The 288,358-nt window shown below is 43.9% G+C and overlaps 5 protein-coding genes and 1 non-coding gene across 14 annotated transcripts; 2 read left to right on the plus strand and 4 right to left on the minus strand.

Annotated features, from left to right (window-relative positions):
• Positions 1-21,076: 21,076 nt before the first annotated feature.
• On the minus strand, positions 21,077-42,131 carry LOC129814229 (carbonic anhydrase-related protein-like). 6 transcript variants are annotated; one of them, XM_055867209.1, is made up of 11 exons: positions 41,628-42,128; positions 41,258-41,278; positions 37,805-37,996; positions 37,378-37,502; positions 35,103-35,198; positions 33,223-33,285; positions 32,695-32,743; positions 32,484-32,596; positions 27,687-27,877; positions 23,697-23,807; positions 21,077-23,608 (listed from the first exon to the last, which is right to left on the minus strand). In XM_055867209.1, exons 1-9 carry the CDS (start codon positions 41,698-41,700, stop codon positions 27,743-27,745), a joined length of 867 nt encoding a protein of 288 aa, XP_055723184.1. In that variant the 5' UTR covers positions 41,701-42,128; the 3' UTR covers positions 21,077-23,608; positions 23,697-23,807; positions 27,687-27,742. The 6 variants fall into 6 exon arrangements, with proteins under 6 accessions (XP_055723184.1, XP_055723183.1, XP_055723182.1 ...); XM_055867208.1 differs by having other exon boundaries at positions 23,697-23,812; XM_055867207.1 differs by lacking the exon at positions 23,697-23,807.
• Positions 42,132-64,981: 22,850 nt separating this feature from the next.
• LOC129814230 (ras-related protein Rab-2A-like) lies at positions 64,982-84,886 on the plus strand. Its single transcript, XM_055867212.1, has 8 exons — positions 64,982-65,219; positions 73,756-73,827; positions 74,370-74,437; positions 78,205-78,287; positions 78,653-78,745; positions 79,201-79,312; positions 81,955-82,023; positions 83,235-84,886. The coding sequence occupies exons 1-8, from the start codon at positions 65,174-65,176 to the stop codon at positions 83,328-83,330; spliced, it is 639 nt and encodes a 212-aa protein (XP_055723187.1). The 5' UTR covers positions 64,982-65,173; the 3' UTR covers positions 83,331-84,886.
• A 1,982-nt stretch (positions 84,887-86,868) lies between these two features.
• chd7 (chromodomain helicase DNA binding protein 7) lies at positions 86,869-175,454 on the plus strand. Of its 2 annotated transcripts, none has more exons than XM_055867213.1 (38): positions 86,869-87,132; positions 108,589-110,589; positions 123,100-123,578; positions 131,427-131,574; positions 132,532-132,660; positions 132,837-132,902; positions 133,923-133,978; positions 134,296-134,410; positions 134,645-134,728; positions 134,945-135,082; positions 135,249-135,370; positions 139,571-139,814; positions 140,636-140,812; positions 141,116-141,358; positions 141,482-141,668; positions 141,863-142,073; positions 142,350-142,545; positions 142,888-143,055; positions 143,283-143,462; positions 143,793-143,903; positions 147,350-147,558; positions 148,978-149,177; positions 149,789-149,951; positions 152,719-152,808; positions 153,479-153,582; positions 155,136-155,265; positions 155,583-155,701; positions 155,967-156,312; positions 156,654-156,862; positions 157,024-157,923; positions 158,314-158,465; positions 164,723-164,956; positions 166,498-166,665; positions 168,201-168,434; positions 171,808-172,023; positions 172,319-172,462; positions 172,615-172,719; positions 172,879-175,454. In XM_055867213.1, exons 2-38 carry the CDS (start codon positions 108,766-108,768, stop codon positions 173,884-173,886), a joined length of 9,609 nt encoding a protein of 3,202 aa, XP_055723188.1. In that variant the 5' UTR covers positions 86,869-87,132; positions 108,589-108,765; the 3' UTR covers positions 173,887-175,454. The 2 variants fall into 2 exon arrangements, with proteins under 2 accessions (XP_055723188.1, XP_055723189.1); XM_055867214.1 differs by having other exon boundaries at positions 131,430-131,574.
• Positions 175,455-242,328: 66,874 nt separating this feature from the next.
• LOC129813509 (probable serine/threonine-protein kinase kinX) lies at positions 242,329-250,148 on the minus strand. The gene is made up of 8 exons (XM_055865803.1): positions 250,106-250,148; positions 247,848-247,925; positions 245,872-245,943; positions 244,659-245,684; positions 243,979-244,092; positions 243,808-243,846; positions 243,601-243,645; positions 242,329-242,693 (listed from the first exon to the last, which is right to left on the minus strand). The coding sequence occupies exons 1-8, from the start codon at positions 250,146-250,148 to the stop codon at positions 242,638-242,640; spliced, it is 1,473 nt and encodes a 490-aa protein (XP_055721778.1). The 3' UTR covers positions 242,329-242,637.
• Positions 250,149-250,260: 112 nt separating this feature from the next.
• asph (aspartate beta-hydroxylase) lies at positions 250,261-274,958 on the minus strand. 3 transcript variants are annotated; one of them, XM_055867216.1, is made up of 8 exons: positions 274,571-274,958; positions 260,100-260,255; positions 259,225-259,269; positions 256,167-256,235; positions 252,338-252,376; positions 252,030-252,098; positions 251,468-251,509; positions 250,261-250,883 (listed from the first exon to the last, which is right to left on the minus strand). In XM_055867216.1, exons 1-8 carry the CDS (start codon positions 274,608-274,610, stop codon positions 250,384-250,386), a joined length of 960 nt encoding a protein of 319 aa, XP_055723191.1. In that variant the 5' UTR covers positions 274,611-274,958; the 3' UTR covers positions 250,261-250,383. The 3 variants fall into 3 exon arrangements, with proteins under 3 accessions (XP_055723191.1, XP_055723190.1, XP_055723192.1); XM_055867215.1 differs by lacking the exon at positions 274,571-274,958 and adding an exon at positions 261,420-261,565; XM_055867217.1 differs by lacking the exons at positions 259,225-259,269; positions 274,571-274,958 and adding an exon at positions 261,420-261,564.
• On the minus strand, positions 268,225-268,327 carry LOC129814636 (U6 spliceosomal RNA). The gene has a single exon (XR_008753346.1). It is a non-coding gene; the product is annotated as a U6 spliceosomal RNA (small nuclear RNA).
• Positions 274,959-288,358: the final 13,400 nt, after the last annotated feature.

Genomic DNA, 288,358 nt, shown 5'->3' on the forward strand with positions numbered 1-288,358 from the left:
TTTGGTTACAAACGTGTTATGTTGATTTGGTTATGAATGTGTTATGTTGATTTGGTTATGAATGTGTTATGTAGCTGTTATGGAGGACCCCAAAGCGTTCCCCATAATTTAAACACTTCGCTCAAATGTGGCTCAGATAATGACAGCCAAGTGGCTTTAAACGGGATTCTCAGGAGGTTCGGCAGTCTCCTTTCATGGGGAAGGAGTTCATCCATACAAGAGCCAAATAGACAATAACAAACAGAGATTCCAACATTCAAATGTACAATAAGTTCAAATCCTGTCTTAAGACATGTGCATGCAGCCCAAACTTTCAAAGAAATGAGGGACTGATGTCAATGGAAGATTTGCATGGTAGAATCGCACGCCTTAAGTTAACGTTAGTCTCTCAAGTTAGCGTTCGTCCATGTATAGGCTACATTGTATAAGCATACCCCATATCATTGCCTATTTCAATAGTTCCAGCTCCAGGACTCTCGATGGTAAAGTGCACTGGCAACACCACAACCCATGGCTCTGCTTCCATCTGTCATAAAGCTCAAAATAAAAGGTCCAAATGTGGCCTGGCTGCATACCTCTGTGAACCTGGCAATTACTGTGGACAACCACATGACCTCACCAGCCTCTTCTCTACCTTTGTGATTCTAGGACCTTTGCCAGAGACAGAGTTCCCGTTCCCCCAATCCTTCAAAGGCAGTATTCAGGCCCCAGCTTACACTAATACTACCCCGGAAAACATTCTCAGCAAAACCCCACCACCATCAGCCGCTATCTTTCTTTTTCAGCTTTCTTTCTTTTCTTTCTTTCTTTTTTTAAATTTCTGTCATTCTCCTTTCCCCTCTACTGTAATTAATTGCTATCCATCATCTCTAATACAAACTTAATTTTGTCCTTTTCGTGAGGGAAATGTTTCAGAGACAAATCAGGGGATGGATTGAGGTTGATGTGGAGGTTGTTGGGTAATGACCCTGAGGAGAGGCTGGCTGTAGGCAGGTCAAATTGGCCCTAATTCACTCTTGATGTTTTCATGCAACACTGTACAGGTTTATCAGGTTTATTTCTCTCACACTGGCTGCTGATACACTCTTAGAACCTAAAATGATTATTTGGCTGTCCTGATAGGAGAACCCTTTGAATAACCATTTTTGGTTCCAGGTAGAACCATTTTGGTTCTACATGGAACCTAAAAGAGTTCTACCTGGAACCAAAAAATTGTTCTACATGGTTATCCTATGGGGACAGCCGAACCACACAGACTTAAAAATATAACCTGTTTTACCCACATAGACTTTAAAATACAACCTGTTTTGGCCACATAGACTTTAAAATACAACCTGTTTTGGCCACATAGACATTGGTTTTTGACACAGACTATGTAGTACACTGAAATGAGTAGGATGCAAGATTAAACACAACCACATTTGATCAGAGAGAATCTCCTGCCTGAATGATAATGGGTGGCAGAGTGACAGTGTTTCACACATTACTGCAATGTGCATTGATATCATAAAACCACTTGACCACAGTAGAACCTCCTATTTCCAGGTACAGACAACCATACGTCTGTGGCCATCACCGCTATTACTTTAATTATTACGTTTCAGGGAAGACCCAGATGCAGACAGTGTTGAAATAACAAAAGTTTATTACTAGAACAGGGGGAAGGCAAAACGACAGGTCAAGGGCAGGCAGAGCTCAGTAATCCAGATCAGAGTCCAAAAGGTACAGAACGGTAGGCAGTCTCAGGGTCAGGGCAGGCAGAATAGTCAAAACCGGGAAAACTAGAAAACAGGAACTAGAAACAGACAGGAGCAAGGGGAAACCGCTGGTAGGCTTGACGAACAAAACGAACTGGCAACAGACAAACAGAGAACACAGGTATAAATACACTGGGGATAATGGGGAAGATGGGCGACACCTGGAGGGGGTGGAGACAAGCACAAAGACAGCTGAAACAGAACAGGGTGTGACATTAATGGAAGTACTTTTACTATCAACTGTGCTTAAATTGTCCACAGATTATCTAAATAAGCAGTAACAAAATTCATACCTCTTTGCATACTGTGTACCAGTGACGTGCATTCAGGGCAGGCAGTGCAGGCAGTGCTTACTCTGTGATAATCTCATTTAAAAGAGCTATTATGAAATGCCAAATAAAAAATTAAATGATATAAAAATAAAAATACATGTTTTGTTATGTAATGTTTTGTCTCAATGATTCTGGTGGTTTTTATACTCCAAATCTCAAAATGTGCTAAAACTGCATCAAAACCTCAGGAAATATGGACAGGGTCATCATAAGCCTTGCTGCTTTGTCTAGCTTAATTTGTTGCATTTAGACAATTTCATATTTTGTGCATGCGTATCGCCTAAGCATGTTGTGTGGGTAAGCCTGGGATAAGCTCTGCACATTTGGGCGTGCCTACATAATTGGCACTTTATGTAGACTATAATTGGCACTAAGTGAATGAAGCTAGCTAGCAAAAACAACCTGACAAAATGGATGCTATACTCAAATCAAATCAAATAGAATTTTACATACACGTGTTTAGCAGATGTTATTGCAGGTGTAGCGAAATGCTTGTGTTTCTAGCTCCAACAGTGCAGTAATATCTAACAAGTAATATCTGACAATTTCACACAATACACACAAATCTAAGTAAAGGAATGGAATAAAGAATATATAAATATATGGACGAGCAATGTCAGAGCGGCTGGTGATGGATATTTAACAGTCTGATGGCCTTGAGATAGAAGCTGTTTTTCAGTCTCTTGGTCCCAGCATTGAGGCACCAGTACTGACCTCATCTTCTGGATGATAGCGGGGTGAACAGGCAGTGGCTCGGCTGGTTGTTGTCCTTGATGATCTTTTTGGCTTTCCTGTGACATCGGGTGCTGTAGGTGTCCTGGAGGGCAAGTAGTTTGCCCCCGGTGATGCGTTGGGCAGACCGCACCACCATCTGGAGAGCCCTGCTGTTGCAGGCATTGCAGTTGCCGTATCAGGCGGTGATACAGCTCGACAGGATGCTTTCAATTGTGCATCTGTAAAAGTTTGTGAGGGTTTTAGCTGCCAAGACAAATTTCTTCAGCCCCCTGAGTTTGAAGAGGCGCTATTGCCTCTTCAAATTGAATATGTCCGTTAACACACCATCCAGCTGGTCTGCGCATGCTCTGAGGAAGCGGCTAGGGATGCCGTCTGCGCCGGCAGCCTTGCGAGGGTTAACAGGCTTAAATGTCTTACTCACGTCAGCCACGGAGAAGGAGAGCCCACAGTCCTTGGTAGCTGGCCGCGTCGGTGGCACTGTGTTATCCTCAAAGCGGGCTAAGAAGGTGTTTTAGCTTGTCCGAGAGCAAGACGTTGATGCCTGCGACGTCGCTGGTTTTCCTTTTGTAGTCCGTGATTGTCTGCAGACCCTGCCGCATACGTCTCGTGTCTGAGCCGTTGAATTGCGACTCCACTTTGTTTCTATGCTGACATTTTGCCTATTTGATTGCCTTACGTAGGGAATAACTACTCTGTTTGTATTCTGCCATATTCCCAGTCACTTTGCCATAGTTAAATGCGTTCACGCTTTCAGTTTTGCACGAATGCTGCCATCTATCCATGGTTTCTTGTTAGGGTAGGTTTTAATAGTCACAGTGGGTACAACAGCTCCTATACACTTCCTGATAAACTCAGTCACCGTATCAGTATATTCATCAATGTTATTCTCGGAGGCTACCCGGAACATGTCCCAGTCCACGTGATCAAAACGTTTTTGAAGCGTGGATTCCGATTGGTCAGTCCAGCGTTGAATAGTCCTTAGTACGGGTACTTCCTGTTTGAGTTTCAGCCTATAGGAAGGGAGGAGCAAAATCGAGTCGTGGTCAGATTTGCCGAAGGGAGGGCAGGCAGGGCCTTGTAGTATCCCGGGAAGTTGAAGTAGCAGTGATCGAGTGTTTAGACAGCGCGAGTACTACAGTCAATGTATTGATAGAATTTCGGTAGTGTTTTCCTCAAATGTGCTTTATTAAAATCCCCAGCTACAGTAAATGCAGCCTCAGCACATGTGGTTTCCAGTTTGCATAAAGTCCAGTGAAGTTCTTTGAGGGCCGTCGTGGTACCGGCTTGAGGGGGAATAAACACGGCTGTGACTATAACCGAAGAGAATTCTCTTGGGAGGTGATATGGTCAGCATTTGATTGTGAGGTATTCTAGGTCGGGTGAAGATAAGGACTTGAGTTCTTGCATGTTATCACAATCACACCATGAGTAATTAATCATGAAACATACACAACAGCCCTTCTTCTTCCCAGAGAGATATTATTCTTGTCTGCGCGATGAACTGAGATCCCAACTGGCTGTACGGACTCATCTAGGAGAGAGCCATGTTTCCGTGAAACAGAGTATATTACAATTCCTGATGTCTCTCTGGAAGGAAATCCTCGCCGTCAGCTCATCAACTTTATTATCCAGAGACTGAACATTTGAGAGTAAAATACTCGGAAGTGGTGGGTAGTGTGCGCGCCTCCTGAGTCGGACTAGAAGTCCACTCCGAGTACCTCTTCTCCGCCGGCGATGTTTTGGGTCAGCCTCTGGAATCAGTTCAATTGCCCTGGCGGGTACGAAAAAAGGATCCGATTCAGGAAAGTCTTATTCCTGGACGTAATGCTGGTAATGCTGGTGAGTTACCACTACTCTGATATCCAAAAGTTCTTCCCGGCTGTATGTAATAACACAAACAAAATTCTGACCTCATAACGTAAGAAATAACACAAAATAAACTAAATACTGCAAAGTTGCCTAGGGGCTAGAAGCACGGCTGCCCTCACTATCGGCGCCATTTTATGGTTCTGCAACTCAAAGAAGGCAACAAGCTCATGTAAACGTGACAACTGAACTATGTGGAGTTGCTGAAAAAGGCGAAAAGTTAGCTAGACACATGGACACTTCAACCTTGTTTCGGTACATCAAACAGAATACAGAATGATTTGATTGAAAATTGAAGAATTGAATTGAAAATTGAAAAAATTAAAAATAAATTGAAGCAGTAAAAAACAGACGAATGCACTTCATTTACAAATAAAGGTAGGCCTAAATCCATTTTCCTTTGCAATTTGCGGGTTTCGTTTTGATGAGACAGTTTTTTTACATTTTGTACTGCATTTTTGAGTAATTTTGATTGTTGATATGGACTTTTCCTTAGAACTGTATTCATTATATATGTGTGTGTGCAATAATATTGTACATATTAATATGTCTGTGTTTGCCCACAATGCTCACAGTGGATTGGAGGAATTGTAAATCCATTGTGAAAAGCTATGGAGTTTGCGTTGCAAATGATTCGGATGAAACGTGTCCATATATTTTAGTGCCACCTATTGGTTGTAACTGTGGCTCTATGGCTGACTGAGTTGAGCAGTGTGTCATTTTGTCGGATGTTATGAAATATGCCACTATCAGAAGCTATCATTTGTGTATCTTGGCTACATTGGTATTTACATTTTAGTGAAAGTTCTTTCTCACGATTAGTTAATAGACAATATCACTCTGGTTGTGAGTAAATCCGGCTTTGATAATTGCCTACCTAGCCACCGACTTCACTGCATGTCACTATGGTGTACCCCACGAGGTGTGTTTTCAGCTGTAATCTTGGTGTTCTGTTGAGAGAACAGTAGTTTGTATGTTCTTTACTGTCGCCTCAGTCCTCCAGTCCTCCAGAGCATATCCCACGCTCCCCTGCATGTGTTTCTGAAGCTGTGCAACAGTCAATAAACCGCGAAATGAATGTGTTGAGATATCAAATCACCTTTCGTTTAAAAGCAGGAAGGAGACAGGGAAAAATGAAAGATTTAATTTAAAAAATGGAAGATTATGACGCAATAAACCTCAGTGAAATAGACTGCCTTGGGTCATCTGATTTCATTTTGTTCATCTGTAATAATATTGTGTTAAGCAGATTTTCTTTGCACTGAGGTGGTGTACTACAGACTTTTTCAGTCAGGAAAGGATATAGCATAGAATAAGATTGGTCCTGCGGGACTTGAACAAAAAGCCCTCTGTATAGGCTAACTGTAGAGCCCAGACTGCAGGGAACCAGGGGAGTAGTGCACAGAACATTGGCTGCTATGAAAAAAAATAAACTGTTACTATCAATGCTTCTGAGAATGCACAAAACACACTACTGTAACTATGAGCTGAGGTTATAGGTTACACTACTACAGTACACTGCTGTTATCAATATGTGGGTTCTGTGTTTAAAGGTCCAATGCAACAGTTTTTATCTCAATATCAAATCATTTCGGAGTAACAATTAAATAGCTAGGTTTCCATCCAATTGGTGACAGATCTTCATGCAAATATTTAAAAATCTGCATAAAGAAAATATGCGCATTTTCATAGCCTCGGGAAGATGTTTTGTGGTGGGGGTGCTGCAATTTTTTTGCCAAAGGAATGTGTGTGTGCATCCTGTTTGGCCAAATCTACGCTGGAGTTGCTTACCAAGAAGACACTGAATGTTCCTGAGTGGCCGAATTACAGTTTTGACCTAAATCTGCTTGAAAATTTATGGCAAGACCTGAAAATGGTCTAGCAATGATCAACGACCAATTTGACAGAGCTTGAAGAATTTTAAAAAGAATAATGGGAAAATGTTGCACAATCCAGGTGTGTAAAGCTCTAAATGTGTAAAAAGTCAAGGGGTGTGAATTCTTTCTGAAGGCACTGTACTCTGGTCTTGGCATGTTATTCTCTAGCCAACAGCTCACAGATACAGTGCGGTAGGCTGTGCGGGTTGTCTAGTCTACATGATGAGATTATTATGGAAAGCTCAAGAATAAATGTATTTGTCACACGGTAGTAGAAGGGCGCCGGAGAGGATGGCTGACGTTTTACGTGCTCCAAACCAAATGTGGTATTTTGTTCATTTTTTTGCATTGTTTGTAACGTATACTTATTTTGTACATAATGTTGCTGCTACCGTCACTTATGACCGAAAAAAACTTCTGGACATCAGAACAGCGATTACTCACCAGGAACTGTTAGAAGCTTTTTCATTTAACGAGTCCAACGAGTCCGACATGAAGGATATACTGTTTTCCCGTGAACAGGCTGAAATCCCTGTCATTTGTGTGAAGAGAAGACGGAGAAAAAGGGGGAGGAGTTCGCGCCACCTTCTGAGAATTCGTAGGCGAGCGTGTAAACCCCCACTGCCATCTGTTCTATTGGCCAATGTGCAATCATTGGAAAATACAATGGATGACCTACGAGCAAGATTAAACTACCAACGGAACATAAAAAACTGTAATATCTTACGTTTCACCGAGTCGTGGCTGAACGACGACATGAATAATGTACAGCTGGCGGGTTTGAACTGTATCAGGATAGATAGAACAGCAGCCTCTGGTAAGACAAGGGGTGGTGGTCTATGTATATTTGCAAACAACAGCTGGTGCATGATATCTAAGGAAGTCTCAAGGTTTTGCTCGCCTGAGGTAGAGTACCTCATGATAAGCTGTAGACCACACTATCTACCTAGAGAGTTTTCATCTGTATTTTTCATAGCTTTCTACATACCACCACAGACTGATGCTGGCACTAAGACCTCACTCAATGAGCTGTATTCCGCCATAAGCAAACAGGAAAACGCTCAACCAGAGGCGGCGCTCCTAGAGGCCGGGGACTTTAATGAAGGGAAACATAAATCTGTTTTACCAAATTTCTACCAGCATGTTAAATGTGCAACCAGAGGTAAAAAAAACTCTAGACCACTTTTACTCCACACACAGAGATGCGTACAAAGCTCTCCCTCGCCCTCCATTTGGCAAATCTGACCATAATTCTATCCTCCTGATTCCTGTTTACAAGCTAAAATTAAAGCAGGAAGCACCAGTAACTCGGTCAATAAAAAAGTGGTCAGACGAAGCAGATGCTAAGCTACAGGACTGTTTTGCTAGCACAGACTGGAATATGTTCCGGGATTCTTCCGATGGCATTGAGGAGTACATCACATCAGTCACTGGCTTCATCAATAAGTGCATCGATGACGTCGCCCCCACAGTGACTGTACATACACACCCCAACCAGAAGCCATGGATTACAGGCAACATCCGCACTGAGCTAAAGGGTAGAGCTGCCGCTTTCAAGAAGCGGGACTCTAACCTGGAAGCTTATAAGAAATCCCGCTATGCCCTCGGACGAACCATCAAACAGGCAAAGCGTCAATACAATACTAAGATTGAATCATACTACACCGGCTCTGACGCTCGTCGGATGTGGCAGGGCAAACTATTACAGACTACAAAGCGAAGCACAGCCGAGAGCTGCCCAGTGATACGAGCCTAGCAGACAAGTTAGATTACTTCTATACTCGCTTCGAGGCAAGTAACACTGCCTGCGAGGCAAATAACACTGTGTGATCACGCTCTCCGCAGCCGATGTGAGTAAGACCTTTAAACAGGTCAACATTCACAAGGCCTCAGGGCCAGACGGATTACCATGACGTGTACTCCGAGCATGCGCTGACCAAATGGCAAGTGTCTTCACTGACATGTTCAACTTCTCCCTGTCTGAGTCTATAATACCAACATGTTTCAAGCAGACCACCATAGTCCCTGTGCCCAAGAACACTAGGTAAGCTGCCTATATTACTACCGACCCGTAGCACTCACGTCTGTAGCCATGACACGCTTTGAAAGGTTGGTCATGGCTCACATCAACACCATTATCCCAGAAAACCTGGACCCACTCCAATTTGCATACCGCCCTAACAGATCCACAGAAGATGCAATCTCTATTGCACTCCACACTGCCCTTTCCCACCTGGACAAAAGGAACACCTATGTGAGAATGCTATTCATTAACTACAGCTCAGCGTTCAACACCATAGTCACCTCAAAGCTAAGCTAAGGAACCTGGGACTAAACACCTCCCTCTGCAACTGGATCCTGGACTTCCTGACGGGCTGACCCCAGGTGGTAAGGGTAGGTAACAACACATCCGCCACGCTGATCCTCAACACGGGGGCCCCTCAGGGGTGCGTGCACAGTCCCCTCCTGTACTCACTGTTCTCTCATGACTGCACGGCCAGGCACGACTCCAACACCATCATTAAGTTTGCCGATGACACAACAGCGGTAGGCCTGATCACCGACAACGATGAGACAGCCTATAGGGAGGAGGTCAGAGACCTGGCCGTGTGGTGCCAGGACAACAACCTCTCCCTCAACGTGATCAAGACAAAGGAGATGATTGTGGACTACAGGAAAAGGAGGACCGAGCATGCCCCCATTCTCATCGACGGGGCTGTAGTGGAGCAGGTTGAGAGCTTCAATTTCCTTGGTGTCCACATCACCAACAAACTAACATGGTCCAAGCACACCAAGACCATCGTGAAGGGGGTACGACAAAACCTATTCTCCCTCAGAAGACTGAAAAGATTTGGCATGGGTCCTGAGATTCTCGAAAGTTTCTACAGCTGCATCATCGAGAGCATCCTGACTGGTTGCATCCCTCCCTGGTATGGCAACTGCTCGGCCACCGACCACAAGGCACTACAGAGGGTAGTGCGTACAGCCCAGTACATCACTGGGAGCAAGCTTCCTGCCATCCAGGACCTCTATACCAGGCAGTGTCAGAGGAAGGCCCGAAAAATTGTCAAAGACTCCAGCCACCCTAGTCATAGACTGTCCTCTCTGCTACTGCATGACAAGCGGTACCGGTGCGCCAAGTCTAAGTCCAAGAGGCTTCTAAACAGCTTCTACCCCCAAACCATAAGACTCCTACACAATTAGTCAAATGGCTACCCAGACTATTTGCATTGACCTCTTTTACGCTGCTGGTGCTCTCTGTCATTATCTATGCATAGTCACTTTAGTAACTCTACCTACATGTACATATTACTTCAATTACCTCTACTAACCGGTTCCCCCCACACATTGACTCTGTATTGGTACTCCATGTATATAGCCTCACTATTGTTATTTTACTGCTGCTCTTTAATTATTTGTTACTTTATTTCTTATTCAGAATATTATTATAATTTTTTAACTCCATTGTTGGTTAAGGGGTTGTAAGGGCTTGTAAGTAAGCATTGTTTTCGGTGCATGTGACAAATAATATTTGATTTGATTTGATCATCATGTCACCAGAAGAAGACCCTCGATATTTATTGGAAAGGAGCATCAAGCTCATCTCTGTGCAGTTTCACCACCCTATGAAGTTCATCATAACTTATTTCATCCGTAGCCTAATACATTTTTTGTACCCTTCCCCAGATCTGTTGGACCTTAAATAGACAGATATGTGCCTTTCCTAATCATGTCCAATTCATTGAATTTGCCACAGGTGGACTCCAATCAAGTTGTAGAAACATCTCAAGGATGATCAATGGAAACAGGATGCACCTGAGCTCAACTCAACTTCCAGTCTCATAGGAAACGGTCTGAATCAAATCTAATTTTATTGGTCACACACGTGTTTAGCAGATGTTATTACAGGTGTAGCGAAATGCTTGTGTTTCTAGCTCCCACAGCGCAGTAATATCTAACAAGTAATATCTAACAATACACACAAATCTAAAGTAAAGGAATGGAATTACGAAAATATAAATATTTGGACGAGCAATGTCAGAGCGGCATAGACTAAGATACAGTAGAATAAGATAGAAAACAGTATATATGAGATGAGTAATGCAAAATATGTAAACATTATTAAAGTGACTAGTGTTCCAATTATTATAGTGGTGAGTGATTTAAAGTCTATGTATATAGGGCAGCAGCCTCTAATATGCTAGTGATGGCTATTTAACAGTCTGATGGCCTTGAGATAGAAGCTGTTTTTCAGTCTCTCGGTCCCAGCTGTGATGCACCTGTACTGACATCACCTTCTGCATGATAGGGCCAGACCATATCCCATATCCCAAGCATAATAGATTAGTAATCAATACATTGATGACAAGCCACCAATGGCTCACAAAGGAGAAGAGAAATAGCAGTTGAGCTTTTTCTTGTTTGGTCCGTCAATCATCTAGTGTATACATGTAATAAATTGTATATAGTGCATGATGTTTGACTTGTGAGTTTGGGAACGACAGGAATGTTTTATAAGGGGCAGCTGTGTTTACCTTTGTTAGGCATGACATAGACAAATGAGTTGGCTTAAGCAGAAACAGACAGCCTCTAGCCTAGCTGCTGTTGCACTGTGAAAATGAAGTGCTTTGTAAAACCAAAACTAGTGGCAACTGAGCTGCCACCAACTTGAAGGAGACAAAACCCTAACCTTTCTGGTATTGAAACACATCATCCTGAGAAGTTTTGAAACATTACATGGTGTGTTGTAACACCACTAAATCAAGTGTTGTGCAACACCTTTCCAGGAACTGGGAGCACGAACAGAAAATATTATCCATACTGTCTTATCATCAATCAATAATTAGTATAAAAAACATTTGCATTTATAAACCATTGATTTTATGCAGTAGCGATTTTAGCATGTAAATCTTGGGGCAAAAAAAAAATGCATGCCAGCAAAGCCACAACACAACACTAAACAATACATTAATTGCACTATAACAGTGACTATAACACAAACTGTTAAGGCCTACATAAAGCTATCCTAACAGCAGAGTCCCAACAGCAGTCCCAACAACTTACCACTTCTACAACTGGCTTTCAGCGGAGCCTTGCCTGGCAGCGGAACATTTAATTTAGCCTCATTTGCTGCCTTTTAAAAAACCATATCTGATATGGCTGATATTGCTTAAACAAATGTGGTTTCTACTGACAATTGAGATGTACAACCAATGGCATAAGAGGACGACAAGAGGATAGGAGGCAATCCGCAATTCGATTAAGACATTAATGAACGAGCGACGACGAACGTAGTCAATATAACAATTTGTTCAGCACTTTTGAAATGTACAGCAGCAGAATTCAGAACATGGGCCATTCTTATAGTGTTCTCCCTGTACACCAAGTCAGAACGGTAGGATAAATAAAGGGGGCATATGAGCAGACAATGAAAGCTCTTACGATATTCAATGATTACATTTCTCTAAAACAGGTTAAAGGCTACATGTGCACCACCAAGTTAGAACCGTAGACAAAATTAAATGTGAAAATAGTCAAAATTATTAGGGTGAGGCACATTGAACGCTGTTTGGGTCTCTGCGTGTCAAAAAAGATACACGTCATATAACACTATTTGACCCGTTAAATAAGCTTTTAATTTGACATGTCAAATAATATTCTATTATAGAATGTTGTGTGTTCTGAATTTGCACGTGCAAGCCAAGCGCCACCACTACTATCAGTAGCACTGTCAAAGCTGTACAAGAAAGTTGGCAAACAAGCACACACCGGGCCACGAACAATGTGTTAACAGTATCGCGTTGGTGAAAATAGACCAAATTATTAGGGTGAGGCACATGGGCTACTAACAGCTTACTACACAACATACACTTAGTATTACTTTCTTAGCTACAGTATACATATCTTCCTTGCATATTGCATAATTTATGCAGCAGCACACAAAACATTTTTGCACTCACCTTGTGAAGGTGGTGCAGCGGTCCGTTGTGGGCAAATTTTGTCATCAAACTTTGTCATCAAAGTTTGGCATTCTGTGGATTTATGTTGGGAACTCTGGAAAAAAAACACACAGCCACTCTATTGAATAGCAGGCTGTCGTTAGTGGTTGCTTTGCAATGCTTGGGCTGAAATATGGGATGTCTACCCTTACTAAGGACATTAACTTGACGATGACGTACTGTTCCTATGAGTGACAGAACACTGAGCCAATCACGGCGCAGTGCTCCTATTTTCTGCTATCTCGCCCCACCACCACAGAAAGCACTGAGCTAAGCTGAAACATCTGCATTTTGGAGCTGCCTTACTCAAGAAAACAAAAAGAGACCATGTGTGTATGCAGCTTTATTAGCTGAATTATATATATTAAAACATTTAATTGTTTGCAAACTGATATGTGACATATATTAATGGCAAAATAACATGCAAAACAGGCAAGCCCCCCCAAAATATGTATAATTATATATATTTATGTATCTTTGTTTTTGCTAAAAATGTGGGGCTCAATACACTGATTGTATGACAGGCCATCAGTGATGGGTCGCTGATTGTATGAAAAACACAGTTTCTGGGGCCTCCCAGGTGGCGCAGTGGTCTAAGGCACTGCATCGCAGTGCTAGCTGTGCCAACAGAGATTTAGTGTTCGAGCCCAGGCTCTGTCGCAGCCGGCTGCGACCGGGAGGCCCATGGGGAGACGCACAATTGGCCCAGCGTCGTTCGGGTTAGGGAGGGTTTGGCCGGCAGGGATACCCTTGTCTCATCGCGCACTCGCGACTCCTGTGGCGGGCCGGGCGCAGTGCACGCTGACCAGGTCGCCAGGTGTACAGTGTTTCCTCCGACACATTGGTGCGGCTGGCTTCCGGGTTGGATGTGCATTTGGTCAAGAAGCAGTGTGGCTAGGTTGGGTTGTGTTTCGGAGGACGCATGGCTCTCGACCTTCGCCTCTCCCGAGTCTGTATGGGAGTTGCAGCGATGAGACAAGACTGTAACTACTACCAAATGGATACCACCAAATTGGGGGGGAATTAAAATAAAGAAAAACACCGTTTTTGTTTTGATGCAACCTTTTTAAACCCCAAAAAGTGATTTCACAACACTCTCTTAAAAACTCAAAAATTCAGGTTGAAGAACCGCTTTGGGTGTTTCAGAGTACTTAATTTCTGTTTTATAACATATTCTGTGTATTAAAACACTTCCACTTAAATTCAAACACCAGATCTCAGTTGAGGTGCGATACTTTTCATGATTTCATTACACAATCATGGTGTTTAGAGACTTTCTATTTTTGAAGTGTGGTCAGAAAAATATTACCGCTCTGCCACAATCCAACCTCTTTTATCAATGATGATTTTACCGTGATCTTACCATTGTTAACTGAGAGCGCCTCATGAATAGACATCATTTCTCACAAGTCTAAGGTCTCTTATGTTACGAAGTCTTTCCATGAGAGATTAGTCTTTATACAAGTGGAAAATGACACTATTAAAGATGAAATGGTCTGTGCCCTCACTCACACCCAAACACTAATTTCAACCATGGGTGGCTTAGTCTCACACCAACCAGGAAGTGAATTTTGTATTTTTATCAAATCTCTTCCCATTTTTGTGTTCCACCATCAGTATCCATCAGTATCCATGGGTATACTTGTGCAACATCCAGGGTTTGAATGGGACATTGTACTGCTGAACCCTCCCCATAGCATGGGCTCAATAACCGTCCATTTTCTGGGTCCCTGCCCTCACACAATCACACATCAGCTCCAATCTGTCCTTACGATGCTCCGCTGCACTCCAGGAATGGCCCACTCCACTCACACCTCAGTGGCTGCAGTAAAACCCTGCTATACAGTATAGTGAAACGCTGCTGTACAGGGGAAGGGTGGGGTCAGTACCCTCCTCACAGATACCTGGGGTACGTGCTCAGGTAAGGCACGCACGCATGTACACAGAGACACACACACTCACACATACACACAAAAGACACACACACACACAACCAGTTCAGTCATAAATAACCACTGAGAGCACAAACACAGAAAAACACACCCACGGTCTAGCAGCTATTACCACTCTCTGAGATACCTATAGATATCTACACTCATTCACCCATTCACAGAGTACCTGTCATTACATTGTCATTACCACCCTTGGTTAAAGGAAAACTCCACCCCAAAACTATATTTTGGTATTTGTTCCATTAGTCCATTGTTGATATACTCCCAACATGTTTTGCATGTCAGCAATCAAATTTTCAAGAATATGACTGTCAAAATACAGAAATACAGCTGGTATTAAGGTTTGCTGTGATGTGAATGACTGGATACAGAATAACGTTAGAGTAACGTTATGGCAGCTATAGCTTACCAAGGTCAGTGTCTCCTCCTCTGTGTGTAGAAACCTGCCCATCTGTTTGGCCTTCTGGCTCTATTGTCCGAACGGCTCGAATCAAAAGGGTCACGTTAGGAGGGACATCAATAAACCTTTGAATGAACGCAGAACAATAGAAGAGCCCATTGCTGGGCTATGGTCAGTACATCTGTGTCAAACATCATCTCCTGCTTTGAGATAAATCTATTAGACGCCGTGAGAGAATGCTGAGGTGGACAACTGGGAGGATATGGAGGATTCTATGGTTCAGCTTTAAGGTTTTAGTTTGTGCCTTTCTCTTTGACTCTGAAAGGGAAGGGAGATATTTATAGAGATTTATAGAGATGTAGGATCTTAATTTGAGCCAGTTTGCTACAGCAGGAAAATAATCCCGCAGCAACAGGAAATGTGAATTATTATGTGGATTATAATTAATTAAATTTTTATTGTAGATGTTGATGCATTTTCGTTAGGGCAAATCAAGTCTGAAATTTCAAAGTGGAAATTACAAACTTTAGAAGCCTTTTAAAAACTAAAACACACTACAAGTTCGCATTTCTTGCCGTGTAGGTAAATTCTCAGCAACAAAAGAGTGATCAAATTGAGATACCACATCTGTAGGTCAAAATACAATGGGCTTCTTCTTTAGAAGAAAAGACGCAAGAAAAGAGGCAGCAGATCGGGCAGCCTTCTGAGAATCCGTAGGCTAGCGAGTAAACTCCAACTGCCATCCGTTCTTCTTGCTAACGCGCAATCATTGGAAAATAAGATTGATGACCTACGATTAAGATTATACTACCAACGGGACATCAAAAACTGTAACATCTTATGTTTCACCAAGACGTGGCTGAATGACGATACCGACAATATAGAGCTGGCGGGATTTTCCATGCACCGGCAGAACAGAAACGCTACCTCTGGTAAGACGAGGGGTGGGGGTATGTGTCTATTTGTCAATAACAGCTTGTGCACAATGTATAATATTTAAAAAGTCTCGAGGTATTGCTCGCCTGAGGTAGAGTACCTTATGATAAACTGTAGACCACACTATCTACCAAGAGAGATCTCATCTATATTTTTCGTAGCCGTCTATTTACCATCACAGACCAATGCTGGCACTAAGACCGCTCTCAACCAACTCTATAAGGCCATAAGCAAAGAAGAAAATGCTCACCCAGAAGCGGCACTCCTAGTGGCTGAAGACTTTAATGCAGGCAAACTTAAATCAGTTTTACCAAAGTTTTGCCAGCATGTCACATATGCAACCAGGGGGAAAAAATCTTAGACCACCTTTACTCCACATGCAGAGATGCATACAAAGCTCTCCTCCGCCCTCCATTTGGCAAATCTGACCACAATTCTATCCTCCTGAGTCCTGCTTTCAAGCAAAAACTAAAGCAGGAAGTACCAGTGACTCGCTCAATACGGAAGTGGTCAGATGACGCGGATGCTACACTACAGGACTGTTTTGCTAGCACAGACTGGAATATGTTCCAGGATTCATCCAGTGGCATTGAGGAGTACACCACCTCAGTCATCGTCTTCATCAATAAGTGCATCGACGACGTCGTCCACACAGTGACTGTACATGCATATCCCAACCAGAAGCCATGGATTACAGGCAACATCCGCATTGAGCTAATGGCTAGAGCTGCCGCTTTCAAGGAGCGGGAGACTAATCCGGACGCTTATAAGAAATCCTGCTATGCCTTCAGACGAAACATCAAAGAAGCAAAGTGTCAATACAAGATTAAGATTGAATCCTACAATATCGGCTCTGACGCTCGTCGGATGTGGCAGGGCTTGAAAACTATTACGTAATACAAAGGGAAACCCAAACGCGAGGTGCCCAGTGACGCGAGCCTACCAGATGAGCTAAATTCCTTTTATGCTCGCTTCGAGGCAAGCAACACTGAAGCATGCATGAGAGCACCAGCTGTTCTGGATGATTGTGTGATAACGCTCTCAGTTTCCGATGTGAACAAAAGCTTTAAACAGGTCAACATTCACAAAGCCGTTGGGCCAGACGGATTACCAGGACGTGTACTCAAAGCATGCGAGGACCAACTGTCAAGTGTCTTCACTGACATTTTCAACCTCTCCCTGACCGAGTCTGTAATACCTACATGTTTCAAGCAGACCACCATAGTCCTTGTGCCAAAGGAAGTGAAGATAACCTGCCTAAATGATTACCACCCCATGGCACTCACATCAGTGGCCATGAAGTGCTTTGAAAGGCTGGTCATGGCTCACATCAACACCATCCTCCCAGACACCCTAGACCCACTCCAATTCGCATACCGTCCTAACAGATCCACAGATGACGCAATCTCAATCACACTCCACACTGCACTTTCTCACCTGGACAAAAGGGACACCTATGTGAGAATGCTGTTCATCGACTACAGCTCAGCGTTCAACACCATGGTTCCCACTAAGCTCATCACTAAGCTAAGGACTCTGGGACTAAACATCTCCCTCTGCAACTGGACTTCCTGATGGACCACCCCTAGGTGGTAAGTGTAGGCAACAACACTGACAACACTGATCCTTAACACTGGGGCCCCTCAGGGGTGTGTACTTAGTCCCCTCCTGTATTCCCTGTTCACCCATGACTGCGTGGCCAAACACAACTCCAACACCATCATTAAGTTTGCTCTCCCTCAATGTGAGCAAGACTAAGGAGTTGATCATGGACTAGAGGAAAGACGGGCCGAACAGGCTCCCATTAACATCGACGGGGCTGTAGTGGAGCGGGTCGAGAGTTTCAAGTTCCTTGGTGTCCACATCACCAATAAACTATCATTGTCCGAACATACCAAGACAGTCGTGAAGAGAGCACGACAAAACCTTTTCCCCCTCAGGAGATTGAAAAGATTTGGCATGGGTCCCCAGATCCTCAAAAGGTTCTACAGCTGCACCATCGAGAGCATCCTGACCGATTGCATCACCGCCTGGTATGGCAACTGCTCGGCATCTGACCGTAAGGCGCTACAGAGGGTAGTGCGAACGGCCCAGTACATCACTGGGGCCAAGCTTCCTGCCATCCAGGACATATTCAATAGGCGGTGTCAGAGGAAAGCCCATAAAGTTGTCAGAGAGTCCAGTCACCGAAGTTATAGACTGTTTTCTCTGCTACCGCACGGCAAGCGGTAGCGGTGCGCCAAATCTAGGCCCAAAAGGCTCCTCAACAGCTTCTACCCCCAAGCCATAAGACTGCTGAACAATTAATAAAATCGCCACCGGACAATTTACATTGACCCCCACATCCTTTTGTATACTGCTGCTCCTAGCTGTTTATTATCTATGCATAGTCACTTCACCCCTACCTACATGTACAAATTACCTCAACTAACCTGTACCCCCGCAGCCTGACTCGGTACCGGTACCCCCTGTATATAGCCTCGTTATTGTTATTAATATTGTGTTACTTTTAATTATTACTTTTTATTTTAGTGTACTTGGTAAATATTTTCTTAACTTTTCTTGAACTGCACTGTCGGTTAAGGGCTTGTAAGTAAGCATTTCACAGTTAAGTCTACACTTGTTGTTTTCGGCGCATGTGACAAATAAAGTTTGATGTGATTTGATTTGATTAATCTCTCATATTGACTATGATGTACTGCATCAGTACATTTCTGTTTCTTTCTACCATGAATCTGGACAGGACTTTGGGAGTAGTTGGAATTTAAATATGGATGCAACTACTGTACGTTTTAGAGCCAGAATACCTTTTTCCCTGCCCGTGAGAGAGCAACTACTGATGGGAAAGTGAAATGTACTATACAATGTTATCTGAAGAGGATCCATTTCACGCTGCTCCACTCCAACTTGGTAAAAATCAAAGGACGAGGACAATAGACATTTGCACTCTCTTGAGGATGCATGAGGCACATTTTACAACAGTAAGGCTCCATTTCTGTTCACTCTCTTTTCCCTCTGTGTCCCTTCTCCTCTCTCACTCTCTTTCGGTGCTCTTGATCATAGAATAATGTAGCTTTTTCTATCCTCCCTCCTCTGCGAGAGTCATAGAAACGAAATAATAGAAATGTCAGACGAGATGTTCCGTCATCGCTGATATTCTCTCTCGGTCCGTGAAAGGCCACGCCTGATCAAACAGTTAGATGCCCTGTGGCCCGGAACATTCCCCCGTTGGAACATTCCCCCGTTACTTCTCTCTCTCTCTCAGTACCAGGTTCTCACAGCATTGGATTAGAGTGCCCCCTGCTGTTTCACTGAATAACCGCAACTCAGATTTATTTATTTTATTTTATTTTACCGTTATTTTACCAGGTAAGTTGACTGAGAACACGTTCTCATTTGCAGCAACGACCTGGGGAATAGTTACAGGGGAGAGGAGGGGGATGAATGAGCCAATTGTAAACTGGGGATTATTTTACATTTGTAAGGAAACTACTAGGGAGGCATTTGCTGTGAATGGTGCATGCACACCACTAACTACACGCTTTCTAAAGAATGAAAGCTTAAATCTTAAGATAGTTGGACCAATAGATAGGAAACATCACAACAACACAGGATTGTGCTAGAGATAAAGTCATGATAGTACATGTGGGTCAATTACATGTCTTTGTACTGCGACTCACCCAACTAGCCTACTGTATGTGACTACAGTGTGTCTAGCTACAGCCATGTGACCCCCTTTGTCAATGACCTTTCAGGTGTTGTGTTTTCTCCAGTGCTATGTTAGTCATTATCAGTGTATGAGACATGGCTAGGTTTCGGTGCTGCCATTAGTCATTCAGACAGAGGAGGGCGCTGTAAGACCTGTTTGGTCTCATTCACATTCCTACCATAGATGCTCCAGCATAGTGCAGCTCTATATGGTTTCCTGCTCAAACCATCAGACTTTATATTAAGTTGCTCTTAAAACTATGTAGTAGTTATGTAATTAATTATAATGCATCTATTTTATGACAGGTGAAACATATATAAATAGCATTATCCTTTTTATGAATAACCCCAATATTTGTATGAATGTTTTGTATTTCTTTACAGTGATTCCAATTTCCTCAAGGCCACAAAACAGTAAAACATGCTGGACATGTTTGTAGTTATTCTTGGCCATGAAAAACTCCTGGCCCAGGTCACATTGTCAGGAAAAACTCCTGGCCCAACTTGCGATACTTTTTAATTAAACAAGACCTTTTGGCATAGGCTTTCTAAGCGCTCTTCTGTATTGTATTCCAGTACGTTTATGGCTTATACTAATAATATGGGTGTGTCTCTGTTGTACTGTTTCCCTGTGAGAAGAGAGCTCCCTATGGGCAGATTAGCTGTGTATTAGATAGGTGGGTGTGGTAGGTTGGATAAGCCTGTTGTTGTTTTAAGTGACTTCATTCATTATGGCCCGTGTAACGAGCACATCCTGCTGTAAACATGGCCTCCAGCTGTAGGTGTGATGTCATTACCTGGCTGTTATGTCACTGATCCAGTTCGGGGTGCGCTCATAAATCCACTCTGGCTATCTGCTCCGATTTCAGAGTGTGCAGAGTGCAGAATAACTGAGGAATTTATGAACACTCAACACCCCTTGAATATGGAAGGTGTCAGTGAACCTCGGTGAAAAAGCGTAATTAAATTGTTGCCAGCAGCACAGTTACAGTCACCAATGCTCTGGATAACATGAAAACAGCCTAACCAGCTCTGCTAGGGCGAGTAAAATGGTCAGAGTGAGGTGTTCTGTCTGGAAGTAGCTAGCAAGTTAGCCAGTTAGCCAGTTAGCTTGGGTGCTTGACTTCTGTTGTGAGATCAGAACGCTCGGATCAACCCACCTCCTCGGCCAGACTGAACATGTGGCAAGCGAAACACAATGCTCTGAATTTAAAAACACACAGAGCGCACTCTGAGCGCACTCTGGCACTCCAGATGGAATTTACGAACACACCCTTGGTTGCTTCGTCAGGGAATGCTGGAGACAGACTCTAGTACAGTAGGGCCTGATGTATACATGGTATAGTGTGGCAGGGACTGGAGAAGTCTGCGAGTTTGGTCCTATGTAATGAAAATTCTATTTAAAATGAAGTTAATCATATACCTACCCATACTAAATGGTAGTGATCTTTTTCAGTGGTGTAATGGTAAATTGAACTGGTTAGATAGTTGAAATAACACCAGTGACAAATGCATTACTACTAACAGTTTGACCTTTATTGTTAAGTTACAGTAAGAGTAATCTTTATCATCATTATCATCATTATCACATTAGTCAGTACAAGAACTACAGAACCTTAAAATGTCTAAAAACATCACAACAAAATTCAAGTCTTCATTGTTTCATTTTCATAGCCTACAACCCTGTGCTGTACTGTGTTGTCTATAGCCCTTAAAAGGTCATTTACCTTTGATGGATGTCTCCTTTGTTTTTACAAGAAAGGGCACACTGTGGTCTAATCGTCTATTGTCATGCTTCCTATTGCTAGATAAGCAGATATCGAAAAACACAAAAACACTGTGTTTAATACTGCGAGGACAGGAGCCAGAAGCTGACGGAAATATCTCAACAAATATCAGCCTGTGAGACATCTGAGATTATACGGCATTAAACCTGACCTGAGGTCATTAAACCTGACCTGCCCATGTATATTATACAGAACTACATATGTTTCTGCTTGTTAGTGTGTTTCCTATTCTGAGAGACAGTGCGGTTTTAACAGCATCTTTCTTTAAAGTAATGTACTGTACATTTATTTTCCATATTTTGAAAATCCCTAGGAACAGGTGTTAGTTGATTAACATTTTTCTACTTATTACACAACCTCCATGACAGTACAGTACAATGACATGCCCCAAGCTAAGTATGCATACCTGTATGAAGCCTGCTATCACACCAGTAAGAATGCATGACCAATCCAGCGCTTCCATCTAGTATACTACTGTTAGTGTGGATATTGGATCAGAGCCAATCATGTCTCTCCTTCCAGAGCATGGAGACATCTTGTACCAGCCAACAGCAAATGGCTATGTTCCAGGTCAAAGGTGAAGCCAGCTGGTTGGTCTGTCAGCGCTGCCTTCATCAACAGAGTAAAATCGTGCCTTTGTGAGCTCCCTCCAAGTCCAGTAGCTATAAATTGTAACACCAGATAATGTGATTTAACCACAGAAATGTGGACCATTATACTGGTAGTTACAGGTGTGGCTCTACAAAACGTTGGCATTTTTGAGCTAACCTGGTATTGGCGACAATGTGTATGCCGTCATCTTCTTTTTACAAATCTTCTCTCATTAATCGAGACAGGCTTCTGTCATCCTGGCATGCAGCCCTTTGGGGTGGACCCCCCTGTCTCAATCAATGAGAGAAGATTTGAAAAAGATGAGATGATGGTGTACACATTGTTGGATTACTTCATGGACCAAACAAACATTTATTTATTTTAACAGAGCATTTTATCGATTCAAATGGACCCCCTGAAACTGGACACAGCCATTTTATGAAATGCCTGTTTCCACGATTCGAGGACGAAGATAGTATCGCAAATACCAGGTTAGTTGAAAAATCTCCAGCAACATTTTGTACAGCCACTTCTGTAACTACCAATATAGTTGTAACAGTTCCAATGGTGGAATGAAAGAGTCAGGTGCAGAGAGCAGGGTAATCTCAATAAAGTGGATATTTATTTCTTCCAGAAATAATCACATAAACGGCGACGCCACACAAACAACGGGCCGTCAAAATACTGTCCGATAAAAATAGGACTGAAATCCACTATAAGAAACACCACCAACACAAACAGAAAAACAAGCCCGCACAAAAGTCGGCGGGCCAACTGGGTTTAAATACCCCCCTACCCTAAACACAAAACAGGTGAAACAAATTAGACCAACTCAAAAGAAAACAGAAAAGGGGATCGGTGGCAGCTAGTAGACCGGAGACGACGACCGCCGAGCGCCGCCCGAACGGGAAGAGGCACCATCCTCGGCGGGATTCGTAACAATAGTGGTCCAAATCTGGTGTTACAATCTGTAGCTACCAGTCCAGGGGATTCAATGTAACATAACTTCCAGCCATCCAGCTGATTCAACAAGGCCATTCTCCCTCTCCCCTCCTTTCTCTCGTTTCACTCTCTTTCTCACTATAAAATAAAAAAAAGGGAATATTTTGCAGATGTTGGAACATTCCAGCAATCATGTCGCCGCTACGACTGGGTTTGGAAACAGAGGTAGCGGGTAGAGGAGCAAAGGGTTATTTTTACAAGTCCTATGTTTTGGGTTAGATTTGCTTGACATTGTGCAATATTAATATTAATATTTTCCACTCTTAAATCCACAAACTATTATCCTGTTTTCTGTATATGCGCTATGATGGTTACAGAGCTAGAAATTACATTTTCAGGCACACTTTATGTCACATAATCCTTATGAATCCTTATACCTGTTACGCGGAGTGGAACCCATTAGCAGACTCAGACGAGGAGACTGGGATGAAATAACCAAGGTATTTATTGAAACACAGGGGGGAGATGGAGTGCAGGTCATGGGAAGCTCAGGCGGGTTGCTGGAAACAAGGTGAGGATGCTGAGGCTGGAGCGAGAGAGGTTGAGACAGGCTAAGCAGGTCCGGAGGGGATTCCAAGGGGATAGTAGAGTGGGGAATCCAGGACAGAGTAGTAGAATGACGAGACGGGAGACTGGAGACAGGGACCAGAGTCACAGCGCGCAGAACTGTAGCGGAGAGGAAAACAGCGTCAGGCAAGGAAAACAGGCACAACAGGATCTGAATAGTAACAAACGGCTAGAAACGTAGACTGACTGAGCAGAGATTACGATCTGGCAGCGTGGAAGTGGCAAGGCTGAGTATTTGTAGAGGTCTTGATTATGGAACAGGTTGCAGCTGGTGGGGATCTGCTCTGACTCCAGCACACTTGTCTCCGCCCACACAATCACACACAGAGAGAGAGAGAAAGAGAGAGAGAGAGAGAGAGAGAGAGAGAGAGAGAGAGAGAGAGAGAGAGAGAGAGAGAGAGAGAGAGAGAGAGAGAGAGAGAGAGAGAGAGAGAGAGAGAGAGAGAGAGAGAGAGAGAGAGAGAGAGAGAGGGAGAGAGTACTGGGGGAGTGGCGGCAGGTCAAGGAGACACAGGATGAGCAGTAGAGGGCATTGCAGGAGCAGATGTGACAATACCAGAGAACCAACTGGGTCAATAACATTTCGAATCTGTTGATAAAAACAACATTGCGGCAGGTAGCCTAGCGGTTAAGAGCGTTGGGCCAGTACCGAGCCGACTAGGTGGGGAAAAAACTGTTGATGTGCCCTTGAGCAAGGCACTTAACCCTAGTCGCTCTGCATAAGAATGCCTGCTAAATGACTCAAATGTAAATGTTAGCAAAGACAAAAATAATACAGACTCCAAAAAGATATGGGAACGGTTCTTGTTTTTTTTTAAAGGCACAAAGGAATATCATGGACATAAAATATCACTTATCAGAAGATATAATCTCTCCTTATGTATTTTGTTAGTGTATTTGTGTTTTTGCTGGATATGCTGGTTTTTCTAGTTGGTTATTGTTTGTTGTATTTTATTTGTTTTGGCACATTGGGCGCGTGTATAGTTTGGTATACTGTGTGGTTGTTTTGAGTTAAATAGGAAAAAATGAAATAAATGGTCTATACAAAAAATATATAAAATCACTTATGCAATTTATTTGATGTATTTGTAACAAGCTAAGTTAGTGCATGCAATTATGCAGTACTGTCAAACTTTTAGTATTTCCATGGTAAACAGTATTGACAATTGGCAGACCCATTTAACTACCTGCATTTACAAATGTGCTACAATGTAATTACATGCATTATTACCTTATGATTAACAAGTAATGGTTTGGTAATCTAGTTTAAGGTATTGCTGAATTGTGCAATTTGAGTCAACAGTCAGGTCCCCATCAGAACCCCCTTTCTCTATCCCTTCAGAACCCCCTTTCTCTATCCCTTAAGAACCCCATTTCTCTATCCCTTCAGAACCCCCTTTCTCTATCCCTTCAGAACCCCCTTTCTCTATCCCTTCAGAACCCCCTTTCTCTATCCCTTCAGAACCCCCTTTCTCTATCCCTTCAGAACCCCCTTTCTCTATCCCTTCAGAACCCCCTTTCTCTATCCCTTCAGAACCCCCTTTCTCTATCCCTTCAGAACCCCCTTTCTCTATCCCTTCAGAACCCCCTTTCTCTATCCCTTAAGAACCCCATTTCTCTATCCCTTCAGAACCCCCTTTCTCTATCCCTTCAGAACCCCCTTTCTCTATCCCTTCAGAACCCCCTTTCTCTATCCCTTCAGAACCCCCTTTCTCTATCCTTCCTTCTTCCTCCTCTATTCCTCCTTTTCCTGGCCCCTCAGGTATGGGCAGGTAATATCCCTTACCAAAGAGACAATACTCCACTATCTCTCCCGCATTTTTCTCTGTAGCTACACTGTTTCACAGTGGTGTAAAGTACTTAAGTATGAATACAATAAAGTACTACTTAAATCGTTTTTTGGAAGTATCTGTACTTCATTATTTATATTTTTTATAACTTTTACTCCAAAACATTCCTAAAGAAAATATATTTTTTACTTTTTACTCCCTTACATTTTCTCTGGCACACAAAAGTTGTTTTCTTTAAATCAGGCAGGACAGCAATATGGTGCAATTCACACACATCAATATAACGTGTTGTCATCCCTACTGCCTCTGATCTGTCGGACTCACTAAACACAAATACTGTGTTTGTCATTTATGTCTGAGTGTTGGAGTGTGCCACGGTCTGTCCGTAAATTAACAAAAACAAGAAAATTGTGCTATCTGGTTTGCTTAATATAAGGAATTTGAGTTTCCATTTACTTTTACTTTTTACTTTTTTCAAGTATGATATGAGTACTTTTTCCACCACTGTATTTAAGTACATTTAAAACCAGATACTTTTAGACTTTTACTCAAGTAGTATTTTACTATGTGACTTTTTTACTTGAGTCATTTTCTATTAACGTATCTTTACTTTTACTCAACTATTATACAACCATTTCCACACAGTTTGTTATACTTAGCCGGTAGCTACTAAAACATCTGTCAAACTACCAAACAAGTGCCCCTTGGCTCTCTGATACAGTCATGTTCTTTCACTCACACTATTTGCGTAATGCAGTAGAGGCCAAGCCACACTTTGTCCCTGTGCCCTCGGTTCAGCACATCCAAATCCATCCACTCAAAATGAGTAATTTTCTAGTTGTTTCCAAGGTGTTCCCAATGCGAGCTCTAAAATAGATATCCCTCCGCTCCACACACAACACCACAGCTAGTCCCAGATTAGTAGAAGAACTGGGTTAGCTCATCATTACTATAGCTCTGACACTGCTCCTGTGTTTAGTGGTGCCATTATTATTTTACCTCTGGGAAATGCCTGGCCTATTTCTATTAAACTATGACTTCCAGGGCATGACAATATAGCCCCGATTTCATTTGAAACATGGTTATTTTTGTTGTTGTGGTATAAATGACTTCCCATCAGGTTTGAACCTGGTTTGTGGTTGTGAAGAGCGCTGGTATCTAGTAGTCACACAGATGTCATAAACACTTTCGAAAATATCTATACATATATAAAGTACACTCTATATACACAAAAGTATGTAGACACCCCTTCAAATTAGTGGATTTGGCTATTTCAGCCACACCTGTTGCTGACAGGTGTATAAAATTGAGCACACAGCCATGCAATCTCCATAGACAAACATTGGCAGTAGAATGGCTTTACTGAAGAGCTTAGTGACATTCAACGTGACACTGTCATAGGATGCCGGCTTTCTAACAAGTAATTTTATCAAATTTCTGCCCTGTTAGAGCTGCCCGGTCACCTGTAAGTGCTGTTATTGTGAAGTGGAAACATCTAGCAGCAACAACGGCTCAGCCACAAAGGGGTAGGCCACAAAAGCTCAGAGAATTGGCCCGGCGAGTTCTGAAGCGCGTAGAGCATAAAAATTATCTGACCTCGGTAGCAACACTCATTACCGAGTTCCAAACTGCATCTGGAAGCAATGTCAGCACAATAACTGTTCATTGGGAGCTTCATAAAATGGGTTTCCATGGCTAAGCAGCCGCACACAAGCCTAAGATCACCATGCGCAATGCCAACCGTCAGCTGGAGTGGAGTAAAGCTCTGGAGCAGTGGAAACGCTGCAACGGACGAATCTAGGTTTGGAGGATGCCAGGAGAACGCTACCTGCCCCAATGCATAGTGCCAACTGTAAAGTTTGGTGGAAGAGGAATAATGGTCTGGGGCTGTTTGTCATGGTTCAGGCTAGGCCCCTTAGTTCCAGTGAAGGGAAATCTTAATGCTACAGCATACAATGACATTCTAGACCATTCTGTGCTTCCAGCTTTGTGGCAACAGTTTGGGGAAGGCCCTTTCCTGTTTCAGCATGACAATGCCCCCGTGCACAAAGCGAGGTCCATACAGAAATAGTTTGTTGTGGAAGAACTTGACTGGTCTGCACAAAACTCTGATCTCAACTCCATCGAATACCTTTGGATAAATTGGAACGCCGACAGTGCCTGACCTCACTAATTCTCTTGTGGCTGAATGGAAGCAAGTCCCCACAGCAATGTTCCAACATCTAGTGGAAAGCCTTCCCAGAAGAGTGGAGGCTGTTATAGCAGTAAAGGGGAGACCAACTCCATGATTTTGGAATGAGATGTTCGACAAGCAGGTGTCCACATACTTTTGGTCATGTAGTGTATTTAAAAACCATGTACTTGGTATTTACATGGTTGACATTTACCTGTTAAACGTGGGGCTAAAGATCCCCCATGGAGGATGGACGGGGGAAGGAGCGTGTCACTGGAAGGCAGCCCGGATGGTCCTGTCGCTGAGGGGCTGAGAGGGGCGGAAGTTGTCTCCCAACATCCCATCGTTCCCCTCAGGTAGATCAGCACCTTTCAGATGGGACCTGAGCCTCCTGAACTCCTCTATCTGGGAGAGATGATGAAAAGAATGGCGAAGGTAAAGAGTGGTGATGGATTAATTAAGATAAGTATTCAGTCTAGTTTTGATCAATGTTCTGTCTAGCTGCACTGCGGCTGCCCTTTGCTCCAGCCTTTACAAACCTAATGTGGATAAAAGCATAAGACATATGTCCATCTTGTGTGGACTAATAAAGTAGAGTGTATTCAGAAAGTATTCAGACTCCTTCACTTTTTCATATTTTGTTACTTTAATTCTATCAATTCTAAAATGGATTAAATTGTTTTTATCCGTCATCAAACTACACACAATACCCATAATGACAAAGCATAAACAGATTAGATTTTTTGTGAATTGATAAAAATGTAATAAAAAGGAAATATGACATTTACATTAGTATTCAGACTCTTTACTCAGTACTTTGTTGAAGAACCTTTGGCAGCGATTACAGCCTCGAGTCTTCTTGGGTATGACGCTACAAGCTTGGCACACCTGTATTTGGGGGGTTTCTCCCATTCTTCTCTGCAGATCCTCTCAAACTCTGTCAGGTTGGATGGGGAGCGTCGCTGCACAGATATTTTGAGGTCTATCCAGAGATGTTCGATCGGTTCAAGTCCAGGCTCTGGCTGGGCCACTCAAGAGACTTGTCCCAAAGCCACTCCTGCGTTGTCTTGGCTGTGTACTTAGGGTCATTGTCCTGTTAGAAGGTGAACCTTGGCCACAGTATGAGGTCCTGAGGACTCTGGAGCAGGTTTTCATCAAGGATCTCTCAGTACTTTGCTCCGTTCATCTTTTCCTCGATCCTGACTGGTCTCCCAGTCCCTGCCGCTGAAAAACATCCCCACAGCATGATGCTGCCACAACCATGCTTCACCGTAGGGATGGTGCCAGGTTTCCTCCAGATGTGACACTTGGCATTCAGGCCAAAGAGTTCAATCTTGGTTTCATCAGACCCGAGAATCTTGTTTCTCATGGTCTGAGTGTCTTTAGGGTGCCTTTTGGCAACTCCAAGTAGGCCTTCATGTGCCTTTTACTGAGGAGTGGCTTCTGTCTGGCCACTCTACCATAAAAGCCTGATTGGTGAATTGCTGCAGAGATAGTTGTCCTTCTGGAAGGTTTGCCCATCTCCACAGATGAACTCTGGAGCTCTGTCAGAGTGAACATCGGGTTCTTGGTCACCTCCCTGACCAAGGCCCTTCTCCCCCGATTGCTCAGTTTGGCCAGGTGGCCAGCTCTAAGAAGCATCTTGGTGGTTCCAAACTTCTTCCATTTAAGAATGTTGGAGGCCACTGTGTTCTTGGTTGCTCCAGAAATGTTTTGGTACTCTTCCCCAGATCTGTGCCTCGACACAATCATGTCTCGGAGATCTATGGATGATTCCTTCAACCTTATGGCTTGGTTTTTGCTCTGACATGCACTGTCAACTGTGGGACCTTATATAGACAGGTGTGTGCCTTTCCAAATCACCACAGGTGGACCCCAATCAAGTTGTAGAAACATCTCAATGATGATCAATGGAAACAGGATGCACCTGAGCTCAATTTCGAGTCTCATAGCAAAGGGTCTGAATACTTATGAAAATAATGTATTTCTGTTTTTGTATAAATTTGCTAACATTTCTATAAACCTGTTTTCACTTTGTCATTATGGGGTATTGTGTGTAGATTGATGAGGGGAAAAAATAATTTAATCGATTTTAGAGTAAGACTGTATCGTAACAAATTGTGGAAAAAGTCAAGGGGTCTGAATGCTTTCCGAATGCACTGTATATCTTATATCTGATCTTATTTAGTGTTTTCAGTGTTCTGTACATGTTGGCATTCTACTGTATGCTTAGGCTAAGAGCTCATTTCTTCCTGTCCTGGTCTATTTTCCAGACCTCTTTCCAGCTGAGTCTGGTCTTGTGTGTGTAGCAGTAAAATGACAGACGTTCTCCGTTAAGATTTTCATTGGGTACTGGACTGGACACCTAGCTCTAAGCTAATAGTTATCTGGTTGGATGGTCAGTCAGACTTTGCCAATGTAGGAGGATAGTGTTTGCCCGAAACAAACAAGACAGATGGATTCAGTAATACAGGATTTTATGAGGCACAGTCAACTAACTACTTGACAACAGTAGAGTTTCATAGAGCTGTCTGCATAAACAGAGCCATTAACAACCATTATCAGATGAATCAATCAATACTGATGACTCATTTACTATCAATAAAATGCACTGAAAGGTGTTTTATTTGTTCTGGCTTCCTTAGATGGTACACATAAGGAACATGTTGTACTTTTCATAGTGCTTTTAGTCAGTAGTCAACAGTTATAAAACAATGCTACAGCTGGGAGATGGGAAAATCTACATAGAATATTCCATTGAACAATGATCTACCATCACAGCACAGGTTTAAAGGTGCTCCTAAACAGGCTGCATATTGGGTAACTGCCCTCCAGAGTTTATATAACACTGAATTATAGGATCTCTATGAGCTGTCCTGTGTTATTTACTGTATGTGAATAATTGGTCGCTCAATACGTATGAACAATTCATTAATCACTCTGTTTTTTAGCTTTATGATATTTCAATTCGTGCCTTTGCTCTCCACCATAACCTTTCCGTCCTCTCAAAGGGAGGTGTCTGGCCTTTACATGAAAGGCTTGCTCAGAATCAAAGCCTCTGTAGAAAGTGTGCTGACTTGGAGAACAAACTGTATTGTGCAATGCTGTTGAATCAGAAGTTGGGACCTTGCTTCATAAATATGGGCTTATAAGTGCCAAATCAATCACAACACTGTATCTTACCTTCTAGCAGAACACACACTTCAATGCAGGTAGCTAGAGCAACCTCAAGATCTATGAGCTGGTTTGAATAACACTCGGTATAAAAGCAATACGGCCACTTGGAGGGCTAGCAGGTGCCATCACCATTGACATGTGAAGGGATAAGACCTAGGGGTAGGACCTGGGGCAAGGGTCTAGAAGCCAACATTAATAAATTCTTTATTATTTGCCCCTGCTGGTCATCTATGAATATTTGAAGGTCTTGAAAAATGATCTGGCCTTAATGGCCACATGTACTCTAAAAGCATCACCCAGTACAGCCAGAAAAGGTCTGGTTTCTCTCTAGGTTTCTTACTAGGTTCCTGCTGAAAATAAAAGCATAGACCAGCATATGCTGGTGACTAGTGCTGGTTTTGCTGGTGACCAGCCTTCATTGTGTTTTGGACACTTTGATGCTGATGACCAGCTTATGCTGGTATGCTGGTGATGCTGTGATGCTGGCAACCAGCATATCATCATAAGTACCAGCATATGCTGGTCACCAACAAAACAAGCATCAAAGTGCTTAAAGATGCACTATGACGAAATTTACTGGTTGCTAAAATTCTAATAGTTTCCCTAATTTCTGTTTATGTGACAAAACTAGTAAGAATCATTGTACCATCTACTGTGAAATATATTTTTCATAACCAAAAATATTGTATTTTCAGCTGTTTGATGCTGGTATACAAAACCGAAGGATGGCAGACATATACATAGCGCCCACAGAACAGATCTACCGCTTCTTACTTAATTTCAATGAGAATGACAGATCTATAACACACATTTCTATGTAAATTTTAGGTTACCCAAAAAGTTACATATTGCAGGTTTAATTACTTAAGACAATACATTACATACATCATAAATGAAGGCCTAGTTTTTCCCTAATACAGTGGCCACATCAGGACTGGAAGTCACATAATGAACTTTAATTCATCCACAATCTGAATTCTGAATGACTACTAATTCCAACTACTAATTCAGATTGGATTAGTTGAAAAAAATTGAATTTATCTTTGTGTCGCATGAGATGAATTAATCAGTCAATGTACATGCAAAAAATAAAATAATAATTAAAAAAAATATCGACCTGCAGGGCCTCCTGAGTGGTGCAGTAGTCTAAGACACTGCATCACAGTGCTAGCTGTGCCACTAGAGATCCTGGTTTGAGTCTAGGCTCTGTCGCAGCTGGCTGCGACCGGGAGACCCATGGGGCGGCCCACAATTGGCCCAGCGTCGTCCGGGTTAGGGGAGGGTTTGGCCGGCTATGATGTCCTAGTCCCATCGCGCTCTAGCGACTCCTGTGGCGGGGCGGGCGCACGCACGCTGACACGGTCACCAGGTGTACGGTGTTTCCTCCAACATATTGGTGCGGCTGGCTTCCAGGTTAAGTGGGCAGTGTGGCTTAGCTGGGTCGTGTTTCGGAGGACGCACAGCTCTCGACCTTCGCCTCTCCTGAGTCCATACGGGAGTTGCAGCAATGGGACAAGACTGTAACTACCAATTGGATACCATGAAAAGGGGGTAAAAAAAACATATGGAACTGCAATAGAGCATGCTGGAAAATATGATCTTTATGGTTGTGGTTTTGCTTGCTAGACCATGCTGGTCAAACCAGTTTGACAGCTAGACCATTCTGTTCGGCCACCTATACCATGCTGGGTAGGGTAGGGAGTTTTCCCTAGCCATTGTGCTTCTGCATATGGGTATCTATAAAGCACTTTGTGGAAACTGCTGATGTAAAATGGGCTGTATAAAATACATTTAATTGATTAATTGAGCCAGACCATTGTGTCAAACGGCCTACCTGTAACTGTGAGATGGTGAGTGGGTAGCGGTACAGGATCCAGGTGACGCTCTCACTACATGGAGGGGTGGTCAGGGAGCCCTCATACACCCAGTAGTCTCTCAGGAGAGGGTCTGGAGGGAGTAACAAACACATGCCCATGTCTTCATCTAATACTGTGTCACACCATACATGCAAGCAGGAATCATACACAATTAGATGAAGGACTCACCAGGAAGTAGTGTGTTGGGATTGAAGCACGGTATGATCTTGGTCTTCCCCTGTACAGATAGGTGAACACACTAAAATATTTGTTGACCTGCTTCGTTTGTAATGTACTGTTCATTTCGCCACCATGTTTGTCATGACTGTATTATTGCAGATCGTCTGTATTACTGGAGCTCCTTCTTCACATTCTGCATCAACATTTCACCTGTCTAATCTGAAATGTTTCAGATGGTTTCAAGTCAATCTGGAGCATTGATTCCATCAGGTTTAATTGGAAAATCAACAAATGGATCAATTGCTGCATGCTCCAATCGTTGCAACTCTACTGATTTTCTGTTAACTGCCTAGTTTGATTGTCTATGTACTGTATGTCTTCCTCTATCTCTCAGTTAAGCATTGGGCATCTACCCCCTTAGGTCATATCAGCAATTTCTCATAACCTCTGTCCTCTCATCACCATGACAACTCCTGACCATAACATCATCACCATAACAATATGACTTGGTCAACAATGTGGATGCCAAGATCTTACCTTGTATTGTAGGTCCTGCAGCACTTCTGTGATGGCCTTCAACCCCAGATGCTCCTTCCCTATCTGAGGGAAACAATGTCAAAAAGAGGTCATGAAAGATGGTCCTAACAGATCAACATAATGTTATGATGTTAACACAATGTTATGATGTTAACACATCTTAACATGGGGCTGTTGACGTGTTTGGAGCATCCTGGAAGGATGTGAAAATGGTGAAAAAATACTAAAATATCATACTTGAGTAAAAGTTAAGATACTTGAATAAAAATGACTCAACTAAAAGTGAAAGTCACCCAGTAAAATACTACTTCAGTAAAAGTCTAAAAGTATCTGGCTTTAAATATACTTATCAAAAGTAAAACTCAATGCTAAAATATACTTAAGTATCAAAAGTAAATGCAATAAATGCTTTCAAATTCCTTATATTATAGGGATACTTTGAGATTTGGGCAATTAGGCCCATTATCTACTTCCCCAGAGTCAGATGAACTTGTGGTTACCATTATTATGTCTCTGGAAGGTAGGTAGAGTTAGTCTCTGGAAGGAAGGAAGAGTTAGTCTCTGGAAGGTAGGTAGAGTTAGTCTCTGGAAGGTAAGTAGAGTTAGTCTCTGGAAGGAAGGTAGAGTTAGTCTCTGGAAGGAAGGTAGAGTTAGTCTCTGGAAGGAAGGTAGAGTTAGTCTATGGAAGGTAGGTAGAGTTAGTCTCTGGAAGGAAGGTAGAGTTAGTCTATGGAAGGTAGGTAGAGTTAGTCTCTGGAAGGAAGGTAGAGTTAGTCTATGGAAGGTAGGTAGAGTTAGTCTCTGGAAGGAAGGTAGAGTTAGTTTCACGAGCCAGTGCTAACTAACATTAGCTGAATGACTGGAAGTCTATGGGTATCTGCTAGCCTCCACTCATTGCGCTAACGCTAGTTAACAATTGTGCTAGCGCTAGTAAGCAACTTCCTTCAAATCGCTCGCAGAGACATACAAATGGTATCCACAAGTGAATCTGACTCTGGGGAAGTAGATAAAGGGCTTCATTGCCAAAATCCCGAAGCATCCCAAACCAGACTGCACAATTGTATTTATTATTGTATTTACGGATACACTTCAACACTCAACATCATTCACAACCCGAAGCATTTGTGTTTTGTAAGTCCGCCTGATCAGAGGCAGTAGGGATGACAACGTGTTCTCTTGATAAGTGTGATAAGTGTGTGAATTAAACAATTTTCCTGTCCTGCTAAGCATTCAAAGTGTAACAAGGACTTTTGGGTGTCAGAGAAAACGTTTGGGAGTAAAAAAGTACATATTATCTTAACCTCTACGGGATCGGTGTATTATCTTTTACCAGATCTAATGTGTTATATTCTCCTACACTAATTTCATATTTCCACAAACGTCAAAGTGTTTCCTTTCAAATGGTATCAATAATATGCATATCCTTGCCTCAGGACCTACAGACAGTTAGATTTGGGTATGTAATTTTAGATGAAAATGGGAAAAAAGGGTCAGATGAAGTGAAGTAAATGTAAAAGTTGTCAAAAATATAAATAGTGAAGTAAAGTACAGATACCCCCCAAAATACTTAAGGAGTACTTCAAAAACATTTCTACTTAGTTACTTTACACCACTAAGTGTTTGTCCATTCATATATTCAGTCATTGCCTCAAGCTAGTTCATATCAGTCAAATGTTATAATGGTTATTTCAATGTGGTGGTTTTTCTCAGTACAATAAAAAATATATATATTTAGTGTCAAAGCTTTAGTGTCAAAGCTGATATGAATGTGATATGATATGAATTACAGTAATAATAAACCAAGTGCCTAACAAAATATACAGAGCATGAGAAGAGGGGATTCTCATATGACTATAGACTGAGACCAAAGCAAACAATACCTGCACAAACAGAGCGATGATGAGAACTCCGTTCTTCTTACCCAGGGCTTCCTCCACACTGTTGAACAGGGTTGTGTTCCAGTGGATCAGATGGAGCTGGGGGGGAAGCGCATGTATTGTTTTGTACAATATTATAGTGAAGCTGATCACAAAAAAGATTAACCACATACAGTATGATATTCAGGTAAAGAAAGAAAGAGAAAGAAAGAAAATGAAAGAATGATGGGCAGAGGGAGGCTGCAGAAGACAGGGCCGAGACAGAGCAGGTGTAAGGGACGTAAGGGCTACAGTTTGAAATAGAGCACATAACACCTTTGATAGAAAAGGAAGCTTATAAAGCCAAACCACCATTGGCATAGCCTCTTCAGGCCCTTTCAAACGTGTCAATGGCCTGAGTGATGTGTAAATATATGAAACAAAGTAATGAGCTTTAAAAGCCCTGACCTGAAGTAACCTGTTTTTATGTGAATATAACAAGTCCCTCTTTCTCAAGGCCATCAGACTGTTAAATAGCCATCACTAGCACAGAGAGGCTGCTGCCTACATACACAGACTGAAATCATTGGCCACTTTAATAAATGGAACACTAGTCACTTTAATAATGCCACTTTAATAATGTTTACATTTCTTGCGTTACTCATCTCATATGTACAGTTGAAGTCGGAAGTTTACACACACCTAAACTCAGTTTTTCACAATTCCTGACATTTAATCCAAAGTAACAATTCCCTGTTTAGGTCAGTTAGGATCACCACTTTATTTTAAGAATGTGAAATGTCAGAATAATAGTAGAGAGAAAGATTTATTTCAGCTTTTATTTCTCACATCACATTCCCAGTGGGTCAGAAGTTAACATACTCAATTAGTATTTGGTAGCATTGCCTTTAAATTGTTTAACTTGGGTCAAACATTTCACGTAGCCTTCCACAAGCTTCCCACAATAAGTTGGGTGAATTTTGGCCCATTCCTCCTGACAGAGGTGGTGTAACTGAGTCAGGTTTTTAGGCCTCCTTGCTCACACATGCTTTTTCAGTTCTGCCCACAAATTTCCTATGGGATTGAGGTCAGTGCTTTGTGATGGCCACTCCAATACCTTGACTTTGTTGTCCTTAAGCCATTTTGCCACAACTTTGGAAGTATGCTTGGGGGTCATTGTCCATTTGGAAGACCCATTTGCAACCAAGCTTTAACTTCCTGACTGATGTCTTGAGATGTTGCTTCAATATATCCACGTCATTTTCCTCCCTCATGATGCCATCTATTTTGTGAAGTGCACCAGTCCCTCCTGCAGCAAAGCACCCCCACAACATGATGCTGCCACCACCGTGCTTCACGGTTGGGATGGTGTTCTTCGGCTTTTAGACTACACAAGCTTACAAACAATTACAATGGCAAAAGTCACAATAATCACAAGAATGGCTTCAGATTAAAGTCTACGTTGAGACCGAAGGCCTTGAAATACATCCACAGGTACATCTCCAAAACTACTCAAATGATGTCAATTAGCCTATCAGACGCTTCTAAAGCCATGACATCATTTTCTGGAATTTTCCAAGCTGTTTAAAGGCACAGTCAACTTAGTGCATGTAAACGTCTGACCGACTGGAATTGTGTTACAGTGAATTATTAGTGAAATAATCTATCTGTAAACAATTGTTGGAAAAATTACTTGTGTCATGCACAAAGTAGATGTCCTAACTAACTTGCCAAAACTATTTGTGGAGTGGTTGAAAAACGAGTTTTAATGACTCCAACCTAAGTGTATGTAAACTTCCGACTTCAACTGCATATACTGCATTCTGTACTTTTCTACTGTATCTTAGTCTATGCCGCTCTGACATTTCTTGTCCAAATATTTATATTTTTTTTATTCCATTCCTTTACTTAGATTTGTGTGTATTGGGTATATGTTGTGAAATTGTTAGATATTACTTGTTAGATATTGCTGCACTGTCAGAACTAGAAGCACAAGCATTTCCCTACACCCGCAACCATATCTGCTAAAAACACGTGTATGTGACAAATAAAATTTGATTTGATTTGTAACAGTGGCCTCCAACTTAAATAAACATGGTCAGGGCCTTGAAGCGGACAGTGTGTGTGTGTGTGTGTGTGTGTGTGTGTGTGTGTGTGTGTGTGTGTGTGTGTGTGTGTGTGTGTGTGTGTGTGTGTGTGCGCGTGCGCGTGTGTGTGCGCGTGCGCGTGCGCGTGCGCGTGCGTGCGTGTGTGTGTGCGCGTGTGTGTGTGTGTGTGTGTGTTTGGCCGAGACCCATACCTCCATGGGGAAGGCCTTAAAGTTGACGGTGTGTTCTGAGCCCCGCTGGTTCTCTTTGCCCCAGTGGAAGCGCACCTCATGCAGCTCGTACTCATGATCAATTTGCAACGGTCCACCAGTTACCACTGCAGACAGGAAACCCAGGGCATCATGGGAGAGCAGACACAGGAAATGCAGACCACATCAGATGATCTTGCGTTTTGAATGTAGGCTTGATTTCTGATTAAACTCTGAAGTGTATGTGCATGTCCCTTGCAGCACACAGTCATTGACTCAACTTTCTGGGGTCACGGCTAATGTAAGATCATTGAAAAAGTGCATTCAAGATCATTACTATAGTGGAGGGTTGACATAAATTCCACCTATGAATTGCTTTTATGTGTACCATGGAAATGTTAAATTAACTTTTTGGATGTGTGTTCTGCACCTGATTTGGACCTCAGCATGATGCGTATGGTGTGTCCATCGTTGATGACCTCACAGTCCCGACACACAACGTAGTTGGGTGTTAGCCCCACGTCCAGGAGCAAGGGGTCATAACGCGCCTCCCGGGAGTTCAGGTTGATGGGTGACTGGTACTCCCCATTGGCATCAGGGAACAGCAAACCCCACTCTACACCTGAAAACACGCACAACTTAGACTTACACTCAACGTCACTGACGCTTGCGTAAAGTTACAACTTCTGGGCTCTGGCATGCAGTGAGATCTCCATGCAGAGGCCTCCATGCACTGAGATCTCCATGCAGAGGCCTCCATGCAGTGCGTGGTGAATTCACAAAGTGGTGACAGAGTATGTCTAGTGTAGTGTAAATCCAGCCTTTGAATACGCAAGCAGCATTAACAAAGTGTATAAGTGAGGACGCACTAATGTGTGCACATGCACACACACACACAGAGACACACGCATACACACGCACACCACACACACTGGAGTTAAAGAGTTCACCAATTCCTCAGTGTCACTGCGCTGAGCAGTTGGGGAGTCGGTACCAAGAATAACTGTCACCAGAGGGACACAAGGACGCTCTAGTTTGTGTTTCTTCCCACCTCTCACACTTTCTTTCTCACTTTTATATCTCCCTTTTTTCCCCTCTATTTCTTACACTGTTAGTCCCACATCTCTCCATTCTGTGTGTAAATGGTTTGTGAAAAAAATCCTCATTATTATATTCTCACATCTTTTCACACTCTGTAAGAGCACTCTGTTAGCTAGCTGTCTTAGGTCTCTGGTCTTTCCATACCATGCCCTGAATTATTTCATAGTTATTTCATATCACTCTGCTGTATGTGCAGAGAGAGTGCAAAACACAATTAATCGAATCAGATTTGAGATCAAATCTGTCAGGGACACACCCTTCTTGCAAACTATTACAGACTACAAAGGGACGCACAGCCGCGAGCTACCCAGTGACACGAGCCTACCAGACGAGCTAAATCACTTCTATGCTCGCTTCTAGGCAAGCAACATTAAGGCATGCATGAGAGCATCAGCTGTTCCGGACGACTGTGTGTTCACGCTCTCCGTAGCCGACATGAGTAAGACCTTAAAACAGGTCAACATACACAAGGCTGCGGGGCCAGACGGATTACCAGGACATGGGCTCCGGGCATGTGCTGACCAACTGGCAGTGTCTTCACTGACATTTTCAACATGTCCCTGATTGAGTCTGTAATACCAACATGTTTCAAGCAGACCACCATAGTCCCTGTGCCCAAGAACACAAGGGCAACCTGCCTAAATGACTACAGACCTGTAGCACTCACATCCGTGGCCATGAAGTGCTTTGAAAGGTTGGTAATGGCTCACATCAACACCATTATCCCAGAAACCCTACACCCAAATTTGCATACCGCCCAAACAGATCCACAGATGATGCAATCTCTATTGCACTCCACACTGCCCTTTCCCACCTGGACAAAAGGAACACTTATGTGAGAATGTTTTTCATTGACTACAGCTCAGCGTTCAACACCATAGCACCCTCAAAGCTCATCACTAAGCTAAGGATCCTGGGACTAAACACCTCCCTCTTCAACTGGATCCTGGACTTCCTGACGGGCCGCCCCCAGGTGGTGAGGGTAGGTAGCAACACATCTGCCACGCTGATCCTCAACACTGGAGCTCCCCAGGGGTGTGTGCTCAGTTCCCTCCTGTACTCCCTGTTCACCCTCGACTGCATGGCCAGGCACGACTCCAACACCATCATTAAGTTTGCAGATGACACAACAGTGGTAGGCCTGATCACCAACAACGACGAGACAGCCTATAGGGAGGAGGTCAGAGACCTGGCCGGGTGGTGCCAGAATGACAACCTGTCCCTCAATGTAACCAAGACTAAGGAGATAATTATGGACTACAGGAAAAGGAGGACTGAGCACGCCCCCATTCTCATCGACGGGGCTGTAGTGGAGCAGGTTGAGAGCTTCAAGTTCCTTGGTGTCCACATCAACAACAAACTAGAATGGTCCAAACACACCAAGACAGTCGTGAAGAGGGCACGACAAAGCCTCAGGAAAGTAAAAAGAGTTGGCATGGGTCCTCAGATCCTCAAAAGGTTCTACAGCTGCAACATCGAGACCATCCTGACTGGTTACATCACTGCCTGGTACGGCAATTGCTCGGCCTCTGACCGCAAGGCACTACAGAGGGTAGTGCGTACGGCCCAGGACATCGCTGGGGCTAAGCTGCCTGCCATCCAGGACCTCTACAGCAGGCAGTGTCAGAGGAAGGCCCTAAAAATTGTCAAAGACCCCAGCCACCCCGTCATAGACTGCTCTCTCTACTACCACATGGCAAGCGGTACCGGAGTGCCAAGTCTAGGACAAAAAGGTTTTTACCCCCAAGCCATAAGACTCCTGAACAGGTAATCAAATGGCTACCCGGACTATTTGCATTGTGAGCCCCCCCACCCCAACCCCTCCTTTTATGCTGCTGCTAGTCTCTGTTTATCATATATGCATAGTCACTATAACTATACACTCATGTACATCCTTCCTCAATTGGGCCGACCAATCACTGCTACTTTTATAGCCTCGCAACTGTATATTGCCTGTCTTTTTTACTGTTGTTTGTATTTCTTTACCTACCTATTGTTCACCTAATACCTTTTTTGCACTATTGGTTAGAGCCTGTAAGTAAGCATTTCACTTTAAGGTCTACAACTGTTGTATTCGGCGCACGTGACAAATAAACTCTGATTTGATTTGATTTGATTCCACAGTGTCTCTCCCTCTAGTCCCATGATGGGGGACATAAACGGGATCAAAGCTCTCCCTTCATACATCACTGACCCAATCTAAATACAGACCCACTCTGAAGTGTCTGACCTCCTACACGCGTACTTAGCCTTGTAATTAAGATGATGAAACCATGGCTTTGAATCGCAGAGGGAGCACATAGCACAAAAACATGCTTTCTGAAGCAAAGCCAGGAGTTAGTAAATGAAGCGGCTAATGTGTTACCACTACAGACAACTCCCCTCTCCTCCTTTAGTGTATGGATGACTTTATCCCCTACCAACAAGATGAACAAATGTTTTCTCAAGTCAACACCAATAACAATATGACTATTAGAGTCACTAAAAGGTCAGCTCTTGACTTAGATGTTACAATCTCTCAGGTTCTTTTCCCAGTCACTGGAAACCTTGACCCTATTACCCTAAGAGCCCAGAGGCAAATTTGAGACACACAAAGCACACAATGGAGCCCTGGACAGGAGCTGGTAAAGCTCAAAACCATGAAAGCATGGTAGCTAGACCACTACTCTCTTAGAATACCAAATCATTGGTGTGACTTCCAGAATCTTAAGTTCAGTTCGAGACAGCTAATTTGCATGATCAAGTTACCCCAATAAGGAGTGCATTGATCAAATGACCCTACCTTCTTTAAGTTCTTTACCTACTGTATGTGTGAGAGAGAGAGAGAGAGACAGAGAGAGAGAGAGAGAGAGAGAAACAGAGAGAGAGAGAGAGAGAGAGAGAGAGAGAGAGACAGAGAGAGAGAGAGAGAGAGAGAGAGAGAGAGAGAGAGAGAGAGAGAGAGAGAGAGAGAGAGAGAGAGAGAGAAGAGAAAAAAGACAGAGAGACATTTCTCTTTCTGTTTATATCTGTGGAGAGTACTGCATTCCCATTTCAATGCATGTGTTTGGTGCCAAAATGGGGAAGAACCTTTTATTTTTCTGAGCTCTGTTTTGTGTGAGAAAAAGAGTGAAGGGAAACAAAGTGTATACTAAAACCTCCAAATCCCCTACCTTCTTGATATCCCCAGTCCAATTCATCCTTCCCAGGGTAGTAGTCTGACTCCTCAATCACACTGTCTGCCATGGCTGTGGCAGTATGGAACAAGTCTTCTCACTTAACACACTTGCTTTGATTTGAAGTCAAAGTCACACTCTGGCTTTTGTTCTTATCGGTCTTCTTTTTTTTTCTTTCTTTTTTTTCTGTCAGATGCCAGTAACTATGAGAGCCTGTCTTCAGTGAGGTGCTGCAGTACGGGCTGGTACAGCGGTTCAGCTCCAAATACTGATGAAGCTGATGAGGCTCAGTCCTTCAAATAGGAGAGAGTGAGTGTCCCAAAAGAACTCTCTCTCTCTCTCTCTCTCTCTCTCTCTCTCTCTCTCTCTCTCTCTCTCTCTCTCTCTCTCTCTCTCTCTCTCTCTCTCTCTCTCTCTCTCTCTCTCTCTCTCTCTGTGTGTGTGTGTGAATCCAGGCTGCAGTGTAGACTCTCCAACTGTAGGTCAGTGTAAGCAGCTAAGAGTTTCACAACTCTCTCTAAGCACCAGCAGCCCACAGGGTCCCCACCCCCACACATACAGAGTAAGCTTGGATTGGATGAGTCAAGTGCCTGTGCAAATCTCATTTAGAGCACCTTTTAAACAGCACAGCATTTCACAATGGTGTAAATGGGGGGGGGGGGGGGGGGGGGGGGGGGGGGGGCAGGGGGCAGGAAGGTCAGAATTATATTTCTGCCTGGGGTGAAGGGTGAAGGAAACGGGGAGTGGTAGTGAAAACACTACTCCCCGTGAGAGGCGGGAGAGGTGGAGAGCTTTGCAGAGGGGTTGCTGTTAGGAACAGATATTATGATCCTGATGTTTTTGAGGTAAAGAAAGTGCCAGTCAGCATTTCATTATTAGACTGTGATCTAGTTTTCCAGATTTGTCTTACCTCTGAGAGATTACAGGTTCATTTTTTGCATTTATTTTTTCAAAGAGAACAGATTAACAATATCATTGGAAATATAAGGTTTATGTAATATTGGTGTCAAATATTTCATGTGAACCTCCCTTTGGAATTTGAAAGTCCTTTACTGGCTAGGTATCAGCAAATAGTAAACCAATAATGTATTTCTCAATAGATATGAAGTATATTGTCATTCTCAATAGAGCTTACAGAGTAGAACTGACCAGTACTGTTCTGGCACGATAATATATATCCCGTGTCTTATTCCTGTTCCAAAGTGTAGAATTTGTCCAAAGGGTTTAAGACTGATTAATTGCTTTATATTCTGTAAAAGGAAACCACCTTGACCCTCATTTCTCATTTCCTAAATTGAATACATTGCATAACCCACTCTGTCAGAATATTCACAATGAGGTCATTTCGATCCCAGAGGACCAGATATGATGCTAAAACAATTGGGTTTTAAATAGCATGACTTTTAGCATAATAACTCTGTTCAGCAGCAAATAAATCATGAACATAGTTGACACTGGTCTTCTTTTCTTTCTTTTCTAATTTTGACTTTTTCATAAAGTTTTATATTATTGCATATTTTTCTCATATTCTTTGTTGATTTATTAGAACCTAATAAATCAGGCCTAATTAGTCTACATTTTCTTTAGTCCTTATTGGTCATTCATATATACTTACTATGTCTATTAGTATTATAGTATAGTATATAGACTCTCAACTCGTCCAAGGCTCCTTTTTCAATTTGGATCGCAAATCAATAACGACACTGCCCTCTAGTGGACACTAAAGAATCTTGCAGAACACTTATCTTGCTGAGTATGATTGACTGTAAATGATGAGTTCCACCAGCGATTGGATGTTTGACATAACACTACACAGCTGATTCAAATTATCAAAGCTTGCTGCTTTGATTCAGCTGTGTCGTGTTAGGGCAAAAACCAAAACGTGCACCCCTTGGGGTCCCCAGGCCCGAGTTTGGGAAAACCTGAGTTAAGTTCTTTAGAAAAAATATTTAACTCTTTTGTATCTCTTTATTTGTAATGTTGTATGAAATTAGTTAGATCATTTTCAATTGGTCATTTTAGTTTGTTACAGTAAATATTATAATATGCACACACTCAGTGTTTCAATAGGCCAATTTCTTTTCTATGTCTCTGTTCACTGATTATAACTTGTGACGCAAAGAGTGGCTAATATATGGTTATGACGTTTCATGGGACAACGCACACTATAAGTACTGTCCTGCTTTGATATCATCAGGGCCAAATGACACACCTGCGGGGTGAGGCCAACTCAAATTCAATTAAAATTCATTATTTGAATTTTTTTAATTCGGAATTGACCCAAAAAATTATTTTGAATTGGCCACACCTCAAAGGAAGCATAATTTGAATTGAATTTGAATGAAAGGAAGTGTAATTTCATTAAAATCATTTCAAATCTTTTCAACTGAGAAGTGAAATATGAAAGTCCATTGATTTCATAAATCTTTTATCAAAAGGATATGCCACTTACTAATGCATAGAATACACAGACCATTTAAAAAATGTGTTTGATTATAACTCAAACATAACTCAAACAGTATTTTTCTTTGTCATGAGATTATTAGATTGTTATATTGTTCTCTTCCATACTGTAGTGTTTGATGCAATGTATTCTGGGAAATCTATTCTTTCAGACAGCCTATGTTTTAGGAGAATGAGTAGAAAATAAAAATAAACCTTTCAACCTTATGCTAAATGGTAGTGGTAACAATACATGATGTCAAAATAAACATTACTATGTTGATAGAATGAGTTGTGATGGCGTGAATGTGAGTGTAAGGCTATTATACCTTTTGGGGCAGTTTGGGTTGTTACAGAGTATCAGAGCGAGATGCTCCTACCATCAGCTAGGGATTGTTCTGTACAGTGACATCAAATCATATCAAATCCAATTTTATTTGTCACATGTTTTGTAGACAACAGGTGTAGAATAAGAGTGAAATATCTGGAGTAGCAGAGGAGGCTGCTGAAGGTACCGCTTGCCGTGCGGTAGCTGAGTGAACAGTCTTTGACTAGGGTGGCTGGAGTCTTAGACAATTTGTAAGGCCTTCCTCTGACACCGCCTTGTATAGAGGTCCTGGATGGCAGGAAGCTTGGCCCCAGTGATGTATAGGGCCGTGCGCAATACCCTCTATAGTGCCTTGTGGTCGGATGCCGAGCAGTTGCCATACAAAGCGGCGATGCAACCAGTAAGGATGCTCTTGATGGTCCAACTGCAGAACCTTTTGAGGATCTGAGGACCCATGCCATATCGTTTCAGTCTCCTGAGGGGGAATAGGCATTGTCATGCCCTCTTCACAACTGTCTTGGTGTGTTTGGACCATGATAGTTTGTTAGTGATGTGAACACCAAGGAACTTGCTCCACTACAGCCCTGTCGATGTGAATTGGGGCGTGCTCAGCCCTCCTTTTCCTGTAGTCCACAATCAGCTGTTTTGTCTTGCTCACATTGAGGGAGAGGTTGTTGTCCTGGCACCACATTGCAAGGTCTCTGACCTCCTCCCTGTAGGCTGTCTCATTGTTGTCGGTGATCAGGCCATTGGCAAACTTGATGGTGTTGGAGTTGTGCGTGGCCACGCTGTCGTGGGTGAACAGTGAGTACAGGAAGGAACTAAACACTTACCCGTGAGGGGCCCCGTGTTGACGATCAGCGTGGTAGATGTGTTGTTGCCAACCTTCACCATCTGGAGGCGGCACATCCAGAAGTCCAGGATCCAGTTCCAGAGGGAGGTGTTTAGTCCCAGGGTCCTTAGCTTAGTGATGAGCTTTGAGGGTGCTATGGTGTTGAACTGTAGTCAACAAACAACATTCTCATGTAGGTGTTCCTTTTGTCCAGGTGGGAAGGGGCAGTGTGGAGTGCAATAGAGATTGTGTCATCTGTGGATCTGTTGGGGCGGTATGTGAATTGTAGTGTGTCTAGGGTTTCTGGGATGATGGTGTTGATGCTTGAAACATGTAGGTATTAGAGACTCCGTCAGGGACAGGTTGAAAATACCAGTGAAGACACTTGCCAGTTGATCAGCGCGTGCTCTGCGCAAGCGCCCTGGTAATCTGTTTGGCCCTGCGGCCTTGTGAATATTGACCTGTTTAAAGGTCTTACCCACATAAACTACGGAGAGCGTGATCACACAGTCGTCCAAAACAGCTGGTGCTCTCATGCATGGTTCAGTGTTATTTGGCTCGAAGCGAGCATAGAAGGCATTTAGCCTTCTTCTGTCTGGTAGGCTTGTGTCACTGGGCAGTTTGCGGCTGGGTTTCCCTTTGTAATCCGTAATAGTTTGAAAGCCCTGCTACATCCGACGAGCAGAGCCGGTGTAGTAGGATTCAATCTTAGTCATGTTTGGACGCTTTGCCTGATGGTTTGTCAGAGGGCATATCGGAATTTCTTATAGAGCGTCTGGATTAGTGTCCCTCTCCTGGAAAGCGGCAGTTCTAGCCTTTAGCTCAGTGCAGATGTTGCCTGGAATCCATGGCTTCTGGTTGGGATGTGTACGTACGTGCGTAGTGTCACTCTGGGGACGATGTCGTCGATGCAATTATTGATTAAGCCGATGACTGATGTCATATTCTCCTCAATGCCATCGGATGAATCCCGGAACTCATTCCCGTCTATGTTAGCAAAACCTTCCTGTAGCTTAGCCTCTGCATCATCTGAACATTTCCGTATTGAGTGACTCACTCACATTTCCTGCTTGAGTTTGTGCTTGTAAGCAGGAATCAGGAGGATAGAATTATGGTCAGATTTGCTGAATGGAAGGCGAAGGAGAGTTTTATAAGCATCTTTGTGTGTGGAGTAAAGGTGGTCAAGAGTTTTTTTACTCTGGTTGCACTTGTTTCATGCTGGTATAAATTAGGTCAAACGGATTTAAGTTTTCCTGCATTAAAGTCCCCGGCCACTAGAAGCGCCGCTTCTGAGTGAGCATTTGCTTGTTTTCTTATGGCCTTATACAGCTCGTTGAGTGCGGTCTTAGTGCCTGCATCGGTTTGTGATGGTAAATAGACAGATACGAAAATATAGATGAAAACTCTCTTGGTAAATAGTGTGGTCTACAGCTTATCATGAGGTACTCTACCTCAGGCGAGCAAAACCTCAAGACTTCCTTAATATTAGAGATTAGCGCACCAGCTGTTATTGACAAATACACACAGAACACCACCCCTCGTCTTACCGGTGGTTGCTGTTCTGTCTTGCTGATGCACGGAAAACTCAGCCAACTGTATATTATCCAAGTCCTTGTTCAGCCACAACTCAGTGAAACATAGAATATTACAGTTTTAATGTCCCATTGGTAGAATAGTCTCGAATGGAGCTCATCCAGTTTATTCTCCAATGATCGCACGTTCACTAGTAGGACGGATGGTAAAGGCGGTTATCCACCTGCCAACGAATTCTCACTAAGCACCCAGATCTGCGGCCTCTGTATCGGCATCTCCTCTTCATGCGAATGATGGGGATTTGGGCCTGGTCCGGGAGGAGGCGTAAATCTTTCACCTCCGATTCATTAAAGAAAAAAAATATTTGTCCGGTCGGAGGTGAGCAATCGCTGTTCGGCTGTCCAAAAGCTCTTTTCGGTCATAAGACATGGTGGCAGAAACAGTATGTACAAAAAAAGTTACAAACAACTGTAAATAGTTGTTTTTGGAAATGGACTGCTTCACTTGGTGCTTCCTCTCATGCTGGTTCCACATGAAGGCCCGTAGGGACTGACCCAGATCAACGATTTCTGGTGGCCTAGGCTCCGTGCCTGGCCCTACCCCGTTCCTGGCGCCACCATCATTCTCCTTTTCTTCCTCTGGATTCCCATACTCTTCTTCATCCTCACGGAACTCCTGTTCCAGCTGTTCTCCTGATTCCGCCGACCCCGTCAGCGTGCTCCTGGTGCGAACCTTCTTCTCATTCTTAGGTGGCCCCCTGCTGGCCTGCGACCACTGCTGCCACCAATTGTAGAAAAGTAGAATGTTGAGGGCCTGGGGAGATGTCAGGGAAGAGCAGGACAACAGAGTTCTTAGTGTCATGGAAATTCCACACATGGGACACTCAAAGTCAATCTGAAATTAATCATAGTTTATTAACAGTAAATTGGAGAGGTTCCAACAAACCTGATGCACCATAGTGAACGTCTGTCATGAGCTCCCCCCGGGCCAGTCCCGTTAGATCCCTTATATACAGACAACTTATATTTGCATGATTTAGCTTATTCATTCATAATTAATTCATCATTAACGTTTGCTTCACCCAATACTGGGTCACGCATGTGACAGACCAACACCTCCCGAGGCGTCTTCTCTCTAAGCTGAGACCTTGGAACTGAGATATCTTTCGTTCTCAAAACAAGGGTCTGGGCGTACTGCAACTTGCAGATACTGATAGGGAGGGTTCGTTCAATCAGTCACTTGCACGAACACAGAAAATGGTTATCAGAAAAGCACAAACATAGAACACAGAAATTGGTAAGAAGAAAAGCTACAATATAACATTTTCCATCACATTAGTTTTATATTTACATTTTTTTGCACCAAGTGAAGGAGTCCATCTCCAATACCAACTATTTACAGTGAAAATGTCCACCAAAAAAAGATAATTATTTCAAAGGTCACTCAGTATGTACAACTCTAGCTCAAAACAGCCATTGTTGGGACAGCCCCTTTCTTCTCAAGGTCTGCAACAGACTTCTTAAATATCAGAGTAAGACTATCTTTCCCTCCTCAGGACTATACCAAGTCTCACACAAATAGGGGTGTCACGTTCCTGACCTGTTTTCCTTTGTTTTGTATTCATTTTAGTTGGTCAGGGCGTGAGTTGGGTGGGTTTGTCTATGTTTGTATTTCTATGTGGGGTTTTGTGTTCGGCCTGGTATGATTCTCAATTAGAGACAGGTGTGTATTGTTTGTCTCTAATTGAGAGTCATACAAAGGCAGCCAGGGTTTCACTGGTGTTTTGTGGGTGTTTGTTCCTGTGTCCTCACAGGACAGTTGAAGGTTAGTCACGTTTGTTGTTTTGTAGTTTGTAGTGTCTTGTTTGCTGTTTTTCATTAAAAGATGGCTTATTTCCCTCAATCCGCATCTTGGTCCTATCCATGCTCCTCCTCGTCTAAGGGGGAGAACAACAATGACTGCCTTTACAAGGGGAGTATTTCACTTTATCTAGAAAACAGGTATACCGCATGACTAACCAACATTCAGGTAAGTATATCCAACATTTCCAGTCTGTAATAATTATGAAAAACCCTTTCGTTGGCATTAATGATGAAAACAGGTAGAGTATCACGTTTACACAGAACGTGCTGACTTCACCTTTCCTATAACCACTGCATTTGACCGGCAGCCGTCTGTTTACTTGCCACGTTCAAAACAACTGAGAACTCTGAAAAATACAAGGTCAAATCATGACGTCAGTGATCTTCAGGTCGGAGCTCAAGAAAGAGGTCAGAGTTCCCGAGTTGGATAACAGTTCAAATCGATTTTCCAAGTCGGAGCTCGTATTTTTCCGAGTTCCCAGTTGTTTTGAGCGCAGAAACTATCCGCAGTGGAGGCTATCCAGAAGTGTAAGCGCAGGTGTTCGTTATACGGAAATACTTTGGCTATAAACTTTACCAAAACAGGGAACTAGTCACAGTGCGATGTTGGCGCAAAGCCGCATCATCACACTCCCATAGTGGGTCTCGAACGTAGGCCACCAGCACCGATTACAAATGCCCTAACCACTATCCCATTAACAGAGGTGGACTGGGACAATAATTCAGCCCTAGCATTTTATCCACACCATCCCACATCACTGCACGCACCACCAACTCACCCCCAGCCATACACACACACACCCCATTCCCAAACACACACCCTGACCCTACACACCCTACTTATACACATGCAATAATGCTGACACATAACATTGTCAGTACAGCGTTTCTCAACCAGTTCTATACTAGTGACTGGCGAAACATGGTCCTCCTTTTAACCAGCTGTTTAAAACAAATACAATACGTTAAAACACCCCTGGAGGTACAACTCACCACTATAATGGTGCTTCTGCTCTAGTCATTTTGTTTGCCGACCTGTTGTGCTGTCTATCTGTCTCAGCATCTTCTCTGCGGTCACTCTGTGCTTCTTGTTCTGTCTGTCTGCGTTATAAACACCAAGATAACTACTTAGGCTATATTGCAAATGAATGCCTGTCATATGTGTTCCCCTGAATCAACACTTACCCTAAGTGTTAATTACTTTTACAAGGCTGCAGGCTAACAGTTTCCCGTGGTGGCAGCAGCCTGTGATTTGGTCAGACCCAAATCATGAGTAATCATCTTGAAAAGTATTTCATAGCGCTTTATTAAAAAGTGTAATAAATAGACTACCGAGGTATTCAATAAATAGGTTGTTTCATCTAACACGTCCAAGCACGTGTTAACGCGCAACCTAATCCAGGGATTGTCTTGAATATTGGGTTGACAATTAGACTACAGTTGCTATATTTTACTGTCAAAATAGGGCTCCAGATTTTTTGGGGAGGGTTCAATAACGATAAATTGCATACATCTTTATGTGCACTAACTAATATCGTAGGCTAATTCATTAGGGGTTCAACACCTGAGGAAGTGGAAACTCAAAAAGCATTATCTAGATCGCTAACTATAAATATAATACCCACTGTATATAATATAATACCCAATATATAACCATGTATTCATCCAACAGTAAATTTAATGTCCTAAAAAAAGTTGCAGTTGTATGCTACTCCCCATGACAACTAATAGGCCTTTGCTCTTTCGCACATTTCGCCTACAGAAAGCTGAGACTCACCTCTCTTGACAAGGACAAGGGGAAGAAGCTTACAAAGCGGTGTTTTTCCCGCAGTTGCATTTTGAAATGTTATATGATCAGAACACATTTTTCTCTTGAACGCATGGGGAGGGGGTGGGGGCTCACTCATCACAGTAACAGGCCTCAGCGAGGGCACATGCACAACGGCAGGGAAGACACTTTAATTACAGGAATTATGAGGATAATGCACTTTACTGTTTGACCAAATCATAGGAAGTTGAGTGAGGTGACAATGTAGAATGTGCTCTTTCTAAGTTTATTGGCATTTTTTTTTTTACAATCCATGATCTTGGCTGTCTAACTGATAGCAGAGGATGAATCTGAGTTTGCATGACCTTAGCTCAGCCAATCAGAAAACCGGGCCACTATATTAACAGGCCCATGGGATGCCGACCATATCATATTTTTCTTTTTTTATGTTTAAAAACAAAAGAAAATTTTAATTTTCGACCACCCCACCCAGCAAATAAAATGGTAGAGCCATTCTGGCATTTGCCTGAATTGCCAGATGGCCAATCCACCCTGCCCATTAAAGCTGTACACATACATAGGTTTGGTTTGCTCCTACCAGAACTCGACTAGGCAAAGTGAACGTCTGTGCTTGCATACTCCCTTAAAATATACAAATACATTTGATTGAAATACAAGAAAGAATTGACAATATTACTGTTTGTCCCTCTTGAGATGCCATAGCCAGTACACTTCCTCAAAATAGTCAAAATTAATCTAAGATAACAGGAGAAATCTGTTATTAATTTGAATGTTTTTGCCGAGGTCTTAGTTGCGCAATTTTGCATCTCGCTAAGATGTTTGGAGCAGTATTTCAGTGAAAATTAGTCGTCTGTCGTTGAATGACAAACTCTTCTCTGTAGAATCCCTACTTTTGACCAATCACCTACAAAGTGACGTGGACTTCGGCTACCGAACTTTGGCTTGCTCCAAGAAATAGGCTGTGTTCCAGAGCATCAAATCCATGATGTATTATGGGTAACTGGGTGACTGATTGACTTATGGGTGACTTATGGGTGATTTATGGGTGACTGACTTACAAATAATCATGAGAAGTTATTTATGATGCAAGGTGTAATGTCGAACAGCTGAACACCAAAACGTCACAAAATGTTATCATACTATATAGGCTCTGTCGAGAAGCAACCCCTTCTCCCTAGGCACTTCTGTAGATTTGAAACAACTGGATAGGTCTAAGTGATAGGGTGAATGCACTTTGAAATAAATCTAAGGTCTGTTCAAAGTACACACGAAAAACGATTTTATTATAAGCTGGCAAGCATAGCTAGCACACAGAAATCGGTAGCCAAAGTGATTTTTTACTGTAATTGAGTTGATTGGTAATGATGACATACAGTGCATTCGGGAAAGTATTCAGACCCCTTGACTTTTCCCACATTTTGTTACATTACAGCCTTATTCTAAAATGTATTATTTTTTTAAATTCTCATCAATCTACACACAATACCACATAATGACAAAGCAAACACCGTTTTTTAAATTATTTTGCAAATGTATTAAAACTAAACTTAAATATCATATTTACATAAGTATTCAGACCCTTTAGTCAGTACTTTGTTGAAGCACCTTTGGCAGCCTCGAGTCTTCTTGGGTATGACACTACAACTTGGCATACCTGTATTTGGGGAGATTCTCCTATTCTTCTCTGCAGATCCTCTCAAGCTCTGTCAAGTTGGATGGAGAGCGGCGCATCAATAGATGTTCGATCGGGTTCAAGTCCGGGCTCTGGCTGGGCCACTTGTCCCAAAGCCAATCCTGCGAAGAATACTCCTGCGTTGTATTGGCTTAGGGTCGTTGTCCTTTTGAAAGCTGAACCTGTCATGTGCCTTTTACTGAGGAGTGGCTTCTGTCTGGCCACTTTACGATAAAGGCCTGATAGGTGAAGTGCTCCAGAGATAGTTGTCCTTCTGGAAGGTTCTCCCATCTCCACAGAGAAACTCTGGAGCTCTGTCAGAGTGACCATCGGGGTCTTGGTCACCTCCCTGACCAAGGCCCTTCTTCTCCTATTGCTCAGTTTGGCCAGGCGGCCAGCTCTAGGAAGCATCTTGGTGGTTCCAAACTTCTTCCATTTAAGAATGTTGGAGGCCACTGTGTTCTTGGGGACCTTCATTACTGCAGAAATGTTTTGGTACCCTTCCCCAGATCTGTGCCTCGACAAAATCCTTGTCTCTGAGCTATTCAGACAATTCCTTCGACCTCATGTCTTGGTTTTTTCTCTGACATGCACTGTCAACTGTGGGACCTTATATAGACAGGTGTGTGCCTTTCCAAATCATGTCCAATCATTTGAATTTACCACCGGTGGACTCTATTCAAGTTGTAGAAACATCTCAAGGATGATCAATGGGAACAGGATGCACCTGAGCTCAATTTCGAGTCTGAAAACAAAGGTTCTGAATACTTTTGTAAATATGGTATTTCTGTTTCAAATATTTTATAAATTTGCCCACATTTCTAAAAAACATTTTTCCCTTTGTCATTATGGGGTATTGTGTGTAGATTGTTGAGGGAAAATTATATTTTAATCCATTGTAGAATAAGGCTGTAAAGTAACAAAATTTGGAAAAAGTCAAAGGGTCTGAATACTTTCCGAATGCACCGTAAACGTATTGGGGTTGACATCCATACAAGCATTATACTATACTATACATTATACTAAATTATATGGATCTTTCCCCCACGGCCCTTTCCCCATGCATTTCCATGGCAAAAAAATGTGTTTTGGTCGAGTTCGATTGACTTCTTTACTGCATCTATGGCAGCGCAAAAAGACACTCTAGCGTGCTCATACAACAAAGACTGTTTATACATACGAGCAAATAACAACTTCTGCATAAGCACTTGTGCAACCAATACAATAATGGCACTTAGTATAGACACGGCAAGTAGGGGTGCTGAGGGTGTTGCAGCACCCCCTGATATATCAGGTCTTTATTATTATTACATTTTTTATTACACAAAATTTGTGCACTGCGCCTTTAATTCTCCTGTATGAGAAAAATTCTCTCAGCAAAGCCAGTTGTACACTACACGATTTTGGCCCCGATTTAGTTGTCCCCGACATGTTTTTGAGATCGGAGACAAAATCACGATGTCGTTGCCTACCCTTCTTTGAGCAGTCCCAGACATCCCGATAATTTCACATTTTTGATTTTATCTGCACAAAATCTGCAATGCTCTTGAGGTGTGAGATGTGCAACGACAAGTTTTGAGAACTGTGATCAGCAATAGCCAATGAGAGCTCACCAGAGCAGAAGCCAGTGAGATGATTAAGTAATTTTGCATCACCCAGAATGTGTAGACTCGAACAGGAGGGATGACAACTACTATTATGTGTTTCTACCTGCCTAAACCAAAGCGTGAAATCATTACAGCTCTGACATTCACAAGCAATGTTATTCAATTAAAAATGTTGGCTAGTTATTTCAACTCTGTATGGCAAATGCGAATGTCTGACTGAAAACGTTTACGAGGCTGCTTTGAGCCACAGCTTGTTCTAGCTACATTAAATGTAATCACATCATCACATCATTTTTTTTGCGAGACAGTGTGGTATTGACAATCCTCACGACCAAGTGAAGAATCTTGCATCTTCCCTGTCTGTGTCACATCGTTCAGTGTGAGCAACACCACGTTTGGCAAGACAAATAAAAACTACAGGAATGATGGTTGTTTAATGTGAAAGGCTCAGCAATTTTAGGATTTTGAAAGTGTAGAGAGCAGGGGAGCAGAAATTGATTTTTACAGTCCCAATGAACTCCAGTTATCAAAGCTAACTCCAGGGAGCGTGTCACTCTCTTTAGGGATAAGACAACTCTCAGTAGAGTCAATTTAGCCCCAAAAATATTTTACACTGTGATTTAAACTGTCCTTGATGTACTATGTGGCATAGCAGGAAGATCGGAATGCCATGAACCAAGAGGTTGTGAGTTAAAATCCCAGAAGAGGACATGTTGAATAATTATTACTGTATAAATGAACATGCACAAGGTAATCATGTGTGTCAAATATGTAAGTTGAAAACATTGTATGTTAAAGCATTGTTTGTGTGAGTAGGGGTGTCCACAACCTTGCCAACAAACAAAGAACTGTGAATGGATCCGTGGTTCACCAATTAGAGCCTTGATTGGCTCGGCCACAGTAACAAGGGGTGATGTGTAATGATGAAACAATAGTTTTTTGGGGAGAACGTTTCTTTGGGACCATCAGGTGACGTTCTGACTATGTCCAGTTTTCTGTGGGTTAGAAGAAGATTCCATCAACATCCACCAAAAATACACAGAACATGGTTGCCATGTTCTCATCACATTAAATGAGAACGTTGCAAGAACATTCATTTGTCCAGTTTTCTGTGGGTTAGGAGAATATTCCATCAACTTCCCATTGTCACGCCTACTCCCGCTCCAGCGCTCAACGCCGCCAGTCAAATAACCACCGGCTCTGGCAATCTTCATTACGCACACCAGCTCCCCATTATTACGCACACCTGCTGCCCATCATTACGCACACCTGGACTTCATCATCACCTTGATTACTGTGAAGGAAAATGTTATGTTTGTGCTTTTCTAATAACTAATTTGACTTGGTTCATGCAAGTGACTGATTGATCGTGCCTGGGAGGAATCCTCACCATCAGTATAAGCAAATTGGCAGTAGGCCCAGAACATTGTTTTGAGAACCGAAAGGAGTGTCTCAGTTTCAAGGATTCAGCTTGGAGAGAGGAACCCTCGTGAGGTATTGCTCGGTCACATGCATTAACCAAACATTAATGATGAATTAATTATGAGTAATGAACAAGCTAAATCATGCAAATATAACTTGTCTGTGCAAGCCATATATACGAGAACTAACGGGATTACCCCAGGAGAGCTCCTGACAGACGTATACTATTTGGTGTATTAAGTTTGTTGAAACCTCTTCAGCTTGCTAATAATAAAGAATGATTAATTTAAGTTTGACTAAGGGTCCCTGGTGGTAATTTCCATGACAATTTGGAGTCACGAACAGGATTATTGATTCTGCCTGCTGAGCATTCCAGTGAGGGCATGAGAGGAAAACCGCTGACACATTTATGGGGTGTGAGGGAAATTCCAGTCTGACCAAAAGACGATGAGGATCTCCCCAGACCAGACCCTTACTGTGAGCTGCCCAGGAGGAGACACATCATCCGTGAACAATTGAGGGACAGAGCGACTGAATTTCAGTAAATCAATTGAAATTAACTAGTATTTAAAAATTTGTACAGTACCAGTCAAAAGTGTGGACACTGGTTTTTCTTTATTTTACTATTTTCTACATTGTAGAATAGGAGTGAAGACATCAAAACTATGAAATAACACATATGGAATCATGTATTAACCAAAAAAAGTGCGAAACAAATCTAAATATATTTTATATTTTAGCTTTGCACACTCTTGGCATTCTCTCAACCAGCTCCATGAGGTAGTTACCTGGAATGCATTTCAATTAACAGGTGTGCCTTTTTAAAGTTAATTTGTGGAACTTCTTTCATTCTTAATGCGTCTGAGCCAATCAGTTGTGTTGTGACAAGGTAGGGGTGGTATACAGAAGATAGCCCTATTTGGTACAAGACCAAGTCCATATTATGGGAAGAACAGCTCAAATAAGCAAAGAGAAACGACAGTCCATCATTACTTTAAGACATGATGGTTAGTCAGTACGGAAAATGTCAAGAACTTTGAAAGCTTCTTCAGGTGCAGCCGCAAAAACCATTAAGCGCTATGATGGAGGAAAGGAAGATCCAGAGTTACCTCTGTTGCAGAGGATAATTTTCATCAGAGTTAACTGCACCTCAGATTGCAGGCCAAATAAATGCTTCGCAGAGTTCAAGTAAAAGACACATCTCAACATCAACTGTTCAGAGGACACTGTGTTAATCAGGCCTTCATGGTAGAATTGCTGCAAAGAAACCACTACTAAAAGACACCAATAAGAAGAAGAGACTTGCTTGGGCCAAGAAACATGAGCATTGGAAAAAAATCTGTCCTTTGGTCTGATGGTCTGATGAGTCCAAATTTGAGATTTTTGGTTCCAACCACCGTGTCTTTGTGAAACGCAGAGTAGGTGAACGGATGATCTCCGAATGTGTGGTTCCCACCATGAAGCATGGAGGAGGAGGTGTGATGGTGTGGGGGTGCTTTGCTGGTGACACTGGCTTTATTTAGAATTCAAGGCACACTTAACCAGCATTGCTACCACAGCATTCTGCATCTATACGCCATTCCATCTGGTTTGAGCTAGGTGGGACTATCATTTGTTTGTCAATAGGACAATGACCCAAAACCCACCTCCAAACTGTATAAGGGCTATTTGACCAAGAAGGAGAGTGATGGAGTGCTGCATCAGATGACCTGGCCTCCACAATCACCTGACCTCAACCCAATTGAGATGGTTAGGGATAAATTGGACCACAGAGTGAAGAAAAAGCAGGCAACAAGTGCTTAGCATATGTGGGAACTCCTTGAACTTTTCACAAGGTACACCTGTTAACTGAAAGGCATTTCAGGTGATTTCCTCATGAAGCTGGTTGGGAGAATGCCAAGAGTGTGCAAAGCTGTTATCAAGGCAAAGGGTGGCTACTTTGAAGAATTGAAATATAAAATATATTTTGATTTGTTTAACATCTTTTTGGTTACTACATGATTCCATATGTGTTATTTCATAGTTTTGATGTCTTCACTATTATTCTACACTGTAGAAAATAGTAAAAAACTGTATGTAAATGTAAATGTAATTATTCCCATTTTGAATTGCATTTACCAGACATTTGTATTGTTAATATTGACATTTCGTTAGAAATCGTTTGGAAATACGCATCGTACACATCTTTGTTTATAATCATGATGTATATAGATTTCTCCTGTTTCACACATTTCTGGAACTTTGGCTACCAGCTTTTTGCCTTTGTGCATGACCTCCAGAGGCCTTTCCAGGTTCTGGATGAAGAGATCAATGGTGCCTTTGCAGAATTTGACCAGGTGAATCCAGATGAAAGCTAGGATCCCTTATTGATATCACTTGTTAAGATTGGTGGGTCCCCTGCGGGATGGTTGAGCTAACGTAAACTAATGCGATTAGCATGAGGTTGTAAGTAACAAGAACATTTCACAGGACATAGAGATATCTGATCTTGGCAGAAATCTTAAATTCTTATTAATCTAACTGCACTGTCCAATTTATAGTAGCTATTACAGTGAAAGAATACCATGCTATTGTTTGAAGAGATTGCACAGTTTTTTACATGAAAAGTTATTAATAAACAAATTAGGCACATTTGGGCAGTCTTGATACAACATTTTTAACAGTTATGCAATGGTTCATTGGATCAGACTAAATCTTTGCACATACACTGCTGCCATCTAGTGGCCAATATCTAAATTGCACCTGGGCTGGAATATCACATTATGGCCTTTCTCTTGCATTTCAAAGATAGTGGAAAAAGAAATACAAAAAAAAGTTTCTTTCTTTTCTTTGTATTATCTTTTACCAGATCTAATGCATTATTTTATCCTACATTCCTTTCACAAGAATGGTCCACCACCCAAAGGACATTCAGCCAACTTGTGGGAAGCATTGGAGTCAACATGGGGCAGCATCTCTGTGGAACGCTTTTGACAACTTGTAGAGTCCATGCCCCAACGAATTCAGGCTGTTCTGAGGGCAGAAGAGGGTGCAACTCAATATTAGGACGGTGTTCCTCATGTTCAGTGTATATATAACACGCTGGTAGAGACATGCTTCTGAAAGTAATATACGGGTTCATTGAAAAAGTAACTAATAATATTACAATATTTGAAGACAGTAACTCGTTATATTACTCTGTTACTGTTACGGCTCTCGTCGAAAGGAGTGGACCAAAGCGCAGCGTGGAAAGTGTTCAGGATTTTTATTATCAAAAAACACTCAAACAAAATAACCAAAGTGAAAACGAAAGCGCACAGTTCTGTCAGGTACAGTACAAAACAGAAAACAAGATCCCACAAAACCCAAAAAGAAAATGACAACTTATATATGATCCCCAATCAGAGACAACGATAGACAGCTGCCTCTGATTGGGAACCATACTCAGCCAAAAACACAAAGAAATAGAACACATAGATTTTCCCACCCGAGTCACACCCAGACCTAACCAAACTTAGGGAATAATAAGGATCTCTAAGGTCAGGGCGTGACAGTACCCCCCCCCCCCCTTCCCCCCAAGGTGCGGACTCCGGCCACAAACCTGAACCTATAGGGGAGGGTCCGGGTGGGCATCAATCAAGTTTATTTTATATAGCCCTTTGTACATCAGCTAATATCTCGAAGTGCTGTACAAATACCCAGCCTAAAACCCCAAACAGCAAGCAATGCAGGTGTAGAAGCACGGTGGCTAGGAAAAACTCCCTAGAAAGGCCAAAACCTAGGAAGAAACCTAGAGAGGAACCAGGCTATGAGGGGTGGCCAGTCCTCTTCTGGCTGTGCCGGGTAGAGATTATAACAGAACTATGCCAAGATGTTCAAAATGTTCATAAGTGACAAGCATGGTCAAATAATAATCATGAATAATTTTCAGTTGGCTTTTCATAGCCAATCATTAAGAGTGGAAAACAGCAGGTCTGGGACAGGTAGGGGTTCCATAACCGCAGGCAGAACAGTTGAAACTGGAATAGCAGCAAGGCCAGGTGGACTGGGGACAGCAAGGAGCCATCATGCCCGGCAGCCCTGACGTATGGTCCTAGGGCTCAGGTCCTCCGAGAGAGAGAAAGAAAGAGAGAAGGAGAAAATTAGAGAGAGCCAAGATTTTCAAAATGTTCATAAATGACAAGCATGGTCAGATAATAATCAGGAATAAATGTCAGTTGGCTTTTCATAGCCGATCATTAAGAGTTGAAAACAGCAGGTCTGGAACAGGTAGGGGTTCCGTAACCGCAGGCAGAACAGTTGAAACTGGAATAGCAGCAAGGCCAGGCGGACTGGGGACAGCAAGGAGTCATCATGCCCGGTAGTCCTGACGTATGGTCCTAGGGCTCAGGTCCTCAGAGAGAAAGAAAGAGAGAAGGAGAAAATTAGAGAGAGCCAAGATGTTCAAAATGTTCATAAATGACAAGCATGGTCAAATAATAATCAGGAATAAAAGTCAGTTGGCTTTTCATAGCCGATCATTAAGAGTTGAATACAGCAGGTCTGGGACAGGTAGGGGTTCCATAACCGCAGGCAGAGCAGTTGAAACTGGAACAGCAGCAAGGCCAGGTGGACTGGGGACAGCAAGGAGTCATCATGCCCGGTTTGCCGTGACGTATGGTCCTAGGGCTCAGGTTCTCAGAGAGAGAGAAAGAAAGAGAGAACGAGAGAATTAGAGAGAGCATACTTAAATTCACACAGGACACTGGATAAGACAGGAGAAGTACTCCAGATATAACCAACTGACCCTAGCCCCCCGACACAAACTACTGCAGCATAAATACTGGCGGCTGAGACAGGAGCGGTCAGGAGACACTGTGGCCCCATCCGAAGATACCCCCGGACAGGGCCAAACAGGAAGGAAAAACCCCACCCACTTTGCCAAAGCACAGCCCCCGCACCACTAGAGGGATATCTTCAACCACCAACTTACAATCCTGAGATAAGGCCGAGTATGGCCCACAAAGATCTCCACCACAGCACAAACCAAGGGGGTTTGGGCATCTACTCTCGATGGAGGCTCCGGTGCGGGACGCCGACCCCGCTTGAGGCTCCCCCCACTTCGGTGACACCTCTGGTGCAGAGATCGTCGCCGGAGGCTCCTTTCCCTGGATCGTCGCTGGAGGCTCCTTTCCCTGGATCGTCACTGCAGGCTCCGGGCCATGGATCATCACTAGAGGCTTCGTGCCATGGATCATCACTGGAGGCTTCTTGCCATGGATCATCACCGGGGGCTTCGTGCCATGGCTCATCACTGCAGGCTCCGGGCCATAGATCATCACTGGAGGCTTCGTGCCATGGATCATCACTGGAGGCTTCGTGCCATGAATCATCACTGGAGGCTTCGGTCCATGGATCATCACTGGATGTTTCGTGCCATGGATCATCAGCCTAGTTAGTGGAGCTGGCACTAGTTAGTGGAGCTGCCACAACACATCCTGGCTGGATACCCACTTTAGCTCGGTGAGTGTGGAGAGCTGGCACAGGACGCACTGGGCTATGAAGGCACACTGGAGGCATAGTTTGTAGAGCCGGCGCAAGACACACTGGACCGTGGAGGTGCACCGGAGGTCTGGAGCGCAGAGCTGGCACAACGCGTCCTGGCTGAATACCCCCGTAGCACGGTAAGTGCGGGGAGTTGGCACAGGCCGCACTGGCGAACTGGGGATACCGTGCGTGGAGCTGGCGTAGGATATCCTGGACCGAGGAGACGCACTGGAGACCAGGACCGCTGAGCCGGCACAATCCGTCCTGGCTGGATGCCCACTCTAGCACGGCAACTGCAAGGAGCTGGCACAGAGCGCACCGGGCTGTGAATGCGCACTGGAGACACGGTGCCTGACCAGTCACACTCTCCCCACGGTAAGCACTGGGAGTTGGCTCAGGTCTAAAACCTGACTCCGCCAATCTCCCCAATTTGTATTTTTTCCGCTTTAAAATTTGGGATGGAACTCTGTTTTGTGTATTGTTTGGTATAACTGGCATCATCATTGCTTAAATGGCAAATGTGAGAAAGTACAGACATGCTACTGTAGATATACATATTTCTGATATTCTGAGAATATGGCAACCATGTTCTGGGTATGGTTCTATCAGAAGCAACACTACCACCTGGGCCATGTTTCATCAACAAATTAGGAATGTTACACATAGAAATGGAATGATGAGAGCTGATGTGTTTCCTTATCAGAGACATGTGTTTGTTCTACATGGTATATGTGGTGTGGATTTCAAACAGACGATTTCTACCGATATATATAATAAATAAACATGAAAGAAGAAAGAAAATAGCTAATAACTAAAGAGCAACTTTATACAGGGGGTATATGTGCGGGGGCACACGTTAATCTAGGTAATTGAGGTAATACAGTGGCTTGCGAAAGTATTCACCCCACTTGGCATTTTTCCTATTTTATTGAATTACAACCTGGAATTAAAATAGATTTTTGGGGGGTTTGTATCATTTGATTTACACAACATGCCTACCACTTTGAAGATGCAAAATATTTTTTCTTGTGAAACAAACAAGAGGACAAGTACATTAGAGTGTCTAGTTTGAGAAACAGACACCTCACAAGTCCTCAACTGGCAGCTTCATTAAATAGTACCCGCAAAACATGTGACCCTAAACTTTTGAACAGTAGTGTACATGTAGGTAGAGGTAAAGTGACTATGCATAGATAATAAACAGAGAGTAGAAGCAGCGTAAAAATGGGGAGGGGTCAATGCAAATAGTTCAGGTGGCCCTTTGGTTAGCTGTTCAGGAGTCTTATGGTTTGGGGGTAGAAGCTGTTAAGAAGCCTTTTGGACGTAGACTTGGCGCTCCGGTACCGCTTGCTGTGCGGTAGCAGAGAGAACAGTTTATGACTAGGGTGGCTGGAGTCTTTGGCAATTTTTAAGGCCTTCCTCTGACACCGCCTGGTATAGAGGTCCTGGATGGCAGGAAGCTTGGCCCCAGTGATGTACTGGGCCGTACGCACTACCCTCTGTAGTGCCTTGCGGACAGAGGTCGAGCAGTTGCCATACCAGGCGGTGATGCAACCAGTCAAGATGCTCTCGATCGTGAAGCTGTAGAACTTTTTGTGGATCTGAGGACCCATGCCAAATCTTTTCAGTCTCCTGAGGGGAAAAAGCCATTGTCATGCTATCTTCACGACTGTCTTGGTGTGTTTGGACCATGACAGTTCGTTGGTGATGTAGACACCAAGAAACTTGAAGCTCTCAACCTGCTCCACTACAGCCCAGTCAATGAGAATGGGGGCGTGCTCGGCCCCAATGGTTGAAAAAGTATCCAATTGTCATACTTGAGTAAAAGTAAAGATACCTTTATAGAAAAAAGTAAAAGTGAAAGTCACCCAGTAAAACACTACTTGAGTAAAAGTCTAAAAGTATTTGGTTTTAAATATACTTAATAAGTATCAAAAGTAAATGTAATTGCTAAAATGTACTTAAGTATCATAAGTAAAAGTATAAATAATTTCAAATTCCTTATATTAAGCAAGCCAGACGGCACCATCTTCTTGTTTTTTTTAAATTTACTGATAGCTAGGGACACGCTCCAACACTTAGACATAATTTACAAACGAAGCATTTGTGTTTAGTGAATCCGTCAGATCAGGTAGTAGGGATGACCAGGGTTGTTCTCTTGTGTGAATTGGACCATTGTCCTGTCCTGCTCAGCATACAGAAATGAGTACTTTTGGGTGTCAAGGAAACTGTATGGAGTAAAAAGTACATTATTTTCTTTAGGAATGTAGTTAAGTTAAAGTAAAAGTTGTCAAAAATATAAATAGTAAAGTACAGACACCCCAAAAAACTACTTAAGTAGTACTTTAAAGTATTATTACTTAAGTACTTTACACCACTGCTTCGCCCTCCTTTTCCTGTAGTCCGCGATCATCTCCTTTGTCTTGATCACATTGAGGGAAAGTTTGTTATCCTGGCACCAACCTGCCAGGTCTTTGACCTCCTCCCTATTAAGCGATAGGGTGAATGTACTTTGAAGTAAATCTCAGCTCTGTTAAAAGTAGACTCAAGAAAATATTTTATTGATCATAGTGATTCAGGGGTATCATTAAAACAGGTTAATATGCCCCACCAACATTATAGAATTATACAGAAAGCCCTTAAATTGTTGAAATAATTAAATCAAATCAATGACGAGAGAAAATTCTAATTAACTGGTAACTGACACAGACATGGTGGTGTAATAGAAAGCTCTGAATGCTGTGAACCTAGAGGTTGTGAGTTCAAATCCCAGGTGAGGACATGTTGAATAATAATTACTGCAGTGGGGGCTGCTGAGGGGAGGATGGCTCATAATAATGTCTGGAATTACCTAAATGGAATGGGATCAAACACAGGGAAACCATGTATTGATGTATTTGATGCCATTCCACTGATTCCACTCCAGCCATTACCACAAGCCCGTCCTCCCCAATTAAGGTGTGAATTACTGTATAAACGAACAAGCACACCATAATAATGTATGACAAAGTGTGTCAAATATGTACGTTGAAAACGCTGTATGTTCAAAGCATTGTGTGTATACCTAACCTTGCCAACAGTCCAAAAGAGCTGTAAATTGATCAGTGCTTCACCAATCAGGGTCTTGATGAGCTTGGCAATAGTAACAAGGCATGATGTGTAATGCATTTTTTTGGGGAGACCGTTACTTTGAGACCATCAGGAGACATCCTGACAACTGATACACAGAAATGTTTTTGGAATGTTCCCACGAAACGTGGCTATGATATTAATATCTTACATTCTGAGATGGCAACCATGTTCTGTGTATGTTTGGTGAGACGTTAATGGAATATTCTCCTAACCCTCAGAAAACTGGACACAGGAATGTTTTTTCAACGTTCTCATGAAATGTGTCTAGAACACTAATATCTTATATTCTGAGAACATGGCAGCCATGTTCTGGCAGGGTATGTATGATGTGACGTTGATGGAATATTCCAAAATATGCTAAAATGGTTCTCAGAAGGATTTTGCTAACATAGATAGAATGTTCCCATAACTAACAGAAAACTGGACCCAAACATTAGGGGGACTTTACAAAAACGTACTCTCTCCCTTTTGATTTCAATTTGATTAGAATTGTTAGCTGGGTAATCTTACATCATTGTGTGTAGGTCTAAATAACTAGCCTATAACGTATGCAAATAATGATATGTCTTACAAATTGTTAAATTCAGTAGATTGAGCATCCTGTCGGGCTGTATCACCGCCTGGTACGGCAACTGCACCGCCCACAACCACAGGGCTCTCCAGAGGGTGGTTTGGTCTGCACAACGCATCACGGGGGGCAAACTACCTGCCCTCCAGGACACGTACAGCACCCGATGTCACAGGAAGGCCAAAAAGATCATCAACAACAACCACCCGAGCCACTGCCTGTTCACCCCGCTACCATCCAGAAGGCGAGGTCAGTACAGGTGCATCAAAGCTGGGACCGAGAGACTGAAAAACAGCTTCTATCTCAAAAGCCATCAGACTGTTAAACAGCCATCATTAACACAGAGAGGCTGCTGCCTACATACAGACTTGAAATCATTGACCACTTTAATAAATGGAACACTAGTTACTTTAATAATTTTGACAAGCATTTCTCTACACTCGCAATAACATCGGCTAACCATGTGTATGTGACCAATAACATTTGATTTGATATTGAGATAAAAAGAGGAGTCTTCTAAGTGACATAATATTTAATAAAAAACGGTTAGTGGCAAATGGTTATGGTAACGCCATTATACCAAAGAAGAAAAAGAATAACTGGGTGGTGAGGGCAAGTTGACGGACTTCCGGGGGCAAAATAATCTTATTTTTTTCTTGCGTGCGTGGCGAGGGCGGAACATATGACGTCGTCAGCAGAAGCTTGGAAATGTTTATTGTTCCTTCCCTTTGAAGAGAGAAAGAAGGCTAGCAAGGCAAAGCAATAACGATTACATAGACCATTTTCATACAGTTTCAAGTAGCGAAGCCACAGTAAACGGCCGAGGCAGGTTGACACAGGACCCAGTGGCCATGGCATATGCGTACCTCTTCAAATACATCATTATCGGAGACACGGGTAAGTATTCACTGGTAGCAAAGATTGCTAACGACAAGCTAACGTTAACCGCTATCTTTTATTTCCGCAGTGGTGGAGAGTACAGTGACGTGGTAAAAGCGAAGACGCAAGGGGTGGGATGACATATCTATTTCTCGCTTGCTAACAGCGTTAATATTATGTCATTAACTTGTCTTTAACGTGAAATAGAAAACATAATTTTTCATCATATCGCACAATTTGTGGTCAGCTAGTGTGCTAATTTAGCAACTGTTGAAAACACCAACAAGCTGACGGCCTATTATCTTTCCGCTGTGTATTGTGAGAGTGGGGTGCTAAGCTAGCAATGCTAACTAGCCTAGGCTAATGTCGTTGGTTAGCTAGCTGTATCTAACGTTAGCTGTTTACAGCAACATCAACAACAACAGTTATCTAATTTGACAGCACTTAAACGACATGGGTGCTTGCACAGACCATGTCAGCCCCTTTGGACTCATCCACATCAATGTTTTGGGCTTTCTGTTTTTTTTTTTTGCGAGCTTGTAACGTATATCTCTGAGCCACAAAACAAGGCCACAAGTCCTCTCTCCCTCGAAATGGCGTTTTACAGAGTTTTGGTACGGTTTCCTACGGCCGCCTCCATGGCTCGGGTTTTACAGTAGCGGTCTAGGCTTTCATGGTCGTGTTTAACTGACATAATGTACTCATACACGGGTATTGTGTCAATAATGCTACGCAGTTTGTTGTCATTTGTTGTTGTTAGACGAGGTCTAGAACGGTAACCGAAGAAATATCGTGGATGCTGCCAAAGCAAGCATATATAATCTTCCCGTAGGTTGACTTAGCAATGCAACGTAGGTACTTGTTTATCAATAACAATGCAACTAACGTTAGCTATGTGCTTCTTAGTCTTATTTGGTTAGATCAGTGTTATTTTGAATATGTTGCTTAACAGCTCAACCCTGATCCTTGTTGAAATAGCCTAATAGCTCAGCATTTTGCCCAGGGCAAAATATATATACTGAGATAGTTAAACGTAACCTGTCTCTGGCTAGAGAGAATGTCAGTCTATGATGATGCTGAGAAATAAACACATGTAGCTGGTCCACCTGACGTTAAGTGTACCTGTAACCATTTTGGTATCAAGTCCACAGGGAGTGATGCTATGACTTTACTGATTGATCACTAAGGCCTGTACATTCAAGGGTGTATGAGGTCTTTAAAAGTAACAACCTACTGTTTTACTCGGTTTAAAAGTATCAGGGAAGGGAAGTGTATCCTGCACACAGGAAAGCCAATAACAGGTTTACCAGCTTGAGCCCCTGCATTTCTCTAAGATGAAAGGGCAGAATTTGACTTGAAGTATTTGCTGACAGCATATCATATGATGCTTGTTTCAAAACATGAGATGTCATTACCAACCCAAAACTCAGCGGTTAGCATTTAGGAGTAGTACAAATCTGTCAGTGCATTATTTGCCGTACTTGCCTACATCCAGGAGAGTTAGGCCTACTCCTTATGTTTTTAGTGTAATTACTCATTACTAGAGTTTCCTGACCAGAAACTAGGGCCATGAGTTTTTAGTTCACAGAAAAAAACTCCAAGCCCTACTTCGAAATACTATTGCTGTCATGGACTAAGAATTCACATACCCCATTTGTGTAATGAAGAAGTTGATCAGTAATGCCTGTCATGTAACGCGAGATTAGTTGGGATGGTATAGTTATAATTTAGGCACGTGTGTTACTATTGGCGAAGACTATATAAGAATGTTCTGTAAGAGCTGGGCGATATGGACAAAAATCCATATTGCGATATGCTATATATACAAAAGTATGTGGACAAACCTTCAAATTCATGAATTCGGCTATTTCAGCCACACCTTATGCTGACAGGTGTATAAAATATAGCACACAGCCATGCAATCTCCGTAGACAAACATTGGCAGTAGAATGTCCTTACTGAAGAGCGCAGTGACTTTCAACGTGGTAATGTCATAGGATGCTACCTTTCCAACAAGTCGCGTTGTCAAATGTCTACCCTGCTAGAGCTGCCCGGTCAATTGTAAGTGTTGTTATTGTGAAGTGGAAATATCTTGGAGCAACAACAGTTCAGTCGCAAAGTGGTAGGCCTCACAAGCTCACAGAATTGGCACGCAGAGTGCTGAAGCACGTAAAAATCGTATGTCCTCTGGAGCAGTGGAAACGTGTTATCTGGATTGATGAATCATGCTTCACCATCTAGCAGTACAACGGATGAATCTGGGCTTGGTGGATGCCAGGAGAACGCTACCTGCCCGACTGCATAGTGTAGCTGTAAAGTTTGGTGGAGGAGGAATAATGGTCTGGGGCTGTTTTTCATGGTACGGGCTAGGCCGCTTAGTTCCAGTAAAGGGAAATCTTAACGCTACAGCCTACAATGACATTCTAGATGATTCTGTGCTTCCAACAATGCTCCTGTGAACAAAGCAAGGGCTTGTTGAGATCGGTGTGGAAGAACTTGCCTGCACTGAGCCCTGACCATAAACCCCATCAAACACCTTTGAGATTAATTGGAACGTCGACTGCAAGCCAGGCCTAATCGCCCAACATCAGTGCCCGACCTCACTAATGCTCTTGTGGCTGAATGGAAGCAAGTCGCGCATAGCAATGTCCCAACATCTAGTGGAAAGCCTTCCCAGAAGAGTGGAGGCTGTTATACCAGCAAAGGGGGGACCAACTCCATATTTATGCCCATGATTTTGGAATGAGATGTTTGACGAGCAGGTCTCCACATACTTTTGGACATGTTGTGTAAATTGCCTGGATTAATACGATAACGATAAATAGAACGATACGTTTATAACAATGTCCACCACATCCTTTAAACTATAACTATTGGTTTGATGGTTGTAGCCGTCAATTGTCCCATTAACAATCACCCATATTAGGGAACTTATTTCATTTCAAACTTCACCTTTCTCTAGTATAGGGTACTTATCGTCATAAACGATAGCAGCAAAATGTCTGCGATAAGTGATGGGTATGGTTGGTGCCAATCATTTTAGGTTTATCATCCCAGCTCTATGTTCTGTCCACTTTTTAAGTAGCCTAGGCCCATGTCCCTTTCTGTGCAAAAATAATTTTACCCCTAGACCTCAGCATCTAGCAAAAGAAAAATCCCAGTCAGAAACTCCAAATTACACCACCATCTATAAATGGGAGTTTTCCCTCTCTGAAAGACAGAGCATGCTGGGAGTAGATATCGCTCCTGCTGTCCTCTCTGCCTCTGATACTAGTCCTAGCAGTAAACAGTCCAGTTGCAACACCACAGACCTGTCATCCCCTAGCTTCACTGTGGGCCATCATGTGAGCACCTGCAACCCAAGCTATCATATTGCTCATTCCCATTCTACATGACTGCAGTTTAGGTATGGCTATCCCAGCTGTTGGAGCTGTTAGATATATCCTGTTGTTTACTAGGCTAGATGAGGTTATGGTGGAGAACCCACTTCTGTCCAAAAAGATGAATGTTTTTCTCAGCCTGCATAACCTATTATTTTCACCTGGATGAAATGGCAACTGTTTATTTTCACATCAGTGCCAAATCAAATGCAGTATTTTAATGAGTGACATTTTATTTGTCATATGCACAGAATACACATGGTACACAGTACAATTAAATGCTTCTTAGCATATAGGGGTCTCCAAAGTGGCGCAGCGGTATAAGGCACTGCATCTCAGTGCTAGAGGTGTCACTACACACCCTGGTTCGATTCCAGGCTGTATCACAACCAGCAGTGATTGGGAGTTCCGTAGGGCGGTGCACAATTGGCCCAGCGTCGTCCGGGTTAGGGTTTGGCCAGGGTAGGCCGTCATTGTAAATAATAATTAGTTTACAATGACTAGTTAAAGGTTAAATAAAATATAGGTCTATCATGAAAAAGCAACAGCTGTTTTCAAAGAACCATATGCACCACAGAAGACTAGATAGAATCACACCTCAAGGTATGATACGCTCATCTCATTATTTTCAACATAGCAATTAGCCTACAGCTTGCACATCTTTGATATGGCAGGACGGTCTAATTGAACTAGCAGTACCACTGTTTGTTTTTAACAATAATGACCTGACCACTAAACCACATGCATAAATCTATTCAGAGCTAGAGGCTGATTGGCTAGCAGGTGCATGGTTATGTTGTGTAATGGTGACTTTGCTTTGTTGTTTCTGTACATCCTTCTCATGGTGTCTTCCATCACCCTGGCTCCCCTGCTTAGCAACGGCAGTGGTAACCCATAGAAACACTAATGAAAGCCTTCTCTGGTGTCCAGAAGGTTTCACCTGTTTTGTAGGGCTTTGACGATACCAGTATCATCGCAATATGTTTTCCATTGCAAAAAAAGAAAATACGTACCAGACAACTCTTTGGTCTCAAAAACCTGCTGTATGTAAAATATTGTATGCTATAGCTTGGAAAATAAATGAATGTGACTCTGGATGACAACATAATGATGTTTGTTTCCAACATTAGGTCTGTTTTCCTAAAGAAGTTAAATCCACAATACTAATGAGTATCACGATACTGGTATCGTCCCGGCCCTACCTGTTTGCGTTGTAACCATGTGGTGCAGCACACAGGTTTTCACAGGTCCCCCTTCCACTGTGTGGCGGTGTGTTTCACGGTGACGTTTGATTATTTTCTCTCACAGAAGCACGTCACACATTATATTTAGGTCTTGAGTATACTTTGTGAGAAGTTGATTTAGCCACATTCTTGCATTCATCAAGGTCAGTGCTACCTATGAATAACTTGGTTTCGTCACACCAAACAACCTCATGAGTCGTGGCATTTGACATTTTGTGGGATGACATTAGGGCCGGCCATTTTATCTATATCAGGAGCGTCCTCATGTTGACATGGCCTCTGATATAGATCCTTCTGAAGAAATAGATCGCTCTTCTTAACCCCAGATCTAGGATCAGATAACACTATCCCACTCCCAACCTGAACAATTGAGGGCATGATATTATTTTTGATCTTGAATCGGTGGTTTATAGCATCCTCTATCAACTCCAGAAACGCATGACAATCAGAACTCTACTTGTTTGAGCAGCCATGTGCCAGAAGCCTCTTGATGTGCTAACTAGAGCGAGCCTCCAGCCGGACTGACTGAGCTTCTCTACCGATGTGTGAATATAGTCACAGGGCTGTAGGGCCCGATACAGTCTGACATTTTCCTCTTTTTCTATTACTCTGTCTAACGTCAAATTAAAGAGATTCAGGGACTTCACAATATGATATTATCACGGTACTTAGGTGCCGATACGATATGTATTGCAATTGATTGGAAAGCGGCCGCGGTCATCCCCCTCTTCAAAGGGGGAGACACTCTAGACCCAAACTGTTAGACCTATATCCATCCTACCATGCCTTTCTAAAGTCTTCGAAAGCCAAGTGAACAAACAGATCACTGACCATGAATCCAACCGTACCTTCTCCGCTATGCAATCTGGTTTCCGAGCTGGTCACGGGTGCACCTCAGCCATGCTCAAGGTTCTAAACGATATCATAACCGCCATCGATAAGAGACGGTACTGTGCAGCTGTCTTCATCGACCTGGCCAAGGCTTTCAACTCTGTCAATCACCGTATCCTTATCGGCAGACTCAACAGCCTTGGTTTTTCTAATGACTGCCTCGCCTGGTTCACTAACTACTGCTCAGACAGAGTTCAATGTGTCAAATCGGAGGGCCTGTAGTCCGGACCTCTGGCAGTCTACATGGGGGTGCCACAGGATTCAATTCTCAGGCCAACTCTTTTCTCTGTATATATCAACGATGTCGCTCTTGCTGCGGGTTATTCTTTGATCCACCTCTACGCAGACAACACCATTCTGTATCTGCCTGTATTCTGCCCTTTGGACACTGCTAACAAACCTCCAAAAGAGCTTAAACACCATACAACACTCCTGTGGCCTCCAACTGCTCTTAAGTGCTAGTAAAAGAAATGCATGCTCTAACCGATCGCTGCCCGCACCCGCCCGCCCGAGTATCACTACTCCGGACGGTTCTGACTTAGAATATGTGGACAACTATAAATACCTAGGTCTCTGGCTAGACTGTAAACTCTCCTTCCAGACTCATATTAAGCATCTCCAATCCAACGTTAAATCTAGAATCGGCTTAATATTTCGCAACAAAGCCTCCTTCACTCATACTGCCACACATACCCTCGTAAAACTGACTATCCTACGGCGACGTCATTTACAAATTAGCCTCCAACACTCTACTCAGCAAATTGGATGCAGTCTATCACAGTGCCATCCGTTTTGTCACCAAAGCCCCATATACTACCTATATGCTCTCATTGGCTGGTCCTCGCTAAATATTTGTCGACAAACCCACTGGCTCCAGGTCATCTTTAAGTCTTTGCTAGGTGACGCTCTGCCTTATTTTTTTATTTTATTTTACCTTAATTTAACTAGGCAAGTCAGTTAAGAACAAATTCTTATTTTCAATGGCGTCCTAGGAACAGTGGGTTAACTGCCTTTTTCAGGGGCAGATGGACAGATTTGTACCTTGTCAGCTCGGGGATTCGAACTTGCAACCTTTTGGTTACTAGCCCAATGCTCTAGGCTACCCTGCCGCGCCAATCTCAGCTCCAATCTCAGCTCTCTGGTCACCATAGCAACACCCACCAGTAGCACGTGCTCCAGCAAGTATATTTCACTGGTCATCCCCAAAGCCAACACCTCTTTCACTGGCCTACCTGGTTAAATAAAGGCAATTTGATGTTCCAAAGATATTGCTCACTGTGTCTGCTGCAGAGGGACGAGAGAGCATGAGAAAATGAGTTTTGATCATTCGTGGAAATAAAAGTGCTGAAAAAATGTTGGTTAACTATTTTAAAAGGATACGCTTTTTTGGCACAGGTACAGCCGACTAGAGTGGTTGGTTTTATGTTTTATAGTGTGTGTGACTAGCTAATGTTAGTCGTGGGCAATTCCACAGTAAAGGAATTACCCTGACACGGAACCCAAACCTGCTGCGCGCGTGCGCGCCATCGTGCATAAATTAATTTTGTCCCCCTACACCAAACGCGATCACGACACGCAGGTTAAAATATCAAAACAAACTCTGAACCAGTGACATTAATTTGGGGACAGGTCGAAAAGCATTAAACATGTATGGCAATTTACCTAGTTAGCTTGCACTTGCTAGCTAATTTGTCCTATTTAGCTAGCTTGCTGTTGCTAGCTAATTTGTCCTGGGGTATAAACATTGAGTTGTTATTTTACCTGAACTGCACAAGGTCCTCTACTACGACAATTAATCCACACATAAAATGGCCAACCGACTCGTTTCTAGTCATCTCTCCTCCTTCCAGGCTTTTTCATCGTTGAACTTATATGGTGATCACATCTAAACTTTCATAGTATTACCACGACAACCGGCAAAACAGTTAGTCTTTCAATCACCCACGTGGGCATAACCAATGAGGAGATGGCACGTGGGTACCTGCTTCTATAAACCAATGAGGAGATGGGAGAGGCAGGACTTTCAGCGCGATCTGCGTCAGAAATAGGAATGACCAATTTTAGCCCTTGGTAACGCAGACGCGAGCAGTGTGGGTGCAATAATTTAATAACATCTATTTCTACATTTATTTTGCGATGCTCGCGCACGCGACGTGTCCGGTCTGGTCTGCATGTGAGACTCAGATTTTTCACTTTAAAATGTATGCCAAACAAAATCCATTGATTTGTTAAAGGTTTGTTAACCTTTTTCAAGGTTAACAAACCATAAAACTTGATGCACAAAGACTACTTTTAACAATTTACACATTTGACAAGGACACATTTACTTGGAAGAACAGTGCCGATACAAAGTTTTGTTAACAGAATAAACTCATTTTGTTACCAAACTTAGCATATTCACTGTTCTTTCAGGGAATGCGTTTTTGTCAAATTTTCTGTCTTAATTGTTAAAAGTCGTCCTTGTGCAGCCTCCCGGGTGGCGCAGCGGTCTAAGGCATTGCATCACTACAGACCCAGGTTAGAGCCTGGGCTGTCGCAGCCGGCCGCAACCGGGAGACCCATAAGACACAATTGGCCAAGCGTCGTTGGGGGTGGGGGGGTTTGGCCGGCCAGGATGTCCTTGTCCCATCGCGCGCTAGCGACTCCTTGTGGCGGGCCGGGAGCATGCATGCTGATTCCGGTCTCCAGTTGTACGGTGTTTCCTCCGACACATTGGTGCGGCTGGCTTCCGGATTGAGCAATCAGTGTGTCAGGAAGCAGTGGGGCATGGCTGGGTCGTGTTTCTGAGGACGCAAGGCTCTCGACCTTCGCCTCTGCCGAGTCGGTAGGGGAGTTGCAGCGATGGGACAAGATTGTAACTACCAGTTGGATATTAAGGAGAAAAAGGGGTTAAGTACAAAAACGAAAAATTGTGCATAGTTGTATGGTTTGTTAAAAATGTCAAAGTTTAAGTGACTGTAGAATTTCCCCTATGCAGACAGAGCCCCTATTTGTTCATGTGTGTGTGCCTCTGTTTAACCGTGCATGTTTGTTTTGCAGGTGTTGGGAAATCATGCCTATTATTACAGTTCACAGACAAGCGGTTTCAGCCGGTGCATGACCTCACTATCGGTAAGACTCCTTTATATCACACATGTCATTATTCATTATAACATTTAATGACCGACTGTGATTTAAAATGTATCCTGCTTCTGCACTGCTTAGATGCACTGGAGGGACCTCAATTAAATCATCTCAGCATTTCGCTCAGATCCCCTCACTGTATTAATTCATTTCTTAAGGATTTTCATCCCTCGCCTCTGGTCTAACCTGTAAAGATGAGGGAGATGTGTTGACATTGGGAGAGAGCTAGATGTATTAGCATTTTAATATGATTTAATGTGTACTGGTTTGGCCAGTGTCTGATAGTGTAGTAGATCAGACAATCTCTGCTGTAACCTCAATACACCATAGGCTTTTAGCCAGGGCGTATTTGTGGTGGAAGCTGGTATCTAGTTTATGGTTAAGACCAGGACTTTTTCCTGACCATGAAATACTAGCCTAGAAATAGGGTCCTGTTCATTTTTTTCTGCTCTGATCACGTGGTCATGGAAAAACTCTTGGACCAACAGAGTTGTAGACTGATTGTGTAACCTGGTGGTTGTCTTTCCCAGGTGTGGAGTTTGGGGCGCGGATGATCACTATAGATGGTAAACAGATCAAGCTGCAGATCTGGGACACGGTAAGATACCTGCCCCGTACCACATTAACAGATGTGATTTTACCTGAATACAGTTGATTCCTTGGTGGTATTCATTAGGGCACAGTGTAGCACAATATTTCAAAACGTTCTGCAACTGAAATTGATCTTATGTAATGCCTTGGGACTGTTTGTGATAGCATCCAGTTGTCAGGAACGATTAAGATAAATGTATTAATGTCCACCCACTCTGCCCAGAGTGGCTTAACAAACGCTTTGGTCATTTCACTTATGTTATAAACACATTTACCAAGACAAATATGATTCATTAACATTATATCCAAAAAGTCGGATTTTGTAACCTAATACGTCCGATAATAAGTACAAGATCTGTTGACAGAGCGGTGCCGCTTTCTCGCAGCAACTTTTGAGGATTTTTACATGTGGTCGTCTGCAAAGTTGTTTCTGCGTGTCGCAAAATAACATGACGTGAGTGGAATTAATTGTAAAAGGCTTTGAAAATAGAAACTTGCGGTACGCTCAGTGTGCTGTTGACATTTCAGACATACGCTTGTTTTTGTGAGACATTTTCGAAAAATAACAGGAATTTCGCATTAATGAAAAGCATATAGGAAAATATGTAATGTCTCAATCGATATCAGTCTTACCTCCCTATTGTTTTATGTCCTCCGTGTTCGAGAAGAACGATGACGAGTTCAACGGTGAGCCTGTCAGTTAGCCTAAATTCTCGCAAAGCGTCCAGCCTAGATGACGCAATGCTATTTTCCTATTTTTTACCACTTTTTTTTTGTTGTCACCCTGATCTTGGTCATCCTACAAGGATAAAAATGTTTAAAGGATTGTTATTATTTTACAATTTGGTCAGTGTTTTTTATATATTTATTGGACACCCTAAATGTAGCTGGTATTATACTGTCCCAATTCAGTTAAATGGAATTTGAACTTATCTGAATTGCACTTATGAGGAGTAAACTGTAATCATTAATGTATGAATACTGTTTTTGTACTAATGTATCTCATCATCAAAGTGATAAAGGTTTTCCACCTAGTGACGATCACATCCATGTCGTATGATGAGTGGCACCCACTCAGTGTGTAATTCACCCAATATAACCCATCAAGTCTAACAAGATAAGTCTAATATGTTGTTTTTTCTCTGAATGGACATGCATGGACATGGACATGTTGCAAAGGAAAGAATGACTGCGCCTACACAACAGCGTTATGTCAGTTGGCTGTTGACACGTTTCACCCTCTTTTCAAATAGTCTCACTCAGCTATGTCCTTGTGACGTTTTCTATTTTGAGTTTTTGAATGGTGTTTTAGCCGTGAAGGTTGATGTGTGACGTGATGATTAAGGTTTCTCATTGTGCCCTTCTGGTGATTCCCTGTGCAGTGCTGAGAAAATATGAACGCTGCAGGAGATGCTCTGGTGTAGTATGTATGTATGGCCTGTAGGGGGAGACACAGCTCTACTATTAAGAATAGAATCCCACAGCAGTAATGCTGATGGATGGTGGTGGTGGTAGAGTCCTAGGCCCTAGAGAGGCCTTCTGTGCCACCGATGTAGTGCCTGCTGCTGCTGTGTACTTTCTAGGCCACATGATAACTTGGGTGCATTTTGGTTGATGAAAAGGGTAAGGCTGTAATTCAGCAGAAATTCAAGAGCGTTGGACCGGTCACTAACCAAAAGGTTGCTGGTTCGAATCCCCAAGCTGACCAGGGGACAAATATGCCGATGTGCCCTTGAGCAAGGCACGTAACCCTAATTGCTCTTGTAAGTCGCACAGGATAAGAGCGTCTGCTAAATGACGTAAATGTAATATCTGGAGACCCGGGTTCGAACTTTGGTTATTAACCTAACAAAAGCTTATGGGTATTTTCAACACACCGCTATGACTATCCCTTCCATTAGAATTCTCTGTGGTTTAGCCTACATCTCAGACCACCACTTGTCCACCCTGCCAAGACAGAGTCACAATCAAACACAGGGTGTGTGTACTGACCGTGTAGCCTTATCAGTGTGTGGGTGTCCCTGTGTGTGTGCGCACAGGAGGAGGAGCCGGGAGGCACTGCCTGCCCTGGGGGTGATGTAATAGACAAAATCTGCATTTCTGGCCTTCCTGTAACCTTTGAGCTCTGGCAGATGGCAGGCATAAAAGTGTCATTCATCATTTATTCACAATGGCCTCCATTAGCTCCAATGTTAGCAGCTGCCTCGGGGGACTGTTGCCACGGACTTACGGAGGGACTGACTGGGCCTTATTGAATTCAAATGTGCTGGTGCATTGGCTGCCTGGCTCGCACTCACCTGCTGCCAGGCCAGAAGAGAACAGAACAGAAGAGGTAGAGAAGATCCAGGCTCAATAGTCTTCAGCAGCTATCCAGGGAAGAGGGAAGCCATCTTATCAAACACTGACAATGGTATCTACAGACAGGTCTTGTCTGCCTGCCTGCCTGCTGTACAAACCAACTACTGACTGGCGAGCGAGAGAACGGGGAGTTGTGATTGGCCAAAGTGGTAGCACGTTATGTTATGGGCTGTGTGGAACACAGTGGGCCCCTTGTTTGTGAGGAGTCAGTCAGTCAGGGATGGGACGTAGAGAAAGACAGGAGCCTTTTGTACACTGTGACAGGGGCTTGCCTGTGCTCTGCCTAGCTGCAGAGGGAAAACCAGGAAGCTTGGTTTTGGAATAATGGCGCTCTAGTTGAGAATGTCTGTTGTGTTAGGAATGTGTATGGATTAGGGAAAGACACTGGGAAGCCTGGACTCGAGGAGTCGGGTAGGGACTAGGAAGCCTGGAGTCGGGTAGGGACTAGGAGGCCTGGAGTCGGGTAGGGACTAGGAGGCCTGGAGTCGGGTAGGGACTAGGAGGCCTGGAGTCGGGGGTAGGGACTAGGAGGCCTGGAGTCGGGGGTAGGGACTAGGAGGCCTGGAGTCGGGGGTAGGGACTAGGAGGCCTGGAGTCGGGGGTTGGGACTAGGAGGCCTGGAGTCGGGGGTCGGGACTAGGAGGCCTGGAGTCGGGGGTCGGGACTAGGAGGCCTGGAGTCGGGGGTCGGGACTAGGAGGCCTGGAGTCGGGGGTCGGGACTAGGAGGCCTGGAGTCGGGGGTCGGGACTAGGAGGCCTGGAGTCGGGGGTCGGGACTAGGAGGCCTGGAGTCGGGGGTCGGGACTAGGAGGCCTGGAGTCGGGGGTCGGGACTAGGAGGCCTGGAGTCGGGGGTCGGGACTAGGAGGCCTGGAGTCGGGGGTCGGGACTAGGAAGCCTGGTCATGAATGAGTAAAACATTACTAGAGCTAGGAGTTTTTCAGAACCTTGGCTCAGAAGAACCCCTGACCCTAGTAATACAGTGTACCAGACACCGTAGCATTTTGTCTGTCCTGACACACCCTTGAGCACTTGGAGTAAGACTCCTTTTAAGAGTTGATACTATATTCATATTGATACTTACTACTGCTGTTTTGCCCTGCTGTGTGTTCGCTGTGCTGTTGTGCGCTGGCGGACTCCGGAGATGCAGTCAAATTCAAATATTCTAAACCATCGTTTGTGACATCACTATGTTATCGACAATGGCTGTCAAACAATCGTCGCTAGACGATGCAAACGTAAAATAGCCTAACCCTGCTACTACTGCTTCTACTGTTTTGTGCTACTGCTGGCTCTTCTTTGTACCCTTTAACTATAGGTTACTATGCTTCAGTGCTGAGCTCTGTCTTTACTTTAACTGAGCGTCTCTGTGTGTGTACTATATCTGTTTGTTTTTTAATTTTTAATTTTTTCTCAGGCTGGCCAAGAATCCTTCCGCTCAATCACCCGGTCCTACTACAGAGGGGCAGCCGGCGCCCTGCTAGTGTACGACATCACAAGGTCAGTCTTGCGGCCATTTTCTCCCCAGGCCTTATTCTAAATAAACACTAGGACCACTGGTTAACTAAGTCAACTTTCCTCACCCAAGGTCCTCCCTTAGGATTCAGGTCATGACTTTTGCTCATGACAGATAAAAATAATAATAAGAATTATGTATTTTTAATGCATTTGTTTAGGAGGAAAGGAAAAGTAATCTCTTATCCAGCTAATTCAGTTTAACCGTAGTTAGAGCGATCCACTTTTGTTGTTCCAAAAGGGACCTACGTTCACCTAATGAATTACATTTGTATGCATTAGTTTACTTGGAAAGGACAGTGTATTGTGTTCTTATGCTCAGTGTTGTTCCAATGTTCATTTTATTACAGAAGGGACACCTTCAACCACTTGACAACCTGGTTAGAGGATGCTCGCCAACATTCCAACTCCAACATGGTCATCATGCTCATTGGGAACAAGAGGTCAGATTCATCTCTCTGTCACTCATGGTTACCGAACAACCCTGTCATGGTTGTCATGGCTAAACTGCGTGCGCCTCAAAAGTCTGAAATGGCACCCTTTCCTAATTTCCTCTTCTTAACCTACACTTTCAGATCTATTGACTATGTCAAATCAAAATGGTGGATGCTTGACTGTGTAATTTGCTTTCACCGGGTCAATGTTATGATACAATTGCTGATAAAGGAAAGGAAAAAGGGAGAAGTAGTCATTTTTGGCAATTGAAATGCGCCCACCCAGTTTCACAGCCCCTGCTCCCTGTGTGTGCTCTTGTCTCCTCTAGTTAGATGACATATCTCCTAACTGGCAAAAGTGACAGAATGAATTAGCAGATCATTTGGTGCAAAACACAAGACCGTACTAGCGTAACGCAGGTCTATGGTACTGTATATATCAAGTGTTTTTTTTGTCCCCATAGTGACCTGGAGTCCAGGAGAGAGGTGAAGAAGGAGGAGGGGGAGGCCTTTGCCAGAGAGCACGGCCTCATCTTCATGGAGACCTCCGCCAAGACTGCATCCAACGTAGAAGAGGTACCTCCTGCTCACACTGTGCTATTTATTGTGTGTGTGTTGTCAACATCATTTTCTCTCACTCACACGTCTGCCCATTAATATACCCCCCCTTTCTTGCTCAGAAAAATACACACACACACCAACGCACACATGCACGTCTGTTCTCCAGTGTGCTGGGTAGCCAGACTCTCTTTCTGAGGATTTAAGGCATAGAGAGACTGGTTTATAGAACCCCCCCCTCTGCCTTTCCCCCTTCCCCGCTGCAGATACCCCTGGTATGATTAATTTGTCTCATTAGTGTCCCCTGAATCCTCCCGGTATCTCTCCTCCTCCATCTCCCTCTCCGCGACGTGACGTGTACATCGCCCACTTATAGCTCATCCATATTCATAACCTCCCCTCCCCCCTCCTCCGCTCCCCTGTCCGCCGCGACAGCTGAAAGCCAATCATGCCTCATCTTTTAGAAGGCATGGTGGGTGGGTGGACGTTCTTTATATTCCATTGACCCTACGATAAGCACTATATGAAGAGAGATGTGCTCTCTGCCTGTGCTGAGGCTAATGCTGGGTCCCTGGGTTATGCCCTGGGTCTCTATGGCCAGGTGGGGGCGCTCTGCCTCAGGCGGAGGGAAACATCTGTTGCTGTTTAATATGTTAATGCATGAAGAGGCAGGGAGGGTAGAGACAGGACCAGGCCGTGCCTCCTGAGCTGAGGTGGACTTTTGTTTTCAGATTCCGCAGCAGACATCACTCACTCCGTGCTAAAAATATGAATTTCAGTCAGTATTTACTGTAGAGGGGGGCCCTGCCCTAGGCTCGTTTTTGAGGTGTACATAAGGTTATGATTATACGGCCTAAACTAGGGTGTAAATTCAGGCTAGAACTCCCAATTCAATGGTCTTTGAATGTTTGTACTGTACAACCGAAAGAAACCGATCGTACAGGCCCAATTCATCATTACAGTTGATGATTTTTCTCTGTTTATACGTCTGCTCGCGTTGTTCTTACAGCGGAGTGCTGTAGATTGATTTTCTGTGGCAACAAGCCAGAGATGCATGTGCTAATGCCTCTCATCCTAAACTCCTGTATATCCCACTCTTTAGAGCTTATTCAGTCAACGAGACATATATATATATCAGCAAAAAAAGAAAGGTCCTCTCACTGTCAACTGCGTTTTATATGAACATAAAATTCAACAACTGAGACATAAATTGAACAAGTTCCATAGATATGTGACCAACAGAAATGGAATAATTTGTCCCTGAACAAAGGGGGGGGGGGTGGTCAAAATCAAAAGTAACAGTCAGAATCTGGTGTGGCCACCAGCTGTATTAAGTACTGCAGTGCATCTCCTCCTCATGGACTGCACCAGATTTGCCAGAGATGTTACCCCACTCTTCCACCAAGGCACTTGCAAGTTTCTGGACATTTCTGTGGAGAATGGCCCTAGCCCTCACCCTCCGATCCAACAGGTCCCAGACGTGCTCAATGGGATTGAGATCCGGGCTCTTCGCTGGCCATGGCAGAACACTGACATTCCTGTCTTGCAGGAAATCACGCACAGAACGAGCAGTATGGCTGTTGGCATTGTCATGCTGGAGGGTCATGTCAGGATGAGCCTGCAGGAAGGGTACCACATGAAGGAGGAGGATGTCGTCCCTGTAATGCACAGCGTTGAGATTGCCTGCAATTACAACAAGCTCAGTCCGATGATGCTGTGACACACCGCCCCAGACCATGATGGACCCTCTATCTACAAATCGATCCCACTCCAGAGTACAGGCCTCGGCGTAACGCTCATTCCTTCGACCATAAACGCGATTTTGACCATCACTCCTGGTGAGACAAAACCGCAACTCGTCAGTGAAGCGCACTTTTTGGCAGTGCTATCTGGTCCAGCAACGGTGGGTTTGTGCCCGTAGGCGACGTTGTTGCCGGTGATGTCTGGTGAGGACCTGCCTTACAACAGGCCTACAAGCCCTCAGTCCAGCCTCTCTCAGCCTATTGCGGACATTCTGAGCACTGATGGAGGGATTGTGCATTCCTGGTGTAACTCGGGCAGTTGTTGTTGCCATCCTGTACCTGTCCCGCAGGTTTGATGTTCGGATGTACTGATCCTGTGCAGGTGTTGTTACACGTGGTCTGCCACTGTGAGGATGCTCAGCTGTCCGTCCTGTTTCCCTGTAGCGCTGTCTTAGGCGTCTCACAGTACGGACATTGCAATTTATTGCCCTGGCCACATATGTAGTCCTCATGCCTCCTTGCAGCATGCCAAAGGCACGTTCACGCAGATGAGCAGGGACCCTGGGCATCTTTTTTTTTTGTGTTTTTCAGAGTCGGTAGAAAGGCCTCTTTTTAGTGTCCTAAGTTTTCATAACTCTGACCTTAATTGCCTACCGTCTGTAAGCTGTTAGTGTCTTAACGACCATTCCAAAGGTGCATGTTCATTAATTGTTTATGGTTCATTGAATAAGCATGGGAAACGGTGTTTAAACTCTTACTAATCTTTCAAAGACGGTGTTCTGAAAAAGGGACGTTTCTTTTTTTGCTTATGGTTTGATTGGTCTGAGGCTTTGTTTCTTTAATCTAAGTGTCACTTCTAGTTTGTTGTGTGGATGTAAGCTCTGGTCCTGTACTAATTTGGCTATGTCTCCTTTTCAGGCATTCATCAACACAGCGAAGGAGATATACGAGAAGATTCAGGAGGGTGTCTTCGACATCAACAATGAGGTAATTTGACATGATAGAGAAAAACGCATTTGGTGTTCATTTTGTACATTGCAACTTTGACAAATACCATCTTCTTGACATAGCTTAACTTTTTCATTATAAGTCATCAACTGAGGTATGGGCAAGTGGTCAAACGCCCTTGCTCATTTTGTAGTGCCCTAAGCCCACGTCATAAACTGAGTGAAGAGGCCGTAAATAAGGATAACACCTTTACAGAACAGCCGTTGGATATAGTCCTATCTAACAAAGGTAATTTTGAAGGCCAGAAAGCCATTGTGTTAGCTAGTTAAACCTATTACGTAGCCATATAGTTCTGCGAGACGATGCGTCCTTCTCTGCACTTCATATTTTCGAGGCAGAGGCTTATTTGCAGCAGCCCACACTCCATCTTTCTCTAAAGGAGGGAGAGAAGAAGCAGAGCAAGTTCCAGTCTGCCAAGCAAAACTTCCACCGTGTGTTCTTCCGTTTCTCCCTTCTCCCCTCCCTCTCCCTCCTTCCCTCACTCCGCTAGCCCTGGCTACTGGCCAGCGCATAAATTCCTCACATCCCACAAGGTTACAGCCAGCCTGAAGGAGGCGAGCCCCTAAGCAGCCATTGGGTATGCTTTTTATTAGAGTAGTAGGAAAGAGTAAAAAAAGAAAGAGGGGGAGAGAGAAAAAACGAGGCCAGGCACACGGTCCAAACCGCATCAGCTGACTGACGAAGGGGGAAGCCCTGGCTAGAATCCCTGACGCTCACTGGCAAACGTAGTGAGAAACCCCCTCCACCTCCTCCTCCCTTAACACTATAAATCTGATTTAGAGCGATGCAGAGTTTCCTTAAGAGCTACTACTACTGCTGAAAACCACAGCAGCCCAGGCTCACAGTGGAGTGCTGCCTTTCCGCCGCTCTGCGCTCTCTTCAGCCACTGAAGGGCTGGGGAGATGAAAGCAGTGCGATGGATGAAAGTGCCGCTGGCTGCTGCTGAGTGTGCGCGCGTGTGTGTGTGTGTGTGCATATCATCTCTCCCACACAAAGGACTGTGACTGTGAGCCAAAGAGAATTTGTCACCATTGATATTGCTTGTTATGATGTCCAATTCATCTACCCCATAAAAACACAAACAACACTCAAACTTGAATCATCAAATCACACCTGACCATCACGATCCATTTTCCTGACTGCCTGAATCCACTAACCGGTTGCATTGTGTTGTGGTTTTGTCTCGGCAGGCTAACGGCATTAAGATCGGGCCCCAGCACGCTACCACCAACTCCACTCTCTCCGGTAGCCAGGGGGGTCAACAGGCCGGAGGGGGATGCTGCTGAACACCCCTCTCCCCTCTGTCCCATACCACCCCACCTTGCCTCGCCCCTTGTGTTTCTACTGGACTGGTCGGGCTCACTAACATTTTCTTAACCCCTCCCCACAGCCTTGCCAACGGAGAGTCTAATCGTGTACTAGGTGTCTGTCAGTCAAAGATACCAAGCAAAACACATTAAAGTACCCTGGTCCTGGTGCAAAACATGCCCCTGTATAAGAGCATTGGAGCCTGTCTTGGTTGTAGATTGATAGGTTGTAACTGTTGTGTTAAAACAGGCAGGGTGCTTTAGGATTGGGACGCATCATATCTATCTGTACATCTATCTGTCAGACAGTTGTGGATCATGTCTCTTTTTTTTCACTCCCAAGTAAGGATTTCGTTTTTTTGTTTTGTGCCCTTTTGACTTAAAAGCTTAATTGTATTTAACACTACAATGTTGGTCATCGATAGTATTTTAATCGGTTTCATGTGGGAGAAAGAAAGCTTTGGGGAAGTGGGGTGAACTCGAAGTTTGAAATAAAAGAAACAGCTGTGTCGGAAGTAGCAGCCATGTCTAAAGTGAAGTTAAAAGAAGAAAAGGAAAAAAAAGCAGGACTCTTTTAAATCTGTATTTATCAGTCACATTCTGTGTATATATAGTTACAGTTATCCTTTCTTGCTTTAGTGTATGTTGACCAAGCTAGAATTCTTTGATGAATTTGCTGGGAACATCTATACTGTACGAATAGAGCTTGAAACTGCAACAGTATTGCAAAAAAAAAAAAAAAAAAACTGCTTTGACACCATTTTAAGATAATATTTTACTTAATTTACTTTTTGTCCTGCCACCTGCCTTCCTTCCCCCTCCCCTCTCTCTCTGTGCCCTAGATCTGCTATGACTGTGTATAGGAACTTTGGCTCAATATTCTGCATCTATTTTAATGCCAACATTTTGTGTTTACCTGTGTTCAATAACCACAAATACCAGAATTTGATCACCTCTGCTCGGATAAGAGATCTCAGCTGTTTGCCTTAACGGAAAGATTGGGAAAGCAGAAGAAAATATGAGAAAAACATAACCAGGTTGCGGCGGAATCATTCCAGTAACTTCATTTTGCGTATTCTTATACATGCTCATAGACACATTCTTACATTAAACACACATTGCATACTCTAAATGTATACATACACAGATTTAAACAGTACATGCATGCTTAAATGCATACATGTGTCCTTACACACAAACAACCTGCGTATGTCTATTTATACATACGAGCCTGCATATATATATTTTTCTCTTCAGGAATTTGTTTTTCATGCAGTCCGCTGTGGAGCGTCGGTGCAGAGCAGCGTTTTCCTGTAGGTGTGTGTGAGTGGCTGTGTACAGCCTTGCTTTCTTTGGCTGTGCATGCTGTTAGTAGATATTATGGTGAACATCTCGTCTGTCGTCAGAGGGGCGCGGGAAAAGCCAAACCTGGAGTATCTATGTGACCCCTTCGACATTTATTTGCTGTGTTGGTTCTTCTTAAAAACGAAAAAATGCTATCACAATAAACTATAATAAAACATTCTAAACTGAAATATCATTTGATTGTCATGTGGGGGAAAAAATTGCTATGTTTAAAATGTACATTTTGTAATTTACTTTATAGAATTGATATTTTGCCTCTGGTCCCCTATAGTTCTTTTCTGAGTGTCTGTGTTGGTATATGAATGAAACAATTTATATATGGATCCATACTGTATTGCAGCTTTGATTTCTCAATATATAAAGTGAAACACAAAGAATGCATGTCCTCAGAGCTGTGTAGTTTTGGAATTGCAGGCTTCGTTCCCAAATGATCACCACACCCTCTCCCTAATATCAACATGAACTAAAGGGGGGCCACATGCAGCCAGTACCAATTCAACTGGTTTTACAACACACTTCTCTGCTCTACATTGCATATTTCTCAGGTATAGGCAATCAATCGGGTACAATTCTAAAATTTTCACATCAAATGTGTGATTTCATTTCTTGGCCTCCTATGTGGTTATTAATGAATATTTAAACATTACTTACTGAAAATACATCTTATTTCACCACCAATCTGAAAGTAACATTGCACCGGGTGTTTCTCAAATAGGCTTACAGTACAGCAAATTCGTTTCAGGTGGGAATGGATTGCAGTCAGCAATAGAGACAGTTCATGAGATATTTGTTTTATTCATCCCCATTATATCGGCCAACATTTGGATGTAATTTGAAATGGGCTTTTGTTGGTGGTCACAGCGACAGTTTGATGTTAAAGGTGAACACGTCTCATGACCTACTTTTCAAAGCAGTAAAGGAACGAAATGTGAAAAGCTTGTGTTGAACAGATTAGTGAACCGTCTGAAAAGGTATGCCTGCATTAATTTTATGAACCATTTCAAAAATGAAAGTTTGATTTTAGTGAATGCAATTAGAGTAGTGACCTTCACAGTAGATGTGAAATCAAGATGGCCTTCTCACAGGCAAATTATACCCACAAGCACAAACTACATGTATTTTTAAAGACAAACTTTATTAAATGCTGTGCAAAAAACTTCGAAATGTATAACTGATCCATTGGAATATTTACAAGCATAAGTCAAATAAACAGTGGATTTGAGAGGACATTGGGCATACAGAAAGGGAGTGCGTGCGCCTTCAAATACACAAGTCTTGTGGGGCAGATTGTTATGATAAGCAAATGAATGGCCGCGCAAGGGACATCCGGGTTACTTGCCTGATGATTCGTATGTAAGGTAGTGTGCAATGCATCAAGGAAGAGACCTTCACAAAAGTGTGATTGTGTGAAAGGCGTATTTCTTAATCTTGATATATTTCTATCGCAATTGGTTGCATATGTTTAGCTTTTTACTGTGGTAAAAAAAGGTCTGAAACTACTCTGAAAACCACAGGGCCTCGGGTTGGCCTTGCACGTGCCCAAGGGACCAAGTAGAATAATATGCTCCCTCCGTAGAAGAGCAAATATGTAAATATGAATCGTAAATGTGTATGGTGTCCATCTCTAATTATCATAATTATTAATCTGTAGTTGACATGGAATTAGGAAACTCAATTCTCGGGGTCGAACTGATGCACCATACACAAATAAAAAAACATCCACTCATTGCAGGTGGTACAGATCCATTTAATTTGAGAACGCTTGTCTTAAACTCGTGTTGAGCTTTTACAGGTCCATCATTTCAGGTTGAAACATATACAAAAATATATATATTTCTCTATATATAGATTTTATTATCCCCTTAAAAGTGATAGGGTTTATCATTTGAGAAGCAACTTGGATCCACGACGCAGGTTGTCTTACTCTGTTACGCAACTCTGCTATGCCACGCTTTTATTAGCATCTGTACACAGGGAAACTGATTTACAAAATTACCACTAAATGTATGAATAACTCCTACAACCATACGCCGAAATAAGAAATGAAAAGATATATATTTAATAGCGTCTACAATAAATGAATAATAAAGCGCACATTCGTCACAGCCCAGTAGGGTCATCACGCGCACGCATGTTTATCCATTGGAGCCATGAACGCGCCCCCTACCCGTAGAAGGTGAGCGAATGTCTGGAGGAGAGGACTCGAGAACGCGACCGCCGGGATCGATCGGATTAAACTCGATTTGAGTGAAATTAACACAAAGGAGAGAGGCAGAGTCGGCGAGGAAGGGATAACGACACGCCGAACATTATACAATAACTTGAATTTATTTATAAACGGACCAGAAAGGAATTTACTGGAGATAGCTACTACGGGAGTTAATTTGCGAAACCCTGAACTGACCAAGCTTGTTGGGTAAGCGAGCAATGCTTTTTTTAAATGGTTGGATTCCGTACTCCCTCAGTTCAGTTCGTTCACATGGTAAATGAGCTAGTTGTGTGTTACTCTTACCTGTAAATAACCAATTTATAGTAATATTTGAAAACTAGATCTCACTTACAATCGACTTTTAATCTACCATGGAAGTTGGTATGGTAGCTGGGACGTCTATTTAGTAAACAACTTCGTGGAAAACTTATTCTGAAAAGGGAATTGTGTTCCCCCTCTCTCATTTACAAGTCATTGAACGTCCGTAAATTACCATGTTAAAATGCTAACTACAGTTAGCAAGTTTAGCTCGTAACCCGCTGCACTGAGCGGAGTGAGTCCTGAGTTTTTTCATCAAGTGAAGAATATTAGCCAACACGGTGAGCTCTCTCAGTAAGCACAGGCAAATGTAAACAACTTGACTTTAGAAATGTTGAATTGTGACTTTTTTCTTTGTAATACAATAGGCAAGAGTGAGTGTTCGTTAGCTTGGGTTAGCTAATTGTGTGTTGAGCTAGCTAGTGAGACACGAGGTGGCTCGAACGTAGAGGTGAGTCAGTGGCCGAGATGAATGAGTGAGTAACCTTAGTATAGATTGCTAGCGCGAGGGATCCCCTGGATGCACTGTGACAAATATGCAATTTCTTATTGCAAACCACACAATCGGATTTTGTGACTAAAGTTCAACTTGTATTTCATAAATTGAGTCTATTCACATGTGATTTAACTTGATAACGACGGGGTGAAAAGTAGCCTGTCCGTAGTGTTTTATAGGACGATGGACAGGGGGTTGCTTGAGGCCAGACGGTCATCCCTGTTTAGTTAGCCTTCTATCTTTTCGCCCTGATATATCCATATAATTGTTAAAGTACATGGGTTTTAATCAAAACACTGAGTTTCAGCTTCGATGGTTCGAGAGAATTTCGTATTTTGAAGGGAATAACCCGAGGTTAGCGTTGCGTTTCCGTCCAAAACGTGCTTAATAATGTAGCCTAATTAGCCTGCTGCTAGCTAGTTGGTGGCCCATTGCTTATAGTGAAGTTGCGCTTGTAGCCGACATTTGACCACTGTATCAAAGCCCTCATTGTCTTGCTGCTAGCCCAAAGGCTAATAATGTGCTAATGGGCTACTTTGATGGCGAATGCCACTTTGTTCAACAGCAAGCAAACCGGTTGCAGTTTGTTGCATGCGTTTCCGCGTTTTAAAGTTTGATAAGAGGGCTTGTTTATCAAGAGATGTGTAGCTACAGTATTATGGGGAACTTTCTTAACTTGTTACCCTCTGTTCATCCAGCGTTTTTCGATTTTAAAACACCTGCTGCTGTATTGTGGGTGGCTGAATTTCTAAATACAAGCTGACATTCTTTTCCAAAAATGTCCAGACCGTGTTGCTCCATTATGTTGTAATCAGTCAACAATAGTTCGTATAATGCGTGTTGCCAGTGACTACTTTCAACCCTTTATAATAGAACAAGGAGGAATAGATATTTAACGAAAACTATTCGCGTAGCAAATAACGTTGTTTTGTTGAACGAACAAGCTACGTTAATTGATAATCGAGAATCCCTTGAAAGATCACCGAAGTACTACCCCCACCTTTTGCGGAGTCTCTAACCTAAGATGGCAGCTTCTAATGTATGTCCGCCAACAGATAAGAGGCCCCGGGTATGGCGGGCGGGACAGATGTTATCCAGTATTGTGGCTTCTACCATAGTCTGCATTTTCTTGTGGTTGTTGAGGTACTGCTTTCCGACTGACTTATATAGCTGCGTTGACTTTATGAAGGGGTGGGGTTCTATATAGTGCGGTGGGGTTCTGTTGAACAAAAGTTTTTGGCTATGGCACCAGTGCTATGGAGTAAAGTTTTCTTTATACCCCACTACTGGTCAACTGTATTTGCAAAAACTTTGTCATAAAGCAGTTTATTAGCTCTAAACATTTATTTTAAATGTATACCGAAAACATTTCACATGAGAACATTTGAGTGATATTATGCAGGTTCATCTCTATCTTTTGTCTGGAACCTGTGGTTTGACAAGAAGTATTCAAGATCAGATTTGAAGCCTAGAAGTGTCATGCATGTGTATAAACAATGCTCTTAAATCTCAATCATGTTTTTGTTATTTTAAGATGCAAAGCCCAGTCACAGATCTTAGCCGCATATGTAACTACAGGACCCTAACCAGCATACACCGTGGATCCCTAAAGGTGTAGTTTCCTAACTAAACTTAAAATGCAAGGTGGGAGATAGTTGAGAGAAAGACAAATTCGATGTAGCCATTTTGACCATTTAAGACAGTTGCCCCATTGACAATGAACACTCCGGGGCCTTGTGTACAGTGACATATTTTTTTCTGCTGTAAAAATTTGCATTGTTTCCATCACCCCAAATTGATGAGTAGAGCAATGCATGCTGGGAAGCTGTGGCCCGTCCAAAGCGTCTTTATGTAACCGGTGTGAAAAGGCTAGCTAATTAGCGGTGCGCACTAGTTGTGTTTTTAATCTAGGGCTGTGGCAATTGTGGAGGGGTGGGTAACAATGCTTAATGGGATGCAGTTGTGTTCAGAAGGTAACTGGTTCGAGCCCAGGTGGGGGCAAGGAGAGGGACGGAAGCAATACTGTTACATTAACTTCTGGTTTCAGTTGCTCAGTTGGTAGAGCATGGTGCTGGTAACGCCAGTTTAGTAGGTTCGATTCCCAGGACCACCATATGTAAAACGTATGCACTGTAATTCAGTTTGTATGAGAGAATGTTAAATGCATATATCGGGGTTCCCCAACTAGTGGCCCGTGGGCCAAAGTTTTCTGAGCCCAAAAAAACACGTTTGTTTTTAAATTTCATTGTTGGACTCTAACAACACCATAACATCAGCTCCAAGTGAATTTAATTTACGAAATCTGTTCCCAAGTTTTCCGGTGCATAATATATTCACATGTGATCTTGCACACGTGAAATTGTTTTCGTCAAATATATCTGTTTGTGCTTCTTGCGGTAAATTTGCTGTCCGCAAATTATTTGTAATTATGTTCCGACCATCCGCTCAAGAAAAAAAGGGCCCACTGCTAAATCTAGTTGATGATCCCTGCCATATGTTATTATATATTATTCAAACTACTACTGGGACTTAATTGGTAAAGTACTGTTATGACAATTTAAGTTGCTCAGAGGCACTGTTTGAAGAGGCAGTTAGCTGGCACGCTATCCTTAGAAAAGTTCTCACTTGAAAGGAGTCAATAACGGTATTTTGGCAGATTTGTGGGGAAATAAATGGTTATCATTTCATATATAAGCCGACGTGTAAAAGGAAAGGTACTTCATTCTCCATATCCACTAAATCAGTCTGATTGTTGCCACAGCAGTTTGAGTGGCACACAAATCTCAAAATGTAGACCTAATGTAGTTTCATTCAGATTCAAACCAAGATTTATTGAGTTTAATGTGTGTCAGAAACACACCTGCTGTGAAGGCCCATCTTTCTTTCCTGCCTTGCTCCTATTGGCTAACACCTTGACCTGGAACTGCAGTCCTAATCCTGTCTCGGCATTCTCATCTGATCCCCGGTGTCAGAGGTACTCTCAATCCCAACTGAGCCCTTGTATGAATACAATGGGCACTGTCTGTGTGGATCTGATCTGACCACTTATTGTTATGGCTGCCATTTTGTTAAGTTATGTGGCAGTTGTTGCTCCTCTCAGTGGAAGAAGTTGAGCATAGTTCTGTCATGTCCCTCGCGCCCCGCCGCTCTGCTCCTCTCTGCCACTCCTCTCCAGGTCCGGGGTTTGCAGAAGTGTTGTGGTGGCCTGTTGTGCCTGTAAAAGCAGCCCCCGCTGTCCCTCCCTCATCCCTCTCTTACACCACCTTTCTACCTCCTGTAGTCCTGGCCTTATGAACCACTCTTCTTGACAGGAATATTTGAGATGCTGCTTCTATCTGAAGTGTAGACTAGCCAGCCCCTAAGCCTTGTTTGTGTGTCACAGTTCCTTTCTTCTAAACAGAACATATTATAGATTGGCCACAGCTGATAAGATGCATTGTTATTCACTCTAATCATCATTGTATGGCTCATGCGAGGAAGCTTTGTCGACTATGTATTTCTAGATGGCTCATTTTCATACAGCAGTCGCTCCAACTAGTTATTATGGCTGAAGAAGAGGCTTTTCCCGCTCTGTCTATCCATTCATTCATTGAATTGCCATTTGCCTGACTAATCAACCGGAATTATTCGGCTGCTCTGTTCACAGCATACTTCAGAGACTGCCATCCTTGTCATCTGTGTGGCGATGTTAAAATTAGGGGTGTTGTACAAAACAAAGTCATAAGTGATTGGATCATCTCTAACCAGAGTATCAAAGCCAATGACCCATTTTCCAAACGCAGCTTTACCCACCTGTGTTCTGGCTCTGGGACCAATCAGAATGGTTAGAATGCGCTTGCGTTCTTGAAATTGTCTGAGGGACTCAGATCCAGACCCATTGTGGAGAAAAAACGAAAGTGCGTGGCGTAGCATAGCGTTTGGCCGGAGCAAGGCGTTTGGGTAGCCAGGCATCAATACTATCCCCTCATTCAAACAACGGCACAGTCACAGCCGAGATTCAGTATAGTGGTTAAGATCTAAGAGATAATGAATCTCAATATAGCCTAGAGGAGATTTACAGACCTTTTATAGACTTAGTCTAAGTAGGTCCTTCCTTCATCAATTTGAAATGATGGGTGAAAGCAATACGGCAGAAGACCAACAAGGGATCGCTTTCACCTGTCCAGTGCTATCAGTGCAGCAGCAGAAAAGGATGCACAGTTCATGACAATTGAGTCCCACCACTGGAGTGGGAAGTGAATGCAGCCTTCTACAGTGTACACAGACTAGCAGTGGAAGAGGAAGTGAGGCACCCCCCCCCCCCCCCCCCCCCCCCCATCCTGGCCCAGGGTAATCCTCTTCCTGTCCCTCACACCCTTAACCACAGATCTGGGGTCAGTTTACCCCGAACCCTGATCCCAACCTTAACCGTTTTACATTATGAAAATACCTGACTGTTGATCAGGGTGTTGGGAACAATGTGTAGGCCTTCATTCTGTCAGAAGTGCATCAGGACAGACACTGACAGAAATCATCTGCCCTGAGGGAGTGTCTTAGAACCAGTAACCCTGGCTGGAGGCTCCGGCCTTCCAGCCTTCTCCTGCGCATGGGTATGTCTAGCCAACCACCTCCCACCCAGCCGCTGACTGTCTGAATACCTTTCAGCATGGTCGGGTCAGTCGTCTCTCTGGGAAATTACTGACAGATTGAAACTGATATCAACCAAACTAACTCTATAACATTAGTTAGTTAATTGATGCCTAGTTAGCAAACACAATTATACAGTTTTTATTAGGAAGATTTAACTTCTTCTGGATGCAAGCCCGAGGCCGGCCACAATATGACAACAGCCACTTCAAGCGCAGGGCGCAAAATTCAAAATATTTTTTAGAAATATTTAGCTTTCACACTAACAAGTCCAATACAGCAAATGAAAGGTACACATCTTGTGAATCCAGCCAACATGTCCGATTTTTAAAATGTTTTACAGCGAAAACAGAACATATATTTATGTTAGCTCACCACCAAATACAAAAAAGGACAGACATTTTTCACATTTTTCATGCATATTTCAGGTATAAATCATAGTTTACATTGCAGCTACAATCAGAAATTGCACCGAAAGCAGCCAGAATAATTAGACACCAACGTCAAATACCTAAATACTCATCATAAAACATTTCTGAAAAATACATAGTGTACAGCAAATGAAAGACAAGCATCTTGTGAATCCAGCCAATATTTCCGATTTATTAAGTGTTTTACAGCAAACACAATATAGCGTTATATTAGCTTACCACAATAGCCAGAAACACAAGCCATTCCCCAGTAGCAAAAGTTAGCAATCGTAACAAACCAGCAAAAGATATATCATTTTTGACTAACCTTGATAAGCGTCATCAGATGACAGTCCTATAACATCAGGTTATACATACATTTGTTTTGTTCGAAAATGTGCATATTTAGAGCTGAAATCAGTGGTTATACATTGTGCTAACTTAGCACCTTTTTCCCACAACGTCCGGATATTTTTCTGACACACATATTCTGACCAAATAACTATTCATAAACACAACAAAAAAATACATGTTGTATGGGAAATGATAGATACACTAGTTCTTAATGCAATCGCCGTGTTAGAATTCTAAAAATAACTTCATTACGATATGCAGTTTACGTTATGTTGAGAGAGTACCCAAAACCTGGCCGCAAACGACTAGTTCACATGTACGACAGATATATGAAATAGCATCATAAAATGGGTTCTACTTTTGATGATCATTCATCAGAATGTTGTACAAGGGGTCCTTTGTTTGGAACAATCGTTGTTTGGATTTAGAACAGCCTTTTCCCTCTCGATTTAGCAAGCACACTTGCCAAGTGGCGCGAATCTCTCCATCGTCAACAAACTCAGGGAACGGAACACGGCACAACCCCCGAAAAATTTTCAATAATCTGATTCAACTATATTGAAAAAACATACTTTACGATGATATTGTCACATGTATCAAATTTAAATCAAAGCCGGAGATATTAGTCGTCTATAACGACAGCTGTACAGAAGGCAAATCCAGGTCCCTTGACGCGCTCTCCAGAAAACAGGAAACTGGTGACACGTCATACAAAGAGCATTTATTCGAGCCCAGATCAAGTTACACACTCAATTTCTTCTCTCACTGCTTGTCGACATCTAGTGGAAGACGTATGAAGTGCATCTAAACGAATAAATATCAAGGACTTTAATAGGCATGCCCTAGAAGAGAGCATCGATTTCAGATTTTCCACTTCCTGTCAGGAAGTTTACTTTAAAAGGAGTTCTGCTTTACTCACAGATATAATTCAAACGGTTTTAGAAACTAGAGTGTTTTCTATCCAATAGTAATAATAATATGCATATTGTACGAGCAAGAATTGAGTACGAGGCCGTATGAAATGTCCACCTTTTATCCGGCTACTCAATACTGCCCCTGCAGCCAAAACAGGTTAATAAGTTAGACACTCACTGGACAACTTTGGTAGGTAGCTAACTAGATGGCTTGGTTTCCATTTCCCAAATTCCCCTGATTGGTCTTGGAAGCCATGTGTTCACCAGAAACGACTTCTGGTAAACGGTTTGCCTCTAGTGGCAATAAATATTGTTGCCACAGATTCACCACTAGTGGCAAACATTTGCAAACTTCTGGCAACTTTTTGTGGCACACTATTTAGTTGGAAGCGGGAGATTGCTGCAACAAATTCATTTTTGTAAGGGACAGAAATGGTATGACTGTATTTGAACCTGCATTCCGCCCAACCCTACTTTTCTCCTTCTTCCCCATCTTTCTATGTTTTTCTTCTCCTGGGCCAGACATCCTTGACAGGAAGTTAAAACTCCTCTTTCTCCCCCTCTTGCCCCAGGCCTGCAACGGGCTGACAAAGGGGCTTTTACCCCGGCTGACCCTGCAGCAGGTACCTCGGCTGTTGGGCAGCCAGTCAGAATAGTGCCACAGAGGAAGGCGTTGTGGTGCTGTTTCCTTGGAGTCAAGGTCAAAGTTCTGCTGAATATATCACTGACAACCTCTTCTATTCCCCATGCGACTGTTTCTACCTTTCACATGTACACACATACAACCGCTCTTACTCCTCCTTTGCCCCACGTTTGACCACAAAAGGCCTCTGATTTGGACAGTGATTTTTTTTTGGGGGGGGATATTAAGCCCACGTGTTTAAAGCAGAGAGCAGATTGCATAAACAAAACTCCTTCCTGTTTTCCCCCTCCCTGCTGTAAAGAAAAAAGTCCATTAACAAGGCAGCCGTGCGTAAAACAACCAGATTCCTATAGCCCCCCCTGCCCCCTCACTCAAATCCCAGCCCAAGCATATTGCTCGCCCCTCAGGCCCCCCCCTGCCTCCCTACTCAATCGCCCCACTGCTCACATCAGTCACATTCAAACACTGTCTTTGTGCAGTTAGCTACTCACAACACACATCCATACCCTCTTCCCCGTCTGCACATGCACATCAGCATGCTCACCCCCCCCCCCCCCAGTGGAGCAGAGGTATAAATTATGCTCAGGCGCATGCCTCTTGTGGGGTAGGTGGAGGGAGGGAGTTTTCAGTGGGTTAGGTATGGAGGGGACCCTGGGAGGGGGTAGGGCAGATAAAAGGAATGCTGGTGGTGTGCCTCTGGAGAGCTAGCCCCTTGCTGGGACCTGATGCACTGCCTGTACTCTGGGGCTAGGGTTCAGGGAGGGAGACACCACAGCTGGTTCTACCATATGATGGCAGTCCACAAGGCTCTTAAGGCCACTGCTGAATCACATAGCCCTGGATTAGTGGGACCCAGAAATTAAGAGCTATGTAGATCCTTTTATTCATATTATGAGTAATTTCATATGTCCAAAATAAGACCTGTGGCCATAACTTTTGGATTTGGAGTAAGTGTTGTTAGCTTTTGGAAGTTAGACTGGCAGTGTTTATTCAATTGAACTTCACTCTGCTTTGAATCTACAAAGAAAAGCGCAGACGGTTGATTACGACAATTCGTCTTGAAATGTATACAGTTTGGTTTGGACACTTCAGAAGTAATTTGTCTTCTAACTGATCCGTGAGGTTACACTTGTCTTCAAATTGTTTTTGCAGGTTATCTTTTCAACGTGTCAAGTGAAAATGACTTAGTGTCATATTTGATAAGCATAAGTCTAGCCAAGCAGAGGTTCAGGCAGTAGCCAACGAACTCGGACCAGGCGTTTTTCTTGTAGCATGATGATTCCTTGAGGACACAGCCCCTCTAACAACTAGTTCAGACACCCTGAAGTGAAACTATTCTCTTAAGCTTGCTTACTACTCTCACATTTGACCTAATTTGTGTTATCATTAAAGATAAAGAACATAAGCCGTTAATAACTTAGGATGTTTGTGATGTAGGCTTGCTGCTTCTGTAGTCTTGTAAAATTAAGTGGCAGAAATTTGCTCCCGGGTCGAAAGAGAATTTCTTGGGAGTGCTCCGATTAGTTTATTTTGGCGTGGTTGAAAGGTGTGGACAAGATCGGTTTGGAAACTTCTGTCTTCACTAATCTGTTCTGACTTGAATTAAACCTTTTGCATATGAAACAAACAATAATTCCAGAAGTTTCCAACCATGATACGGTGCAGATTGATACTTGTGTCTGTTTTTTCTGATTTGAATTTAAGTCCTCCCCCTATAAGCTTGTCTGTGTGTTTCACTCTGGTGCTCTTGTCAATAGCAGCAGAGCAGTTGGGAGAGCCAGCCTTCAAACCAGAACAGCAGAGTACCTCTTATGAAAGACCCATGGTCACGCAATCTGACACAATCAACTTTACAACTTCCCTCCCCCACACGTCTGCCTACCATCCATGTGCCAGGCTATGTTCTGATAGTATTTCTAATGAAAGGCAATTATTATGATCCATTGACTGTTGGTGATAAAGTAAAAATGGTATTGTTGTTGTATGTGACATGGCCTCCCAACCAGGCCTAGTATGTGGCCCACAGGAAATGCCTCCTGTTTACGTTTTGGGGATTTCCTGGAAAAAAGTGTCATTTTCAACCATCAAGAGAGTAGGGGGGAAATAACTAGTCCCTCTATTCTGTTGCTATTCAGCTTGCTACAGTCCATTTTGTAACTCGAGTTTCGCGTGCAATGGTAGTTACTGACACAGAGCTGTCGACTAGCAGTTATGGTTTGGATGTTCTAGTGTAAAAAATAAAATTAGTCCTGAGTATGGGTGTGAGCATTTAAACAAAATTGGGATCTTAACCACAAGGGAAAATCCTTAGTCAAAAATAAATGTTATTATTTTCCCAGAAAATTAATCAATGTGCAGTTATCACAAACCATTTTCTGTTATAGCCTAACTAGACGATAGGATATAAAGGCCTGGGAAAATAGTGTAATTTAAATATTGACTCAGCCATAGGAAGTAGGTGCAAAGTAAGTACAGTAACATTATCAGTGTCCTTATTATATAGGCTACACAGCTATTTAACGTTAGCATGCTAGCTCAACGAAATGTAATTTCTGCATCAAATGTGCTGGCCAAAGCCGAATTCTAATCTTTAGTTGAATCATAGCTAGATAAGCGCTCTAAGGCTTACACTAGCTACCGCATTAGTTACCTTAGATCAAACTAAGCCTGTTTTTTTCTATATCAACGAAGTCATTATGAGGTAAAAGAAAATTGGTGGCTCAGTGCAGTCAAGCAAAAACCTTGACTTGAGATTTAAAAGTATGTAACAGGATGTTACTATTTCAAGGTACTCAATTCTATCTTTTTCATACACTTTTCTGTGTGTGGTTAAACGAGAACATTCTGTTTACACGGCCCTGCTTAGAGGCTAGCAACTGTCGGGCATGTGTGCGTGGTCGAAATGTGACAAGTTTGCATTAACGTATGTGTAGCCGAGGCTATTTTTGCAAAAGGTTTAACTGTAAAGACCCTAAGAGTGAAGCTCGAGGCAAAAATTCTCCACTGTTTTGGTGCCCTGGCTACCACGCTTCTGCACTTGCGCATGTACTTTCAGAGCAAAGTGTTGAATCTTGCTCATCTGTCTTAGCCTATTCATTGATGATTACTGAATTTGCGAGACCTTGCAAGCCCCAAAAATTGCAAGATACATCATTCCTTTGCGAGAGAATGCTTTTGATTGCCAATAGATAAGCCTAGTGCACGGCTCTGTCTTTGGCCAACCGCCTATACTGTGCCCATCCCTTTCGTTCCTCACTAGCTCGCTGTGAAAGATGCAAGTGTTTTGTTGAAGGCTTGGGTAGTATACCGTATACGGGGGTATTTGGAAATAGCCACAGGTTGATTTTTCAATACCGTTAACCTTTCTAGCGCAGGCGTTCCGCTAGCGGAACCCCTCGACAGCATTGCGATGAAACACATTAACAAGTCCAATACAGCAAATGAAAGATAAACATCTTGTTAATCTACCCATGTTCGATTTCAAAAAGGCTTTAAGCGAAAGCACAACATATGATTATGTTAGTTCAGAGCCAAGTCAAAAAAAAACACAGCCATTTTCCCAGACAAAGATAGGAGTCACAAAAAGCAGAAATATAGATAAAATGAATCACTAACCTTTGATCTTCATCAGATGACTCTCATAGGACATCATGTTACACAATACATATATGTTTTGTTCGATAATGTGCATATTTATATCCAAAAATCTCATTTTACATTGGCGCGTTACGTGCAGTAATGTCTTGATTCCAAAACATCCGGTGATTTTGCAGATAGCCCCAGAAATACTCATAATAAACATTGATGAAAGATACAAGTGTTATTCACAGAATTAAAGATGGACTTCTCCTTAATGCAACCGCTGTGTCAGATTTCAAAAAAACTTTACGGAAAAAGCAGAATCTGAGTACGGTGCCCAGAGCCCAATCCAGCCAAAGAAATATCTGCCATGTTGGAGTCAACAGAAGTTAGAAATAACATGATAAATATTCACTTACCTTTGATCTTCATCAGAATGCACTCCCAGGAATCCCAGTTCGACAATAAATGACTGATTTGTGTCATAAAGTCCATTTATGTACAAATAGCCACTAGTTGTTAGCGTATTCAGCCCAGTAATCCATCTTCATGAGCACTACGTCCAAACAAAAACTCAGTTCCGTTACAGGTCGTAGAAACATATCAAACGATGTATGGAATCAATCTTCAGGATGTTTTTAACATAAATCATCAATAATGTTCCAACCGGAGAATTCCATTGTCTGTAGCAAAGCACTGGAACGAGAGCTAACTCTGTCGGGAGCGCGCGTCAGAGCCTGAGAGACTCTGCCAGAACCAGACTCATTTAGCTCCCATTCCCCCCTCCTTTATAGCAGAAGCCTGAAACACGTTTCTAAAGACGGTTTACACCTAGTGGAAGCCTTAGGAAGTGCAACTTAACCCATAGACACTGTATTCGGTAGGCCAAGCTTTGAAAAACTACAAACCTCAGATTTCCCACTTCCTGGTTGGATTTTTCTTGGGTTTTCGCCTGCCATATGAGTTCTGTTATACTCACAGACATCATTAAAACATTTTTAGAAACCTCAGTGTTTTTTTATCCAATACTACTAATAATATGCATATATTAGCATCTGGGACAGAGTAGCAGGCAGTTTACTCTGGGCGCGCATTTCATGCAAAAGTGAAAATGCTGCCCCCTATCCCAAACAGGTTAACTAGTTTAAAAAAAAGTATTTGTAGCTACTTAACCTGTTAGGCTGGCTGGCCCGACACCGGTACACTTATGACAACATCCAGCTCAATTGCAGGGCGCGAAATTCAAAATCTTTTTTTTTTTTTTTAAATATTTAACTTTCACACATTAACAAGTCCAATACAGCATTTGAAAGATACACATCTTGTTAATCCAGCCAACGTGTACGATTTTTTAAATGTTTTACAGCAAAAACACCACGTATATTTATGTTAGTTCACCACCAAATACAAAAGAGGACAGACATTTTTCACAGCACAGGTAGCATGCACAAAGCCAACCTAACTAACCAAGATCCAACCAAACAAACCTAGAAACAACTTCCTCAGATGACAGTCCTATAACATGTTACACAATAAATCTATATTTTGTTCGAAAAATGTGCATATTTGAGCTATAAATCAGTTTTACATTGATGCTACCGTCATAGCTACAGTCAGAAATAGCGCAGGAGTAGCCAGAGTAAATACAGACACCAACGTCAACTACCTAATTACTCATCATAAAACATTTCAGAAAAATATATGGTGTATAGCAAAATGAAAGACAAAGATCTTGTGAATACAGACAATATTTCCGATTTTTTTAAAGTGTTTTACAGCGAAAACACACCATATTGTTATATTAGCTTACTGCAATGGCTAACACACAACAGCATTGATTCCAAGTAATCGGTAGCGATAGCACAGCTCGACAGATATATGAAATAGCATCCCAAATTGGGTCCTTATCTTTGTTGATCTTCCATCAGAATGTTGTAAAGGGGTCCATTGTCCAGAACCGTCTTTGTTTGGATCCAGAACGAACTATTTCCCTCTTGAATTAGCAAGCACACTGGCCGTGCGGCGCTAACCTCTCCTTCTTGAAAAAATTCTTCCAAAGCATCACGTCTAAAGTCCCGAATAAATTTCAATAATATAATTAAACTATATTGAAAAAACATACTTTAGGATGATATTGTGACATGTATCAAGTAAAATCAAAGCCGGAGATCATATTCACCTATAACGACGGTTTTCCAGGAGGCAATTCCAGGTCCAACTTCGCGCCTTCGAGAAAAAATAATAATGGCGGACCTCTCACTCCAAGAGGATGTATTCAATCCCAAAATGAGATAATCAAGTCATTTCTGCTCTCACTTCCGCTTGACACCCAGGGGAAGGCGTATGACGTGTTTCTATAGTCCCAAGTGACATGCCCTTTTATAGACAAGCTCTTGAAAAAAGACCTCGCATTTGGAAATCTCACTTCCGGATAGGAAATGGGCTGCAGAAAGAGTTCTGGTTCACTTAGAGAAATAATTCAAACGGTTTAAGAAACTAGAGTGTTTTCTATCCAATAGTAATGATAATATGCATATTGTACGAGCAAGAATTGAGTAGGAGGCCGTTTGAAATGCCCACCTCTTTCCAGGTTACTCAATGCTGCCACTTGCAGCCATAAGAAGTTAAGTAAAAACCAGCAGTCAACTTGTGAAATACTTTAGAAGATAAAGCAGATTGCATTCATTTCACCGGTCACATTATTTTACATTAGGAAGCTTACTGTAGTTCCCCTGAAAAGTTGAGCCAGTCGTGTTTGTAATTAGAACAATAGGACAAAGCGGGAGCAGGTGATTCCCGGGTGGCGCAGTGGTCTAGGGCACTGCATCGCAGTGCTAGCTGCGCCACCAGAGTCTCTGGGTTCACGCCCAGGCTCTGTCGCAGCCGGCCGCAACCGGGAGGTCCGTGGGGCGACGCACAATTGGCATAGCGTCGTCCGGGTTAGGGAGGGTTTGGCCGGTAGGGATATCCTTGTCTCAGTATGTAAAATGTAATAAAAATGTATGTAATAAAATGTATGCACTCAACTGTAAGTCGCTCTGGATAAGAGCGTCTGCTAAATGACTAAAATGTAAATGTAATTCCAGTTGTGTATTGAGAAGGGGTGTGCCATTTGTATTGAAATTCAAGTGTTTATTTATTTATTTATTTTTAAATTTCAGTAGTGATCAGGGACATGCAACTATAGTTTCCCGTCACAGAAAATACATTAGTGCAGAAAATGGATTCATTTTCATCAGGTGACAACAGAAGTGCAACGCTATTTGTCTGGCAGCCACACAAGTGAAAAAGTAAGGTATTTTTGCAAAACGGTGCATGGATATCATTTGTAATGTTTATCATAGAAAGAATGTAACCAGCTACATTTCCTTATGTTTTGCTTGAAGTTAATCTTGCATTATACTGGAGAAAAGCGGACTGGCTAAAAAAGCGGACTGGCCTTGGTAAATAAAGTTCAGATGAGAACGATAACAACATGCTGTATAAGAAAGTGAAGTTAGTGAAACAAATGCACCATTATGTTAGATTTGTTTGAAAAGTCATAGCCCTTTTGGATGAGTTTTCTGTACAGCTGCCACTGCGATCTTTTGATTTCCTTGCATTTTTTCTCCTCTCAGTTCTTGACCCGTCTGCTCCTTCCCCATCTTCTCTGCGCAGTGCATGCGGACCGTTGCCCTACTGACTCGACTCCACACAGACACAGCATGTACACATGCTGCTCCAAAGCCTGTACTGTTCTGCCTTCAGACAAGCATGCGTCTTAACTTTGTTCATTTGCACAATGTCTCTTTCAGATTTGCTGTAAATGTCCAAACCAAAAATGACAGAGTACCAATCAAAAGTTTGGACGCCTACTCATTCCAGGGCTCTTATTTTTACTATTTTTCTATTGAGGAAAGATTACTAGTAACTAACTAGGTTTCCCCTTCTATCTGTGTATTAATTGTTGGATTAGAGTACACCTGATTTTGACTCAATGGGTAAACATTCTACAAAGATTCAGAAAAACGAACCTTTTGCAGTTCAGGTAAAACAACAAAAAGTTTATATCCCAGGACAAATAAGCTAGCAAAAGTTAGCTAGTTTAATGTCTATGAAAATTGATTTTTTTCTTCTTTACCTATCCCCAAATTTAATAGTTTGTTTTGATATTTCAACCAATGTGTGCTCATCGCGTCTGGTATGGATGGACAAAATCAACATGCAGGCGCGTGCCCGGTCTAGTCTGCATGTTAACCATCTGAAAGGGACACCCTGTGAGGCCCAAACTGTCGCTGGCATTAGTGCAGCTGCATTGTGAATTCACGTGGAATTCTATGCATTTTTCTTATCGTTTTAACAGAACCGCAAAAAAAGGTGTTTAAACGTTAAGATTTTATTTTAAAAAATCACATCTCTAGTGATGAGTCGACAACACGTAGTCTAACCCCAAGAAAGAGCAAGTGGTGGTGGGAATGTGCAGGTCTGATATTGAAGGATGGCTGTGGTGGTCTGGCTCTGTGTTTGTACGGGCAGGTAACTCGTTGTCTCTCCTGCATCAGGGCATGCCTAACCGCACACTCGCACGTCACCAAACACGCATTGGTCGGCACCCAGCCTGCGGATTGAACTCTCTCCCACTCCACCTCTCGCTTGCTCTGTCTTCTACTCTTCCTATAGCTTGTTCTCTCTCCCACTCCACTCCCTCTCACTAACACACCTATGCCCCTCCCTCTCACACACCCACACACACACACACACACCCGGGCGTAGCCCTCCTACCAGAGAGAGCGAGAGGAAGGGAGAGACGTAGAGAAGGCCCTGGCACTGAGCCACATCTGTCACTCTAGAGGGAATTAGGTGAACGGTCAGCCCTCTGGCTTAGACGCCAAATCTGATCACAGGGATTCAAATTTGCAGCCTTTGGCATTGCCCCCCCACACACTATCCTACTTCCCTACACACACACACACACACACACACACACACACACACACACACACACACACACACACACACACACACACACACACACACACACACACCCCTTCTCACCACCCTGCACACACGCACATGGATACACACACTCCTCCCCACGCACATACACCGTCACATCTCCTCCCCCACGGTGCAATGTCATAGGAAGGCTGTGGGAGCTCTCACTGTGCTGGAGGAGCTGAGCTGCTTAATGGGAGGAGAGGTGATTTATGGGCCAGGAAGAGAGGAAGCAGGGCAACTCCTGTTCCTGCTCTTAGCAGTAGCTGTGAGGTGATAAAAGTGGCTAGTGCTGTCACGGCAACACAGGGCCCGGCCCACAGGCCCGCCACACTGGAGCCCTCAGCTCTCATTCTGGCACGTTTAAATTCTAACAAGGCTCAATCTGGTGAAATGTAGGCCAAAGCACGGAATAGTTTCCCAATCATTTTATTTTGAAGAACGTCCTCTTTCTCTCGTTCTTCTTGAGTGTTTCCCTCGCGGGCCCAAGTGACGTTGTGAGTGTAGTTGTTGATTGCTATGGCCATTTACCTACTGCTTCATTTTCGCTGTACTTCTACTGTGTGGCTGAAATAAACAACACAGGGCAAGTTAAAGAGCTTGATGGTGGGTGTATAATTGTGGTTGACTCTGTAGATGAAGAGTAAGTGGTGTAATGGTAGTGTAATATGTCGTAGTCTACTGTAGGCCTATATGACGGTTTAGAAGCAATGTTCAATCACTTGCGTAGATTTAAGAAAAAACTATGGGTAGCCTATAATTCAAATGATGTAAGACTACTAGTCTATGTTGTAGTTTAGCTGATAGAAAAGTACTTTATAACCGACGGTTATGGATGAAGACCGTAAATATATATCAGCTTAGATCACAGGGCAGTTATCACAAAACAGATTATTTTCTGTGTTGTAGCCTAACTAGATACCCTATTCCTCTCTGGTATGATTTACATTTAAAAAATCCTAACTTTAGGCTACTTTGGTGAATCTGCGAGGCGTACAAGACCTTGCGAGACATGGATTACCCAGACCTATGTGCACGTTTCTTCCTGCTTGCCCCCTCCTTTTTGGCTAATGATGCGGGTGTGTGTTCAGTCTGTTGTGTGTAGAATATCGTAGCCAAGTCATTGATGATAGGCCCTGCTTTACTGATGTTGTGAACCATTGCAAGATACAGCATCTCTTGATCGTTGTTAGCCTGTTACGGCTGGGTGTTCCGCTAGCGGAACGTTTTGACAACATCCAGTGAAATTGCAGAGTGCGAAATTCTTTTTTAAATTACAAATATTTAACTTTCATACAATCACAAGTGCAATACACCAAATTAAAGCTTCACTTCTTGTTAATCCAGCCACCGTGTCAGATTTCAAAAAGGCTTTATTCCGCTATTGAAGACGGAATAAACCGTCTTCAATAGCGGATAAAAATGAAAGTGGAGCGAGCGCTAGGTCGCGCGCCTCAAACACAACAGTACACTAGACTCGACCCTCGTTCTGAATAGCCATACTTCTTAATTAGTCAAAAGAAAAACATCAACCAATTTCTAATGACTTGTCATCTAGTGGAAGCCCTAGGAACTGCAACCAGATGCCTCGAATCTAGATTTCCATAGAAACCAATTGAAAACATGGTCACCTCAACAAAAATTCCTGGATGGCTTGTCCTTTTTTTTGTGAGTCGAGTAATCAGTTATTTTGGAGTCGTCTCTCCACCAGTTGGAAAAATGGCAGAGAAAGACAAGCAACAGCAGCGAAGTCCTTTATGGCATTACTATGAGAAGGAAATGCAAACTTTGCGAGGTGGAATTGAGGTACAGCAATGGTAGTACTGGTGCAATGCTTGACCATCTGAAAGGGACGCACTGTGACAACCTAACAGTTGCTGGCAGCTGAATTGTGATTTCACATGTGATTTTGTGCATTTTTATCGTTTAAACAGAGAACCAATAACAAAATGGCGGTTTAAAGAAACTGTTCTTTTGTCACATCCTTAGGACGCTCGCAATGGCTGCCTGGTATTGTGAAGTAATGACTATGGTAATATAGACTTGTCATTCAGGTTATGTTAACTGATATAGCTCATTCACTGTAATGTGTTTTTTGTAACGTCAGTTGAGTTGAATTAGTATATCACAGCACGTTTTAGAAAATGTTACTTCCTGCTTTGCTCCTATGGTATACTCGCAATATGCCATCATTGACTTGAAATGGGACTCCCGTTTGATTCATTCTACTTCTATGGCAGCACTTGCAGTCAGGAGACGAGAAACGATGCATAATAATAATATACATTTGTTTTGCTATTCTGACTGTTATGGTGACCGCTGTAATTTTGTCTGCTCAATTATCGTTATCCAAAATTCCATGACTGTCACAGCCCTAATATCTGTTACTATATCTTTGTTACTGCATAGGCCTACATGGCGGCCGTGGAGTGTGAGTCTATTCACCACAATAAACAGGAAGTCTGACAGCTCCAGGCATGTCACGCCACTCCACTCTCCGCCACATTGGTGGCTAACTACGGATGTGACATTACGCACGCTTCCTACTCAATCATGTTTCGTCACTCTCTCGCTCTTTCTCTCTCTCTCTCTCTGTGTCAACACTCCCCGCTGTGTTGTGGTTTGTCTTTAGAGATCTGTTACATTTTGTTCTTTCTTCATCTCGTGAGTCGCCCAGCAAGTTTTTATTTGAATTCCCTTTGTCTGAGGTTGTTGCTAAAGCAAGTTTGTTGTGTTGCAACTTGCGAGCATCATTCTCTTCCTTTCCTTTGTGATGTCTTTCCTTTTTGAGTTTGTGAAGGTGAAATTCAGTGTCTGAATTGTGTTTTGCGAAGGCTTACCAGTATGCTAATGTAGCCTTTTTGAAGAGTTGCTGTTTAGCAGGAAATTGCTTCCCCTCTGCTCATTGACTAGAAAGGTCAGTGGTAGTAGTGCGTGGGGCTGATGCTAGCAACCATGTGGAGAGGCTTGAAAGAAAGAGGAAAGTTGGGGGTGGGGCAGAGTGAGGGGAATGAAGAGAGGAGGGGATTCTCTAGTGGGGGAAGTGAAGTGTTGAAGTTTCGGGGACACATTCCTCCTCCCCACTCGTGCACCCAAGCTACATAATAAGTACTGTGACACACACACGCCTACACTATCCTCTTCACATACTCAAGCTTACACTAGGACCCAATTTTAGCCTGATATAGTTCTGGTTTATTTTTTTCCAGGTGTCCGTTTTCCACTTTTTTGGAAACCCCCAAACATTTTTTTTATATAAAAAAAATAGAACATTCAAGGTTAATGTTTTTAATTCCACAACAATGTTTAAACCACATCAGGAGACTATTTTAGAGGTCTGGGAAATGTAATGCAAGTGCACACCAGGAAGAGCCATTGTTTGGTTAAGCGGTGTTGCTGTAACGCTCATGTGATTGCAGAGTTTGCAAGACAAATGGCCACTGGATTGACGCAAATAATCATGTTAGCATCCTGCCAGGTAGGCATAGGCTACTTTGGCGTTAACGTTTAAGTGAGGTTTTTGGGAAAGCCTTTTCCATCTCTATCAGAAGGTTATCATTAGCATCATTGCTAACTTTTCAGAAAGTTGCATGAAAATACGAATCACTGACGCATTTTGTCTTGTGATTCACTTGGGTAAATTAATGCTTTCTAATAAGTCCAATAGATTCAGTTTATTTCCTACTGAGAGCAATACATGTAATATTGTTGAATTCCGTTTTAATGTCTGGACTCTGTAACGCTGCTTTCACAGGCTTGAGGCGGAGTAGGGCCCTAACCCGCACATGCCCACACATAAACACGCGTCACGTGTTGAGTTGGACACCCAATCCCTGTGCTAGCTCTCCTTTCAGCCTGGTTTATCTCACACCGCCATAATACCGCCAGCTCATCTGATTACAGAGCTCAGGGGACGTGCAGGTTGAGGACACGCATGATTAGGGGATGCACGATATAGGCGTATAATCTAATAGCGTTTTAGCAATATTTTGTAAAAAAATATTTTATTTTACACTTGGCTAAACTTTGGGAACCATAAAATTAGAATGATCATTCTAGTTTTATGGTTAGAATACAGTGGGAATGCAGTTTTGTTTGGCATGCCAATGGAAGTAAGGGAGATGGTTGTGTTGGAGTAGGAACCAAATTGGTGGTCAGTGTTTCCCAGGGGACCCTAATTGGGTTTAAATAGATGGATACATAGATTTTTTTTAATATTTTTTTTTTTACTTTTCTCCCGCTCATTTATGAACAAGCTGCACAAAGCAGTGCTGATATATTTCACCACTGGTACCAGCCTGTATAAGAGCAAAGGTTTGTCAGCAAGATAAGTGGATTTAGCTAGCCAGCTAGCTAGTGATTAGCGTAAGGGGCCAACACATGTTTTCTAGGCACATTTGCAGCTTGCTAAGACCAACTAACTAGAGTTTTGCAGAGAAAGTTAAACAAACAAATAGTATAAAATAGAAACGTGGATTTCTATAAAGAAGCAATGTGGAAAACTGCGTTATTGTTTCAAAATCAGTTGACTGCTCACTGTTTAGTCAGTGCATGCAGAGTGCAACTCGACCACCAGGAACTGCCTGCTTGAGTGACAGGGGGCGGGTCTTGTGTGTATGGGATTGGGCAGCGCTCAAAAGAGACTGAGCGAGAGCTCTGTCAACTTGAGCAATAAATCTAAAGTTTCAAATAAGGCATTAGACGGCTGTGGCGTTTCAAAATGTCTGGCGGTATGGATGTTGCACATGTCAATATTGCGATTTCTATTAAACATTTTATTTATTTGTGTAGCCTCACTCACTCGTGATGCACCCAGAAACACACACACACACACACACAACATACATGTATGCACTCACTCTTACACACTCACACTTGAGCTCTGCCGCTCTCTCTCCTCTGCCCAACAAAACACACACACGCTTGAGCAGGTGGCTCCCCTCCTTGTATTCTCACATCTGCTGGGCTGATCTGGCAGCTGCTGCTGTTTAAACACCCCTGCTTCTGCCCAGGCCTTTGTTCTTTTCCAACCAACAACCCATTCTAAAGAATGAATGAGTTTAGGCTTGGTGTGTGTGTTGGAAGAAAATCTTTTGTTTGAAAGTAAATGGAAACAGAGGTGGGATGGGGTGGTGGGGGATGGGGATGAAAGGGCTATGGGGGGGGGCGTTTACAACTGATTAAACTGCTAAACATGTGCCACTTTTTAAGAAATCTATTTCAGTTAGGAGGTTAAAGAACAGGAGTAGCGTTGCACAATTGACCTGATATAGCCGATTCTAATGTTCCTATCTCTCTCTTCCCTTTCTCTGTCCTCTTCCTACCGCTCTCCTCTCTCCCTCCCTCCAGGTCCCATAACCTGGCTTTGCCTGACACTGCGTTCTCATTCTCTGAGAGAATTAGGGAAATATGGAGTGACATGCTGCAGATTAGTTAGCGGATTAGTGGCTTTGAGGACATCCACCTCTGTGTGAGCGCAGATTCCCTAGAGCTCCGCTCCCCCCAGCCGCCAGGTCCCCAGCAGCCATGGCCGACCCAGGGATGTTGAGCCTGTTCGGGGACGACGCCAACCTGTTCTCGGACGGGCTGGAGGGCCTGGGGGACTGTGGCTTCCCCCAGGGCCAGCCCAACCCCATGGGGCAGCAGATGCCCCACGAGCACCAGGGCTACGGTTCGCTCTCCTCCAACTCCCTCCACCACCCCTCGCAGGCCGTTCCCGGACAGCCCAAGATGGGCCACCCCTACGACCCCTTCGCGGGCTACGAGCAGCAGCAGGGCCGGATGTTGGGCAACGGGCCCGTCGTCAACGGCATGGCGTCCCCACATTCGCGCTACCACAACAATCCCCAACAACCTGGAGGGGGGCACCACGTCTATTCTGGAGCGCAGGGTGACGGGCGCGGCCAGCCATTCCCTGACGGAGGAGCCGTGTGGGGCCCCCAGGCTGGCCCCGGGCAGGGAAGGCCTCCATTCCAGCAGCAACAGGCTGCAACCCAGGCCCCCTCCCACCAACAACACGGCCCCTCAGGGCCCCAGGGCCACGGCCACCAGATGGGCCCCTACATGGGCCGGGCCGACTATGCGACCATGCAGGGCCACTCTGGCCAGACTCAGACGCCTCCTAGGATCAACCACTTCCCCCAAGGTATGGGCCAGGAGCCCAGCCACTACATGGGCCACGTGGGGCTCCAGCAGAACCCCAGCATGACAGGTCCCCCCATGCGCCACCCAGCCCAGCAACAGCAGCCTCCACAGCAGCAACCGCCTGCCCAGCAGTTCCTCCACCGGCCCAGCCAGGAACCCATGGCCTCCCACACCCCTCGCTTCCCCCACAGCCCCTCTCGCCAGCAGCAGGTCCTGGCCGGGAGGCCCCACCAGAACATGGGGTTCAACATGCACGGCCAGGCAGCCCCCCCTGGTGCTGTAACCAGCTCAGGGCAATACCCCCCCTACCCCCAGTACGGCAACCTTAATCAGGGATTAGCCGGCAGTGCAGGGATGAGTCCCGTCATGAGCCTCAGCAGCACCAGCAACAACAGTAACGCCATGGGGCCAGCCCAGGTCCAGCGCTACCCCAATGTAGGTGGACCCCCACAGCGATACACGGGCCCCCAGGTACACCAGCAGCCTGTCCACCCCAACCAAATCACCGGACAGCCTATGCACCCTTCCCAGCCCATGCACCCCTCCCAGGCACAGGCCACCCCCCAACAGCAACCCCACCTCCCCACACCGCCTCAGGGATCTTACGGTTCTCCCCCCTCCATGTCCCCAATGAGGGGCATGGGAACCCCTGGGGGCACACCTCCGCCTCAACAGGGCCGCCCCCCTAGTGCCGGCCTGGCTCCAGAGGTAGGGGGCTACCCAGGAGTCCCACTCCAGCCCCCTAACCCCATGGCCCCCCCCCAGAGAAACCCCACTCCCATGGGTGCTCAGCAGCCACACCCCCACCTGCAACACCACACTCAGCACCCTTCCCACCCGCAGCAGCACCCCCACATGCCCCCGGGCCAGCAGCTCTACCCCGGCATGCCCCCTAACCAGCGAGTCCCACTCGGGCAGGTGAGACCTCCAGGTCCCATGGCCCACGGTGAGCCTCCAGGACCCCAGGACCAGCGGCTGCTCCCTCTCCAGCAACAGGCTCCCAGACCTGGGCAGCAGCTGCAGCCTCCTCCCATGGCCTTCCAGCAGCTGCAGCAGGTGCACCCCGCCCAGGCTGCTTTGCCCCCGTCGCAGGCCCAGACGCACCTGGCCGGCCCCCACCACCAGAACTCTCCACCCAACCAGCCACCCTGGGCGCCACCGCCACACCAGTCGCCTCCAACCCCCCAGAAAGTGCCTCACATTCAGGTGAGTTTCCTTTGATGTTGAGGTTTGTGTGTGGGGTTTTTTGTGGGTTTGTTTTCATGTGCGTGGGGTATTTGTGTGTGTGTGGGGGGGGGGGGGGGGGGTCTGTGACATTTAAAAACTCAGTGGTGCTCTGGGTGGAGGTTGAATGGGAGTTTTGAGGTGTGTGTGTGTGGGAAATGGATTTTTACAGCGGTTTGTTTCCTCTCCACTGCATATCCTGGCCCTCCCCAAGACCCAGGCGCCACAGTACTAATCTCCTATCCCCCTCCCATCCCCACCCCCTCTCTCTGAGGGGGAATACTCCCTTCCTGCTCTCTAAGCATCTCTCTCCTCCCCCGTCTGCTCTCTTTCCGCCCGCTCTGCTCTCTCTATTCCATCCTCACTTCCCTCTCTTGTTTGTTTAATTCTCTCTCTCTCGTTGTCTGCCCCTCTATCTTTTACTCTTCCCCCCTCTATCCATGCACCCTATCCTGTTGTTTTCCATGTCTCTCTCTTTTCTCTCTCTGCTCTCTCTCTCTCGTTCTGCTCTCTGTGTGTTTGCCTCGTCTGTCTCGAAGGACTCATGCGTGAGTTAATGGTGTACAGCAGGATGTGCCCTGTCGGGAGGGAGAGAGAGGAGGGGAAATGGGGGCAGGGGAGGATAGGGGGGAGCCAGTGGGGAGTGGAGGTTACCAGCTCTCAATAGTTTGCTGTGTGTGTGTCCTGGCTTCCATTAGCTTGTTTTGTGCTCAAAGCCTCTTTCCCTGCAAACCCATTCACATACAATGGCTGCCCTGTGGCAGCACACGCATCCAACACTTAGCATCTCTATTAGTCCTCTTCCTCATTCACACCATCACCACTCTCCACTCCTCCTCTTCCCCTTTACCAGTAGTGGCCCCCTCGCCCCATCCCCCTGGTACCAGGGACTCCTATTAGGGAGTTTTGTGGTTGACATTTAAGATGTCAGAGTTAATTTGCCCAACGCGAATGACCTAGATGTTAGGCACACAGTTAAGCCTCATAGCATCGCTTCGGTGTGCTTCGGTTCCTGGCTACAAGAACGTAACCCCGTTATATGTTAGGCTGGCTGAGGGAAATGCGCCCGAGGACGTCAAGACCATGATGGCGTTATTGTTCCTGTGGTGGATCTGATTTCCCCCCGGTCGCGGTAGCAGTGTCTGGCTCTTCAGCTCTCAACTCTGCATCACTACTCTCTAATATGGTAATAGGGTTCCTGACAGTCAGCAGCTCCTTTAGCTCCCAGCCGTGTCTGCCCTGGCTGCTGTAATATGGTTATGCAGGGTTCGATATCGCGACCAAAACAGTCGCGTTTGCGGACGTTTGACTAAGCAGTGCGACACACATTTTTAATTGGTCATAAAGGTTGTTCTTTCCCCATATGTTTGTACCATGATGTCTTTTTTTTATTATGATTTATTCTAACAGTAATGTGTAATTGACCAAACATAAACCAGCTTTCTGAAGTGCGCATATGGTCCTGTAGGTCTACCACTTTGTGTAGCCGTTAGGCTTTCGTTAGCTTTGCTGACAGTCTTTGTGTAGATGGAAATGCAATTTGAGCTGCAATGCGATTTAAAAAAAAAAACTTTTTTTAAAGAAGCAATCCAGTGACCGTTTTAAACTCAATCACAAGTGCGCTACAGACATAGGTGGCGCGTCATAAGCTACGCTTCCCCTAAAGTAAATGTAATTAAATTGTCAAAATGATATAGCCTGATTAGCCTACTCGTATACAGTTCATTTGGAAAGTATTCAGACCCTTTCCTTACGTTAGTCTTACTATAAAATGGATAAATAAAATTATAAAATCCTCAATCTACACACTACCCCATTATGACAAAACGATAACTGTTTTTTGGTCATTTTGGCTAATTTATTCATATAAACATACTTTAAGTATTCAGACCCTTTGCTGTGAGACTTGAAATTGAGCTCAGGTGCATCCTGTTTCCATTGAATCATCCTTGAGATGTTTCTACAACTTGATTGGAGTCCACCTGTGGTAAATTCAATTGATTGGATGTGATTTGGGAAGGCACACGCCTGTCTAAGGTCCCACAATTGACAGTGCATGTCAGAGCAAAAACCAAGCCATGAGGTCAATGGAATTGTCCGTAGAGCTCCGAGACATGATTGTGTCGAGGCACAGATCTGTGGGAGGGGTACAAAAAATTCTGCGTCATTGAAGGTCCCCAAGAACAGTGGTCTCCATCATTCTTAAATGGGAGAAGTTTGGAACCACCAAGACTCTTCCTAGACCTGGCTGCCTGGCCAAACTGAGCAATCGGGGGAGAAGGGCCTTGGTCGGGAGGTGACCAAGAACCTGATGGGCACTCTGACAGAGCTCCAGCGTTCCTCTGTGGAGATTGTCCTTCTAGAAGGTTCTCCAAACATCTCTGCAGCACTCCACCAATCAGGCCTTTATGGTAGCGGCGATAATCAAGATTCTCTGGTCTGAAACCAAGATTGAACTCTTTGGCCTGAATGCCAAGCATCATGTCTGGAGGGAACCTGGCACCATCCCTACGGCGAAGCGTGGTGGCAGCATAATGCTGTGGGGATGTTTTTCAGCGGCAGGGACTGGGAGACTAGTCAGGATCAAGGGATAGATGACTGGTGCAAAGTACAGAGATCCTTGATTTTAAAAAACCTGCTCCAGAGCGCTCAGGACCTCAGGGTGGGGTGAAGGTTCACCTTCCAGCAGGACAACGACCCTAAGCACAAAGCCAAGACAACGTAGGAGTGGCTTCGGGACAAGTCTCAATGTCCTTGAGTGGCCAAGCCAGAGCCCGGACTTGAACCCGATCGAACATCTCTGGTGAGACCTGAAAATAGCTGTGCAGCGACGCTCCCCATCCAATCTGACAGAGCTTGAGAGGATCTGCAGAGAAGAATGGGAGAAACTCTTCGAATACAGGTATACCAAGCTTGTAGCATCATACCCAAGAAGACTCGAGGATGTTATCGCTGCCAAAGTTGCTTCAAAAAAATATTAAGTAAAGGGTCTGAAATACTTATGTAAATGTAAGATTTCAGTTTTATATTATTAATACATTAGCAAATATTTCTAAACATCTTTTTGCTTTGTCATTATGTGGAGTTGAATGTAGATTGATGTGTGGAAAAGCAATTGAATCAATTTTAGAATGAGGCTGTAACTTTACAAAATATGGAATAAGTCAAGGGTTCTGAATATTTTCTGAATACACTGTCTAAATGTGTATTGCGTTTCTACATTTGAAAACAAGGATGGTCCAACTTGGGCTTCCAAGGAGATAGTCAAGGCTTCCAACTTCTTCTGTCTTGTTGCTGTGCTCCTCACTGCCAATGAACCTCGGGACCCCATGTTTTAAATCCTTTCGTCAAGAACTCCTTTAAAATCTCGTCCCAATTTCCGAAATCACTTTAGCCTAAAACATGCAATCTGCTTCTCCCCATTTTTAATGTTCTAATTGTCTTTTCATCATCCCAGATTGACACAGCATTTCAGTTCTGGCATAGGAACGGTCTGGTGTTTATTAGTGACCTATTTGTTGATAACACATTTGTCTCATTTGATATTCTGAGGGTTGACCATAACGTTCCCACAACTTTTTTTAAAATGTACCTCCAAACTCTGCTTTGCTAAAATGCATTTCCACTCGAGCCCTTGTCCAGTTGAGAGGTGCTCAGATCTTAAAATCTATCTGAAGGGCACAATTTTCAGATTATAGGACATAATACAGAACATTAATCTGCCTTCCTGGGCAAATACAAAATCTCCATGGGAGCAAGACCATGGGTGGCAAGCTACACGATGACACATGGCAACATGGTATGTGGCACATCCACACATCATTTTGCATAAGGCATGTAAGTTCAAGCCTTTGCACTGTCTCCATTACTCAAATGACAGATTGGCAAAAATACATCCAAGTGTTTGAGATGCCACGAGGCGAATAACTGGGACACATTTCAGTCATGCCAATCTTTGATTGGTTTCTGGGACCCCCCTTTTTTTAATGCTTTTTTAAAATCTCACTTACAGTACCAGTCAAAAGTTTGGACACCTACTCATCCAGGGTTTATCTTTATTTTTACTTTTTTCTACATTGTAGAATAGTAGGGAAGACATCAAAACTATGAAATAACACATGGAATCATGTAGTAACCAAAAAAGTGTTAAAGAATTAAAAATATATATTTTATATTAGTCTTCAAATTGTCGCCCTTTGCCATGACAGGTTTGCACACTCTTGGCATTCTCTCAACCAGCTTCATGAGGTAGTCACCTGGAATGCATTTCAATTAACAGGTGTGCCTTGTTCATTTGTGGAATTTCTTTCCTTAAAGTGTTTGAGGCAATCAGTTGTGACACTATAGGGGTGGTATACCGAAGATAGCCCTATTTGGTAAATGACCAAGTCCATATTATGGCAAGAGCAGCTCAAATAAGCAAAGAGAAACGACAGTCCATCATTACTTTAAGACATGAAAGTCAGTCAATACGGAAAATGTCAAGAACTTCAAGTGCAGTCGCAAAAACCATCAATCGCCATGATGAAACTGACTCTCATGAGGACTGCCACAGGAATTGAAGACCCAGAGTTACCTCTGCTGCAGAGGTTAAGTTCATTAGCGTTACCTGCCTCGGAAATTGCAGCCCAAATAAATGCTTCAGAGTTCAAGTAACAGACACATCTCAACATCAACTGTCAGAGGAGATGGCCTGAAACAGGCCTTCATGGGCAAATTGCTGCAAAGAAACCACTACTAAAGGACACCAATAAGAAGAGACATGCTTGGTCCAAGAAACACGAGCAATGGACATTAGACCGTTAGAAATCTGTCCTTTTGGTCTGAGTCCAAATTTGAGATTTTTGGTTGTGTTGGGGTGCTTTGCTGGTGACGCTGTCTGTGATTGATTTAGAATTCAAGCCACACTTAACCAGCATAGCTACCGTAGCATTCTGCAGTGATACGCCATCCCATCTGGTTTGGGCTTAGTGGGACAATAATTTTGTTTTTCAACAGGACAACGTCCCAAAATACACCTTCATGCTGTGTAAGGGCTATTTGACCAAGGAGAGTGAGTGCTGCATCAGATGACCTGGTCTCCACACCAATTTAGATGGTTTGGGATGATTTGGACTGCAGAGTGAAGAAAAAAGCAGCCAACCAGTGCTCAGCATATGTGGGAACTTCTTCAAGACTGTTGGAAAAGTATTCCTCATGAAGCTGGTTGAGAAAATGCCAAGAACGTGCAAAGCTTCCATCAAGGCAACTTCGAATCTCAAAAATAAAACATTTTGATTTAACACTTTTTCGGTTACTACATGATTCCATGGGTTATTAGATGGTTTTGATGTCTTCACTATTCTACAATATAGTAAAAATAAAGAAACCCTTGTGTAGGTGTGTCCAAACATTTGACTGCTACTGTATGTGTAATAACTATTAACCCCAACCTGTTCAGCTAATTTTGGAGTAATTCCCCTAGATCAGAATGTTACCACGCATCAGGTGAATGCAACAGCATTTGCCTCACTGCTAGCTCTCTGCCTTGTCCTATTTTTCTGGAAGTCTGCAAAACCAACTTCCTTTATGCAGTGTGTTAAGGAGGTGATGTCATCTCTGCCTCTAGAAAAGGTTAGGTGCACTGTGCTTGGGTCTCGACAAAAGTAATGTCTGATCTAGTGGCCATATTGTGATACAGATTTTTTTTCTTTCTCCGTTATCAATTTTTTTGTCTTGTCTGTGATATCTTTGTATGATGCCTTGGTGGGTGGAGGAATGAGGGGTTGGGATTGTTGTGCTGTTCTTCCTGTTCTCACATCTGAAAACCTATAAAGTACATGGTGTTAAATATCGGGAATAAATTTATTTTGTCCCCCTACACCAAATGTGATCATGACACGCAGGTTAAAATATCAAAATAAACTCTGAACCAATGACATTAATTTGGGGACAGGTCGAAAGCATTAAACATGTATGGCAATTTAGCTAGTTAGCTTGCACTTGCTAGCTAATTTGTCCTCTTTAGCTAGCTTGCTGTTGCTAGCTAATTTGTCCTGGGATATAAACATTGAGTTGTTATTTTACCTGAAATGCACAAGGTCCTCTACTACGACAATTCATCCACACACAAAACGGTCAACCGTCTCGTTTCTAGTCATCTCTCCTCCTTCCAGGCTTTTTCATCGTTGAACTTATATGGTGATCACATCTAAACTTTCATAGTATTATCACGACAACCGGCAAAACGGTTAGGCTTTCAATCACCCACGTGGGTGGGTGGGTGAGGATGAGGAGATGGCACATGGGTACTTGCTTCTATAACCCAATGCGGAGATGGGAGAGGCAGGACTTTCAGCGAGATCAGCATCAGAAATAGGAACAACTTCTATTTTAGCCCTTGGCGCGAGCGAGCATCAGAAATAGGAAAAACTTCTATTTTAGCCCTTGGCGCGCGCGAGCGAGCAGTGGGTGCAATAATTGAATAACATATATTCCTACATTTATTTTTGAGTGGTGTAGTCAGGGTATTAGTTGATTAATTTAGGAGTCATTTTCAACATATTTGATACAGCCTAACTGCTAAAACTGCAGTTTGGATTTGTAAAGTTCAAATTGATATAGTCATGCACAATATTGTCACTGTCAAATATCACAATATTTGATTTAATCGAATATCGGCACCATCCTTGTCTAGTCCACGCTGCACAGGGTTACCTATTCTTTAAGTCGGCCACGGTTGCTGAGCTGATGGATACTGGCTCCATGAACCTTCTTCTATATAGCAACCAGAACCAACCATACTCTAAAGAAAGAGTATGTCACGCATGTAAATATCACTATAGGCCTGAGCAAAAACTATTGCTGCTTGGCCTGACGATATCGGTGTTCTGTGTCTCGCCGCTCTTAGCGGCATCAACTTTTCCAACCGAACGACACAATGCCCTTTTTTCCCCCCATCAGTCAAAGAGGCAACAGAGTATGTCTGTGGAGACTACTCTGATTCATCATATCCCCATCTGCCAAAGCAATGATGTGGGAAACATTGGATTACCAAGCTACCTGGAATATTATGAATGTATCTGCCTGCCTTATGCCTACAGAGTTCGAAAATATTGCTTTGCATTTTGGCGGTGCCGGATATATTTATTTTGTTATAAAAGAGCTTTAGGAAGGCCATAAACTGCACCTGCACGTGTTGAAGGCTACAAGTATTGATTCCATTCTTCAGTAGCATTTCGTTCATTATGATCCCATTCGGAGAATGGACGAGTTTAAAAAGCCCATAGATTTAATCAGCAGATGCTAGCTAACTGGACCCGTTTGACGGAGTTAATGTTTCCAAATGTGGGCTTCTCCAATGACTGCTCGTGCTGGCACGTTTATCACTTCAGCTCGCTCTAGTCCGTTTTGTTTTCAAGGGGATAGACTGAAAAATGAATTCAAGAGTACTTTTGAATAAGAAAAGGTGTCCTTGGAGTCTTTCTGCCTTTTCAAATTCAGCTGTTGTAGGAATTCTGCACCTGATTACCTCTGGCTAACACAGTGGATGTTGTTATTTTTGGTTGGCATCAACAAACAGTAAAAAAGAAAATGAAGTTAATGTTTGTCAATGGCCTTATTCTTTGGGGCTGTTGGATCACCAACTTATCCTCCAGTGACGGTAAGGCCCATTTTAGGATTTTCAGCCCTGTCCCTCAAGTGCTCGAACTCCAAAAGACTCTCCCACCCTCTCTCAAAACCACAAGACATTGGTTGATTGGCATCTACGGTCTTTTACACCCTTAGGCCACAGGCCTGCCATTTTGTTTTAACAGTGTTGAATTGGCATCAGTTGGGAACAATTTCAATTCATCAAAATGAATTGAACAACCGACATTGTAAAGAAATATTCTGGTTTGAAATGAAACTGACCCTAACCCTGATTTGCACAGGGATGAAAGACAGGTGGTCCCAGGGGTTTCTAACCGTAGCCTGTGAGCAGGGGTCTGCTAGTTGCAAGGATTTGACAAACCCCAGACGGTCAAGCCAATGGTTCTCCATCACCGGAGACTATACAGTTGACTGTTTTTAATGCCATCGTTGTCCATATTTTATGCTTCCTTCAAGGAATACTGAATATGAAAAATGGAGGACCATATTTGTAGCATCGCGATGGCGTTGTTCACCCTGGAGGTGTTGTGGTGAAGGACCACAGCCACTCAGCAGCAGTGGCCGCCCTCTGCTCTGCTCCTTCAGGGAGTATTTAGCTCAGAGAGCGAGCACTTTGGCTGCCAGAATAACCGGCACATCACTCTTCCCCTCCGAGAGATGAAACCCAATACCGTCCGTATCGTATTCTGCACTGCTGCTGTCACATTAGCGATGCAGTGAGTGTGTGCGTGCACCGGGCCCATTGTCATTCATGTGATTGATTATCGGGGAAGCTGGGCAAGAGGAGACGTTTATCCATTAAAGCAGCAGTCCAGGCCCCCTCTCGCCTCTCTCTCTATTTCTATGGCCAGCCTGTCTTCTGCACACCTCTGTTTGGGGATGTGCATAAACACATTCTATGTGACCTTGGTGATGTTTGGCATGCACCATGCACCCAATCTGTCTCTTCGCTTGTTTACAGGAAATTTGCATTTGACTGCAGCAGTTGTGGTTTCTTCAACAACAAAAAAAAAAATTGGTCTCTGAGCGATCTGCAGGCCTCCCAGATAAAACGAGCACGCTACAAACGAGACCTCATCTTTCATTCTTCTGAATTTCCTTCCTTTCTTTCTCTACTCTCTTTAGTGAAAATACTTGCGCACACTCCAACCAGCTCAGACAAGGGGGATGTTTTCGAAGACTCCTTCGGCAAGAGCTGTGGCATATTGCAGTAAATTTGCGTATGTCCATAAATGCACCCCCCCCTTTTCCCATTTTTATTTTCTTCAAGTATGGATATAATTTATTCGTGTCATAATGCCTTCGCCCCATCTGCTACTGGGACTCCGGGCAGCTGGAAGCCCCAAACAGCTGCCAACGTGTTTCCTGTCAGCCCAGCTCTACTGGGGATAGAGAGCAGGGGAGAGGAGAGCTACTTCTGTCTCTACAGGAATAGAGACTAGAATTACCAAGTCCTTCTCTTTAGGAATAGAGGCTAGATTAGACCTAGCCCCAGACTCTTTAGCAATAGAATTCAGATTAGAGCCAACAGTCTGGATAAATTGCATATATTGTCTCTAAGGCTAAATTGGAAATGTGCTCTTTCTCTATAGACCTATAGGTTTAGATTTAGTCATTTATCTCCATGCTGAACTAAAGAAAAAATACAATTGTATTTGTCGCATGGTTCGTAAGCAAAGGGTGTAAACTAAGTGGGACGCTTTATTACGGGCCTTTCCCAAAATGAAGAGGGGTAGAAATTGAAAAATAAGACGAGGAATAATTACACAATGAGTAACGATAACTAGGCTATATACACAGGGTACCAGTACGGAGTCGAAGTGCTGGGGTATGAGGTAATTGAAGTAGACGTGTACATATAGGTAGGGGTTAGTGCTGAGCGATTAAGCTGAAATTAAACTAATTGATCAACGTCGGTTCAATTACACTGAACAAAGGTATAAACGCAACATGTAAAGTGTTGCTGAAATATAAATTAGCAGAAATGTTCTATAAGCACAAATAGCTTGTTTGTTTCAAATGTTCTGGACAAATTTGTTCACATCCCTGTTAATGAGCATTTATCCTTTGCCAAGATAATCCATCCACCTGACAGGTGTCATATCAAGAAGCTGCTTAAACAGCATGATCATCATACACCTTGTGCACCTTGTGCTGTGGACAGTAAAAGGCCACTCTAACGTGCAGTTTTGTCATACAACACAGTCACAGATGTCTCAAGTTGAGGGAGTGTGCAATTGACGTGCTGACTACAGGAATGTCCACCAGAGCTGTTGCCAGAGAATTGAAAGTTCATTTCTCTACCATAAGCCGCCTTCAATGTCATTTTAGAGAATTTGGCCGTGGGCCGGCATAAACTATGGACAACAAACGCAATTGCGTTTTATCAATGGCAATTTGAATGCACAGAGATACCGTGACGAGATCCTGAGGCCCATTGTCGTGCCAATCATCCGTCGCCATCACCTCATGTTGCAGCTTAATGCACAGCCCCATGTCGCATGGATCTGTACAGTTCCAGGAAGCTGAAATTATCCCAATTTTTTTCATAGCCTGCATACTCACCAGAAATGTCACCCATTGTGCATGTTTGGTATGCTCGGGATCAAAATGTACAACAGCGTGTTCCAGTTCTTGCCAATATCCAACAACTTCGCACCGCCATTGAAGAGGAGTGGGACAACATTCAACAGCCTTATCAACTCTATATGGAGATGTCGTGCTACCTTTAAGTATCTATGACCAACAGATGTATATCTGTATACCCAGTCATGAAATCCATCGATTAGGGCCTAATGAATTTATTTCAAATGACTGATTCCTTAAAACCTCATGGAAATAGGGTAGCTGTTTTCACTTTGGGGGAAAAATCGTGCCCAAATTAAATGGCCTCGTACTCTGTTCTAGATCATACAATATGCATATTATCACTATTGGATAGAAAACAATCTGAAGTTTCTAAAACTGTTTGAATTATATCTGAGTAAAACAGAACTCATTTGGCAGCAAACTGCCAAACAGGAAGTGAAAATGGGGCTTCCACTAGATGTCAACAGGCAGTAGAATGTTGAATGGGGTGTCTAGCTTGATGTGAGACCGAATGAGAGCTTTTGGAGCTGCGCACCAGGGAACACGACATTGTCTTCTGAAATGCGTTAGGTATACACGACGAAATGCTCCGTCTCAGACTTTATTGAATACATATGAGAAAAACATAAAGATGGATTTTCAACCGAGTTTGACCAGTTTATTCAACGTTTATTGTGACTTTTGGAATTTTGTTCCATGCGCCAAGAGTTGATGGGCACGTGTGCGCCACAATGCTAGCCAAAGTTGCTAATTTGACAGAAGAAATGGACATTCTAAAACAAAACAACGATTTATTGTGGAAATAGCACTCCTTGCACTACATTCTGATGGAAGATCATCAAAGGTAAGAGAATATTTATGATATTTCGTATTTTTGTGGTATATGTTGGCTCCAAGGTGGAGAATTGCTGGGCGCTATCTCAGAATATTGCATGTTGTACTTTGTACTAAAGTTATTTTATTAAATCTAACACAGCGGTTGCATTAAGAACCAGTGTATCTTTCATTTGCTGTACAACATGTATTTTTTTTGGTTAGTTTACGTAACTGTCAAATTTCTCCGGCAATTTGGTGCATTATGACGCCGTATTCACAATGTAAAACCAGGATTTGTAGCTATACATATGCACATTTTCGAACAAAACATAAATGTATTGTATAACATGATGTTATAAGACTGTCATCTGAAGTTGTTCAAAGGTTAGTGATTAATTTTATCTCTGTGTGGGTTTTGTGAAAGCTACCTTTGCGGTGGAAACATGGGCGTTGTGTGTTTGGCTATTGTGGTGAGGTAACATAAATATATATATTGTGTTTTCGCTGTAAAACATTTTAAAAATTGGAAATGTTGGCTGGATTCACAAGATGTTTATCTTTCATTTGCTGTATTGGACTTGTGATTTCATGAAATTATATTATATGATATCCCTGTGGCGCTAGGCTATGCTCGTCAGCTTTTTTGATGAGGATGATCCCGGAGCCGGGATGGGGGGTCCGTAGAGTTTAAATGAACTAACTCAATCAAATCCTTGAAATTGTTGCATTTATTTTTCTTCAGTGTATTTGTTTTGTTTTCTTCTGTGATCTCAATGTCCACATTGCAGTTTCTTTAGATGCATCACATCCACCCTGAACTGTGCGACGTAGTTTCCAACAAGCCAATATTCTACCTAGTTTAGTGCATTGAATGTGGTAATTAACTACAATAATAATAAATGTAATATACACAACTGGAATATTTTATGAATGTGAATTAATAATTGGTAAACAGTCACTAGCATCATGGGACTTTTATTAATTGTTTAAGTCGCTCTGGATAAGAGCGTCTGCTAAATGACTTAAATGTAAATGTAAATGTTATTCTGTTAATGCATTCAACCCAAATAATCTAACTGAACCAACCTCAAAAAGCTCTAATCGCTCAGCACTAGTGGGGATCAAGTGACTAAACAAGAGGATAGATAATAAATAGTAGCAGCAGCATATGTTTGAGTTAGTATACACAGAGGTAGCTAGCTGTTGGGCTAACTATTTAGCAGTCTTATGGCTTGGGGGTAGAGCTTTGAGAAAAGTATAAAGCTAGCAATAGCAGTACTGGGATAGAGGTAACGACTACGGTGGGGAACAGCAGGTGTGATGTTTGGGGCAACTTGTGGATGACATCTTTTACAAAAACGGTGTAACCCTAAAGAGTCGTTGTGATCAGCATTTTTGTTTCCCCTGCTGCTGAAAGCATTTACTAATATCTTAGTCCTTCTCTTCTCCTGGCAGTATTCCCCTTCAGATCCATCATCCGCGACGACAGCTTCCGACAGGACATCCGCCTCGGGGGCAAACCTCCAGCCAGCCTACCGTGACCAGCAGCCCACGGACACAGAGCAGAAGCCAAAAAAGAAGAAGAAGAAGAAGAAAGCCAACGTGATTGAGGGGGAGAAGGGAGAAGAGGGGGAGAAGGGAGAAGAGGGGAAGAAGCAGAAGAAGAAGAAGAAGAAGAAAGGAGTTATGGAGGAAGGTGACGAGGAGAGGAAGCCGGGTGTCGGGGACAGCTGCGGGGCTGAGGTTGACCCTCTGACAGGCGCCCTGGAGGAATCGCCAGCGGCGGATAAGAAGACCAAGAAGAAACCAAAGGAGAAGGAGCCTAAAGAACCCAAGCCACCCAAGACTCCGAAAATGCCCAAGACCCCCAAAGATCCCAAGGAGAAGAAGGCCAGGAGCACCACCCCTAAGGCCAAGATTCCCAAGAAGCACAGGTAGGTTACATCTGCATTATATAAACTAAATGTAGGTTACATCACTCTAGTAGAGGCTTAACTATTAATAGCAGCACTACATTTAGATGATAGGCTACATCTAGGCAAGGCACATACTTCCACATAAGCTGCTCTCTAACTACTGTTATTGAACGCCTTGTTGATTTCAGTCTGTGTTCAGGTCAGTATTTATGCTTTTAGTACTTAGTTGGATAAACCTTGCTCTTCAATCACGTGACCAGTCGGTGGGAAACACCGGTCACGACCCCGAGTTCATGAACACACAGGTGGACAAGGAGTGACATCCGGGGTCTTGGCACATGTAGGCAGGGACACTGGTTGGTTATGTGATCATTCGACTCGGTGAGCTAGCTATGCCGCTGGTTTGGTGGCGTGTCCATGGGTTTGTGAGTGTACATTGTGAAGCAGCCATCTATTGACGTTAACAACCGCAGTAGTAGCACACCAAGTTGCTGCCAAACCAAGCTGAGAGTTTTGGCGTTGGCTTACACAGCGATGGGAACCTTCCATCCTCATGCTTTAGTGGGAACATGTTGGTTGGCCTTCAGCATTCAGTCATGACCTAATATGAAACCACTGAAAATCGCCAGTCAACTTAACCTGTGAGGTAGAAGTTGCGTGAACCAGAGTGATTCATCTAGGGCTGGAGATGGATGGAGAAGCGCCTTCATGTTACCTGGTCTGTCCATCTCAACACCATGTCGCAGATGTTTGCTTCTATCTCCCGCTCTCTTCTCTGTCTATCACAGGGCTTCAGGAGCCCTTAGCATGCTAAAGACCCTGCGTCTCGGTCTCTCTCTCTCTCTCTCTCTCTCTCTCTCTCTCTCTCTCTCTCTCCCCCCCTCGCTCTCTGCCTCCTTGGGTGGAAATGCAAAGCAGGTGGGCAGAGCCAGTGAGCGATCTGGCCTTTTCATTGTGGAGGTAGTAACATGAGCTGCCTGAGGAATGTGTCAGCAGAGCCCCCCCACCCCCGCCTTTCTCTATCCCGCTGCCCTCATCCCCCTCTCTTCCCCTACTCCGCAGTGCTGTCACTCTTCCTGCCGCTTGGCCCCTTTCATCCAGAGGAAGAGGGAGGGGCCAGAGCCGCCAGTCAGCCCCGCATCTGCGGCCCAGCACCGGAGCAGGGGTCAGCTGAGGGGGAGGTGTGTGTGAGAGGAAGCGAGCGGTGGGGGGGGGAGGAAAAAAAGATTCATGTGTGGCTGTGTGGTAGAGGGAAGTGAGTGTGTTTCTGTGTGTGTGTGCCTAGAGGGGGAGGAGGTAATCTTGTGGCGTAAAATGGCCGCTAATGGTAATCAAGGCCATGCTGCCTCATTTAGCCACCAAGCCTGACTCCAGCACTGGGAGGGAAGCCCTGCAAAAAGGCTCTTGTCTCTGGGCGGTAAATGAGCTCCAATTTAATTGGGGCCAACTCCCTTTCCACTAGTGTTGCACGGTATACCTAAATGTACAGATGTTTTCGATACTAGATCATGAAAAACAGGTTGGTACTAGAATTTGTTACTTTTGGTACTTTCAAATGTCTCACGTCATAGACTCAATCCTGTCAAGCCGTATGTCTAGTCATTTGTCGATCTTCTCACGGGGCTAGTAGCAAGCTAGCCAGGCTACTTGCGCATGCAGCCGACACAGTGCAAGCCACTTTTGAGAAACAAGCGAGAGGAGAGGGCAAATGCTGACAGAATTGGCTTCTTCTAACGAACATAACTCCACACCCGCAGCTTGTTGACAAAACTGGCTCCAAAAGTGAACTATGGGAATACTTTGCTTACACAACCGATGAGGGCAAGCCTACCGAAACAACTGTGAAAGGTGTTAAAAGCAGTTCAGTGCAAGGGAGGTTCAGTTGCAAAACGACAACAAACAAAAAAATATATGATTACATCCCAAAAGTCATGTGAAATGCACTCTTAACTTAACTTCTACTTGCACACAATCCCGGATCCGGGAGCACCCCCATCAGTAAAAAAGCTGACTAACATAGCCTAGCATAGCGTCACAAGTAAATACTAGCATCTAAATATCATTAAATCACAAGTCCAAGACACCAGATGAAAGATGCACATCTTGTGAATCCAGCCATCATTTCTGATTTTTAAAATGTTTTACAGGGAAGACACAATATGTAAATCTATTAGCTAACCACGATAGCAAAAGACAACTTTTTTTCCCCAGAATTTTTTTCCTGCATAGGTAGCTATCACAATTTCGACCAAATAAAGATATAAATAGCCACTAACCAAGAAACAACTTAATCAGATGACAGTCTGATAACATATTTATTGTATAGCATATGTTTTGTTAGAAAAATGTGCATATTTCAGGTATAAATCATAGTTTACCATTGCAGCCACCATCACAACTCTCACCAAAGCAACTAGAATAACTACAGAGACCAACGTGAATTACCTAAATACTCATCATAAAACATTTCTGAAAAATACACAGCGTACAGCAAATGAAAGACAAAGATCTTGTGAATCCAGCCAATATTTCAGATTTTAAGTGTTTTACAGCGAAAACACAATACATTATATTAGCTTACTACAATAGCCAACCACACAACAGCATTGATTCAAGCCAACAATAGCGATAACGAATAAACCAGCAAAAGATATTCATTTTTTCACTAACCTTCTCAAACTTCTTCAGATGACAGTCCTATAACATCATATTACACAATACATATAGAGTTTGTTCGAAAATGTGCATATTTAGCGGCACAAATCGTGGTTATACAATGAGAATAGTAGCCAAGCTGCCAACAAAATGCCGGGAGAAATCTTGGGAGAGGCACCTAATCTAATCAGTAACTAATCCAGAACTTGACAAAAAAATACAGGTTGGACAGCAAATGAAAGATACATTAGTTCTTAATGCAATCGCTGTGTTTGATTTTTTAAATTAACGTTACTACGACATACAGCGTGCGTTAATGCGAGACCGCACCGAAATTAATGGCGGCATATGAGTTTTACATTTTTCAACAGAACGACGAATTAACAACATAAATAGTTATTTTTGATGAGCTCCCATCAGAATCTTGGGCAAGTTGTCCTTTTTCCAAAAGAATCGTTGCTCGGTTGTAGATTGTCGCCTTCAACTTTGGAATTAGCAGTAAACATTAGCCATGTGGGCCAGACGTGCCCAAGTCCCTAGAACGCAGCACAAATAAACACCCGAAAATCGCAATATACTGATATAAACTGATATAACTCTGTTTAAAATAACAACATTATGATGTCTTTAACACCTATATCGAATAAAATCAGAGCCGGATATACACTGCTCAAAAAAATAAAGGGAACACTTAAACAACACAATGTAACTCCAAGTCAATCACACTTCTGTGAAATCAAACTGTCAACTTAGGAAGCAACACTGATTGACAATAAATTTCACATGCTGTGCAAAATATATTGCTGTCTTAGTTAACGTTCGGCCTACTTCCTGTTTGTCTGGGCTTTCTACCATTAGCCAGCCAACTGCACTGGGTGGTCCATTTCACCCTGGGAGTTGAAATGCACTCTGGGAATCGCAGTGTAAAGTCCATTGTATTTGTATGACGTCTAGACTACTGCAATATAGAAGCTTCAGAAATGAACTTAAGTGTGTCGTTTTGGAATTAAACTGTTCATTTAATGCATTAAATGATTCAGTTGTAACGAATAATGTTATCTTAAGTGTAATGAATGTCATTTGACGTGATATTATGGTCATAGATGAGCAAATTAACCCCGAGATGTATCAAATTACATTTTAAAACACTTTAGATGTAATTGTACAATTATTCTCATATGGTATGGTTTTGCATCAGGAAAATGTAAGATTCTTCTTATTTAATATGGTGGTACATTTTTTTTATAAATTTAAAATAGAATAGAAATGTTCTATTTGTTATACTAGTTATCAACATATGTTTAAAAAAATAAAGCTCGGTGGTTATTCAGTGACTTTAGCTAATACTCATTTTTTTTTTTTTGCTGTGGTATGGTTTTGGTGTTGAGTATCATTTTATTGACTTTCTTGATACTAAACCTTGTATCAGTCAGTCTGGTATTGTGAGAGCACCATTCTTCATAACCTTCCTCCATTTTGTGATGGCTAGGCCAATGGGTTAATTTAGCATGATAATGGTGGCAGCTCATTCGCTCAACCTCCACCCTGTAATGGTGGACTAAACATTCTCCCAGTCTTCAGGCAGAAGTTTTCTACTCTGTCCAGATCGGAGGCAGACGTCCTCCACCCCAACCCTGGCCTCAACCATGAGGTGGGAGCAATGGAACTGATCCTAGATCTGCCTGCCCACACCTACCCTGTCTAACTTGGTCTTGGCCAATGGCCATTTCATCTGTCCACAGAGGGTTGCTCCCTGAGCACACAAAGGGAACCTCCGTGTCTGCATTTCTCTGGTCTAAAGTGGCTTTCTCCGCCCGGTCTCCTTTCGTTACACTTTTTGATTTTAGATAAACACCCTAAAAATCCTATGTGTTTTGATATAACTGGTTAGGTAAAAGTACCTTTCATGATAGGATAGGTGAAAGCAAAATGGTGGAAGCCATATCTGAATAAGTCATGAGTACAGCTGAAACGGAGCAGACCTCTCCTTTTGCACTGTGTAGAGAGAAACTCAGTTTGGCTCAAGTCCATGTGCTCATTTTCTGTCCCCTGCTTCCCTAGCCAGCATCACTGACATGGATGGAGTGAGGGGCTTCAGGAGAGAGCGAGCCAGTGGCTGGCAGGCAGAAGGCTGTCTTTTGACCTTGTGTTTCTGTGCTCGGTCATCCTGGGAGAAAGCGGCGCTATTAATAGCTACACCCTCTCCTGCATCGTTGCTCCTCTCGCTGCCACACCCGTGTGTGTGCAACATGGGGTGTGTGTGTCTGCTGGCAGATTTGTTTGCTGTACACACAGCCGTCAGGAAGAGTGCTGCACACATGCAGCACCTCGCATTGAGCGTGTTTGTGGCTCTCCCTTAATACAAACAGACTGTTAACCCTCGAAATGTGTGATACCACAACGTCTCCTTCATACTGAAAGGACAGAAGGGCCTTCCTCACTCTCCACACCGAACCATTTATCTTAATCTGCTACTTACTCGCTCTGCATCGAGGCACCTCCCCTTCCAAGTCAGTCACATGACTGAGAACCTTCCCTTATTAATATCTCCATAGAGTTATTGCTGGCACTCTGCTGAAGCGGTGTGTGTGTGGGTACTCCTGTGTGCATTCATTGGCCTTTGCAAGTATGCTAAAGCTGTGTGTGTGTGTGTGTGTGTGTGTGGGCCCGGGGAGAGAGTGTCAGGGGGTCCAGCTGTGTATGACTCATCTCACCAGCGGACGGCAGGTGTCCTATAACTCTCCCTCCCTCCCTCCCTCCGACCTTCTCCTCACTCTATTCCCTCTCCTCCTCCCGTCTCCTCGCTGTCAGCATGGACCATCACACACACACACTGAGCAAAGTCACACACACACACCACTGCTGGAGGACCACATGCCTAAATGCCATTCAGTACGCCCCAGAGACCAGATTCATTTCAGTGGTGCAGTTGGAACAAATCCTGCTTGTTAATGCAGTTACAACACCATCATGGCCGACTGGTATTTTGGTACTACATACGCCGTCTTATGAAACGTCATGTTTTGTTGCCCTTGTGCTGAATCTATAACAGCGTTGGTTAGCGGTGTTAGTCCTCAGTGTTGCTGCCTCACTACCTACCTCCTCCCCTGGGTGCATACACACACAGCCCCCAGAGTCTTTCCTTGAACCCTGCCCACAATACCTTGTGACTGGAGGATGAGATGGAGTAGGAGACTGATGGGGGGGTGGATGGGAGTGAAGAAGATGGGGAGATGGTAGAGAAAATTGAGTGAAGGAAACGATGAGTGGTGAGGGAAGGAATGGAGACTTGATAGAGGGGTAGAAAGACGGAGGCAGGAGAAGAGATTGAAAGGCCGACCAAAGGGAAGAGAGGGAAGGGGAAAAGAGAGATTAAAAGAAGGGATGATGAAACTGGTCAATAAGATGGCCCGGTAGAATGAGAAAGGAAGATGGCGATGGAGTCTGAGGGTAAATGATGGATCATTGGAGGAGCTGGCCAAGAAGAATGAGTAGAGGAGAATGGACAGAGGAAAAATATAGTAAATCTGTGGTTGATTGGGTTTTGTCCTCCCGGGTGGCGCAGTGGTCTAGGGCACTGCATCGCAGTGCTAGCTGCGCCACCAGAGTCTCTGGGTTCACGCCCAGGCTCTGTCGCAGCCGGCCGCAACCGGGAGGTCCATGGGGCGACGCACAATTGGCATAGCGTCGTCCGGGTTAGGCAGGGTTTGGCCGGTAGGGATATCCTTGTCTCAGTATGTAAAATGTAATAAAATGTAGGCACTCTACTGTAAGTCGCTCTGGATAAGAGCGTCTGCTAAATGACTAAAATGTAATGTAAATGTAAATTGGGTGGGGGAAAGAGATGGGGAAGCTTATGGGCAATTCAACAGTTATGGAAGTATGACACTCAGAATTTTCACTTTTAAAATGTAGTTTAACAAACCATACAACTCTATGCACAAGGACTACTTAAACAATTTACACAGGAACACATTTACTTGAACAGTGCAGATGCAAAATATGGTAACAGAATAAAGTTCGGTGACAGAATGACGGCATTCTGTTAACAAATTTTGCATCTGCGCCGGTCAAGTAAATGTGTTTTTGATGCGTTTTCTGTGTAAATTCTGAAGTTGTCTTTCGGCATAGAGTTGGGTGGTTTGTTCAACTTTGAAATCAAATGGTTTTGTTTGGCAAACATTTTACATAGAAAAATTGGAGTCAGTATAATTACCCTTATCTAACCAAGATGAGAAAGAGGGGGAGAGGCCATGGAGGAGAGGCCGGGGGGGGGGGGGAGAAAGCAAGGAGAAGCTTTAGAGGAGAAAGAGGAGCCATAGAGGAGAGGCGTGATCGAGGGAAAGAAGAAAAGGAGAAGAGAGAGGGAGACTGACTGAGTAGAGCAGATGGCTCCAGCCGGTGGCGTCCAGCCAAAGGAACAGGTGCGGGTCATGTGACCGCCGGTTACCAGGGCGATGTGATTGCTCTTGGCGTGCAAATGAAAGGAGAGGGGGGCCCTAGGAGGGGAGAGAGGGAGGGAGAGAGAGAAAGGCAAGAGGGGGGTTGACTGCCCACCCCCTGGGCTTTGTGTAATCTGTGGCAGCCGTGGAGCTGTGTGTGTGTGTGTGTGTGTGTGTGTAGTACACAGAGAGGAGACAACACCCCTTCTCTCCCCCTCTTCTCTTTCATGTTTTAACCCTCTGTCCTCCAGCCTCAAGGAAAGGACCTCAAACTGTTAATTCAAAACATGGCGCCTCCAAGATGGTTACTTACTAGAAATCCCAGATGACATCCATCTTCTTGCGTATCGAACATCAACTTTGAAACCACAGGTTCATCTGCTGAGTTCTCCTTGTTGTGTACAGGGTGATTTGTTGATTGTTCCAACGGTCATGAAAATGGTCTCCTAAGCTTCTTATGCTGTGGTAAAAGCCTTGATATTGGGAGCAGATTATGATTAGAGATTGTCCCTCATGGTGTGAAGGTAATTATACTTTTGGCATTGTTGACTTTAGACTATCAGAGACACAGACGACCGAAAGCTGACGACAATATATTTTTTTATGTGCAATACAGTGGTGGTGATAGGAGATGGGGTTCAGACACACTCATCCTTCTCTTTATTATCCATCTCCTCTTACACTCATCTCTTCATTATTCTCCTTATCCCTCCTTCCTCTCCTGACGCTCTTTCATTCTTCTCCTCGTCCCTTCGTCCTCGTCCTCCAGCAGCACTAAGAAGGTGGAGGCAGCGGAGGGCGGTGGCAGCAGTGTGAAGGAGACCAAGAGGAAGAGAGAACCGTCAGTGTCGGTCAACTCCGATGTGGAGAAGTCACCCCCACCTCCCTCTGATGAGGAGGATGACGACGGTGTCCAGGTACACACACACACACACAGTAACGTTAGTGGAACACACAGTAACGTCAGTTGTATACACACAGTAACGTCAGTTGTTCATACAGAGTAACATCAGTGGTACAGTACAGACACACACACTTTCCAACAATGTCAATCCTGTTAGAAGCCACCAAATAACCCCCATGCTAATTTATCGACTTCATTCTGGTTTTAATATGGATTTAATAATACAGCTGTATGGATGATGGCTGAACTAAAGGGGCCAGATGAAGTCTAAAGTATGCATCCCAAATGGGACCCTATTTCCTAGATGGGCCCGGGTCTACCGGGCTTTCAGCCACAGGCCCTGGTGTTCAATTATTAACTTCATCTGGTCCCGGTGTTTTTCAGGAGTGAATTCAATAAAAAATATCTTAATGCGAGATGCTCACTCAAACATACAAGCACACTAGCCTGCTCTGAGCCAGGCATATGGGAGCTGTTAGCTGCAAATGACTTCACCAACCCAAACATCCAGGTGACCCAGCCGTCTGACACTGAGGCATTGTCCAATTTCCACCACTCTTAAACAGTACGACCTGACAGATGTAATACCATGATTGCAGCTGGCACTATTTAGCCCGTTAGGAGAGCAGCAGAGAGGGCCTGCCCTGCGCCAGAGCGTGGCTGTGTGGCTGTGGAAGTTAGATATTAAAATAAAAAATATATATATATATTTTTACCTGATTGATCTTACATAGTGTTTTTTAAAACATTTGTATCCTATCATGGAATTCACCTCTGTTTCCACCCTGGTTTTATTTGTCAATCCTGTTTCTAATCTCATTTCTATTCTAAATCCTGCTGGGATTAACGTTTCTGTTATGGTTATTCTGTTTTCGGGATTGTCGGTCTAGCGCGGTACTGTAAAGTACAACTGTTCACTTATCACCTCTCCCTCGTCCTTCTCTCTGTCCTCACCCGTCTCTCTATATAGAAGCGTCGCTCCAGTCGTCAGGTGAAGAGAAAGCGCTACACCGAGGAACTGGAATTCAGGATCTCGGATGAGGACCATGATGGAGACTCCCCGGCTCCCAAGTCCCCCTCCAACAACTCTGAACAGCAGGTCAGCACTAACAGAGAGGCAGAGCGAGGTGCTCTGGCGTGTGCATGTCAGAAAGAGTTTGTCAGACAGAGCCAAAGTGTGTCAGATCATCTTTCTGTATTGTCTGTGGATAAATTTGTGCTCCTTGCCCTCCATTACATAGGCCTGCTAACGTTGTTCCATCTGTGTGACTGTAGGAGGTGTTGGAGACGGAGGGGCCTGTGGTGGAGAAGATCATGGCCATGCGCATGGGGAAGAAAGAGGTGAGGCTCGCGCGCCAGATTATACACACGCTCATCCGCCCTCCTAGAAAGCCGCCAGTCTAGCAGTGGTCTGGAATGAAGCCGGTTAGAGTTGTGTGGACTTGGGTCTCTTGACTTTTGGGTTGGACTAGTAATTTGATTAGGCCAGACATTCGCAGCCGTGGAGTTGACATGAGCCTTGAGTCTCTTTTACATTAAAGTCTAGATACTTCATTGTGACTGTATCCCTTCTTGGCATTGAAGGGGCGCCGCTGTACTCCTCCAGTAGCGGCGGTGTAGGGAGTTGAAGTATAAGGGATGCGAAAACGAGAAGCGCTTTGTGTTCCCCCAAGACCGGCTGGTTTTATATGGTACATTACACTCCAGACAGGGTGTGTGTGTGTGAGGGAGTTGTGTGTGTTCTGTCTGTCTTCAGGGTGTGTGTTTCTTCATTCCATTTCAAAAGCTTCTCCAAAACAAAGCTTAGTTCACCTCTGCCAAAAACAATACGAACACTCGTGCAGGCTGGCTGGCGGCTGGGACTCGAAGTAAGGCAGCTGCGAATGGGTTACCCCCTCCCACCTTGCACGCACACACTCTGCCTGAGGAAATGCTAGTTTGGCGTCTGTCGTAGCGCTGTGGTTTTGGCAGGAAGCCAGGCCTCGGGTCAGCTCTCTGTGAATGGAACCGTGTGCGCGTGTGCGTGTAGTGTGGCTGTGTGTGCATAGAAGTGATTCATGAGTCATCCTCAGCACCGCACAGTAGAGATGGTTGGTCTTTAATGGGGGGGGGGGGGGGGGGGGGGGGGTTGTCAGTTCTCTTCTCCACTACAGTACATCGAGAATTCTGTACCGAGATACAATTGTTAGACTTTACTACTTTGTTAGAGAAAACGGTGGCCTGGATTTAGTTTTCTTTTTAATCAGCGAATCACACTCAAGGACAAACTTTGCATCTTAACCCAAAACTCACACTCCTATCGCCCAACTGTAATCGACAACAGCTGACACAGATATTTACGTCTTGGTGGTTTTTTCACAGATGGAATCGGGAGAGGAAATGGAAGTGGAAGAATTCTATGTGAAGTTCAAGAGTTTGTGAGTGACCAAAGTACCGACACACTACGATACAGGGGCCTTAGTTCACCGTGTCATTTGATTACCTCAAGCGTTTGGGGGGAAATGGTGGATAAATGGCATCGTAATAAAACGTGTAATCTAATACACGCTCTGTAAACCACAGGACTACTGTTTGGATTAAGATTATAATATAATGCTATAATTCTCTAGATTAGTGCATTTTTGGTAGTGTGTTTCTGGTGTGTGGTGTGTATATCATCGCATGTCTGTTATGGTGTTTGTCATGTTTTATGGCGTGTGTGTGTGTGTAACTGTATTTCTCTCTCTCTGTGTAGCTCCTACCTGCACTGTCGCTGGGCAGATCTGGAGGAGCTGGAGAAGGACAAAAGGATCCACCAGAAGGTCAAGCGGTTCAGGGCCAAGCAGGCCCTCGCCACCTTCGTGACAGAGGTCAGTCCCGCACCTTTATCTTCCCCACTGTTTGGCTGCCATTTTGTGTCAGTTTTGACACGTGTGGTACAATCGGTTTCTTTCCTCCCACTTTCATCTTCAGAGGATTCAATAACATAAGGTTATTTGGTTGGGTGAATGTTAGACTTTCTCTGCTCTTCACTTTTCCTGGTATCTTCATCTGCCATTGTAATGGTCAGAAGCTAATCTTCTCTCCTTCCCTCCCTCCTGCAGATGGATGACGAGCCTTTCAACCCGGACTATGTTGAGGTGGACCGGGTCCTGGACGAGTCGGAGAGCACAGATGAGAACGGCGAGGTTTGTTCCTTATCTTTCTTTTCTACCTGTTCTCTATGGCCTTTAAATGGCCTCCAAAGTTGGATAGGTTTGGTTATGTCCTTGACTTATCCTTGTTTTGAAGTTCATTGGCTGAACGCTCCTTTTAAGTTCAGACCAAACGTTGGTTGGCCTTTCCTTTCATGTTGGAGTCACAAAGACACACGAACCCTCTCTCTACCTCCCCTCTTTCCCCAGCCTGTCAACCTGTACCTGGTGAAGTGGTGCTCCCTGCCCTATGAGGACAGCACGTGGGAGCTGAAGGCCGACATCGACCTGGCCAAGATTGAGGAGTACGAGGCCGTGGCGGCCCGCCAGCCCGAGACCAAGCGCGTGGTGAGTATTAAAAACCACTCACACACGCACACTTCCACTCTACAGACTCTCCTGCTACCTTTTTCTTACATGTTTTTATGGCCCCGGCCCTTTAACTTGGAGCCAGCAAGGCCACGCTCCTGCAGTCGCACGGAAACCACTAACGGCAGGCTTTTATTTGAAACAGGAGCGACCTCCCACCGACGGCTGGCAGAAATCCGAGAGTTCCAGGGATTATAAAAACGACAACGCACTCAGGGAATACCAGCTGGAGGGAGTGAACTGGCTGCTCTTCAACTGGTACAATACGTAAGGAGAAGTACTATGACGCTCTCTGTGTGTGCTAAGCTGTATGATGTATCTGTGTGACCCAATATTATACAACGTTTATTATTTAACAGTAGTATAATATGCATGATATCGAGTCTAAAATGTGACAAAAAAACCCACAGGTACTCAATAACAAATACTTTGTATATATAGTGCATGTAATTGAGTATGTGGACATCCCATCAAATTAGTTGAATCTGCTATTTCACCCACACCCGTTGCTCACAGGTGTATAAAATCGAGGACACAGCCATGCAATCTCCATAGACACACATTGGCAAAATAATATCCTTACTGAAGAGCTCAGTGACTTTCAATGTGGCATCGTCATAGGATGCCACTTACAACAAGGCAGTTCGTCAAATTTCTGCCCTGCTAGAACTGCCCCAGTCAACTGTAAGTGCTGTTATTGTGAAGTGGGAACATCTAGGAGCAAGCGCGTAGAACGTAAAAATTGTCTGTCCTTGGTTGCAACACTCGCTACAGAGTTTCCATAGCTGTGCAGCCGCACACAAGCCTAAGATCACCATGTGCAATGCCAAACGTCAGCTGGAGTGGTGTAAAGCTCGCCGCCATTGGATTCTGAAGCACCAGACACGCATTCTCTGGAATGATGAATCACGCTTTCCCATCTGGCAGTCCGACGGATGAATCTGGGTTTGGCGGATGCCAGGTGAACACTACCTGTCGCAATGCATAGTGCCAGCTGTAAAGTTTGGTGGAGGAGGAAAATGGTCTGGGGCTGTTTTTCATGGTTCAGGCTAGGCCCCTTAGTTCCAGTGAAGGGACATTTTTTACACTACAGCATTTAATGACTTTCTACACAATTCTGTGCTTCCAACTTTGTGGCAACAGTTTGGGGAAGGCCCTTTCCTGTTTCAGCATGACAATGCCCCTGTGCACAAAGCATGGTCCAGATAGAAATAGTTTGTCAAGATCGGTGTGGAAGAACTTGACTGGCCTGCACAGACCCCTGACCTCAACCCCATCAAACACCTTTGGGATGAATTAAAATGCTGACTGCGTGCCGGGCCTTATCGCCCAAAATCAGTGCCCGACCTCACTAATGCTCTTGTGGCTGAATGGAAGCAAGTCCCCGCAGCAATGTTCCAACATCTAGTGGAAAGCCTTCCCAGAGGAGTTGAGGCTGTTATAGCAGCAAAGGGGGGGGGACCAACTCCATATTAATGGCAAACGTTTTTGGAATGAGATTTTTGACGAACAGGTGTCCACATACTTTTGGTCATGTAGTGTAGATGCTATGTTTATCCAACACATTCGCATGGATAATACTTAAACATGTCACCGAACATGCGTGGATACAATCAACACATCCATTCCCCATAGGGTGTCCTCCAACCCATGTGTTATAGGGACATGTGTGTACCCAAGCTGTGCTTTTCTCACACTAATCATTAATGTGTGATCTACCGCTGCTGCACACGACACACTACTGCGTGCACACACCGACACCCCTTCACACACACACACACACACACACACACACACACACACACACACACACACACACACACACACACACACACACACACACACACACACACACACACACACACACACACACACACACACACAAACCCGTCACCAGTGTAGCCTGCCTACCCCAATATATCAGTATAACACTCTATAGAAAAGCTTCCACACACACACTTCTTAATTTGAATGTCATTGATCTGCCCTAACCGGGTTAGCTTAACTGTTCATTAGATTACTCACTCACTAATGGAGTGAACAGAGTTAAGGACACACTATTGCCCATATAGTGGACTGCTTGGCCAAAGGTAGGGCACTATATAGTCAATAGCGTGTCATTTGAGACGCTATCCCGGTTATATCTCATTCATTGCATTGTTCTCTCCTTTCTTTCCTCCTAACTGCACATTTAGATAACTCACTACTGCTAATAGTCACCGAGGGCCCCACTACTGCTAATAGTCACCGAGGGCCCCACTACTGCTAATAGTCACCGAGGGCCCCACTACTGCTAATAGTCACCGAGGGCCCCACTACTGCTAATAGTCACCGAGGGCCCCACTACTGCTAATAGTCACCGAGGGCCCCCACTACTGCTAATAGTCACCGAGGGCCCCCACTACTGCTAATAGTCACCGAGGGCCCCCACTACTGCTAATAGTCACCGAGGGCCCCCACTACTGCTAATAGTCACCGAGGGCCCCCACTACTGCTAATAGTCACCGAGGGCCCCCACTACTGCTAATAGTCACCGAGGGCCCCCACTACTGCTAATAGTCACCGAGGGCCCCCACTACTGCTAATAGTCACCGAGGGCCCCCACTACTGCTAATAGTCACCGAGGGCCCCCACTACTGCTAATAGTCACCGAGGGCCCCCACTACTGCTAATAGTCACCGAGGGCCCCCACTACTGCTAATAGTCACCGAGGGCCCCCACTACTGCTAATAGTCACCGAGGGCCCCCACTACTGCTAATAGTCACCGAGGGCCCCCACTACTGCTAATAGTCACCGAGGGCCCCCACTACTGCTAATAGTCACCGAGGGCCCCCACTACTGCTAATAGTCACCGAGGGCCCCCACTACTGCTAATAGTCACCGAGGGCCCCCACTACTGCTAATAGTCACCGAGGGCCCCCACTACTGCTAATAGTCACCGAGGGCCCCCACTACTGCTAATAGTCACCGAGGGCCCCCACTACTGCTAATAGTCACCGAGGGCCCCCACTACTGCTAATAGTCACCGAGGGCCCCCACTACTGCTAATAGTCACCGAGGGCCCCCACTACTGCTAATAGTCACCGAGGGCCCCCACTACTGCTAATAGTCACCGAGGGCCCCCACTACTGCTAATAGTCACCGAGGGCCCCCACTACTGCTAATAGTCACCGAGGGCCCCCACTACTGCTAATAGTCACCGAGGGCCCCCACTACTGCTAATAGTCACCGAGGGCCCCCACTACTGCTAATAGTCACCGAGGGCCCCCACTACTGCTAATAGTCACCGAGGGCCCCCACTACTGCTAATAGTCACCGAGGGCCCCCACTACTGCTAATAGTCACCGAGGGCCCCCACTACTGCTAATAGTCACCGAGGGCCCCCACTACTGCTAATAGTCACCGAGGGCCCCCACTACTGCTAATAGTCACCGAGGGCCCCCACTACTGCTAATAGTCACCGAGGGCCCCCACTACTGCTAATAGTCACCGAGGGCCCCCACTACTGCTAATAGTCACCGAGGGCCCCCACTACTGCTAATAGTCACCGAGGGCCCCCACTACTGCTAATAGTCACCGAGGGCCCCCACTACTGCTAATAGTCACCGAGGGCCCCCACTACTGCTAATAGTCACCGAGGGCCCCCACTACTGCTAATAGTCACCGAGGGCCCCCACTACTGCTAATAGTCACCGAGGGCCCCCACTACTGCTAATAGTCACCGAGGGCCCCCACTACTGCTAATAGTCACCGAGGGCCCCCACTACTGCTAATAGTCACCGAGGGCCCCCACTACTGCTAATAGTCACCGAGGGCCCCCACTACTGCTAATAGTCACCGAGGGCCCCCACTACTGCTAATAGTCACCGAGGGCCCCCACTACTGCTAATAGTCACCGAGGGCCCCCACTACTGCTAATAGTCACGGAGGGCCCCCACTACTGCTAATAGTCACCGAGGGCCCCCACTACTGCTAATAGTCACCGAGGGCCCCCACTACTGCTACTAGTCACCGAGGGCCCCCACTACTGCTACTAGTCACCGAGGGCCCCCACTACTGCTAATAGTCACCGAGGGCCCCCACTACTGCTAATAGTCACCGAGGGCCCCCACTACTGCTAATAGTCACCGAGGGCCCCCACTACTGCTAATAGTCACGGAGGGCCCCCACTACTGCTAATAGTCGCCGAGGGCCCCCACTACTGCTAATAGTCGCCGAGGGCCCCCACTACTGCTAATAGTCGCCGAGGGCCCCCACTACTGCTAATAGTCGCCGAGGGCCCCCACTACTGCTAATAGTCGCCGAGGGCCCCCACTACTGCTAATAGTCGCCGAGGGCCCCCACTACTGCTAATAGTCGCCGAGGGCCCCCACTACTGCTAATAGTCACCGAGGGCCCCCACTACTGCTAATAGTCACCGAGGACTCCCTTTCATCATGTTCATATTATGTCTCTCCCCCTCCCAGACGGAACTGCATCCTAGCAGATGAAATGGGCCTGGGCAAGACCATCCAGTCAATCACATTCCTCTATGAGATCTACCTGAAGGGGATCCACGGGCCCTTCCTGGTCATCGCCCCCCTCTCCACCATTCCAAACTGGGAGAGGGAGTTCCGCACCTGGACCGAACTCAACGTGATCGTCTACCATGGCAGCCAGGCCAGCCGCAAGACCATCCAGGCCTACGAAATGAACTACCGTGACGCGCAGGTACGTCTTGGCCGTACTGTAACCATGACCTAACCACAGCACAACTATAAGACCACCCAGGCCTACGAGATGAACTCCATACCGTAATTTAACCTGACCATCAAGGCCAGACGCACAGGTAACGTGACCTTAATGTAACTATAATCCCAAGCACACCATGACCTTATTCTATCATAACTTTAGCATTGCATAGCAAACATGACCTCACAAGACGCTTAGGCCTAAGTGAGACTATAGTACGGTACAGTAGGTTCTTCACCCTAATCTAAGAATAATCCCACAGTAAGCACTTTTAGATAGACGGTCAGGTACTAAACCTCATTAACCAGAGAGCCACACTGACCTTACCAGACCAAATAAAGACTACAGTGACCGAAATGTGACTGTAACGTACTCCAATCACTATTTTAAATGTGTTAACCCAGCGGTTCCCAATCTTTTCTGATCCGGTGAACACCAAATCACTGTCGATTTGTACCAAAATATCTTGCAGGCCAAATTGAGTCAATTTTATTGGTAAATGTAACAGATTAAAGGCCTATTATTTATTGTTATAAATAGCATTGTGAAAAGTAATGTAAAATTAATTATAATACCATTAATACTCCCAACTGTTATTTATGGCAACAAAAAAGACCAATTCATAATAAAATGTGCGGACCATCTGCAGTACCGCCACAGACCACCAGTACCTCGGCAGACCATGTAATCCTATAACCAGGGTCCTGAGTTTTCCCTGATTGAGTCGTGTGGGCAGGAAAATCGACTGTTCACCATAACACTCCTTTCTTTCCCTCGCTCTCTTCTCCCTCCATCCTCAGAGTCGTGTGATAAAGGGAGCGTACAAATTCCATGCGGTCATCACCACGTTTGAGATGATCCTGACGGACTGCCCGGAGCTGCGCAGCGTCCCGTGGCGCTGTGTGGTCATCGACGAGGCTCACCGCCTCAAAAACAGGAACTGCAAACTGCTCGAGGGACTCAAGATGATGGACATGGTGAGTTGAAACGGAGAGAAATGTCTAGTTGAGATGTATGATTTATTTGACAAAAAAAAGAAAATGCACAATACAACCACATGTGAATACAAAGACTACTTGCCATTGGACCTGTTGGAAAATAAGCAACTTATTGATGAAATGCTTATATTTCATGGAAATTAATGGGACTATGTTTCCGCCTTCCTCCTCTACTATCACAGGAGTAATAAAAAAAACGTACATTTAAAGACCTACTGGAAGGAACTAAGTACACTACTGACTAAATACCCCCCCCCCCCCCCCCCCTCTCCCCCTGGGAAGGAGCACAAGGTGCTGCTGACCGGAACGCCCTTGCAGAACACTGTGGAGGAGCTCTTCAGTCTGCTCAACTTCCTGGAGCCTGAACGCTTCCCCTCAGAGAACACCTTCATGCAGGAGTTTGGCGACCTCAAGACTGAGGAGCAGGTCCAGAAGCTGCAGGCCATCCTGAAGCCCATGATGCTGCGTCGTCTCAAGGAGGATGTGGAGAAGAACCTGGCACCCAAGGAGGAGACCATCATCGAGGTGTGTGTGTTATGTTAAAGTCAATTCTTGCAACGTGCAAGCCATCTTACCTTTTCTGTTAGATTACTACTGTCGTATTATGGGGAGTCTTGCTGACTGATGTCGTTCCTATCCCGTTCTCAGGTGGAGCTGACCAACATCCAGAAGAAGTACTACCGGGCCATCCTGGAGAAGAACTTCTCCTTTCTGTCTAAAGGAGGACCGGGAGGAGGTGGTGGTGCATGGGGAGGCGGAGGGGCTCAGGTCCCCAACCTGCTCAACACCATGATGGAGCTGAGGAAGTGCTGCAACCACCCCTACCTCATCAACGGTACTGAACACACACTAACGCAGATCACACTCATTCTAAAATCGTTCGGCTTAGAATGTGTTTATTTTGGACCCTCTGGATGTTGATTTGGTGTCTCTGTGTCCCACCTGCTTGGGTTTGTTTGTGAACTGACTGGGTTTAGTCATGCTGTTTTGAATGATTCTGATGGTGGCCTCTTATGTTCTATGTTCTAGGTGCAGAGGAGAAGATCCTGGAGGACTTCCGCGAGAACCACCACGCCGAGATGGCCCAGTTCCACCTGCAGGCCATGATCCAGGCGGCGGGCAAGCTGGTGCTGATCGACAAGCTGCTGCCCAAGCTGAAGGCCGGGGGACACAGGGTCCTCGTCTTCTCCCAGATGGTGCGCTGCCTGGACATCCTGGAGGACTACCTCATCCAGAAACGGTGCGAATTTGACCGTTTTAGATGTTCTCTTCAATCGCCTAACCCAGGGCTCTGAAACTGGTGGCCCGTGTGCCAAATGCAGCACGCTTTTATTTAAATGTTGGCCTTGTTTGTGTTTGAGTAGTTGATGCTTTTGAACATATTTCATGGTGTATATATATCACACACACACATTACTAGTAGTCTGTAGGAGCACATCGATGACAGTCAGAAACGTGGGTTGTTTTAGTATGACTGTGTTGTTGAAGCTGACCATGACCGTCTCCATCCGACTAGGTACCCGTATGAGCGTATCGACGGCCGCGTGAGGGGTAACCTCCGGCAGGCTGCGATCGACCGCTTCTCTCGACCGGACTCTGACCGCTTTGTCTTCCTGCTGTGTACCCGGGCCGGAGGCCTGGGCATCAACCTGACTGCTGCAGACACCTGCATCATCTTTGACTCGGACTGGAACCCCCAGAATGACTTACAGGTATGAAGACTGGGCTGGACTTAATAGTCTCACTACTTAGTTTGATAGTTGAAGATGCAATTTTTTTGAATCTTTGAAAATGCCGTGGTCACAACTCAAATAACTGCACAGGTCAATACAGTCCTGTTAAAATACAGTAGACAGTCAAAATGCAGTACACTGGTCTGTAAATTAAACAAAAAACAGGGCACAGACGAGTGAACATTCCAAAACAGGGCAGACAAGATGTTATCACACTGGTACACCGCTCCAGGACTTCGTTTATTATCAGTTGATCTATGCTTTTTGGAATCTAAGCATGTTTTTTCTCTCTCCATACCTCTCTCTTTTCCCCTCTCTCAGGCCCAAGCCAGATGCCACAGGATTGGCCAGAGTAAGGCAGTGAAGATCTATAGACTGATCACCAGGAACTCCTATGAGAGAGAGATGTTTGACAAGGCCAGCCTCAAGCTGGGCCTTGACAAGGCTGTGCTGCAATCCATGAGTGGCCGAGAGAACGCAGCCAATGGGGTATGACACACACACAGTTCTCACACAGTCAAATAGCAAGACCAGGCTTGAGGACATCTTGTTATAGTCTAAGTTCTATGTGCAGCAATAGAACAGTGAAGGTTGCGCACCTGTCTTTTTGGAAAGAGGGTCTTCTCAACTGTACTTCATTGTCTTAATAAAGGTAAACTTCTGTTGATGTGCCGAGCTCCGTGATCTAAGCCCTCAAATGTACCCGACCACCTCAGGTGCAGCAGCTGTCGAAGAAGGAAGTGGAGGACCTCCTCCGCAAAGGAGCTTACGGAGCTCTGATGGATGAGGAGGACGAGGGCTCGAAGTTTTGCGAGGAAGACATTGACCAGATCCTCCAGAGACGAACCCAGACCATCACCATTGAGTCCGAGGGCAAGGGGTCCACCTTCGCCAAGGTAGCTTCAATACGCTGTTTCCTATGTATTCTTAGCTCCCTCGTTCAATTCAGTAGTCATTACCATAGGAATTAAAATTACTAGAACAGATTTACCCTTTCAAGTCTATGGGCCTGGGTGGACCGACGCCCCATTCTAGTAATTCTATTTCTATGGTCATTAACACTAGAGAGCCAAGCTCGTTCAGAACCAAGCTGTGCAGTGTCAGTGGGAGCTAACCCAGCAGCACTTCTCTGAGATCAAAAGTGTCATTTGATTAAAAGAATGTGGAGAAAACGCATTCAGGAGATTCGCCGTTGGGACTGTTTCTCCTTCTCCCTTTCTCCCCAGGCGAGCTTCGTGGCCGCTGGGAACAGGACGGACATTTCCCTGGAGGACCCGGACTTCTGGCAGAAGTGGGCCAAGAAGGCGGAGCTCGACATGGATGCCATCAATGGACGGGTGAGCCTCAGGAAATTGAATTGTGGGAAATGTAGTGTGACTGGTGTGACCTAGGGGGCAGGGACTTGGCTTGGTCAGTAATTCAGTCTCAAGGACTGTACAGTAACCGGTTACTTGAGGACAGTGAGCCTACCGATTTCGTTGACAGTTTGGCTTCTGGGGCTGAATTCTCAGTTGCTGTATTTACTATGGGAATGGGAGAAACACAGCCCGGGGTGGTCACACCAGCGTTTCCCCTCCCTTTAGACACCACATGCAAAAGTATCGGAGCTCAATAATATTATCTCCCTCATACATACACTAATCTAAAGCATTAATTAATATGGCTTATTACCCCCAGGCTAGCCATGCGTGGCACCCCAGTCATAACTGGGCTAAGTCAAGCTCATTTAAAACGGTGGCTGTGGGAATCTCTTTCTATTCCTTAATTACCCCGCATTCCCCTCTTCGGTGGACCCAGAGGCAGTAAGCAGCTTATGCTGCTGCCGGAGGGGAACAGAGACATCACTTAGTCAGTCTAGAGAGCAAGTCCTTTTCTCTCCTCTCTGCCTCTACCCCACACCGTTCTTGCTCTCTCCTCCTCCCTCTCCTCAAGGGCCCTAGAGTATAGCACTTAATCCAGCCGCATAAACAGACGTGTCATCTCTGCAAGTCACCCTGGATGAGTTTTTTATATATATATATATACACTGCTCAAAAAAATAAAGGGAACACTTAAACAACACAATGTAACTCCAAGTCAATCACACTTCTGTGAAATCAAACTGTCCACTTAGGAAGCAACACTGATTGACAATAAATTTCACATGCTGTTGTGCAAATGGAATAGACAACAGGTGGAAATTATAGGCAATTAGCAAGACATAAAGGAGTGGTTCTGCAGATGGTGACCCCAGACCACTTCTCAGTTCCTATGCTTCCTGGCTGATGTTTTGGTCACTTTTGAATGATGGTGGTGCTTTCACTCTAGTGGTAGCATGAGACGGAGTCTACAACCCACACAAGTGACTCAGGTAGTGCAGCTCATCCAGGATGGCACATCAATGCGAGCTGTGGCAAGAAGGTTTGCTGTGTCTGTCAGCGTAGTGTCCAGAGCATGGAGGCGCTACCAGGAGATAGGCCAGTACATCAGGAGACGTGGAGGAGGCCGTAGGAGGGCAACAACCCAGCAGCAGGACCGCTACCTCCTCCTTTGTGCAAGGAGGAGCACTGCCAGAGCCCTGCAAAATGACATCCAGCAGGCCACAAATGTGCATGTGTCAGCATATGGTCTCACAAGGGGTCTGAGGATCTCATCTCGGTACCTAATGGCAGTCAGGCTACCTCTGGCGAGCACATGGAGGGCTGTGCGGCCACACAAAGAAATGCCACCCCACACCATGACTGACCCATCGCCAAACCGGTCATGCTGGAGGATGTTGCAGGCAGCAGAACGTTCTCCACGGCGTCTCCAGACTCTGTCACGTCTGTCACATGTGCTCAGTGTGAACCTGCTTTCATCTGTGAAGAGCACAGGGCGCCAGTGGCGAATTTGCCAATCTTGGTGTTCTCTGGCAAATGCCAAACGTCCTGCACGGTGTTGGGCTGTAAGCACAACCCCCACCTGTGGACGTCGGGCCCTCATACCACCCTCATGGAGTCTGGTTCTGACCGTTTGAGCAGACACATGCATATTTGTGGCCTGCTGGAGGTCATTTTGCAGGGCGCTGGCAGTGCACCTCCTTGCACAAAGGCAGAGGTAGCGGTCCTGCTGCCAGGTTGTTGCCCTCCTACGGCCTCCTCCACGTCTCCTGATGTACTGGCCTGTCTCCTGGTAGCGCCTGCATGCTCTGGACACTACGCTGACAGACACAGCAAACCTTTTTGCCACAGTTCGCATTGATGTGCCATCCTGGATGAACTGCACTACCTGAGCCACTTGTGTGGGTTGTAGACTCTGTCTCATGCTACCACTAGAGTGAGAGCACTGCCAGCATTCAAAAGTGACCAAAACATCAGCCAGGAAGCATAGGAACTGAGAAGTGGTCTGTGGTCACCACCTGCAGAATCACTCCTGTTTTGGGGGGTGTCTTAGTAATTGCCTATAATTTCCACCTTTTGTCTATTCCATTTGACAATAAATTTCACATGCTGTTGTACAATCAGTGTTGCTTCCTAAGTGGACAGTTTGATTTCACAGAAGTGTGATTGACTTGGAGTTACATTGTGTTGTTTTAGTGTTCCCTTTATTTTTTTGAGCAGTGTATATATATGCGTGTGTGTATATACAATGCTTTCGGAAACTATTCAGACCCCTTGACTTTTTCCAAATGTTGTTACATTACAGCCTTGTTCTTGAATGGATTAAATAAATAAAAATCTTCATCAATCTACACACAATACCCCATAATGACAAAGCGAAAACAGGTTTTTAGAAATTGTTGCAAACGTATAAAAAAAAATCAAACATACCTTATTTACTAAAGTATTCAGATGTGTTGCCCTGAGACTGAAAATTGAGCTGAGGTGCATCCCATTTCCATGTATCATCCGTGAGATGATTGATTGGAGTCCACCTGTGGTAAATTAAATTAATTGGACATGATTTGTGAAGGCACACCTGTCTATAATGTCCCACAGTTGACAGGGCATGTCAGAGCAAAATCCAAGCCATGGGGTCGAAGTAATCGTCTGTAGAGCTCAGAGACAGGACTGTGTCGAGACACAGATCTGCGGAAGGGAAACTAAAAAAGGTCCCCAAGACAGTGGCCTCCATTATTCTGAAATAAAGAAGTTTGGAACCACCAAGGCTGTCGAGAGCTGGCCCCCCGGCCAAACTGGGTAATCGGAGAAGAAGGGCCTTGGTCAGGAAGGTGACCAAGAACCCGATGGTCACTCTGACAGAGTTCCTCTGTGGAGATGGGAGAACCTTCCAGAAGGACAACCATCTCTGCAGCACTCCACCAATCAGGCCTTTATGGTAGTGTGGCCAGACGGAAGCCACTCCTCAGTAAATGGCACGACAGCCTGCTTGGAGTTTAGCTAACAAGTGCTCAGCATATGTGGAAACTCCTTCAAGACTGTTGGAAAGTATTCCAGGTGAAGCTGGTGGAGAGAATGCCAAGTGTGCAATGCTGTCAAGACAGAGTGGCTACTTTGAAGAATCTCAAATATATTTTGATTTAAAAAAAACAGTTGGGGTTAATACATTATTCCATGTGTGTTTCATAGTTTTGATGTCTTCTATTATTATAGTAAGAATAAAGAAAAACCCTTGAATGAGTAGGTGTCCAAACTTTTGACTTGTACTGTACCTAATATATCGATCTCTATCAGCAGGGAAACTGGTAATAAGGACAATAATAACAACATGCTACCTGTTTTGATCATTTTAACAGGGAGGGAAATGTGGTTGGGTGGTTTTGACACAATTTTATTTTGTGGGATTTAACTAACAATTTTCTTAGAACACCCTGGTAATTGACACTCCGAGGGTACGGAAGCAGACACGCCACTACAGCTCAATGAAGGAGGACGAGTTGGCGGAGTTCTCCGAGCTGGAGAGCGACGGCGAGAACGAGAAGCCCTTGACCAAACCCAGGCGGCCACAGGACCGAGCCCAAGGGTACCCCCGCAGCGAGTGCTTTAGGGTGGAGAAGAACCTTCTGGTTTATGGGTGAGTGGACATCTGAAAGACTTAGACATTTGTTAGGGAAAGGGATGACTGTTCTCCAAGCCCCAAGTCCCTTTGGAAGGCTAACGCTGATAGATCGGGGAAAATGTAATAGTTTGTTGTTTTGGGGGGGATTCGGTGAAAGATTTTCACCATAGGGATCCATATCTACAGCTAGATACTACAGACTGTTAGATGGATGTCAGAAATGAATCAAACACACCAGAGGGATATTACCACAGCCCTTGATTATCACTCATCCAATCCCTTCACCTCTACGTCTTCTCGGTCAGGAAGTCCACCTGATTCCTGAGAGATGTCATATCTTGTCTAGCTTCCAGGGCACCTATCTCATCTTTCCTTTCCCTCCTTTGTAGGCTCAGGAGGTTGAGGATGTGTACTTGCCTAAACACCAGTCACAAGCGACTGGTCTGGCCATGCTGCGGTGGTCTGGGGGGAAATGACGCCCACGGAGCGCTAATGCTTGCACACTCCCATGTATAGTAATTTAACACTTAGCCATCTGAGGCTCCCACACGCAAGGGGCCATTAAACATGCCTGTATACTTACACACACACGAGCCCAGATCGATCTCGCGTGCACTCCTATAATGACCCAACGCACAACCACACAGTGAACCAACCAACCAGCACCTACATCACACACACTCATTAGTCGCTGTGCCCGGCTGCCCTCCGCAGGGAGAGATCACGGCTGGCTGCATGCACTCACAACGTCTGACCAGCAGTGGGGTTTGTTTTTCACATGCGACCGAGTCAACTGTACTGTCTAGACCCCGGGGCTGTAGGGCAAATTAGAGCCATCACGTCTGAGAGGACTCATTTCAACTGACGCTGCTGCCATTGACTCCCTCCCTCGCTGTATCTCCCTCCATAGACCAGCCCCAGCTTCCCTCAACCCACAAACGCACTCCTATCGTCTGGTTGTCAGTGGGGTTATCTCACCGCCGTGTAGAAACGTTTTAGGGCGAGAGTCTTCGCTCGGTTGTCACAAGTAGAAATCTACTCTGGGTCACCCACGGTAGTGAGATGTGCTGTCGGTTGCGTGTGCGGTCATGAGCGAACGGGGTCACGGAATCAGATCGTGGTGTGACATTGGACCCTGGTTGAAAGGCAGAGAGCCAGACATAACACCGCACCATTCATACCCGCCCGTCAACCTTTCTGTAGTAGTTTGGGTGGGTGGGGGGATGAGTATGGAAATATAAAACCTTCCAGATCCAGACTGTAAATGTGAGTCATCGGGATAAATGATAATATTTGAGACACTGACTAAATAATTCTCATCTCTCTTTCTCCTCCCCCTCTCTCTTCCCTTCGTTCGTCTATTCTTCTTTTCTTATGATCTCCCCTCCCTTTTTCTTCCCCTCTCTGATGATTCCCCCGTTCCCTCCCTGCTAGGTGGGGTCGCTGGGGAGACATCCTGTCCCACGGGCGTTTCAAGCGGCCCCTGCGGGAGCAAGACGTGGAGACCATCTGCCGTGCCCTGCTGGCCTACTGCCTGCTGCACTACCGTGGCGACGAGAACATCAAGAGCTTCATCTGGGACCTCATCACGCCCACCGAGGACGGACAGAGCCGCACGCTCACCAACCATTCCGGTATGTATTCCTACGCACCCTTACATGCAGCATTACCGTAGCTTAACCAAAAACGTAACGAACACACCACCACCTTTCCACTGTCTCACAGTAGCAACCTTACCAACTGCTCTTTAAGACCTGCCCAATAGCCCCCAGTAGGAGTAGTGAATAAACATACGTTGAATTCCATAGGATTTTTCACAGTACCACCACGAACGTCCCTCACTCGCTCACTCAACCCCTCCCCCACTTATTCCCGCCACAACAACTCCTGACATGACCTTGCTTTAACCTTATGCTCTGTCTGGTTTAGTGCTTGACTAGAACCGGCTCAAACTGGTTCAGTCTGACTTTACATAACTTATTTGACCTTGATCCTCATTGGTTTCCCGCCTAAGCAAACTGGAATCTGATTTGGTTACAACAACCATGGAGTTAGCCCAATGCCTTGCTATTTCAATGTTTTCAATGTTATCAATTAGTTTGCAGATGGCCATTTCAAATAAATAATTGTAGTAATTGATCAAATCCTTGCTGGTACTAGACTTGTCCAACCCAGGTCTCTTATAAAGGGATCTCAATGAGAAATAATGGATCTATTACTCTAAATTGTAATGTCTCTACTGCAGGTCTGTCTACTCCAGTACCACGGGGTCGTAAGGGGAAGAAGGGGAAACCAGCCCCGCCTGCCCCTCCCCAGCTCCCCAGGGCAGAGTGGCTGGCCAGCTGTAACCCTGACCTGCTACTGCAGGAGGACAGCTACAAGAGACACCTCAAACACCACTGTAATAAGTAAGTCACCCCCAAATCCTAACCTCAACACTGTCGTTTTTCAAACACCAAAGGAACAAATTAGCCATATATCAAGCTCAGTGTCGTTGTGCTCGGGTCCGTTCTCGAGACCCCATGTTTGTCTGATACATTTTAACTCTGTGTCGGACAGTGAGGACTCGTCATTTCTTCCCGAGACTAGTGGCGTAAGAAACTCAAACAGTATTTATCAGATTCAATTCAGTCATTGTGTAAAACTGCTTCGCCAGGTAAAAAAAAAATATATATATATATATATATATATACACACACACACACCCACCTTTTGAAACCTGGGCCTCCTACTTGACTTGTAACATTACTGTACTTTACTTTCATTGAAATATATACTCAATCTTTGTCGTGCTCGTCAGAATTTCCTTGATTCACTAGTAGGGAAGAGTTAGGGGAATTATTTGCAAGTTGCGCACTCACTATTAGTGATGGGGGGGGGATTGTAACATTCTTAATACCTATTATAGACATGTTTGCTCAGTGGTGAAACGTGGCAACTTCCAACATGTACCAAACTCAAAAATCATACCATCACTTAATGCGCTCAACTGAATGAAACAGAACTGAGCCGAGCTTCTGGCTGCCACTCACACAGATAGCACCCACACGGATAATGCTACCCATAACCACACTGCTTAAACAACCTGGGGTAGCCTTACGCCATGATCACACTTATCACCAAAAGCACGAACAGTGACACGTCAAAGGATGTGAGAGACAAGCTCGTGATGCTGGAAGGACAGTGACCGTAATACCAGGGCGCACTATGTAGCACAGTGCAGTTTATGTTAAACACGTAGGGCCGATAGACAGCAGTCACACACAGCATGATGTTAAAGCACCACTACACCCCTGCATAGGGCCGATAGAAAGACAGCAGTCACACACAGCATGATGTTGAAGAATCACTACACCCCTGCATAGGTCCGATGGAAAGACAGCAGTCACACACAGCATGATGTTAAAGCACCACTACACCCCTGCATAGGTCCGATGGAAAGACAGCAGTCACACACAGCATGATGTTGAAGGACAAGCAGCACATTCACTCAGACATAATAAGCCAGTAGGTCCCAATCATAAGAATACAAAAACAGAACAATTAAGCGTTAACTATTACTGTCCGTTGCAAAAAACATGTCATGTTCAGCACACAAAGTAGCCAGTGAACTAAAGTTTAAATGCAACAACGTTTCACACAAGTTATTTTCAAAGAAATGGCTGCGAACTGCAATGAAAGCACAGTTCCACTCACCAACAAATTAGCATTAACATCCTCTTTGATAGCACCTGCTGCAAACTAGCCTACAACAAAAGCTAGCTAGATCGTGGGAGAAATGCTGCTCGCTATTGCGCAGGGACCTGTTGGCCTTCGAAGGAAGTAGTTTCCGTAAGTTTTGGTTAACGGTCCAACCCATTAAAAATTCACATGATTGGTTGAATGTCCACTGTCACTCAAATGCTTCCCTAATAGATTTTAGCCAGCTAGATTTATCTCCCCAAAAACCACCAAAGAAAAATCCTTATTGGATCTTTTTTTTCATCTTCAGTGTTAATGCTTTCCTTTCCAACAAACTGAAGAGATTAAATCAGAACATTATTATTTTACAAGTTCTCTGAAGGCCGTCATTGTTCCCTATTGCGTTTGGGTTAGTAATAACTTGTAGAGTGGGTCTATTTTCTCTCGGCATGCATTTTTCACCATTCTCAATTTCTGAAGGCTGCTGAGTGGCGCAGCGGTCTAAGACACATCTCAGTTCAAGAGGCGTTGCTACAGTCCCTGGTTCGATTCCAGGCTGTATCACATCTGGCTGTGATTGGGGGTTCCATAGGGCGGCGCACAATTGGCCCAGCGTCGTCCGGTTTGGCCGGGGTAGGCAGTCATTGTAAATAAGAATTTGTTAACTGACTTGCCTAGTTCTTCTGAAATATGAGCACAGAAATACGTGAGATTTTGATATTTTTTTGCCATGGTCTTAAATTGGACTCATATTTTGCTGGTTTTGACTCTCTTGCCCCCCTCCGGTCTTGACTTGGACTTGATTCGCTCCGGTCTTGAATCAGTCTCGCTTTAGATGGTCTCGAACACACTGGTCAACCCTAACCTCTGACCTTTAACCCCTAGGAAACACAGCCCCTACTCATACACCACCATATTGTCATAGATAAGCAGGCCAACACACCGTTGATAGTTGGTGGTTTCTTTATAATTCCCAAAAATCGAACACGCATTAAGTCCCCGGTAATCCTATTTCACATGAGTTCCATAGCTCCACTCCAGCTAGCCCCACACACAACACACTTCACAATCCTTTTGTTTACTTCTAGCCAGTGTCCTATTTACTTTCCCCCCTCCTTCCTTGGCCACAACTCTTCTTTCTACTCTGTTGTTGTCGGGGAGATTTTGTGGCGGCCAGGTTTTTTGGGGCTGGCGCTGCGCCAGGCCAGGTGCCAGGCAGACCTGTTGGAAGCGGGTGAAAGGCGGCACACACAGGGGCGATTATGTGGTGCCATCTGTCAGGCGCAGGGGCTGGCGCGCGGCGTGGCTAATCAGGCCTGGCAGCGTGATGGATGGGCAACGGCCAGTGCCAAAGATCCGCCGCCGCAGCTAGCCGCTCTAGCCAGCTACTGCTGCTGGCGCACGGGACCAGAGTTTCACTTTTTTTTTACCCTCTTCCCTTTTCTTTCTTTCCTATTTCTGTCTCTCGCTCCCCCCCCCCCCACACACACACAGAGTTCTCCTGAGGGTCCGTATGCTCTACTATCTGCGACAGGAAGTCATCGGTGACCAAGCCGACCGGATCCTAGAGGGAACAGACTCAAGGTTGGCATCCACTCCCTTCCGTCTCCTCCCTCCATCCCTTTATCTCTCACTCCAACACTCCCAAGCCCCTGCCTGCTTTATCTTCACACTCCCTCTCTCCCCTCGTTTCACCCCATCACCCAGATGTGCATGCATATATAATGCAGAAAACGTGCACGCCATGTCGATGGCGTCTGAGGCTCTTCGCTGAATAGCTACAATGCTGTTATTGTGTGTGTGTGCGCATATATGTGCCAGTTAGTGTGTGTGTGTGTTCACTCGTATGTGTGTGTGCCTGTGTATAAGTGCCAGCGTGTGTGTGTGTGTGTCTGTATTGGATTAGGCCAGGCAGGCTGCTAGTGGTGATAGCGTTGCAGGCATCAGGGCAGGCTGCTAGTGGTGATAAGGTTAGGCCTGCTCTGCCTAGGTCTCCTTAGTGATGAGAGCTGCTTTCTAAAAGGCACCCTTTTTCCTATATAGTACACTACTTTTGGCTCTGGTCAAGGCACGGTGTAGGAAATAGGGTTCCATTTTTGGGACACAGTGGAGATGTTCCAGCAGCGTGGCTAATGACCATATTTCCTCCCAGATGCCTGGAGATGGGGCCTAATACGGACACGTGCCGATTTTTAGAGCCTGTTAATTCGTATTCCCCTCTTTCTCTCTTCCTCCCCTTGGTCTGGGCCGACAGTGAAATGGATATCTGGATCCCTCAGCCTTTCCACGCCGAGGTCCCTGCCGATTGGTGGGACAGCGAGTCGGACAAATCGCTCCTCATCGGCGTCTTCAAACACGGTAAGCCCCACCCGTCCGGTACTCGCACACACATACGCACGCCGCCCGAGTCCTGGCTGCTTTAGGCTTGATTGGTGTTCCCATAGCGACCGCGGAGCACAGCTGGCTCAGTGAGACGTCAGGAGATTGATTGATGGCTATGTCCAGCAGGCCGTGTAGGTAGGTGTGTGTGTGTGCGCGCGCACAGACTTGTTGCAGCTTCCATCTAGTCCCTGGTTATCCAGTGTTCTATCAACCACAGTTGGTTGATGTACTTTATCATGAGGTTTGTTCTCTTTTAGCTATGGGCTAGCTGGTTTAGATTTAACCACTTTTTTGTATTGTGTTACAGTGAAAAACAAGATAAGCTAGAATTGTAACGATTTTAAGTGTCAATTGTATTGATGGTGATAAATATTAATATTAATTTGGGATAATTGTCATTATTCTCCGTAATTGCGACCCTCTCTGATTCAATTATGGATCCGAGCTGTGCCTCAGCCCTAACGCACTCACATACACACACACACACACACACACACACGGGTGCTCTCTCAAACACACGGAAACAATAGAGCTAGCCTATAGTTAATCATAATCCTCATTCACTTGGGAGGCCGGGGGAGGAAGCTACTCTCTGCCTCTGTCACACACGCACATACACAGAACCCTCACACATGTCTGGTACTCACACTGTACACACACTGTACAGGCACACACACTCTCCAGGGCTGCGAGAGGGAAGAGTGATGGCCTATAAACCCCCTCATGATTAGCGCTTGGCTCGGGGCGCAGCAGCGGTTAGGAACAATGTGTCACCGCATAAATCCTAATTGAAATGTGATGTTCTGGTGGGGGCTTTGGGGAATGGAGGGAGGGACAGGCCGTGAGGGGTGGAGGAGAAGGGGGAGATAGTCTGGTCTGCAAACTGGCACGGTTGAGGGGGCTCCAGCCTGTGCCTCTGTCTCCCCCTCCTCCCACCCGCCGTGCTCAGTGGGATCTGCAGGCTCTAATCTGTTCTGCTTGGAAAGCTCCAACGGGCACTTTTCTCTCTGCTACACACTTGGGCAAATACACACACATACAGACCATAGGCACACACACTTAGACACACAGATTTTCTTACACACATTGACACACACACACCCAGTCAGACGCGCGCTCACACACGCTCCAACAGGCACTGCCCTCTGTCTGCATCTGGACCCTATGCTTCTGTTTTTGTTTTTCTCATCTCTTTATACGGATGGCAGTTGGCTTTTAGGATGTGATTCTGAACTTCATGATGGGTTTTGTTTTAAACTCAATTTGGCTTCTCTTGCTTTCTGTTGCATCTTTCAGGATTGATGCTACTGTGTATCATGATTAATGCCTAGGTGTATATGTAGCCTATGCATTTCCACTGTAAATTGTCAGTCAACGTCTGCTTTGTTCTAGGCCTGGTGCGTGTCGTTTCCCAGTCACAATGCACTCATCTCTCACCCACTCCCTCTCTCTTCACCGGGTGTGGAAAGTAATTCAACCATTCTTACCCACTCTCTCCTTCTTTCTCAATCGCGCTCTCTCCATCCCAGGCTATGAGAAGTATAACTCGGTGCGTGCCGACCCTGCGCTGTGTTTCTTGGAGCGGGTGGGCATGCCTGATGCCAAGGCCATCGCTGCAGAGCAGAGGGGGGCGGACATGATGGCAGATGGTCCGGAGGGGTAAGACACTCAGCCAAAATTCACCACCACCTCTTTTTCCCTCTTCCTCTTTTTCTTATCAACCTCCTGTCCCCGTCACCCTCCAACTCTCATCTTCCCTTCCTGTCTCTCCCTCCTATTTGTTAGTTTTTTCGACCTGTCTCGGTCTCCTTCTCGATATTCCTTTCCCTCCCTGACCTCCCATCTCCAATTTCCCTCAATCTTCTCTTCCTGGCTGTCTACCACTTTTTCCCCTTGCTCCTTTGTTTGATTCTGTTTAAGTTTAAAACTAATTTCTCTCTCTTCATCCCTCCATCCCTGGTTCTTTGTGTGTACAGAGAGGATGAGGACCCAGAGTACAAGCCTCTCCGCATGCCCTTTAAAGATGAGATGGATGACTTCACTAACTCTCCCCTTGATGACAAAGAGGAAGCTATGGATGTTGAGAGTGGTGAATGTAAGTGGAGTGGCCATCTCTGCTTTCACATGACGTAGCACTATGTTGACCACCATTTTGGGATAAATTCAATAAAAAGCTTGACAATGTATTATTTACAAGCAATCTGTCTGAAGATGATTCACCATCCATCAATCCTTAGTTCAAAATATGTATATATTTATTTTATATCAAACCACCAATGTTGCTTTTCACAACCATCTCAACAGTATGCAGTCACATTTATTTGTCCTAATATTCCACCCTTTTCTCCTCCCCATCACAGCTAAACCAGGTGAGAATGGAGCAGGCAGCAGAGGGGCGGGTCGTCTGTACTGGCCGGCAGCCTCGGCCCTCACCGCTAGACTCCGCCGCCTCATCACTGCCTACCAGCGCACGCACAAACGAGAGCAGCTCCGCCAGGAGGCCATGGCCCGGCCCGACGGCCGCCGCCGCCGGCGGCCCCGAGAACAGCTACTCTCCATGGTCACAGATGGAGGGGCCTACGTGCATGAGGGCGGAGCCTTCATGGCAGAGGGCAGTCCTTATATGGCCAAGGGCGGAGCGTTCATTCCTGAGGCGACGGCTCTCCTGGCGGAAGGAGGGGCCTTCTTCAAAGAGAGGCGTCAAAGGTATAGAAACATGAATAGTTTGATTGGTTGAGTTAATTAGATGTTTTTGAGGCACACTTCCATCCAGATTACTTAGGATATGTTATACACCATAAACAATATGTATATTAAACATTTCAATTTGTTACCCGGCTGTATAGAAGGCAGTACAGTCAAGAGTTTCTTGAAGTTCTATCAACTTCCTGTATTATTGTTTGGGGCTTGTTTGAGAAGCGCTACTTGTAACATAATGTGTGTACTACAGTACCCATAATGCTCCAGTCTCATAATCAATACACTACTCATACATTGCTTTCCGTCCCATTGGTTGTTGGATTAACCCTTCCGTGTCTCGTCGTCAGGTGGACCAGGCGTGAGGAAGCCGACTTTTACCGCGTGGTGTCCACGTTTGGCGTGATCTATGACACGGCCCGTCAGCGCTTTGACTGGACCCAGTTCAGGGCCTTCGCCCGTCTGGACAAGAAGACTGACGAGAGCCTGGAGAAGTACTACTTCTCCTTCGTGGCCATGTGCAAACGGGTGTGTCGCATGCAGGTCAAGACCGACACAGGTAAATGCCCTCACACATTTAATAACAGAAAGCTGTTGAACACAACTTCAGCCATACCTACATTTACTTAAGCTAAAGCAAAGGATCATTCCCTGGAATGACTGACTAGATTAACAACTATTTTCCTCTCCTCACCCCCCCTTCCTCTCTCTCTCTGGCAGAGCTCCCAGACCCCACCCTGATCATTGACCCCATCACGGAGGAGCGCGCATCACGCACCCTTTACCGCATCGAGCTGCTGCGCCGCATCCGCGAGCAGGTGTTGCCCCACCCCCTGCTGGGCGAGCGCCTGCGCCTCTGCCAGCCCAGCTCTGACCTGCCGGAGTGGTGGGACTGCGGCAGGCACGACCGCGACCTCCTCCTGGGCGCCTCCAAGCACGGCGTGAGCCGCACCGACTACCACATCCTCAACGACCCAGCCTTGGGCTTCCTTGAGGCCCACAGGAAGTTCACCAAAGGGGGATCGGCTGGGGCGCCTCAGCCGCCCCGCGATGGTGCTCCCTCTACTGCCTCTGAGCAGGCCGCTGCTGAGAAACCCTCCCATGTCAAAGAGGAGGAGGAGGAGGAAGGCAAGGTGGTGAAAGAGGAAGGTGACAACGACCTTCCATGTACTAAAGCCGAGAAACAAGACGAGCAGGAAGGCAAGGACGAAGAGATGGAGGGAGAGAAAGAAGAGAAGGCTGCGTCTCCCAAGAAGGAGTTGAACGAAGAGAAAGCGAAGGAGGAGGGAGAGGACCTAAAAGACGAGGAAGACCAAGAACTGAAGGAGGAGAAAATGGAGGTCAACGGGGATGCTGATGGAGAGACTTCCAAGGAGGCCGAACCTGAGAAAGAAGACCCTCCCAATGAGGACGTCGGGGACCAGGACAAGAATCCGGAATTCCAGGAGAGACCGGAGTCTTCCAAAGCATCGGAAGACCAGGAAACCAAGAAGGAGAAAGGTGGGAGTCCCGCCAAGTCTCCCAAATCTCCCAATCCAGTGGCTGAGAAAGGCCCCGAAGAGGAGGATGAGGAGAAGATGGAGGAAGACGACAAGTCTGAGAAGTCGTCTCAAGCTGAAGGTATGTCTTACTCCCAACTCCATTGCTAAAAATAAAGCTTTTCTCAAGGAAAATTTCAATTTTAGGGTGTGAATTCATGTAAACTATCAACCGTGGGTCTGTGTAGAAGTCTATACAATAGACCGTTGGGCCATGCAAATGCATGAATCATAACTTCTCTGTTGAAGCCAGCCCCAACACAGTAAGTGGCTGTGTGTAGTTGGTCTGCTTTAGCTGGCATTTAGAAACTACTATATGTCGTCTATTTATGCTTGCTGCTTAGTGTTGAATTAAAGACTCACTGTATGACCCTTCTAGTATACTGCTGTTGCTAATTTTGAGAAAGCACTACATGAAGCCATTTGTAGATTCTCTTATGGCTGCTGTTGACCAAGCGTTGTCATTTTTCAGTTGGTGCCACCTCTGAGCAGAAGAACTTTGACGAGGAGAGCAATGCCTCACTGAGCACCACGGCCAGAGACGAGACCCGCGATGGGTTCTGCCCCGAGGATGGAGAACCCTCAGCCATCCAGAGAACCTTCTCCTTCTCTTTCTGGCCAAAGGTTTGTAGAACAAAGATGTACATTAATTCACAGATGCATGCTCATATTCATTTAGTGGTGAAATATATACTGAACAAATAATTATATAATGTAAAGTGTTGGTCCCATGTTTCATGAGCTGAAATAAAATATCCCAGAAATTTTCCATACGCACAAAAAGCTTATTTCTCAAAAATGTTGTACAAATTTGATTACATTCCTGTTAGTGAGCATTTTCTCCTTTGCTAAAATAATCCATCCACTTGACAGGTGTAGCATATCAAAAATCTGATTAAACAGCATGATTAATACACAGGTGCACCTTGTGCTGGGGGCAAAACACACTGTCACAGATGTCGCAAGTTTTAACCTCTACTTCATCACCCTCCCGGATCCGGGATCCTCCTCATCAAAAAAGCTGACTAGCATAGCCTAGCCTAACGGGACAGGGATATCATATAATATAATTTTCATGAAATCACAAGTCCAAATGATGGCTGAATCCAGCCATTTCCGATTTTAAAAAAAATGTTTTACAGCGAAAACACTATGTATTTCTATTAGCTAATCACAATAGCCAAACACACAACCGCATATTTTCACCATGTTTCCACCGCATAGGTAGCTTTCACAAACCCGACAAAATAGAGATAAAATTAGTCACTAACCAAGAAACAACTTCATCAGATGACAGTCTTATAACATGTTATACAATACATTTATGTTTTGTTCGAATATTTGCATATTTGAGGTATAAATCATAGTTTTACATTGCAGCCACCATCAAAAATAGCACCAAAGCAGCCAGAATAATTAGAGAGCAACGTGAAATACATAAATACTCATCATAAAACATTTATGACAAATACATGGTGTACAGCAAATGAAAGATAAACATCTTGTGAATCTAGCCAATATTTCCGTTTTTTTTGTGTGTGTTTTACAGCGAAAACACAATATAGAATTATAATAGCTTACCACAATAGCCAAACACACAAACGCATTTATTCACCGCAAAGGTAGCTTTCACAAAAAACAGCAATAGATATAAAATTAATCACTAACCTTTGGACAACTTCATCAGATGACAGTCTTATAACATCATGTTATACAATACGTTTATGTTTTGTTCGAAAACGTGCATATTTAGAGCTGCAAATCGTGGTTATACATTGTGAATACGTAGCAACATTTCCCCAGAATGTCCAGAGATATTTTGGACACTCACCTAATCTGACCAAAGAACTCATCATAAACTTTACATAAAAATACGTGTTGTATGGCAAATGAAAGATACACTGGTTCTTAATGCAACCGCTGTGTTAGATTTTTAAAAATAACTTTACCACAACATACAGCTTGGGTTATTGTGAGACAGTGCTCACCAACACGGCGGAGAATAGGCATCAACATATTACACAGACATACGAAATAACATCATAAATGTTGTCTTACTTTTGCTGAGCTTCCGTCAGAATGTTGTACAAGGAGTCCTATTTCCAGAATAAATCGTTGTTTGGTTTTAGAATGTCCATTTCTTCTGTCGAATTCACGCCACAATGCTAGCCAAGGTTGCTAACATTCCCATCCTCTCTTGGCGCAAATAACGTGAAACTCAAAGTCCCAATAAATGTTGAATAAACTGATAAAACTCGGTTGAAAACCTACTTTATGATGTTATTATCATATGTATCAAATAAAATCAGAGCCGGGGATATTCGCCGTGTATACCGAACGCTTTTCAGAAGACAATGTCGAGGTCGTTCACGTGTCGTCGAAGACAAAGAAAATACCGGACCTGTCACTCCAAAAGCTCTTGTTCGGCCTCAGATCAAGCTAGACACCCCATTCCACCTTCCACTGCCCGTTGACATCTAGTGGAAGGCGTATGAAGTGCATACATATCGATAAATAAAAGCCAGTTGAATAGTCAGGCCCTGAAACAGAGCCTCGTTTTCAGATTTTTCACTTCCTGTATAGAAGTTTGCTGCCAAATGAGTTCTGTTTTACTCACAGATTTAAGTCAAACCGTTTTAGAAACTTCAGTGTTTTCTATCCAATAGTAATAATAATATGCATATTTTATGATCTAGAACAGAGTACGAGGCCGTTTAAATTGGGCACGATTTTTTCCAAAATGAAAACAGTGCCCCCCTATTGACAAGAAGTTTTAAGGGAGTGTGTAATTTGCCTGCTGACTGCAGGAATCTCCACCAAAGCTGTTGCCAGTGAATTTAATGTTAATTTCTCTACCATAAACTGCCTCCAACGTTGTTTTAGAGAATTTGGCAGTACGTACAACTGGCCTCTCAACCCCAGACCATGTGTAACCATGCCAGCCCAGGGCCTCCACATCCGGCTTCTTCACCTGCGGGATCCTCTGAGACAAGTCTCCCGGACAGCTGATGAAACTGGGGTTGCTCAACCAAAGAATTTCTGCACAAACTAAAAAACTGTCTCAGGGAATCTCATCTGTGTGCTCGTCATCCTCATCAGGGTCTTGACTTGACTCCATTCGGCGTCGTAACTTAATTCAGTGGGCAAATTCTCAACTTCGATGGACGCTAGTACACTGGAGAAGTGTGCTCTTCGCGTATCAATCCTCGTTGTAACTGTGCCAGGCAGATGGCAGACATTGAGTATGGTGTTGTATGGGCAAGCGGTTTGATGATGTCAACTTTGAACAGTCTCATGAAGCCTGCAGCATACCATCCAGCATCCCACTGCTGGGTTACCACTGAAGTTAAGCAGGGTTGGTCCCTGGATGAGAGACCAGATGCTGCTGTAAGTGGTGTTGGAGGGCCAGTAGGAAGCACTTTTTCTTCTGGTTGAAAAAATAAGATCTGGCATGCCCCAGGGCAGTGATTGGGGACATTGTCCTGTGTATGGTGCCATCTTTCAGATGGGATGTTAAACTGGTGTCACTAAAGTGCCCATGGCACTTATCGTAAGAGTAGGTGTGTTAACCCCGATTTCCTAGCTAAATTCCCAATCTGATCCTCATACCATCATGGCCTCCTAATCATCCCCAGCTTCCAATTGTCTCATTCATCCCCCGTACTCTCCCCTGTAACTATTCCTCAGGTCGTTCCTGTAAATGAGTATGCATTCTCAGTCAACTTACCTCAGGGCTCCCGGGTGGTGCAGCGGTCTAAGGCACTGCATCTCTGTGCTAGAGACATCACTACAGACCCTGGTTCAATTCCAGGCTGTTTCACAACCAGCCGTGATTGGGAGTCCCATAGGGCGGCGCACAATTAGGCTGTCATTGTAAATAAGAATGTGTTAACTGACTTGCCTAGTTAAATAAATAAAAAAGGGATACATTAAAAATGGTGGGGTTATGGTATGGGCAGACATAAGCTACGGACAACGAACACAATATATATTATCGATGGCAATTTGAATGCACAGATATACCTTAATGAGATCTTGAGGCCCGTTGTCGTGCCATTCATCCGCCACATCACCTCATGTTTCAGTATGACCCCATGACGCAAGGATCTGTACACAATTCCTGGAGGCTGAAAATGTCCCACTTCTGTCACGGCCTGCATATACGCACCAGACATGTCTCCCATTGAGCATGTTTGGGATGCTCTGGATCAACATGTACGACAGTTTGTTCCATTTCCCGCCAATATTCCGCAACTTCGCACAGCCATTGAAGAGGAGTGGTCAACTCTATGCGAAGGAGATGTCGCTCTGCATCAGGCAAATGGTCACACCTGATTAGGGTTGAATGACAAAAACCCGGTTACCAAGAACCCGGTTACCACTCCCTTTCACTGGTATAAATAACTGTGAAACTGGTTAATTGTAATAAATGATTTATATGAACAGCATGGCATTAATTGGAACTGTTAAATTGTGTGGTCCAAATCTGGCATCTCTACAGCCTCTGCATGATGTCTCATCTCAGTATGGAGCGGCAGTTCACAATGCATGTAGACCTATCATCTCATGGTAACTTTTTTTTCTTGTGACCTATGCTACAGTAATATAAAGGCTGAATGTGCGTCAAATTTACCCATCTCCATCTGGCTTGTTTTTCAATTGTAGATTACAATTTTTATTTTAAGAGTTTTAAACAACTTATCACTCGAATATTGTTGCTTTGACTCCATTCAAATTATGTTATATATGTAGGGCTATATATCAATCTAGATGTCCTAGCCAACCTCTTTCAGGTAATAAATTCAATCCAGTATTAGCCCTAGCTAATTAATGTTGGGTTATGCATAATAAGCTTCTGTCTCTTGCGCAACACGCAAGCACCTGTGTGCCACTGGCCTCTACTTAAAAAACGCTCCTTAGCTCTTGGAGTCCCAGGAAAAGCTCATCTAGAATAGCTTGCTCGACTTTATTTTGTTGCATTTATTCAGACCTGTATCATACAATCTTCGCGAAGAGAAGTGAAAGCCTTCTGAATCTAGTCCTATATTATTCAAGGATGTCATTAGAATTATGAAGATGGGGACAACGAAACTTATTTCATTCAAATGTTGAAAGTGAGGAAAGAATGAAGCAACAATAGATTTAAAGGTAGGCAAATTTAAAGGTAGGGAAATATTATGAAAGGTACAGTGCATTTGGAAAGTATTAATTCTGACCCATTTACTTTTCCCACATTTTATTACGTTACAGCCTTATTCTAAAATTGATTAAAATAAATAAAAATTCTCAGCAATCTACACACAATACCCCATAATAGGCACACACTATACAGTGGCTTGTGAAAGTATTCACCCCCCTTGGCATTTTTCCTATTTTATTGCCTTGCTCCCTGGAACACAACATTGCACACAACATGCTTTGAAGATGCAAAATATTTTTATTGTGAAACAAGAAATGCAGCAATTACAGCTGCAAGTCTCTTGGGGTATGTCTCTATAAGCTTGGCACATCTAGCCACTGGTATTTTTGCCCATTCTTCAAGGCAAAACTGCTCCAGCTCCTTCAAGTTGGATGGGTTCTGCTGGTGTACAGCAATCTTTAAGTCATACCACAGATTCTCAATTGGATTGAGGGCTGGGCTTTGACTAGGCCATTCCAAGACATTTAAATGTTTCCCCTTAAACCACTCAAGTGTTGCTTTAACAGTATGCTTAGGGTCATTGCCCTGCTGGAAGGTGAACCTCCGTCCCAGTCTCAAATCTCCCGAAGACTAAAACCGTTTTCCCCTCAAGAATTTCCCTGTATTTAGCACTATCCATCATTCCTGCAATTCTGACCAGTTTCCCTGTCCCTGCTGATGAAAATCCCCACAGCATGATGCTGCCACCACCATGCTTCACTGTATGGATGGTGTTCTTGGGGTGATGAGAGGTGTTGGGTTTGCGCCAGACGGCTTTTTTCTGACCACTCTTCCGTAAAGCCCAGCTCTGTGGAGTGTACGGCTTAGTGGTTCTATGGACAGATACTCCTATCTCCGCTGTGGAGCTTTGCAACTTTTTCAGGGTTGGCTATCTTTGGTGCCTCCCTGATTAATGCCCTCCTTGCCTGGTCTGTGAGTTTTGGTGGGTGGCCCTCCTTTGGGAGGTTTGTTGTGGTGCCATATTCTTTCCATTTTTTAATAATGAATTTAATAGTGCTCTGTGGTATGTTCAGTTTCAGATATTTTTTTATGACCCAACCCTGATCTGTACTTCTCCACAACTTTGTCCCTGACCTGTTTGGAGAGCTCCTTGGTCTTCATGGTGCCACTTGCTTGGTGGTGCCCCTCGCTTAGTGGTGTTGCAGACTCTGGGGCCTTTCAGAACGTGTGTGTGTGTGTGTGTATATATACATATATACTCAGATCATTAGATTGCACACAGGTGGACTTTATTTAACTAATTATAGGACTTCTGAAGGTGATTGGTTGCACCATATCCTATTTAGGGGCTTCATAGCAAAGGGGGTGAATACATATGTATGCGCCACCTTTTTCTTTTTATTATTATTATTTTTTAAACAAGTTATTTTTTAACATTTCACCAAATTGGACTATTTTGTGTGTCCATTACATAAAATCCAAATAACAATACATTTAAATTACAGGTTGTAATGCAACAAAATAGGAACAACGCAGAGGTGGATGAACACTTTTGCTAGGCACACACTATAAACCTAAGGTACTTGAGCAGTTCGGTTTTAAAGAAATAACACGGATATCAGTTTACATAAAGAAATAAAATGGAGAAAAGCCCTGTTTTCAAGTCGGACCCAACTCCATCATCAAAGTACTTCTCTAGTTGTATTAACCCATTCCTCTGTGCCCCATTTTGACTTTCCAGGATCGCGTGATGATCAATCGCATGGACAACATCTGCGAGGCGGTCATCAAGGGCAAGTGGCCCGCCAACCGCCGTCAGTTCTTCGACATCCCGGGCCTGTTGCCTGGATACCCTGGCCCCATGGCGTTAGAAAGCCCCCAGCAGAGGCGCGGCCTGGCCGAGCTGTCGATGGTGGCGGCTGCTCAGACGAGCTTCAGTGGCAGCGAGGACCTCACCCTCTCGCCACAGGTTAACGTAAGTAGTAAAAAAAAAAAAATTGCCCACTCAACAGATTTAGTTTGTAACTATCGGTTAAAAAACATGCATCTCAGATGATTGGTCTTGGAAGATAAAGTGTATTCATACTGATATATAGGGTGAGGTCTGAAAATGAATATTTCCTTATTACTACATAATTAACTTAAATCACTTAATTTGACTTTCAAACCGGTGTCCCATTTTTCTACATTGATTTTCAATCTAATGTATTTATAAAGCCCTTTTTACATCAGAAGATGTCACAAAGTGCTAAACAGAAACCCAGCCTAAAACCCCAAACAGCAAGCAATGCAGATGTAGAAGCACAGTGGCTAGGAAAAACTCCCTAGGAAGGAACCTAGAGGAACCAGGTTCCAACGGGTGGCCAGTCCTCTTCTGGCTGTGCCAGGTGGAGATTTATACGAGTACATGGCCATTAAGGCCAGGTTGTTCTTCAGGATGTTCATAGATGACCTGCAGGGTCAAATAATAATCAGTGGTTGTAGAGGGTGCAACAGGTCAGTACCTCTGGAGTAAATGTCAGTTGGCTTTTCATAGCCGGTGAACAGGTCAGAACAGTTGAAACTGGAGCAGCAGCACGACCAAGTGGACTGGGGACAGCAAGAAGTCATCAGACAAGGTAGTCTGGAGGCATGATCCTAGGGCTCAGGTTCTCCGGGAGGGGGTAGAGAGAATTAGAGGGACCCAACTTAAATTAACACAGGACACCAGATAAGACAGGAGAATTACATCAGATTTAAAACTGACCCTAGTCACCCCCCCCCCCCATTAGACACACAGACTAATGCAGCATAGATGCTGGTGACTGGGGCGGGGCCAACCAGGCAAGATATAACCCCACCCACTGCCAAAGCACAGCACCCACACCACTAGAGGGATATCAATAGACTACCAATTTACTACACTGAGACAAGGCTGAGTATAACCCACAAAGATACAAAGATCTCCTCCACCACACAAGCCCAAGGGGGGTGCAAAACCGGACAGGAAGATCACGTCTGTGACTCAACCCACTCAAGTGTCGCACCTCTCCTAGGGACTGCATGGAAGAGCACTAGTAAGCCAGTGACTCAGCCCCTGTAATAGGGTCAGAAGCAGAGAATCCCAGTGGAGGGGAAGCCGGTCAGGTAGAGACATTAAGGGCAGTTCGTCGCTCTAGTGCCTCTTCGTTCACCTTGTCGCCCCTGGGCCAGACTACACTCAATCATAGGACCTACTGAAGAGATGAGTCTTCAATAAAGACTTAAAGGTTGAGACCGAGTCTGCATCTCTCACTTTGATAGGCAGACCATTCCATAAAAATGGAGCGCTATAGGAGAAAGCCCTGCCTCCTGCTGTTTGCTTAAAAATTCTAGGGACAATAAGGAGGCCTGTGTTCTGTGACCGTACGTGTAGGTATGTACGGCAGGACCAAATCGGAGAGATGGGTGTAGGCGCAGACCCATGTGATGCTTTGTAGGTAAGCAGTAAAACCTTGAATTCTCAACCCTATATTTCCCCTCTCGCTCTCTGTAAAGGAGGATGCTCTGAGCATGTCGTTGCCAAAGCAGCGTCGTCGCAGGCGGAGAAAGGTGGAGATTGAGGCGGAGCGCGCCGCCAAGCGAAGGAACCTGATGGATATGGTGGCTCAGCTCAGAGAGTCTCACCAACCTGAGTCCCAGAGCCAGGCCATGGACCTCACCAAGGTAGGGTCTTTAAAATGTTATGAATTCTAAATTTAGAATTATGTATCACTTTTTACAACGGAATTGTATTTTTTTGAATGGCGCTTTTGGGTCAGTGGTGTCCTACGAATCAGGTTTGAAGAGTTAGCGAGGTAACCTTGGTCAACTCCTGAGTTCAACTCAGGATAACCAGTCGTACCAATGTGGCTCACCTTTCAGTCAGGTAAATTTCTATGGCAATGAATCCTACAGAACTAACCTATTCCAGGGCTGGGTAACTCATGACTAACTAATTTATCCTGAATGAAGTGTCTGAGCAGCGAGTTGAGGACCAAATTAAATAAGGATTCCCTCCCTCTCGCTCACAAAGATTGTGCCATCATCCTCTTCATTTGAGGAAGAAGACTGATTTTTTTTAAATGATCAAATGTTTTGTTAGTATTAAATGTAAAAGTATTTATCACATTATTTAGCAATGACAAAATGCATTTGGTATTTTACAGGGACAGTAACTTTTATATGACAAGTGTTATTTCGGTAAAATTATTTTATTGATAGGAGTGGGTAGGGGTGTTGCTCATTCATTGATAAGCACACCAAAGACTGTGTTAATGATACGTAATAAAATAAAGACGTCACTTCTAAAAGCATATTTCTCATCATACCATACTGAATTTGCAAGAACTTTTCCTTTATTTTGATTTCGACCAAATCTAAATGTGTCAGTTACAAGACTGCTAGAATTATTTTTTTAATTTTTATATTTCACCTTTATTTAACCAGGTAGGCAAGTTGAGAACAAGTTCTCATTTACAATTGCGACCTGGTCAAGATAAAGCAAAGCAGTTCGACACATACAACAACAGAGTTACACATGGAGTAAAACAAACATACAGTCAATAATACAGTAGAACAATAAGTCTATATACAATTTGAGATAAGGGAGAGAAATGCAAAAAAAGGCCATGGTGGCGAAGTAAATACAATATAGCAAGTAAAACACTGGAATGGTACATTTGCAGTGGAAGAATGTGTAAAGTAGAAATAATGGGGTGCAAAGGAGCAAAATAAATACAGTAGGGGAAGAAGAGGTTGTTTGGGCTAAATTATAAATGGACTATGTACAGGTGCAGTAATCTGTGAGCTGCTCTGACAGCTGGTGCTTAAAGCTAGTGAGGGAGATAAGTGTTTCCAGTTTCAGAGATTTTAGAATTAGCGGCAGGCGGACAAGCAATACCCACCATCGTAGTATGGGTGAAGCCTGAGCTGGAATGCGAAGGGAACTGATGCTGGTTCGCTTTAGAAAACCCTGAGTAGATCCTGCTTACTTTGTAGGATACCCCTCTGGTCTCCCTGATGTATGAGTAAAATTGACCCCACTGAAATAAAGCATTTTAATATTTATCATATCTTTTATATAAAGGAGTCAAGTATGTAAAGTACTATGGTCATATTAGTTGCCATGTAAATTAACTTCTTTGTTACAGGCATTGCATTTTAGTCTATACATTGACTCTAAGTTTCCATATTTATCATTGGGACTTATTCTGCTCCAGGGCATGCATCACCACAAGGCAGCGTCGTCCCTGGCGGGCTACTCCAGCAGCAGCATGGTGCCTTCTGCTACCCTCAAGGCTCAGATGGAGCTGCTACAGGCGGCCACGCCTTCCAGACATAGGGCCAATGGCTCATTGGCCGATGCCGACCTGCCCACCCGGAGGAGACGAGGCCGCAGGAAAAATGTGGAGGGGCTAGAGCTGCTGTTTATCAACAACAAGAGAGGAGCCACGGTACAGAGCATGGTCACTAACAGTCACATTTTATTAAAGGTCCAATGCAGCATTTTTTTTATTGCAATAACAAATGGGTTCTGGGTAACAATTAAGTACCGTACTGTGATTGTGTTAAATTAAAATGGTCAAAAAGAAACAAACAGCTTCTTAGCAAAGAGCATTGGTCTAACTAATTTTCCGGCCAAAACTCCATCCTATCAAAACAGCTCTTTAAAAAAAAATTATGTGTATGTATATATGCAGTACCAGTCAAATGTTTGGACACACCTACTCATTCAAAGGTTTTACTTTATTTTGACTAAGAGTAATAGTCAAGATGTCAAAACTATGAAATAACACATATGGAATCATGTAGTAACCAAAAAGTGTTAAACAAATCAAAATATAGTTTATATTTGAGTTTCTTCAAAGTAGTCACCCTTTGCCTTGACAGCTTTTCACACTCTTGGCATTCTCTCAACCAGCTTCATGAGGACTGATTTTCTTAACCTCTTGGCGCACGGATCCCTTTAGTGGTATAATTTTCATCAACAACCGCTGATTTACAGAGCGCCAAATTAAAACATTTGCTAAAAATATTTATATTCATGAAATCACAAGTGCAATATAGCAAAACACAGCTTAGCTTGTTGTTAATCCACCTGTCGTGTCAGATAAAAAATAAAAATGGTTTACAGCGAAAGCAATCCAAGCATTTGTGAGTTTATCGATCACTAGACAAAACATTACAAACAGCTAGCAGCAATGTTGATTGGTCAGAAAAGCAATAAAATGAATCGCTTACCTTTGATCTTCGGATGTTTGCACTCACGAGACTCCCAGTTACACAAATGTTCCTTTTGTTCGATAAAGATGATTATTATATCCAAAAACCTCCATTTGGTTTGCGCGTTATATTCAGTAATCCACAGGCTCGTGCCGGTCATGAAGGGCAGACGAAATTCCAAATTGTATCCGTAAAGTTCGTAGAAACATGTCAAACGGTTTTTAACATAAATAATCGATAATATTTCAACCGGAGGGTAAACTATTCAATACAAGACAGAAATAAAATGTCGAGCTACCACTTTCGCGCGCAATAACTAATCAAGGACACTGACGCGATTTGATAAATCTCGCTCATTTTTCAGAAAAAGCTTGAAACTATGTCTGAAGACTTAACATCCCGAGGAAGCCATAGGAAAGGGAATCTGGTTGATACCCCTTTAAATGAAGGAAAGGCAGGCAATGGAACAGGGATTTTTCAAAATAAGAGGCACTTCCTGGTTGGATTTCCTCAGGTTTTCTCCTGCAAAATCAGTTCTGTTATACAGACAATATTTTGAGTTTTGGAAACTTTAGACTGTTTTCTATCCGAATCTGTCAATTATATGCATATTCTAGCATCTGGGCCTGAGAAATAGGCCATTTACATTGGGAACATTATTTTTCCAAACATAAAAATTCTGCCTCCTAGCGTCAAGAGGTTAAAGGAGTTCCCACATATGCTGAGCACTTGTTGGCTGCTTTTCCTTAACTTTCTGCTCAATCATCCCAAACCATCTCAATTGGGTTGAGGTCGGGTGATTGTGGATGCCAGGTCATCTGATGCAGCACTCCATCACGCTCCTTCTTGGTCAAATAGCCCTTACACAGCCTGGAGTTGTGTTTGTTCATTGTCCTGTTGAAAAACAAATGATAGTCCCACTAAGTGCAAACCAGATAAGATGGCATATTGCTGCAGAATGCTGTGGTAGCCATGCTTGAATTCTAAATAAGTGTCACCAGCAAAGCACCATCACACCACCACCCCATGCTTAACGATCGGAACCACACATGCGGAGATCATCCGTTCAACTACTGTGTCTCAAAGACATGGAGTTTGGAGCCAATAATCTCAAATTTGGACTCATCAGACCAAATGACAGATTTCTACCTGTCTAATGTCCATTGCTCCTGTTTCTTGGCCCAAGCAAGTCTCTTATTGGTGTCCTTTAGTGGTTTCTTTGCAGCAATTTGGGCATGAAGGTCTGATTCACACAGTCTCCTCTGAACAGTTGATGTTGAAATGTCTGTTACTTGAACTCTGAAGCATTTATCTGAGGTGCAGTTAATTGCTGATTTCTGAGGCTGGTAACTCTAATGAACTTATCCTCCGAGTTTACTCTGGGTCTTCCTTTCCTGTGGCGGTACTCATGCGAGCCAGTTTCATCATAGCACTTTATGGTTTTTGAGACTGCACTTGAAGAAACTTTCATAGTTCTTGAAATATTCCTTATTGGCTGACCATGTTTTAAAGTAATGATGAACTGTTTCTCTTTCCTTGTTTGAGCTGTTCTTGCCATAATTTGGACTTGGTCTTTTACCAAATAGGGCAAATATACCACCCTTACCTTGTCACAACACAACTGATTGTCTCCAAAGGCATTAAGAAGGAAAGAAATTCCACAAATTAACTTTTAACAAGGCACACCTGTTAATTGAAATGCATTCCAGGTGACTACCTCATGAAGCTGGTTGAGAGAATGCCAAGTGTGTGCAAAGCTGTCATCAAGTCAAAGGGTGGCTACTTAAACAAATCAAACGTTATATTTGAGATTCTTCTAACACGTTTTTGGTTAATGCATGATTCCATATGTGTTAATTGCAGTTTGTTTTTAGTTCCACCGTCAGTTACCCTCAACCCCTCCTATCTGAAGACCATCCAGTTTTGATTTCTATTTGACATATATTTTTCCACTTGTGTTTCACAGACGTTCTGAACCTATATACATTTTACGGACACAGTATATTTTACATTAGTGATTTTATTTTTAGTCCCTCACTTCAGCTCCACTCAAGCAGCTCTTACCGAGCTTCCCAAACTCTGTTCTCGGGATCCCCCTTTTTTTCCTAGCACTAACCAGCTGACTCAACTAATCATCACGCTTTGATTTTTTGAAACTGCTGTGTAGTGCTAGAGCAATAACCAAAATGTGCACCCTTTGTGGTCGACAGGACCACGTTTGGGAAACGCTGTCTTACACTTAAAGGGCATTACCATAATTTAACAATTTCAGTATTATTCCAACCTTAGTGTGAAAATGTATATAAACACAGGAAATCATGTTTCGGACAGCACTGGACATTTTAATAAATAGTTAAATACCTGATAGAAAACCGGTTCAATGGGACAAAGTCTGAATTAAGTTTTAGAAAATGTCAAATGAACACGGGTATGCCTGGGATATCTCAATTAGACTAACGTACATTTAAATACAAGTTTGACAGGACATTAATCAAAATGTCATACAAAATCAAACATTTTAGATACAATTTGAGTAGCTCTACTTTACATAGTAATGAATGAAGTTAACTTTTCCCGGTCTTCATCCCCCGCACCCCTCTATAGGAGGATTCCGAGGGGACCAAAGCGTCGGTGGAGGGGGTGCAGATGCCCCCACGTTCCTACCGCCACAACATTCCCAGTCCCAGCGCATCCGCCCGCGTCCCCTCTGTCAGCGCTATAGAGGACGGGGACGCTGGTACCCCCTCTGACAAGGACCTGAGGGACTGGCTCAGACAGCACCCCACGTACACAATGGACATGCCTACTGCATACACACCAGTATGTACTTCAACAAAATGGAATAAAGTCTAGTTGTTTACCAGATGTCACTATACAGTAGAACTAACACATCAGTGTGGAATATGAGCATATCCCCTACCTTCAACCCCCTGTTCCCTTTCCTAAATCAGATCTTACACCATCCCGTTCAGTGATTAAAATATGGTTACAAATATAACATTTAGCTATTCTAATTCATAACGATTAGTGTATATAATGAAATATTCAAGGATTTCATGTCTGGTCCTGTCGTGGTTCCTAATCCCTGTCCACACTCCCGTATGTCTCTCTGTAGAAGAGTGAGGAGTTGCTCCTCTCCTCCCAGTTCCCCAAACCCAAGCAGAAGCGGCACCGCTGCCGAAACCCCAACAAGATCGACATCAACACTCTCACCGGAGAAGAGAGGGTTCCCGTGGTCAACCGGAGAAACGGCAGAAAGGTATGGCTTCTTTTCAGTACAGTACAAATTAGCTTTGTCACAAATGCATTGGTCGCCATTTGGTAACGGTTTCAATTTGGCAAAACAAATTTCATAGCAAAACTGAAGGTATTTCTATCTTGTCAAACATTTTGTTCCTCTTTTTTTCCCAGATGGGTGGAGCCATGGCGCCGCCCATGAAGGAACTGCCCCGATGGCTCCTGGAGAACCCAGAGTTTGCCATCGCTCCTGACTGGACCGACATTGTCAAGCAATCGGTGAGTTTCTTGTCATTCTCCCGGTTAGCCCTCAATTGATTCCAATCAGCACTTGTTTTAGATTTTAATCTTATCTGTTGATGTTTGAGGAGAAATTAATGCCGAATCGCAAAATTGTCGTTTGACTAACTAACCACGGTTTCTTACCCCATTCCACAGGGCTTCCTCCCTGAGGCCATGTTTGACCGTCTCCTGACGGGGCCCGTGGTGCGCGAGGAGGGCGTCCGTCGTCGGGGGAGACGCCCCAAATCGGAGATCGCCAAGGCGACGGCGGCTGCCGCGGCAGCTCAGGCCCAGGCTGCATCGTCCGGGGGCCTGAACCCTCTGCTGATGAATGGTCTGTTTGGAGGAATGGACCTCACCAGCCTGCAGGGCCTACAGAGCTTCCAGAGTCTTCAGCTGCAGCTCATGGGCTTCCCCGGCATGGGGGGGGCTGACTCTAAACACGCCTCAGCCATGCTGCCTCTCATGCTGCCTGGTATGGCTGGTATGGGCGGCCTGCCAAACATGTTTGGCCTGGGAGGCCTGTTCGGAAATAACCTCGCCGCTGCCTCGGCTGCAGCCACGCCCGCTGCAGCCTCCAACGGCACCAATGACGAGGGCGATTCGGACGAGACGTCAAAGAGAGACGACGGGGAGGGCGGAGAAGAGGGGGATGAGGAGAAGGACACTGGGGTGGAGTCGAGCGAGGCTAACAGGGACGCCGTGGCTCTGAACGCAGCCGCTGCCGCAATGGCCGCCTCCGGCATGTCGGCCAGCTCCCTGGCCTTCAACCCTTTCCTGCTGTCCACCATGGCCCCTGGGCTCTTTTCCCCCTACATGTTCCTGCCCCCTGGCCTGGGAGGTCTCACTATGCCTGGCTTCCCCCCCACCACCCTGGCTGACCTGCAGAGCGCCATGGCTGGAGCCATGGGGGCTGCTTCTGGAGCTCAGGGCCAGGAGAAGGAGCCCAGCCAGGCTGGCCCTGCCCCGGACCGCCCTGCCGCCGCTACCGCAGACCCAGAGACAGCCGACGACAGTGACTCAGCAGAGAGCCTGGAGAAGACGGCCGAGTCGTCTGCCCTAGAAGACGAGGCCTCCGCATTGGCTGAGGAAGCCGACTCGCCGCAAGACCTAGCAGCCGAGGATGAGGAGGAAGGAGAGGATGCCCCTGAGAAGAGTGACTGAAACTAAACTGGCCTTTGACCCCCTCCCCTCCCCCCCAGTGCTCTCATGACACGTTTACACACCAACTTGATATCCAAATTAGTTTTTTTGTTTTATTTGTCTTTGTTTCTTTTACAGGTAAAAATGAAAATCAGGGAGAGTATACGTAACTAAAAGGCTCTCACTGTAGCGTTAATAGCGTAGTCAGGGAAAAAGCAAACTGAACTAGAGTTTTGCAGATGTCAAAAGGGTGTTATTTTTGGTCTTTGTGCTCTCTGAACAGTGCATACTAGATGAGATGGAACATTTCCTCCGAAATATTATTATAGGAATTAATCGTTCCAATAGTGCTATGCTGCTTTTCTGTTTCTGTATTTTTTTATTTTTTTTTACTCTCTTGATATTGTGAAATTAAGTAGCATCTCGTAACTCTCCATTGGCGTACAATTTAACGGCATTAAGCGTCTATATGCTGCTGATGAAAAGGATCTTGTTGAATTTTTTTTCTTTTTTTTTGCTGTTGTACTGTTCTGCCTTGAAGAGCAGGATGAAGTCCTCACATATCAGATGGCCTAATAATCTGACTGTTCCCAGTCTCTCACACTGATCTCCCACACAAGTCTACACACACCCGACTGTTTCTTCCTGTAGTCTTACACACTAACAATCCAATCTCTGACTCTTCCCCGTCTCAATCGGACGGTCTTACCCTCATCCACCGTTCCTCTCCCAGTCTATGAATCGACCCCGTTACCCTTCTCAGTCAAACTCTTCCCAGTTCTAGTTTTCTGCCACCTACTACTACTACTACTACTACTAACACCCATATTGTCTGACTCTTCCAAGTCACACTCGTTATAGAAACTGTTTTCCAGTCTCACACACTGATGGCCCTGACTCTCCTGACTGTTTTTAGTCTGACACACTGACAAAGCCAAGCAGGGGAGAGACCTCTCTTCCACAACGCGGAAGGAGACAGCAATAACCTAAGGCAGCTTTTGAATGTCTCAAACATCGCTCTCCCATTAAAACACAACCACAAGTGTCGGTGAAAAAGAGAAACTAAATCGCATATAAACGATGACATGAAAAAGTACTGCAATCAATTTGTCTCACACTATCCCTGTTGATGCACTGGTGTAAGAGTAAAATAATCAGGTACCTTTATTAGAACTATTGAATGGGCTTTTTGTTACTTTTAGCCACCAAGCTGAAATGCATTACCTCAATTCTAACTAGCCTTGAAGTTTACAGACATAAGTTGTAAATGTATTCTTTGTCTTTTTTTCTTTATTTTTTTTCCTTTTACATCATGTATGATGAACTGTAGTTATGATGCTTTTAATAAAAGTGAATCATGATATTCGCCTAGGAAACCAAACCCGGAGTGCTTGTTGACCAGTTTTTTTTATTTTTAATTGGATGTTAAATGTACATGTCTATTTTGAGTGTTAAATGACCTTGGTTGATTCATGGTGGTGAAGTTATTACCCCCAGAATAGGAAAATAAAGGCTTTTTAAGTGCAGATGGACATATTTTTGCCACATGTGATATCTACTAACAATTCAATAAAATCCACTACAATTAATCACATTTTAGAAATATTTCATTGCGCAATAAGCATAATAATTTGGCTGAACACTAGAGCAATCACACCATCCACCTACCCTACAGGAGGGAAGAAGAGGGGCCCCTGCTGAGATGTTTACTTTGGCTGCATGCCAGCTCACCTCTGACTGATCAGAAAGGTATTTATAGGTGAAAGCAATCTGATACAAGCCTAATTAGGCTTATCTTTGGTTGTGAAGAAGCCAACGAATGTGGTTAGGCCATTTGAGAATTTGACCAGTCAATGAGAGTCCTAAGGGTAACCAACTTGGATTCTTACTGGAGTGTTCTAACTCATGCCTTATATAAAATGGTCGTTCCGAAGATGCTTTCAACCTATTCTGTATGTGTGGCTCATGCAGGAATCAAACCTACGATTTGTGCACAAAACACTGCCCCAACCAACTGGGCCATTGGAAGCATATGTTGCCTGGTGGGGTCTAGGGTCAGTGGGGTGGAGGCACAGGAGAGAGGAGGGGTATGGCTAGTGGGAGATACTACATTGCTTCCAGAGACTGGGGGCTGTCGGTCTGCTAACTCGGGCAGTCATAAATGGCAGCTCTCCCAATGGACCTGCTGATGTGACCCAAACTGACAGGAGGGGCAAATGAGGCAGCCCGTGTGTGTGTGTGGCTGTGGAAGACTAGCTGTGTGTGTGTGGCGGAGAGCAGCCTGTATGGTGGGGAGTTGGAGACCCTGTGTGTTTACTCAAGTGGATGGGTGACTGGTTTTCCCCTGACAGACATCTCTCATAATCGTGCGCTCTCGATGAAGTGGGTCGTGAAATCCATAGGTCTCCCGTGATTTCCCAGCATGTATAGTGTCGGGGAAGCATTCGGTGTTAGACAGGGACACTTGACCAGGAAAGAATTTGTAATTATTCAGTACTTGGATGTTTTTATATAAAGATATTGAGCAATAATGACAGAGTAATTATTGCAGGTAGCGTTGTAAAATCCAATCTAATGTTATTTCATTTTAAGGCCCAGTGCAGTCAATTTTTAAGTTTTCTCTGTTTAATATATTGTACTACAGCTGATGAAACTAACACTGTAGAAGGGTGAAAAAATCTGACCAGGGTTATTTCCTGATAGTTGCTGGTTGAAAATACAAACTACACAGGACCTCAACAGGTTTTGGATGTATGGAGTTTTGGCTTGCCTGGTGACATCACCAAGCAATAGGTTAATAGACCAATAACTAAGAGTTCCAATAATAATAACAGCTAGTTTTAAGAATACATATCCTTCCCATTAGCCCCTCCATCGTTTTGGTGCCCTTACCCTACCCACTCAGACCACTCCCAGAGAGAAATAGTTCTTTGCTAAAAAGCAATTTGTTTTATAGAAAACTATTACAGTAAGGTACCTAATTGTTACCTGGAAAGGATTTGATATTAAGAAAAACAATCATAACAGCTGTATATACAGTACTTCTCACATTATTACCCTCCTTTTTTTTTTTTTTTACTACGCAAATCAGTTAAGAACAAATTCTTATTTACAGTGACGGCCTACCCCGGACGATGCTGGGCCAATTGTGCGCCGCCCTATGGGACTCCCAATCACAGCCGGTTGTGACACAGACTGGAATCTAACCAGGGTCTGAAGTGACGCCTCTAGCACTGAGATACAGTGCCTTAGACCGCTACGCCACTCGGGAGCCCATTCATGCATTTGTTTATGAACAGCACAAATGTATTGCATTTATTTAAGGTTGAGTGTAGTGGACACTGGGTGTACTGTACGCTAGATTCAAAGAGCAGGATAAGTAGATAAAATTTAATTGACATACAGGGCTGTCTCATCCCCAATGTAACGAAGCACTTCAGTACAACAAGGTGAAACCTTCTAAAAGCAAGGCAAGGTTGACAGAAGCAAGCTAACCTTCCTGATTCTTTTATTCTGTGGTTTTGTCTAATTTTGAGCCTGTAATCAAACCCACAAATGCTGATGCTCCAGATACTCAACTAGTCTGAAGAAGGCCAGATTTATTGCTTCTTTTATCAGCACAACAGTTGCAAAAGGGCTTTCTAATGATCAAGTAGCCTTTTAATTTTTTATGTTAAACTTGGATTAGCTAACACAACGTGCCATTGGAACACAGGAGTGATGGTTGCTGATAATGGGCCTCTTTACGCCTATATAGATATTTCATTCAAAATCAGCCGTTTCCAGCTACAATAGTCATTTACAACATTAACAATGTCTACACTGTATTTCATGTTATTTTAATGGACATAAAAGGTGCTTTTCTTTCAAAAACAAGGACGTTTCTAAGTGACCCCAAACTTTCCAATATTGCTCGTTCTGAAATGTCTATACTGTTAGACGTTTACTGCACTGCTGGAGCTAGATTCAAGCAATTCGCTGAACGTGCTTTATTTCAGGTATTTTAAGTTTTATTGTCACGTGTGCAAGTGCAGTGCCTTTCCTGCAAACTCTAAACACAACAAGGCATCAATATCTAATACTAAAAATATCAAGGCATCAATATCAATGTAGTACTAAAAATAACAAGGTAGAACAAAAACACGAGAAATAAAAATAAGAACACAAGAAGTAAGTAAGCTAAATACAGGGTCAGTTTAACATTGCTAATCTCTGTATGCGACAAATCAACTTGATTTGATTTGAAGGCTGGCCTGCTGGACTGAGACTAATCCTAATTGTGAGGCCCTAGTGAGTTCATTTGGGTATGCTTTCATCCTTAAAGAGGAGATATCGTCAGTCGCCTCAACAGGTCTGACTGCTACACGTCTGGATACCATGAGGGCCTACATCTGCACCTTTCCACTGGTCTGCATGCAAACCTGGTTAGAATTGAGTGTTTTTCAGACTATTTCACATGACTGGAGAATATACTAGTGCATTAGCCTTGTCCCTAGCCTAGGTAAGATACCAGTATAACAGTGCCTTCACAAAGTATTTACACCCCTTGACTTTTTCCACATTTTGTTGTGCTGCAAGGTGGGATTCAAATTGATTTTAAGTCATTTTTTTGTAAACAATCTACACAAAATACTCTGTACTGTCAAAGTGGAAGAACAATTTGCTAAAATACTAATGGAAAACAAAACACTAATATATATTGATTAGATAAGTATTCAAACCCCTGAATCAACATGTTAGAATCACATTTGGTAGTGTATTTCTGGGTAAGTCTCTAAGAGCTTTGCACACCTGGATTATACAATATGTGCCCAGTATTCAACAACAAAAAATGTCTAGCTCTGTCAAGTTGGTTGATCATTGCTAGACAGCCATTTTTAAGACTTACCATAGATTTTCAAGCCAATTTAAGTAAAACTGTAACTAAGCAACTCAGGAACATTCAATGTCATCTTGGTAAGCAACTCCAGCGTATATTTGGCCTTGTGTTTTAGGTAATTGCCCTGCTAAGAGGTGAATTTGTCTTCCAGTGTCTGTTGGAAAGCACACTGAACCAAGTTTTCCTCTAGGATTTTGCCTGTGCTTATCTCAAAGTATTTCTATTTAGAAATAAGCTCCCTAGTTGTTGCTGATGACAAGCATACCCATAACATGATGCAGCCACCACTATGCTTGAAAATATGAAGAGTGGTACTCAGTGATGTGTTGTGTTGGATTTTCCCCAAACATAACGCTTTTTATGCAGAACAAAAAGTACATTTCTTTGACACATTTTATGCAGTATTACTTTAGTGCCTTATTGCAAACAGGATGCATGTTTTGGAATATTTTTATTCTGTGCAGGCTTCCTTCTTTTCACTCTGTCCTTTATGTTAGTATTGTGGAGTAACTATACTGAGTGTACAAAGAATACTTGCTCTTTCCATGACAAACTGCCCAGGTGACTCCAGGTGAAAGCTATGATCCCTTATTGGTGTATCTTGTTAAATTCACTTCAATCAGAGTAGATGAAGGGGAGGAGACAGGTTAAAGTAGGCTTTTTAGCCTCCCGAGTGGTCTAAGGCACTGCATCGCAGTGCTTGAGGCGTCACTACAGCCCCGGGTTCTATCCCAGGCTGTGTCACAGCCGGACCGGGAGACCCATGAGGCGGCACACAATTGGCCCAGCGTCATCCATGTTAGGAGAGGGTTTGGTCGGCCGGGATTTCCTTGTCCCATCATGCGACTCCTTGTGGCGGGCCGGGCGCCTGCAAGCTGACTTTGGTTGCAAGCTGTATGGTGTTTCCTCCGACACAATTGTGCGGCTGGCTTCCAGGTTAAGCGAGCAGTGCGGCTTGGCAGGGTTGTGTTTTGGAGTTGTCCCATCATTGCAGTGATGGGACAAGACTGTAACTGCCAATTGGATATCACAAAATTGTGGAGAAAACGAGGTTAAAATAAAGTAGGATTTTCAAGCATTGAAACAATTGAGACATGGATTGTGTGTGTGCGCCAGTCAGAGGGTGAATGGGCAAGAGGGTATGGTAGTAGGTGCCAGGCACACCGGTTTGTGTCAAGAACTTCTTCATGCTCAACAATTTCCCGTGTGTATCAAGAATGGTCCACCGCCCAAAGGACCTCCAGCCAGCTTGACACAACTGTGGGAAACATTGGAGTTAACATGAGCCAGTATCACTGTGGAACACCTTTGACACCTTGTAGAGTACATGCCCCAATGAATTGAGGCTGTTCTGAGAGTAAAGGCGGAGGGTGCAACTCAATATTAGGAAGGTGTGCTTAATGTTTTGTACACAATGTATCTCCTATCACAGCCATGAAACTCTGTAACTGCTTTAAAATCACCATTGACCTCATGGTGAAATCCATGAGGGGTTACCTTCCTCTCCCACAACTGAGTTAGGAAGGGCACCGGTATTTTTCTAGTGACTAGGTGAATTGATACACCATCCAAAATGTTATTAATAACTGCACCATGCTCAAAGGGATATTCAATGTCTGCTTTTTGTTACTCAGGTTCCTCCCTTTGCGAACCATTGGAAAACCTCCCTGGTCTTTGTGGTTGAATCTGTGCTTGAAATTCCCTGCTCGACTGAGGAACCTTACAGTTAATTGTATGTGTGGGGTAGAGAGATGAGGTAGTCGTTTAAAAATAATTTTAAACACTATTATTGCACACAGAGTGAGTCCATACAACTTATTATGTCACATTTGTACTCTTCAACGTATTTAGGCTTGCCATAACAAAAGGGTTGAATACTTATCGACTCAAGGATTGTCAGCTTTTTGGTTTGTATTAATTTGTAAACATTTATAAAACAATTATTCAACTTTTACATTATGGGGAATTGTGTGTAGATCAGTGGCACACAATGTCATTTCTATCCATTTTAAATTCAACCTGTAACACAACAAAGTGTACTTCATGAAGACACTGTATATATCTTTCTGCCTGATAGACCTGTAGACATTCCAGGACTAGATCCAGCCAGCCCATCTAGACAAAATAAAATAGATACCCCAGGACTAGATCTGCCACTGTTGGGGAAGCTACTCTGAATATATAGTTTACCAAGCTACCAATTACTTCACACTGGAAGAAGTTAAGCTACTCTAAAGCTACTCTTAAGAAAATTATAGTTTACTAAATAGTAATAGTAAATAGTAAAACTAAAGTTACTTTGAAAAAGTAGTTCACTACATCAAAAACTACTTTGTGGAAAATTGCAAGTACAGATCACTCTGGAGTCAGAATGGGTGAGAAAAAGGCAGTGAGAATTAGGCAGGTCGGATGGTGACAAATTTAATAAATTATTGCCAACTTCACCCATACTTAATTTTAGCAAAAAAGTAGTGTGTTGTTCTATTAATTCCAGTAGTTAGCTACATCGCTACTTGGCAAACAAGTAATTAACTACTGAAAACACTACCAAGATTTGAAGTGAGTTCAACTACCACCTAGCTACTTCAAAATGTAGTTAAAGTACTAGTTAAAATACATGTAGTTCACTACTACCCAACACTGATCTGTTCAGTCCAGTCTTTTGACAGGCTAAATAGCTATTCGAGGCCAAGAGCTGCCCAGAGGCCCACCTCTCACCAGACACTGCTGCAGGCTGCTGACACTGCTGCAGTCCCAGTCAGTCCAGACGGCTGTTTGTTGACAGTGCAGACCTGCCGGATGAACCCTCATTTAGCCCACTAGACGTGTCACTTCCTGCTTTGGTCTCCATGGCGGCGGGGGCTCTGCTCCTTGCAGATAAAGAGCCATCTGCGGTCGCCGTGACGACCCAGAGCCTGACCGTCACGGCGGCGTGATTGATCGCGGTAACCTGTGCTGGAGACACCGGTTGGTAGGGGAGAGGGAAATGGGGAAGGAGAGAGAAGAGGAGGGGAATGGAGGGGGGGCAGATGTCCTTCTCTCCACCTGAGGGGATTTAAAAGTGTCACATGCTCTCACACCACCCGGTTCCCCGGGAGACGGATGTGTGGCGCGTGACATTGAGGGCGAGAGGCAGAGCATCAATCGCGGGCTGCATGATGAGTGTCACAGAGAGAGCCCTGCTCCTGTCACTGCACATACACACACACACAGCGACACACTAATACACACACTCGCACACACACTCCGGGACTAACACTCAGACGCAGTGATACACACACATAGACTAATTTAAACCCACTGATGTGCAAACACACACACCACTTGTGTGCAGTTAAACACACTCACACACATAAGATCCCCCCTACACTTACACATTAACAATAATGCACACAGTCTCTCACTCATAGAGAACCAACCATCAGGCCCTGGCTGCTCTATATGGCTCCTGCTGAGAGAGCAACAGCACAACAGCCACCATTACAGTGCATTCGGAAAGTATTCAGTCCTCTTGACTTATTCCACATTTTGTTACGTTACAGCCTTATTCTAAAATGGATTACATTGTTTTTTCCCCCTCATCAATTTACAAACAAACCCCTTAATCACAAAGCAGAAACAAGGTTTTTTTAAACTTTTGCAAATGTAGAAAAAATTAACAATTGAAATATCACATTTACTTAAGTATTCAGACCCTTTACTCAGTACTTGGTTGAAGCACCTTTGGCAGCGATTACGACCTTGAGTCTTCTTGGGTATGACGCTACAAGCTTGGAAAACCTGTATTTGGGGAGTTTCTCAGGTTGGATGGGGAGTGTTGCTGTACAGCTATTTTTAGGTCTCCAGACATGTTAGAACGGGTTCAAGTCCGGGCTCTGGCTGGGCCACTCAAGGACATTCAGAGACCTGTCCCAAAGCCATTCCTGCGTTGTCTTGGTTGTGTGCTTAGGGTCGTTGTCCTGTTGGAAGGTGAACCTTCGCCCCAGTCTGAGGTCCTGAGCGCTCTGGAGCAGGTTTTCATCAAGGATCTCTCTGTACTTTGCTCCATTCATGTTTCCCTCGATCTTGACTGGTCTCCCAGTCCTTGCTGCTGAAAAACATTCCCACAGCATGATGCTGCCACCCCCATGCTTCACTGTAGGGATAGTGCCAGGTTTCCCCCAGACATGACGCTTGGCATTCAGGCCAAAGAGTTAAATCTTGGTTTCATCAGACCAGAGAATCTTGTTTCTCATCGTCTGAGTCCTTTCGGTGCCTTTTGGCAAACTCCAAGCATGCTGTCATGTGCCTTTTACTGAGGAGTGGCTTCTGTCTGACCACTCTACCATAAAGGCCTGATTGGTGGAGTGCTACAGAGATGGTTGTCCTTCTGGAAGGTTCTCCCATCTCCACAGAGGAACTCTGGAGCTCTGTCAGAGTGACCATCGGGTTCTTGGTCACCTCCATGACCAAGGCCCTTCTCCCCCGATTGCTCAGTTTGGCCAGGCGGACAGCTCTAGGAAGAGTCTTGGTGGTTCCAAACTTCTTCCATTTAAGAATGATGGAGGCCACTGTGTTCTTGGGGACCTTCAATCCTGCAGACATTTTTTTGGTACCCTTCCCCAGAGCCTCGACAAAATCCTGTCTCAGAGCTCTACGGACAATTTCTTCGACCTCATGGCTTGGTTTTTGCTCGGACATGCACTGTGAACTGTGGGACCTTATATAGACAGGTGTGTGCCTTTCCAAATCATGTCCAATCAATTGAATATACAACAGGTGGACTCCAATCAAGTTGTAGAAACATCTCAAGGATGATCAATGTAAACAGGATGCACCTGAGCTCAATTTCGAGTCTCATAGCAAAGGGTCTGAATACTTATGTAAATAACGCTTTGTCGTTATGAATAAGGCTGTAACGTAACAAAATGTGGAAAAAGTGAAGGGGTCCGAATACTTTCCGAATGCGCTGTATATATTGGCCTATACAGTATTCACACCACAATAGAAAACCCCTCTTTGACTTCTCCTGTGTCATTCATGTAGCTAGCATTATGGGAAGGTTTAGCTAAAGTATCATCCACAAGGGGTACAAACCCACTTCGGGATTTGATACAATCCCCGACCACAACACAATTTACTACTGCTGTCTAATCGAAGCTATGGTTTAAGATATGCCACGACACAACACTGTCATTAGAATCCGGGTGGTGAGGTGGTGACTCATCCTGGTCATGTTGATGGGTGTTTGCTCATCTGTCCTAGAGAGAGAGAGACAGAGAGAGAGAGAGAGAGACAGAAAGAGAGAGAGAGAGAGACAGAGAGAGACAGAGAGAGAGAGAGAGAGAGAGAGAGAGAGAGAGAGAGAGAGAGAGAGAGAGAGAGACTTCCATATGTATTGGGTGAAATACCAGTGTGACATCACAGCAGCAAGATTTGTGACCTGTTGCTACAAGAAAAGGGCAACCAGTGAAGAACAAACACCATTGTAAATACAACCCATAATTATGATTATTTATTTTCCCTGTTGTACTTTAGTTATTTGCACATTGTTACAACACTGTACAGTGGCTTGCGAAAGTATTCACCCCACTTGGCATTTTTCCTATTTTGTTGCCCTACAACCTGGAATTAAAATAGATTTTTGGGGAGTTTGTATCATTTGATTCACACAACATGCCTACCACTTTGAAGATTCAAAATATTATTTATTGTGAAACAAACAAGAAATAAGACAAAAAAAACAGAAAACTTGAGCGTGCATAACTATTCACCCCCCAAAGTCAATACTTTGTAGAGCCACCTTTTGCAGCAATTACAGCTGCAAGTCTCTATAATCTTGGCACATCTAGCCATTCGGATTTTTGCCCATTCTTCAAGGCAAAACTGCTCCAGCTCCTTCAAGTTGGATAGGTTCCGCTGGTGTACAGTAATCTTTAAGTCATACCACAGATTCTCAATTGGATTGAGGTCTGGGCTTTGACTAGGACATTCCAAGACATTTACTTGTTTCACTTTAAACCACTCGAGTGTTGCTTTAGCAGTATGCTTAGGGTCATTGTCATGCTGGAAGGTGAACCTCCGTCCCAGTTTCAAATCTCTAGAAGACAAACAGGTTTCCCTCAAGAATTTCTCTGTATTTTGTGCCATCCATCATTCCTTCAATTCTGAGCAGTTCCTGAGTACATACCGATGAAAAACAACCCCACAGCATGATGCTGCCACCACCATGCTTCACTGTTGGGATGAGAGGTGTTGGGTTTGCGCCAGACATACCGTTTTCCTAGATGGCCAAAAAGCTCAATTTAAGTCTCATCTGACCAGAGTACATTCTTAAATATGTTTGGGGAGTCTCCCATATGCCTTTTGGTGAGCACCAAACGTGTTTGCCTATTTTTTTCTTTAAGCAATGGCTTTTTTCTGGCCACTCTTCCGTGAAGCCCAGCTCTGTGGAGTGTATGGCTTAAAGTGGTCCTATGGACAGATACTCCAATCTCTACTGTGGAGCTTTGCAGCTCCTTCAGGGTTATCTTTGGTCTCTTTGTTGCCTCTGATTAATGCCCTTCTTGCCTTGTCCGTGAGTTTTGGTGGGTCCCTCTCTTGGCAGGTTTGTTGTGGTACCATATTCTTTCCCTTTTATAATAATGGCTTTAATGGTGCTCCATGGGATGTTCACATTTTTTTATATTTTCTTATAACCCAACCCTGATCTGTACTTTACACAACTTTGAACCTGATCTGTTTGGAGATCTCCTTGGTCTTCATGGTGCTGCTTGCTTGGTGGTGCCCCTTGCTTAGTGGTGTTGCAGACTCTGGGGCCTTTCAGAACAGGTGTATATAAAGTTGAAGTCGGATGTTTACATACACTTAGGTTGGAGTCATTAAAACTTGTTTTTCAACCACTCCACAAATGTCTTGTTAACAAACTATAGTTTTGGCAAGTCGGTTAGGACATCTACTGTGTGCATGACACAAGTAATTTTTCCAACAATTGTTTACAGACATATTATTTTACTTATAGTTCACTGTATCACAATTCCAGTGGGTCAGAAGTTTACATACACTAAGCTGACTGTGCCTTTAAACAGCTTGGAAAATTCCAGAAAAGTATGATGTCACGCATATTGTCTCCTAGAGATGAACATCCTTAGGTGTGAAAAGTGCAAATCAATCCCAGAACAACAGCAAAGGACCTTGTGAAGATGCTGGAGGAAACAGGTACAAAAGTATCTATATCCACAGTAAAACGAGTCCTATATCACCATAACCTGAAAGGCCGCTCAGCAAGGAAGAAGCCACTGCTCCAAAACCACCATAAAAAAGCCAGACTACAGTTTGAAACTGCACATGGGGACAAAGATTGTACTTTTTGGAGAAATGTCCTCTGGTCTGATGAAACAAAAATAGAACTGTTTGGCCATAATGACCATCGTTATGTTTGGAGGAAAAAGGGGGAGGCTTGCAAGCCGAAGAACACCATCCCAACCGTGAAGCATGGGGTGGCAGAATCATGTTGTGGGAGTGCTTTGCTGCAGGAGGGACTGGTGCACTTCACAAAATAGATGGCATCATAAGGAATGAAAATTATGTGGATATATTGAAGCATCTCAAGGCATCAGTCAGGAAGTAAAAGCTTGGTCGCAAATGGATCTTCCAAATGGACAATGACCCCAAGCATACTTCCAAAGTTGTGGCAAAATGGCTTAAGGACAACAAAGTCAAGGTATTGGACTGGCCATCACAAAGCCCTGACCTCAATCCTCTAGAAAATGTGTAGGCAGAACTGAAAAAGTGTGTGTGAGCAAGGAGGCCAACAAACCAGACTCAGTTACATCAGCTCTGTCAGGAGGAATGGGCCAACATTCACCCAACTTATTGTGGGAAGCTTGTGGAAGGCTACCCAAAACACTTGACTCAAGTTAAACAATTTAAAGGCAATGCTACCAAATACTATTTGAGTGTACGTAAACTTCTGACCCACTGGGAAATAAAGAAATAAAAGCTGAAATAAATCATTCTCTCTATTAATATTCTGACATTTCACATTCTTAAAATAAAGTGGTGAACCTAACTGACCTATGACAGGGAATTGTTACTAGGATTAAATGTCAGGAATTGTGAAAAACTGAGTTTAAATGTATTTGGCTAAGGTGTATGTAAACTTCTGACTTCAACTGTATACTGAGATCATGTGACACTTAAATAAAGTACACCTGTGTGAAATCTAACTAATTATGTGACTTCTGAAGGTAATTGGTTGCATCAGATCTTATTAAGGGGCTTCATAGCAAAGGGGGTGAAAACTTATTTTTACATTTCACTTCACCAATTTGGACTATTTTGGGGAAGTCCATTACATGAAATCCAAATAAAAATTAATTTAAATTACAGGTTGTAATGCAACAACATAGGAAAAACGCCAAGTGGGATTAATACTTTTGCACGGCACTGTATATAGCCATAATATGACATTTGATATTTCTCTATTCTTTTTGGAACTTTAGTGAGTGTAATGTTTACTGTTCACTTTTTATTGTTCATTTCACTTTTGTTTCTTATCTATTTCACTTGCTTTGGCAATGTAAACCTATGTTTCCCATGCCAATAAAGCCCTTTGAATTGAACTGAATTGAAAGAGAGAGAGAGACATACAGTAAGTAGTCCTCCAGTACTGTCGCTTCAAGCCTTCACAGTGACACCAGATTTTACTGTGACGTTTAGCAGCCCCTGTAACTGTGAAAACCCAGATAAAAACCAACCAGGGGCCTTTCACTACACAGTCCCTGAGGGAATTTATAGCAGTGAAATTCAGCATGCCTGTAGTTTTAGGGCCAGAGTGAGAAAACAGCCTCTCTCAGGGAAATTAACCCTTCTTTAGCCTTGGTTCCCTAGATTGATGTGATGTTTAAGAGAAAGTGTCCCTCTATCCTGTAGCTGTGAAATCAGAAAGAACCCGTATTTCACAGCAAAGCTTCCCTGTAGCTCCAAGGCCCAAGGGAGGCTGTAATGTATTTCTCAGTTAAAGCATCTCTATAATGTGAGGGCCAGAGTGAGAAACAGTATTTTTCATATAAATTAACCCCTATTACCCTTGGGGCCCTGGGGAGATATACGGCTGTGAAATCGGAGAAATAAACTGTATTTAAAAGTAGGGATTCCCTATAGCTTGAAGGACCAATAGAGACTCAGGGTCCAAATCAATCAAAACTGTAAACTGTATTTATAGAGAAAGTCAATAAATTACATTCTTCCCATGAGGTGAGAAAGTGTTTGAATACACTAGTTAAATTTAGTTGCACACATTCTTAAGAATGATTTCCTCAGCATAACAACGTTTAGATGTTTTTGATTCACCCATGAAACTTGACAACAGAATTTGATTGATTCCTGCTTACAACCAAAAATTAAAGCAGGAAGCACCAGTGACGGTCTATAAAAAAGTGGTCAGATGAAGCAAATGCTAAACTACAGGATTGCTTTGCTAAAACCGACTGGAATATGTTCCGGGATTCTTCCAATGGCATTCAAGAGTACACCACACCAGTCACTGGCTTTATCAATAAGTGCATTGAGGATTATGTCTCCACAGTGACTGCATGTACATACCCAAACCAGAAGCCATGGATTACAGGCAACATTCGCACTAAGCTAAAGGGTAGAGCTGCTGCTTTCAAGGAGCGGGACTCAAACCCGGAAGCTTATAAGAAATCCCCTTATGCCCTCCGATGAACCATCTTACAGGCAAAGCGTCAATACAGGACCAAAATCAAGTCCTACTACACCAGATACGACACTCGTCAGATGTGGCAGAGCTTGCAAACTATTACAGACTACAAAGGAAAGCATAGCCGAGAGCTGCCCAGTGACACGAGCCTACCAGACGAGCTAAATAACTTCTATTCTCGCTTCGAGGCAAGTAACACTGAACCATTCATGAGACCATCAGCTGTTCCGGACAACTGTATGAATATGCTCTCCGCAGCCGATGTGAGTAAGACCTTTAAACAGGTCAGCATTCACAAGGCCGCAGGGCCAGACAGATTACCAGAACTTGTACTCCGAGCATGCACTGACCAATTGGCAAGTGTCTTCACTGACATGTTCAACCTCTCCCTGTCTGAGTCTGTAATATATACATGTTTCAAGCAGACCACCATAGTCCCTGTGTCCAAGAACACTAAGGTAACCTGCCTAAATTAAATGCTTTGAAAGGCTGGCCATGGCTCACATCAACACCATTATCCCAGAAACCCTGGACCCACTCCAATTTGCATACCGCACCAACAGATCCACAGATGATGCAATCTCTATTGCACTCCATACTGCCCTTTCACACCTGGACAAAAGGAACACCTACAGTTGAAGTCGGAGGATTAAATACACCTTAGCCAAATACATTTAAACTCAGTTTTTCACAATTCCTGACATTTAATCCTAGTAAAAATTCCCTGTCTTAGGTCAGTTAGGATCACCACTTTATTTTAAGAATGTGAAATGTCAGAATAATAGTAGAGATAATTATTTATTTCAGCTTTTATTTCTTTCATCACATTCCCAGTGGGTCAGAAGTTTACATACACTCAATTAGTATTTGGTAGCATTACCTTTAAATTGTTTAACTTAGGTCAAACGTTTCGGGTAGCCTTCCACAAGCTTCCCACAAAAAGTTGGGTGAATTTTTGCCCATTCCTACTGACAGAGCTGGTGTAACTGAGTCAGGTTTGTAGGCCTCCTTGCTCTCCCTGTTCCTAACTGATGTCTTGAGATGTTGCTTCAATATATCCACATCATTTTCCTTCCTCATGAGGCCATCTATTTTGTGAAGTGCACTAGTCCCTCCTGCAGCAAAGCACCCCCACAACATGATGCTGCCACCCCCGTGCTTCACTGTTGGGATGGTGTTCTTTGGCTTGCAAGCCTCCCCTTTTTCCTCCAATCCTAACGATGGTCATTATGGCCAAACAGTTCTATTTTTGTTTCATCAGACCAGAGGACATTTCTTCAAAAAGTACAATCTTTGTCCCCATGTGCAGTTTCAAACCGTAGTCTGGCTTTTTTATGGCGGTTTTGGAGCAGTGGCTTCTTCCTTGCTGAGCGGCCTTTCAGGTTATGTCGATATAGGACTTGTTTTACAGTGGATATAGATACTTTGTACCTGTTTCCTGCAGCATCTTCACAAGGTCCTTTGCTGTTATTCTGGGATTGATTTGCATTTTACGCACCAAAGTACGTTCATCTCTAGGAGATAGAATGCGTCTCCTTCCTGAGTGGTATGACGGCTGCGTGGTCCCATGGTGTTTATACTTGTGTACTATTGTTTGTACAGATGAACGTGGTACCTTCAGGCGTTTGGAAAATGCTCCCAAGGATGAACCAGACTTGCGGAGGTCTACAATTTTTTGGGGTCTTGGCTGATTTCTTTTGATTTTCCCATGATGTCAAGCAACGAGGCACTGTTTGAAGGTAGGCCTTGAAATACATCCACAGGTACACCTCCAATTGACTCAAATGATGTCAATTAGCCTATCAGACGATTCTAAAGCCATGACATCATTTTCTGGAATTTTCCAAGCTGTTTAAAGGCACAGTCAATTTAGTGTATGTAAACTTCTGACCCACTGGAATTGTGATACAGTGAATTATAAGTGAAATAATCCGTCTGTAAACAATTGTTGGAAAAATTACTTGTGTCATGCACAAAGTAGATGTCCTAACCGACTTGCCAAAACTATAGTTTGTTAACAAGACATTTGTGGAGTGGTTGAAAAATGAGTTTTAATGACTCCAACCTAAGTGTATGTAAACTTCCGACTTCAACCGTATGTGAGAATGCTATTCTTTGACTACAGCTCAGCGTTCAACACCATAGTGCCCTCAAAGCTTATCACTAAGCTAAGGACCCTGGGACTAAACACCTCCCTCTGCAACTGGATCCTGGACTTCCTGACAAGCCGCCCCCAGATGGTAAGTGTAGGCAACAACACATCCGCCACGCTGATCCTCATCACGTGGGCCCCTCAGGGGTGCGTGCTCAGTCCCCTCCTGTACTCCTTGTTCACTCATGACTGCACGGCCAGGCACGACTCCAACACCATCATCAATTTTGCAGATGACACAATAGTGGTAGGCCTGATCACCGACAACAATGAGACAGCCTATAGGGAGGAGGTCAGAGACCTGACCGTGTGGTGCAAGGACAATAACTTCTCCCTCAACGTGACCAAGAAAAAGGAGATGATTGTGTACTACAGGAAAAGGAGGACCGAGCACGCCCCCAATCTCATCTACGGGGCTGTAGTGGAGCAGGTTGAGAGCTTCAAGTTCCAAGGCGTACACATCCCCAACAAACTAACATGGTCAAGTACACCAAGACAGTCGTGAAGAGGGCACGACATAATTATTCCCCCTCAGGAGACTGAAAAGATTTGTCACGGGTCCTCAGATCCTCAAAAAGGTTTTATAGCTGCACCATCGAGAGCATCCTGACGGGTTGCATCACTGCCTGGTATGGCAACTGCTCGACATCCGACCGCAAGGCACTACAGAGGGTAGTGCATACGGCCCAGTACATCACCGGGGCAAAGGTTCCTGCCATCCAAGATCTCTATACCAGGCGGTGTCAGAGGAAGGCCCTAAAAATTGTCAAAGACTCCAGCACCCTAGTCATAGACTGTTCTCTCTGCTACCACACGGCAAGCGGTACCGGAGCGCCAAGTCTAGGACCAAGAGGCTCCTCAACAGCTTCTACCCCCAAGCCATAAGACTCCTCAACAGCTAATCAAGTGGCTACCCAGACTATTTGCATCCCCCCCCCCCCCCCTCTTCTACGCTACTGCTACTCTCTGTTATTATCTATGCATAGTCACTTTAATAACTCTACCTACATGTACATAATACCTCAATTACCTCGACACCGTTGCCCCCGCACATTGACTCTGTACTGGTACCTCCTGTATATAGCCTCACTATTGTTATTTACTGCTGCTCTTTAATTATTTGTTATTCTTATCTCTTACTTTTTTGTTGTTGTTGTATTTTCTTAAAACTGCATTGTTGGTTCGGGGCTTGTTAGTAAGCATTTCACTATTCGGAGCATGTGACAAATAAAATTTGATTTGAAGATAATCGTTGTATTTCACAATCGGCTCAAGTCAATGTAAACACCCCACAAAATCAAGAATAATATGCATTACTCCAATCTCTCAAAAATTACTAATACACAATAAATTCAAACATTCCAACATCCCACATCTGTGAGAGTCCACTGGGATATGCAGTAATTCACTGTGAAGGCCTAATCTGGACGACATGCTGTATTTCACAGTAAAATCAAGCACTCATTACACATACTTTACCTTGGCGATATCTATTGCTCGGATTTAGGGACCCGGGTGTTAAATTAAAGGAGCGGCAGCGGTGAAATACGAGCGGAGGTTTTTAGAGGCATCCGTCTTCAGGCAGCTGCTACAGTGTTTTATCACATCCCTCTCTGACCCATAATATTTTATAATGATTGTGGCCCCATAAATTATCTCATCATGACACTGAGTATCGATTGGGAAGAGATGGGGATAGATGGATCTCCGCTGTGAGTTGACCGATGTTCCCACTCCCCTGCCTGTTTTGTGGCTTAATTGAGTCCTCTTCCTTCCTTCCTTCCTTCCTCCCTCTCTCTCTCTCTCTGTGTTTGTGTGTGTGTTTATGCATATATGATTGCGTATGTGCGTGTCTAAAGAACGTGTTGTTAAATAGGAATAGAATAAATCAAAACAAATTGTATTTGTCACATGCTTCGTAAACAACGGGTGTAGACTAACAGTGAAATGCTTACTTACAGGCCCTTCCCAACAATCAGAGAAAAAACAAGAAAAAAAAAACAAGATAAATACACAATGAGTAACTATAACTTGGCTACAGTGCATTCGGAAAGTATTCAGACCCCTTGACTTTTTCCACATTATGTTACGTCACAGCCTTATTCCAAAAAGGATTAAATAATGTTTTCCCTCATCACAATACCCCATAATGACAAAGCGAAAACAGGTTTTTAGAATAATTGGCAAATGTATTAAAAATAAAAACAGAAATACCCTATTTACATAAGTATTCAGACCCTTTGCTGTGAGACTCGAAATTGAGCTCAGGTGCATCCTGTTTCCATTGATCATCCTTGAGATGTTTCTACAACTTGATTGGACTCCACCTGTGGTAAATTCAATTGATTGGACATGATTTGGAAAGGCATACACCTGTCTATATAAGGTCCCACAGTTCACAGTGCATGTCAGAGCAAAAACCAAGCCATGAGGTCGAAGAAATTGTCCGTAGAGCTCCGAGACAGGATTTCGTCGAGGCACAGATCTGGGGAAGGGTACAAAACAAAATATGCAGCATTGAAGGTCCCCAAGAACACAGTGGCCTCCATCATTCTTAAATGGAAGAAGTTTGGAGCCACCAAGACTCTTCTTAGAGCTGGCCGCCCGACCAAACTGAGCAATCGGGGGAGAAGGGCCTTGGTCAGGGAGGTGACCAAGAACCCGATGGTCACTCTGACAGAGCTCCAGAGTTCCTCCACTTGTTTTTCAGCGGCAGGGACTGGGAGACTAGTCAAGATCGAGGGAAAGATGAACGGAGCAAAGTACAGAGAGGTCCTTGATAAAAATCTGCTCCAGGGTGCTCAAGACCTCCAACTCGGGTGAAGGTTCACCTTCCAACAGGACAATGAAGTGACCCTAAGCACAAAGCCAAGACAACGCAGGAGTGGCTTCAGGACAAGTCTCTGAATGTCCTTGAGTGGCCAAGCCAGAGCCCGGACTTGAATCCGATCGAACATCTCTGAAGAGACCTGAAAATAAATGTGCAGCAACACTCATCATCCAACCTGACAGCGCTTGAGAGGATCTGGAGAGAGGAATGGGAGAAACCCCCCAAATACAGGTGTGCTAAGCTTGTAGCATCATACCCAAGAAGACTCGCGGCTGTTCTTACTGACAAAGATGATTCAAAGATGAGTAAAGAGTCATGTAAATGTGATATTTCTGTTGTGTGCAAAAATTCCTAAAAAACAGTTTTTGCTTTGTCATTATGGGGTATGGTGTGTAGATTGATGAAGGAAAAAACGATTTAATACATTTTAGAATAAGGCTGAAACGTTACAAAAAAAAATTAAAGTCAAGGGGTCTGAATACTTTCCGAATGCACTGTATATACACCGGGTACCAGTGCCGAGTTGATGTGTAGGGTTACGAGGTAATTGAGGTAGATATGTACATATAGGTAGGGATAAAGTGACTAGGCAACAGGATAGACAATAATAAACAGTAACAGCAGCGTATGTGATTAGTCAAAAGAGTTAGTGCAAAAAGGGTCAATGCAGATAGTCCGGGTAGTTATGCCAAGCAGTTGCCATACCAAGCGGTGATGCAGCCAGTCAAGATGCTTTCAATGGTCCAGCTGTAGAACTTTTTGAGGATCTGAGGCCCATGCCGAATCTTTTCAGAAGAGGCGTTGTCGTGCCTTCTTCACAACTGTGTTGGTGTGAGTGGACTATGATAATTGCTTAGTGATGTGGACACAGAGAACTTGAAGCTCTCGACCTGCTCCAAAACAGCCCCATCGATGTGGATGGGCACGTGCTCTGCCTTCCGTTTTCTGTATTCCACGATCAGCTTCTTTATCTTGCTGACGTTGAGGGACAGGTTGTTGTCCTGGCACAACACTGCCAGGTCTCTAAACCGCTCATCGTCATCGCTGATCAGGTCTACCACTGTTGTGTCATCTGCAAACTTACTGATGGCGTTGGAGTCGTGCACAGCCACGCAGTCATGGGTGAACAGGGAGTACAGGAGGGGACTAAGCACACACCCCTGAGGGCCCCCCGTATTGAGGGTCACTGTGGCAATGTGTTGTTGCCTACTCTCACCACCTGGGAGCAGCCTGTCAGGAAGTCAAGAATCCGGTTGCAGAGGCAGGTGTTTAACCACAGGGTCCTTAGCTTCGTGATGAGGTGGGAAAGGGCAGTGTGGAGTGCAATAGAGATTGCGTCATCTGTGGATCTGTTGCGGTGGTATGAGAATTGGAGTGGGTCCAGGGTGTCTGGGATGATGGTGTTGATGTGATTCATGACCAGTCTTTCAAAGCATTTCATGGCTACAGATGTGAGTGCTACGGGGTGATAGTCATTTAGACAGGATATCTTGGCGTTCTTGGGCACACAGACGTTGGTGGTCTGCGTGCGGCCACGACTGCGTGGCCATGCACGCCTCCAACTCAATCATCAAGTTTGCGGATGACACTACAGTGGTAGGCTTGATCACCAACAACGACGAGACGGCCTACAGGGAGGAGGTGAGGGCCCTCGGAGTGTGGTGTCAGGAAAATAACCTCATACTCAACGTCAACAAAACAAAGGAGATGATTGTGGACTTCAGGAAACAGCAGAGGGAGCACCCCCCTATCCACATCGACGGGTCAGTAGTGGAGAAGGTGGAAAGTTTTAAGTTCCTCGGTGTACACATCACGGACAAACTGAACTGGTCCACCCACACAGACAGCGTTGTGAAGAAGGCGCAGCAGCGCCTCTTCAACCTCAGGAGGCTGAAGAAATTCGGCTTGTCACCAAAAGCACTCACAAACTTCTACAGATGCACAATCGAGAGCATCCTGTCGGGCTGTATCACCGCCTGGTACGGCAACTGCTCCGCCCACAACCGTAAGGCTCTCCAGAGGGTAGTGAGGTCTGCAGAACGCATCACCAGGGGCAAACTACCTGCCCTCCAGGACACCTACACCACCCGATGTCACAGGAAGGCCATAAAGATCATCAAGGACAACAACCACCCAAGCCACTGCCTGTTCACCCCGCTATCATCCAGAAGGCGAGGTCAGTACAGGTGCATCAAAGCAGGGACCGAGAGACTGAAAAACAGCTTCTATCTCAAGGCCATCAGACTGTTAAAAAGCCACCACTAACATTTAGCGGCCGCTGCCAACATACTGACTCAACTCCAGCCACTTTAAAAATGGGAATTGATGGAAATTATGTAAAAATGTACCACTAGCCACTTTAAGCAATGCCACTTAATACAATGTTTACATACCCTACATTACCCATCTCATATGTATATATACTGTACTCTATATCATCTACTGCATCTTGCCATCTTTATGCAATACATGTACCACTAGCCACTTTAAACTATGCCACTTTATGTTTACATACCCTACAGTACTCATCTCATATGTATATACCGTACTCTATACCATCTACTGCATCTGCCATGCCGTTCTGTACCACCACTCATCCATATATCTTTATGTACATATTCTTTATCCCTTTACACTTGTGTGTGTGTGTAAGGTAGTAGTGTGGAATTGTTAGGTTAGATTACTGTTGGTTATTACTGCATTGTCGGAACTAGAAGCACAAGCATTTCGCTACACTCGCATTAACATCTGCTAACCATGTGTATGTGACTAATAAAATTTGATTTGATTTGATTTGATTTTGCTTGAAACATGTAGGTATTACAGACTGGGTCAGGGAGAGGTTGAAAATGTCAGTGAAGACACTTGCCAGCTGATCAGCGGACGCCCTGTGGCCTTGTGAATGTTAACCTATTTAAAGGTCTTACTCACATTGGGTACGGAGAGCGTGATCACACAGTCGTCCGGAACAGCTGGTGCTCTCATGCATGGTTCAGTGTTGCTTGCCTCGAAACGAGCATAGAAGTTATTTAGCTCATCTGGTAGGCTCGCATCACTGGACAGCTCGCGGCTGGGTTTCCCTTTGTAATCCGCGATAGTTTGCAAGCCCTGCCACATCCGACGAGCGTCAGAGCCGGTGTAGTAGGACTTGATCTTGGTCCTGTATTGATGCTTTTGCCTGTTTGATGGTTCATTGGAGGGCATAGCGGGATTTCTTATAAACGTCCGGATTAGTGTCCCGCACTTTGAAAGCAGCAGCTCTAGCCTTTAGCTCAATGCGGATGTTGCCTGTATTCCATGGCTTCTGGTTGGGATATGTACGTATGGTCACTGTGGGATGACGTCGTTGATGCACTTATAATTGAAGCTGGTGACTGAATTGGTAAACTCCTCAATGCCATCGGATGAATCCAGGAAAATAATCCAGTCTGTGCTAGCTAAACAGTGCTGTAGTTTAGCATCCGCTTCATCTGACCACTTCCGTATTGGGTACTTTCTGTTTGAGTTCATGCTTGTATTATGGGATAAGTGTGTTTTAGTGCATTTTATTATGTTAAGTTGGACTGTGTTTGACCTAATGGATCCAGTATGTGCCTTACTCATAATGCAGTACTAATTTGATGATTTCTAGGAATTAATCCACATGACTGGCTTACATTTTTATCCCGTTGCCGTCAAATGTTCACCCAGACAAAAGTAGTGCACTGAAAAACTTTCCACTAGTGCTGTTGCACAGTATTCCTGTAAGGGAAAAAATTATTACATCCATCATATCATCAACAACGCTGATGTGCAGAACATGCAAGCCTGCACAGACATGCACAAACATATTCTGGTAGTGACACACATAGCCCACACACACACACAACACATACACACTGGGGCATTGATGTGTGTTTATCACTCCAACCCCCACCCTCCCAGTCCCCATCTTAGATTGTTGCTAAGGAGATGGTGCTACTGATTGTTTAGCATACATATTTACAAGCCCAGCCCCCTGCTTAGAACTGCCACTACATTATACTACAAAGAGCCAGGGCCTGAGGGAGAGAGCAGCTAGGGCCCTCACACTGAGACTCCTCTCACACTCACACTGTCATTAGGAGGAGGAAAGGGGAGAGGGTGAATGTGTGAGTGCCAGCAAAGTTGAGTGTGCTGGAGAGCACACACAAGTATGTGTGTGTGCGTGTCTGTGTGTGTAGGGGCGGGGTTGGTTCTTCTATCCTTGTGGGGACCTAAAATCCCCAGAAGGATAGTAAAACAAGAAAAATTCTCCCTTGTGGGGTCTATTCCCACGTCCCCATGAGGACAAAGACTATTTTAAGTTTAGGGGTTAGGTTTAGGATTAGGGTTGGGGTAAGGGGTCAGTGGTTAGGATTAGGAGTTAGGTTAGGGTTACGGGGTAAGGTTAGGGTTATGGTTATGGTAAGGGTGAGGGAAAATAGGATTTTGAATGGAAATGAATTTTAGGTCCTACGAGGATAGAAGTAACCTGTCTGTGTGTGAGAGAGAGAGCGAGAGAGAGAATTCGAAAACAAATCCAATTTTGATAAACTCACATATCCTTTAGTTGAAATACCAGTGTGCTGTCACAGTAGCAAGATTTGTGACCTGTTGCCACAAGAAAAGGGCAACCAGCGAAGCACAAACACCATTGGAAATACAAACTATTTGCACATTGTTATAACACTGTACATAGCCATAATATAACATTTGAAATGTCTCTATTCTTTTGAAACTTTTGTGAGTGTAATGTTTACTGTTAATTTTTGATTGTTTATTTCACTTTTGTTTGTTACCTATTCCACTTGTTTCGCATGACAATAAAGCTAGTTGGATTGAATTGAGAGAGAAGTAGGAAAACAAGTAGAATATCTCCTGCTGCTCTCCTTTTCGCCATGCTGACTAATAACCTATCCCCCTCCCCCTCTTACTCTCTCTCCTACCCTACCCCCTCCTCACGCCATCCATCCCCTCCCCCAACCACCCAGGACTCCAAGGGAGGAGGGATGGAGGAAAGACGTCCATCACAGGCCTTTAGATTAACTGCACCGCTGCATAACACAAAAGAGCCCCCCTGCCCGATCCTCCCTCCCACACAACAACCCTTCCCCCCCTCTCAACCCCCACCTCTTCCCCCCGCTAGTGAGCCAGTGAGTAATGAAGGGGTGGAGACGGGATATCACAGGGACAGAATGCAACTGGACAGACTGTTACGATCCCATCTATGCGGTCCGCTTTGAAGACGTTGCTCTCCTCTGCTGGAAAAGTGTCTTCTTTTTCTTCTCATTTTCTCCTCCTCCCCTCTCGTGCTATAGGCCTACTGCCCTCTTTTCATCTCCATAAAAAATGGTCTGTCTTTCCCTCTGTCGTTGCATCAAATACTTGTTTCCGTCCTCTCCTTTCCTCATAAAGACTTGTTTCTCTCTTAATTCTCCAGAGAGTATTTTCCACTAATCTTTTAGGGCAGTTCCTTTCCGTCTCTCTTTTAATTTAAAAGATACGTGGATCTATTTTCTCTACTCCAAAGGACTCTACTTTTTTATTTGTGATTGTGAGGGGGGTACCTTATCACTCCCAAATCAACCTCTTAGCCCTTCCCCTGGACACATGGATCTGAAAGGATCCGATGGGTGTAAGAAACGTGGTTATATCTCCAAATAGCCTTCTTGTAGGCTTAGTGAACTGTTTTTCCACCATATTGTTTCCAACCATTCAATCCTTTCAGAAATGGTGTCTAGGGGGAGGGTTTGACCTGATCGTCTCCTTCATCCAGATGTGTCGTGGTCAGTAATCATGCACAAAGGATAAGGGGGTGGGATATCTGATGGTGAGGAAAGAGTAGACTACATGATCCAAACTCCCTGGCTTTCCCCTAAAGTGTTGCATAGTTCATGTGTGTTGCCCAGGGTGATCTATATGTGCAATTATGGGGACTTGAGCAAAGCTGTTTATCTACATCAGATAAACAGTTTATCATGAGATGATAGTTAGTTTATCATGAGATGATATCATGAGATGATACATTTACAGTAGGCCTACTGTAAGGTATGGTTACATGTCATCTCATCCTCCTGCTCCAGACTAGACTGCCATTTTATAAAAAGCACCTGCACACTTCCCAATGGTTAAGACAATTATCCCTGGCCACAGCCAGGGTTTTCATCACTGGGTACTCTTCTGGCGCCGACAACAGGTTTTGTCCCCAGGTCATGTGATACTAAGCACCATTATGGATCGTGCTGACAGGCCATAGAAAACCACTCAGTTGAGGCCGCCTAGAATATTTAATATTACAGTTCTGTTATCATGTATTGCAGTGTTGTATCTGATGGGGTCTGGACATAATTCTGATTTATATCTAGAGCCCATAAAATACTAAATTGACCAATGGATATTAGTCCATTACAAGTGCTGTAGATCTAAGGGGTATGCAACAATTACATTATTCTATACGAACTTGCCCAAAGTTAACCCTAAAAATAGTAATAAAAAAATCACACAATAACCATGAATACTTACCTATAATCAATGTTAGGCTATCAATGTTAGGCTATTACATAAGCTGTAGGCCTGCCTGAATTGTTGGACTGCAAATATCCTTTGCGCCACAGTGAAGCACGTGCACCAAAGAATGGACTAAAATGACCCAAATGTATCCGGTTGAGGATTTCAAGGCCACGTTGTCGAACGTTGCAGACAGGAAATTCCACCAATAGAGACGATGTGATTCCTTATTGTATGTGTCAGAGGAATATTTCTATCTGAAGTTCTGAACATTCCAAAACGTTGCGTCCTAATGAACGCGCCTAGGTCTTGGATAGCACTGCCATCTGGTGGTGGAACGAGGAACAACGTGTGGAAGCATAGGCAAGATATTTTACCACTTCAAATGAATCGGCCTATAAATGCAAAATTAAAGATCTGGCCTTTGCTTTTTACTTATTTCAATGTGAATCAGACGCAAAACATATTTCCCGAGTAATTAAGGGGCTGCGGTAATTAAGCGCAAATAATCAATTAAAGCCTGATTAACCACTATCTCTGTGACGAGGTAGGGTAATGGCATAATTATACATTCATTACTGGCCTAGTATCCATGAGGAGGGAATTAACACGTCGCACTGAACAGACTATAATGGCTATAATTTTGAGAGTAGGTTAGAAAGTAGCCTAGTTTTATTTTATGGAATAACTTGGAAGTATAAGATGTGGGGTTAATATTCAGATTCATTAGTAAACTACCAGTAATTGATTTATCACAAAACACATTTTTTGAATGACAATTGACAGTTGAAAAACATTATAGTCATGGTAGTTCAAAAGAATCATGGTCAAACAAACACACAATGTAGAGGACAAAGGCCATGTGTTTCCACAGGCAGCCCAATTCTGAAATATATTTTTTCACTAATTGGTCATTTGACCAATCAGATCAGCTTTGAAAAAGATCTGATGTGAAAAAATCTGATGCGATTGGTCAAAAGACCAACTGGTGGAAAGAATATCAGAATTGGTCTGCCTGTGTAAATGCAACCGGTGAGTCCCACCCTGCACACAATCCAACTTGGCGGTCTCTGCCCATTTGAACCTGAGTACCATACTTTATAATGCTATGTTATTAGATCAATAGGGTACGTTCACACAGGCAGCCCAATTCTGATCGTTTGCCACTAATTTGCATTTTAGCCAACCAGAATAGATATTTTGCCAATAATTGGGCAAAAGATCCAAATTGAGCTGCCTATGTAAATGTCGAAATTGTAGTAGGGACTGTAAAAGGAAAAAGTAGATCATGATGATTTAACTTTTGATAAAAATTGTCAGAGGTCCCATTATTCAAATCAAAATTTATTTGTCACATTCACCGAATACAACAAGTGTAGACCTTACAGTGAAATGCTTACTTACAAGCCCTTAATCAACAATGCAGTTTTAAGAAAATACCTTTAAAAAAAGTAAGAGATAAGAATAACAAATAGTTAAAGAGCAACAGTAAATAACAATAGCGGGGCCATTTACAGGGTGTACCGGTGTCAATGTCAATGTGCAGGGGCACCGGTGTCAAGGTAATTGAGGTAAAATGTAAATGTAGGTAGAGTTATTAAAGTGACTATGCATAGATAATAACAGAGAGTAGCAGCAGCGTTCCAGAGATGAGGGGGGGACAATGCAAATAGTCTGGGTAGACTTTTGATTAGCTGTTCAGGAGTCTTATGGTTTGGGGGTAGAAGCTATTTAGGAGTCTCTTGGACCTAGACTTGGCACTCCGGTACCACTTGCCATGCGGTAGCAGAGAGAACAGTCTATGACTAGGGTGCTGGAGTCTTTGACAATTTTTAGGGCCTTGCTCTGACACCGCCTGGTATAGAGATCCTGGATGGCAGGAAGCTTGGCCACGGTGATGTACTGGGCCGTATGCACTACCCTCTGTAGTGCCTTGCGGTCGGAGGCCGAGCAGTTGCCATACCAGGCAGTGATGCAACCCGTCAGGATGCTCTCGATGGTGCAGCTGTAAAACCTTTTGAGGATCTGAGGACCACTTGGTGATTATCGCCCCTCTGGTGATGGTACAACTATTTTGGTCTAGGCAGAGAGGATGTGTAGTTTATACTGCATACTAGGCTACACTATTGTAGGTCAGTAGAAAGAGGCCCGAGTTGGAATTCCAAGTTGGATGACTGTTGAAATCGATTTTTCCCAGTCACAGATCTTTTTTCCCCCCCAGAGTTCCCAGTTGTTTTGAACACCCTGAAGTCGGAGGCCGGAGATTTCCGAATTCCCAGTTCCGAATTCCCAGGTGTTTTGAACGTGGTATTAATCTTCGCCTCTCACGATCCCTGCTCTCTCTTTTCTTTTCTCCGGTGAGACTGACCAGAGAGGGGACACCGTCTTCCACCTAATGGTGAAACTCGAGTCGCACCGCATCCTACCAATAGGACAGTAAGAACTATAATATTAGCCTCCCGGGTAGCACAGTGGTCTAAGGCACTGCAACGCAGTGTGCCACCAGAGATTCTGGGTTTGAGCCCAGGCTCTGTCGCAGCCGGCCGCAACCGGAAGGCCCATGGGGCAGCGCACAATTCGTCCGGGTTAGGGAGGGTTTGGCCGGCAGGGATATCCTTGTCTCATCGCGCACTAGCGACTCCTGTGTCGGGCTGGGCGCAGTGCACGCTGACCAGGTCGCCAGGTGTACGGTGTTTCCTCCCACACATTGGTGTGGCTGGCTTCCGGGTTGGATGTGCATTGTGTCAAGAAGCAGTGCGGCTAGGTTGGGTTGTGTTTCGGAGGACGCATGGCTCTTGACCTTCACCTCTCCAGAGTCCGTACGGGAGTTGCAGCGATGAGACAAAACTGTAACTACTACCAATTGGATACCACGAAATTGGGGAGAAAAAAGGGGTAAAGAAAATAACTACAATATCTAATGCTGGCTGGATTTTCCATGCACCGGCAGAACAGAGATGCTACGCCTGGTAAGACAAGGGGTGGGGGTGTGTGTCTTTTTGTCAATAACAGCTGGTGCGCGATGTCTAATATTAAAGAAGTCTCGAGGTATTGCTCGCCTGAGGTAGAGTACCTTATGATAAGCTGTAGACCACACTATCTATATTATTCGTAAGACCGTACTCAACCAACTCTATGAGGCCATAAGCAAACAAGAAAATGCTCATCCAGAAGCGGTGCTCCTAGTGGCCGGGGACTTTAATGCAGGCAAACTTAAATCAGTTTTACCAAATTTTTACCAGCATGTCACATGTGCAACCAGAGGAAAAAAAACTCTATAGACCACCTTTACTCCACACACAGAGATGCATATAAAACTCTCCCCTGCCCTCCATTTGGCAAATCTGACCATAATTATATCCTCCTGATTCCTGCTTACAAGCAAAAACTAAAGCAGGAAGTACCAGTGACTCGCTCAATACGGAAGTGGTCAGATTTTTACATTTAAATTTTTTAATTAACAGTAACATGCAAAACATAAACATAACAGCCAGAGGGATTCCACAAAGAAATGAGAAAAAAAAGAAGAAAAAAAACGAATCCACATTATATCAATTCAAATACAGACATATAGCGAATTAAAAAAATTGACATTTTTTTAAATATATGTTTTAAAGACTCAATTGTGGAATCAGTGTAGTACAATAATATGTCAAACTTAGAAATTTCAATGGTATGCAATTTGAGGCCAAGATTTAGATTTACATCAGTCCAGAACACTTCACTATATAAATTAAGACAGAATAAGTGTTCAATAGATTCAGTTTCTAGTTCACAAAAACTGCATTCACTGGTAACATCAGGTATATAATTAGAAATCAAGCTATTACACGGATAGAATCTATGGATAATCTTAAAGGAGATCTCCTTTACTTTATTGGTCACCATAAATTTGTGTGGAGTGAGCCAAGCATGGCGCCAGTTTACATCAAACGATGACGCTCAATAAAATATCGCAGAGGGAATAGACTTCCTGTAGAAAATATCCCTTCATAAACGATTGTTGAATTTCGTATCTAGTAGACCAATGCCATTCACCTGGATATCGCTTACAATCGGAGATATTCCAAAATATGCATTATTCTGAAGTAAAGTTTTTATCCCACTAGGTAGAGCTTTAATAACAGTGTCATATTCCTTGCTTGAAACCTCAAAGTTGTATCTTTCCATAAATTCTGTCCGTGTAAATAGATTCCCACTAATATTAACTAATTGGCTGACAAGGACAATGTTTATCGAGAACCATTTATGGTTAAATAACATCTTGTTTCTATGTAATATCGACCCATTGTTCCATATAAAACATTTATGAGGTGAAAAGTTGTGTTTATACAACAAAGCCCAGCACATTAAAGCCACCAGTTTCACAGGAAGTTTACCCACAATATATGGACATTGTAGTAAAAAATTAAGCCCTCCGAATTTCTGAAAAACAAAATGAGGTATAATATTCCAGAAACTATGAGGATTTTTTATGTACCTTTTAATCCAGTTGACCGTTGATATCTGATTGAAGAGAGTGAAGTCTAAGACATTTAGACCGCCATCACAAACCCTGTTGGTGATAACATCTCTTTTTATCTTATGTGGCTTGTTTTTCCATATGAAGTTGTACAAAAGCCTATCTAAGGTATCTAAGGTCTAAGTGGATTTGGGAATGTCAATAGATTAAAAAAGATAGGATGCACGAGATAGCCCCTCAGCTTTGGATAAAAGCACCCTTCCTTGAAGACTTAAATCCCTCCCTAACCATGAGGATAATTGTTTTTGACAGATTCAGTTACAGGGTTCAAATTAAGATCATTCACCGCCTTAAGATTTTTGGTGATTTTTACACTGAGGTAGGTTACAGTATCTTTTTCAGAGATGTTACAATCTGCTGGATTGACAGCTCCTTTCAAAACAAACATCTCACATTTGGAAAGATTTAATGCCAAACCTGAGATTTTGGAGAACTGCTTCACGATATCCAATGCTAATCTAGCTTGTGACACATTTTTCTAAAAAAGTGAGGTGTCATTGTCGTGGAAAATCGGTTCAAAACATAACACGTGCAAGAACTTGTGGATTCAATATAGGCTTTAATATAAAATATCACAAGCCGGGGTGGTCCGCGGATCACACACCGTTTCCCAGTGCCCTGGCTCTTGTATTTATACACATACAGCATATGAGTCCCTCACATATGCAAACGAAGATACTTCCCACCATTATCTTTTAATTTAGGCTTCCTGCTTGTTTACGCCCAATAACGCCCATGTCTGGTTTCAGTTAGGTTATAATGGTGGCAGGACCCTTTCTTGTCCTAAAAATAATATATGTCTGTCTATCCTATAGGTCTACGTCTTTGGCATGTTTGCCTTTATTAGAAGCAGCAGACTATGTGCCCCTCTATCATTAGTGTGTTAATGTCAGCAGACTATGTGTCCCTCTATCATTAGTGTGTTAATGTACTCTTTGTTATGTTTGCCTTTATTAGAAGCAGCAGACTATGTGTCTCTTCTATCATTAGTGTGTCCAGTTGTCCTAGGCGCCTATGTGTCGCCTTCTCTTCCTGTAGTCTGTTTTAGTGTTCAGCTGTTTTTACCAGCCTGTATCCATTCACTCATGTCTGTCCCCAAATGTATCATTCACTCCCACATCATCTGCCTTCAAATTGACTTTGATGAACTAATGAACATAACATTTGAGATACTAACAAAAATGTAAAAGGTGAAATTGGACAACCTTGTCATATTCCTTTGTAAATGTTAAACCTTGAGGATGTTCCATGACAGAGTTTGATATAGCTATTTCCACCATTATACAGAGTTCTAATAGCATCAACCAAAAAACGACCACATTTCAAATGCTTAAGACAATCAAAGATAAAATTGTGACTTACTGTATCAAATGCTTTCTGAAAATCCAAAAATAGGATAACAGGGAAGTCATCCAATAGATCACAATACTCAACCAAGTCTAACACCAGCCTCATATTATTAGATATATGGCGCCCTTTCATAAACCCTGATTGACATTCATCAATCAGATCATTCAAGCAAGACTTTAACCTTTTTGCTAAGATTAAGGCTACAATCATTTAGGAGTGTGATTGGACGCCAATTATCAATATTTAAGAGATCCTTGTGTGGTTTAGGTATAAGAGTAATAACACCTTGCTTCAGAGAGGCAGGTAGTTCTCCCTTCTTTATAGCCTCCTTAAAGGTTTCAAGTAGAAAATAGTGCTATTTCTTCAGAGAAGGTTTTGTATAATTCAGAGGTTAATCCATCACAACCTGAAAATGTTCTTTTTTAACTGAGCAACCCTGTACTGGATGTCCATAATGGATAAATCTTGACAACAAGACCGATTGAATTCTTCACTAACCAAATTAACATTCTCTATAGAATCAAGGAGATCCTTAGAGCCACTCAAATTGTTATCTAAGGAGTAAAGATTCTCAGAAAACTTAGTGGTAAAGTCTGATAACAACTCTCTATCCTCAGTGGTAACTCCATTAATCTTAAATTTCCGAAGTGCGTTGAGTTCCCCTCTCCTCTTTTCCAAATTATAAAAGTATATACTGTTCTTTTCGCCTTTTTCAAGCTATTGTTTTCTGGATCTTATGAAAGCTCCTCTAGCCTTTTCCTCATAAAATGTATCTAGTTGATTCTGTAAATCATTCAATTTAGCTTTCTCATTAAGATCAAGATGCTCAATCTCTGTGATATCCGCAATTGTCTAAGAGAGTTCAGCTACCTCACATCTTCTTAAAGCAAGCCGTTTTCCATCAGTAATACAGGCTGAGCGGATTTTCAATTTCAGCAGTTCCCAATATTTCCCATTTTCTGCATTAGATGTAGCTAAACTCTTATGCAAAAAAATCCTATGCAATCTCAACTCTACCCTCTCTATAAAAAGTTGCTTCATATCGAAAAAGGCTCTGATTCCCCTGTATTATCCACCTTTTCCTTGATTTCGGGCCTGTTGTACAAGAGGCCACAATTTTGCCTTTGCTGCCTTGTCTGCTGCAGTCAAGTCCTTACCGAATCTAAATGTTCTCTTTCAGAAAGGCGCTTTCCTTTGCTTTCTTCCAAACTGCATCTCTCGCTGTGCGAAAAGCAAACCGGATGATGATCGAGCGGCTGACAATGGCATCTTGTTTCTTCCCAATATGATGAGCGACATCCACAGCCATATATCCATCGGGGAAGTCCGGTGCCACACGGTTACAGATGTCTCTTACTAAAGTGCTCTTGCATGTCTGCAATGGTCTTCTCCTGTGCAGTACATTTCTCAGAAGTAGCAGTGTTTGCAAGTTTAAGCTCTTCGATATTCTTGTATGCATGATTCAGAGAGGTCTCGAGGTCAACTATTTTTGAGGTGTTTTCGCGTATCATTTTCTCCAGACCATCGGCCCTTTCGTTTATCTTTGCAAAGACAATTATTTCTGTGTGCAGAACTATTGACTGCATTTTCAGAATTAACCAAATGTCCAGAATCCTCCATTTCTTCTCCCGAGGAGTCAGGTGGCAGTTTTTCTCCAATGTATGAGTGCTCAGCTAGCAACTGCCTTCTCCCTTTGCTCTTTCGCACATTTTTTTCTTCCATTTCTCAAAGTTTCAGATCAAATTAGCGGTCAACTAAGTGTTGTTCTCTATTGTGTTTTCTATAAGCCAAGTTCCATTACATTTAAGTACGTTTGAGAGGGATAAAAGTTAAGGTTTACTCGGAGCAAGCTGAAATCTCGTCTGCGCTCGCCACCATCTTCAGCACCCCCAAGGAAGTGGTCAGATGCTACGCTACAGGACAGTTTTGCTAGCACAGACTGGAATATGTTCTGGGATTCGTCTGATGGCATTGAGGAGTACACCATCGTCACCACAGTGACCGTGCGTACTAAGGATGCAAGGGTACAGTGGGCCCATGGTTTGGTAGGGGCCACGGCAATGGTACGGTTTCGAAATCTTTATTTCTAAGAAAAGTGTGCGCTTGTGTGACTCTCATACCGGGGACAAGTTTGCAACACGTAGTTCTCCCATTCCAGTACATAGTGATCCGTCACAGTGAGGTAGCTTTGAGTTGCTCTGGAGGTCCAATTATCAGTGGAGAGAGCTAGATAGGGTGTCTGTATCAATTGGTTTTCAATTTCTCTCCATGATGTTTCATAGAGTTTGGGAATAACTTTGCTGCTGAAATGTGTGCGGGAGGGGACTTTGTAACGCGGTTCAATGTTTTTCATCAGGTGACGAAATCCCGAGTCAGTAACCACCGAATAGGGCTGCAAATCTTTGGCTATGAATACTCCCACTACTTTTGTTATTTCTTTATGTTTTTCTGAATTTGTTGTAGGAAGGCAGCAGCGAGAGATTGTTGTGTTTTCGCTAACGAGTGGACTCTCCTTGCTCCAGCTCCACCTGCAAGGGATACGGCCGGGTTAAGTAAATGACACGTTAGAAGTGTTTCCACTTGAGTAGCCAACAGTGGCAAAGCGATGCTTGCAGACTGTACTTAGTTGTTTAAGGTCTTCTTACCCTCGTCATTGTATTGAACGCTGAATCCAAAATGTTCCCACACAGCGGATTTGAAAGACGATGGTGCCTCTTCAAATTTGCTTCTCTCTGTCTCGCTAGCGCATTGTCAAGTTGGAGCTGAGAATATTTGTTTTTAGTTCCCCTCTCTTCATGGGGCCCCTTTTGGGAGATTTCCTACTGAGATGTCATTGCAAATCGTCCATTGGTTGTTTAAGGGGAGGGGGTTGCGGTCACTGCGGTTGCCACATATTGAGGCATTGCTGTGAGGTAAAGTTTGTCAGCCCTCAGGAGCCCCTTAACGGCCTGGGGCCCCAAGCAGTTGCCTGCCAAGCCTGTTCACAAGCTGCGCGTCTGGTTCTGTGGATCTGAATGTACAACGTGCGTGTAGTCTGCAGCACAATAAGCAAGTTTAAGAAAATGGCAGGAATATCGTAAATCCGCGGGTCACATGTGCGTATTGAACTGTAGGGGGCGTACTGAACGGTTCGACAACATATGTGTTGTTGTATGTGTCGAACTGCTTTGCTTTATCTTGGCCAGGTCGCAGTTGCAAATGAGAACTTGTTCTCAACTACCCTACCTGGTTAAATAAAGGTGAAATTAAAAAAATAATAATACTGTGTACCGTTGCATCCCTAGTATGTACATACCCCAACCAGAAGCCATGGATTACAGGCAACATTCGCACTGAGCTAAAGGGTAGAGCTGCCACTTTCAAAGAGTGGGACTCTAACCCGGAAGCTTATAAGAAATCCCGCTATGCCCTCTGACGAACCATCAAACAGGCAAAGCGTCAATACAATACTAAGATTGAATCATACTACACCGGCTCTGACGCTCGTCGGATGTGGCAGGGCTTGCACACTATGACAGACTACAAAGGGAAGCACAGCCGTGACACGAGACTACCAGACGAGCTAAATTACTTCTATGCTCGCTTCGAGGCAAGTAACACTGAAACATGCATGAGAGCATCAGCTGTTCCGGATGACTGTGTGATCACGCTCTCCGCAGCCGATGTGAGTAAGACCTTTAAACAGGTCAACATTCACAAGGCCACAGGGCCAGATGGATTACCAGGACGTGTACTCCGAGCATGCGCTGACCAACTGGCAAGTGTCTACACTGACATTTTCAACCTGTCCCTGACTGAGTCTGTAATACCAACATGTTTCAAGCAGACCACCATAGTCCCTGTGCTCAAGAACACAAAGGTAGCCTGTCTAAATGACTACCGACCAGTAGCACTCACGTCTGTAGCCATGAAGTGCTTTGAAAGATTGGTCATGGCTCACATCCACACCATTATCCCACTCCAATTTGCATAACGCCCCAACAGATCCACAGATGATGCGATCTCTATTGCACTCCACACTGCCCTTTCACACCTGGACAAAAGGAACACCTATGTGAGAATGCTATTCATTGACTACAGCTCAGCGTTCAACACCATAGTGCCCTCACAGCTCATCACTAAGCTAAGGACCCTGGGACAAAACACCGCCCTCTGCCACATTGATCCTCAACACAGAGGCCCCTCAGAGGTATGTGCTCAGTCCCCTCCTGTACTCCCTGTTCACCCATGACTGCATGGCCACGCACGACTCCAACACTATCATCAAGTTTGCCGATGACACAACAGTGGTAGGCTTGATCCCCGACAACGATGAGGCATAGGGAGGAGGTCAGAGACCTGGCCGTGTGGTGCCAGGACAACAACCTCTCCCTCAACGTGATCAAGACAAAGGATATGATTGTGGACTACAGGAAAAGGAGGACCAAGCACGCCCGCATTCTCATCAACGGGGCTGTAGTGGAGCAGGTTGAGAGCTTCAAGTTCCTTGGTGTCCACATCACCAACAAACTATCATGGTCCAAACGCACCAAGACAGTCATGAAGAGGGCACGACAAAACCTATTCCCCCTCAGGAGACTGAAAAGATTCGGCATGGGTCCTCAGATCCTCAAAAGATTCTACAGCTGCACCATCGAGAGCATCCTGACTGGTTGCATCACTGCCTAGTATGGCAACTGCTCGGCCTCCGAACGCAAGGCACTACAGAGGGTAGTGCGTACGGCCCAGTATATCACTGGGACCAAGCTTCCTGCCATCCAGAACCTCTATACCAGGCGGTGTCAGAGGAAGGCCCTAAAAATTGTCAAAGACTCCAGTCACCCTAGTCATAGACTGTTCTCTCTGCTACCACACGGCAAGCAATACTGGAGTCCCAAGTCTAGGTCCAAAAGGCTTCTTAACAGCTTCTACCTCCAAGTCATAAGACTCCTGAACAGCTAATCAAAGGGCTACTCAGACCCCTCTTTTACGCTGCTGCTACTGTCTGTTTATTATCTATGCATAGTCACTTTAACTCTACGTACATGTACATATTACCTCAATTACCTCAACTAACTGGTGCCCCGCACATTGACTCTGTACCGGTACCCCTTGTATATAGCTTCGCTATTGCTATTTTACTGCTGCTGATTAATTATTTGTTACTTTTATTTTTTATTAACATTTTTTTATTTATCTATTTTTTTACTTAACACTTATTATTCTTAAAACCTCAAAGCATTGTTGGTTAAGAGCTTGTAAGTAAGCATTGCACTGTAAGGTCTACACATGTTGTATTTGGCACTTGTGACAAATACAATTTGATTATATGGGAATAATATGCAGTCCTAAACCTGCCTTCCTGCCTTTGTGACAGAGTCCCATTGTTAGGGCGGAGGTATGAGCATCTCGTCATTATATACAGATCTCTGGTTTCAGCCTAGTGCGAATTGGACAGGAAAGTTGGCGAGTGCACGGTGCACTGTTAGGATGCTGGATTGCCCTAAAGTAAATTGATGTTTCGCCAAAATTATATAATTACTTCTGTCTAAATAAAACCATTCAAAATACTCACTACTTCACCAGGGAGCATGATTTAGCCACAGAAAATCATTAGCTTCCTACATTTTTTTTTATGTTGCTGTGAATTATTTCACATCACTATTGTGTTTGGGAAACCCGCGATTTGGGTAGTGCGAATGGCAATAGGTCTAGCTGATTGAGTTGCGGCGGTCAGTGAAAAGCATCTAAAATATGTGTGAGGAGTATAATTGAGTCTTGAGTATAATTGAAAATGTTGCATCAATTAGAAGGGAAGGGGGATGTGACGAAGATATGGTGCGTCTCAAGAATGCATGCATTTGTTGATAAGGGCCATCTTGGCAGTCTGATTTCTGATTGTCTTAACTCACCACGTACACCGCTAATTTTTACTTGCCTCACACAAGTCAACGAAGTATGTTTTTTTTAACATCCATTGCGAATGATAGTTCTTGAGTATTTGAAAAATCTTTCCAACACGCCCGGCCTCGATAATCACCAAGCCATGTGAATGAGCAAAATATCATGATCAGATGATCACATACACTACCGGTCAAAAGTTTTAGAACACCTGCTCCTTCAAGGGTTTTTCTTTATTTTTACTATTTTCTACATTGTAGAATAATAGTGAAGACATCAAAACTATGAAATAACACATATGGAATCATGTAGTAACCAAAAATGAATGCAGTTTAATGTTTTATCCGTGGATTAATTGTCGGAGCAGTGGACCTTGTGCATTTCAGGTAAAATAACAACCCAATGTTTATATCCCAGGAAAAATTAGCTAGCAACAGCAAGCTAGCTAGCTAAATTGCCATACATGTTTAATGCTTTTTGACCTGTCCCCAAATAAAAATTTGTTTTGATATTTCAACCTGCGTGTCCTGGTCGCTTCTCGTGTTGGCGAACAAAATCAATGTGCGGATGTCCGGTTTGGCTAGCATGTTAGAGTTACCAGCCTCAGAAATTGCAGCCCAAATAAATGCTTCACAGAGTTCAAGTAACAGACACATCTCAACATCAACTGTTCAGAAGAGACTGTGTGAATCAGGCATTCATGGTTGAATTGCTGCAAAGAAACCACTACTAAAGGACACCAATAATAATAAGAGACTTGCTTGGGCCAAGAAACCCGAACAATGAACATTAGACCGTTGGAAATTTGTCCTTTGGTCTGGAGTTCAAATTGGAGATTTTTGGTTCCAACTGCTGTGTCTTTCTGAGACGTGGTGTGGGTGAACGGATGATCTCTGCATGTGTATTTACCACCGTAAAGCATGGAGGAGGTGGTGAGATGGTGTGGGGGTGCTTTGCTGGTGACACTGTCTGTGATTTATTTAGAATTCACTTAACCAGCATGGCTACCACAGCATTCTGCAGCGATACGCCATCCCATCTGGTTTGGGCTTATTTATTTTTTTTATTTTTTTTTATTTCACCTTTATTTAACCAGGTAGGCTAGTTGAGAACAAGTTCTCATTTGCAACTGCGACCTGGCCAAGATAAAGCATAGCAGTGTGAACAGACAACACAGAGTTACACATGGAGTAAACAATAAACAAGTCAATAACATGGTAGAAAAAAAAGAGAATCTATATACAATGTGTGCAAAAGGCATGAGGTAGGCAATAAATCGAATAATTACAATTTAGCAGATTAACACTGGAGTGATAAATCATCAGATGATCATGTGCAAGAAGAGATACTGGTGTGCAAAAGAGCAGAAAAGTAAATAAATAAAAGCAGTACGGGGGTGAGGTAGGTAAATTGGGTGGGTAGTTTACAGATGGACTATGTACAGCTGCAGCGATCGGTTAGCTGCTCGGATAGCAGATTTTTAAAGTTGTTGAGGGAGATAAAAGTCTCCAACTTCAGAGATTTTTGCAATTCGTTCCAGTCGCAGGCAGCAGAGAACTGGAAGGAAAGGCGTCCAAATGAGGTTTTGGCTTTAGGGATGATCAGTGAGATACACCTGCTGGAGCGCGTGCTGCGGGTGGGTGTAGCCATCGTGACCAGTGAACTGAGATAAGGCGGCACTTTACCTAGCATAGCCTTGTAGATGACCTGGAGCCAGTGGGTCTGATGACGAACATGTAGCGAGGGCCAGCCGACTAGGGCATACAGGTCGCAGTGGTGGGTCGTATAAGGTGCTTTAGTAACAAAACGAATGGCACTGTGATAAACTGCATCCAGTTTGCTGAGTAGAGTATTGGAAGCTATTTTGTAGATGACATCGCCGAAGTCGAGGATCGGTAGGATAGTCAGTTTTACTAGGGTAAGTTTGGCGGCGTGAGTGAAGGAGGCTTTGTTGCGGAATAGAAAGCCGATTCTTGATTTGATTTTGGATTGGAGATGTTTGATATGAGTCTGGAAGGAGAGTTTGCAGTCTAGCCAGACACCTAGGTACTTATAGATGTCCACATATTCTAGGTCGGAACCGTCCAGGGTGGTGATGCTAGTCGGGCGTGCGGGTGCAGGCAGCGAACGGTTGAAAAGCATGCATTTGGTTTTACTAGCGTTTAAGAGCAGTTGGAGGCCACGGAAGGAGTGTTGTATGGCATTGAAGCTCGTTTGGAGGTTAGATAGCACAGTGTCCAAGGAAGGGCCGGAAGTATATAGAATGGTGTCGTCTGCGTAGAGGTGGATCAGGGAATCGCCCGCAGCAAGAGCAACATCATTGATGTATACAGAGAAAAGAGTCGGCCCGAGAATTGAACTCTGTGGTACCCCCATAGAGACTGCCAGAGGACCGGACAACATGCCCTCCGATTTGACACACTGAACTCTGTCTGCAAAGTAGTTGGTGAACCAGGCAAGGCAGTCATTAGAAAAACCGAGGCTACTGAGTCTGCCGATAAGAATATGGTGATTGACAGAGTCGAAAGCCTTGGCCAGGTCGATGAAGACGGCTGCACAGTAATGTCTTTTATCGATGGCGGTTATGATATCGTTTAGTACCTTGAGCGTGGCTGAGGTGCACCCGTGACCGGCTCGGAAACCGGATTGCACAGCGGAGAAGGTACGGTGGGATTCGAGATGGTCAGTGATCTGTTTGTTGACTTGGCTTTCGAAGACCTTAGATAGGCAGGGCAGGATGGATATAGGTCTGTAACAGTTTGGGTCCAGGGTGTCTCCCCCTTTGAAGAGGGGGATGACCGCGACAGCTTTCCAATCCTTGGGGATCTCAGATGATACGAAGGAGAGGTTGAACAGGCTGGTAATAGGGGGTGCGACAATGGCGGCGGACAGTTTCAGAAATAGGGGGTCCAGATTGTCAAGCCCAGCTGATTTGTATGGGTCCAGGTTTTCCAGCTCTTTCAGAACATCTGCTATCTGGATTTGGGTAAAGGAGAAGCTGGGGAGGCTTGGGCGAGTAGCAGCGGGGGGGGGCGGGGCTGTTGGCCAAGGTTGGAGTCGCCAGGAGGAAGGCATGGCCAGCCATTGAGAAATGCTTGTTGAAGTCTTCGATTATCACGGATTTATCGGTGGTGACCGTGTTACCTAGCCTCAGTGCAGTGGGCAGCTGGGAGGAGGTGCTCTTGTTCTCCATGGACTTTACAGTATCCCAGAACTTTTTGGAGTTAGAGCTACAGGATGCAAATTTCTGCTTGAAAAAGCTGGCCTTTGCTTTCCTGACTGACTGCGTGTATTGGTTCCTGACTTCCCTGAACAGTTGCATATCGCGGGGGCTCTTCGATGCTATTGCAGTTCGCCACAGGATGTTTTTGTGCTGGTCGAGGGCAGTCAGGTCTGGAGTGAACCAAGGGCTATATCTGTTCTTGGTTCTGCATTTTTTGAACGGAGCATGCTTGTCTAATATGGTGAGGAAGTAACTTTTAAAGAATGACCAGGCATCCTCAACTGACGGGATGAGGTCAATATCCTTCCAGGGTACCCGGGCCAGGTCGATTAGAAAGGCCTGCTCGCAGAAGTGTTTCCTCCAGGCCGGCTCGGTCCTCCCCTCCTGCTCCGTGGCTCGACGACTCACTGCGAGCTCACAGAACAGGGCTCCGGGCAGCCGAGCGGAAATGGAGGAAAACTCGCCTCCCTGCGGACCTGGCATCCTTTCACTCCCTCCTCTCTACATTCTCCTCTTCTGTCTCTGCTGCTAAAGCCACTTTCTACCACTCTAAATTCCAAGCATCTGCCTCTAACCCTAGGAAGCCCTCCCCCCTCCTCCCTCTCTGCGGATGACTTCGTCAACCATTTTGAAAAGAAGGTCGACGACATCCGATCCTCGTTTGCTAAGTCAAACGACACCGCTGGTTCTGCTCACACTGCCCTACCCTGTGCTTTGACCTCTTTCTCCCCTCTCTCTCCAGATGAAATCTCGCGTCTTGTGACGGCCGGCCGCCCAACAACCTGCCCGCTTGACCCTATCCCCTCCTCTCTTCTCCAGACCATTTCCGGAGACCTTCTCCCTTACCTCACCTCGCTCATCAACTCATCCTTGACCGCTGGCTACGTCCCTTCCGTCTTCAAGAGAGCGAGAGTTGCACCCCTTCTGAAAAAACCTACACTCGATCCCTCCGATGTCAACAACTACAGACCAGTATCCCTTCTTTCTTTTCTCTCCAAAACTATTGAACGTGCCGTCCTTGGCCAGCTCTCCTGCTATCTCTCTCAGAATGACCTTCTTGATCCAAATCAGTCAGGTTTCAAGACTAGTCATTCAACTGAGACTGCTCTTCTCTGTGTCACGGAGGCGCTCCGCACTGCTAAAGCTAACTCTCTCTCCTCTGCTCTCATCCTTCTAGACCTATCGGCTGCCTTTGATACTGTGAACCATCAGATCCTCCTCTCCACCCTCTCCGAGCTGGGCATCTCCGGCGCGGCCCACGCTTGGATTGCGTCCTACCTGACAGGTCGCTCCTACCAGGTGGCATGGCGAGAATCTGTCTCCGCACCACGTGTTCTCACCACTGGTGTCCCCCAGGGCTCTGTTCTAGGCCCTCTCCTATTCTCGCTATACACCAAGTCACTTGGCTCTGTCATATCCTCACATGGCCTCTCCTATCATTGCTATGCAGACGACACACAATTAATCTTCTCCTTTCCCCCCTCTGATAACCAGGTGGCGAATCGCATCTCTGCATGTCTGGCAGACATATCAGTGTGGATGACGGATCACCACCTCAAGCTAAACCTCGGCAAGACGGAGCTGCTCTTCCTCCCGGGGAAGGACTGCCCGTTCCATGATCTCGCCATCACGGTTGACAACTCCATTGTGTCCTCTTCCCAGAGCGCTAAGAATCTTGGCGTGATCCTGGACAACACCCTGTCGTTCTCAACTCACATCAAGGCGGTGACCCGTTCCTGTAGGTTCATGCTCTACAACATTCGCAGAGTACGACCCTGCCTCACACAGGAAGCGGCGCAGGTCCTAATCCAGGCACTTGTCATCTCCCGTCTGGATTACTGCAACTCGCTGTTGGCTGGGCTCCCTGCCTGTGCCATTAAACCCCTACAACTCATCCAGAACGCCGCAGCCCGTCTGGTGTTCAACCTTCCCAAGTTCTCTCATGTCACCCCGCTCCTCCGCTCTCTCCACTGGCTTCCAGTTGAAGCTCGCATCCGCTACAAGACCATGGTGCTTGCCTACGGAGCTGTGAGGGGAACGGCACCTCCGTACCTTCAGGCTCTGATCAGGCCCTACACCCAAACAAGGGCACTGCGTTCATCCACCTCTGGCCTGCTCGCCTCCCTACCTCTGAGGAAGTACAGTTCCCGCTCAGCCCAGTCAAAACTGTTCGCTGCTCTGGCACCCCAATGGTGGAACAAACTCCCTCACGACGCCAGGTCAGCGGAGTCAATCACCACCTTCCGGAGACAATTGAAACCCCACCTCTTTAAGGAATACCTAGGATAGGATAAAGTAATCCTCCTAACCCCCCCCTCCCCCTTAAAAGAGTTAGATGCACTATTGTAAAGTGGTTGTTCCACTGGATATCATAAGGTGAATGCACCAATTTGTAAGTCGCTCTGGATAAGAGCGTCTGCTAAATGACTTAAATGTAAATGTAAGGGAGCGTTTGACAGTGATGAGGGGTGGTCGTTTGACCGCGGACCCGTGGCGGATACAGGCAATGAGGCAGTGATCGCTGAGATCTTGATTGAAGACAGCAGAGGTGTATTTGGAGGGCAGGTTGGTCAGGATAATGTCTATTAGGGTGCCCATGTTTACGGATTTAGGGTTGTACCTGGTGGGTTCCTTGATGATTTGTGTGAGATTGAGGGCATCAAGCTTGGATTGTAGGACTGCCGGGGTGTTAAGCATATCCCAGTTTAGGTCACCTAACAGAACAAACTCTGAAGCTAGATGGGGAGCGATCAATTCACAGATGGTGTCCAGGGCACAGCTGGGAGCTGAGGGGGGTCGGTAGCAGGCGGCAACAGTGAGAGACTTATTTCTGGAGAGATTCATTTTTAAAATTAGAAGTTCGAACTGTTTGGGCATAGACCTGGAAAGTATGACAGAACTTTGCAGGCTATCTCTGCAGTAGATTGCAACTCCTCCCCCTTTGGCAGTTCTATCTTGACGGAAAGTGTTATAGTTGGGTATGGAAATCCCAGAATTTTTGGTGGCCTTCCTAAGCCAGGATTCGGACACGGCAAGGACATCAGGGTTGGCAGAGTGTGCTAAAGCGGTGAGTAAGGCAAACTTAGGGAGGAGGCTTCTGATGTTGACATGCATGAGGCCAAGGCTTTTTCGATCACAGAAGTCAACAAATGAGGGTGACTGGGGACATGCAGGGCCTGGGTTTACCTCCACATCACCCGAGGAACAGAGGAGTAGTAGGATGAGGGTGCGGCTAAAGGCTATCAAAACTGGTCGCCTAGAGCGTTGGGGACAAAGAATAAAAGGAGCAGATTTATGGGCGTGGTAGAATAGATTCTGGGCATAATGTGCAGACAGGGGTATGGTGGGGCGCGGGTACAGCGGAGGCAAGCCCAGGCACTGGGTGATGATAAGAGAGGTTGTATCTCTGGACATGCTGGTCTCAATGGGTGAGGTCACCGCATGTGTGGGGGGTGGGATAAAGGAGGTATCAGAGGTACGGAGAGTGGAACTACAGGGTCCATTGCAAACCAAAACAATGATAATGATAACTAGCCTGAACAACAGTATGCAAGGCATATTGATATTTGAGAGAGACATACAATAAGGCATAAAGTGATTGCAGGTCTTGATTGGGAGAGCTAGCTAAAACAACAGGTAAGATAACAGCAGCAATAACAGGGTGCTAGTCTAACACAGCAACAACAGGTAAAAATGGCGACGACTAGGCAGAGAGGGTCGGATTAACTACACACAGATCCTGAGTTAAAGCACAGAGCCGACAGATAAAACACAAATAAACAGAATGGAGTACCGTGAATTAATGGACAGTCAAGCAGGCATCAGCTATGTAGCCGAGTGATCATAGTGTCCAGGGGGCATCCGTAGATGGAGCAGGGAGGCCTCCACTAAGCTAGCACGCGGCGTTTAAAGTTAGTAGCCCGGGGGGTGGTCTGCTCAGACGGAGGGGGTCTGCTCAGACGTGGTCGTGTCGACAGAGAATCCAAGCCGGATGGCGGTGGCGAAAGAGAGGTTGTGAATTGTAGAATTGTGTTTGCTAACTGGTGCTAGCTTCGTGGCAGTGGCGCTAGCTGCGCTAGCTGCAAGCTAGCTGTGAGGATCAGAAGTAGTGGCTCAGGGATTACGGCAGGAATCCGGCGTTGTTGTCGAGAGACAGTCCGATGCTGGTAAATTGGTGAGTAATATCCAGGCTAATAACAGGGCTGGTGTCTGTGCAGAAGGTAAAAGCTACTAGCAGCGGCAAAAAAAATGGCTAAATTAGCTTGTAGCTGATTTAGACCAGTTGTGATGGATTGGCAGGGCTCTGTGTCGGCAAAAAAAGGTCCAGTCCAATTGGCAAAAGAGGTATTGTAGCCCAAGAATTCGCTGGTAGACCTCTTCGGCTAGCCGGCAGATGGGCCTAGCTCGAGGCTAGCTCAAGGCTAACTGGTGCTTGCTTCGGGACAGAGGTGTTAGCAGCCAGTAGTAGCCACTCGGTTGCAGCTAGCTAGCTGTGATGATACGGTGTAATTGTCCAGAGCTTGCGTCAGGAATCCGGTGATGTGGTAGAGAAAAAGCAGTCCTATATGCTCTGGGTTGATATCGCGCTTGCAGACTGGCAGGTATTGGCCCGAGCTGAAGCTGGCTGTGTCCGAGTTAAGGGTGAAGACCGCAGCAGTGGCTAACTGACTACTAGCTAGTAGCTAGTTATCTGGCTAGCTTCTGATTGGGGTTACGGTTCTAAAGTATAAAAAATAGCAGGTCCGTACCACATTGGGTGAGGCGGAATGTAGGAATGTATATTCAGTTCCTAGATGGAAAGTGAAATTAAAATATATACGAAATGTATACGAAAAATACGAGGACTATTTACACGGGACAAGACAAGACAAAGACACGTCCGACTGCTACGCCATCTTGGATTATGAAGCAAGTGAGACTATCATTTGTTTTTCAACAGGACAATGACCCAACACACCTCCAGGCTGTGTAAGGGCTATTTTACCAAGGAGAGTGATGGAGTACTGCATCAGATGACCTGGCCTCCATAATCCCCCGACTTCAACCAAATTAAGATGGTTTGGGATAAATTTGACTGCAGAGTGAAGGAAAAGCAGCCAACAAGTGCTCAGCATATGTGGGAACTCCTTCAAGACTGTTGAAAAAGCATTCCAGGTGAAGCTGGTTGAGAGAATGCCAGTGTGGCAAAGGGTGGCTATTTGAAGAATCTCAAATATATATATTTGGATTATTTAACACTTTTTTTGATTACTACATGATTCCATATGTGTTATTTCATAGTTTTGATGTCTTCACTTTGTCTTCACTATTATTCTACAATGTAGAAAATAGTTTAAATATAAAAAAACCTTGAATGAGTAGGTGTTGACCGCCGTTCTGTCCCGAGCTCACTGGCGCAGGAAACTCTGAGGGCCCGGAATAGGCTAGTTGATAGAATGTAAGTTCGCTATAGAGACAGAGTCTGGCAGGACCGTGATGATTTGATACAATGTTGTACTTCACTATCAATAGCTCAAGTCAAGACAAAAAGGGAGGCTAACCACTGGCCTAGAACAACACATCACCATAGTTGCTCAAGGCAGTACCCTGCCCAACCACAGGTTACTGTTGGGAGGGAAGGGTAGCACCAAGCACAGCTAAACTCACACGTGAGGGTCAGCCACATTTACCTGGTAAAACCTTGCAAAGGTACTGGGCGATACCCAGCTGGCAGCTGCTCATATATCCGAGAGGGGAACTCCCTTAAGCAGTGCCCAGGAGGTGGCAACTCCCCTGGTGGAGTGCGCTACCACAGAGGATGGGGCTGGGCGGCCAGCTAGATAGGCTATATGCTTGCAGGATAGTGTCTACAATCCAATGTGACAACCGTTGTTTTGAGAGAGAGTACAGGGTAAGCCTATCTCCAAAGTACATAAACAGCTGATCAGAGCGACAGATCGCCTGAGTCCGCTCCATGTACGCATTTAGGGATCTCACAGGACACAGAGCGCGTACATCAACATCAAGAGCCCCAGGGTGCATGGGGCTCTCAGCACCATTTCCCTGTTCACGTGACCTGGCGGCAGGACCTTTGGTAGGATTAGGCCGCAGAGTAACGCTTTTCTTACCCGGCCTAGATGATAACACTCATCACTTACAGATAAAGCATGGAGCTCGCCAACCCAGAAACGCTGTCTTAAGAGAGATATTTCAAGTCTATAGCGTCTAACGGTTCGAAGGGAGGTCTAACAGTACTCAACAGATGCCCTTACAAAAAAACTTTTTTCTGCCAATCGGACCATCCTGCTCTTCATCATGGAATGCTGAAATGCCAGCTGCATATATACCTTAAGTATGGATGCAACTCTGCCAGCATCGAACAAAGACCTCAAGAACTGGAGCACAGTTTTTATACAGCAAGATTCTGGAGCAACCCCCTGCTCCCCACACCACTGGCAGAACACGGGCCACCTCGTGTCATACGTTGACGTTTACGCCAGACTGTTTACGCTGTTCAGCGGCGCGGCGAAGCCCACAGCAGCAGACGGGAGGGATTCAGATGCCACAATGTGCCCTCAGCCTGTGACAATAGGTCCGGCATCTGAGGTAGTTCCCATGCTGTCCCCGCTAGGAGTGACCGTATTTTGCTGAATCAGTGGCGTCTCGTCCATCTCGGGGCAAATATTCAGTCCAGAGTCACTGGAAACAGCGGGATCGGGGGGAAGGTGTATAGCCTCTTCCTCATCGCATCTAGGCCAAGTGGCCCAGGAGGGGTTGGACATCGAGAACCAGAGGGAGCACTGTGTGTTTCTCTCTGAGGCCAGCAGATCCACCTCTCCTCTTCCGTAGGGCCTTCCCTGGACAGCATGTCCGCTACAGTGTTCAGGATCCCTGGGAGGTATACAGCTTGTAGTGGGGACAGATTCTTATGTGGCCACAGCAGAAGGGTATGTGCCATCTGGTGGAGGCGGATGGAACCCAGATCCCCTTGGTGGTTTATGTACTCTACCACTGTAGTGCTGTCTGTCTGTACCAGCACATGTTTATCCCGCAGTTGTATGAGAAAGTTGAGCAAAGCTAGTTGGACTGCTCTCAACTCCAGCATGTTGATGTGGAGTTTGGACCAGCTGGGGCTCCATGTCTCACTGGCCACCCTCCCTCTCAATACTGCTCCCCAGTCTCTCAAGGGGGCATTTGTTTGAACCAGTTCCCTACAATGGACTCTGCCCAGATGTATCCCACCTGAAAGGAAATTCAGGGATCACCATCTTGCCAGTGCTCGTGTGCATTCCTTGGACACAGTCAGGCAACAATACCTGTGCTCCTTGGGATGTAAACCTTGAGCATTGAACCTTTGAACCAGACTTTGTATCCAAGATGGCTTAGCAGTTCAGACGTCATTTCTGTTTCGTATTGTCGTGTCCTGTATATATATATATTTACACCTTTCTTCGCATATCTTTTATATATTTTATTATCCAAGAACTCAACTACAAAAGCTTCCCTGCAAAAGCTTTCCTGCAACCCGCTTCACCAATTACAAAAAAGTATTATTTACCTCAAATCTGAAAAACCACCGTGGAAGCTAGCCAGGGGCTAATTCAGAAGCTAGCCAGAAAGCTAACCAGAAGCTATCCGATAGCTAGCCAGAAGCTAATCTGTAGCTGCCCAGAAATTAGCCGGTCTGCTGGCTAGCGTTGGTGTTTCAGCTGCCCACGTTTTGTGGTCATCAGCTATTCCTTTAGCTCGATAATCTACCGCCACTTTTGTGCAACGCGACTCGGACCGGAGCATTCCGGGACTTTTTTTCTCTCAGTTTCCCCGGATTTCAGCCGCAGTCTCTGGACATTTGCAGCTAGCTAGCTGCAAACCGTGTGACTACTGGCTTACGTCGATCCCGGAGCAAACTCAAATCATTCCGGAGCTAGCCAGCTGAGGAGTTCCATCAGCCATTCCTGGGCTACAGTCACCTATCCGGACCCGTTTTTTTGTTGTTTTGTTGTTGCTGCAGATACGGAGCCCCACCGGGCCTTCACGACTGACTGCCGACGTTATCTGCCCGAGGGAGTTATCCAACTGGCACCTCCGTCCCGACGTTACCTGAACGCTCATCTGGGGCCCGCTAACCGTTAGCTGTCTTATCGGCTGCTATCTGAATAAGTATATCGGACAATTATTATTATTATTTATTTATTTTTATTTTTTTCTTGGGTCACTATATCTATTTTGCCAATTTGGATTGATCCCCTCTACCACACGGAACCCCACTAACCTACCGACGGAAACGCACGAGGTATCTACAAATAGACTTCCATACTATGCTATCTTGCTACCGATAGCCATCTACCCGGCCAGCTGTCTGGATCGCCGTGACCCCAACCAACCTCTACTCACTGGACCCTTATTGATCACTCGATTAAGCATGCCTCTCCTTAATGTAAATATGCCTTGTCCATTGCTGTTCTGGTTAGTGTTTATTGGCTTATTTCACTGTAGAGCCTCTAGCCCTGACCACTATACCATATCCAACCTCACAGTTCCACCACCCACATATGCGATGACATCACCTGGTTTCAATGATGTTTCTAGAGACAATATCTCTCTCATCATCACTCAATACCTAGGTTTACCTCCACTGTATTCACATCCTACCATACCTTTGTCTGTACATTATTCCTTTAAGCTATTTTATCGCCCCCAGAAACTTCCTTTTACTCTCTGCTCTAGAAGTTCTAGACGACCAATTCTCATAGCTTTTAGCCGTACCCTTATCCTACTCCTCCTCTGTTCCTCTGGTGATGTAGAGGTGAATCCAGGCCCTGCAGTACCTAGCTCCACTCCTATTCCCCAGGCGCTCTCTTTTGATGACTTCTGTAACCGTAATAGCCTTGGCTTCATGCATGTTAACATTAGAAGCCTCCTCCCTAAGTTTGTTTTGTTCACTGCTTTAGCACACTCTGCCAACCCGGATGTTTTAGCCGTGTCTGAATCCTGGCTTAGAAAGACCACCAAAAATTCTGACATTTTCATCCCCAACTACAAGATTTTCAGACAAGATAGAACGGCCAAAGGGGGCGGTGTTGCAATCTATTGCAAAGATTGCCTGCAGAGTTCTGTTTTACTATCCAGGTCTGTTCCCAAACAATTTGAACTTCTACTTTTAAAAATCCACCTCTCTAAAAACAAGTCTCTCACCGTTGCCGCCTGCTATAGACCACCCTCTGCCCCCAGCTGTGCTCTGGACACTATATGTGAACTGATTGCCCCCCATCTATCTTCAGAGCTCGTGCTGCTAGGCGACCTAAATTTTAACATGCTTAACACCCCAGCCACCCTACAATCTAAGCTTGATGCCCTCAATCTCACACAAATTATCAATGAACCTACCAGGTACCACCCCAATTCCGTAAACACGGGTACCCTCATAGATATCATCCTAACAAACTTGCCCTCCAAATACACCTCTGCTGTTTTCAACCAAGATCTCAGCGATCACTGCCTCATTGCCTGCATCCGTAATGGGTCAGCGGTCAAACGACCTCCACTCATCACTGTCAAACGCTCCCTGAAACACTTCAGCGAGCAGGCCTTTCTAATCGACCTGGCCGAGGTATCCTGGAAGGATATTGATCTCATCCCGTCAGTAGAGGATGCCTGGACATTTTAAAAAAATGCCTTCCTCACCATCTTGAATAAGCATGCCCCATTCAAGAAATTTAGAACCAGGAACAGATATAGCCCTTGGTTCTCTCCTGACCTGACTGCCCTTAACCAACAGAAAAACATCCTATGGCGTTCTGCATTAGCATCGAACAGCCCCCGTGATATGCAACTTTTCAGGGAAGCTAGAAACCAGTATACACAGGCAGTTAGAAAAGCCAAGGCTAGCTTTTTCAAGCAGAAATTTGCTTCCTGCAACACAAATTCAAAAAAGTTCTGGGACACTGTAAAGTCCATGGAGAATAAGAACACCTCCTCCCAGCTTCCAACTGCTCTGAAGATAGGAAACACTGTCACCACCGACAAATCCACTATAATTGAGAATTTCAATAAGCATTTTTCTACGGCTGGCCATGCTTTCCACCTGGCTACCCCTACCCCGGACAACAGCACTGCCCTCCCCTCTGCTACTCGCCCAAGCCTTCCCCATTTCTCTTTCTCCCAAATACAGTCAGCTGATGTTCTAAAAGAGCTGCAAAATCTGGACCCTTACAAATCAGCCGGGCTAGATAATCTGGACCCTTTCTTTCTAAAACTATCTGCTGAAATTGTTGCCACCCCTATTACTAGCCTTTTCAACCTCTCTTTCGTGTCGTCTGAGATTCCCAAAGATTGGAAAGCAGCTGCGGTTATCCCCCTCTTCAAAGGGGGGGACACTCTTGACCCTAACAGCTACAGACCTATATCTATCCTACCCTGCCTTTCTAAGGTCTTCGAAAGCCAAGTCAACAAACAGATTACCGACCATTTCGAATCCCACCATACCTTCTCCGCTATGCAATCTGGTTTCAGAGCTGGTCATGGGTGCACCTCAGCCACGCTCAAGGTCATAAACGATATCTTAACCGCCATCGATAGGAAACAATACTGTGCAGCCGTATTCATTGACCTGGCCAAGGCTTTTGACTCTGTCAATCACCACATCCTCATCGGCAGACTCGACAGCCTTGGTTTCTCTAATGATTGCCTCGCCTGGTTCACCAACTACTTCTCTGATCGAGTTCAGTGTGTCAAATCGGAGGGTCTGTTGTCCGGGCCTCTGGCAGTCTCCATGGGGGTGCCACAGGGTTCAATTCTTGGACCGACTCTCTTCTCTGTATACATCAATGATGTCGCTCTTGCTGCTGGTGATTCTCTGATCCACCTCTACGCAGACGACACTATTCTGTATACTTCTGGCCCTTCTTTTGACACTGTGTTAACAACCCTCCAGGCGAGCTTCAATGCCATACAACTCTCCTTCCGTGGCCTCCAATTGCTCTTAAATACAAGTAAAACTAAATGCATGCTCTTCAACCGATCGCTGCCTGCACCTGCCCGCCTGTCCAACATCACTACTCTGGACGGCTCTGACCTAGAATATGTGGACAACTACAAATACCTAGGTGTCTGGTTAGACTGTAAACTCTCCTTCCAGACTCACATCAAACATCTCCAATCCAAAGTTAAATCTAGAATTGGCTTCCTATTCCGCAACAAAGCATCCTTCACTCATGCTGCCAAACATACCCTTGTAAAACTGACCATCCTACCAATCCTCGACTTCGGTGATGTCATTTACAAAATAGCCTCCAAAACCCTACTCAATAAATTGGATGCAGTCTATCACAGTGCCATCCGTTTTGTCACCAAAGCCCCATATACTACCCACCACTGCGACCTGTACACTCTCGTTGGCTGGCCCTCGCTTCATACTCGTCGCCAAACCCACTGGTTCCAGGTCATCTACAAGACCCTGCTAGGTAAAGTCCCCCCTTATCTCAGCTCGCTGGTCACCATAGCAACACCTACCTGTAGCACGCGCTCCAGCAGGTTTCTCTCTGGTCACCCCCAAAACCAATTCTTCCTTTGGCCGCCTCTCCTTCCAGTTCTCTGCTGCCAATGACTGGAACGAACTACAAAAATCTCTGAAACTGGAAACACTTATCTCCCTCACTAGCTTTAAGCACCAGCTGTCAGAGCAGCTCATAGATTACTGCACCTGTACATAGCCCATCTATAATTTAGCCCAAACAACTACCTCTTTACCTACTGTATTTATTTATTTTGCTCCTTTGCACCCCATTATTTCTGTCTCTACTTTGCGCTTTCTTCAAACCAACCATTCCAGTGTTTTTAGTTTTATTTTACTTGCTGTGTTGTATTTACTTCGCCACCATGGCCTTTTTATATTTTTATTTATTTATACATATATTTGTTTGCCTTCACCTCCCTTATCTCACCTCACTTGCTCACATTGTATATAGACTTATTTTTTTTTCACTGTATCATTGACTATATGTTTGTTTTACTCCATGTGTAACTATGTGTTGTTGTATGTGTCGAACTGCTTTGCTTTATCTTGGCCAGGTCGCAATTGTAAATGAGAACGTGTTCTCAATTTGCCTACCTGGTTAAATAAAGGTTAAATAAATAAATAAAATAAAAAACCACCTTGGCAGGGGTCTCAAGTGTAGAAAGCCTAATGGGGTCAAAGAGAGGCTGCGGAGAGGAGACCTATTAGTATCTGACAATGAAGAACAGTCATCTTCTGGTCTTGGACAAAAGGATTGAGGTGATCTACAATTTTCTGGACTCTCTCTCTTTGGTGAGGGAGCCCTCAATAGAAATGAGTCGATCAGCATGCCCATGAACATCAAAGTTTGTGTGGGGACCAGGTGGCTTTTTTGCATGTTCAACCTGAGGCCTAGCTCTGAGATGTGCCTCAGGAGAGGTTGTGTCTGCTGCTGCCTGTTCACGTGACTGAGCGCAGATTATCCAGTCGTTTAGGTAATTTAGTAATATCATCCCTTGTGATGTTATGGGTGCTAGAGTGGCATCCATGCATTTTGTGAATGTTCTTGGTCCCAGGGAGAGGCCGAAAGGTAACACTTGATACTCGTACACTATGCCGCGGAATGCAAAGCGCAGTAACTTCCTGTGAGCCGGGTGAATGAGAACGTGGAAGTAGGCATCTTTTATGTCGACAGCCCACTGGCCTGGGATGATAGGCTGTAGGATGCGGGACGGAGATAGCATCTTGAAGGGGAGGGTTTTCAAGCACCGGTCGAAAAGGCCTCAAGTCCAGGATGGGGTGAAAGCCGCCATCCCTCTTGGGGACTAGGAAATATTCTCCATATAACCCACTGTGCTGTTCTGATGGTTTGAGTTGTCTGATTGCATTCTTCTCCAGAAGGGAGGCAATCTCCAGTTGGAGAGCTTCTCAGGGGGTCAGTTGTTGTAGTTCACCAAACCCCTCTGAAACTGGAGTTTGTACCCCTGTAGTATGGTATCCAGCACCCAAGGGGACTCCACAAGCTCCTCCCACTTTGCCCGATGGCCGTGGGAGAAGTGGTCGATGCTGGGGCCACACCCATCAGGATGAGTGAGGTGGCCCGTCCATCTTCGGAGCAGAGTTATGCCGCTGCCTGTGCTGGTGTTGGCGCCACTGCTGACCAAGAGCCTGTTGACGTGGCTGATCAGGGCGTGGCTGGTTTGGGGGTGGGCTCAAGCGGTCTTTCAAGGCAGGGGAGAGCTGAGGTCTAGACTGAATGGCCTCTGGGTAGGGTAACGCGGTGCAGAGGGACCCATGAAAGACTGCAGGGTTTCTCTGTGCTTCTGCAGCTTCTCCGTTTGGTCCAAAATGGCATCCACACCAGGATCAAAAACTTGGCCTGGGGAGATGGGGAGCTCCATAAACATTTTCTTCAAGGAGGCTGACATCTTTGTCTGTGAGAGCCAACAATAGATGAGATGACAGTACGCAGGGCTTTTCCATTAGCACGTGACATCTCAGCGTTTAAGAGGGAGCGGAGTGTGGACACCTGAGTCATTTCAACCGTCAGCTCAGGGCCACCATCGGTGGACAGGCAAGCTATCAGACTGTGTAGGTATGTCTGCAGCAGAGTGGTTTCATTCATGAGGTGAGCCACCATTGCCAAGGTCATGAAGGTGTGATCGTCAGCAGCCCAATGAGCTCCCGGAGGACAGTGGGGAGACCTACTAATGATATCCCTGTCTGGGAGGACCGAGTTCACCTAAGCCCAAGTTTGACGCAGTTCATTGAAGAACTTGGGGCACTGAGGAATGTACACTCTGCCCGGGCTGCTGTTAGGGTCTAGATTAATATCCAGAGCTTTCAGAACCCTAGAGAGGAGCTCCTGCATATCAGATGATGAATTGGGCGCTTCACTCTGAGCCCCCTCTGAGCCGTGGTTCAATGACCCAGAACCGGCCTCAGAGGTCTCTCTATCTAGGTCATTACAAGCTAGGTTGGAGATAACATCAGGATCCTGTCTTAAGTCTTCAACTTGCATTATTATGCACCATAGTGGTATTTTTGCATTTTCGTGCTGGGAGAGTTCAACAAATTACGTCATTGGTTGATTGAGCCTGCTGTCTGTTCTATAAATGAACGGAGTCATGTTTTGTAGCAATTAGTGTGGCCTTTGTGTTTCACCGATTGCAAGATCACGCTAGCAGGAAGTAGATATGGTTGGCATTGTTCAGTAGAGCCATTGGACTTGTCTCAATGATGTTCCCATCTGTCACAACATTGCAGGATATCTAGGTTGACATTTTTTCCTTGCCTTTGTGAAGACTACTGCCTGACTGGAGCTCTATTATTTTATCCAATTGTGTTCCCACCCTCTAAGGCAAGCTTTTCAAAACGGGGTACTAGTTTCTACAGGTTCATGGGAGCTATGTTACCGTGCACTGTCTATCCGAGATGGCTAGAGAAATAATTACAAACAATGACTGCTTCTGATGATTCCTCTTTCCAAGAAGAGCTGGATGAACCAGTTTTTATAACCAGTTATTATGCTGTTAGTATATAGTATATTCCTTGTTTTTGTATTTTTTTAAAGCTTCTGCATTGCCTTTGTCTAAAGTATACTACAATTCCAAGGGTGCATTTAATCTCCAATGATGCAATGCTCCGCCTAGTTAGCTTAGCTGGCTAGTGGTGCACGACTCCAGGAAAACATGGATGCGCACACACATACACCAGTGGAGGCTCCTCAGAGAAGGAAGGGGAGGACCATCCTCCTCAGTGAAATTTAATAAAAATAAAAATAGTGAAACACTAAAAAAAGTTATCCTTTTTAGATAAAACTTTACTAAATATATTCATATGTCACCAAATAATTGATTAAAACACTGTTTTGCAATGAAGGTCTAACGTAACTTCAACAACACTCTCTGTGGTAGCACCATGGTGTAGCCGGAGGACAGCTAGCTTCTGTCCTCCTCTGGGTACATTGACTTCAATACAAAACCTAGGAGGCTCATAGGCCTCACTCCTTCCATAGACCTACATGGTAATTATGACCACTTCCGGAGGACGACCTCCAACCAATCAAAGCTTTTGCAGTATGAACTGACATGTTGTCCATCCAAATCATAGGATTAGGATCATGAACCTAGTGTATTGGGGTTGTGCTGCAAAGCATTATGGCGGTGTTCTTTATTATTTTAATTCATTTTGTATTTTGTGTATTTGTTTTTATATCATACAAAATTATCAAAAACGTACATCACTACATCAAAAATGTCTTACAAAACAAAACACAGGTATAAACAAGAAAATACTAAATACATATAAACTATAAAAGGAAACGTCTTCTCACTGTCAACTGTGTTAATTTTCAGCAAACTCAACATGTGTAAATATTTGTATAAACATAACAAGATTCAACAACTGAGACATAAATTGAACAAGTTCCACAGACATGTGACTAACAGAAATTGAATAATGTGTCCCTAAACAAATGGAGGGGGTCAAAATCAAAAATAACAGTCAGTATCTTGTGTGGCCACCAGCTGTATTAAGTACTGCAGTGCATCTCCTCCTCATGGACTGCACCAGATTTGCCAGAGATGTTACCCCACTCTTCCACCAAGGCACCTGCAAGTTCCTGGACATTTCTGTGGGGAATGGCCCTAGCCCTCACCTTCCGATCCAACAGGTCCCAGACGTGCTCAATGGGATTGAGATCCGGGCTCTTCGCTGGCCATGGCAGAACACTGACATTCCTGTCTTGCAGGAAATCAAGCACAGAACGAGCAGTATGGCTGGTGGCATTGTCAGGATGAGCTTGCAGGAAGGGTACCACATGAAGGAGGAGGATGTCTTCCCTGTAACGCACTGCATTGAGATTGCCTGTAATGACAACAAGCTCAGTCCGATGATGCTGTGACACACCGCCCCAGACCATGATGGACCCTCTACCTACAAATCGATCCCGCTCCAGAGTACAGGCCTCGGCGTAACGCTCATTCCTTTGACGATAAACGCGAATCCGACCATCACCCCTGGTGAGACAACTGCGACTCGTCAGTGAAGAGCACTTTTTGGCAGTCCTGTCTGGTCCAGCGACGGTAGGTTTGTGCCCATAGGCAATGTTATTGCCGGTGATGTCTGGTGGGGACCTGCCTTACAACAGGCCTACAAGCCCTCAGTCCAGCCTCTCTCAGCCTATTGCAGACATTCTGAGCACTGATGGAGGGATTGTGCGTTCCTGGTGTAACTCAGGCAGTTGTTGTTGCCATCCTGTACCTGTCCTGCAGGTGTGATGTTCGGATGTACCGATCCTGTGTAGGTGTTGTTACACGTGGTCTGCCACTGCGAGGACGCTCAGCTGTCCGTCCTGTCGTCCTGTAGCGCTGTCTTAGGCGTCTCACAGTACGGACATTGCAATTTATTGCCCTGGCCACATCTGCAGTCCTCATGCCTCCTTGCAGCATGCCTGAGGCACATTCACGCAGATGAGCAGGGACCCTGGGCATCTTTCTTTTGGTGTTTTTCCAGAGTCAGTAGAAAGGCCTCTTTAGTGTCATAAGTTTTCATAACTGTGACCTTACTTGCCTACCGTCTGTAAGCTGTTAGTGTCTTAACGACCGTTCCACATGTGCATGTTCATTAATTGTTTACGGTTCATTGAACAAGCATGGGAAACAGTGTTTAAACCCTTTACAATGAAGATCTGTGAAGTTATTTGGATTTTTACGAATGATCTTTGAAAGACAGGGTCCTGAAAAAGGGCTGAGTTTACATGAATATTACTACGCCAAATAAATGATTGGAGACAGGCGCAGGAATACGCAATAGGGGGTTTTAATACTCCACCCAAAAATACAACATGCCATGAAAGGCACGGGGAGAAGCCCAAAACAAACACGTATACAAAAACACAGGGATGTAACCCAAACAAAAGAGCAAGGTTAAACCTCTAATAAATACACGGGACGAGACCCGAAATAACAAGTGCACAATACACACAGCACGAAAGCTGAAACCACAAAGCACAGGTACTCACAAGACCAACGGACATGGGAACAATAACCAGCCAGACAATGGTGAACAGAAGGCACATATACACAATTACTAATCTGGGGGGGAATGGGAACCAGGTGTGCGTAATGAGACAGTTAAGTGACACCTAGAGGCCGGTTACGTAGAACTCCGGAACTGGCGCACAGAATGAGCAGCATTACTGGGGGAATCCGTAATCCCCCCCCCCCCCAAGGACAACACCGGCCTCGAGGACGACCACAGGGAAGGTGTGCTGGTCGGTCAGGGCCAATTGCAGATGCCGAAGTTGTGGTGGCGTTTGGATGGGCCAGTTGCAGTGCTGACAGCTACAGGGACATAAACACACAAAATGCTGCTTGGAGACAAGTGTCCACGATGGTAGGATTGCCAGGTCAGGTTAGTGAGCTTGTGCTAGATTAGTTAGCTAGTTAACCTAGCCAATGAGGTGTGTGTGAATAATTAGTAATATAAATGATGCTAGTTACTACCCCTGATAACTTGCCCAAATAATCATGTTTGAAAGAGTGTGAGTGTGTATGTTAGATAAATAGTAATAGAAATGGTAGATACTACTGTACCCCTGATAATTTGGTAAGATAACTGTGTGTGTGTGTGTGTGTACAGTAGCTATCTAAAAACTATAGTTATGCTAGGTGATGATTTGGCTTATCATGTTCATGTCTATGTAGAAGAAGACTGTAAGAGGAAGTGGAGAGGACTCAGGGACAGGTATCAGAGAGAGAGAAGGGCATAGAAAGAGAAGAAGAGGTCCCGGGTCAGCAGCTTCAGGCCAGCAGCCTTGGTGCTTCTGCCACATTCTTTTCTGGATCCATTTATTGTGCCTAGGGCAACGAGTGGCAATTTTACAGCCAGACCATTTACGTCATCCACAAGTGTGGGTGCCACCCGGTGCATCAAGACCGTCTACGTCATTTACAAGTGAGACCACCACCGGTGCAGCGAGACCCTCTACAACATCTACATCATCCACGAGTATGACCACCACCGGTGCAGCCATGGAAGATGATGAAATGGAGGAAGCACCTCTGGATCTAGGACCACCTGAGATTATTATGAACCTCACGGAAGTGACCACTGAGGACCTCGTTGAACAGGATGTGGCCGTGGAGACAAACGAGGAGAGAAACGAAGAGGAACAACGTCACACCAGGCGCCATCGGCCAGATCCACTCAACTAATTTCAGCAGAGGCTCCTCCAAGCCGTCGAGATTAATGAGGCAAATGTATAGCTGTTATTTTTGGGTTAGAAAATATCCGTAAACAGTTTACGGTCTAAATAATTGCCTGTCATATTCATCTTTTGATCTGAAATGCAAATTCCATGAGTAAACAGCAAGAATGACCAATTTTACCACACTGTTCCAATATTTACACAAGTACACTATACAAGCAGTATTTAGTTAACACCATAGAAGGTGAGATTTGTTATATTATGTAATGCTTGTGTTTTTCTCTTCCCTTCCAGAGATGGAGTCAATTTAGCCAACCAGCACACAGAAAGGACAGGAAGAGGAGAGTTGTCTGGTTGTTATTTTGACCTTCTCCTTCAATGGGTTTTGTGCGGCAGGTGTCAAGGAAATGAGGAATCAAGGAAATGCAACAGATTTTCCAGCTGTCTTTATGCCGCTTACTATGTCCTGGTTAGTAAATTCTCAATACTTAGGATAGCATTCATTATTAGTTGTACATAGATTACATGAAAATTGACTGAATTGAAACTGACACACCGATGAATTCTGTTGCACTTGTTCTTTTACAAGACTAAAGGTGAAATGTGGGTTTATCTGTATTGTGGCTACACATTCACTTTTAGTTTTTTCAGACGCACCTCTCCTCCACTCCTCTCTGTATCTCAGATCTCCAGTGCCCTGCCCTCTCTCTCTTTATGGCCATGTCTGAAGTTCCCCTACTACGTTTAGGCTTTATGAGTAGTCCCTGTATCTGTCTGCAGTTGTGCCAAAAATACATGCTCTTGTTGTTCTCTTACAGATTACATACACACACACACACACACCTTTTTCAATAGTTTTTATTGTTTGTAACATTTTTACAACACACATACCTGTCAAATTTCAGCCAGAAGAGGACTGGCCACCCCTCATAGCCTGGTTCCTCTCTAGGTTTCTTCCTAGGTTTTGGCCTTTCTAGGGAGTTTTTCCTAGCCACCGTGCTTCTACACCTGCATTGCTTGCTGTTTGGGGTTTTAGGCTGGGTGTCTGTACAGCACTTCGAGATATTAGCTGATGTACGAAGGGCTATATAAAATAAACTTGATTTGATTTGATGTTCTTTCCTGTACTTGAATACTTATTAATTATAACGTTTTCATAGTCAGTTGTTTAATATCTCATTTAGACTTAATCTGCTTATTTCTTCCCTACACCTTTGCAGATCTAAGACAAGATGAAAGTAAAAACACATTCTCTTCCTAATTGTTTTTCCCCCCCACCTGCATTTTGTCAGACCAGTGAAGATGGTGGTAAACTGTACTATTTGTATGGACCCTACGTTACCCTTTCCCCATTGTTATCATACTAACTGTACGTCGTATAACCTTAGAGGTCCTGCTCACCTGATGTACCATGCCAGGTGTGTATAATACTAATGTTAATGGGAGAGGGAAGGGGTTATTAAGGTGTGGTCTTTACCCCCAAATTTCACTTAAATATAACTTCCAAATGAAGAGAGACAAGGAGACAAAATAATCTGGGGGGAAAAAATGCTATTTTATGAACAATGGAGGATGGTTTTTAAAATAACCTTGGTGTTAGGGGGCTCTTAAAAGAGCTGTTTGACTCCACGGAATACTGCCATGGGACTTCACCTGCTGGCGATGAGAAGTTAGGTGGTCAGCTTCTCCCTCACCTGGAGTGTCTGTCTGGGGGCGTTGTTGGCACCTGCTCTGGTGACATCCGGAAGGGGACCATTTGGCGTGCCCGTCTTCATCTGGAGCAGCTACTGGAATGACCTCTGCAGGTAGTTATAGAGAACACATGTGGCCTTCACGCAGGCATCGACATTTGAGGAGCTGAGACCAAGTACTCTCCGATACATTCTCCACCGGGCTGCCAGAATCCCAAAGGCGAATTCAAAAACGAACCTTGCCCGGAATAAGGATTTTAATCCAACATTGGGAAAAGTTATAGTCCTATTGAACATTCTGTAAAAGTACATCTCATGTCACATAGAGACTTTTAGCTAGCTAGGTTGCACAAGAAATATATCTAATATCAATTACGGTATCAAAGGCTTTAATAATTCACTAGAATTGAGCTTACCGGAGACAAATTGCCAGGCGTTCAACTGGGCTAATGGACTCCCGGTAGTTGGTATCCATCCAGGCAATCCTGGCTCCAACCATCTGGAGCAGGTGATCGAACTCGCTTTGGTACAGACGAAAGTAACTTCCAAATTCCTCTCGAAATTGTCGAAGCTCTTGAATGAGATGGTGGAACTCCCCTGCATGCTTTCGGGACTTCAACCAACTCTGGACCCACACAGACCTGTGCTTTCAGGACTTCAACCATCTCTGGACCCACACAGACCTGCGCTTTCAGCGGGGCTGGTCCCAGCCCAACAGCGCGATCAAAACCATTTCCTCAACGTTGGTCACATTGTTGAAAGAGCCTACTCTCTGCTATCTTGACCATTTATTATTGCATTTCCCTCCAAAAAATTATGTTATAAGCGCTCACAATACATTTTTAGATGTCTTCGAATAAATAATATGCAAATTGGCAAATAAATGAATAAAATTTAAAGAAATTATGCAATCAAACTAATTATGTAATTCCAATTTTTTTTACTGGACATGTGTGCAACAAAAATTCAACATTCACAATTTGCTACTTTCAGTCAAATCTAAGAGTACAATTTGATGCATACGTTCAATTTATAGAACGTATGCACCACACAGAACGCACTGCAACTGCCTCTCCAACGCAATGCTGCAAGGCAAACGCAGCGTTCCATTGGAAATGAATGTACTTCTGGTGTACCAAAACGCAATGACACAGTCGGTGTGTTCAAAGCATTACAGGCTGACTATACCGCTGACTATACCGCAAAAATAAATTTAGAAATCTATATCATTCAATTATTGCACCCACACTGCTCGCGCCGCCAACGAGCATCTGCGTTGCCAAGGACTAAAATAGAAGTCAGTTCTATTTCTGATGCAGATGGCACGCCAAGTCCTGCCTCTCCCATCGCCTCATTGGTTTATAGAAGCAGGTACCCACTTGCCATCTCATCATTGGTTATACCCACGATGAACAGGTCAGTGGCAGTAATGCACCTAATTTATGAAAGCTGCCAATCGCAATATAAAGTCAAGAGAAGAAAAGGCCTGGAAGGAAATAACCAACAATGGTGAACAGAGGGCACTAAATATACAATTACTATTCGGGGGGAATGGGAACCAGGTGTGCGTAATGAGACAGTTCAGTGACGCTTAGAAGCCGGTGACTAGAACTCCAGAACTGGTGCACGGAATGAGAAGTAGTACCGGGGAAATCAGTGACAGCTTGCAGAGGTAATTGCACGTTATGATGCTTTACTTGATGAACATATGGAACTTTCTACTGTCTTTTCTGGGATGTCGAAAAGAATTCCGAATTATTTGATAGCTTCCATCCCATCATCCATCAAAAGTTAGATTAAAGAGAGGTTGACGCAGCGCAGCGCTGAAGTAGGCTTTCCTCCGGTATTTATTTAGCAAAGATGATAACACAATCACTCCGGACAGAAACAAGCAAAAACTCATTGCATAAATGTTGCAGCAGCCTAGGCTACACCTAAACGTTAGAGATCTGACATGCTATATGGTATGAAAACGAGACCATTTTTCAGTCTGATCAACTGTAGGCTACTAATAAGAGCATACGCATACAGCCTATGTGCACTGTCCGTTTGGTCAGGGTAACTAATTGGTAACGTTATGTATTTATAGTCCATTTGTGTGTCCGGAGAAAATGTGATTGTGATCCAATTTGGTTTATATTCAAAATTGGGCTGTCTATTCGTTTAATCCAAAATGTAAAAAAGAATAGGGTTTCGGAATAAACACCGAAAATAAAGTCAGAGGTTAACACGGGCTTTTTTTAATATACGTTTTGTTCTGAGATAAGAGATCAGTTAACATGACCGTTATGAATTAAGAAGCCTTTATGGGATTTGTTTTTTAGTACTACATAAATTCTTCAAAATCCACAAAAAGTGAAGTTAGCTGATGATTATCAGATAGAACACAACATATAAGATCTGCTAAACCTTATTTTCAGCGTTAATCCATGGGCTTTGTCCAACGAACGATGGCGGAGTTAGTACCTACTAAAAAGACACCTTTACTATTTCTTTCTATTTGGAAAGTGCACAATGCAACCGATGCCAGAGCTGCGACCTCGACAGTGACGGTGGAAGTGGTTTTGCCGAATGGAATCATGGGAGTTTGAGCCTTGAACAACAGAAAAATATTGTAGCAAGCCAACTATAAATATCATACTATAGGTTTTTGAGCGTCTATTTAAAAATGTTATTTGAAGACAACCAGAGCAACATATAGCAGGGAGTTCCAATATGATCAGAAATCTATAGACAGGTTATATTAAATAACTGAAAATGACTGTCCATAATTTACTTTATTAGTTATCTCAGGGATTCTACTTAAACGTCACAGAGAAGCAATTTCTGGTTTTGCTCATGACTAAACAGTCAATAAATATGAAAACTACACTAAAACTGTGTAGGACATCACTAAATAAGTCATAATAACAACCCAAATGTTAAGTGGCGAAGTTGCCCTTCAAAGGTCCAAAGCAGCCATTTTATCTCAAGATCAAATCATTTCTATTTCTCAAACACATCTTAATAAGAACTACTCAAGTACTATGATTGTTTTCAATTGAAATGGTAAAAAAAGAAACAAATTGCTTCTTATTAACAAAGCAATTTCTCAAGCAAGAATTTTGGTAGCTGTGTCTGGGAGTGGTCTGAGTGGAGAGAGAACTAAAAACTAGCTGTTATTGGCAGAGGTTTGGAACTCTTTCTTAGTGATGTCAGCAGGCAGGCCAAAACTCCATCCCACCAAAACAGGCTGAATTTCAGGCAGTCTGTTCAAACAGCTCTTACATTAAAAGGGCATTATCATTTTCACAGTATTATTCCAACCTCATAGTGTGGAAATACACTGAGTATATAAAACATTAAACACCTACTCTTTCCATGACAGACTGACCAGGTGAAAGCTATGATCCCTTAATGATGTCACTTACTCCACTTCAATCAGTGAGATGAAGGGGAGACAGGCTAAAGAAAAAAGATTTTTAAGCCTTGAGACATGGATTGTGTATGTATGCCATTCAGCGGGTGAAGGGGCAAGACAAAATATTGAAAATGCCTTTGAACGGGGTATGGTAGTAGGTGCCAGGTGCACTGGTTTGTGTCAAGAACTGCAACACTGCTGGGTTTTTCCACACTCAACAGTTTCCCGTGTGTATCAAGAATGGTCACCACCCAAAGGACATCTAGCCAGTTTGAGAACTGTGGGAAGCATTGGAGTAAACATGGGCCCGCAACCCTGTGGGACGCTTTTGACACCTTGTAGAGCATGCCCTGACAAATTCAGGCTCTTCTGAGGGCAAAAGGGGGTCATAAAACTCAATATTAGGAAGGTGTTCCTAATGTGTGGTATATATAAAACACAAGCAAATCACATTGACAACACCGGGCCTTTTAAAGGGTACCTTAGTGAAGTGTCATCATGCATGGTATGGCGGACTAACTATGCCCATGTCAAGGTATTCCAATAACCAGTTACACAATAATAAATGACAGCATGGTGTTGTTCCAAACCTTTATTGCAGCCCTCGAACAGAACATTTAGAGCACGTGTCAAACTCATTCCACGGGGGCCGAGTGTCTGCAGGTTTTCGCTCCTCCCTTGTACTCGATTGATGAATTAAGGTCACTCATTAGTAAAGAACTTCCCTGGGTGTCTAGGTCTTCATTGAAAGGAAAAAAACTAAAACCCGCAGACACTAGGTCCCTCATGGAATGAGTTCGACACCCCTGATTTATAGAAACTGTGACAGCCGTCCAACCCTGCATACAGAATGCATTTTCACAATAATTTAAAAACCTGTTAGCCTATACAGCTGGATACTATGTTTACCTCTATGTATAACATGTTTGTGTGTAAACTCCTGTTCATATGTGAACTGCAATAAAAACACTGAGATTGTAGTGATGTTTTCGGGTTACTGCTTGTTGTGGAATGTCTTTCACTTGGAGTACAGTCCATTCTGAGCAGCAGAGCCTCAACTGTCACATATGGCTTTGAAAAAAGTGAAGCACTTTCTTTAACATTTTCATAATTAAAAAGGTCTGATCCTAAAAAGTGTATTTTTATTTAAAAATCTAGAACAGATCTATCTTGTAAAGTTTTGTATAATGTAAAATTAACACCACGTTAAAAATTCACATTGACTTCAAAAGTGTTAGGGAATAGAAAAAGACCCACTAGTGTTATAGAAAAAATACAAAATAAGTCCTAAGAACTAGATTGCAACCACATGTTTTCGTGTACGTCGAAACAAACCGTTATTTGGTTTCCTCAGAGAAGATTTGCATTGCAGCATTCCCTACAGTCCATCACCTTATCACCATTATATCATCCGGCAGGCCCCTTATTACCACAATGTACAGAAAACTTCTACAATTGAAAAATTTCTAACAAAAACGCACTCATCTGAATTCACAGGAACATTACAGCGTTGGAGGAAAACAAACTAAGCACAGACTGAGTTTCCTTGACAAAATTAAATCATTTTTCTTTTTCTTCACCAAAGCATGAGCTAGCATCATCCTTGTAGTAAAAACAAACCATGACAACATTAACGACAACATCAATATTAAATACTAGCAAAAGTCGAGTTAGATGTCGCTAGGACAGAGTGAGCAGGTTACACTGTCACGTTCCCTTCTAGATGTACAACAGCGTTTGTCTTTGAACAGTTGGTTGGGGGGGGTGCACTGAAACACATGCAGAGGGACAATAAGTGGTCCGAGTGTCTGCTAAATCAGCAACATTCACAGACATTCAAAAACCTTTGTTCCAAATGAAGCACTTACCCTGGGCTTGAGCCAGTTATTATACAAGTGAAAGTGGAACTGAGAAAGGGAACAAAAGTTTATGAACATTACTGACGCACTTTTATTTTTTTATTCTTTTTAGTTTAAGTGTACTGAATGATGAATTTCCTGTTGGACCATGTGTGTGCGTGTGCGGAGCAGATCTATTGGAGGACCTGGGACACTACACAGCAGCCTGTTTTACCAGGAGACTGGGTTGGGTCAGACCATTAACCCATAACAGCTACACCCACACTGAGCTGCACCTAAGGGTTACTACCATACTCTGAGACATGCCCTTCCTTCGTCTCCAGGTAAAAATCTGTTTTTCCCAGAACAAATGGCATATGCCAACATTTCTCCCATTTGGAGAGTTTACATCCAACCCAAACACAGTAAAAAAAAAAGAAGACCACAAAACAAAAGAAATAAAATAGTTTAAAAAATGGACACAAGCCTGACTTGGGGATAACTCATTGTGTTCCATTAGATATTCACTATTCTGGCTAGAGGTATGAGTAAGTCAAAAACACTTTCAGTATTAAAGAAGTAACAGTGAGAGCGAGGTACTAGGAGTTGGAACAAACAAAACTGAAATGAGTCTCAAACGCATCTTAATGAGAACTGCGGCTCATAAGACTGTTTTATAGACATACAGTCTATAAAATGCACACACGCAAACATACACTATATATACAAAAGTATGTGAACACATTTCAGCCACAGCCTTTGCTGGCAGGTTAATACAATCGAGCACACAGCCATCCATAAACAAACATTGGAAGTAGAATGGCTTTACTGAACAGCTCAGTGACTTTAAATGTGGCACCGTCCGTCATAGGATGCCACTTTTCCAACAAGTCAGTTTGTCAAATTTCTGCCCTGCTAGAGCTGCTCCAGTCAACTGTAAGTGCCGTCAGCACAAGAACTGTTCGTCAGGAGCTTCATGAAATGGGTTTCCATGGCCGAGCAGCCGCACACAAGCCTAAGATCACCATACGCAATGCCAAGCATTGGCTGGAGTGGTGTAAAGCGCGCTGCCATTGGACTCTGGAGCAGTGGAAACGCGTTCTCTGGAGTGATGAATCACGCTTCACCATCTGGTAGTCCAAAGGATGAATCTGGGTTTGGTGGATGCCAGGAGAACTCTACCTGCCCCAATGCATAGTGCCAACTGTGAAGTTTGGTGGAGGAATAATGGTCTGGGGCTGTTTTTATTGGTTCGGGCTAGGCTCCTTAGTTCAAGTGAAGGGAAATCTTAATGCTACAGCATACAATGAAATTCCAGCAGATTCTGTGCTTTAACTTTGTGACAGCAGTTTGGGGAAGGCCCTTTCCTGTTTCAGCATGACAATGCCCCCGTGCACAAAGCAAGGTCCATATAGAAATGGTTTGTCACGATCAGTGTGGAACAACTTGACTAGCCTGTACAGAGCCCTGACCTCAACCCCATCGAACACCTATGGGATGAATTGGAACACCGACTGCGAGCCAGGCCTAATCGCCCAACATCAGTGCTCAACCTCACAAAAGTTATTGTGGCTGAATGGAAGAAAGTCCCCGCAGCAATGTTCCAACATCTAGTAGAAAAGCCTTCCCAGAAGAGTGAAGTGGAGGCTGTTATAGCAGCAAAGGGGAGACCAACTCTATATTAATGCCCATGATTTTGGAATGATATGTTCGACGAGCAGGTGTTCACATACTTTTGGTCATGTAGTGTACATCTATACACATTCTCAGTCATACACGTATGGAAGCTCACACACTCAACCCTACATCACCAGACTCGTCTGTTCACCTGTCAGCATAACTTTGCCCTAGATATGCAACATCTTGACGTGTAGACTCAATACATACTGGTAATACAAAACTGCAGCTTTGCATCTTCACATTTAACCAAAAAACTGAACTCGGCTCAGACGTGAAGTTCTTTGACTAGCAACATGTACCTCTGCTTGCTATTCACAGGAAATGGGAAACAACCTACATTCCATTAGCGAAAAGCTACCCTCACATTATCTACCTACATCTGTAAGAGAAATTCATTGATACTTGTCATTATAAGAAAAGAAAAAAAAATATATATACAGTGGGGAGAACAAGTATTTGATACACTGCCGATTTTGCAGGTTTTCCTACTTACAAAGCATGTAGAGGTCTGTAATTGTTATCATAGGTACACTTCAACTGTGAGAGACGGAATCTAAAACAAAAATCCAGAAAATCACATTGTATGATTTTTAAGTAATTCATTTGCATTTTATTGCATTCCGTCTCTCACAGTTGAAGTGTACCTATGATAACAATTACAGACCTCTACATGCTTTATAAGTAGGAAAACCTGCAAAATCGGCAGTGTACCAAATACTTGTTCTCCCCACTGTATATAGGGTAAATTTAAAAAATCTAACAAGTTCTGGAAGTGAGATTTTACACTAAAGAAAGAAAAACAAGATTCTGAGTGTGCGAGTGAGAAATAGGAGACAGTGATGAATGCCGTTATGGCGCTTTTCATTCTCTGGAGGGAAAGCGCGGCTGCACGCGCTCAGTGGGATGCGATGTTGGCTGGTCCTCAATCAGTCTTACCGCGCTGAGACTGCAGGCTCTACGTTTCTATGGAAAGAAGATACTGACCTCACTAAGTGACAGTGATGGAATAAAAAATCAGTTACCATTCAATTTAATTCATAATACAATTACATCTGGTAGAGAAAACATTTTGACAACATAACACTTGTTATGTTGTCAATATGTTGTCACACGATTGATACATCATAATAAAGAATTCACGGCACAATCTAACAGACAAAAACAGGATGGAGGCCCTCTATTTCAGTTGTAGTCACATCACAAGTCATCTAACAAAAATCCTCAAACAATATCAAGATATGGTAAGTCGCTCTGGATAAGAGCGTCTGCTAAATTACTTAAATGTAATGTAAATGTAATGCATGGAATGACTAGTTGACTAGTTAGTAGACTCCTGCGAGAGCCATTTTATAAGCTGTGTTTCATAAACCAGCCTCAAGGGGGAGGTATAGCCTACACTACAAATAGCTTCACTGGCCTTCATTACTCACCACAAGGGAGAGTTAAGTCTACCTACCTTGATAGGATTAATCCACAGACTACATGTGGCCTAACATATTAGAGCACACGCTACCTACTAATCACGTGTGTCCTCACTGGCATGGGCTTCAACGTCAGGAATATGTTATTGTACGACATACAAAGAAAGACTGCCTGTTTTTGTCTGCTGTGGATACATGCCCAAAGGTCAGCTTCACTGAGAAAGCTGGGATTCTTAGATGGCATGAAACCATACTGCTGGTTAATAGCCAAAGTGCAAACTATCTATTAAACAATGATTATGGACTAATCACAGTAGGCATGCATTCAGCTGTGAAATGTAGATTCTATGAAATGATGATTCTAAACTTGTTGAATGTCTGATTCTAAACGTCTTGCTGTACAATCATACAATAGAGTAAAAATGAACGAGAAGATGCAATTGCGTTTTGACAAGTTTTTAAATTAAAGTTTACCTGTTGGCTCATCTTCCATCTGTTCTTCTGCCTGGGAAAGCTCTTCTGTTGAAACGAAACAAGCCAAAGTTAGAATAAAAATGAAAACAAATGCTTCAACACACATGCTTTCAGAGAACAGGGTCAATGACCACCATGAAAGCGTATGCAGAAGAGCTGTTCATAGTAATAACATTGGACCGGAGTTAAAATAATCTTATCACCAACCTATCAACTCCTCTAGCTCATCTACTTCAGCTTCTTCCTCTGCAACAGAAAACCAACATTTGCAGTTAGTTCAAACGGAGAGAGAGAGGAGGCACTGAAGAATGACATCTGAATATTCTTGCCCTCAACTGAGTGGAGGTATAGGTACATAAAATCACACTCAACACGTACCTGCAAACTCTTCCTGAAGACCTTCCTTCTGTTGAGTTTCTTCTGACTCAGCTTCTGATTCTGCTTCTTCTGTTTGTTCTGAATCTTCTGCTGCTGCGTCTTCTACCAGCTCTTCTGTGGAGCAAAGGAACAAGTTGTATTAGAACACTATTTTTCAAAAGAGAATGAATGACAGCCTCACATTGAGAATTGACGAACTCATCCACAAAATGAGCAGACAGACTTAAGTTTCAAGTTTTATTAGTCGTATGTACGGGATATGTATGGTATACATCATCCAATGATATGCTTACTTGCAGGTTCCTTCTCCACAATGCAACAAGAAATAATAATAAGAAATAATACAAAATGAGGTGACATGAGCAACACAAAAAGCAGATAGGAGAGACAGAAAAGTGAGTGCCCTATCCACTACCCCAAGATTAGATGGAAAAGGGGCCACTGCCCGACCTCTCTACATACATGTAGCTACTCTTATCAGATAAGATAATGTGTGCATACACTTCTGCAATGCAGCACCTGGTGTTCAACTGTGCTCGTTTTAAACTGTGTGAAGACAAACACTTCATCAGCAAAAACCGAGGCCTTGAGAGGATTTTCTTTCAATACTTTCTGGACCCAGATTAAGCCTACCCCTGGACTAAAAACCATTTGTTCTGTTCTGGAATATTTTTCCTTACCCTCCTCTGTTGCTGGCTCCTCCTCTGCCTCTTCCGCCTCCTCCTCCACGGCCTCCTCCTCAACTGGTGCAGCCTCTTCTTCTGCGGGGGAAGCCTCTTCTTCTGCGGGGGCAGCCTCTTCTTCTGCGGGTGAAGCCTCTTCCTCAACAGCGACTTCCTCCTCAACTGATGCAGCAACTTCCTCCTCAGCGACCTCTTCCTCAGGTGCGGCCTCCTCCTCAACAGCTTCTTCTGTGGGAGAATCCGCTTCTTCAACCGGGGCAGCCTCTTCAGCAACCTCCTCCTCAACTGGTGCGGCCTCCTCTACCTTTTCAACGGGGGCGGCCTCCTCCTTGACGACTGGGGCGGCCTCCTCCTTCTCCTTGACTGGGGCGGCCTCCTCCTCCTCCTCGACTGGGGCGGCCTCCTCCTCCTCCTCGACTGGGGCGGCCTCCTCCTCCTCCTCGACTGGGGTGGCCTCCTCCTCCTCCTCGACTGGGGCGGCCTCCTCCTCCTCTTCAGCTGGGGCGGCCTCCTCCTCCTCCTCGACTGGGGCGGCCTCCTCCTCCTCGGCTGGGGCGGCCTCCTCCTCCTCCTCGGCTGGGGCGGCCTCCTCCTCCTCCTCGACTGGGGCGGCCTCCTCCTCCTCGGCTGGGGCGGCCTCCTCCTCCTCGGCTGGGGCGGCCTCCTCCTCCTCGGCTGGGGCGACCTTCTCCTCCTCGACTGGGGTGACCTCTTCCACAGGGGCAGCCTTTTCTTCCTCCTCCAGAACCTCAGGATCTTCCTCAATGATTTCAGGCTCATCCACCTCCGGCTCTTCTTCCTCCTCATCCACCTCCGGCTCTTCTTCCTTCTCCAGAACCTCAGGCTCTTCCTCAATGATTTCAGGCTCATCCACCTCCGGCTCTTCTTCCTCCTCATCCACCTCCGGCTCTTCTTCCTCCTCCAGAACCTCAGGCTCTTCCTCAATGATTTCAGGCTCATCCACCTCCGGCTCTTCTTCCTCCTCAACCACCTCAAGTTCTTCCACAACCTCAGGCTCAGGCTCTGTAAGGAAGAGACAGCATTATGCAACTTAGCTGATAACGTCGATTTCCTGCCAAAACTAACTACAGCATTTCCCGAAAGTGATATTTAGTTTGAAAATGACACTGGGTGATACATATCTATGATATTGGCTGGCTTTTTCCTTAAAAAAATTGACAATTTCGATGTCTTCTTCAAGCTTACACACCTGGTAGGGGAGCAGAAACTTCCTCTGCTTCTGTGGCCTCGATCACTTCTTCAACAATGGGTTCTGATGCGGCTAAAGCAAGGGGACGAGGGGAAAGAGATAAGGGGTGTAGAGGGGAACAGTTAAGACCATCCTGATCGCAATTGATCCTTTTACTTAAACTACGGCCTCATCTGGCATACTTCATCATTTTCTTCTTGCACAGAACGTTCCAAATGTCTTAAGGCACATTCAAGAAAGTGCACTAACTTTATGAGGTGACTTTCCATGGTGTGTCAATAATGGGGGGAAAAAGTATGCTCCTTCAATATAGATTTCTAAAGTACTAACCCCTACGGGTTCAGAATAGAAACTGCTGACTTAAACCATGGTAGGTATATGTATGTAACATTAGTTTGTATAATGTGACAACAGGTATTGGTGTCTTGTTGACAGTAGGTGTAAGCATGTCGTGTACATGTCAGGTTTTACACAACATACAGGTTTTACACAACAACTTGCGGCAAGACCAGCTTATCAGAGCCAATGGTTAAAAGGGTAGAGAATGGCTCATGCTCCCCTGGAAAAAAACGTATAGAGCCTACAGGTGGCAGACATGAAATCAATACAGTTTACATGTACGAGTTTAATGGTTAGCTCTTGATTTAGATAGTCGTAGCAGCACCATGTGGGTGTCTGGTGGAGGACACAGTTCTACTGAGGGTAAAGGTTTCATAAACACCCTTTATGGCCCACACATACTATGATTTCAGCCGTCTTACGCCACAAATCTGCTGTCCCGGAAAATGTTCACGTTGTGGGAGAATTCTTAGGTCGTAAACAATTGTCGGACGTCCTGGCTCGTTCGGGGTGACAGGGTCTAGGTCTGCCGATTAAGTACCACCACGTGCGGTCGTAGGCGCCGACAAAGTTCTGTCAGTGTCAGTGCCTTTATCGTGTAGTGTGGCTGGTGTTACGAGATGATCCTGGTGACTGACAATAGGTACACAGAGTATGCACACAATAATATGATTGTGGATATTATTAATATCCATATTAATATAATAGTTAGATTTAAACATTGACATGCTTTGCAAGAAGAACGTTTTCCCTTAATAAACTTGTTTACATGACATCTGAAATCAGGCTACCTGATGGGATTTTGATAAACGAATAAACTCGGCAATCAAAATAAACGTTCTACTACTATTTTTGGGAAGTCTATTTGATTCCGAGTTCCGACAAAGTTTGGATGTGAAAACTATTTCTAAGATGCATACTTTCAGTTTTTCCCAAACTCATTTCACTCGCGCATAAGCATAGAGGCTTGTGCTGCTGGCACACGCTCAGATCAAACACACCGCTGCAGTTGACGTAGCCTACGTCGACTGACAGCCTCGCAAGCCAATCGCAGAATGTGACAAATGAACTGAAGCAAATCGTACATTCTGGCCAGGTTGACGTCAAGATTTTTTAAATTCGGTAACGTCACACAGTGCGGCATCTAATAATCGTAAAAGACGGAATCCGACGTACAGTGCGGGAAGGCCTTAACAGCTCGTGACGTTGTAGACGGATGCTATTTTTTGTCTAGTCAAGCCCACAGTTCAAATTCAATGAGAATAGTGATGAATAACTTGCATGTTTAAGCAATTGCATAAACATCTGACAAAGGGATGTTGAATGGAATTGTAATGAGGAAATTAAGTAGTAGGCTATGTTTGAGTATTTAAAAAAACAACTGGTCACATTGTTTATGTACAGAAGAGAACAGTGTAGAGTTGTATCCAGTAGCACCACCGGTGGAGCCTTCTCCTGTGTCTGTGGGTATAGTGTGCGTGTTTCATTACACACATTTCCTCTCATGAGCTTTACCATCTACTGCAGTTAATACAGGTGTGTGTGTGTGTGTGTGTGTGTGTGTGTGTGTGTGTGTGTGTGTGTGTGTGTGTGTGTGTGTGTGTGTGTACACACGTGTAGACCAGCAGGAGTTCTACCTTCTTCCACAGGTGCTGCAGGAGCCTTCTCTGGTGCTGCATCTCTGGTAATGATGACGGTAGCCTTCTCTTTCAGCCCTGAGGGTTTTACAAGTGACGCAGGGGGATGAGGACGACATGGCAACAACTCTTGTTCAGGAGAAGTGCCTTTACGGAGGCTACAAATCTGTATAATGTATACGGTATTTGGCAGAGTAATATTCATGTAAACTCAGCAAAAAAAGAAACGTCCCTTTTCCAGGATGCTGTCTTTCAAAGATAATTCGTAAAAATCCAAATAACTTCACAGATTTTCATTGTAAAGGGTTTAAACACGGTTTCCCCTGCTTGTTCAATGAACCATAAACAAATAATGAACATGCACCTGTGGAACGGTCGTTAAGACACTAACAGCTTACAGACAGTAGGCAATTAAGGTCACAGTTATGAAAAGAGGCTTTTCTACAGACTCTGAAAAACACCAAAATAAAGATGCCCAGGGTCCCTGCTCATCGGCGTGAACTTGCCTTAGGCACGCTGCAAGGAGGCATGAGGACTGCAGATGTGGCCAGGGCAATACATTTCAATGTCCCTACTGTGAGACGCCTAAGATAGCGCTACAGGGAGACAGGACGGACAGCTGATCGTCCTCGCAGTGGCAGACCACGTGTAACAACACCTACACAGGATCGGTACATCCGAACATCACACCTGCAGGACAGGTACAGGATGGCAACAACAACTGCCTGAGTTACACCAGGAACGCACAATCCCTCCATCAGTGCTCAGAATGTCTGCAATAGGCTGAGAGAGGCTGGACTGAGGGCTTGTAGGCCTGTTGTAAGGCAGGTCCCCACCAGACATCACCGGCAATAACATTGCCTATGGGCACAAACCTACCGTCGCTGGACCAGACAGGACTGGCAAAAAGTGCTCTTCACTGACGAGTCACGGTTTTGTCTCACCAGGGATGATGGTCGAATTCGAGTTTGTCGTCGAAGGATTGAGTGTTACACCAAGGTCTGTACTCTGGAGCGGGATTGATTTGGAGGTGCAGGGTCTGTCATGGTCTGGGGCGGTGTGTCACAGCATCATCGGACTAAGCTTGTTGCCATTGCAGACAATCTCAACGCTGTGCGTTACAGGGAAGATATCCTCCTCCTTCATGTGGTACCCTTTCTCATCCTGACATGACCCTCCAGCATGACAATACCACCAGCCATACTGCTTGTTCTGTGCGTGATTTCCTGCAAGACAGGAATGTCAGTGTTCTGCCATGGCCAGCGAAGAGCCCGGATCACGTCTGGGACCTGTTGGATCGGAGGGTGAGGGCTAGGGCCTTTCCCCCCAGAAATTTCAGGGAACTTGCAGGTGCCTTGGTGGAAGAGTGGGGTAACATCTCACAGCAAGAACAGGCAGATCTGGTGCAGTCCATGAGGAAGAGATGCACTGCAGTACTTAATGCAGCTGGTGGCCACACCAGATACTGACTGTTATTTTTGATTTTGACCCCCCCTTTGTTCAGAGACACATTATTCCATTTCTGTTAGTCACGTCTGTGGAACTTGTTAAGTTTATGTCTCAGTTGTTAAATCTTGTTATGTTCATACAAATATTTACACATGTTAAGTTTGCTGAAAATAAACACAGTTGACAGTGAGAGGACGTTTCTTTTTTTGCTGAGTTTATATGGCTAGTAACAATATAGTAATGTACATTGGGATTTAGGTCTAGGAGGTCATATGCATAAACTTTTAGACATTAACATAATTAAAAACAAAAATATAACATTTAAAGACTGATTTGGGTTTACATTTGCACATAAACACTGAATTGGTATTGTGTTCTGATATGCTGTGGAAAGGTGAGGTCTGCAGTGCTAAGAGATATAGCAGGACAGGGGAGCAAAGAAAAAATGAAAGAGTATTCCAATAGAAACGACTGGGAGGGAATGCCCATTTAGGCACAATGTCTAACCCAACCCTTGTGTATGCATACAATTGGCCATTTGTGTAACACCAAAACATCTTATTAAAAAGTGGGAGACAAGTGCACTTGATAACAGGAAACCTTCAAGAATCCAGCGACTTTATTAACAAAGAACAAGTACATAGCTGATCCTTTCAAATCCACTTCTGAGTTCCATCTCCACCAAATGCAAAATAAATCATTATGTCCTTGTCTAAGTCTACAAATATCTTGTCTAGCGACTTTAAATAAAGCTATATTTTCTGATGTAAATGAACACAAAACTAAACCACATCTGAAACTAAGCTTACAGCACCTTGCCGTCCTCTTGGCACCTTTCCCTGTCCAGTTCATACTTCTAGAGGACAGCATTATGATTTTTTCCACAAGCAGGAAGTGGCTAAAACACTATGCACTATACATTGCGGAAATGGCTGTCCTGCACAGTAGGGGGTTTCCTACTCCCATTCGCAGGGGTCTGTCACTGGAGACCTCTCACAGGTGGTGTTTCTCCTGAATCTTTTAACATCTCTGTCACCAGAGGGAGTGAAAGATCACCGACATCAGTGCAGGTGTGAAGAGTTTAGCATCATTTCCGGACCCCCTTATCAGACATCTTGAGCTTTTTAGCAGCAGCTTTGGGGGACTCTCTATTTTTGGCGTCTTTGGGGACCTCTACCCTCTTACCCTTCACCTCTTTCCCTGACTTCTTGTCTGGCTTTGTCGCATTCTTCTTAGCTTTCTTGCGGTGCTCCTCTTTCTTATTTTCTCCCTCCTTCTCCTCTTTCTTATTTTCACCCTCCTTCTCTTTCTGCTCTTTGCCTCTCCTAATCTTGCCCAAGGCCTTCTTAAACTCCCCCTTCTCTGGCTTGTTCTCCATCCTAGCTGCCGTTGCCACCTTAGCCTTCTTTGCCACCTCGTCCCTCGTCACCCCTAGGACCTTCTCCTTCTCCCTGGCCAGGATGTTCCTCACCTCGGCCAGAGCCATCTTGGCAATCTTTTTGGCCTCCATTCGCTCATGGATGATGGCCAGCTGCTGGTTCAGGGCCTCCCTCAGCTTCCAGCCCACGTCTTTGGTAAGAGGGTTTTCTGGGACACGAGAATACCATTTAGCGGCTTTGACAGTTTTCACTGCCAGGCTGCTAGGGTCACAACGCAAGCATATTGCTGACCACACTTCAAGCGTTTAGTAGGTTGCAAAGCACCCTGGGTAATTGGATTTGCTGACTGGGAATGTTAGGATAACAACAACTGGCATTTTTCTGCACTTTGGAAAGGTTTCGCTTTCCAGACAACATATGTGGTCAAACACGTTTTACTACACAGATGCGATTCAGTTGGTCCAACAGTTATATGATGTTGTCCAATATTACACTCAGCACACCACGCAGACATGAATGATGTTGTCCAATATTACACTCAGCACACCACGCAGACATGATGGATTTCAATTATTTCATACCAAATACCTTATAACTACAAAAGGGGTAGTCAAATACAGCATGCGGCTAGAAACCAATTCATGATTGTATGTCAAGAAGCAATCATATTTTTTCTACTAGTACACTTAAATTCAAACGATCCCAATATGGTTATTAGAACTATGGTAAGCAAGACCTTCATAGCTCAAACTCTACTGCACACTGGAACCCACACTGTTCCTCATGCAATACCTTTTTTGGCTTTTCTCTTGGAAACATGTCCGGGATTTTCATCTGAGGTTTAGGAAAACAAAAAGTTAAAATATGGATATAGTCTCAATAAGACTGGTGTATCTGCTTGGTGCTCAACCACCAATAGGAACAGGCGAATCGCAGAGCTTACCTATAGTAGGGGAGAGCAACCGTTACAACGGAACAAAACCAAGCTCAACCAATAACAGATGGAGGGAAGTCTTGTACCTCTCTCAGCTTTCATTGACACCCATAGCAAGCTTACTCAGGGATGGGGCTAAGATTTTCTCTCACAATCTGATAGTAAAGCCTTTGACATAGAGCAGTAGTAATAATCTACTTGGGCCACCCCTTGTCTGGCATTGCCAAATAGTGGCTGCGGGTGAAATCACAAAATCAGGGGCAAATTCAGTATGAATGAACAAAACTAAAAACCAGCCAGACCTCAAACAGATTCTAAATTACAGCCCCCCATTTCGTTTTTTGGGGGGGGCAAAAAACACATTTTGAGAGCATGGACTAGACTACAAAGCAATCTGGACACTCATCCACAACAAAGTACCTTTGGTCTCAGTAGCCGCCTCTTTTTTCTTGACCTTTGTTTTTGGAGATTCTGGTTCGATTAAGTTGGCTAAGAAGATTAAAAAAATATGACCACCAACATAAATTCAACACTAACTTAGCAATGTTAAGACTTCAAAACTTTAGCAGAATATACAGGTTTCTTTAACTAGCAGACCTGCTTTCCATGAATGGAATGCCATGCATTCACGCATCTGAAAATTGACATATGGCATAGTCGGCTACTCAGAGCTTCTTGAAGTTTTGCTCTCAGCAGAGAGAATAAAAAAAGGGGAGCAGGTGAAGTACCTCTGTGTCTCGCTCTTTTCCGATCGGGTCGAGGTTCATCTGATATTTTTCAAAAGGAACATGGCATTAGAATCTAACAATGACCATTACTTACTGTGACCATTACTAATGAACACCAGGCAAAACTAATATCCCAAAATTACCAGAACAAAATTTGACAACTCAAAACATGCCCATGCCAAACCCCAAAGGCGGACAGATGCTACCATTCAGGGCTCAACGCTGACCATTTTTACAAGGAGCATGTGCGCCTAAGTTGAAAAATGTAGGGGCACACCAGGAAATTTGGGAGGACAATCAAAAATATTTTGAGGTAATAAAGCTAGAATCCTTCATTTTTCTAGGCGCACTGGTGCTCCTAGATACAATTCCAGGTCTTACAGCAAAATATTTAGGTGCAAATACAAGTAAAAGGGTCACACTGTGGACCCCTGCCACACATTCACAATTGCATTGTGCTTACCCATACCTCCTATTCTGATGGTTTTATTACATTACTTGTAAGAGTATGACTTGGAAATGATGACCATGTGAGTGTGACATGACTGTATAACTAATTTTACACGTTATCAATACATTTGGGATCATATTTGTCAATGGTGCCAAAGACCAATCATCTAAAACTATAGATGGGTAGTTGCAATGGAAATATTTAAGATTAGTAAAGTTCATATTCAGTTTAGAGTGATTAACAAAATGTTTCGCAAATGTATATATTTTCCCCTTTCTGTAATACACACGATATCCAGTGTTCTGTTTTTAACACACTGGTTGGTCACATGTTATGGATTAAACTCATATCTGTTGATAGTGATTGGAGGTACAAGGACCGACGACACTGATTATTATTGTATTCTGTGAAACAGTGATTCTGTAGCAGCTGACAAAGTCACTGCCTTTAGTCTTTAAGCTTCTTGGGCTGGTGTTGTCTCCCTGTTGCAACTTGTATTAAACCAAATTGATTTATGATTGACTTTATCTGCGACTGCTCTTCTTTTGTTCACCTGCGACTGCTCTTCTTTTGTTCACCAGTTGTCCACCATCAAAAGGGGCGTCAAAGCACCATTTGTACAATGGCCCTCCAGGAGTCACTGGTTGTGTGCATACTCCACTTACCTTTTTTCGCCTGCCCGACAACTAAAAAGCAACATCAAGTCCTTCAGGGCTTGTTTGACAGGGTAATGCTAATAACCCAAAAGTCCACGCAACATGACCACACTTCACCAATTGGGTCACTTGTCTAGTTCTATTTTTAAATGGGCAGTTAAGTATTACATGACCCGCTTGAGCTGCGGCGACATAATCTACTACAGCCACTATGACTTATTTTCACACGAGAGCATGAATCTCACCAGTTCAACCTGTTCCTAGCTATACGGTCAATGCTTGGTCATTGTACTTGAGTACTAAGTCAAGCCTCTAAATGAGTGAAAGCCAATACGAAATCTGAATGGATTCCACCCAAAAGCTTGCTCAGCAGGTTTATTGCATCTTTGACAGTGCCATTCCTTATACCTTTTGTGCCAGACATGTGTTTGCTAGTACTTACAAGAAACCTGTCTTCGTTTGCTTTCAATGTTGTCACAGACAACACATTTTTGACCATACATACAATTACAAATTACTGGAACTTTCAATTCTTGAGTTCCATCTATAGACCACAATGTTTAGAGTTTGAAAACTAAACTAGCTGGGTAAGTCTCTTTAGGGCGAGTGGGAGTCAGCATTGACCCATTTCAGAGATCTGGGGTTCAGGTTATGATCTGCGTCTCAAAGCAGGTGAAAGGTCCATGGAGTGTGGAATTCGGTAAAATTCCTTGAACTCATAGTCGGGCTCAAAAAGCATGGAATCCTCCACATCAGGGAGCACGTTTTTCCAAAACCACCTCGGGCTAAGTATGCAACATCATATTTCATAACCCTGTCTCAGGACGTCTAGAAAATTGGTTTAAGGAACAGTCGAAAGCTAGTTTCTCAAAGGGTTGGCTTTAACAAAAGTGGACAGCTAACAAGAAATGATTAACACCTGTGCAATAAGTCCTCCAGCAAGCCGGTCTCTAAATATCTTATGTGCAGTTTCAACCCCCCCAAAATCTATGCTTTACCATGCAAGGAAAAAAGAACATTCACAAAAACACATAAACCTTAGCGAATAAATAATCGGAAAAACACATTTTTAATTGTGTTTAACGAATGGATGACGAAGACAGGGATGGGGACAAATAGCAGACCTGAATACGTTCAAAAACCAACAAACACAGAACATGAATAGTAATCCTAATATGGACAACAGATAAATAACTACGATAATGAGGGAATGCTTCACCGATAAAGAAAAATTATAATCTTCAACAAAACTTTCAATACAGTAAAAACTTAGACGAAAGGTCAAACTAAAGTAAAAAAGCATAAATATAATTCCTGCTAAGTGGATAAAAATGTGCTAACGTTAGGGCCCTAGGGCATGCAGTACTGTGGTTGGAAAAAATAGAACCGATCTGTTACCCAAGTGCAGCTGTTCATTGCATAAAATCGGTAGTTTGCAGTCTGTTAAGTGGAAATGCACATCATAGAAAAGCATTATTCAGCCTGGCATTTAAAAGTGCTGCAAAAATCCTGAAGGCATAGTCTTCATACCACCATCGAAAATATTCAAAAAAGACTTGAGGGGTCAACTGCTACATGACTTAACCCTTCAAATTATTCTGCCAGGGAATGGTGATTATTACAGAGGGGTTTTCAACAAACGCGCCTCAAGCAATGGGAAACAAGTCTAAAGGAGCAACAAGTCCACTTGGGACTTCATGCCACGGGGGATATGGCTACTGGTTATGGTAAGCAAGGCCTACTGGTTGTGGAGGCCTAAGATCACACAACCCTTTCCCTGAACCCCGTCAGTCTGAGAAGTGCCCCTTTCCTCCTCCGCCGCTCCATCCTCATCCTCAAACCGGTTTATGAGGCCATAGAGGAATGTGAAGAAGCCTTGAAACCAATCGGAGCCCTCCTCCACTAACATATCCAGGACCTCCTTGAGGGAGTCCAACTTTTCCTGACTGCCATCTTTGGTCAGGCCTACGCAAACAGAGGGGAAAACAAGGAAAGGGAGATAGGGAGGGAGGGAGAAAAAGAAAGAAGAGTAAAAGGTGGAAAAGGGAGGAAAGGAAAGGGTGGAAAGTTTAAAGCGAGGCCAGGCAGCGAGGGAAACTATGCAGGTCTAAGATCACATGAAGCAGAGTTGGAGACTAAAGAGAGGAGAGAATAGCAATAGCCTAGAGGGGGGTGGGCATGCAGAGGGACTCTATAGAATCTATCACTAGCAGCAGGGACCACAGCTGTGCCAGACAGGCAGTGGTCTGGGTGACAAAGCAGAGCAGTAGTCTTTATGGCAGACAGCAGCAGAGTAGACCGAGTACCAGAACATGGAACCAACTCATTGGACCAAACACTCCTGAAGTAGGTTCTTCCCTTTTGATTAGAAAGAAATGAGCAACTTTAAGATCATATAACAAGTGACTTAGAGATGAGAGAACACAGAAGTCCTTGTTATGACTGAGTAATTCTTAAGGCATGCAGCAATAGGCCCTGGATGTTATGTCAGTGGTGTGAAACGCAACAGTCACTATGGAATCGTACTCGAAACACCTTTTCACAACATGCACATGCAGACTTTGTTGATTCATTGTCCAGTTTGGTAGAATTTACTAAAATAGTATCTTGTGGCAGAGATCGGTTAAACCAGTCAGTCATGCAAAAGAAAACCCAAATCAGTTATGCAATCACACAAACACACTTCAATAAATAGCAATCCAGTTCAAATCGATGAACTTGCCTAGCAGTACTTTAGCATCCTCCACATCGAAGTCACCATCTCCATCAGCATCATAGGACGAAAGTTGACCTAGTAAAGTAACTGGAGTTAGTCTTTAGCCCCGGGTAAGTGGGGGTTGGGTATGTATGGTGAAATGGGGGTGGGTTACTATACCCTACGCAATGAAAATAGCATAGGATGGGGGATACTAGCATTTAAATTCTAATAACAAAACAGTATGTTAATTGCTATCGTTCTTGGATGAGGATTAGGATAATCATTACTGTTCATTTCTGCATTTCCAGAAGTATTGCTATTTATTTCTACGATAAGCAATATTATCATGAGTCATTTTTTTAATGATCATATTAGCGTTTCTGGTAAATCTGGTTACATAATAAAATAATAAAACATAAAATCTTGGTTACCCAGAAGAAAATTCTTGTGTAATTTGGTCAGCTGTGTGATAAACTTCTGGGTCTATGTGTTAGAAGTCTCCACCCTCGCAAAAGGAAACTGCTGCCACCCCCCCAACATTTTCTGCATCTTGTGCCAATATCAGTTATGTTTAAGTCATGGTTCCAATAGTTAATATTTTTTTCGAAGAGGTTGTCAGTTGGATAGGCTCTCTGCAAGGTTTTGTTCATCTTACCCACCATATGAATATCATTTTCTGACTCAAATAGGGTTCCCTCAAGATTGCTCTGATGTCCAAAATTTTACAAATCAAAATTGTGATATTTTACTTTTAAGTTGCATGTATTTGAAAATATCTACATTGGTCAGTCCAAAATTGCTTTTTAATTGTGTTATGGAAATATACTTATTTCCTATTACCAATTAATTTATAGTTTCCAAGGATTGTTCCATACGGTTGTGTTTTTGGGAGTGATATTTGTTCTTGTAGAATCTGTTTCATTTTCTTCTTCCATACTACTATGAAGTCGTTAATGTTCTTTGAAAATAGACACGTGAAAAGATTCTGGGGGTGAGCATGCGCATCTTCAATAATTACCCATTGTTCCTCTTTAGTGCATTAACAATATGTCTAAAATAAAAGCCTTGGGTGGCGAGTTGATACAATTAAAACCACCCTCAGACTCAGGGAGATGTAAAACTTTCATTTATATTTGCCCATATAAAGTCTTATGGCAGAGTATACTTTTTGAAAGAATGCCTTCAGTGGGGTAATTGGTATACAAGCCAGGCACTTCTATACGTGCTCAAGCAAAAAAATTACAAACAATAAATATTAACAAAGAGCAAACAATTGACGTAATGAAACAATAAATGCGCACAAATTAGCGGGAGACAGAGGGCATTCTGGAGAGAGACGTGCCTATTAGTGAGCCTTCTCCACACATACACCCCTTCCCTTCTTGTGTCAACATTCTAAATTAGGGATGTCATTTATCAAAATACTAAGCTGTAGTGTAGGCCACAAATCAATTATTTTAAATAGGCCGACAACAGAAAATGCATGTGAAACTTTAACGCTCACTGCCTGCCAGACAAGGCTTGTGCAGCAATAATGCGGCATTTTTTATATTTTGGATCCATTTGGGTCCGATACAGACCCGGCCCAATTTGGATCCGATTCATCTGACATATTTGGGGTAGGATCTGGTCCACCTCGGATCCGAATCGGATACTGACTTAAAAAAAAAAGAGAACAGGATCCTGTCAGTGTCGGCTGGGAATTTCACGGATCCAAGTCAGTTCAGATCTCAATTTCATGATCTGAGAATACCATGAGCCTACGCGCAGAATCTGCCCATGAGAGATTAGCATTATAGTAACATGTTAGCATTTCAATATTTCAATGTTTTAATGATGAGCTTCACATTTTTCGTTCTGAAACAAACCAATCTTTTCTTTGTTCCTTTCCACTGTTCCTACTGGAAAAATAAAAAAGTCCTGAACCAAATCGAACAAAAATGTACATTAGCCTGACATTCAATTACGTCACCAATCAATGTGAATACAGGTGCTTGCTATGGAGCGTGCAAGGTATAGGCCTAGTCATTTTGGCCTGGGTGCTATCGGCTGCGTAGCAATAGTTGTTTACAATGCGCAATAGACAATCAAGTGTAGGGCGCTAGATGCGACTGAAATTTTGCGGGGAGAGAGTGAGAGTGGGTGGAGGAGGAGGCTTGGCTTGAAGCGCTGGGCATCCTATGACATGCATTATCGGAATTAGACCCACAGCATTACACCTACAGAGGAACGGCTTCTACAGACGAACTTTGAATGTCTTTCAACTTCTGAGAGTTGGACCAGAGCTAGCTAGTTAACGAGCTTGTTAGTGCATAATTAAAAACATGTCTTAACTTTTAGTAGTTAATATATCCAATGTGAAACGTGATACTATATTATCCATAACTAGCAGTAACTAGGTTACAGTAGCCTACGCTTCGGAGGGGGAGAGGCAAGTTACACACACACACACACACACACACACACACACACACACACACACACACACACACACACACACACACACACACACACACACACACACACACACGAGCACGCAAAGATTTTCAGCTGGCAGGCAGACACTGGAATAAGTTTGAGTGACAGAGTGAGGGCTTTGGGACATGCGAGTTGTTGCGTTTGTGGGACCCCAAAAAATGCCCTGAACGTAAAATAACGTTATTAACTGTTCTGTTCCCTGAACCGGTTCCAACCCCTACCACAACATAGCCACACTGTCTTATTTGAATAAATATGACTAGCTCAGCATAAAAAAGCAAGGAAGCAATGATTCAAAATATTATTTTGCCAGCTTTGCATTACATTTGTTCATTTACATTGCATTATATATCAAATTTATTTGATTGGTATTAAATCATTAAAAAATACAGTGTGACTATTGAAAAAAGGTTAAATCTCTTTTATGACTAATGCAACTTAAAAATGTTATATTTTCTTGCAATAAGAATTTAGTCAAAAGCAAGTGATTAGACGATATGTATGGGAAATAAATTGATTATTTCAATTGGGACTGGAGGGTTGGTGAGTCTCATGGTTGACACATGATTATTTGGGGGCATGATCATGGGCGCAAATATCATACCTTGCAGTGTCTCAGACAGCTTAATGTGCAAGTCCTTTGCATTGGCTGCATGCAAGATTAAGACCAGACAAAAACATTCACATTGGAGAAATACAAATATTTACAAGATTAATAAATGATTAAGTATCAATTTGCGATCCAAACATGATTTAGTAAACAGACATATTCAGATCCACACACTGAGCAAGTGCACACACACATGCACCAAAGATAAAACTACGACAAGGTTGAGAAGTTGAAAGCTCAATGTTAAAATGCATCAAAGCACTCAGTATCACTTTGGGTTATTCCTCAATGGCATTCATGATTGTAGCAAAGGCTGAAGGTTCTACCAACTGACTGTGACAGACTGCTGTAGCTAGCAGGAAATGTAGCCCTGCTACAGTACTGTAGCATTTGTGTTTCCTGTTAAAAGGTTCAATGAAGCCGTTTTTATCTCAATATCAAATGGGTTCTGGGTTACAATTAAGTACCTGACTGTGATTTCTTTCAATTGAAATGGCCAAAAAGAAACAAAAACAGCTGCGTAGCAAAAAGCAATTTCTCAAGCAAGACTTTTGCTAGCACTGTCTGGGAGTGGCCTGAGTGAGGGGCCTTATTGGGGGAGCCTATTTGGAGGGATATGTAACCTGAAAACTAGCCGTTATTGGCAGAGAGGAGGGCAAACTATTTATTGGTCTATTAACTTATACTGCCTGGTGATATCCCCAAAAATGTCAGGCTGTCTTTTCAAACAGCTCTTACACTTATATTGCATTATCATTTTCACAATATTATTACAACTTCAGTATGTGTGTGTGTATATATATATGTGTATATATATATATATATATATAAAAAACACACAGGAAAATCACCTTTAAGGTGTCACTTACCGATGACGCCTTGGTAGTCGACCAGGTCGAAGTAGACGACGGCCACAGAGGTCCAGACGCCCAGGAGGGCAAGAACCATGAACCAGGTGAAGAAGGAGCTTCCTCCTGCTACCTCAGGCTTCTTGCCATTCTTACTGGCCAGCTGTGCTTTGGCTTCTGTGATGGTGGGTGGGAGAGAGATAAGTCAGAGAGTCAGACCTGAAACGAATACTATACAGGATAAAGACGTGTATACATAAGCTACACACAAATGCAATGTGTTCTATTTGAGTTGTAAGATGGTCAAAATACAGGCCTAGGCCTAAATGTTCCAGAAATCAGAAAGCTTTTGTGGTTAAAAGAAGCTGACGGCAAAGAGATATCTTGCGATAATACTCATGACGTAAGCATTTTTGTTGTTGTTTTGCAGTCAGATATAAAATGGGAAGTTAAATGGGTAAGAATGGAGAAATCTCATAAGCCACTGACCACATTTTTGATACTTACAACAAAGAAAAAGGTAGATAAAATGTTGCCTATACATAGCATGAAAACCTAAGAATGTCACATTGCAAACCTCAAGAGGCCTGAACATAGGCCTAGAGTTTTCAAGTAACTGAATTATAATTCAGTATTGTCCCCAGAGAGGCAGAAATACAGAAGCAGTGGAGTAATTATTCCGGTTTCTGTTGACACTGGACACTGAACACTGTATGGGTAAAAACAACAGTATATTCGAAGAGATGGCAGTGGAATAATGAACAGGTGCAGTCCGCTACCCTAAAGCTAGGTCAAACCATTTCACACATACAGATCAAATTAAATTATATTATTCGCATGCTTCGTAATCAACAAGTGTAGGGTAACAGTGAAACGCTTACTGGACACCATATATAGACACACAGCACCTGATTATGTCAGTGACAGTTCTTTATATTTTTTTAATATGTGTAGTCCTGAAAAAATCTCCAAATGCCATCAGTCATAATCAATGCACCCATTGGTCATTCGACTTCACTTTCATGCAAACCTCATCTACACACTACAGTTTGCGATTTCTTTCAAAAAGTTTAATAAAGTGGTTCCACATCTGCACCGAAACCAACCCAAAAACTAGGCCCAATCCTATGACCTTATCGACAGAGCTGTGTCGTGCTCCACATCGTCCCTCAGTTGAGTATAACAAACGCCAAAACATCAACCCCAGATGTGCGCCTCTCATAATAACAACGGTTTGTCCACCATCACCAAAAAAGGAACATTTCACGGGTCGAACCAACGTCTATAAAAGTAACCCTCATTCCGGAGAAGGTTGTTATCTGACGACATCGCTCCATCTACCTTCTGTGTGTTCGACAACCACCGCGGGTTCCAACACCGGGGTGGGCTTGACTATCGGCACTTCCATCCGTGCAGACCGTCCCTGACCCGTCCGAATGGGAAAAGCTTCAGTGAGTCTTATCTCCCTTATCCTTCCCCCAAAACCCTTTGCAACAGCTACCCTCCTCTATTTGTTCCAGGCAAACTCAGCAGGAACCCGATATGGGACCTGAACCAGCTAATAGGGCTATTTTTAGAGCTGTCCGCTCGTCCACCAGAAGATATTCAGGCATTGATATGGAGAGGCGGTGTTAACGCCATGCGAATGTGACATTACCCGGCATCCCTCAGGACAGAACCCCAGGGATTCAAAGGGCCATAAAAAAATGTCTGTCATTATTACCTCCCACCCCAGTAACAATAAAACAGCAGCAGGCTGAGAAGGGGAGATCTTTACTAAGTGAACTGGCTGACACTCATTCACACACTACCGTGTGGTGGAGCGGGCTGAGGGAGAGGGATTTAAAGTCTACAGGCCACAGCCCATGCAAATCCTGGCAGACTTTCAGGGACTTTGCTTGGCTGCCAGGGGGATACTCATTAGCCCTACATGGGCGGTTTAAGCAGGCTCTCCGAGAGAGTAGAGGCATTTCAAAACTTCTCTGCACACTCAGGATTGAGGGACGTCATTCACAAACGTACATCACCTGTCTGACATAGGTAGAGTACAAAGAAAATCTGCTGCAAAGAAGTGTGTGCATTTTGGGGAAGGAGCTGGGTTATTACCAATGTGTTAAATGTTGCTCATCCGAGCCTCCAGAGTGGCACAGTGGTCTAAGACACTGCATCGCAGTTAGATCCCAGGCTGTGTCACATCCGGCCGTGACCGGGAGACCCATGAGGCGGCGCACAATTGGCCCAGCGTGGTCCGGATTAGGGGAAGGTTTTGCCGGCCGGGATTTCCTTGTCTCATCGTGCTCTAGTGACTCCTTGTGGCGGGCCAAGCCCCTGCAAGCTGACCTCGGTCGTCAGTCGGACGGTGTTACCCCTGACACATTGGTGCGAGCAGTGTGTCAAGAAGCAGTGCGGTTTGGCAGGGTTGTGTTTCGGAGGACGCATGCATGGCTCTCGACCTTAGCCTCTCCCGAGTCCGTAGGGGAGTTGCAGCGATGAGACAAGATTGTAACTACCAATTAGATATCACAAAAATTTGAGAGAAAAAGGGGGTAAAGTAAAAATGTTGCTCATCCAGAATATCACTCAGATGACCACAAATCACAGCAAAACGCACAATGGGCCACACATTGCCAAGCACACATGGAAATCACCAGGGCCAGGAGATACTAGTATCGTAATACTTAGTATCGTGGCAAGGAAACAAAGCACAAAGCGGATTTTACTTCTTTAGGAAAACATCCCTAACATTGGAAACAAACATTATGTTGTCATCAAGTGTCACAGTTCTTTATTTTCCAAGCTATAGCACACAATGTTTTATTGTTTTGAAAGGACCAAAGAGAGCTCTGCCTCTGTGTTATCATTTTTGCCATGAAAAAAATAGTTCCAATACTGGTATCGTCCCGGTATTAGAAATCACATTAAAATATAAAACACAGAGGAAAACACTAACTATTATGTCATGTGCTGTCACAACCCTGGTTGGAAAGTTGTTGGTCATTCATGTTAAAAGGAAAAGTTCCACGAGAGAGAGAGATTCCACAAATCTAACAGCATAGATTGATTATATTCTTATGCTTAAGCTTATTTTTTGTTTATTATACACTTCTTTTGCAATCCGAAATTCCATTTATCAAAACTCATATTCCAACAATACATTGCTTCTTTGACATCAACAAAGGAACAGCCGGCTGGTCGCGTCGTGATGTTGGCCAATCGGGAGGTACTAAAGTGTCCATAGAGTTATGTTCCTATTTGATCAAAATAAAAGAAATAGCAGGCTATCTAAGAGCATCGGGCCATGCAAAACAAACTAGCCCACTCGGATCTAGCAGGTGTTTGGGGATGGAATAAGCTTGCTAGATAGCAAGCTACAACAACTCCAATACTGCACGTTTTGCAGAAATTAATGTTCAAATCCCAAATCAGATTAATGTCACTGTTTATTTCAAGATATTTATTTCTGCTGAACTGCCTGATCTTTATTGACCGATATAACTTGCAGGAGATCATGGTAGCCAATGTTTGTGTTAGCCATTATCTGGATTTAATGTTACTGCTGCTAGTAAAACGTTAGTAATGTTAGCACTCAGGTTAGCATGTGGCTAGCTATAGCACTGTCAGCTAACATTTACATTTAAGTCATTTAGCAGACGCTCTTATCCAGAGCGACTTACAAATTGGTGCATTCACCTTATGATATCCAGTGGAACAACCACTTTACAATAGTGCATCTAACTCTTTTAAGGGGGGGGGGTTAGAAGGATTACTTTATCCTATCCTAGGTATTCCTTAAAGAGGTGCGGTTTCAGGTGTCTCCGGAAGGTGGTGAATGACTCCGCTGACCTGGCGTTGTGAGGGAGTTTGTTCCACCATTGGGGTGCCAGAGCAGCGAACAGTTTTGACTGGGCTGAGCGGGAACTGTACTTCCTCAGAGGTAGGGAGGCGAGCAGGCCAGAGGTGGATGAACGCAGTGCCGTTGTTTGGGTGTAGGGCCTGATCAGAGCCTGAAGGTACGGAGGTGCCGTTCCCCTCACAGCTCCGTAGGCAAGCACCATGGTCTTGTAGCGGATGCGAGCTTCAACTGGAAGCCAGTGGAGAGAGCGGAGGAGCGGGGTGACGTGAGAGAACTTGGGAAGGTTGAACACCAGACGGGCTGCGGCGTTCTGGATGAGTTGTAGGGGTTTAATGGCACAGGCAGGGAGCCCAGCCAACAGCGAGTTGCAGTAATCCAGACGGGAGATGACAAGTGCCTGGATTAGGACTTGCGCCGCTTCCTGTGTGAGGCAGGTAACAACAGTGTTTTAGCCAGTTTGGTTATAGATGTTCAATGTCTACTATGATGGTAAAGGTTCATCTTGTTTTTGTGTAACAATACGAGAAATGCTATTGTGATGAACTGCTAATAAATTATGTGTTTTAAGGCTGCTAGTGGTTAGTGAGTAGGGGTAAGCCAGCAGGGGTGTAAAATATGGCCTTTTTCAAACTTATGGGCTATTCACAGATTTTTTAAAATGTTTTCTCTAAATAAGATTTGTTGTACAATTAAAGGTCAAATACACTGTACTTTAAACAGTCAGCAATAATCTTAATTATTATTATTTATTTTTGGGGTCTATTTTACCCCCTTTCTCTCCCCAATTTCGATCTTGTCTCATCGCTGCAACTCCCCAACGGGCTCGGGAGTCGAAGGTTGAGTCATGCGTCCTCCGAAACCCACCAGACCGCGCTACTTAACACCCACTTAACCCGGGAACCAGCCACACCAATATGTCGGAGGAAACACCGTTCAACTGACGACCGAGGTCAGCCTGCAGGCGCCCACAAGGAGTCGCTAGAGCGCGATGAGTCAAGTAAAGCCCCCCTGCCACAATCTCCCCCAAACCGGACAGTGCTGGGCCAATTTTGCACCGCCCTATGGGACTCCTGATCACGGCCAGTTGTGACACAGCCTGGGAACGACCCTGGGTCTGTAGTAACACCTCTAGCACTAGCGATGCAGTGCCTTAGACCGCTGCGCCACTCGGGAGGCCCAGTCAGCAATAATCTAATGAATTCAGGGCGTGTGAAATTATACTTAGGCTAAATAAGCCTTCCACAAACACAAGACCCACGAATAATTACATTATTTTATCAAAATAGTTGCAATAATCACTGATCTGGCTTTCAAATCTGTCCATGAAAATGCCCTTTTTGTTACAAATTTAACCAGCACCGTGTATAATGCACATTTAGTTCTTGTAGCTGGCATTATGGAAAATTAACACTAAGTTTATCCAACTTCAATCTATTTGCTAGTTAACAAGGCAGAACAGTTGAATTGTTATGAACACACCGTTCTGTCCGTCTCCAACTGTTTAACAGCATGCTAGCCTGTCCACTTTGTTCAGATGTTGAAATCAAGTGGCCTACCTTATTTCTCAGAATGAGAAGGAGTTGCCAATTCCTTATTTAAATTGTGTTTTATGCTTATTGCACATTTATAAAAACAGACTAGACAGTTAGTATAATAGTCTTTGGCTAAAATGCTGCACATTTTCGAGAATCAATGTTCATTGATACTCCCGTTTTAGTAGTCTGCTCTGTGCGCAATTTGAGCAGTTGAGACCAAAAAAGAGGATTGTTAAAGGTTAACTTGTTCTCTATTACAGTAAAATAATGTCTCAATGTGTTTGTGTCCATATGACCCATTCTGATGGACCAAACCTCAAATGCAAATAGCAAGTTAAAACTTTTTGTCAGAGAGGAAGAAGTGATCTCTCATTTTGTTGTGGGAGTGGCAGGGGGAGGGGCTTGCTGTGTGCGTGTATAACAGAGAGGAAGAGGTGAGGCAAGGTTTCACTCATCAAAATCTGTCCAAAATAAGCCCAATGCATTTATCAGCTATTTTGGACCTAAGCGTGTCACCGGCCTTCTCGACTTTGGGACGACTCCCCCCATTGTTAGAGGAGTGGGATTTTTCCTATGGAAAATGTCTCGGTTCTTCCATGGCCTGCATACTCACTAGACATGTCACCCATTGAGCATGTGTGGGATGCTCTGTATTGAAGTGTACGACAGCGTGTTCCAGTTCCCATCAATATCCAGCAACTTTGCACAGCCATTGAAGAGGAGTGGAACAACATTCCACAGGCCACAATCAACAGCTTGATCAACTCTATATGAAGGAGATGTGTCGCGCTGCATGAGGCTAATGGTGGTCACACAAAATAGACTGGTTTTCTGATTCACGCCCCTAGCTTTTATTTTAACTTTTTTTATATAGTACCAGTCAAAAGTTTGGACACACCTACACATATTGAATCATGTAGTAACCCCAAAAAAAGTGTTAACAAATATATTTTCTATTTGAGATTCATAAAAGTAGACACCCTTTGCATTGATGACAGCTTTGCACACTCTTGGCATTCTCTCAACCAGCTTCAACTGGAATACTTTTCCAACAGTCTTGAAGGAGTTCCCACATATGCTGAGCACTTGTTGGCTGCTTTTCCTTCACTCTGCTATCCAACTCATCCCAAACCATCTCAATTTGGTTGAGGTCGGGGCATTGTGGAGGCCAGGTCATCTGATGCAGCACTCTGTCATTTTCCTTCTTGGTCAAATAGCCCTTACACAGCCTGGAGGTGTGTTGGGTCATTGTCCTGTTGGAAAAAAATGATAGTCCCACTAAGCCCAAACCAGATGAGACGGCGTATCACTGCAGAATGCTGTGGTAGCCATGCTGGCTAAGTGTGCCTTGAATTCTAAATAAATCACTGACAGTGTCACAAGCAAAGCACACCCAAGCATCACACCTCCTCCTCCATGCTTTACTGTGGGAAATACACATGCAGAGATCATCCGTTCACCCACACCGCATATCACAAAGACATGGTGGATGGAACCAAAAATCTCCAATTTGGACTCCAGACCAAAGAACAAATTTCTCCCGGTCTAATGTCTATTACTTGTGTGTATGTGTACATACATACATACACACTACCGGTCAAAAGTTTTAGAACACCTACTCATTCAAGGATTTTTCTTTATTTTTACTATTTTCTATATTGAAGAATAATAGTGAAGACATCAACACTATGAAATAACACATATGGAATCATGTAGTAACCAAAAACTGTTTTATATTAGAGATTCTTCAAATAGCCACCCTTTGTATTGATGACAGCTTCGCACACTCTTGAAATTATCTCAACAATACATACATACATACATACATACATACATACATACATACATACATACATACATACATACATACATACCAGTATTGATGCACGGACGGGTTTGGATTTTTACTTTGTCATTATGGGATATTGTGTGTAGATTGACGAGGGGAAAAAACAATTTCATCCATTTTAAAATAAGGCTGTAACGTAACAAAATGTGGAAAAAAGTCAAGGGGTCTGAATACATTCCAAACACACTGTATATCATAAAAAACGGTATACCGCCCTGCCCTAGCATCACCTCATTACATACAGATCTCACACAGCACAGAAGGAGCGAAGGAGACGAGACCAAAAAGAAAACATGAGAACAATCAAGACAATCGCTCATAAAAAACAGAAAGAAAAACGTTATTCTTGCTAAACAAAGCATTTGGAATATTGTGTAAAAACATCAATCCAAATTGATTCGATATAAATTGCCCAGCCCTAGTGTAAAAGGGGACATGCTAAAAGCCTGCGTACTGTATAAGTGATACAAATATTTTTTGCTGATACAGAATACAGAAATAACAGGATATTGGCAGATGATAAGTTGGCTGTAACACAACCGGCCGTGATCAGGAGTCCCATAGGGCAGCGCTCAACGTCGTCCGGGGTAGGCCGTCATTGTAAACAAGAATTTGTTCTTAACTGACTTGCCTAGTTAAATAAAGGTAAAAGAAAACATTTTACTATCCGTTTTCAATAATAAAACTATTTGCCTCTATTTTGTATAAGGTATTTGCTACTCGCGTACATTTTCAAACACTTAGCCGTCACAAGATTACAAGAGAATGAAAATAGCCTACCAAGTGGGCCTAAAAATAAATGCCAACAAACTGTCTAAACTGTTTGCATTCCCTGTTGGAACATGGGTACTGACAGTCCTGAAAGGTTGCAGCCCTGATCTAGCAGACCTACGTTTTAAAGCCCCTAAGCCATTTGTGCAGGCGTTTACGGATTTTGCATGTCATCCTTTCAGAGGGGCCATGCTAATCTTCTCTGTATCAATCCAATTTTTGCTGCCGAAGCGTTTACTACAACCTTCCCTACCGACTCTCTCTGGAGAGACATACCCCCTCACTCACACTGGCCAGGCTTGTTTCTGGCCACAGACAGACTACCAACTGAATACTGTTACTTCCTTTTTAATTGTGTAGTTAGTTGTAAGAAACTCGCTCTCTGTTCTCTTTCTCTGCTGGTGTCGTTTGTGGGTATGTTGTTCTGTTTGAGCTTGCATAAGGATCCTGTGGAATGTCTGCTTTGACACAGTCCCCTTCTCTTTCAAACACACACACTCTCACACACACACACACCTCGATTTTAGGTCCTTAAGTTGGTGCATGTGGTCACATTGACAAGATAATGTTACCACCGTCCTCGACTCCCCCACCCCCTGGCTCTCACACAAGGCCAGTTTGATTTAATCATGATCTGTTTGGTTTCCCAACTAATACCACCTGGTTACTTTATACACTGTCATGGTTTGGCTAAAAGTGCCAGTCACAAGTTACCAAGTCCACAGAAAGGGGAGTGGAAGAGACTCCAGACCAGATACAGGAAAGATACAGGGTAAACTAATCAAATGGCTACACAGACCATTTGCATTGTCTGTCCCCCTCCTCAAATACCTCGACTAACCGGTGCCCCTGCACATTGACCCTGTACCGGTACCCCATGTATATAGCCTCGTTAATGTTATTTTACTGGTGCTCTTTAACTATTTGTTATTTGGAACTTATCTATTTATTTTTTTAACTTAACACTTATTTTTCTTAAAACTACATTGTTGGTTAAGGGCTTGTAAGTAAGCAGTTACTGTAAGATCTACACCTGTTGTATTCGGCGCATGTGACAAATAACATTTGGTTTGATGCTGCTAAATACTTCCTTCAAGCACATAAGCCTCCATTCATAACCAAAGTGACCTATAGATACTGCTCACATTACCAGTAACATAACAGCATTCTATGGACTGTGTGGGAACATCAGGAAATGAACTATGATGCTCAGTTGAAATCTAAAATGAAGCTTTTTCGCTGTTGTAGCGCCAGACACAATTTAAAAGCAACTAGCCTAAATCATTTCAAAAGCACATTACTGACTCTCCATAAAGACATGCTTGTCTCCTTTAACGTCTGTGGAACAAAGACATTCGGTACCATAGTGCAAACTGAACAAACATTGTCCGGTCTCTGAGATGCAGCAGGACCACATACTGTACAAAGGACTCTAGTAATAAAATGGGCAAATTTACTTATTCAAATATTGATACTTCGGTGCCATCAATTCAATAGCAGTAAAATTAACTCAAGGATCAGTGAGAGCAACAAAAAAAACAAATTCAGCGTAGCTGACGAGAATGTGTGAAATGTTCCCAACCCTCATTCATCAGTTATACAACATTTTCAGTCCTACAACTCTTGTACAGCTCGGTGCAAAATCCAAAGCAGAACAGGCAAGCAAAACAACATCCCCTACAAACAAGCTCACACCACACATGCAAGATTATTCCCCAACTAAGAGTAGTATTTAGTTTGGGGGGGGAATACACTGCAAAGAAAACACACGAGGTCACATGTCAGTTGTTGCCTTTACCAGTTCTGTGGCCTTCGTCCAATTAAACCATGAGGCTGAGAGAAGAGGCTGGAGGGAGCAAATGCATTGTTTATAAATAATAATACGACAAGACATCATAAAATATGGCAAGTCAATAGAAACACTGTGTAGAATATCAATGACAATCCAACCTCTGAACAAACAATATGTTGAAAGGATGCAGATTCAAAAGGAACAGATGTTTTTATATTTTGGTCATACAGTACAGTAATTGACTTCCACATACCTTTTCTGTCTTATTACATAAATGCAGCATGTTGAAAGGGAAACTAGGAAATAGCTTTCACGTTGAGGCATCAATAAGTCCCCATAGCTTTAAATTGTTTTTTAAATGTAACCTTTATTTAGTTAGACAAGTCAGTCAAGAACAAATTCTTATTTACAATGGCGGCCTACACCCGCTAAACACGGATGACGCTGGGCCATTTGTGCGCCACCCTATGGGACTCCCAATAACAGCCGTTGTGATACAGCCTGGATTCGAAACAGGGTGTCTGTAGTGATGCCTCTAGCACTGAGATGCAGTGCCTTACACAGAACCCAAACCGGCTGCGCGCATGCCCCATCGTGCGCCATCGCGCATAAATGTATTTTGTACCCCCACATCAAATGCAATCACGACAAGCAGGTTCAATTATATAAATTTGAGCTAATTTGTCATATTTAGCTAGCTTGCTGTTGCTAGCTAATTTGTCCTGGGATATAAACATTTGAGTTGTTATTTTACCTGAAATGCACAAGGTCCTCTACTCCACCAATTAATCCACACATAAAACGGTCAACCAAATTGTTTCTAGTCATCTCTCCTCCTTCCAGGCCTTTTCTTCTCTTGACTTTATATTGCGATTGGCAACTTTCATAAATTAGGTGCATTACCGCCACTGACCTCGTTCGTCTTTCAGTCACCCACGTGCATTACCGCCACTGACCTCGTTCGTCTTTCAGTCACCCACGTGGGTATAACCAATGAGGAGATGGCACGTGGGTACCTGCTTCTATAAACCAATTAGGAGATGGGAGAGGCAGGACTTGCAGCGCGATCTGCGTCAGAAATAGAACTGACTTCTATTTTATCCCTTGGCAACACAGACGCTCATTGGTGCGCGCGAGCAGTGTGGGTGCAATAATTCAAATCAAATGTATTTATATAGCCCTTCTTACATCAGCTGATATCTCAAAGTGCTGTACAGAAACCCAGCCTAAAACCCCAAACAGCAAGCAATGCAGGTGTAGAAGCACGGTGGCTAGGAAAAACTCCCTAGAAAGGCCAAAACCCAGGAAGAAACCTAGAGAGGAACCAGGCTATGAGGGGTGGCCAGTCCTCTTCTGGCTTAATTGAATAAATGATTTCAAAATTGATTTTGCAATGCTCGCGCACGCGACACGAGCGGTGTAGTCAGCCTGTTAGACCACTGCGCCACTCGGGAGCTATAGGCACGCAGTTGATAGTCATCAGATGTTGGGCAGTGAGTATGAGGCCTGTTCAGGGGGGGAGGGTGCAACATAACCAATGTTAACTAACAGAAATGTATCACAGATACATCTGTCTTGTTGAATAGTGAATAGTGCCAGTTCTATACATTACATTTCTATCAGCAACTTCCTGAACAGTTCACCTAATGAATATGCCCCTGTACAACTTCAACATACAGTGGGGAGAACAAGTATTTGATACACTGCCGATTTTGCAGGTTTTCCTACTTACAAAGCATGTAGAGGTCTGTAATTTTTATCATAGGTACACTTCAACTGTGAGAGACGGAATCTAAAACAAAAATCCAGAAAATCACATTGTATGATTTTTAAATAATTAATTTGCATTTTATTGCATGACATAAGTATTTGATCACCTACCAACCAGTAAGAATTCCGGCTCTCACAGACCTGTTAGTTTTTCTTTAAGAAGCCCTCCTGTTCTCCACTCATTACCTGTATTAACTGCACCTGTTTGAACTCGTTACCTGTATGAAAGACACCTGTCCACACACTCAATCAAACAGATTCCAACCTCTCCACAATGGCCAAGACCAGAGAGCTGTGTAAGGACATCAGGGATAAAATTGTAGACCTGCACAAGGCTGGGATGGGCTACAGGACAATAGGCAAGCAGCTTGGTGAGAAGGAAACAACTGTTGGCGCAATTATTAGAAAATGGAAGAAGTTCAAGATGACGGTCAATCACCCTCGGTCTGGGGCTCCATGCAAGATTTCACCTCGTGGGGCATCAATGATCATGAGGAAGGTGAGGGATCAGCCCAGAACTACACGGCAGGACCTGGTCAATGACCTGAAGAGAGCTGGGACCACAGTCTCAAAGAAAACCATTAGTAACACACTACGCCGTCATGGATTAAAATCCTGCAGCGCACGCAAGGTCCCCCTGCTTAAGCCAGTGCATGTCCAGGCCTGTCTGAAGTTTGCCAATGACCATCTGGATGATGCAGAGGAGGAATGGGAGAAGGTCATGTGGTCTGATGAGACAAAAATAGAGCTTTTTGGTCTAACTCCACTTGCCGTGTTTGGAGGAAGAAGAAGGATGAGTACAACCCCAAGAACACCATCCCAACCGTGAAGCATGGAGGTGGAAACATCATTCTTTGGGGATGCTTTTCTGCAAAGGGGACAGGACGACTGCACCGTATTGAGGGGAGGATGGATGGGGCCATGTATCGCGAGATCTTGGCCAACAACCTCCTTCCCTCAGTAAGAGCATTGAAGATGGGTCGTGGCTGGGTCTTCCAGCATGACAACGACACGAAGCACACAGCCATGGCAACTAAGGAGTGGCTCCGTAAGAAGCATCTCAAGGTCCTGGAGTGGCCTAGCCAGTCTCCAGACCTGAACCCAATAGAACATTTTTGGAGGGAGCTGAAAGTCCGTATTGCCCAGCGACAGCCCCGAAACCTGAAGGATCTGGAGAAGATCTGTAGGGAGGAGTGGGCCAAAATCCCTGCTGCAGTGTGTGCAAACCTAGTCAAGAACTACAGGAAACGTATGATCTCTGTAATTGCAAACAAAGGTTTCTGTACCAAATATTAAGTTCTGCTTTTCTGATGTATCAAATACTTATGTCATGCAATAAAATGCAAATTAATTACTTAAAAATCATACAATGTGATTTTCTGGATTTTTGTTTTAGATTCCGTCTCTCATAGTTGAAGTGTACCTATGATAAAAATTACAGACCTCTACATGCTTTGTAAGTAGGAAAACCTGCAAAATCGGCAGTGTATCAAATACTTGTTCTCCCCACTGTACATGTAAGGGGAGGAGCCTTGAGTTGTGAAACGCTCCGATAAGAACAGTACATAATGTTCCAAAGGACTTTTTATTCTTACAACCACCGTTTGATCATGCATAACATGCAAAGTGTGTACCTTCAACTCATTTGCAACCACTTTAAGTTTATAAAAAGTTTGCAATTGCTTACTTGATGACTTCTCAACTTTCCCTTTTGGCAGGAACCATAATATTCACACTGATATGATCGATTTGCATGATAGTGGCCTGATGATTATCATCTTATTGAAAGTGTAACAAAACATGGTGTAAATGCAGCGTTCTATATCAGATGAATAAAAAAAATAGTTATGGAAGTAGCCTAAAATGAGGGGCACTGAAACACTGATAGCCACAATCTACTTACCTTTGTGCAACACATTCTAAGGTTATATAAGTCTACAAGAACTAGAAGTATACAAAAAACAACTGACTTGCCTAGTTAAATAAAGGTTAAATATATTTTTAAATACAAAAAAACTTCGGGTAAACTTTTCTATGGACACGTGTCACAATGACACTGGAGTTTTTGAAAAGGGGCCCAATATTTAGCATGACTTGTACAAGCACCCCCTTGCAGTCTGCCCTGAAACCATTAGTTTAGAAAGTTTAAAGCAGGGAGCTCAGCCCATGCCAATGTAATTAATCAACTCGATAACTTGGGGAGCGGTCCCGCGATGAGAAAAAGGGGGGTCCATATAATTAAAAGGGATCCATATGGGTCCTAGTTCGCAACAGTGACGATATAAGCCACGTGTAACCCCTCCCACGTTCTCCCACTATTGACACGTGAGCACTTGGTAGAAATTAAAGAAAAGTAAATGGGGGGGGACAATACACGCAACTGATGCCGTTTCCGCTGAAGTCTACGAGGTGGATATGTAATTGGCCTCATATGACACATATTGTCATACGTGAGCACAAGATGACACAGATCCTCACTATTCTTGGCTACCATTGCCAATCTAAAATGCACGGGCTATGGTCGTGCAACTATTCTTTGCAACCTGACGAATTGCACGAAACATTTTCAAATCGAACAAATGCGCTGTTATGAATAGTATGTATAATGTATAGTAAAATAGGGAACGCGTCTGAAATATGGATATAAAGAGACACTGTTTGTGCTGTTTACTATAACTCGAAACAATGTACTGTACAGTTGATGGCTCCGTAAAAAGGGGCACAATTGCTGGCTTACGTTGTTGGTATATTGTTGACGTTATGCTACATATTGTTCAGTTTTATAGGCTTCGTATTGTTGTAGGCTAACTTGCAATGCTTAAATGAAAATGTCAATATTGCCTCCCGATTAACTTTTAAAGCCATTCTGCAGCTAAGTGAAGGTTGGTTCCATGCACCACTGCCACTACTAAAATTACGAACCTTTCATTTTGTGTCCTCGTGCGTTTTTCTTCGGGGCCATGGCTATTCGAAGTTGATTGAATTCAAGTAGAAATGTGGAAATTCAAAATTAACGAGCTTCACTCAATTTCTTGCACTAAAGGTGGCCCAGTAGAAATCAAATCTCTGCCCTCATAACCCGAAGCCCATAGCAACCCCGTCCACTGTTTAGTGAATGCGCCCTCAGCCAGTGTGAGCTTCACGAAGATGAGGTGGGCGGAGAAAAGGAAAATCTCGTCCAATTCGCTTTCAGAGGTGGTTGTCTTATTCAATCGTATGGATACAGTCATTGGGATACCCCCGCAGGCTAGAACCGCCTTGTTTATCCCCCCTTTATGTGGTTTTAACTATAAGGGATACAGCTTTTGTTAAAATGTACTTTTCGTAGGTTATGAGAACTACCCTGATGAACTGATGAAGACAGCTTGTCTGTCGAAACGTTGGTTATTAAATTATTGCATCTGAGCTCCTAGAGTGTGCGGCAGTTTTTTAGGAGAACTTACGCAGAATGTTAGTAGAATTAACGTAGCAGTTTAGGATAATTATGTTAGGGTTAGCTAAAATGCAAAAAATATATTTTCGACATTAATTTGACAAAAGCTGTATCCCATCTAGACATTACCGTTTTACGTCAGCGCTCGAACGTGGCAAGATGGAAGATACACCCATCGCGAGAACTGACTGTTTTTCACAGTACTGTATTAGCTCGTTATTACATAACCTATGTAATCTCTGAGCCTTTGTGAAGTTGTAACCAGTTTTTAACAAATATGTCGCTTAAAACCACGTAATCTCGTTGTGGAATGTGATTGATGCATGTTTTATGTGCATTTGATAGAGAACTCTCACTCAGTATCACAAAGATGAGACCATGCAGAGAATGACCACCGTCAGCGTCACACAGATGAGAGACCGTGCAGAGAATGAATCACATAGAGTAACCTAGCTTCCATGAGCTCAGTAGTGCTTGCGCACTTAAATCCAGTGTCAACAGTGGTGATTCTACACTTATTCATCAGAAACCAATATCTATTATTATCAAAGTAGAGTACCCCCTTCATAAATTGCAAATATTCCATCGACAGCATACTAAATAAAAATCCATACTGTCCAGTTAAATATTCAATTCTGATGTAGCCTACACGTGCTAGCCTAGTACACTGTGTGTCTGTAGGTTGATGTTCCATACATTGTGCCCCTCCCCCATTTATTCAGTTGTCCACATCATCAAAGACAGTACAGATGGGTCCATTCCAGGCAATGTGAAAATCCTAGACACACTTTGCCTGTATAAAACTACACACAAGTATCCACTATTTTTTATTAATCTAAGGACTTTTAGTTGAAGTCGGAAGTTTACATGCACATCAGCCAAATGCATTTAAACTCAGTTTTTCACAATTCCTGACATTTAATCCAAGTACAAATTCCCTGTTTTAGGTCAGTTAGGATCACCACTTTATTTTAAGAATGTGAAATGTCAGAATAATAGTAGAGAGAATGATTTATTTCATATTTTATTTCTTTCATCACATTAACAGTGGGTCAGAAGTTTACATACCCTCAATTAGCATTTGGTAGCATTGCCTTTAAATTGTTTAACTTGGGTAAAACGTTTTGGGTAACCTTCCACAAGCTTCCCACAATAAGTTGGGTGAATTTTGCCCATTCCTCCTGACAGAGCTGGTGTAACTGAGTCAGGTTTGTAGGCCTCCTTGCTCGCACATGCTTTTTCAGTTCTGCCCACAAATTTTCTATAGGATTGAGGTCAGGGCTTTGTGATGGCCACTCCAATACCTTGACTTTGTTGTCCTTAAGCCGTTTTGCCACAACTTTGGAAGTATGCTTGGAGTCATTGTCCATTTGGAAGACCCATTTGCGACCAAGCTTTAACTTCCTGACTGATGTCTTGAGATGTTGCTTCAATATATCCACATAATTTTCCTCCCTCATGATGCCATCTATTTGTGAAGCGCACCAGTCCCTCCTGCAGCAAAGCACCCCCACAACATGATGCTTCCACCCCTGTGCTTCACGGTTGGGATGGTGTTCAATGGCTTGCAAGCCTCCTCCTTTTTCCTCCAAACATAAAGATGGTCATTATGGCCAAACAGTTCTATTTTTGTTTCATCAGACCAGAGGACATTTCTCCAAAAAGTACGATCTTTGTCCACATGTGCAGTTTCAAACCGTAGTCTGGCTTTTTTTATGGCGGTTTTGGAGCAGTGGCTTCTTCCTTGCTGAGCGGCCTTTCAGGTTATGTCGATATAGGACTCATTTTACTGTGGATATAGATACTTTTGTACCTGTTTCCTCCAGCATCTTCACAAGGTCCTTTGCTGTTGTTCTGTGATTGAGTTGAACTTTTCGCACCAAAGTACGTTCATCTCTAGGAGACAGAATGCGTCTCCAGGAGACAGAATGCGTCTCCTTCCTGAGCAGTATGACGGCTGCGAGGTCCCAGGGTGTTTATACTTGCATACTATTGTTTGTACAGATGAACGTGATACCTTCAGGCGTTTGGAAATTGCTCCCAAGGATGAACCAGACTTGTGGAGGTCTACAATCTTGGCTGATTGGCTTTTGGTCTTGGCTGATTTCTTTTGATTTTCCCATGATGTCAAGCATAGAGGCACTGTTTGAAGGTAAGCCTTGAAATACATCCACAGGTACACCTCCAATTGACTCAAATTATGTCAATTAGCCTATCAGAAGCTTCTAAAGCCATGACATAATTTTTTTGAATTTTCCAAGCTGTTTAAAGGCACAGTCAACTTAGTGTATGTAAACTTCTGACCCACTGGAATTGTATTACAGTGAATTATAAGTGAAATAATCTGTCTGTAAACAATTGTTTGAACAATTACTTGTGTTATGCACAAAGTAGATGTCCTAACCGACTTGCCAAAACTATAGTTTGTTAACAAGAAATTTGTGGAGTGGTTGAAAAACAAGTTTTAATGACTCCAACCTAAGTATATGTAAACTTCCGACTTCTACTGTAGTTTGCCCCCGGTGATGCGTTGTGCAAGTGGCAGGTTCATGCATTTGGTGCATTACTGATGTTAGAATGCTTTTCAGTGAATGTTTTCTTTTACTTTTACATTTTAGTCATTTAGCTGACGTTCTTATCCAGAGTGACTTACAGTTAGTGCATTCATCTTCAGATAGCTAGGTGGGACAACCACATATCACAGTCATTGTAAGTACATTTTGCCTCTATCAGCAAAGTCAGTGCTACTAAGGGGGTGTTATGGTTGTGGTGTAGGGTTTGAGCATAGCCTGAAGGTAAGGAGGGGCAGTTCCTCTTGCTGCTCCGTATTTTATTTTTTATTTTATTTAACCTTTATTTAACTAGGCAAGTCAGTTAAGAACATATTCTTATTTACAATGACGGCTTACCCCGGCCAAACCCTAACCCGGACAACTCTGGGCTAATTGTGCGCCACCCTATGGGACTACCAATCACGGCCGGTTGTGATACAGCCTGGAATCGAACCAGGGTCTGTAGTCTGCCTCTAGTACTGAGATGCAGTGCCTTAGACTGCTGCGCCACTCGGGAGCAAGTACCATGTTCTTGTAGTGGATGCGAGCTTTGACTGTAAGCCAGTGGAGTGTCCTGAGGAGCGTGGTGACATGGAAGAACTTGGCAAGGTTTAACACCAGGCGGGCTGCAGCGTTCTGTATAAATTGCAGGGGTTTGATGGCACAAGCGGGGAGGTAGGGTCGTACTCTACGGATGTTGTAGAGCATGAACCTGCATGTGCGAGTTACTGCTTTGATGTTTGCAGAGAACGACAGGATGTTGTCCAGGGTCACGCCAAGGTTCTTTGCACTTAGGGAGGGGGACACCGTGGAGTTGGCAACCGTGATGGAGAGGTCTTGGAGCGGGCAGTGCAGAGAGCCTCCGTCACATAAAGAAGAGCGGTCACGGTTGAGTGACCCGTCTTGAAGCCTGACTGGTTAGGGTCAAGAAGAATGTTCTGAGAGAGGTAGCGAGAGAGTTGGTCAGAGACAGCACAATCAAGTGTATTGGAAAGAAAAGAAGCAGGGATGCTGGTCTGTAGTTTTTGACGACAGAGGAGTCAAATGGTCAGGAATGAGTTGATGAGGGTAGTGAAGAATCGGAGAAGGTCTCCAGAGATGGTCTGGAGAACAGAGGATGGGATGGGGGTCGAGCTTGCAGGTTGTCGGGCAGCCAGACCTAACTAGTTGCAGGATTTCATCTGGAGAGAGGGGAGAAAGAGGTCAAGGCGTAGGGTAGTTCAGTGTAAGTGGGACCAGATGGACTCAATAGACAGAGTGAATGAGGAGCAGATGTCCTCAACCATCCAACCTTCTTTTCAAAGTGGCTGACAAAGTCGTCCAAAAAGAGGGGGGGTGGAGGATTAAAGAGGGAGGAGAAGGTGGACCGTTGGGGCAAAAGCTTGAAATTTGGAGTGATAGAAAGTGGCTTCAGAAGTGGATACAGGGGAAGAGACGGGGGTAGTGATCAGAGACCTGGAGAGGGTTACAGTGAGATTAGTAGGCGAGCAGCCTCTAGTAAAGATGAGGTCAAGTGTATTGCCTGCCTTGTGAGTGGGATGGGTCTTGGGAAGGGTGAGGTCAAAAGAGGCAAGGAGGGGAAAGAAAGAGTTGCAGTCTTATCACTCATCTTTTCAATCTTCAAATTATAATTTATTTCTCAACTATTGCAGAAGATGGGATCCCCAAGTGTAACCAGTGAGTAAATATCCAGTCAGTTGTGTGTGTCAGGATTTGGGTTCTGTTGTCAATGTAAACCAAGCCCTGGTGTGAATTAAGCTAGTTGAATGTAATGTATTTTGGCACCTCCATGTCAGTTTTCATAAAGACCCCTAACAAACTATCCCAACAGTAGACCCAGTAGTGAGATTCCGTTTGCTTGCCTGCTTATCCAAACAGTCCCCAGATTCACAGATAATGCTGCCCCAGGCAGTGGCCTGGGTGGAGTGGGGTCGGGGTGCGGAGGACAGGGGAGGGGGTCAGGTACGATGTGGGAGATGGGTCTGGATGGGGGTCTGATATGGTAGTGGGTGTGGGTTTCCCACATACTGTATGAATGACTGAGAGACAACAGGAAGGACAAAAGGCTTTGTTATGACCTGATCACCTCACCCACTTTTGTCTTTTGTCGGGGTGTGGACAGGGTGTTGATGAAAGTGAGAGAGGGATGATCCAATCACCTAGATGGAATGTTGGAGTGGGGGATAGTTGACTATAGTGGGGGCCTCTCTGGCTCTCCCTGCCTGAGTTTTGTAGTCCCATTTCCAACACCCATGGCTAAATACTGTACAAATAGGCCAAGTCTATGTCTATTGCTCCCGAGTGGCACAGCGGTCTAAGGCACTGCATCTCAGTGCTAGAGGCGTCACTGCAGACCCTGGTTTGATTCCAGGCTGTATCACAACCGGCCATGATTGGGAGTCCCAAAGGGCGGCACACAATTGGCCCAGCGTCGTCTGGTTAGGGTTTGGCTGTGGTAGGCCGTCATTGTAAATAAGAATTTGGTTAAATAAATAAAAAATCGAATTGTATGTGTCCTAAGGGTTTTGAGCTGTAAATTAGTATATAGTATCAACATGTGGAGGAGATCTATCAATGGTTTACAGTTGCTGATCAGACTGAAAATGCACTTGACAGATTTACATTCTAAGCATTAGAAGCATTCAAGTTCAATGTCCAATTGACTGTATGGACTGGAATCAGTGCCCAACACTGTCTTTACTAGTATTACTGGAACACAATGCACATCATTGTATCAATGGTTTATTTAATTTGAATATACAGAACCAAAGGTCTAATCTTAATGCTTTTTGTTATCTGAACATAGAAACATCTTTAAACAGGTGTATTAATAAAGATATCCCAGGACCTTCAAAAAGGTAACTCCAGGTATTGTGAAATGGGATTATCAACTTTGTGATACCTAAGTAAATATCTAAAATCACATCATGTCATCTGTGCTGCCAATATTGTATGACTTCATGATGGCAGTTCAACATAGAGCACATGCAGTGTTCCCATATGCAGTAGCCTATATGCTGGTAATGACATAGAGGTGGTGTACATTGTGCATATATGAAGGTGTACATCAGGTGAAACATACTATTTCCATTGACAGGACCCTACTGACTACTAGGTAACGTGTCCTTATACGTATGTAAACATATGTGAACCTACCTGTCTCTTCCTGTCCGAATGGTTGTCTGTCTGGGCCTCCATGTCAATAACAAAACATATTCATCTTTATCCCTCAGAGTTTTGAAATAGTCATTGAAATAAATATTTCTGTCAGTAAAATATTACATTCAATGAAGATGATATCTTGATAGTACATTTATGGAGGTCTGTACAACTCATGGGGTCATGTCTAATAGTAGACCTACGAGTCATTTGACAATGATAATTGATAGTCATAAGTATTTTACAGCACAGTAAAGAATGAATGCAGGATATGGATGAGGGACAATGGGATTTATAAAAATACTGACCCATGCATGTTTGGATTCCTATTTTCCCCACTAGATGGCAACACTTGACCGGTTAAGTGTCCAGTAAAAACAATTCTGTAACTTTTGTGCTTTATGCTTTTTACCCGAGTCATTTTATGAAATTTCATGGAAAACATAATTGAACAGTCACACACCCACATGTCTGTGGACACTAGAGTCTATTCCACTGTCAAAGTTATTCCATATCCAGATTCTTCCACCTTGGAACAAAGAGTAATTCCATTGGAGAAAAAAGGGTTACACTCCATAACTAGTTAAATATATGGTTACTCCTGTTGCTTTTTACCCTACTTCTATGGATTTATATTTATTGGAGCATAGGGCATAGACTGAAATTCAGAAAACCTGGAAGTTAAAACATCATTGGTAAGAACAAGAAAAATGGCAAATTAGGGTAATAATATTATTTTGTAGTTTCTTAAAATAAAATATTCACTTGATACAGTCAAATTACAGGCGTTTAGTAAACTTTCAAATGAGTGGATAAGTTGTCTAATTACAGTACTAATAATAGTAGGTACAATAAAACTTTGCCATATGAGGAAGGAAGGAAAGGGGGATACCTAGTCAGTTGTACAACTGAATGCATTCAACTGAATGTGTCTTCCGCATTTAACTCAACCGCTCTGAATCAAAGAGTTGCAGAGGGCTGCTTTCATCGACACCCACGTCGTCTTCCCAGATGACTGTATCAGGAACTACAGAATGACACAAAGTTCCTTGGAATTACTGGTATGTTCGCATTTCCTCAATTCAATGTTATTGGTCATAGAGGTGTAGCAAGCAGTGTGTTCCAAACAAGCCTCAACTAAAACGTCAATAGAAAAACACAAGAGGCACTTCATCAAAATCATTTTGCTCTTATCTTGCTCCCAAACTCCAAACAAACAGACTCAAATAAAACAAATTATTAAATGAATCCATGGTCCAAAAGTGATAGAATCTCCTCAAACATTGACATAGGACTTATGCACTACAGGTGAGGCCAAAATGTACATGTCGGCCGTCCAGTGTTTACTGACCAGTTAGAAAAGGGCCGAAGGTTAAGAAGAGGAGAGTACCCAGGCAAACACAACACAACAGACTGGGAAAGAGTCCAGCCGGGCTCAAAACACTGTTGTGAGAGAACCCAACCAAGCTCAACACACTGCACACTGTCCACCTGGACAGCTGTTCGACCTTTGGACCATTTCACATAAAGACAGGGAATGGACTAGAGCTTCTGTAACAACATACACAGTTCTATTTTGTACTTCTTTTCTCATTTGAGATAGAGATGCTACAATGTGAAAGTTTCTGGGAACAAGTTTCGACAAGTTTCGACTCTCTTTCATAACCCTGTATGAGAAAGAGACGAAACAGCAAAGAACTTAATCAATGTCCTCTGAGTTTTTAACACTGGACAAAGGATATTCAGGCAATTCTGCCACTTTTCATCCTCTTATTATCTCCAGCACCAACCCAGTGTTTACATACTGTAAAGTGCCTGCAGAAACCCCTTGACTTTTCCCACATTGTTGTGTTACAGACAACATTTTAAGTTGATTAAAAGTAGATTTCTTTTGTCACTGGCCTACACACAATACCCCATAATGTCAAAGTAGAATTAGGTTTTTGGAAATGTTTACAAAAATGAAAAGCTGAAATGTCTTGAGTCAATAAGTATTCAACCCCTTTGTTATGGCAAGCCTAAATGATTTCAGTAGTAAAAATGTGCTTAACAAGTCACATGATAAGTTGCATCTCTGTACCCCTCACATACAATTATCTGTAAGGTCCCTCAGTCAAGCAGTGGATTTCAAACACAGATTCAACCACAAAGACCAGGGAGGTTTTCCAATGCCTTGCAAAGAAGGGCACCTATTGGTAGACATTGAATATCCCTTTGAGCATGGTGAAGTAATTCATTACACTTTGGATGTGAAGGAATTGTGCATGTGTCCTGCAGGACATGTCCCGAATGCTCCAGCAGGACTCCCGTAGGAGTACGACTTGTCCAGCAGAAATGTTGAAAATCCTGCACAAACATGACAATTCCTGCAGGAATACTGCAGGACCAAACCCTGCAGGATTTTGATATTCCTACAGGATGTGGCAATACCTGCAGGACAAAGTAGATTGCTGCAGGAATCCTGCAGGACCTAAACCTGCAGGATTTTGATATTCCTGCAGGATGTGGCAATTTCAAGTTAACTACAGGATTTGAGATACAGTATGTTGTGACAACAGAGAAAATATACTTTTGAAATATAGTGCAATGTCAGACATTTCAACTCAGCAGATGAGAAATGTAAAAAATGACAATGTCCACATGCAATAAATATAATGAATGTTATTTTTATTTGATAGATGTCAACACATTTGATAATGGTTTCAGTAGGCCCACAGTTCAGTCAATGTAATAATGTATTTATATACAGAGCATCTGGAAAGTACTCAGACCCTGTCAAGCGCTGACCTTAGAGATCCTTTTTATGTCTCTATTTTGGTTTGGTCAGGGCGTGAGTTGGGGTGGGCATTCTATGTTTTGTGTTCTATGTTTTCTATTTCTGTGTGTTTGGCCGGGTGTGGTTCTCAATCAGAGGCAGCTGTCTATCGTTGTCTCTGATTGAGAACCATAGGTAGCCTTTTCCCACCTGTGTTTTGTGGGTAGTTGTTTTCTGTTTTGTGTTTGCACCAGACAGAACTGTTTCGTTTTGTTCCACTTTGTTATTTTGTTTCAGTGTTCAGTTTGAATAAATAATCATGAACACGTACCACGCTGCGCTTTGGTCCACACCTAATTCAATTGGCTACAACTGCTCACAGGTTCTCCTTCCAAGAGAAATTGTGTCTGGTAAGGGAAATCAACCTTTTGCTCAGAGAACAGACCTTGGCTGGAGCGTAGTCGGCTATGGAAACCCATGTATCGACGATGGCGACGCTATTGGAGTGAGTCAACGGGTTATCGTTAGACAGGTGATGCCAAGTCTTCAATCTTCTTCCAACCTCACAAATCAAGTACACTATGTTTGTAGAACACGCGTAAGAGAGGTAATCACAGCACTAGACATTATCAAGATGCTTGAATCCGACTTCAACGAGAGAGCTGCAGAAGAGGACCTCATATCTCAAGAGGATATCCGGTTCCTGACAAAAATGAAAGCGGGCATCAGACGCAAGGACAATAGACATTACGAGATGCCGCTGCCATTTAAGGAAGAAAGACCCAATCTGCCGAACAATAAAACATGTGTAGTTCACCGTCTCAGGTGCCTGGAAAGGAGGCTAAGGAGAGACAAGCAGTACTACAAGGACTACACAGCATTCATGGAACACTCCATAACTAGTTAAATATATGGTTACTCCTGTTGCTTTTTACCCTACTTCTATGGATTTATATTTATTGGAGCATAGGGCATAGACTGAAATTCAGAAAACCTGGAAGTTAAAACATCATTGGTAAGAACAAGAAAAATGGCAAATTAGGGTAATAATATTATTTTGTAGTTTCTTAAAATAAAATATTCACTTGATACAGTCAAATTACAGGCGTTTAGTAAACTTTCAAATGAGTGGATAAGTTGTCTAATTACAGTACTAATAATAGTAGGTACAATAAAACTTTGCCATATGAGGAAGGAAGGAAAGGGGGATACCTAGTCAGTTGTACAACTGAATGCATTCAACTGAATGTGTCTTCCGCATTTAACTCAACCGCTCTGAATCAAAGAGTTGCGGAGGGCTGCTTTCATCGACACCCACGTCGTCTTCCCAGATGACTGTATCAGGAACTACAGAATGACACAAAGTTCCTTGGAATTACTGGTATGTTCGCATTTCCTCAATTCAATGTTATTGGTCATAGAGGTGTAGCAAGCAGTGTGTTCCAAACAAGCCTCAACTAAAACGTCAATAGAAAAACACAAGAGGCACTTCATCAAAATCATTTTGCTCTTATCTTGCTCCCAAACTCCAAACAAACAGACTCAAATAAAACAAATTATTAAATGAATCCATGGTCCAAAAGTGATAGAATCTCCTCAAACATTGACATAGGACTTATGCACTACAGGTGAGGCCAAAATGTACATGTCGGCCGTCCAGTGTTTACTGACCAGATAGAAAATGGCTGGTAGCTGTATGTAATGTTTTCTGTGCTGAGCGCTGCCCTCAGATAATCGCATGGTTTGCTTTCGCCGTAAAGCCTTTTTGAAATCTGACACAGCGGCTGGATTAACAACAAGTTAAGCTTTGTTTTGATGTATTACACTTGTGATTTCATGAAAGTTAAATATTTATAGTAATTTAATTTGAATTTGGCGCTCTGCAATTTCACCAGATGTTGGCCAGGTGGGACGCTACCGTCCCACACCCCCTAGAGAGGTTAATTGGCTACAACTGCTCACAGGCTCTCCTTCCAAGAGAAATTGTGTCTGGTAAGGGAAATCAACCTTTTGCTCAGAGAACAGACCTTGGCTGGAGCGTAGTCGGCTATGGAAACCCATGTATCGACGATGGCGACGCTATTGGACTGAGTCAACGGGTTATCGTTAGACAGGTGATGCCAAGTCTTCAATCTTCTTCCAACCTCACAAATCAAGTACACTATGTTTGTAGAACACGCGTAAGAGATGTAATCACAGCACTAGACATTATCAAGATGCTTGAATCCGACTTCAACGAGAGAGCTGCAGAAGAGGACCTCATATCTCAAGAGGATATCCGGTTCCTGACAAAAATGAAAGCGGGCATCAGACGCAAGGACAATAGACATTACGAGATGCCGCTGCCTTTTAAGGAAGAAAGACCCAACCTGCCGAACATTAAAACATGTGCAGTTCACCGTCTCAGGTGCCTGAAAAGGAGGCTAAGGAGAGACAAGCAGTACTACAAGGACTACACAGCATTCATGGAAGAGACCATAGCTTGTGGAGATGTTGAGAAAGTCTCCAAGGAGGAAATTAACAAGCATCCAGCATGGTACATCCCGCACCATGGGGTTTATCACCCACAAAAGCCTGGGAAGATACGAGTTGACTGCTCAGCTAAGTTTCGAGAAATGTCCTTGAATGACCATCTCCTTACCGGTCCAGAGTTGACAAACACATTGCTGGGTGTCCTTTGTCGTTTTTGTAAGGGTCCAGTTGCAATCATGTGTGACGTAGAGCGCATGTTCCACCAGTTTCATGTGAAAGCAGAAGACCAAGATTATCTGCGGTTCCTTTGGTGGGAGAACGGAGATCTAGAGTCTCAACCCTCAGTGTATCGTATGAAGGTCCACTTGTTCGGCGCAGTTTCATCTCCTGGTTGTGCCAACTATGGTCTCAAACATCTTGCTGCCGAAGGACGAGGAAGCTTCAGCGAGAAGTCTATCCAGTTCATAGAAAGGAGCTTTTATGTTGATGATGGGTTGACGAGCGTATCGTCTGAAGCTGAAGCGGCCCAGCTGCTGAAAGAAGCAAGAGAGCTTTGCAGCATCGGCAAACTTCGTTTGCACAAGTTTATCTCTAACAGCAAGGAAGTTATAGCCACAATTCCCAAGGAAGAACGTGCCGAGGGTGCCAAAGATCTGGATATGGCTCTGGGTGAACCACACATGGAGAGAGCGCTTGGTGTACTGTGGTGTGTCGCATCAGACGAGTTCCAGTTTAGAGTAGTTGTCAAGGAACGCCCACTCACAAGAAGAGGAGTGTTGTCTACAGTAGCCTCTATATGACCCGCTTGGGTTTATGGCACCCTTTGTCCTGGCAGGGAAGCAGATCTTGCAGCAGATGTGTCGTGACAAGATCGGCTGGGATGACCCCCTTCCAGATGACCTACGTTCCCAGTGGGAATTTTGGCTCCAACGTCTACAAAACTTGTCTGAAGTAAGGATCCAACAAGGCTACTTGCCATCAAGTTTCAAGGAAGTGCAGAGTTATGAGCTCCATCACTTCTCCGACGCTAGTACCTCAGGTTATGGAGAGTGCTCATACCTCAGAACAATCAGCACAGCAGGAGAAGTTCATTGCTCCCTAGTTATGGGGAAGACGAGAGTCGCCCCTTCCAAGGTTACGACCATACCACGACTGGAACTTTCAGCAGCGGTGGTAGCTGTTCGAACAAGTGACATGCTCAAAAGGGAGCTAGAGATACAAGGTCTACAGGAATACTTCTGGACAGACTCGAAGGTAGTTCTTGGCTACATCAACAATGAAGCCAGAAGATTCCACGTCTTTGTAGCTAACCGTATTCAACGCATTAAGCAAAGCACAGATCCCGAACAATGGAGATATGTGACCTCTGAAGAGAATCCTGAGGTCTCACAATAGAACAGCTCATGGCTTCCAACTGGTTTACAGGTCCAGACTTTCTTTGGCAAGAAGAACTTCCCAAAGGACTAGTCAAGGGGGGAGAGTTCTCAGACAATGACCCAGAGCTGCAGAAATCCCTGGTCCATGATACCCAGGCAAAGGAAGAAAGATCGTTACTAGATCACCTTCACAAGTTCTCAGACTGGGCAAGAGTGGTGAAAGCTATTGACAGGCTCAAATGAGGTGTCAAGGAAGCCATAGGTTTAAAATTGAGGCCCAGTGAAGCTACAAGCATAGAAGAAAGGAGAGAGGCAGAGCTCACCATTATAAAGATGGTTCAAGAAGCAGCCTTCTCCCATGAGATACACAACCTTAGGCACCAGAAAGACATCAAGACCAAAGATAAAAGCAAGCAAGTTGCATAAATTGAGTCCATTTCTGGATGAGCAAGGTATCCTCAGGGCGGGAGGTCGCTTGGCTCATGCAACTCTTCATTCCCATGTGAAGCATCCTGCAATCCTGCCAAGAGATAGCCACTTGTCAGTGCTGCTAGTCAAGCAGGAAAGAGTGAAAGAGTACGACACCAAGGACGTGGAATGACGATCAATAAGCTGCGATCCAACGGTATATGGATCCTGGGATGCAGCAATGCAGTTTCCTCTCACATCTACAAATGTGTGAAATGCAGGAAATTCAGAAGATGTACAGAAGAGCAAAGGATGGCAGATCTTCCGAAGGAACGCATGGAGACCACGCCTCCCTTCACATACTGTGGGATGGACTGCTTTGGACCTTTCTATGCCAAGGACGGAAGAAGAGAGTTAAGGCATTATGGGCTCCTACTCACTTGCATGGGCTCTCGAGCAGTTCACATAGAAATGCTTGATGACTTAACCACCGATGCATTGATGACTTAACCACCGATGCCTTCATTCATTGCCATATGTGGTAATGTTTGTCAA

The sequence above is a fragment of the Salvelinus fontinalis genome, chromosome 17, assembly GCF_029448725.1.
Source record: "Salvelinus fontinalis isolate EN_2023a chromosome 17, ASM2944872v1, whole genome shotgun sequence".
Lineage (NCBI taxonomy): Eukaryota > Metazoa > Chordata > Actinopteri > Salmoniformes > Salmonidae > Salvelinus > Salvelinus fontinalis.

Excerpts from the sequence above, each read along its gene's own strand:
- asph (XM_055867215.1), bottom strand. The coding sequence starts at position 261,486 with ATGGAAGTGCCGATAGTCAAGCCCACCCCGGTGTTGGAACCCGCGGTG. Across the intron at positions 256,236-259,224 it reads GCTGTCTGAGACACTGCAAG|GTCAACTTTCGTCCTATGAT; the intron begins GTATGATATTTG and ends TTACTTTACTAG. Across the intron at positions 252,099-252,337 it reads GAAAAGAGCGAGACACAGAG|CCAACTTAATCGAACCAGAA; the intron begins GTACTTCACCTG and ends TAATCTTCTTAG.
- LOC129814230 (XM_055867212.1), top strand. The coding sequence starts at position 65,174 with ATGGCATATGCGTACCTCTTCAAATACATCATTATCGGAGACACGG. Across the intron at positions 74,438-78,204 it reads AGCTGCAGATCTGGGACACG|GCTGGCCAAGAATCCTTCCG; the intron begins GTAAGATACCTG and ends ATTTTTTCTCAG. Across the intron at positions 79,313-81,954 it reads CTGCATCCAACGTAGAAGAG|GCATTCATCAACACAGCGAA; the intron begins GTACCTCCTGCT and ends TCTCCTTTTCAG.
- LOC129814229 (XM_055867205.1), bottom strand. The coding sequence starts at position 41,700 with ATGGCAGACAGTGTGATTGAGGAGTCAGACTACTACCCTGGGAAGGAT. Across the intron at positions 35,199-37,377 it reads TTAAGGCCTTCCCCATGGAG|CTCCATCTGATCCACTGGAA; the intron begins GTATGGGTCTCG and ends CTTCCCCCCCAG. Across the intron at positions 32,744-33,222 it reads TGCAGGACCTACAATACAAG|GGGAAGACCAAGATCATACC; the intron begins GTAAGATCTTGG and ends CTATCTGTACAG.
- LOC129813509 (XM_055865803.1), bottom strand. The coding sequence starts at position 250,148 with ATGAACTGGACAGGGAAAGGTGCCAAGAGGACGGCAAGGTGCT. Across the intron at positions 245,944-247,847 it reads TGCAGCACCTGTGGAAGAAG|CCGCATCAGAACCCATTGTT; the intron begins GTAGAACTCCTG and ends CCCTTGCTTTAG. Across the intron at positions 245,685-245,871 it reads AGTTTCTGCTCCCCTACCAG|AGCCTGAGCCTGAGGTTGTG; the intron begins GTGTGTAAGCTT and ends TCTTCCTTACAG.
- chd7 (XM_055867213.1), top strand. The coding sequence starts at position 108,766 with ATGGCCGACCCAGGGATGTTGAGCCTGTTCGGGGACGACGCCAACCTG. Across the intron at positions 131,575-132,531 it reads AGGATGACGACGGTGTCCAG|AAGCGTCGCTCCAGTCGTCA; the intron begins GTACACACACAC and ends CTCTCTATATAG. Across the intron at positions 134,411-134,644 it reads TCGCCACCTTCGTGACAGAG|ATGGATGACGAGCCTTTCAA; the intron begins GTCAGTCCCGCA and ends TCCCTCCTGCAG.